This window comes from Anolis carolinensis, chromosome 1 (assembly GCF_035594765.1).
Source record: "Anolis carolinensis isolate JA03-04 chromosome 1, rAnoCar3.1.pri, whole genome shotgun sequence".
NCBI classification, from domain to species: Eukaryota; Metazoa; Chordata; class Lepidosauria; order Squamata; family Dactyloidae; genus Anolis; species Anolis carolinensis.
In genome coordinates this window covers 232,096,435-232,384,792 of record NC_085841.1, presented here as the reverse complement: position 1 = coordinate 232,384,792, position 288,358 = coordinate 232,096,435, and the positions used below count along the sequence as shown (strand labels likewise).

The following is a 288,358-nucleotide window of genomic DNA, read 5'->3' as shown; positions in this document are numbered from 1 at the left end:
TTTACCCTGGTTGGGGATGGGGTTTCTGCTGGAAGTCACATGACATCATGTGATGTCTGGCACGGGGCTCTATTCATTAGACAGAGTGAAAGGACACTAAATTCACCCTGTCTGATGAAGTTGTAGGTAATATAGAATCATTGGATGATCTTCCTTCCTCTTTCCTTCCTTCCTTCCTTCCTTCCAACATTTCCGTGCCAGAAGTTCAACTAAGAACAGACTCGTTTTTTTATTGTTGTTGTTCAACAAACTGTTCAGAGAATCAGTACTGTATTTATCTCTACAAACATGCACTCTTCCATAGTCATTTTGCAGTTCTCAATCTAGTTCATGTCAAATTATTTAATATGACCCATTCTTCATAGAGAATAGTGGTCCCATTTGCCTCTTGGAGATTGATGGCACTGCGTGACATCAATCCCAAAAGCTCTGATGCGGGCCATGGACCTCGACCAAAAGAACTATCAATCTCTCCATGCTGCACTCTCTCCAGGTCTTAAATCAGGGTAGTTGATATCTTCCCAGTTTCTATATTCCTACATCAGCAGTCTGCCTAAACACGGCCATCACTCATTACCACTCTTCCAGAGGTAGTTATTGCTTCAGGTTTACTGCCTGCATTACTATGCTACTATTATTGTCATTATTGTTTCTATGATTTGTGCTGCCATGCTAGCATCACAAAGCACTAGTCACTTTTTAAATGCACAAGGAGACTGTAATTTTGATTTTACAAAAAAAGAACAAGCAAGCATCAAGCCATTAGAACGTCATTCTTCATCCTCACAGACATGTTGGGGGGGACTTGTTGGTTTTATAAACAAATTGGCAGAATGTCCATATATTTATTCAATATGTAATAACACCATTGTAAAATTCATTTAGTAATTATTGTCTGAATACAATGTACTTTCAGGACCCCATGTGGATACAAAAATCCATGGATGCTCAAGTCCCATTATATATAGTAGTGTACTAAATGGTTTTATATAAAATGACAAAATCAAGCTTTCCTTTTTGGCTTAGTTTTTTTAAATATTTTAAGCTGTGGTAGATTGATTTCTGGATGCAGAATCCATGAATATAGAGGGCCACTTGTGTATGTGTTCCTGGTGTTGAATCTCACCCAATCACACTTTTTCTTCCTCATCTTTAACATTTATATGATTTACAAATACAACCCAGTTTTCTCTTTGCCAGAAATACATGTGTATTTGAATGTGGTTTTATCTTTGTGGTGAGGGTTTTGTTTCCAAAAATGTTAAAAAAAATAGTCCAGTTTATCACTTTCTTTATACTTGGAAGAAAAAGCTTCATGCAAATGTTTTTGGAAAAGCAACATGTTAGCATGTGGACAATTTCAAGAGAAAGGAGAAATCATAAAAATGAACAAAATCTGGCTACCAGTATTTAAAAAATCTAAAATCAAAACATTAAATAAAAAATAGCACCCTAAAAACAGGGGAATTACAATCATTAAACAATTAAGGCCAGCTAACACCTCTCAACAAAGGATTCCACCAGGCAGGAATTAGCCAGACCTTGAAGCTGCAAGGCTTTTTAATGCTAAACAAGGTGATTAATTGCAACATTCACACTTCCCTTCAATAGAGAAGAGTTCTTTCTCCCACCCTGGACCTTCCACAGATATATAAACCCTACTTGCCTAGTTTCCAACAGATCTCACAACCTCTGAGGGTGCCTGCCATAAATGTGGGTGAAACGTCAGGAGAGAATGCTTCTGGAACACAGCCAGACAGCCTGGAAAATGCATAGCAACCCAGTGATTCTGGCCATGAAAGCCTTCAAGAACACATTTAACATGTTATTATTTACTAACACTTAATTATTTTTATTCTGCAAGCAAATATAGCAAAATTTACTTTCAAATGGAAAAATCGTATTTGGTTCCCCCTCCCTCCCAATATGTTTTAGAGATAATGATACATGCTAACTTTACATATGTAAAAGTAACAAAGCATTACAGGTTGTTGTGTTACTTCAAACAAAGGTAATGTTGCTATGTCCTCTCTTTGTCCCAAAATATGTTCAGTTTCTTCCAGTCTCCAGTTTTTCTGCATCAGTAAAGCAGCCTTGCCAAATTCCCTTTTCCACAGCAAACCTGGTTGAATGACCATATACAATCTAAAAGTGTTCATGGTTGTGTAAGGACAACTTTTTGGGAGAGAGCAGGGGCTCGTAATGTGGCTTATATCTAGATCAATTCATTTTTATTTGCTTTCTTGTTATTTTATTATTTGTTTTTGCTTTCATTGTAATTGTAGACAGGCTGAGTATATTTTTTTCATGGAAAAGAAAAACAATTGGCAAATACTAATTAAACATCACTAATGTTTTGTCTCCACTACATCTTACAGCAATCACCATGGAACAGTATTGATTTACTGTTGTTTGCCATTTCTTCTGTTACATTGAAATGGCTATATTTCATTCTGTTCCATATGGCAGCCCTATTTACTCATGAGATTCTTTCATTCTTTCTTAGCACTGTTTTTTCCCCTTCCATCTATGGTCTTCTGACCAATTACAAGGCCAAAAGGTTTCATATTTTCTTCTTGCCTTTTTATAACGACAAAGGAAACCCAAGATAATATATTTTTTTGGAAAATCAATGCAGAAAACACCAAGGCTGGGATTTGTCTTCTATACCAATCCTCCAGGATATTGGCACAGCGAGGAAAGGTTGTCAGAACAATAATTTAGGCCATTGTTGAACCATTTTTATTGTTGGTCTAAATCAATTATTGGTTATAATCTCTGACACCTATGCTTGCTCCATACCTGTTTCAAAATAACATTAATTCTTCCAGGAATTATAAAACATGTGCCATGCTTTATGTATCCTTTTCCTGCTTTGCTTAGAGATATCTTTGCCTCTGTTCTGATTATTGATCGAACTGCTTTCAAATTAGCTTCCCAATAAGGAAGTGTTTCAGAAAGATAGATGCTGGAACCTAACTTCTAGAAGTCAAAAGAGATGTTGAGCTGTAAGCCCATGATCCATATCAAGAAGAAGGGACCCATCCCCTTGTGTATTACAGCAAGTTGATAATTAAACTCTCCATCATTCTTGCCAAATGTGAATGTAAAATCCTGAAAGGTATGGGAAATGTCAAATGACCTTTCCTACTGAGATAACCAGATGATAATTTATGAGGTTCAGCTTTCATTAATACTCCTCTTATGTAAGGTGTTTAATTTTAACTTCATGTTACTTGTATTTTACAGACTTCTTCCTGTCTCCATATAAACACAATATACAGATGCATTCACACAGTAAGTAAGTAAGTAAGTAAGTAACTTTATTTTTCTATCCCGCCATCATCTCCTGGCTGGGACTCGGGGCAGCTAACACGGGACAAAGGCCCGAAAACAATAACCAAAGTACAACAATTAAAACATTACAAAGAGTAAAAACTCAATAAAACGACATTATGCAGAACAATACATTAGTCCATAAATGCTCATTTAAAACATAATATGAGTAACAATATAATAAAATAAGATGGACCACCAATTTGGTGGAGGGGGGATAGCATGGAGGGGCCATTTAGACTAAAGTGCAATAGTATGGTTATAAAGTGCTTTGGGGCAAGAGCACAAAGTGCAAACATATCTTGACTGTTGGGAAGGGGAACAAACGTCCAAAATAATTGTAGGAGAAGAAAACAGTGTGAAGGAAAATGTATTAATTTAAATATCTTATGTTGAAATTTAAGATGCAGGATTATCAGTAGTCACAGTTCCACCATTCTAAAGAGAACCTTTATTGGAGGAGGTCCCATGTACACTGCCATATAATGCAGTTTGAAACTGCATTATATGGTCAGTATAGATGGAGCCTAACCTGCAGAAAGAATTCTAGAAATTCCTTCTGTGGTGGTAATTTTTGTAATGTTTGGAAGAAAAGAGGGAAAGAGGGATGGACCAGGGCAAAATAAAGTGGCGATTCCTGAACAGTGTGTTCAGAGTTCCCTTTTTCTTCTAAAAATGAAAAATATATATATTTTCTGTGGAGATACTTTTTATTTTCTAATTACTATGTAGTGCAGGTGAGATATGAGTGGTAAAAAAAGAAATCACAAGGAGGTTTAAATGTATTCCCATCAGCCCTGATTCAGACTGAGATCTCACAATATTATTTTACATGAAGCCGCTGGGTGAGATCATCCGGAGTTTTGGAGTTCGGTGTCATCTGTACGCAGATGATGTCCAACTCTATCACTCCTTTTCTCCAGCTTCCAAGGAGGCCGTCCAGATCCTGAACCGGTGCCTGACTGCTGTGTCGGACTGGATGAGGGTGAACAAATTGAAGTTGAATCCAGACAAGACAGAGGTCCTCCTGGTCAGTCGTAAGGCCGAACAGGGTATAGGGTTACAGCCTGTGCTGGATGGGGTCGCACTCCCCCTGAAGGCACAGGTTCGCAGTTTGGGTGTCCTCCTGGACTCATCGCTGAGCCTGGAACCCCAGGTTTTGGCGGTGGCCAGGGGGGCCTTTGCACAACTCAAACTTGTGCGCCAACTGCGCCCATACCTTGGGAAGCCTGACATGGCCACGGTGGTCCACGCTCTGGTTACATCTCGTTTGGACTATTGCAATGCGCTCTATGTGAGGTTGCCTTCAAAGACTGTTCGGAAGCTGGAACTAGTCCAACGTTCCGCAGCCAGGTTATTAACTGGAGCGCCGTACAGGGAGCATACAACTCCTCTGTTGAAGCAGCTCCACTGGCTGCCTGTTAGCTTCCGGGCACAATTTAAAGTGCTGGCTTTGGCCTACAAAACCTTAAATGGCTCTGGTCCAACTTACCTCTCCGAACGTATCTTCCCCTATGAGCCGCCCCGCAGATTAAGATCTTCCAGTGAGGCCCTGCTCTCGGTCCCGCCACCGTCACAGGTGCGTTTGGCAGGGACGAGAGACAGGGCTTTTTCGGTGGTGGCTCCACGGCTGTGGAACTCCTTGCCAAGGGGATTAGGGGAGCCCCCTCACTCATGTCTTTTAGGAAGCAGCTGAAGACCTGGATGTGGGACCAAGCTTTTGGCCCATACTAAGATACGGTTGATATAAACTGATGTATTCGCTGGATTAATGTGTAATTGAATACAGACTGGCTCTGACTTTTGGCCCAATGCTACTGGCCCTGTTGTAATGGCCACACAGTGTTTTACTGTTTTAAATGGGGTATGATATTGGTTTTTAAGTGTGTTTTTACAATCGTTTGTTTTACTATATTTTGTATTATATGTGGCATTAATCTTGCCATTATGTAAGACCGCTCTGGGTCCCCCTGGGGGAGAAGAGCGGTATATAAATTAAATAAAATAAATAAATCAATAAATTTTAGAGTACAAAACATTAGAAATCATAAATTATGTTCTATATTAAATGTAGTAAGTACTGTACTTTATCCCTGATTTTATACTTTTCCATTTTCATTAAAAATCTTAGCATAGATAATGTTGTTCTAACAACAACAATAATCACTGAAAAGTAAATCCCACAAGAAAATCCTGTGAATAGGCTATAGCTAGTTTTAGGACATTTCACAGAGAGTGTGGTGGTAAATCCTAACAGAGAGGAAGTCTTTATAAGTACAAGCTGTGTCTAAACATGCAACATAGTGTATCAGTACAGTTATGCAAATGTTTGCCTCAAGAATAAGCAGGCCCTGGAGTAAATATGGCCCTGGTATAAAGTGTGAAAAGACGAGAAATTGCTGCACCGATAGGAGAGATTTGAGCACCGAGGGAGAGGATAGTAACAACAGAGAAGTGGGGAAGAAAATGCTGATGGGGAAAGTATATAAGGAGTGTTTGGTGGACATATTAGGAGGACATGGAGGATTTGGGTTTTCAATAATATGTAATGGAGAGGATTTTCCAAATTGCCAGAATTGCAGAGGCTTTTATTTCTGCTTTCATCAAAATGTAGAGGATTTGAACTCGCCAATTCTACCAATGCTGCCATCAATTCTTTATTCAGGAGCCTCTTCTAGGTTAGGATATTGAGAGAGACACACGAGACACTTTGTGTGACAAAAAACAAGAAATTGCTGTTTATTTGTAGTTGGAACAGTAAATGTGCGTGATGGTTTCATTAATATTGAACAGTAAAAATGCTTAATGGTTTCATTAAAGACTTATGCTTTTCTCTTCAAAGGATGTACTTATAATTTGGTTTCTGTGTAGATATGTTCCTTCACCAAAGAAACACAATCAGGACAATTTATTTTAAATCCACCTTTCCTGGGATTTAAATAGCAACACACTAGACCATAGAGTTCACAAATATAATTCCTTTCTTTCCTGATTACTTTAACTATATTTCCTCAAAGAGTCTTCCTTTTTAAAACACAGTTCCCAACTGAATTCCAAACTCCTACTCCTAACTGACTGATTTCCAAACCTTAACTCCTAACTGCCTGAATTCCAAACTTCAACTGAAAAAGAATTCCCTGGCTCCAACTGTCACTTTGGCTCTGCCTATCTCCAGTTGCTAAGCAACTTCTCATTTGCATCAGACTGCACCTATTGTAATGGCTGCTTGGCTGCTGAGCTTCTGCAAGTAAGGCTGCAAAATGGCCACACAATCAGCCCTGCTTACAAAATGGCCGCACACCAGTCCTGCAACGTGGGCCACTTACCAACCTTGTAAATGAGCAAGATCTGTTACAGAGGGTGAAACTGTTACTACTGACAGGGCCGGTCGGAGATAAATTTAAATATTAAGCGGGGGCGCTGAAAAGCGCCCCCCGCCGGCCCCGCCTCCTGCGCCCTGGCCCCGCCTCCCACCCAGCGTGCCCTGGCCCCGCCTCCCACGCTGCGTGGGAGGCGCGGCCAGGGTTGGAAAGCATGGGAGGCGGGGCCAACCCTGGCCCCGCCTTCCACCCAGCGTGCCCTGGCCCCGCCTCCCATGCAGCGTGGGAGGCGCGGCCAGGGTTGGAAAGAGGGAGGCTTCGCCGCCCAGGGAGGGGAGGAGGGGATCCCTCCTCCCCTTCCCGGGTGGCGAAAGAGAGAGGCTTCGCCGCCCGGGGAGGGGAAGAGGGGATCCCTCCTCCCCTTCCCAGGCGGCGAAAGAGGGAGCCACAAGGCCAGGGCGCACTGGTCGGGCGGCGGGGCACCGTCAGAGCGGTGCCCCGCCTCCCGCCCAGCCTGACGGTGCCCCCCGGGACCTGCGCCCGAGGCGGCGGCGTCACGTGGCCTCTATGGTGGGGCTGGCCCTGACTACTGATGATCCCTCATCTTAAATTTCAACATAATACGCTGTTTCCCCCAAAATAAGACCTATCCTTTTCCTGCTCCTAATGTATTTAAAGGATTCTTTATAGCTGGGCTCAGTGATGTTAGCAATATATTGTGCAATGTCTTTGGGGACGGGTGCCTAATAGTCCACTTGCATTTTGTTTGGTTGGGTTTGTAGTCCTGAACATTCCAGTGTTTTTGTGCTTTCCAAATGTAAATACCCTGCCCACCTTACCCGGCAAGGAAAGGTGAAGCTGCAGTGCTCCTCCGCCTGCCATGTTCTTGATGTTCCCTTCTCAAAAGGCTCTGTGCACCCTTCCCAACACACAAAGCCCATCTGCCAATCAGTTTGAACCTTGTGGTTTAATCTGATTGATCCTCCAGGTGAACCAGAGTGGGCTTCAAAGCAGGCCCGGCAGCTCTTTCAATCTCAGTTTTATATTCTCCAAATGTAGCTCCCACTATATCTTGACATTGTAGCCAATAATAGAGAATGGTGGGAGCTATAGCTCAATAAGGTCATGTATCTGCTATCTCTGCCTGAGAGGGTTAAGGAAGGGAGATGACGAACAATAGACTCTGCCAACTATGATGCAGGTCTTTTTCCATATATAGACTCATGTGTTATGTCATAAGATTGGAAATGGTGGCCAATTCCTTTGCTTTACATAGGCATGAATGGAGGATTCTCTCTGCCTGAATCAGTTCTGTAACAGCATTTTGGCAATATCTTATTTATTTATTTTTGAAATCGCATAGCTTGGTTTTGTTTGACTACATTTGCTGTAATGTACTATCGGGAGACAGACTATTTTTAATTCTATGACATTTTGCAAACACAGAGAAAAAAGAAAACAAGTTTTCTTCCCTGACTTTTTTTTTCTAGAGTTCACCTTTAAATATATTTTATTTTGCATAACAATTTATTCATCCTTCAAGGTATCTTTTTTGAAAGATTACAGGCAGAAGCATGCAACAAGATTCATTTTTCTTCTCAGTGGTCATCCTGGCTGACTATAAAGGAAATCTGCATGAAAGTTGTGGTTAGACCAAAATGAGGTTATAAAAACCTGAAATACAGATCATTTAGATTATTGTTTAGTAGAAGCACATGATGCTTTTATCAGTTGTGTAAGTCCTTCTAAGTAAATTATGTTGCAGTGATGATGCCATTAATCATACCTGTGGCATTTGGCTATGGAAGAGGTATCTTACATCTACTTGGTCCTTTCAGAAGACGGAAACTAAATGTGATCATTTATCCTGTACTTTTTTTTAAGCTACTGAGTTAATAATTTGTAATTTGAAAGCACTCAGGAAAATAGAACAGTAAATTATAGCAGATAGTATATTCCTCTACTTATTGGCAGTAGGATATTCATTCTCTAATTTACAAAGATCAATGGATGCATATATCATGATCTAAAGAAGCAATGTCATATGAAAGTTATTTTAAAAAGAAACATCAAATTGCGTAAAATGGAACACAGTTTTCAACAAACATGAGCACTTAATTATATAATATATTAATATATTGTATTGATATATTAACATTAACATGTGGAGTTATTATACATTTTATATCCATCTTTTATGTAAACATTAATGATTTTTTAAAGGGTTGTTGTATGTTTTCCGGGCTGTATGGCCATGTTCCAGAAGTATTCTCTCCTGACGTTTCGCCCACATCTATGGCAGGCAATTTCAGAGGTTGTGAGGTATGGAGAAACTACGCAAGGAAGGTTTATATATGTCTGTGGAAAGTCCAGGGTGAGAGAAGAACTCTTGTCAGTTGGAGGCCAGTGTGAATGTTGTAGTTAATCACCTTAATTAACATTGAATCACCTCTGCAGGAGTCTATTGTATACCATGGAGCTGTGGGCAAGTCTACATAGGTACCACCAAATGCAGCGCCCAAACATGAGTCAAAGAACATGAAAGGCACTGCGGAATAACTTAACCAGAGAAATCAGCCATAGCAGAGCACTTGATGAACCAACCTGGACACAGTATATTATTTGAGAATACAGAAATGCTCGACCACTCCAACAACTATCATGTCAGACTACACAGAGAAGCCATTGAAATCCACAAACATGTGGACAACTTCAACAGAAAGGAGGAAACCATGAAAATGAACAAAATCTGGCTACCAATATTAAAAAAACCCTCAAAAATCAGAACAGTAAATAGGAAGCAACACTCTGAAAACAGAGGAGTTCCAGACATGAATCAACCAGGGGCAGCTAACGACTCTGAACAAAGGATGCCACCAGGCAGGAAGAAGCCAGAAGATGAAGCCATTCAATGCTAATTAAGGTGATTACCTACAACATTCACACTGGCCTCCAACTGACAAGAGTTCTTCTCTCACCCTGGACTTTCCACAAATATATATAAACCTTCCTTGCTTAGTTTCTCCATACCTCACAACCTCTGAGGATGCCTGCCATAGATGTGGGTGAAACGTCAGGAGAGAATACTTCTGGAACATGGCCATACAGCCCGGAAAACATACAACAACGCTGTGATCCCAGCCATGAAAGCCTTCAACAACAGATTTTATAAAAGCTTTGCTTAACAAATAGGTTAAATAACCAAAAGAAAACCTGATGTTTGTTTTCAAAGTCAAACTCAATGTTACAATCAACACTAAATATTAAGATATGCATCACAACAAATACCTAATGTGTCTTTCATTTATACTACCTGCCAGCCAGGGTCATGAATGGTTTTAGATGTATCCTATAAAAAGGTTACAAGGCTGAGACAAAAATCAGAATATTTATAGTAGACTGTTGGTTTTATCTCTCCTTTTGTTGGTAAAAAGACCCTGACTCCTATCAAGGCATGTTCTACCTACTGTGAGAAGTCCAAATCCATCTGTATCTAGATTAAAACATTGCTATAAAATGGAAGTAAAAGGATGGATATTCTGAGCATTTGTCAAACAGTAGATTGACTGAATGGAAAGGATATACAAAAATATTTGTAAATGATTTAAAACACACTATGTAGCTATTTTGAGCATCAAAAAGTCCTGATGAGTCATAAACTAAAATATTTGTGCTTTGGGATTTAGTCTATGCAAAATTTACACATGCTTGATTTGTACATAAAACAGTATTTTCTGCACAGGGGGCGGGATTTCTTTTGGTAAAGACGTATTAATTTCTGAACAAAAAATGCTGCAATTAGGGAGTTATTTTGCGTGAAATTTGCACATGGTTAATTTGCATATATAGTAATGTTTTTGAGCAGGAAACAGGTTTTTTTGAGCAGACATTATTTTCTATGTAAAATATTATTTCCTGTGCAGAAATTTCAGCTTCAAGTGCAAAACAAACACACATAATTTTTGCATAAATAGATGCCAAATTGTGATAGGATGTTTTTCATAATCTCCTTGTAGTAAGAGGAAAATTTGTAAAATAGCTAAAATTATTTATTGCTTCCTATGAGAAGAAAATTGGTGCATAATTACACCACTAGTAGATTATTCTATACGCAGCCAGCTTCAGGAGTAAAACTCCATTTATACACATGGTAATGAAAACTACCAGTTATTTAGATCATCAAAATATAAATATCAGAGGTCCAATCATTGTATAAAGAACAAATAATGAGTCTGGATAACTATGGTTGGATTTACATTGCCATATAAGGGGCTCGGTCTGTGGTGCAGGGTGGTAAACAGCTTCTGCAATAAATCACTCTGACCATGAGGTCATGAGTTCGAGGCCAGCCTGTGGCGGGGTGAGCACCCATCAATTAAAAATAAAATATAGCCCCTGATCGTTGCTGACCTAGCAACCCAAAAGATAGTTGCATCTATCAAGTAGGAAATAAGGTACCACTTATAAAAAGTGGGGAAGCAAGTTTAACTAATTTACAACGTTGGAATGAGGAAGTGAGGAAGTGCCATCAGAGTGGATGATGAAGCAGCTGCCCCCCCCCCTGTGGCCAGAATCGAACATCCCCTCAAGAGAAGGTTAAATTGCCTCTGCGTCTGTCTGTCTGTTGTCTCTGTCTCGATGTGTTTATGGGCATTGAATGTTTGTCCTATATGTACATAATGTGATCCGCCCTGAGTCCCCTTCGGGGTGAGAAGGGCGGAATATAAATACTGTAAATAATTAAATAAATAAATAAATAAAATGCAGTACATTATATTGATTTAGGTCAACTTTCTCCAGGAAGTTATTTTATTTATTATATTGAATTATACCTCACTTTATCTCTCCTGAAGGGGACTCAAAGTGACTTAACATAAAAGTATTAGTACACAACTTAAAATATACAAATATACAAACATATACAAACACAGCAGAATCAAGATTTGGTTTGGAGGATTTTTTTTAAAAAAAGAAAGCTATGTTTAAGTGAATCCATGGATGCAGAACCTGTAGCCAATTGTACTATTAACAGAAAACAACAGAAGCACCATGAACTATGGCAGGCAGTTGCAGTTCATCTGCCATTTTGAATGTTCCACCATGATCAGATACAGTGTGCAATTTCATTGTTGGTCATTCAAAGCCTAGAATGTATTAGAGGGATCAGAGCAGGCACCACTTGCTGTGAGCCCTATTGAGGCACTATCGATTGTTTCAAGCATACCTGATATGACACTGAAGATGGGTGTCACTGCCTATTATTGCAAAAGCAACCAATGTCTCTGCATGCGCAGCAGCATGCAATATATATAGTAAAGGTAAAGGTTTTCCCGTGATGTTAAGTCTAGTCCTGTCCGACTCTAGGGATTGGTGCTCAGCTCCATTTCTAAGCCGAAGAGCTGGCATTGTCTGTAGATTGTCTGTCCAAGGTCACGTGGCTGGCATGACTGCATGGAGCACCATTACTTTCCTGCCAGAGGACCATTACTTTCCTGCCTATTGATCTACTCACATTTGTATGTTTTCAAACTGCTAGGTTGGCAGAAGCTAGGGCTAACAGTGGAACTCACCCCGCCCCCAGATTCGAACTGCCAACCTTTCGGTCAGCAAGTTCAGCAGCTCAGTGGTTTAACCTGCTACACCATCGGGGGTTCATGCACAATACACTGGATATAATTTGTTAGTAATTGTCAAGTCACACATTTCTGTAGCACATGATTTTCCAACGTGCATTTGTTTGTCCCACAGGTATTTTGAATTACTGGGAGCAAACAAAAATAGTTTAACATTCTGAAGACTCAAATTGCTTTCTGCATTTAGCAGAATATAAATAGACAGGTCAGATAAACAGGCTGGACGATGTACAGGTTTTTCTGAAGAAACTATAAATTAAAATGATGCATGTTCTTATAACTGCAAAAACTACACTGAAGTATATAGAAAACCTCCTCAAGTGACAGATTAGGTCACTGGAAATGAAATGACAAATGGGTACTCTTCTGAATCCAATATATTGAAAAGTGATATACAGGACGTAGTATTAAAAAACCCTAACACTGTTCTTGAATCTTTGCTTGGACTATCTACACTGAAATATAATAGCTGGGGTAAGCCATGAAACAGTGAATTCAACCTGACATAAACCCAAGAGGAAGTTGGTCTGTCAAAGCAAAGGAAGAATCATTTCTTCGAGATTTGTTTGACCAGCTGCTCTATTGGCACCAGTTTCTGAATAGAAATCACAACCATTGCTACAACAATAAAAAAAAAACTTTTATTGCTGGAACAAATTATAATCGACATATTGTCATTATTCAGTGAAAGTCAAAGAATTCCAGTTACTTCTTCTGTTTGCTAAAAAGGGTTCAGAATTAAGGATATGCTCCCAAGTAATGGAGATTCAAAGTCAATGATTGATATATTTATTTCTAACCTCTTACTCCAATATAGGAAACTCACAGCATGAATTAACAGCAGATACAACTGAAAACACAATTAAGGCTGCATCTATACTGCCAGGTAATACACAGAGGCTAATGTGATTTAACCTGGAGTAAGCCACTTAATGCGGCTGCACCCCACGTAATTGAACAACACAGGGAAGGTCTGAATCTTTCTCCAGGATTTTGATTATCCCCCATTTTGGTGCAGTGGGGGGTCCATCCCGCACTCTCCGGGCTCAGGCAGCCTGGGGAGGTGGGTAGGCAATCCCTTTCTGCCCCCCAGTAGCCCAGTCCCCCCCCCCCCGCTCAGCAAGAAAATCTCTTCCTACTGGAGTTCCCTGCTCTTTCCTCTTAACCAGAGGGTTTTTATGAAGTGATATATTTATGTTGGCTGCTATGGTTTTATGTTACTGTTTCTGCCATTTTTGTATTTGTGTGTTGTACCTTTGAATGCTTTGTAAGCCACCTTGAGTGCCTCTGGGAGATGGTGTCAGGGTATAAATAAAGATTATTATTATTATTATTGTATGACACAGCAAACAGAATAGATATACTGGATTTCATATCACAAAGTCACAAGTCGAACACTTCCCAAGTGTCTAGGACTGTGTGATGTATTTTCGGATGATGCGTGCAGATCCCAGTAGGGTGGCTTTTTGCAGTTGGCAGATCGTAATTTTGTCAATGCTATTATTATTATTATTATTATTATTATTATTATTATTATTATTATTCCTGTTTCATAATTATTAAGTGAGCCGAGTAGCTTTGGAATAGGAGAGGCAGCTCACTCCTCTGTAGCTACTTTGCTCACTTAATGATGACAAAATAGGAAAGTACTGGGAGCACCAATAAGAGGAGATTTTTTTGTTTTGGCGGGGGGGAGGGTGCTAGAGGAGCTAGAATTCTGTCCCATTCTCAGCCCTGCTGAACTGGCTTTGGCATGGCTGAGCTGTTGGGATGGCTGTTCATGCCAGTTCTGAGCCATATTATGTGCCTGTGTTGGTTGCCTGCATTACAATGCAGATAAAAATTATCATGTTGAAAAATTCACCAATTTAAAACAATTGAAAGCCACATTGGAGAAGGAAGGGAAGTATAACACCCTTCCCCAGTGAAAGCTCCTTTCTGCCACCTGAATAACAAGGTCTTTTCCTGGTGGCAGAAGGACAACAGGATAAAGGACAATAAGATGGAGGCCCATCCAAATTATCTTAGAATGGAGTTCCATAGTCTGAGAAAGCGTTTGCTGAAGAACAGCGTTGAAAGGTCTGCTCGTTTACTCATCACTGAAATTAAGACCATTTTAAAAGTTAACAAGGAAAAAAGTGCACATCAAACCATGCAAGCAATGTACAGTACTTAAAATATGCATTCAGTGCATACTGCTTGTAAAGTGCACAACAAATGTGTATATCTTTTTTTAAAAAAAACTTCCTTGATATTTTTTGTAAAATCTATTTGAGATAATTTTTCAGATCTTTCAGATACAGTAGAACCCCGGTCATCCGATTTAAACGGGCGGACTGCAACTCAGGTTACCCGGATTAATCGGATAACCTGATTGTAGGCCCAGGCGCCTAGCGACATGCCTGGCGCTTCTCTAAAGGCCCAAGCGCTGGGCGAAGGAAGAAGTTTTCTCCCTTCGCCTGGCACTTGGACCCAGGGAAGCGCAAAGAGTGCCTCTGCTTAGCAACATGTCTCACGCTTCTCTAAAGGCCCAAGCGCCGGGCAAAGGGAGAAGTTTTCTCCCTCCGCTCAGCGCTTGGGCCCAGGGAAGCAGGCCAAGATCGCAGTCCACTTCCTCCTGCCTCTCCTTCTTCTCTCGCAAGGAGCTCCTTCTCGCGAGAGGAGAGGGTGAAGCAAGCGGCCCGCGATTGCTGCTGCTGCAGCAGCGCTCGTGTCCTACTTCCCTGGGCCAAGTCCCCGCCCCTTGGGAAGCAGCCCACAAGCACTGCTAGGCAGTGGCACTCATGGGCTCCTCCCAAGGGGTGAGGGCTACTTTGGGAGGGAGAGGGGGGCCAGCGGCCCATCGGATAATCCAGCAGATCGGTTCACAAGGGCTCGGTTTACCGAGGTTTTACTGTAATGGATTTTATCAACACATTTTCAAATCTAATGAGAAGCAATGCAAACCATATATGAGTCTTAACATTCGCCAAACCATGTCCTGCTGATTCATTTTTAATGCAATATTCTGTCAAAAAAGGCTGGCAGAGAGAAGCCCAACAAAGTTAGTGCAATATTAGAATAATCAAAGTACGGCAGGGAGTGAGTGGCTGGCATTTTTGCAAACCTGAAAATATCAGCCAGTTGAAGAGACTCCATTCTATTTAAAAACTGAAAGGCTGAATAGATCAATGGTACCTGGGTCTACCAAAAAGAGACTCAGAGTGTTATTTACCTGGAATTCAGGACCTCATGAACAAATGCAGGGAAGAAAAGGCTCAGAATTATAACAGAAAACCTTGAAGTCTGAGTTCTCCCTTATATAATGTCAGTCTTTATTTTTCTCCCCCTTATCCTTAGCTTGGCAAGTTTTCCTTGAGAATGGCCTTTCATCAGTCATTTTTTACTTGCTGAAGTTTTAGATTTCTGTCAAGTACTTTTTAATAGGCTCCAATGTTTGTATCCTATTCTCTGATATTACAGACATAACAAATTCAAGATGACAACCAATAAAACTTCCCAAAAGTTTACAGCTCTCAGCTCAGAGTTGTCCATCTGAGGATGTCATTCAGCATCCCTGGCAGACGTGTTAAGAGTGGTTGATAAGGTGGCACCTTTCTGCATGATATAGAGGCCTGATTTCCAGATCAATGCAGTGTTATGCTATGAACATCAGGACTGGGTTTACTGTTAGGCCAGTGTGTGTGGCTGAGGACTTTCATGTCAGTGTTGTGAATCCCTTACAGATTTTAGTCTGAACTTTGAAGGCGATTTCCCTTTAGAACCCTATTATAAAAATATGGTTGTGCTCTTTGGATGTGGAGGCAGTGACAGAATTTATATTTCCAGGCGCGAAGATCACTGCAGATGCAGACTGCAGCCAGGAAATCAGAAGACATTTACTTCTTGGGAGGAGAGCAATGGCTAACCTTGATAAAATAGTGAAGAGTAGACATCACACTGGCAACGAAGGTCCACATAGTGAAAGCAATGGTATTCCACATAGTAACCTATGGTTGCGAGAGTGGACCATAAGGAAGGCTGAGCAAAGGAAGATAGATGCTTTTGAACTTTGGTGCTGGAGGAAAATCCTGGGTGTGGACTTAAAAACATTAATGCAAACAGAAGAAAAGACTGGAAGTACAAATCCCCTCATTTTATCTCTTTCTTTCTTTTTTCTTTTCTTTTCCTCTCCTTCATCCCGCTACCACTTTATTGGTCTATCCCTCCCTATCCTTCCCCTCTCAACCTACCCCCTCAACCTACCCCTTAAACCTACTCATATTGCTTTTATACATATTTTTGGAAAACTTTAATAAAGATTATTATAAAAAAGGAAACATAGTTTAAAAGCACGGTCTCTGTTTTCACACATTTTATTTTATTTCAAAAGGTTCCTATCCATATTTCCTATATTTTTTCATATTATGTCAGCTTAGAGCACCTTTGAACAATTAAAAATATCACAGCTCTGAAATAAAACTGCATAGGATGCTATTAAAGTACCACGGCCACATAATAAAGCAAATAATACAGCAAGGGAAACGAAAACAAGTTCAGCAAAATGAAGCCCCAGACAAAGGTTCATTATTTTGCCTAGAAAAATAAGAGCTTCATAGAAGCTTCACTGAGATTTTGAAAGCAACAAGAAAGACTGTGAGACAAGTTGCAAAATTTAGGCAAGGTTCTTGGGAAAGTCTTTTCTTATTTGCCAGCCAAAGGTTCCTCCACTACATTTGAGCCATTATGCATTGGAAGTTAAGACTTTGCTAAAGGGTCTGATCCCTTAACAAGGTAAAATGAGGAGATTCTTCTTTCTCATTTACTGAGGGATGGGATTAGCAACATTTAGAACATCATCACATTAGCAAAATTACTTGTCCTAGAACACTTCACCAACACAGCCAGCATGGAGCCCGCCAGATCCCATTACATGACATACAGCTATTTCCATCGAGGCTCTGTGATAGATCCATTGGCAAAGTGTTCTATAGAGGGGAACTTTGAATGTGGAAGACTACCTGTGTTCAGAGTAGAAATCATGGGGACAGCATGGGAGCATGCCAAAAACTCTGGCATATGATGGGCAAACAAGCAATATGGGGCATTGGGTGATGGATTTGCCCCAATGCCCCACAATTTGTCCCACTGCCCTGTAAATCCCCATGCTGTCTCCTGCATCAAGGATCTTCATGTGATGAGGTCCTTAATCTAGTTTATTTGCTACCAGCCAGAAACTGGATGAAGAGCAAAGTAGAAAGTGAACTCTGGCACCAGAATGACTAGGAGGGTGGAGGAAGCTAACTAAAGAATACAGATTTTCAGAGAGTGGAATACAAATAAAGATGATGATGGTGAAACTGATCTCATTGTGCCAGCTTTGTAGCATCTTTCTCCTCCAAAACAGTTTTAATTATAATTTTTCAATTACAATTCCCTAGATAACCAATTATGTGGTATTACAATTTTTGAATTTTTGAAAATGTTGTAATCAAGAGAATTATTACCCCAATAAAGGGAAATTAAGTTTTTGAATTATATGTGCTTTCCAATATTTGTCTCCAATATGCTCCTTAAAAATGTACTTCCTCGTCCTCTTATGGGAAGTATAGCATTTTCACATAATTAGCGCTGCTAATATAATACAGTTGGAGCAGCCATTTAATTGAAGAATGGATATTATAAACTCAACCAAATGAATGAGTTCAATTTTCTTCATTTATTTTATACAAAATTTACAGTTCTGAAAAAGACTATTATAATATATGCACAGCTGTTTATAACTTTCTATGCATGGGTTAGGGTTAGGGTTTCTATCAGAATTCCTATAATGAATGGATGGCACACTAGTGCACAATCTTTCACGTGTCATTGAAACCATCTTAATTAAATCCTATGAAATTCAAATGGATGTTTTTAAACTTTTAGTTTATAGGCTATAGTTTAGCTTCTCAAAACAGAGGATGGTTATAGTCAGCTTCATGTCCAAAACAGCTTCACATTGCAAAAAATAAAGTTAATATAAACAGATACGTACATGTACGAAAATGTCCTCTGCCCATGTATATTTCAATCTTATTATAAACAAAGTCTCATATCACAAAAATGCGTTTTGGTGAGCTATAGTTGGGCAACTATAATCCACCAAAATTATAAAATTATCAGTATGTGCCCTGCTCCCATAAAGGTTCTGACTATTTTTTCTGCATTGAGCCTCAGTTATCCTTCAGTTAGGATGAGTTTAGTTCATTTTGTATAGTTTTCTATAGGAGCTGCTGGTTTTTTTTTATGGTGCCAAGATCCTAAGGTAAAGGTAAAGGTTTCCCCTGATGTTAAGTCCAATCGTGACCGACTCTGGGGGTTGGTGCTCATCTCCATTTCTAAGCCGAAGAGCCGGCGTTGTCCGTAGACACCTCCAAGGTCATGTGGCAGGCATGACTGCATTGAACGCCGTTGCCCTAGGAAGTTGTAATATCTCTCACATTTAAGGTGTTGCTGAAAAGACTTAAATACATGGTGAAATGCAGAAAACAAAATCCAGATAGAGGGGACAGAAGGAAGTCAGTAAAGTAGATCTTCTTGGAAGCAGTCAATAACAAATCAGTAAAGTTTCAAGCTTCAATCTGTTCCAGCAAAACAAGGCTTTGTTAGTCAAACCCTGAGAGGAGTTAGGGTTCTGATTCTTCAACATAATAAAATTCCTTTGTTAAGTGTTACACCTTTACCTGTGAGTTTTCTATTCTGTTCTGGCTGAGTACAGGGCACCAAAAAACAGAACAATATGCTTCATTTGCAGAATATTCTAGTATAAAATACAATTTCAGGTAATACAGGCAACAGTGCATGGGAAGTCCTCCCAATGAAAATACCAGCTTCTGGGGGAAAATCTTTCTCAGACCTGGAATAGAAGAGGAACTTTATGCATGTATTCTCTTCAAACATCTCAAATCCTTGTGATTATCAACTGGCACACTTTTGGTGATCTTCCAGACTATTTTAAAATTCACATCTTGAATGTCTTGTATCCATGTTTGGTAAGAAATATTATGCTTATTAATCTCATACACATATACCAATTACAAAAAAAAGGAAATTGAACTCAACTGGTCTTATTTCTGATTAGACATACAAAGGATTGTACTTCATATATTTCTAAAGAGCCCATAACTTTGATGCCTCTGAGTAGGCCAAACACCTTTTTAAATATACTAGTAAACAAACTAGTATACTAGTACTTTGGTTGTGCTTTTCCAGCATGGTAGGGGGTTCATGTACTCTCTTCTGATTCTATGATAGTTTCTCACAATTTTATTTGCTACTGACCTTTGTCAAGGAAAGCTTGCAGGACTGGCTTTATTTATGTATTAACTTACTTTAGATATAGATACATATGTTCTCGTTTTGCCTCCAAGTGGACCTATCTGAATTTACTGTTAGATGAAATGATTATTTATATGTCTTTATGAACACAATTTTGTATTACTCAAAGTGATTAATTTATCAATGATCCAAAAGTTTCTGGGTTTAACATCTCTCCCCCTGCACACACACACCCAAGCATTTTTCATTTTGTCAAGATGACCATCTTCCAAGAAATCTTGTTTTATAGGAGCGCAATGAGAGCCTCAGCAACAGTCTTCAATCACTCACTAGAACTGCAGAGAGTTGTTCCTATCAGTCTTCTGGTTAGCTTATAAGAAGTCATACATATAGCTCCAGTTCTCTATGGAGAAGTGTGCATTCAGACCTTCCAATTCATTTTGCATAATACTAGGAAATATATTTATTTCATTAATAACTAATAAAACAAACATAGACTCAAAGACAACTTTTGAATAATTCTGTTAAAGCTTATTCAGATCAACAACATACCGCTCCAAAATACAGAGTAATTTATGATCACACAGATCACACAAAACCCCTACAACATTGACAAGGAAATAAATTTCATTGAACAAAATGGTGTGTGTATTTGTGTGTGTGTATGTGTGTGTGTGTGTGTGTGTGTGTGTGTGTGTGTGTGTGTGTGTGCATGCAGAGCTGGATTAACTATTAAGCAAAAAAAGGCACACGCTTTAGGTGTATCAAGGGAAGGAGGGTACTACAGAAATTTTCCATTGCTGGATTTACCATAGACCTCATATAGTACAAAACTACAAATGTTGGACCTAAATAAGGTTCCACAAAAAGGGCCTCCCACAATAAAAGGCTGCAATTAGAAAAAGTGGAAGAAAACCTTTCAAATCTAAATAAAGTGGAAATTTACACAAACAAGCATTTTTTTTCCTTCTTACTGTAGTTTTGTTTCATTTTGAAAAATAATGTTATAGCTTGTTATTGGTTATATTTTAAATTAGATATATATGGGGTGCCAAAATCGGTTAAATGCTTAGGACCTCTAAAAGTCTCAATTTGGTCCTATATGTGTGCATATGTCTGCATGTGTTAGAGAGAACATCTATTTTATGTCAAAATATTCAATATATACTTCCTACCTTATTAAGATCTGTACAGATGAAGCACTTCAGAACAAAAATGTGGTCCTGTACTTCAATTTTCCCATCCAGACCTTTCAGAAACAGCTAAAAATTAGCCAACAGATACTTAGGGGTTCGGGGAGATATGTGGTATACATTGGCCTCCATAACTGGTTTGTCTCCACCATAGGGTAATATCTATAATACAGGTATTAAAAGACAAAACAATCTCACTTAAAACAGCAAACACTGAAATTGCAAAGATGTGGCAGATAGGTAGTCCTGGTCAGTTTTGAAATCTGAGGGCTATAATCCTAAATCCATAATGAACTTAGCGACTGTGAGTAGTCATGCATAGGATTGTTCTGTAAATACCAAATTATGGCCACACACTGAAGAAAAATTGAACACAATGCCATGCTGATATCTAAACATAAAAAATGAGAAGCTTAAAACTATATCAACCTGTATTAAAATGCAGACCTCTCTCACACACAAACACACTTTCCCCTCTCCCCACCTGAATATATATACATACACACACACAAACACACTTGTGCAATTGAAAAGCCTTTGACTTGGTGATAGAAAGAAAAATATTGCTTTCGTGAAACATTTGATATCATTTTGTCAAGAAAACAATATTTTGCTTACCATAGTAATTGAGGCATCTTTGCATCCTATTTTTTAAAAGTTGTTTAATGCTAATTGGTAGGGAAAGGACTGATATTGTGAAATGGGAGGAAAAATAAGAAAACATGGGCATCTGCAGAGGCATGGTTTAATGACCAAAGACAATTGGAGGCATATTTCTCCCTAATTTCCATTACGTTGACAGTCAGTGCCTTGAAACAGCATTTCTGACCAAGCATCAAACTACTTTGAATTGTACCAGACTCATTTTTCATTCAACCTATATATAGCAGGATGTCTCAGGCATGTGTTTGTAGTTTTTTGTAACAAACAAAAAATTACATTTCCTAAAAACCTATAACATAATTATTAAAAAAGTAAGAGAAAAAATAGCATTCTGAAACAACACTACATGGTTTCACATTATTTCTACATTGACAGCTATCACTTATGGTTACTAATGTCTACCTCTGGGATAATTCATTATTAGAATCTTAAAGTAAACTATCAGAGATTAAGATTGGTATTTGGCTAGGGAAAACTCAAGGCATTCTACTCCATGATCTAGAGATATAATTTTGCAACATTTCTACTCAAAGGAAGCAGAGAATAATTACTGCAATTTTCTTCCCAATACACGAAAGTCTTTAAAAAGCACAGTTTTCAAGGGCTGTTCCCAATTCAGGATTATTCAGCACAAAATTCTGCAAAAAATCTGGTTTCCTTAGCAAGTCAAAAATGTATGGATGTTGCATTGACCAAACCAACAATTGCAACTTTTTCCCACACACACACAAAAACACATTATCTGCGCAGGCTTTAAAACTGCTGTCCTGAAATATTATTTTCCTCACAGAAAATGCTGTTTTCTGCACAGAAAATTCTGCTTGATATGTAAATTGCCATTGTTCAAATTTTACACAGAACAAATAGCAAAGTACAGCTTCTTCTTTTTTAAATGGTGAAAATATTTTCTGCACAGTGATAAATATTTCTGTGCTGAAATATTATTTTCCACAAGAAAATGCTACTTCAAGAACAAAAAATGGCATTTCTTCTGCAATCTTTTAAATAAATATATACATTTTGCACAGAATGTATTCCAGATTGTGAAGTTTCTTGTTAATCCAGGATTCTTCTCATCAGGATTTTATTTTGCATTCAAGGAATGGGTTTTTTTAAAACTATTTTTTTCAACATCTTTAATATTATTTCTATCCCTAGCCTGTTTTTTTAAAAAATATATTATTTCTATCCCTAGCCTGAGCTACAGAATGAATTCCTCCTCTCCAACAGGGTTTGGGTGTCTGTGGCAGAAATGTCTACAAATATCAAGATGACTCGGGAACTCCCTCTTTGGCCACAAAGTGGGCTTGAACTAGAGATGAGTTGTTCACATTCAGCTTTCCTTTTGAAAATATCCACGCTCATAAATGGATGCTAAGGGAAGAGACAAGCAAGTTTTGTGAGAGGTCAGCATCCTGGGAAGTAGAGTGGAGTCTTGTTTATCCAATCTTCGCTTATCCAACATTCTGGATTATCCAACACAGTCTGCCCCACACCTAGATCCACAGCTGTTTCTCTAGGCAGCAAGGACTGAACTTTTTAAGGATATAACCTCCAATAATGTTGTTACTGCAAGTTCGTTTTATGCAATTCTATCTTTATTTGTAATCAATTCATTCGTAGTCAATTTTTTTAGTCAATGTTTTCAATACATTGCAATGTTTTGGTGCTAAATTTGTAAATACAGTAATTACTACATGATGTTACTGTGTATTGTACTGCTTTTTCTGTTGATTTGTTGTAAAACATGATGTTTTTATGCTTAATTTGTAAAATCATAATGTAATTTAATAGGCTATTCCTTAATCCCTCCTTATTATCCAAAATTTTCACTTATCCAACATTCTGCTGGCCCGTTTATGTTGGCTAAGTGAGAGACTACTGCATCACTTTTTGTGAGTTAGGTTTTGTGCCAAAAACAGGTACACTTTTCTTCTTAGTGCTAAAGCATGCATGGCTCAGAAAAGCATACAGTCTCTGAGGACTTTTCTTCAGCAAGAAAAAAAATGCTAAAATTAACAATTGCTTCCTTTAGCAGATTCCCCCCTCCAAAAAATGCATTTTTGATTAAATGAGCTGAAAGAGAATAAAAAATTGAAATGATCAAGAATTGTTCCCTACTCTCTGTCCTTATTTCATAACAATTTAATATGAAAAAATCTAAATGTACTTCAAGTAGGTAATGAGAAGACGTCTTAGGTGCTTCCTCCTCATAATCTAAACCAAGTGCCCTTGGGACTCAGCGAGAGCTGCGCAGGTGCTTCACAGGTACCCCACTTCATTCTGGCCCATTTCTTCCCATTCTTTTGTAGCATGCTGGCTGAGGAGGAGGAGGATGTGGAGGGACCCACTGCCAAACCTGCCACATATGCAGCGGCAGAAAAAAACCACCCCCAGGAAACACTGCTGCCATGCCTGAGGGAAAAGCCCCTCCCCAGGGAATGGGAAAGGCTGCTGCCACCTCGGAAAATGCTGCCACTGCGAGGGAAGAGCCAACGCCCCTGAAAGAACTGGTGCCACTCCTGGAAAATGCCACTGCCACGCTGAAAAAGCTGCCTCTGCCACCACAAGGAAACCAGCCCCACTACAAAGGAATTGGTGCCATACCTGGGAAAACACCACCACCGTGGGGGAACTGGCTCGAAGGAAAGGCTGCTGCCCTAAAGGAAAGGCTGGCGCATGGGAAAGGCCACTGCTGCCATGAAAGAACAAGCGGTGCTTCCCCCCCAAATGGCGCCATTCTGAGGGAAGCGCCACTGCTGCCACGAGTGAACCAGTGCTGCCCTCCAGGTGCACATAAGCCCTTCAGAGCAGATGAGACGTGGCCTACTGCTTTGGATGGGGCCTATGCGCACCTGAAGGTCTGTGGGTAGCACTTTGTGTCCCACAAGGAATGCTTGGACATGAGGCCCTCTGTCAAGATGGTGCTACAATTACACCCGTTTCCCAGGGAGGGGATGCACTCTCAGAGCACATAGTTCCCTCAGGGGTCCAGTTGACTCTTCCGCCCTGCAGACAGTCAAGTAACCTAAGGAGAGGAGAAGGAGTGGTTCGAGGTGCAGTGCATCCCATCCTGCATTGCCCTCCATAGCCCCATCGCTCCCCACTACTGCTCAAGTATAGCTTTGTTCAAATATCACCTTATATCTAGTTGCCATGCCAAGATTCATTTTCTATAAATCCTATTGTTTTGGAGACAAGGGTGATCTTTTGCTGGAACCAATAATCACTGTTAAAAGTCAAAGTAATTGACTTTCTTCGGAGGGAGGGGCCCTTCTCCTGGGTCCCTTTTCTGACTCCCCCCCCCTTCCCCATCGCTGCCAAAAGACCTGTGGGCAGCCATATGTTGGGAGGTATTGGATTGTGTTTTCCCTGCCTAGTAAAAAGGGTTGGGCTAGATGGCCTCTTGGGGTTGCTGCTGCTGCTGCTGCTGCTGCTGCTACTACTACTACTACTACTATTAGTTCACACAAACACTCTCCATCCATCTGCCATTAGCCTAGCCTATGCCTGATATGTATACACATTATCTATAATGTAATATATAAACATTTGTTGGGGCACCACAAGAAAATCTTGCTTCAAAAAGGGCTCCATGGCTGAAAAGGTTTGAGAACCCCTGATGTAAACAGTCAGGAAAATCTGACTAAAGTACCATACCATTAATTGTTGAATTGAACAAACTAATTTGCACTGATTTTTTATAAAAGAAACTCACATTTACAACTTGGAAACAACCTCTGTGTGCCCTTATTATCATGTATAACTTAAGGTTATCTCCTCTTCCATTTGCTGCTTTGGAGGGCTGCATGCCTTGTTTATGTTGTGCCACTGAAACTATTTTATTCTGCAGATTGTTCAATGCCTCGATCATTACAACAATCTAAGTGAATTGAAGTGAAAAAGGTACTGCCATGAAATATGTATTGCCATTTTTCACCTGAGATGTTGGTTTGCAATAGTCATAAAGCAAAGACCCATCTAGCATGCAGCAGAGCAACACAATAATCTGTATTTCCAGGGATAATGCAGAAGGGTGGGGGTGGAAATCCAATTATAGAAATTTTACATTGTTCAAGCAGTGCATAAGGCATTAAAATAAAATCAGAATGTACGATCATGCAACACTGCACGGATGATGGCTAGATAATTAGTGACACATAGAAATAATTTGAAATAATCCTAGTTGTGCAAAAATAGGCAAAAGCCATAAATGGGTGAGTTTGATCCAACAAAAATGACATGTTTTAGAAGTGTTCCCCTTTTTTCGGCGGGGGAAGCAAAGTCTAAGGAAAATAGCATTTTCTTAGCCTTCTAATGATAGTAGCCTTTTAATCTTTCTAGGCACTAAATGAACTCTTGACCCATCACACCTAGGCAATCATTAAATATAGATATATAAACCTATTCCTTTTACTAGCTTTGAAGAGACATTCTGTACACTTCAAAGTAGCTAACATACAGAGATAAGAAAATGGAACCCCAAATAGTAATATATTTTCTCAACATCTCAAAATTTCAGTGGATTTTACTTTCTTCAATATGCTCCTGTGAATCTCAAAAGTGAAGTTCCTATGGCAACTGCAAAACAAGATTTTTAATAAATATATAAACAAACAAACAAATTGTTCCCTTAAACCCAGGCTAAATGAACAAATAAGTCTCCTGTACAAGAGTGTATACTTTCCAGGGCTTGATAGATTACAGCCATCTTTTTTCCACTTACATTTTGAAAGAGGCTCTTCCTTGCCTAAAAAAAGATGATACAGCCTTTAAGTCATGCCTTTTGCTTGTTTCCAATAGGAATAATTAACTATTTGGGGGCTGAACTTTTTTCCGCAAGTGGATGTGAACTGTGCTGGGAGGCACTGGATGGCTGGTGAGGCAAAGATCCCAGCTGTGTCATTGTTGACCCTTGGACTTTATAAGAATAAGATTATTTCTGATGACCAAGTGAAAGCTCAATTAGTGCATAATCCATTGACTCCATTGCCAGGATATGCATTTCCTGTCAATAAGAAGAGGCATCTAAGTTTTCAACTCAAATGGTTCAACAGATTTCTCTGGTTAGCCTACTCATTTCATGTACAAGGTGCACTCTATAAGTACTGTATAGCATTTGAAGGAGAAGTTGGGGGTAAAGGTGGTCATCAGAAGCTTTGTACATTAGTTGCTAAACCATTTGTGTGATAGAAAGATGTAATACAGGTCTTCAATGGACACAAAAAACCCCCCAAAGTACAATCAGAAGAACTTGTGCTTAGCTAAAAACTTCTTACTAATTTACAGTGGAAAACAGCTTGATGTAACCCATCATCATGATAAAAGAAATAAGAAGAAAACAGAACAAAACAGAAAAAAAAATCTTCCCAATTGTGGAAACTATTGTCCTTTGTGGCTGACAAGAACTTAAGACAGAGCAATGGTTCAGGGCCTATTACCTGTGAAGAACCTTTGCACAATGATGGCAATTGCATGGCCTTGTTGAGATCTCATGCCAGACCAGGAGATACTGACCTGAAAGGTCATCTCGAAACAGCAGCTATGAATGCCTAGTCCTCCAATATAGAATGAACTAATAGACATTTGTAGTGTCAAGATAGTCAAAAAATTGTTGAAAGATACAATACATCACAGTGTTTCTCTGTTTTGGCAGATGAAACTCTGGATGTGAGTATCTCAGAACAGTCACCGCTCTTGTAAAAATAAGTGATATGACATGTGGAGGACTTACAGGCATTATTTTGAAAACATTGGAAAAAGTGGGCTGAACTTGCAATACTTCTGTGGAAAAGGTTATGATGTAGCTGTTAAAATAAGTGGTCATATTACTGGTGTAGAGCAATTATATCACAAAAATATCCAATGGCTGTCTATCTCCACTGCAGTGCTTGCTCACTAAATCTAGCCTTAGCAAAGACCTGCAGATTCCACCTGTCAGAAACTGCCAAGGAACAATAACATATATGTGTAATTTATTCAGAGCATCATCCATCAGACTGGAACCATTGAAGAAAAACATAAAAAAACTGTTTCCCTGAATCAAGATCAAACAACCTGTTGCTACTTTCTGAAACCTATTGAGTTGAGCAACATGATGCAGTTTTATGTTTTGTTGAACTGTACAGTGTGGTAGTGAGAACACTTGAAGAACTAAAAGAGAGTCCTCTGTACAACATTGAGACTTCTTCCCAAGCTGTGGACACCTTCTTTTAGCTGTTCTTAAACTGAATGTGTGTAACCATACACATCCTAAGAAAGCTTCTGTCATCATCCCTTCAATTTAGCAAAACATTATAAAGAGTAGGTATGGACATTTCTGTAATCTGCAACATGTCAACAGCCTCTATGAAAAAGCCAGGGAAATGTGCACATAATCTGTGAAATAATTTCAGAAGATCTTTAACACAGCAAGATCAGTGGTGAGTCAGTGGATGGAGGAGTTAGGATTCCTCACATCTGTTCAAGACAGACTTGTCAAAGCAACATGCAGGCAACTTCATCAACACCAATGGAATATTACAGGCTAAATGTGTACATCCCATTTCTGAACCTTTTCTGCAGTCAGCTTCAAGAAAGGTTTACAAGGCACAGGGAAGTAGTTCAGGAACTGCAAGTGTTCCTTCCAATTAACTGTGGCCATTTAAAATCCAACTTGAACAAGTGTATAGAATTTTACAATGAATGCCTTCAAGATACTGACACACTAATGGAAGAGTTTGACCTGTGGTGTAGTAAATGGTAAAAGATTACACTTGCAGAAAAACAATCAAATGCACTGAAAGCATACCTTGTCTGTGATAGATATATATTTTTTCTGAATGTGAAGAAACTTCTTCAGATTTCAGCAACATTGCTACAAATGAAAGGTAGTTTTCAACTCTTAAATGATTAAAAACATATATAAGAAGCACAATGGGGCTTTAAAGTGTTTGCAACAGGAATTGTGGTACCAATTACCAATTAAGAGTCATTTTCAGGGTGGGGGATTTAGACTTGAAACTTTGTAGCTAAAATAGAAATTTGATTTAATTAAGTCTCTATAAAATATGAGTCATAGAATTTATATTATTTTGTGTAAATTTTAAATGATGCTTTTATAATTGATATTTTAATTATCTGTTTTTAATTGTATTGTTTGATAACTTTGTTTTTTGCATCTAATGACTGCCGGTTGCGAAGCCACCCTGAGTCACTCCCTAGGGGTGAGAAGGACAGGATACAAATGTATGAAATCAATAAATAAATAAATAAATACATAAATAAATACATAAATAAACATACATGACACGCAAGCTTTGGGCCCAAATATATGAAACTATAGGCACTGATCTACCATTTCTGGGAAACCTGTTGAGTCTCAACGGCTGGTTATGATTATGTAAAATCCGAAATATATCTCTAGTTTAAATGAGGCAAAGGGAGCAAAAGAAGGGCATGGTTTGTCCAAATGAAAATTTTGCCACTCCAATGAAGTTGTCCTTCAGTCTAAAATTTTTGAACATTACAAAAGGTGAGACAGCATGCCCCATTTTGGATGCCTAACATTGATTTCTAGATATTCAACTTAAGTTTTAAGTTACTGCAATGACACCACATTTTGGCAGTGAAGGAAAATTTCATTGGGGGAACAGAATTCCTATTTGGGTGGCAATTACCCCATTTGTTCCCCTGTAGCTATACTCTCAATAAGAACATATCACAACAAACTTTTTGCCACTTTGACTAAAACCAGTATTATCCTGGAGGATTGTTGTTAATACTATTGAGTCCTTCCCCCTGCTCCCTCAGTTGGCCCCATACGATCCTTTTGAAGTTGATAAGAAGCAGGAGAGTAGAGTGAAGAGACAGCAGTAGAAAATGCATCTTTGCTCATGAATCCTGTTTTGTTGATGGATAGACAACACTGGAGCTGACCTTGGTGCGTATGTATGCTGCTTAATTCACATTTGTTCCATTACTGGCAATGGATACACCAGATTTCAAGATTTCCATAACATACAATAGCTCACTCTTATCCCTCTGCCATCAATGCCAGCAAAGAAATTTATATATATATATATTTTCACACACACACACACTTAAGGTTATTCAGACATAAAATGCACTAGAAATGCTATTTTTAGTGGTATGAAATTTCCACAACCTTTGACTCAGAACCACCCACTAAAAGCCTCCTTTCAAAAGGATGAAGTTATCTAAGTTCTGGCTGTGTTATTTAAACCAGCAATTAGAACCAGGTGTTACCACACTTTTATATTTAGACACCAAATTTCAGCATCTCAAATGGAAAGAACAGCCTTGAAGGACAGAAGGAATAATGTCAAAGATGCAATTACCGCATATTGTTCTTATCCTCTCTCATTAATTTACCTGATTGCAAAGAAAAGCTAATTTATATTTAAATCTGAAATTGGACTAGTGGACAATTTAATGCCTTCTTCTATGAATCATATGCAAAGGAAATGTAGCAGTGACATTTATTTTACATTATATAAAACCATCTGCTTGTCATTAAGCATAGCAACATATATACATTCATATGTTCATTCCACTTCTCATGATATGAAATACAACATCATTGCTATGTCCTAAAAATAACTACTTTGATATTTAGATGCCTATAAGACACTTATTTTACAAACCAGATTAAAATAAGCTTCTTTAAAACTAATCCTCAAATATTCATGAAATAAGCTTTAAATGAAATTGGACCTGTTAAGTGGGAAGTCATCACTCATCATCATGCTAAGATACTGGATGCCAAGACTTCACTATCGCGAAAAGAACTACCATCTCCCAAGACCCAACCTGGCACCTTACTGTCAAATACATTGCATACTTTTTATTTTCTGCCAATACTTTTATATTTGGCAAATACTACTATAAAGTACAGTAGAGTGCCAATACATTTAACCAAATCTTTTTTAAAAAAGTGATTTCCTATTTATTTTTTTTGAGTTGGATGATAATTAGAGATGATTAGTAATTTCTTTTTTTCCATCAAATAATAAATTTTATTAGTAAAAAATGGAAAACACTGATATACATTTACAAATAGAATATATAACATACAGAGACAATGCAGTTCCTCAATCCCAGCACCCATGAACCCACCACGTCGGACTTCCATCACTGCTCACTATTATATCTATACTCTATAATACCTTACCTACCCATACAATTTCCTTAATAGTTCTCCTTGCAGCATCCTTAAAGTCAACTTTTGTCTTCTTTGTCTTCTTGATGACCAGCCAGGACCATAGCCAGAAAAAAACTTTTTTTTAGCAAATCATGAAGAGTGGTTTCATAATGCAAAATAATTTAGAAATCAGGCTCCATCGATAAACTTCAGTGGACACTCAAGACAGATAAACTTCAGTGGACACTCAAGACAGATAAACTTCAGTGGACACTCATAGGGATTTGGTTAATCAGTTAAAATGATTTCGCCATAACAATTCTTGCTGCTACAAAGCTGTATTGGAATATTTCTTTATCTTCCTGATTTAAACCCTCTCTGAATAGATTTAGAAGGCACATTGCTGGACTTTTCTTGACCTTGTTGATTAGCATGTTATTTGTTTCCATAATTACGCCTTTTCAAAATTTTGATACTATTGGACATGACCATCAGACATGGAAAAAAGTACCCTTCTGTTTTTTACATCTCCAAAAATCCCCTTCATGGGTATTATTCATTTTTGCAAATAATTCTGGGATTATATAGCTTCTGTAAAATATTTTATATACATTCTCTCTCATGGACCCTGCTATTGAGAATATAAATCAATTTTTTTCCAGAGGTGCTCCCATTTCTCTAATTTTGTATTTCTCCCCCAAGTCTCTGGCCCAAGAGATCATGATAGGCTTTATTCTATTGTCTTCTAAATTATACTCTAGAAGTATTGATATAATCTGCAGATTAAGCCCTTATTTCCCATATTAAAGGCACTCCAGTTTAGATTTCTCTTCTTGGAACTCAATTCTATTGTGTAGTTGTTGAAACTGAAATCAATCATTGATGACCAACTCTTCTCTTTCTTTTAGATTCCAATGACCTTTTTCTTTAAATAAATATATCCTACCTATAAGATCATATTTCATCTTTGGATGCTGCCCTTAGGATCTCTTCTAATGGGCATAGCCATAGAGAGGTTTTCTGTTTCATCCCTCCATTATATCTCTTCCAGATTGCAAGCAGATTCTGTCTTAATATATGATTTTGACATCTTTGTTTAGGTTATCCTTTTCATACCAGAGATAGGCATGCCATCCAAATCTTAGACTGTGACCCTCTAACTTGAGGGTCACAGCTACTGCCTCTTCATAATTATATCTAAGATCCAGTAAATCCACACACACACACACACACACACACACACACACACCCTCTGTCTTTTAAATTTCTGTATGCGATTCTGGTTTTTTTACCTGCCCATATGAAATTAACTAGGTGCTTCCTCCATTGTTCAAAGATCTAATAACCGGTAAATTTTGAAATAGAAATAGCATTTTTTGTGATACCATCATTTTAATCACTGCTATATTCCCCATCCAAGTTAGTTGAATTTTTTGCCACCCATTTGAGTTCTTTTTAACCCCTTTCCAGGCCCTCTCATTGTAATTCTAGTATAAGTTGATATTCTTGTTAGTTAGCCATTCACCTAAATACTTCACTTTTGACACCACCCTACATGTTGATAGTTTTTCCAATCCATCAATATGTTTTGCTGATAAAACATAAATTCACTTTGCTGATTTTAAATCCAGAATTGAATCAATATTTAATGATTATCTCCATTAGTGTCTGTATTCTCTGTGTTGGGTCTCCTAAAATACAGACCATGTCATTTACATAAGCCTTGACTTTAAATTAATACTTTTTATAGTAATTCCTTTAATACTGTATTTTTCTCTTATTCTAATGTTTGATATTTCTAACACTGGGATAAACAAGAAGGATGACAGAGGGCATTCTTGTCTGGTTCCCTTTTATAGCTCAATGATGTCCGAAAGCTGGCCATTAAACCTTAGTCTAGCAATTAGTAGGCAGTAAATAGCCCCATTTCCCTCTTGAATTATGGGCCAGCCCCAAACCTTCCCAATACTTTTTGTATACATTCCCAATTTACATAATCAAATGCCTTTTCTGCATCTAAATATAATTATTTGATATCTCTGTTTGGCTCTTGTTCTGCAACATCTAATATATGTATCACCATCCTCACAGTCTGATTTATCTACCAGGGATAAATGCTACTTGGTCTTCATATATTATTTTTACAAAGGTGTGTTTCAATCTATTTGCAAGAATTTCCGCAAATAGTTTATAATCGCAATTTAGCAGCAATGTTGGTCTGAAGTTTTTCAGGTGTTCTCTATCTCTGTCTTTTTTGGGGAATAAGAACTGTAATAGTGTCCACCCACAAATCAGGGATTTCCCTTTTCTGTAGACCATGATTCATTACTGCTAACAGTAATGGGGCCAGTTCTTTATAATAGTTTATAGTACCCAGCAGGGAATCCATCTGGGCCTGTAGTAATAGCAGAAACCCCAGGGGCCATCCAGTACAACCCCTTTCTGCCATGCAGTAAAAGGGTTCTGGAAGCAAAGAAGGCATGGCTGAAAGGGTCTGCATGGCAAGGAAGGGAAGGAAGAGAAAGGAAGGAAAGAAATGAAAGGAAGAGGAAAAGGGGAAGGGAAGCCCTTCATGGCTGGGGTCATCAGCCTCAGCATGTTCCAGCCTTTGATGGCGGTGACAGCAGGGTCCAAGCATTGCTTCTCCTTCAAGTCCTTGGTGGGCAAGGACCTGCTCGCTCTGGAAAAGGTCCTGCGGTCGGCCCTGGGCAACCCCTCATGTCGCCTGGAGGCTGCCTTCCCCGCTGGCACTGCATCCGTGCCTCCAGCTCACGTGCTACAGTACTGTTGCTGCTGCCATCACCAAGCTGCTCTTTGGTGAGAGCCCTACTCATGCCATTTTCCCCATCATACTGGGACTGCCCCATGCTCTCCTTTTGCCACTGCTGCCAATGGGGATCCTGCCCTTCTTTGCTGCCTTACTTTTGGCGGCAGTGCTTCCAGCAGTACACGCTTCCGATTGCTGCATTTCTGGTGTTTTGGTGGTAGGGGAACAACAATCTGACTAGTGCCTCCTTCCTTGCTGCTGCGCACTTCCAGTGGGAGGGGTGGGGGAGGAGAAAGGAAGCACAGAGCCACCTGACTGTGCTTTGCAGAGCCCTAAAGGCACCACAGAGCACACTTTGAGAACCGCTGCTTTAATCTAATGTAATTAAAACTAGTACCAGAAGTTATGTTAAATCTGAAATCTGCATAGAGATTTATAAACTTGGGAGAGGCAAACAGCCACTTGTTGGTTTGAATACAACAAATTTATTTCTAGATATCCCACACATATTTCACCATCTATGTTGTGATTCAAGCAGACAGCTAATTCTCTGGTTATCTTTCTTGCAATTGTCCACATTGCTTCACATTGTGCTGTGCTAGGATTTTATGAATGGTTTAGCAACCTAAAGGCCAATGCGCTCATATCATAAATATTACATGCATAGCCATTTATACGCAGGGTTTTAAAAACCACGGCTATCTATGCTAAAGCCATTAATCTCTTTCACCTGCTCAAACATCTTGTAGATACAGATCAATGAACCAATGCCCACTTCTTTTTTAAAAAAAAAGTCTGGAAAAGGGCAGGTGTTCAAAGTCAAGTTCTTTAACTATAGCCACACACACTAATAAATTACAATATTTACCTGTTTAAGTGCTCAAACACACACTGGTAGAAAAATATGAACATGTTCTTAAGCTAAAAACAAAACAAGAACAAACAACCATTCATATGCCCTCTGCAAATATAATTTTCTGAAAAATTGAAAAATGAAACCAAATATCTATAGCAGGGGTCCCCAAACTAAGGCCCGGGGGCGAATGCTGCCCATCAAAGCCATTTATCGGGCCCCCACGGCACAAGGGCAGAAGGGGGTTGGGCTAAATGACCCAAGAGGTCTCTTCTTCTCTTCCAACCATCATCATCATTATTATTGTTATTATTATTATTATTAACATTGAGGCTGGGTGGCCATCTGTCAGGGGTGCTTTGCTTGTGCTTTTGGTGCACAAAGGCAGAAGGGGATTGGACTAAATGGCCCAAGGGGTCTCTTCCAACCCTTTTTATTATTATTATTATTATTATTATTATTATTATTATTATTATTAACATTGAGGCTGGGTAGCCATCTGTCAGGGGTGCTTTGCTTGTGCTTTTGGTGCACAAAGGCAGAAGGGGGTTGAACTAAATGGCCCAAGGGGTCTCTTCCAACTATTATTATTATTATTATTATTATTATTATTAACATTGAGGCTGGGTGGCCATCTGTCAGGGGTGCTTTGCTTGTGCTTTTGGTGCACAAAGGCAGAAGGGGATTGGACTAAATGGCCCAAGGGGTCTCTTCCAACCCTTTTTATTATTATTATTATTATTATTATTATTATTATTATTATTATTAACATTGAGGCTGGGTAGCCATCTGTCAGGGGTGCTTTGCTTGTGCTTTTGGTGCACAAAGGCAGAAGGGGGTTGAACTAAATGGCCCAAGGGGTCTCTTCCAACTATTATTATTATTATTATTATTATTATTATTATTATTATTATTAACATTGAGGCTGGGTGGCCATCTGTCAGGGGTGCTTTGCTTGTGCTTTCAGTGCACAAAGGCAGAAGGGGATTGGACTCAGTGGCCCAAAGGGTCTCTTCCAACCCTCTTTTTTGTTGTTGCTGTTGTTGTTGTTATTATTGCTCAGTGGCCAGCTATAGTACGGCCCTCCAACAGTACGAAGGATCGTGAACTGGCCCACTGTCTAAAAAGTTTGGGGACCCCTGATCTATAGGGTTTTATTATTCAACCTTATATTGTTTGCAAAATAAAATCAGTGTCAAAGCAGGGGATAATGGTCATACTAAGTGTTTCCTTGACATACAAAAGTTGACCAAGTTGTGTTGGACTATTGGGAAAATAGCTGATTTCTTATATTTTCAAATATAGAGGGGGAGACACCTACTTAGCTTTGTTCCTCTTTTCTGATAACTTTGGAGAATGGTCATAGGCAAAAATGGAATTTTCAATCATTTGATTTTAATACAAGTTCAAGTAAGCTAGAACATGACTAGAGAAGGGCAGCCAAATTATTCAAAGTCTGGAAACTGGGGGCGGTTATACACTATAATGCAGTTTGAAGCCAGCTTATGAGCAGGGTGTCCACAAAATATACACTCCCAATGAGCACTATATGGGGCTGCGGTGGTACAATGGGTTAAACCCTTGTGCTTAGTTTAGCATCTTTCTCAACTTTTAAAAAGAGCTCAAAAGCTTGCCTGATATTTGCATACATAGAAGGAGCAACTAAATTTATTGTGCTCATATGGATTTTAGACTTATTCTTCTGAAATATTTCTTCTGGCCAATGCAGTTACCTTGGTTTTTGTGTGCAAGTAGGTGGGTGGCTGGCTGGCTTGAAATACAAGGACATTGACCTAATCTTTTTTCCAGCATCTAATATTAATTACAGTACTATTAGATCTTGAGCTCACTCAGGCTTCTCCCTAGCCCAAAGGTGTGACATCTGTTCCAATGCAGGTCACTCAAATGTGAATAACACTCTCAGATGTCTGGCTACAAGGATTTCAAGATTTATTTTTTTTATATATATATATATAAAAAACACTGACTGTGGGAGATCAGAATGAGATTGGGGAGTGGGGATGAACTGTCCAGACTTATATGGATATCAGGGTCCATGTATGAGAGGAAACATTGTTTCAAAAAATACTCAATGAAAAGATGGACCTGCTTTTCTAAAATTTCATGGAGCTGTGAGAACATTCTTAATTATTGGTCTAGCGTTTTTGTGCAGAAAGGGACATGTGAAAGGGATACTGATCAACGCTGTGAAGACCAGGGTACGACATTCACCAGAATGGTGCAGTGCTGTGAAGACCAGGGTACGATTCCCCACTTGGTCATGGGAATCGATTGGGTTACTTTGGGTGAGTTGCGCACTTTGATCCCCCCAAAATCCGGTCATTCACCTAACTTTCCAACTGAGGGAATTCATCTTTTAAATAAAATAAAATAAAGAGAATGTGCTACCTCCAACTCACTGACTGCTAATAATATAAAAGCGTTCCTTTGAGCCTTAAGAATCTCTTCAGTCTGACCTACAAGTTTACAAAAAGCATCTCCCATATTTGGGATCCAAAAATAGAACTATGAAAGGGAGAAGGCACCTTCTGATTTGCTTTAAAATATAAGTGGCAAGAGAACTAGCATGAAATACCTACTGGTACAATAGCAGTTTGGGCTATGACCCAAATTCGTATGTAGCAGATAGATCAGAATGATATATAAGTCTATTTGTTTAAAAAATAAGTTAGTAAAAACAAATATGCATTCGTTTCACTTAACTGCTGCAATCTGACTTTCTGCTATACCATATGTTCTCTTTCTGTTGTTATTCTGCCCTATCTGAAGGCAAAAATGAAGAGGGGGAAGAGGAGGAAGCAGACTTTGGACACTACAGATGCATTTCTCCTAGCAATTGTGAGTATCATAGTTGTCTTGTTGAGAGTTCATGGGCATCTTCTGTGCTTTCACCCTGAAGGTAGGCCCAAAAAAAACCCATATTGCTTTTAGTTTTTTATAGTTCTAGCAAACAAATTAAACAGATTGCTTGATCTTTCTGCAAACTTTCAGCTCCTTCTGGTAACAATCTCAATTGTTGTTTTTATTCAAATCCCTTCCCATATTCTATAACTGCACAAAAAGAGCAGGACTTTTTTTACTGCTCATCGAGCCAATATCTTGCTCCTCTTTCATGTCTACCGACAAAGCCAGCTGATAACATTTTCTTGCCTGATGAGAAGAACAAGATGGCTCACCCATTAAATAGTATCTAAATCCTGCTTGACCATTTGTGGTGGGATGATGTCCAGTTAAGAAACAGCCTTCTTTAGAAGGTCTTTGAAAGTTGCAGAGCTACTACCATGATCTGAGATGAAGACCCCCCCCCCCCACATCCTGAAGCAGGCTCTCAGACCAGGATCATTGTCAATCCCCCCATACACACACACACACACACACACACACACACACACACACACATATACTGTTAAAGTTAAGGGTAGCATGATGCTCTATAACAGTGGTTCCCAACCTGTGGGTCCCCAGGTGTTTTGGCCTACAACTGCCAGAAATCCCAGCCAGTTTACCAGCTGTTAGGATTTCTGGGAGTTGAAGGCCAAAACATCTGGGGACTCACAGGGTGAGAACCACCGCCCTATAGAATTTAATATGTTAAAAGACAGTTTAAATAATGACACAAACATTAGCCTTTTTATACTGTTTGTCTTTGGAAAAATCAAAGAGAGCAGTTAATTTTCATTGTCAGCAAGCATTACCCAAAAAACCCGGTCAAATTATCAAAACAAACTAACAGTAAAAATCAGTAGTAGTATGGAATTGGTTTCTCTAAAAATAAAATGAAACAATTAGTTATTTGCATGCATTTCATAAAGAATGGTCAATAATGATAAGTTATGCTGAAAATATGTTGTGGATTAAACTTTTAACTTACAATTGCAATTTGCTGGAAGTTCATAAAAGTTGTCATATTACAGTTGCTATGATGAGAGGACAATGTAATGTGCTTGATCGAATTATTAATTTTAATTGGATAGAAAAACAAAACAAAACCCAATACATGTAAACTCATCCAATTAATCCAGGCTGAGCTGTCTGGGAGCATCAGCCTGGGAATTGCTTATAGCTGATGATGATACAACACTGAGTTCTCTGCTTATGTGAACAGTGAATCAAGCTAATCTAGACTAGAGCAGCTGCCCACGCTTCCAAAACTTGAGGATCCTATTTGCCCTCAAAATGAATTAATGGCTAGATACAGCAAATCCAGCTGTGTTGACTCCTTGCAACAACTGAAAGAAAAGTCCACATTATTTGACCTGTAAACATGGCTCCAGAAGTCCTTGTCTAACACTCCAAGTTCTGGAACCAGAGTTCAAATCTGGTTGTTGTATTTAAGGCACAAAGCATCAACAGCAACATTTCTACTAGGTATTGTATAGTGAAAAACAGAAGTGAGATTTGCAAATGGTACAGTTTTTGAAGGAAACATTAATATCATGATATTCTACAGTAGATGGTGTTTTTTTTTAAAAAAAAAAATTGAGGTGTATGTAAATTTGAAAAGTAGATTGCAAACACTATCCATTTTCTGATGCCTTGATTCTTTGTCTTCAGCCCACTTATTCATGCCACACCTGTGACAGGTGCTATTAAAGTCTAGAGAACCATACTTTGGACTGATTCAGAATTGAAAAGTAATTTTTCTGAAATGTAATCAAGTGAAGATTCCTTTTTTATTAGGCATTGAAATGAACTCAGGCATAATCAGATACTTAGGAAGTCAGTCAATTCCTGGTCCTGCTGAGTTTGTACTCCCTAATAATCAGCTCATGAATGGGAAACTTGATTTAGATACATGTGTATCTGCCAAACTGGCAGCATAAAAGAAACATTCAGTGGAAATTCTTAATTTGTCATAATGGCAACTGATATAACAATGTAATGCTATATATACACACATTCAGAAGCAAATTCCATCGAACTCTAATAAATTTGCTCCTTAGTAGGTATGGGATTGCATTCAGAGCTACTGCCACAGTTCAAAATGATTTCATCAACATTAATTTGTGATCTATAACTCATTACAATCTCTTGCAACAGCTTACTAAGTAGTTATTTTAATTTTTTTAAATTAATGTCAGTAGCAGTTTGCATCAGAATTGTCAATTCATGTTACTTTCACTCATTTGTGTGGGGGTTATTCTTAGGCATTGGTTATTTGGGACCAGTTTTAATTGTTTTAATTATGTTTTATTAAAAAATAAAAGTAATGTGTTACAAGATCCTTCCATAGTAAGATAACAAATTAATTTTATCATATTAATTAACATGAATTGAAGAATAGATTTCCAAAGTACTTTTGGTATTAAATGATTAGCTTTATAAACTAATGTTTCCAAGTTTGGAGTTAAATGCAGTAATTTCCAGCAGGACTGTATTTTCATTCACCTGAGCACCTTTTTACACATTGACACAATGACCAAAATCCAATTGCTAAACCCAGCTACAGTAGACCTACAGAAGCAATGAAACCTTTTAAGTCAATAGTCATCTACGTTCCATTCATTCAACTCTGATTCAGTGAGGGAAAATAGAAGCAATTCTGTTTGTGGAGTAGCTCCCTAATCTATTACTATAAGAATACAAAAAAGAAATGCTATAGCATAGAACCACAGAATTGCAGGCTTAGAAGAGACCACAAAGGCCATCCAGTTCAACCCATTTCTGCCATGCAGGAATGCACAATCTAAGCACTCCTGACCAGAGCCGGCCCTAGGTATTTTTCAAGTGTAGGCGAACAGAATTTTGGCACCCCCCCCCAAACCAATCACTGAAAAATAAAAGCGTTGGATAAGCGAAAATGTTTGATAATAAGGAGGGATTAAGGAAAAGCCTATTAAACATCAAATTACATTAAGATTTTACAAATTAAGCACTAAAACATCATGTTTTACAATGAATCAACAGAAAAAGCAGTTCAATACCTTGCGGAGGCAGGCCGTAGGAGACAGGAGTTGCCTCGATGGCGCCCCCACAAGATGGCACCACAGGCAATTGCCTAGTTGGCCTGGTGGTTGAACCGCCTCTGCTCCTGACCAAAGGCCATAGAACTTCTCTTTAAAAGCCTCAAAACAAAGAGATTCCATCATACCTCGAGCAACATATTCCTCTGTCAAACAGCTCTTCCACTAGGAAGTTTTTTCCTGATGTTGAGTATTTTTCCTATAGTTTGAAGCCATTGCTTTAAGTCTTAGGGTGCACCTACACTGGCAGATTAATGTAGTTTGACACTACTTTAATTGCAATGGCTCAATGCTATGGAATCATGGGAGCTGTAATTTTCCAAAGTCTTCCACCTTCTCTGCCACAGAATGATAATTTCTGTACACTTTCTGGCACACCTGATTTGGTGCACACAGGGGGGAAATAATTTTCAATGTCATGGTGGAACGTCATGTTAAAGGTACCTATTTATTGTAATTTAATCCCATGTTGCTACCAAGATTACCTTTGCATCATTCACAAGCAAGGTACTATAGACATTGGGCAGTATGGAGAAAAAGTAAATTGATATTTTAAAATGTGTGAACTGACCAATTAAGTGAAGGAGAAATAGGTTTGTGAAATGGCTCTTTTTCCAATCTTGTTTCTCTAAAACATATTACTAATTCTTCAACACATTTACTGAAGAGTTAAGTACCATTCAGCTCAGTATGGCTGTCTTCTGAGTAGACATGGAAAGGATTATTACACTGTTAATCTATTATTACCTTATACGTCCAACCCCTGCCACATCTCCAAATAGTAGAGAACATTTTTAAAAAAGAAATCTTGAGTCTGTCTTCAAAGTCAGTCAGTGTTATGTGGACTGTGATCTCTTTTAGTCAATTGCAACAAAAGGTTAGTTGGCTGATTGAGAACATACCGAGCCTGATTGGGGGAAAAAACAAATCCTAAATTTTGTCCTTTCTATTTTTATTTTGGAGATTCAAAAAATACTTTGTTCATCCCAAGATATTTCCTCTCAGTTCCTAGTATAATTAATACCAATTTTGCAAGTTAACTCAACATTTTTCAGGACAAAATAGATCAGTTCAATTTGCTGTTTACTGTTCTGGAGCTGTCAACTCCATGGGAGAGAGTTCCTCCCATGAGGTTTTCAGCGATGTTGCAATGAGAATACAGTGTTCCCTCACTTATCGTGGGGGTTACTTTCCAGAACCACCTGCAATAAGTGAAAATCCACGAAGTAGGGACACTATATTTATTCCATGTGTGGAAGAGAGTAAACCACAGACCACTGACTACAATGCAGTCTGTACTTTATTTTAGCAGTTACAATATACAGTACACCAGCAGAGAAGAAGAATGGAAGCTAAATAACCCTTGTTTATTTCCAACCCTTCCCTACCCTCCCCCCTCCCTTTATTTATCCTCCCCCCTTCCAAAACCCTTTGAACACCACAAAAACCCACGAAACAGCGGAAATTCTGCAATAAATGTGTATATTAATATTAATTGAAAACCCGCAAAACAGCGAGGGAGCGAAAGGTGAACTGCGAAGTAGCAAGGGAACACTGTATGCCCTTTTCAGAAGAAGAGATGGATATAGGGAGGGAGATCAAGGAAAACACACCTCTCAGAGGAAGAGTGGTGGGGAATGAAAAATCAGTAAACTGATGTCCTAGGAAAGATTACCTCTTCGAAACAGAAAATCTGAGATATCTCGTAAAACATCTGGATGTGGGAGCAATTATATGCAGGTGCAATTGAAATAAAAGATCTTGGAAAAATCCTGGGGGAAAAAAGAACAGTTTATCTCTCCCCATACACACCACTTTTAAGCATTATCTTACCATTTTAGGTGGACCTTTTTTTTTTTTTTAAAAAAAGTGAAAACTGTTGAGAAACAATGAGGAATGTGACAAATTAATGTAACAAATGACATATCAAATGACTTTGAGTCAACAATGTGGTTGCTTCGCAGCTCCAGGGATTCTTGGTGGACACTGATTTTCTGGATCCGGCACAGTCTGGCTTTAGGCCGGGGCATGGTACCGAGACAGCCTTGGTCGCCTTAGTCGATGATCTTCGCCGGAAGCTGGACAGGGGGAGCGTGTCCCTGCTGGTTCTGCTGGACCTCTCAGTGGCCTTCAATACCGTCGATCACGGTATCCTTCTGGGATGCCTCGCGGGAATGGGACTTGGAGGTACTGTTTTGCAGTGGTTCCACTCATTCCTGGAGGGTCGGTCCCAGATGGTCCCAGACGCCTGCTCAACCCCACAACCATTGACTTGTGGGGTCCTGCAGGGCTCCGTATTGTCTCCCATGTTGTTTAACATCTACATGAAGCCGCTGGGAGAGATCATCAGGAGTTTCGGGGTCCGGTGTCATCTGTACGCAGATGATGTCCAGCTCTGTCACTCCTTCCCACCTGTCACTAAGGAGGCTGTTCAGGTCCTGAACCGGTGCTTGGCTACTGTGTTGGACTGGATGAGGGCCACCAAATTGAAATTGAATCCAGACAAGACAGAGGTCCTCCTGGTCAGTTGGAAGGCCGATCAGGGTATAGGGTTACAGCCTGTGCTGGATGGGGTCACACTCCCCCTGAAGGCGCAGGTGCGCAGTCTGGGGGTGATCCTAGACTCATCGTTGAGCCTGGAGCCCCAGGTCTCAGTGGTGGCTAGGGGAGCCTTTGCACAGTTAAAACTCGTGCGCCAGCTGCGACCGTAACTTGGGAAGCCGGACTTGGACACGGTGGTCCACGCTTTCGTTACATCTCGTTTAGACTATTGCAACGCACTCTACGTGGGGCTGCCTTTGAAGACTGTTCAGAAGCTTCAATTAGTCCAACGGGAGGCTGCCACTGGCTGCCAATTAGCTACCGAGCACAATTCAAGGTGCTGGCTTTAGCCTATAAAGCTCTAAACGGTTCCAGCCCAGCTTATCTGTCCGAACGTGTCTTCCACTATGACCCACCTCAAAGCTTAAGATCGTCAGGTGAGGCCCTGCTCGTGGTCCCGTCAGCCTCACAGGTGCGGCTGGCGGGAATGAGAGACAGGGCCTTTTCAGCCTATGGAACACCCTCCCCATTGAAGTCAGGCAGGCTCCCTCCCTCCTGTCTTTTTGAAAGAGAACAAAAACGTGGTAATGGGACCAGGCATTTGAGCATGAGTAGCAGCAAAAATTAGATATGAATATATGACCTACTGACAGACCCCACCTGGACATGGAAAGCGCCTTAAATGTATATTTAAATGTATAATTATGTATATTTTTAATGTATATTCTTAATTTTATTGTAATTTTTAATCTTGATGGATTTTTAAATTTGATGAAAACTGTTTTTTGATGTGTGTGTTTATATTGTAAGCCGCCCTGAGTCCCCTGATGGGTGAGAAGGGCAGGGTAGAAGTGGATCTAGTTGGGTAAACCAGGTATGGTCTGTTTCAGACTTTCTTGGGAGTTATCAACAGTTTGAATTTAACTGAGAAGGCAACAGGAAGAAAGAAGATGAGCTATCAGTGATGGCCTACCTGACTTTCAAAGCATTATACCTTTATAATATATCAGAACTCTGATCAATGGTACCACAAGCAAGAAGCATGAGAAGAAAGAAAATTACTGTTTTGTGCCATGACAATTTGAAGCATTTTAAAACTAACACTTAACAATTCTAAAAGAAATCTTTAAAAATATCAGCACCATTATTAAAAATGCACATACAATTCATTACCAGCAAATAAGCCTCTTTTCTGAGAATCCAGGTCCAGGCTATTTGGCTGATTGTATCTCTCTGCCCAGGCCCTAAGATTATCAGAAAAAGGCCCTTCTTTCAGTCCCACATCCATCGCAAATGTTGCAGCCAAGCCACCTATGTGACTCCTTTTCACCCAAGATTAAGAGCTAATTAGCTCAAATATAGCTCAGCCCACAGGAATCAATCAACTAATTAAAAGTTTATTTTTTAAAAAGAGGGTTCTATAGAAAAAAACTAGTTAAAGTACATTCCAAGGTAAGGAGTATAAGAGTATTTCCAAGGTATATGTAAAAGGCAAAAGCGAAAGCACATCCAAAGTATAAGCTTCAAAGGGTATTCCAAAAAAATAGGTTACAGAAAGAGTATTCTTGAAGCCATAATAAACAAAGTCCCACACTGACAGTAAAGCCAAAATCCACAAAAATTAGACCAAGATTTGTATCCAAACGGGATTCCCCAATCCCAAACAGAAAAACATGACATGAAATCAAGGCCAGACTCTCCAATCATGGAGCACAAAGAAAATATGGCTTTCTTTGGAAAATACAAAGTTGCTCTCACACAGATCAATCCAAGAGATTAGCTTAAGAAACTGAATTGGTTCCCATGGAGACAGTATCTAGCACCTGGAATCCCGCTGTTCATACTAAACATGCTGAGAAAACTGTAATTGACTCTGCTTGTAATGGAAGACACTGAGTTTTGGGCAACAATCCCACCTCCCTCACATCTTTCCCAGGGTCAGGGAGAACCTCTGGAAGCAACAGGAGTGTTGTATGCTTCCTATACGCTGCTCTGGTGAGCAATCTGGCTGCTGCCCGTTGGACCATTTGAAGCTTCCGAACAGTCTTTTAAAGGGCAACCCCACACAGAGTGCACTGCAGTAGTCTATTCAGGATGTAACCACAGAGTGGACTACCATGGCCAAATCTGACTTTCCAAGATATGGGTGCAACTGGCACACAAATTTTAAATATGTAATGCTCCCCTGGCCACTGCCAAAACCTGTGGTTCCAGGCTCAGCGATGAGTCCAGGAGAACTACCAAGCTGCGAACAGAGGGAGTGTAACCCCGTCCAAAACAGGCTGTAACCCTATACCCTGTTCAGCCTTTTGACTGACCAGGAGTATCTCTGTCTTGTCTGGATTCAATTTCAATTTGTTCACCCTCATCCAGACTATCACAGCAGTCAAGCACTGGTTCAGGACCTGAACAGCCTCCTTAGTAGCAGGTGGAAAGGAATACTAGAGTTGAACATCTGCGTACAGATGACATTGAACTCCAAAACTCCGGATAATCTCTACCAATCGCTTCATGTAGATGTTAAACAACATGGGAGACAGTATTGACCCCTGCAGGACCACAAATAAAATCCCAATAAATAATTAAAACCAATGAATCATATTACCATATGGGGTGGGTAAGAACTTCAAGAGTGAGAGGATGAATTATTTAAAAACATATTTATTTACAGTGCAGGTCAGTCACGAAGACATCCAAATGGAGCTCTGGATATTATACCAAAAAGGCTCAATCAATTACATTTTAATTGATTTATTGTACGCCACTTTGAGTCTTTTTTGTAGAGAGAGAAGAAGAAGAAGTATTTTGCTGTTGTTAACTCCCACAAGGATGGTAAAAACATCAAAAAACATCCGGGCGTCCCCTGGGCAACGTCCTTGCAGACGGGCAATTCTCTCACTCCAGAAGCAACTCCGGTTGCTCCTGACACACACACACACACACACACACAAAACTACTGTAATGTTGATTTTGACTTACAGCGAACCCATGAATGAGAGACCTCCAACTCACTCTATTTTCAGCAGTCTTATTCTGGACTTGCCAAATCAGGGTCTTGACTTCCCTGATTGAGTCTATCCATCTGAATTCTCTGATTGGGTCTATCCAATCTTTCCCTTTGCCTTGCATGTGTCACAAGTTCACTGTCAGAATTATTGTCTTATGGACTGTTTGCTCTTCAGATCCTTCCAGTCACTTTGCTGTTATTGAAATGGCCATATTAAAAGTTGATGTCACAATTGAGTGTATGGGAGAGTAGACAGAACAGAAATGCTGAAATGGGAAGATAAAACAGAACAAAGTAATGGCAGTCATGTACAGATCAAGCCAATTCAGCCCCACCTAGTGCCTAATCACAGGCACTGAGTCAACCCATTGTATTTTGAACATTGTATTTTGAAACATTAGACCATTAAGTGTGGCGCTTAAAGCATTACTAGTTGTGTTATATCTCTGGGTGAATCCACAGGGTTGATCTTTCTCAGTTTTGAAAACAATGACAACAGGTCTATTTGAAGTAAATTCTTGTCTGGCATTCAACTAACTCTCTTGATAGACCTACCCAAACTCCACCGAGTTTTTGCAGCTCATTAAAACAATATTGAGCAGATACAACAAAATTCTCACTTTCTTAATATAATAATAATAGTAATAATAATAAAATCTTTATTTATATCCCAATTTTCTCCAACGAAAAGACCCAAAGCGGCTTTCAAAATGTTAAAATACAATAAAGTACAAAACAAAATAATCAACACTCAAAGGCATAGGTATAAAACATAATGAACAGTCAATAAAACAGAAATAGTATTTTAAAACTATATGACCTTTGGTATCCCATCAGTTCCCTAAACTAGTTCTTCTGCAGTTGCCCCTGGCTTTGTAATCCACACCCATAAGCAGTGGTTCACAACATGCAACTTTCTCCATCTGCTGCAAACAGCTGAGAAGTTTCTGAGTTAGTTCAAAAATAATCTTGTGGCCTGGTGATGTTTCATGGTCGATGAATGACTTACTATATTGTAGCATGTATTACAATTCAGAAACAAATTGAACTGCCATCCGAATGGTATCTCCATGTAGGGAGAAGTCTTGATGACTTTCTTTGGCCTTTGGAATAAAATATACTTAATGAATGAAACAATTATTTTACTATCTAATTCTTCAGAGAACAGACATATGTTTCTTTTCTGATGTCTATATTTCAAAGCTGATTTTCCCCCTAATAACTTACTGAAATGTTTTTGCCATCTTATTTTCCAGGGAGTTGTGATCTGCATCAATTATAGTTAGTTTGTAATCTAATTAGAACATTTCAAAATCTTCATTTAAAATGAAAAAGATACAGTTTTATTGGGTTGACTGATATCTGTATAGGGAATTTTTGCTTTTATTCTTCTATTTTGTATTTTAACAGTAATTTTCTATGTATTGTCAAAGGCTTTCATGGCTGGAATCACTGGGTTGCTGTGAGTCTTTCGGGCTGTATGGCCATGTTCCAGAAGTTTTGGAACATCTGGAACATGGCCATACAGCCCAAACGACTCACATCAACCCAGTAATTTTCTACCTTTTCATGAGTCTTGTTTGTTTCTTTTTCTTTTAAGAGGTAGTTGAATATAGACTTGATTGCAATTGTTTCTTGGCACGTTAGATGGTACAGCTATACAGGGATGCTTATCACTTGCAATTTTTGACCTGTCCACTATCCAGCAACACTGCATTGTAGTTGGCTTGTTTTCTGGCTCCTTCCTGAGATCTCATACAAATCCCAGACGAGGAGAAGCCTGCCCATGCCACCCAAGTGGTGCCTGCTACCACTGTGTTCTCTTGCTATGTGATCTGGCATCCCTTAGCATGTAGTAGAAAGTAATAGCATTGTGCTTTAATAAGGAAACACCTGATATCCAGCTAAGCAAATATTTTCTCATTCACTCCCAGTGTTACAGCTGACCTCACAACCGGAATGGCCTCCAGAATATCTGAGAAACCACCAGCCACCATGCCCTCCCCGTGCTACTACCACCTCAATCCACATACAGTATATGTATCGGAAGAGCTTGCCACTCCACTGATGTTAAACAAGATCCTAACAAAAGTATGGGTGAGTTGAAGATAGAATCTAGAACAATCTCACTACAATTAATGACATGATCCACAACACTTACTCTGGTCTTGCAGAACAAGAGCCCGGCAACATAGCAACCAGTAAATATAAAAATATATAAAGGAATTATTTGGTGCCTTTGAGACACATTGAGAAAAGGCATAAACCTTCATAGATTATAGTCCACTTCATCAGATGCAAAGGAAACAAACTAATCTAGGGCCCCTTCCACACAGCCAAATAAAATCCTACATTTTCTGCTTTGAACTAGAATATATGGCAGTATGGGCTCAGATAAGCCAGTTCAAAAGCAGATATTGTGGGATTTTCTGCCTTGATATTCTGGGTTATGTGGCTGTGTGGAAGAACTCTAACTGTATCTTTGAAGACAACTCGTAAATAAGTTACATTCTCTGTGCACCAAATAACTTCTAGTAGCAAATGTGTTTTCAGGAGGGGCATTTTGAAAAGATTGTTTACATTTTTTGCCATTTTCTTTCTGTGTAAAGCTTATCCAGAAAAATAATTTAGAAATAATTAAGAAGCTATGAATAATGAAATAAGCAACTGGGAAAACTGAGGAATATAGGGTAATATATACCACTAATTATTCCTTTTAAAGACTCATGTATTGCCCAAGAAAAGCATGCATTCTCAGCTCTCTTAAAGATCTTTTGAGAATCTAAACATAGTCAGCTGAAAACTCCCACAATTGATAACCCTCTGTCTTATTAAGGCTCCTGCTGGCAGGAGTTTTGTAGATATATTTAGTAGAACAAAATACTCTATACAGAATTAACAAAGATTTTCAAGACTGGCAGGGGGTACGAAGGGACAAAAATAGAGGACCAGTCAGTACTTTGGGTTATGTGTGGCGTGGATAGGTGTCTTAATAGATGTTTTACTGTGCTTTTGGCAATTAGGGGGAAATATTTTTTTCACTCAAAAAAACCATACTGTAAATTATGCTGAAATACAAAATTGTATCCTGTTCATATTTCTAATGATATCTTTTAATTGCAATTATTTTCTTGCAAAAGTAAAGAGAGAAGGAGAACTTGTACTTCTCATTCATCCTTAGCATCATTTCTGTACATAGAGAAGCATCTGGGATGACCTTTATTGAGCAAATACAATGTGCATACTGAATATGAGATAATTTTGCTTCATTGGATTTTGACACTTCTTCCCTGTTCGCCCCCAACCTATCTTTCTTTCAAAGTTTGTCTTTATAAAATACATAAAATAGCATCCAGTTATATTCCTGTACAAATAGAGTCCATTAGCCAAAGGAAGTTATGGAATTTTCTAAACCTCTGATGCTCATTTTTTTTATTATGAAAACCTTTTCTCAATACAGTTGACCTTCACTTATCCAATGTTCTGTATTATCCAATGCAGTCTACCTCCCGCCCAGATCCTGTTTCTCTAGGCAGCAACGCACAGTAGGCCAACATGCTCAACAACAACACAAGTGCAGCCACACTCCCAAACAAGTGGCAGACTTATTGTAAAGCATGATGTTTTGGTGCTTAATTTGTAAAATCACTAGCTGTGCCCTGCCACGCGTTGCTGTGGCCAATTGGAATTGTACTGAATAGCCTAGCTGCTTCTAAGGCTGGTCGGTTTTATATAGGGGTTTCCTTGGTAGGCCAGGTTGAATGGGATGGAGTAGCCTCGAGGCTTGAAAACCTGACTCTTTTCTATCTAGGGGAAATATTGGTTGGCCAGGTTGAATAGGAGTGAATAGCCTTGCTGGTTGCAAGCCTGGCCGCTTTCTACCTTGTGAAATTCCTGGTTAGCCAGGTTGAATACCAAATAACAGTCTTGGTGTGGTAGGTATGAATGGTGCAATTAGTTACCTTGATGAGCATGTAATGGCCTTGCAGGTTTAAAGCCTGGTTGTTTCCTGTCTGGGGGAATCGTTTGTTGGGAGGTGTTAGCTGGTCCTGGTTGTTTGCTGTGTGGAATTCCCCTGTCTTCTGAGTGTTGTATTTTATTTACTGATCAGATTGTAGAGATTATATTGCTCTTTATTATTATACCGGAGTTAGTATTATATATGCTAGAAGGGTTCTCTTTGTCATCCTGGCTATTATTGCACAGATATATAAACTCCAGTTGGCTAATAGATTTATAATAGATTTATTTATGTATTTATTTACAGTATTTATATTCCGCCCTTCTCACCCCGAAGGGGACTCAGGGCGGATCATATTATGTACATATAGAGCAAACATTCAATGCCCATAAACACATCGAACTGAGACAGAGACAACAGACAGACAGACGCAGAGGCAATTTAACCTTCTCCTGAGGGGATGTTCGATTCTGGCCACAGCTGCTTCATCATCCACTCTGATGGCACTTCCTCACTTCCTCATTCCAACGTTGTAAATTTGTTAAACTTGCCTCCCCACTTTTTTTTATAAGTGGTACCTTATTTCCTACTTGATAGATGCAGCTATCTTTCGAGTTGCTAGGTCAGCAACGAGCAAGGGCTATATTTTATTTTTAATTAACGGGTGCTCACCCTGCCACGGGCTGGCCTCGAACTCATGACCTCATGGTCAGAGTGATTTATTGCAGCAGCTGTTTACCAGCCTGCGCCACAGCCCAGTCACAGATGTCACAACCTGTGAGCATACCTGCCACTGACGTGGGCAAAACATCAGGAGAGAATGCCTCTGGAACATGGTCATACATCTGGATAATGTAATTTGATGTTTAATAGGCTTTTCCTTAATCCCTCCTTATTATCCAACATTTTCGCTTATCCAACATTCTGCCGGCTAATTTATGTTGGATAAGTGAGACTCTACAGTAATTGCCGGTATTTACATCAAAGGTAAAAGAATGGTAATTTTACAGTATTTCCTTTCATTGATCCTCCTGGAGGTGTCAGGTTCCTCGAAAATAAGACAGTGTCTTATATGAATTTTTGCTCCCAAAGATGCTCTAGGTCTTATTTTTAGGGGATGTCTTATTTTCCCATGAAGAAGGATTCACATTTATTGTTGAACAAAAAAATGAACATTATATACTGTACAGTAGTTGTCATCACAAACCAGCATAACCAGACAAACTGTGAATCCTATCAAGAATTTCTTGTTACCACCATTATTTCTATGTACAACATTCTGTGGTACGTACATTTACTGATCCTGCGTGCTCTGGTGTTCTGTTCGGCGGGCATGCTTCCAAACAAAAACGTTGCTAGGTCTTACTTTTGGTGGAGGCCTTATATTTAGCAATTCAGCAAAACCTCTACTAGGTCTTATTTTCTGGGGATGTCTTATTTTAGGGGAAACAGGGTAGACGTATCACTTATAGAAGGGCTTAAATATAAAAATTTCAGGTGCCACAATGAATATCCTGTAGCTGCTCAAAAGTCATAGAAATATGGAATTGGGGAGGAATTAATGTTTCCTTCGTACTTTCTCCTGCTTTAAACAGAGGTCTTTCTCACTGTCCATTACCTTCCAACTGTATTTACTAGAGTATAATGCACCATCAATTGTAATGCACACCTCAATTTTGAAGGTGCATTTTACCACAAAAGAAAGAAACAAAGAAAGAGATTTGTTGTTAAACGTAATGTGTGGCTTCCCTTGCCTGTCAGTCATTCTGCTGCCCACTTCGGAACAGCTGACAGGCAAGGGGAAGCTGTGCCCCTCCGTCAGGCCGAGGCTAGTGAATTAGATAGTCTCAATCTGGTGGACAGGTGTCAGATTCCCACCAAAGCCCTTATTCATGAAGCATTCAAAACTGAGTGGGAGGTTTTGAAGGCCTAACGAATGAGACCAGTTGCCATGCCCGTTCATCAGGCTGATGCTGGCAAGTTTGCTGGCCTGATGGAGGGGCACAGGTGAGTTTATGTGCACGATTCCAATGCACCATCTAAACTAATGCACAATTCATTTTTGGCTATGTAATTTAGTCAGAAAAGGTGAGCATTAGATTCAAGGTAAATATGGTAGTTTGATTCTTATTATCACATACACAGTGAATAAATAAGCCCTTCTTTTGCTAATACATTTTATCCTATTTAAATTACTTTATTGTTTTTAATCTGGAATTATTTTGAAAGTGTTTATATTGCATGCCATCTTGCAATCTTATGACAGAAAGCAGGATGGAAATGTTTTAGAAGTAAATAATCAACATAATGAGTGGCTTGCTAGAATTCTGTGTCTTGTGCTACTTCCTCTTCTTTCACATTTGTTTTCACTTTCATGCCAATTCATGCCAAGAAAATTCTGCTCCTTTCCAATAATTATTAGATGGGACAAGTCAGCTTCTTTGGACTGTAAAATTGGGAAATCATGAAAAAGAAGAAGACTGTTATTTATTGCTACCATATCTTTTCATGTCAGGGAGACAGAAAGTTGCTTGCGGGGATATGCTACCTAAAGCCAAACAAACAGGCTGACTTTAGGTAGCACGCAGCTTGATTTGCAGGCAGGATGGCAAAATATCTTGGCACAACCCTTTCCCAGCACTCCATTCGTGACATAGCAGACACTTTGAAAAGCACTGATTCTTAGCTGTCTATAAGCCTGAAAAAACATCCAACATCATTTGCATCTGCTCTGCCAGAGTCTACACATCATCTAGCCTCTGTGAATTGGAGAAAACTGTGTTAACCGTACCTAAATGCAAGTTAAAGCAATTTCACACACTATTGGCTCTTTACAGCAAACACTAATCCAGTATGCATTAATGTCAGGACTATCAGAATTGCAGAGATAGTGCTCAAAAACATCTGCAAAAAGTTAACTTCCCATTTCCATTTTTTTTTTTTTACTAGGCCAACTAGGCTCGAGATGCAAACTTCTTTTATTCCTAATTGTCTCTATACATCCTATTTCACAGATCTTGTTTTTCAATACAATGTTTTTACACACACAGTACTTTTGGGGATAATTCTAGAGGCTTAAAACATGATGTGAAAGGATTTAGATAAATAGTACAGACAGTACTTGTTTTCCATATAAAAGAATCTCATATTCAGTCTCTAGTATTCTCTGATAGGACTGAGACTCTTGTCTAATACTACAAAGAACTTCTGCTGGAATGCTGGGCGGATCCAGGAGTGGGAACACCTTTACCCTTAAAATGGCCATGTTAAAGGCAGTCCATATTATTTATAGGTCCAAAAAATTGTGTGCTCCCGTAATAAGATATGTCAGAGATCATAGAATCACAGTGGGTGTTGAGACCTCTACAGATATCTGCTAGATATCAGGAAGCAGAAATACCCCTGAGAGATGTCCATCTAACCTAATGTAGGAGTTTCTACCACTTTCTGAGGTAGCTCATTCCAATACTGAGCAGCTCTTATAATCAAGAAGTTATTCCTAAAATTCACTTAGAATTTCTTTTCTGGTAACTTAAACCAATTAGGATTCTACCCTCTGGAGCTGCAAGAAAAAAACTTTGTCCCATCTTTCACATGACAGACCTTCATATGTTTTTTTTTTAAAATGCTATCATTTCTCTTCTCACTCTTCTCATGTGGAGGCTAAATATACCCAGATCCCTCAATCATTCTTCACAAAGCATTCCTGAACTTCCAGCATGACTCTATGGTGAACTTCTGGTGGAAGTTGACCATAGAGTTGCACTGGGGGACATTAAGATTCCTAGAGCAAGCATTTAAATCAAATCTGTGAATAATCAAATCCACAACTGTCAAAGCTGCAAATGTAGAGGGATTACTATCATCTATTACTCCCCTTGATCAGAACACCATGCTTCTGTTAATGGTGGATTGAATGCTGTAAAATGGTTTTCCTCCTCCTCCTCCTCCTCTCTTTTCCATTGCCTCAAACTATTAATTTGTTAGACTCCATGATCCTTCTATCAAGTAATACTACAAGTCTTCTACAGTGTTCCCTCACTACTTTGCGGTTCGCTTTTCATGGACTTGCTGTTTAGCATTTTTTAAATAAACGTTAAAATAAAATTATAAATAATTAAAAAATATGATTTACAATGGTGGTGGTCTCAGTCGGGTACAGGCGGCGGGGCGGAGAAAGACCCCAAACGACTGCGGGAGGAGAATAATAATAATATAAGAATAAAACTTTATTTATATACTGCTCTATACTGAAGGGACTCAGGGTGGTTTCCAAAGAGTTCAAATACAAATACAAAACAACATACAATAAAATATAACAAAAATACATCATAGATAAAACACAGCAATTTCAGTTAAAAACAATCACAGTGACAGCCTTCAATCAAGTAGTGGAAAACATTAGTCAGGGCGAGGCTGGCCTTAATCCATTTTAAGGGTAGATGAGAACTTATATACCTATCTTAGGGGCAGGCGATGAGCAGTATACCACAATCTGATTTAAGTGAAAACTAATCTTGATCAAAGGCCTGCCAAAACCACAAGGTTTTTAGTTCTTTACGAACAGTGGGTAAGGTGGGGGCCTGTCTGATCTCTTTAGGGAAAGTGTTCCAGAGCCAGGGGGCCACCACCAAGAAGGCATCGTACTTGGGACGATGGTGGGAGTGAGAGAAGAGCCTCCCCAGCCGATCTCAAGGCCCACACTGGTTCACAGAGGGAAACGTGATCACAGAGATAGGCAGGACCCGAGCCGTGTAGGGCTTTATAGGTAAGTACCTGCATCTTGAATTGGGCCCAGCAGTTTATCGGCAGCCAGTGGAGCTGCTTAAATAGAGGTGTTGTGTGCTCCCTATAACCAGCTCCCGTCAGAAGCCTGGCTGCCGACCTTTGAACCAGCTGGAATTTCCAGACCGTCTTTGTGGGCAGCCCCATGCAGAGAGCATTAGTCCAATCTGGATGTAACCAAAAAGTGGACCACCGTGGCCAAGTCAGACTTCTCGAGGTATGGTCGCAGCTGGCGCACAAGTTTTAATTGCATGAAGGCCTTCCCAGCCACCGCCGACACCTGAGCCTCAAGTGTCAGTGTTGAGTCCAGGAGGACCTGCACCCTCAGGGGGGAGTACAACTCATTGAGCACAGGTTGCCACCCAATACCCCAATTGGTCCCGCAACTGACCAGGAGAACCTCTGTCTTGTCTGGATTAAGCTTCAACTTGTTAGCCTTCATCCAGTCTGACACAGCTGCCAGGCAGACTGGATGGTTTAGGGTCTGAGTGGCTTCCTTGGAGTTTGGTGGAAAAGAGTAGTAGAGTTGGGTGTCATCTGCGTAGAGATGGCACTGAACTCCAAAACTCCGAATGACCTCACCCAGTGGTTTCATGTAGATGTTAAAAAGCATGGGGGATAGAATGGAACCTTGCGGGACCCCGCAGGACAAGGGCCAGGGGTCCGAGCTGGTGTCCCCCAGCTTCATCATCTGGGTGCGATACCTCAAGAAGGAGCAGAACCACTGTAAAGCAATGCCCCCAAGACCCATCCCCAAGAGCCATCCCAGAAGGATACCATGGTTGATGGTACCAAAAGCGCCTGAGATGTCCAAGAGAACCAGTAGGGATACATTCCCCCCATCTAGCTCTCTGTGGAGGTCATCACCAAGGCGACTAAAGCTGTTTCAGACCCATTGGCCAGGCCTGAAACCAGACTGTGACGAGTCCAGATAATTGGTCTCATCCAAGAATTCCTGGAGTTGAGAGGCCACCACCCTCTCCAGAACCTTGCTCAAAAATGTGAGGTTGGAGGTTAGTTGGTAGTTGTTCAGTTGTGCCGAATCCAATGTTGCCCTCTTCAAACTGGGTTTAACAATTGTTTTTTTGAGGCAAGATGGTATATGCCCTTGTTGGAGAGAGGCATTTATTATTCCCGTAAACCAATCAACCAGCCCCCCACTGGCGAGTTTAATAAGCCAGGAAGGGCAAGGGTCTAGAGCGCAGGTGGTCGCTCTCACCGCTCCAAGAACCTTGTCAACGTCATCAGGCTGAACAAGTTGAAACGAATCCAACAAAACTTGACAGACAGGTGCCTCCGTTACATCCCTTGGTTCTGCACTAATTCCAGCATCTAAGTCAGAGCACATTTGGGTGACTTTATCTGCAAAATGATGTGCGAACTTGCCACATCTGGTTGTTAGGTGGTCAGGGGGCTCCTCTGCCTCATGAGGAAGGAGAAGCTCCCTGACCACCCTGAAAAAGGCGGCGCCATGTTCCCCTGCCTCTTTCTTCCCGTCCTCCCTTCCTTCCTCCCTCTTTCTACTTCCTTCCTAAGGAGAAGCCTAATGTCCCTACTTCGCAGATTTTCACTTATCACGGGTGGTCCTAGAACGTAACCCCCACGATAAGTGAGGGAACACTGTATATGACTTTTCCTGCCTTAATGGAATACTGTGCACATATCCCCCCTGAAATTCATTTTGTTAGTACTGGCCCTCTTCTTCCATCTATTAGTGTCTGCCTTCTGGGGTATTAGCTACCCCTTCCAGTAGCTAATCTGAAACGGGTGAGTTAAGCCTCTATTCCTTCAACCCAAATAATTTCTGGAAATGTTAAAATACTGACTAGAATGAACAAAATACTAACTACAGTATCCAACAACAATGTCCACTAAATGAAGCATAAAGAACATTTGCAAAGGTCTAGGTCAAAAGCTTCTGTACAGGTCATCTTCCCCAGAGTTAAAAAAATTATATTAAACAAATAACTTTTGTTTAATACATGTTTTTTGCTTTGAACTGAGGAGCTGAATGTTGGAGACAGGCATTTATGTATTAGTAAAAAGAGCAATGAAGTCTGTTATAAATGAATTTTCTGCCCAATTAATGTCGCTCATGGTTTATTGCCCCAATCATATGTTTACAATTTTGAAAGTAATGATGCTGCATTGAAATTCAGCAGTATTTCTTCTAGAAGACACAGAAGCTCAGAAAATACATGGGGAGTGCAAACATGATTGGAAAATTACCAGATGACCAGCAGCATAAATAACCAGGTAAGGATTCTAGAACAATGGTCCCATACCTGTGGGAATGGATATTGCCAAGTACATCCCTACAAGATGAGTACATTCAGAAGTGCCACAACACAGACATGAGAATACTATTCCAACAATATCTATTCCAACCATCTCAGGTAACCTACATGTGGCACTATTCTGAAGAACCCAGGTATGGAAATGAAGTGGTGTTTAAGTACATATATAGAAATAATTATCTGCTGTGCTATTCGGAGTGAGCAATACAGTCCAAATAAGATATTCTGTTCATATCCTGCATATGGGGATAATGGGATAGACAAACCAAATTGCGGCCATTGTATACCATAGCATATGATGCTATGCTGTATTGGAAATTCTACTGCAAAACGTGTATGTTCATAATCACATTAACACATTCCTGATATCTACCCCTGGTTATACTTCACCTCCCTTTCAGCTCAGCTTGTTATTTTGCACTATCCATTTATGCTGTCTTACCTGAAAGTAAATCTCACTGAAACCAATAGACATTGCATTTAAGTAGCAATGAATAGGAATGCATTATTGTAGATTCCTTTCTCAGATTTCCTATTTTTCACTTTCTTCCAGCTTTAGACCCGAGCCAGTTTCCCCTTTTCTGTTCATCTGGTCATTGGTATGACATCTGAAAATTCTGATCTTCTGGAAAGTTTGTTATGTGCCACTTTAGTCTCACTTTTGTCTTTACTACGAGCCATTCAGAGTTTATTCACTACAAGGAAAGTTGAGTGGTAAACCTTAGCAGGATTGTTCTTTTCTTTTCTTATTTTGCTGTGTGTACAGTTTCAATGCTCTTTATAAAACACCAGTGTGAGAGTAATGAAACACCTAACCAGTAAAAGGATGCAACAGCAGCATATAGCTGTGATGTCTGGATAGAAAGCAACAAAAACAACAAGAAGGAAGTTATCAGCAGCAGAACTAATGGTTGACTCAGTTAGCTGTTGCTCCATTTGTACTGTTCAACAGAAATATTAAACAAGTAATCAAAAATATTAATTGATTATTGCTGTCGGCACTAATTTTTGAAACATTGATATGTTCTTGTTCAGTCTCCTAGATTGTTCTTATCCTATCAGAGCTTTTTTTAAATGCAGATTTATCTTCTTATAACAAGATGTTGTTATAACCCCCGATGGCGCAGCGGGGAAGAGATTTTATTTTGTGTGGGATAGTAGTCTTGGGTGCATGTATGGTCTGTTGTGTGTAATGCATCATATGGTTCTGTTTGAATGTTATGGTGAACTCTTACTTTTAAAATTATTATTATTATTATTATTATTATTATTATTATTATTATTATTATTATAAAAATGAATAGAAAGCTTAGACTGAAAATAGTGGATAACACGTAAAAATAGCAAGATTATATATTTTAAGTTAAGTTACTGATACAGTAGAGTCTCACTTATCCAACACTCGCTTATCCAACGTTCTGGATTATCCAACACATTTTTGTAGTCAATGTTTTCAATATATCGTGATATTTTGGTGCTAAAGTCATAAATATAGTAATTACAACATAACATTACTGCATATTGAACTACTTTTTCTGTCAAATTTGTTGTATAACATGATGTTTTCATGCTTAATTTGTAAAATCATAACCTAATTTGATGTTTAATAGGCTTTTCCTTAATCTCTCCTTATTATCCAACATATTCGCTTATCCAACGTTCAGCCAGCCTGTTTATGTTGGATAAGTGAGACTCTATGATAATAATAATTTCCCAGCTGTGGAACACCCTCCCCAAAGATATTCGACAAGTTCCAACCCTTTTGGGCTTCAGAAGAGCCCTAAAAACATGGCTATCTGCCCAGGCTTTCAAGGAATAAGTGATAAAGATGACACAGATGGACCTACGGATACAGCACGAGGTTTTTTGGACAAACAGATCTGATCAAATGTTTTAAATTTATATATTGTAATTTTATATTGTATTTAATAGTCTTAACTGATTTTATGTATTGTTTGATATTGTTTTTATGTGGGCATCGAATTGTTGCCTTTGTTGTAAGCCGCCCTGAGTCCCTTCGGGTGAGAACGGCGGGATACAAATGTTGGAAATAAATAACAAAAAGAACACACACAAAAAGAAAGAAAACCCCTACATGGGTAAGAATTCTATTAAAAAAAAATGCTGAGCTGCTGAACTTGCTAGCTAAAAGGTCAGCTATTCAAATCCAGGGAATGGGGTGAGCTCCCACTGTTAGCTCCAGCTTCTGCCAACCTAGCAATTTGGAAACATGCAAATGTGAGTAGATCAATAGGTACTGCTCTGGCAGGAAGGTAATGGCACTCCATGTAGTCATGCCAGCCACATGACCTTGCAGGCATCTACGGACAACGCTGGCTCTTCATCTTAGAAAAGGAGATGAGCACCAACCCCCAGAGTTGGACACGACTGGACTTAATGTCAGGGGAAAACCTTTACCTTACCTTTATCTAACAAAGTGTTTAAAATATATATCATTAAATATTTCTTTGTAGGAAAGACAGACAAATTACTGGAATGAGGCATAACATTTGCTCCTCCACGTGGAAGGAAAGGTACCAATCATTCTGAACAAAATAATTGTGAACATCATGATCATTGATCCTCCATGTCAAAGTGCAACTGTTTAATGATCTTTCCAACACTGACAAGAGAAAGACCTATCTTCCCCACCGTTTCCAGAGATCCTGAGCTTAGTTTACTCATATCAATGGAGTGAGTTCTGGACATAAACTATAGAGTTACAAGTGAAATGTAAATCATGACTATTTTTCAGAGCTCAAGCTTTGAATGAATATATCATTTTGGAATCCCATAAGGGGATTTTATATTCCTAGGTGCAAGCTTTTACTGCAATGCAGCCGTTCCCACTGTTGTATGAAGAGCCAGCTTGTTGGAAAATAAAATGTATGATCAGTGCAACACATGATCATTGCTATAGTACAGTTCTGATAGATAGATAAAATAAGATTATTATTAAAGAAGCTACATAATGTGAGAGTTGCTGCCTTCATTGCTTCAGTGGATGAAAGAATGAATTTAGGGTTATGGAGAAAGGATGCCTGGTTTTCTTGGCCCTTTACAGACCTGGATCCTACCATCAGCCTCATGCAGTTTGTCCAATGGTTGGGGATGCAGTATGGTCAATAGGTGGAAGTTGTCGACCAAAATTTGATAAGGGTCCCAAATTTGCCACCTCTGCATTATGAGATCCATGCCATAATTTTATGGACAAATACTTGTATGTGTATTTTAGTACTACTACTGGTTCTGCCAACTTTGGGTCAGGTGGTGACCCAGGTGTACAACGTAATCCACTTGCTGAAAAACAATTTAGCCGATGGAAGTTGTTCACAAGGAGTGTTGTTTTTGTGTGTAGGCAAATGCCGACTCGGTGCTTTAATTTTTACTGCATTGTCCCAGATTAGAACAGGAAATCCTATGAGCTTAAGGCCTGTACATTCCATGGTTCCTTTTTTCACTTTTCTTGCATAATTTTGAAAGACAAATACCTGACACTTTTAGATACTTAGGTAATTTAAGCAAAGAACAGCTTATTCGCAATACAGTGGCAGATCAGTAAAACAGAAAGTATGGGAGGAAGGAAGTAATAGCCCATGAGAAGGCGATTAACAGGACATTGATGATTGCTTTACCAGTGTAATGATGTGGAGGGAGGAAAAACCCAAGAATCATTTATGTCTATAAGCTAACTGTGATCAAATGCTCCTCTGAGTAAAATAATACAGAAGAATATGTTTGATTATTTAACACTTTAAAAAGGAAGCATGTGTACTTTTGAAACATATACTGTAATTTATAACTTCACCTGTCTCTCAGTTATTTTACATAGCCACCCAATTTGACTGTTATCTGATAGGACCAAACAAAGATCATAGTAATGCTATGTAATAAGGCCAGACCATCAACCACTTTAAGTGCCTTCCAAATAAACACTTTGGATATCTATATATTCTTTCCCTTTCTAGAATGGACATTTATGGACACATTTTGATCAAACTTTTAATCAGACTAGGCATATGCTATTTTAAATATATTAAATTAAAATAATCTAATAATTGTGTTGTCAAAGGCTTTCATGGCCGGATTCACAGAGTTGTTATGTGTTTTCCAGGCCGTATGGCCATGCTCCAGAAGCATTCTCTCCTAACGTTTCACCCACATCTATAGCAGGCATTCTCAGAGGTTGTGAGGTTACCTTTTTTAGAGGTAAACGGTGAAAACTGTTATAGTGCAGAGCTGAATTCCTGTCTGTAAGTTTATGATAATATATATTTGAGATTGGTTTCCTGTTGTAATTATTGGAAAATAGCCCAATTTCTCTTTAAAGACCTGGGGAAAATGAGAACAGCATATGTTTTAGCATGAGGGAAGTTTCTTTCTTTCTCTCTTTCTCTCTTTCTCTCTTTCTTTCTTTCTTTCTTTCTTTCTTTCTTTCTTTCTTTCTTTCTGTCTACTTTTAGAATATATATGTTTATGATTAATCAACTATTGCCTTCTTACCCCAAAATGGAGCAAATGAATTTAGAATTATGTTTTTAAACTGTATGTATCTACCTCCCTAGACACATGTAAGCACACACACAAATGAGAGACAGAGAAATCTAAACCCAAATATATCAATTTTACTTTGAATGGCTTAACAGAATGCAGACATTAAAGCAGCTTACTTTCCTCGGAGCTGATTTCATATACCAGGATATCTGACACCGGTGTAATTGAATGAACTTCCTAACAAAATGATTTTTAAAATGGTGCAATCATTACGGAAAGTTAAGTATATATTATTGAATACTGTTAGTCTCTGAAAAGCTGTGCAGTTGAGATCCACAGTTCAGAGAATAAGTTGTAGACCTATTGTGACAAAATCAAAACAATGACATTTGGATGCCCTATATTCCTCCAAATTCACCAGTACTACTTCAGAAAGTAAGGGAAGCTATCCCGTTCTTATGTTTCAGTTGAGAATATACTCTAAGAAAGAATATATCAAGCAGGACTTGAAAATATATTTGCTTTAGATTTAACTGTAGCATACTGTACTCACTGTGGACCCCAAGAATATTAAGTATAATGGGGCAACTTTTTTTAAAAAATGGCCCACTAAAGAAAGCAAGGCACTCCATTAAAACTTCAATAGACAAATATTCAATTTAGAGTTTTGTGTATGCATTTTAAGATTTTTATATGAGTGGAACTACGGGCACATATACATAGACAGCTTAACTTGAAGGGGTGAGAAAATCAGCTTCATGGCAGCTGCATATGGAGCTGATTTTGGCTAACAAGGCCTTGAACCAGAGCAAAGTGCAACTTGGGACCAATGTGAAGAGTTGGATTGGATCTGAAATGGATTCGGCCTGTGGCGGACCAGGAACACAGGATGACACTTACTATCCCCTCCCTGTTCTTATTGTAGCAGCAGCCTCTGGGTGCAACATGACTGGTGGCTGTCACTTGTCACCCGGAGTGATGTCAGTTGGGGCATAAAGGTGATCAGAGAAGGAAGAGAGAAGAGAGTGATGCATCTTCTCCTTCCCTCTCCTCTCCCATTGCTCTGGCACCCCAGACAACAAGCAATGGCCACCAGACCTGTCATGCCCGGAGGCCACCACTATGATGAAGATGGAAGAGTTGTGTTCAGTGTTGCCAAACCAGATTCACTGCTGCTGTGTGGTCAGGACTGCTTACAGTAGTGGTTCTCAACCTGTGGGACCCTGATGTTTTGTCCTTCAACTCCCAGAAGTCCTAACAGCTCATTAACTGGCTAGGATTTCTGAGAGTTGTAGGCCAAAACACCTGGGGACCCACAGGTTGAGAACCACTGGCTTACAGCCTCTGCAGTAGCCTGGGGACTGGCAATAAGGGTTCTTTCCCACCTCTATGGTGGTATAGGGGCTGGTGGTAAGGATTTTGACACTGATTCTGTACAACCATTCTCAGTCTTATTTTTTATGTTATTGTACAGATTATGTTTTTCCTGCTTCCAAGTTGCTGGTCAACTGATGGTGGCCCTATAAGTTTCATAGGGTTTCCATATCCAAGGCGTACTCAGAGGTGGTTTACCAGCCACTTCCTTTGAAATATAGTCTAGAGGACATAATATTTATTGGGGGTCTTCTATCCAAGTCCTTGTCAGGGCTTACCTGTCTAAGCTCCAAAGATCAGATGAGATTTTGTACCTACTTCAACCAATTTCCTTTTTATGTTGATATTTTAAATGTTATTTCAATTTTTATGAAAGCATGAGGCACACTTATATATTAAATCTAATATTATACATGTAAACATTTGTTTATGTAGAAAACCATTCCCTCACCTAGAAGTTCCTTATGCAAAACCCAAAACACCACTGGGGATTCTTCTATTCTTCCAGAACAGATTCTGGAAGAATATGTAACCCACTCAGTGGGTGGATGCCATTTTCTCAGCAGACAAACACAATTGGATTTCACCTTCTGTCTGATAAGACAGGTGAAAAGCATCACTTTCTTCTGCAGTATTTGGTCTTTATCATTCAGTTTTGTGAACGAGTTAGAATTCTACTCACTACATTATGAGATCTTAATTGCAATCTATTTAAGGTAGCTGCTCAAATATGCTTAAATTACTCCGGATCATTTTTGTTGCCTGGAAGGCAGCTTTTTATTCTCTCAGTTAAAGGTATCATGAATCTTTTTGCTCTTTAATACATTTCTGTAGCATCATGAAAGGGAGAAGAAGTAGTAGGAAGACACAACAGGGCTACAAATGGAATACAACATCATTTACACCATATCAGAAATTCTGTGAATGAAGCAGGGAAGGCCTTCTCTGTGAGCACCCAAAGATGGAAACTCTTTTTAAAAACATGAATACAATGAGAGGCAGAGAAATCAAAGTGGGTTTTGTTCCTGGTTTACTTCTGCAGCTTGAGGAGATGTATAAAAGGAAGGTTTTTAGTGGCAGCTTGCAGTTGCTGTGTTAAAATTACTTTTGCTATAATGAAGTGATATAGGTGGACTTGAGGGTCAAATGGAAAAAGAAGGAATAAAAGTTACACTTTGACAAAGAGATAATATTTCAAAAAGTCCTACTAACTTAGGTAAGCACATATTTTGTCAATTGATGCCTTCTGAATTTTATTCCAAAGTGATTTTCTTTCACTCCCTGTGTCCTCTGCCCATTCATTTTAAAGTATCTCATAATTATCTTGTTATTCATCCCGAATATTACTAACATTAGACTACACTCTCTTTGTCCATGAGTCCTTCTAATCATATTACTCCTGTTCCTTGGTTACCTGATTCTCTCTCTCTTCCCATTTCGCTTTTTAAAGCTCCCAACTGATGTGACTTGGCATTGCAAAGCACTTGTAGGTCTGGTATATATCTTCCTTCAGTTCACTACCACAATATCTCTCCCAGTTCTGTTTCTGATAAATTCAACATGAAATCCCTGGTGACCAATGTAAATTGTTTGTATTTGATTCAAACAGAAGATTGGCTAAAAGTTAGCCTAACAAATAAACATAAATCTTTACAACTTTCACAGTGGCACTACTCTAGAAAATGACTACTGTTTCCATCAGACCTAGGCCTAGGAAAAGAAGCCTGGAATTGCCTACACAGGTCAAAGGGGGGCATGCTGTGACCTTGCAAGCCCTGGAACAGCTGTTCCCTATGGTTCCCAAGTGACCAATTGCTTTTAGTTCATTGGGCACCACTGACCAGATCTGGACCTGGATCACAAGGACATTCATGCAGTACTAATCATATTGTACTTCCTCTGAGCCAAGCTGGGTACTCCTATAGAAGTAAAGACTCTGAGACATGACAAGGGAATCATAAAGAAACAGCTGCATTTGCCCTTTTGCAGCATGAATTGTTGCGGGACAGTAAGGACTTGGCAGGGCTATGCTGCTAAAAGTCGGGTGCACAGTAATTGATTTAAACCACAATCTGCTGATAGTTAAGAACACTGCACTGTGTTTTAAGCCTGCTGTGTGCTCTATTCACTCAGTGCCTTTGTTGTAAAAGGATTCAAAGGACAATTGAAGTTTAAAAAAGCAAAGGCAAAAGGCAAGATTATAGAAAATGGACACCAGACCATGTGGATTTGACATGGCACATCAAAAATGGTATTCATCTTGAAGTAGTATTAGAGATGGTGCATGGGTGTAAACACCAGGATAACATAAACTCTCTGAATCAGAAGAGGCCACAAGAGCCTGTCAGTTCAACCCTATTCTGCTGGGATTGCTCTGCTGCCCTGCCAATTCGCCACAGAGGCTGGTGAACCGCCCCGCACAACCTCATCAATGTGATGAGGTCCTGTATCCTTGGATTTTATCTGTATTCTCCAGCTTCACATGAACAATTTTGTGGCAGATCCATATTACAATGGCATTCATTTTATGACCCTCAAGAATCTTATCACAGTTTCCTTCAACTTTTTTCCCCATCACAGATTTTTTGAGGTTCATTTGGGTGGGAAAGACAAAATGACTGAGTGATTTCTTATAGTTGCTAGCTCCAGGACTCACTCTTGGAAAGCAGCCTTAGAGAGAACACTATAATGCGGTAGAATTTTGGACCTAGCTCAGAGTTTGCACAGTTTTGTACAGTTCTTTAAACAAGGAAGAAATAGTCTGAAATATGGCTTCAGAATACTGGGTGTTGTATTCTCAAAAGTTACTTGTCCAAGCTGTGTTGCATCTTTCAAAATAACACAAGCAGAAGGCCCAGACAATCTTTTTTTAAGAGATGCCTATATATGAATAAGATTATCTGAAGTCAGTAGAACTTGATTTAAATGAGTGAAATAAACTGCATGGATCCTTTCCAAAATTGTTTCTTGGGACAGTTATTAGATCACCTCCAAGCAAAAAAATCCTACTAAGAGCTCTAACATTTTAAAAATACAGTAGAGTCTCACTTATCCAACATAAACGGGCTGGCAGAATGTTGGATAAGCAAATATGTTGGATAATAAGGAGGGATTAAGGAAAAGCCTATTAAACATCAAACTAGGTTATGATTTTACAAATTAAGCACCAAAACATCATGTTATACAACAAATTTGACAGAAAAAGTAGTTCAATACGCAGTAATGCTATGTAGTAATTACTGTATTTACGAATTTAGCACCAAAATATCACGATGTATTGAAAACATTGACTACAATGTCAAATGCATTGGATAAACCAGAACGTTGGATAAGCGAGTGTTGGATAAGTGAGACTCTACTGTAACTGGAAAATACAGCAAACAGATGATTTGATTGAGATTGTGCCTGCCAAGCCAGGATGGTGGGAGAGGATTGCAGTCAGTGGAGGGACTTTCTGTTGTTATACAGAGATGAATAGCAATCTACTTCATCACAATGTATAGGGAGCAAAGATATTGAACACGTGACACAGTCAGGACAAGAAATCCATTTTGAGCAGCAGAAAAGAAAAGACAAAAAATAAAATATTCCTGATCTGTGTTTAGTGGGAGTGGGGATGTGTATGGTGAAATTCAATTAGATTAATTTCTTGTTCTAGAAAAGACAGTCAAATTTATTTCAATTTCACTGATTTGTCCATCCTGTAATATATAATTTATTATTTCACGGACAAGTCTAAAAGATCTTTAGGTTTCATTTACAGACACAGAATTTGATTTACAAAACTGTTAAAATAACAGGACATACTTTAAGAAATGGGGTGATAATCCGGGTATGGCAGGTACTTATAAGTCCTTCTGGATTGCAGATATTCTATCCATGAACAAGGTCATCTATGAGGTCTTACTTTAATGATAAAATTCTGCGGGATCATTCTGAAAGGTGGGTAGCTGTCAGCTTTCTGGGCAGTATGGCCATGTTCCAAAAACAATAACAGGGTGTTCTGAAATCAAATAAAAATGTGAAACTTTGTACCTCTAACATTAATTGTGGGTGGGTGGGTGTACCCTCTAGGCCTCACAGTTTAAAAAAATAGTCCATCTCAGTAAGACCAAAGATAACCAGATAATCAGACAATTGATGGCGAGAAGAGAGACTGTGGTGACATTTTTTGTACTTATGAAGTATCAGGATAGCTAGCATAGTGTAGTGATTTTAAACTGCAATGAGAAAGATATAGGTTCAGTCCTCTGCTTGGACATGGAGCTCCCTGAGTGATGTTCAGCATGTCAGGACACTATCTTTTAGCCTCACCTACTCCATGTATAAATATAGAGCGATGCTTGGAACTCCATGGAGAAAAGGTGATTTTTAAATGTAACTAATATGCATACGGAGCCCCGGTGGCGAAGTGTGTTAAAGCACTGAGCTGCTGAACTTGCAGACTGAAAGGTACTAGGTTCAAACCCCGGGAGCGGTGGGAGCGGTCGCTGTTAGCTCCGGCTTATGCCAACCTAGCAGTTAGAAAACATGCCAATGTGTGTAGATCAATAGGTACCGCTCCGGCGGGAAAGTAACGGCGCTCCATGCAGTCATGTCGGCCACATGACCTTGGAGGCGTCTATGGACAACGGCGGCTCTTCGGCTTAGAAATGGAGATGAGCACCAACCCCCAGAGTCAGACATGACTGGACTTAACGTCAGAAGAAAACCTTTACCTTTATCTAATATGCATACATAATTCAGACTGGTATTCATGAGATTCTGTCAAATTTGGGAATAACAGATGTGTTACCAATTTGGAAGGTTGCACAACAATTAGGGCTCATGAGTGGTTTCAGGTTTCCTAGATGCCGATTTCCTATTAAACACCACTACTTCTCAACCACTGCTATATATGGGATTATGTTTTATTTACTGTTGTTCAAATGGGTAATCTTGAAAAGGGAAAAGGCTTCTTTTATTTTGGGCTTCAAAAACTAGTTCTTAGGATGATTATATTGTTCTCTCCCTTGTAACTGTTTATGCTGAGTATCTGCTGAGAAGACTTGCATTTAAAAGTGCTGGGGGTTGGGTGGAGAGAACAATCTTCATTTTTAATTGCAACTACTATCCCCATTTCCTTATTGCTATTCCTGTGTGGCTTGAGGCTGTGAAGATGTTTCATATCAATTACAGCTTCCTTATTAACTAAAATCTGTTAGAAGCATCCTGAAACACGGGCTCTTAAAAAACCAAAAAGCACAAAGGAAGTAAATTATTCAGAGATTTGAGAAAATGTGAATAATAATAATTTATTCAGAGTAGATGCCAATTGTTGGATATACTTGTACTCAAAAGTTTATTAAGTAAAGGAGGAAGGAGTCACAGTTTTAAAATGTTGCTTATGTACTACAATTCTCAGAATTTGAAAATATAGGCAGTCCCCAAGTTACAAACAAGATAGTTTCTGTAAGTTTGTTCTTAAGTTGAATTTGTACGTATGTTGGAATAGGTACTCCAGCCAGATGTATGCATGGATCCCTTCCACCACTCTTGTGATGTTTGTTTTTCTGTCTGTGCCCTTGCTCAGAAGATTTCACCTCATTTTCTGTCCCATAGGATTTTGAACATTTTGGGTCATTGTGAAAACAAGGATTGGTGATGAAGCTTCAGTGGAGACACATTTTCCCCATGATAACTCTTTCAGGAGTGAATTTCCCTTCTGAAGGATAGATTTCTTTCACTTAGGGCACACCCAGACAGCCCCTTAGAAGCGAGAGTTCCCACTTCAAGAGCGGTGTCCAAATGACATCCCACAGAAAAGCGAGTGGATTCGGCACAAAGGAGGAAAATTCTCTTTTGTTCCGAGATTGTCAGCTGGAAAGACATGGGTCTTTCAAAAGAATAGTGTCTTTCCAGTTGTGGAGGTTGTGTGGATTGGACCTGGGGAATGCATTGCGCAACTTCTGGTCCAAAACCACATAGCTGTCTTGGGATTTTTGGACTGCTGGAGCCCAAGAAACCCAAGACAACCCCCATCCCCTCCTAAATTCCCTTTCAAAAGTCTTTTAAAAAGCAAAATAACACACCAGGCCCTCTCCTGGGTCATACCAATGACACACCTGGAAAGGGGGGGAGGGAAATCGCGCCTGACCCCCCTTCTCCAGGCATGGGGAAATGGAGGCCTGGTCAGTTATTTTGCTTTTCAAATGGCTTTTTGAAGGGATTTTCTTCTATGTCCTGTTGCCCTGCTACAAAGCCCAGTAGGGCATGTAGACATCCCCTCCACCAGAAAAGCACATGCTTTCTGAAGTGTGTGCGGACTTCAATACGAGTCCAATTAGGTTTTTAAAACCTGATGGAACTCGTATTAAAGTACTGTCTGGAACCACCCTTACTGTAGTCTCACCCCTGTTCTTAACTATGAGTCATTTGTCAGGTGGATGTTTGTAACTCTGGGACTGCTTGTATACAATGTCCACTTGTTCAAAATTTGCAGAACCCCCTTCAACTGGCTGTTTATTATTTATTTATTTGCTCTATTTATATCCTGCCTTCCTCTACCCCGAAGGCGACTCAAGGGGGCTTACATATGGAAATTATTCAATGCCTTGAATACATACAAAACACTGAACTTAACATAATTTGAATTAAAATAAATACAATTTTAACATTTTAAAATTGCTTTCAATATTAAAATCACATCATCCAAAAATCATAGTCTAAGGCCGTTCCATCGTCATTGCCTATATTCCAAATCTATTATTGCACCATGCTATTCTTTGGAAGGCTGTTACTTAAAAGAAGGATACCTACCTTCTACTTACAAAAAGAAGCAAAATGTATTTAAAAGCATACAGTTAATATTATGATGAAGCCAGGAGTTTAGGGGATTTGTCAAAAAATAACAATAGAGATCACTGTCCACTCAAAACCTTCTGTTATATCACTTAGGTATTTGGAAGAAAAAAAGAATGCTGCTGTAAGCACACATATTATTTGGATGGATTTGGCTGCATTTTTTCAGGTGAGTTAGGCAAAGACTGAGCTGGGTATGCCAAGGAAATGAGTAGGGCATCATTTCTGCATTAGTGTGATAACTATACAAACAGATCCAGATGCCTGCTTTTCATCTCATGCTGGAGGCATGCCTCATTGGTTGATCATTGCATGAAAAACAAAGATAAGCATTAACTATAATTGCAAAGAGGTGTTTACTTTGCTACAATTAAGGGGCTGTCAGTGTTTCGATTAACCTTTATGTTCTTGGTATTTTCCATTTGCTCCAGATGTACGAAGAACAGTGGGAGACAAAAATATCCATGGCCAAAGGCAGTATTCCTACCTACATTTCCTAGGGAGTGAACCACATTTAGCCTGGTGAGGAGGGGCAGAAGAGTTATTTATAAATAAGGTTGCAAAGCATTGTGGGTGTATGTAAAACTACCTTTTTGGTGAAAAGTGGATGTGAATTGAAGGAAAGAAGGTTGATTGATGAAATATTGATGACAGTGTAAGTAGTCTCTTCAATCAGATCCATTTGCAAAATTGAACCAAAGAAATCTCAGTTTGCTACCAAATGATTCCAACTAGGTCAGAATAGAAGATGGGCATTTTTTAAAAATTCAAGCAGTTTCAATAATTTTCCAGTTTGGAGTAAACCCAAAGGGTCTACCTCTAATGCACTATATATCAGAAGGCAATACATATTACAATATGTTCTGGATCCTGAATCTAAATAAAGATCTCAATATTCCCATATTGACTTTCATTGGAAAACTTTAAAAGGTATTTTTAATAAATAGTGTAAATTTTAGAAAAATGCAAAGGATTAAACCACCCACCTTTCAAATGGTTGATTTTATGGGTTGGAGGTTGTTGGTTTGTTTTGGCTAGCCAACTGAAACATTTTTTTACCCCCTCCACATACACACATACACATTTTTCACTTTTACTATGTGTATAGGTAAAGGTAAAGGTTTTCCTCTGACATTAAGTCTAGTCATGTCTGACTTTGGGGGTTGGTATTCATCTCCATTTTTAAGACGAAGAGCCGGTGTCTATAAACGCCTATATTATGTGTATAGATAAAGATATATTTAGTATCTGCTTTTCTCTTTCCCTGCTCATTTAGCAAAGTGTAGAGTAGAGCAGGGAGCTTCCCCTCACACCAAATCCAGCCTAAAGAAGTTTTGCAGCTGATCTTTGTAAGCTCCTAGGATGGTTTTTCCCCCCCTCTCCAAGCCTCTTTTCTATTCCATACAACACTCCTAGCATGAAGGAAAAACATGCACAATTAAACTAGCTTTTGCAAATGGTGCCTAGATTGGGATCTAGCCAACTGAAGAACACATGAAGCTAATTTATTGCAGTTTATTGTGGCCTGTCCTAACATTGGCAGAGGCACCAACATGACCAGAAAAATGAAGAGGAGCCCACCTGGTTGCATGGGCAGAATGTCTCAGAATGTGTTCTGGAAGAATCACTGGTGTCAGAATGTGATCAGGAAGAAGAAGGGGGCATCATCCTGCTCTCCTTCATGCCAGTCATATGGCCACCTCATTCTGATGTCAGCTAGAAGTGGTTGTGAGGATTTGTAAAGAGGCTCCATGATGTAATGGGTTGACTGGAAAGATATGTGATTGGCTGAGCCAGCCAGGAGCCAGAATTCTGATTGGCTGCTGTCTCTAGCTTGCTGCTGAGACAAATGGTTTTAACTGTCATTTTCATCTCGGAGAGTGAAGAGAGCGCTGTCTAGAAATGGTCAGGAACAAAATGGCTGCCAACTCTCCAAAGCCTGATTATTTATAAAGCAAATGAGGCATATTTAAAAACTGTTTAAAGGTACTGTTTATTTCCTTTGTTCTCTGTGTGAATTCAGAGAGACTGCTGTATATATTGTTGCCCTGTCTGACCTTTTCAACTGAAGTAAAGATACTGTTACTTGTTGCACAAGCCTGAGTAACACTATTAAACTGCAGGATTTATCTTGGCTCAGAAACTGTGGTAAAGCTTCTATTTATTTATATCTACATCCTCCAACAATGGTGACAGCAATGATACAGCCACAATCCATCCCCTTTTCCTGTGTGCATGAGCACAGGAAAAGGGTAACAGCACCAGTGTCCCATCTAGACAGTAGATCAGGTTGAATCAGTCCCAATTTACCTGTCCAGATTGCCTAAAGCTATTGGATATTACAGGGTTTTAAGAAAATTACAGACTATCTGAAAATAGGCAAAGCTAGTTTAAACAAATCAAAAACAACCAACCTTTGGAAATGGGTCATGAAGACAGACAGCCTTTCATTTGAGGCGAGTCTAGAGTTTTGAGCTAGTATAGACAAGCTGGCAGTTAACCAAAAGGCTTAGCTTGGGAAGCACCCCTACAACTTTCACTTAGCGTGAAATGGCTTCACTTGGGAGACACATGGAAGAAGGGAAAGTACAAGAGATCAGCTGGGGTTCTACATTTCTGCTCTCCTGTAATCTTTAATAGTTTCTCCATTTTTAGTGCCTGGTTCATTTCATTCTTTCTGTTGTTCCTTTGCTTATCAAAAAGCCAAAAATGGCAAACTTTTCCCCAGTCAGTTTCCTTCCAGTGCATCAGTCTTTCTGTTAATCCCTGATAGTTGTTTCTTACTCTCTTGTGGAGTTATTTTTAATTCCGTCTTCACTAATATTGGCCAATAATATCCTACTTTCTCTTCTGTTGTGAATGAAATTCCTAATAAATATATTTAAAGGTTTATCTGAATTTGTACTGTACTGGACATGGTGGATATATAATTTGATTTTACATAAGATAGAGTCCATGGTCCTTCTTTTTTTAAGTGGGAGAAATTGCCAGGGTATGTACTCTTTCACTTTTACATGTATTCTTCAATCTCCCTATATACTTTGATACTATGTCAGTCATAGTGACAGTTTTCTATTTTGTTATTTCCTCTTGTGCTTACCACCACCAGCAGGATACGAACCTTACTGATATCTAGAGAATCAAGAGATTCTGGGAGAGAACAGTGGTCTGTAAGGTTAAAAAAAAAGAAAGCATCTCTGTATTGCTGTTAATGTTCCAAAAATGGTGTTTGAATAAGTATTTAATCTTGTTAATATTGTTGTCTGAATATAATTTATAAACACTTAGGAATGCAAATGTGTTTTTGCAAGCAGTTAGTGAAAATGTTTCCCTTAGAAGCAGAATATTGTCATTTAAGAGAGCATTTCCTTCTCTCTCTCAAAAGACAACAGGAGAGAGAGAGCACCCAATGTTTTTGCCTCCAACAGTACATATTGCTACTTAGGTGCAATGACAAGAAATAACTCCTGCAGCGATGTAATCAAAAATTCTATTTACTGTGGCGAATTGAGAGACTGATGCTACTATATCCAATGACACAATAAATCCCATCACCTCCAGCTGCTTGAAGTGAAAGAAATAAGGGAAGATTGATTAAGGAAAGAAGACATATTTTTCTCCCATTTTCTAATAGAGTACTAGCAAAACACCAACAACCTTTGCTGCTCTTCTTTTTGTTATAGCATCTGATTTATTTTAAAAAATGAACTTGAGTTTGGGGATCAAGTACCAGAAGAGTTGAATGATTATTCCCAACTGGACATATATTATATAGGAAAGCAGTAACAAAGGGCAGATGAATAAGATATTGGGAGGCCCTGCGTTGTTCCAAAGGCTATGGGGGTCACAGTGTGAGCAAGTGAGTGTGATGCCAAAACAAAGTGATCAATTCAATTACAGATTCAACTAAGCACTGCTCTTGTCAATTTATCCCACTCTTTCTCTAGGGCAGGAGTGCGCTATTGTGGCCTTTAAATATTTTTGGACTGAAACTTCTAGAATCCTTTGCCATTTAAAGGCAGTTGTAGAGTAAGGCACCACAATGACCCGCACCTGCTCTACAAAGGCCAGAGATGTGTACAAGTTTTCACCCCATTTCATAGCACACTCTCCAGCATGTCACAGATAAATATCCAGACACATGTGTCCAAGTAACAGAGTGTGGACAAAATGGCGAGTGTTGTTAAGGAGGAAGAGTACAAAAAGCTACTGTGCTCTTGCAGGAACCTACCGGGGAAGTTATGGTGCTTCCCCTTTCCTCCCTGATGAATTAATTAAATGTAAAATACTTTTTTGCTTTGAATTCAGTGTGCAACTGAAGTAAGCTGAAGACAAAGAAGGAGAGTGGAAAGAATCGGGAGAAATTGGGACATTTTAATCACAGATGAAAAAGTGGGATGACAAAATATTAACCAGGATTGTCTCTGCCAAACAAGGGTAGCTGGAGAGTATGGGGTAGCTTATAACAATAAATGGTAATTCTTTCAAACTCACTCTGGCCACTTCATGGCTAAATGTGGATTTGATTCTGGGCTTGTCAGTCCTAGGATCCTTTCTGAAGACAAATTTGTAGCACCCCCAACCTCTTCACATGTGCTGCCAGAATCGCTGGGTATCGCTGCAGAGTTGTCAATATTAGTTGTTATGGGCGTATTGTTGTTGCATTCGAGCATTGAATGTCACCTTTTATGTTTGGAATATGCTCTGAGTCCCTCCCGGAAGATAGTGTGGAATATAAATAAAGTTTTATATTATTATTATTATTATTATTATTATTATTATTTCTGTGATTTTGGTGGTGCCCACTCAGGGGTTGTGAGGACCTGTCGTCTCATGTCCCACACCATCCCAGCTTCCCCTAGAATTTTGCAGGTGGCAGAAACTGGATTTAAAATGGATCCATGCTCTGGTGTGATAAGGCACTCTTGTGTCTACACTGCCATATACTCCAGTACAAAACAGATAATCTGGATTTTATATGGCAGTGTAGAAGGGGACAGAGGTCACACCAGAGGAACTAGAGAAGCTATATATATATTAAATTATCAAAATCCACAAATGTTGGGGCCGGCTGTAGTTCTCCCACCAGTTGAAATAAATGAGAACTTTAAAATATTAGCTACTCAGGCTTTGTAAGTGTTTAGTAAGAAGTGTGGTCTTTTAGGAGATTTAGCTTAGAGTGAACGTTAACACACAGGTCCCTTCTACACTGCCATATAATCGTCAAAGCAGAAAATCTAGATTATTTGCTTTGAACTGGATTATCTGAGTCTATACTGTCATATAATCCAGTACAAAGCAGATAATCTGGATTTTATATAGCAGTATAGAAGGGACCACAGTCTCTACCTAGACTGGCTTCAAGAGCAATCCCAGAGGCACCAGTTGCTTGAATGGTTCTTCCCTCGCTCTCATCACTCCCACAGCTCTTATGTTCAAGCCACATGCTTCCCAATTGAATATTTTGTGCTGCCAGATTGAGAGAATGCACATCACACAGCCTGGAATTAATTGAAAATGAAAGGCTTTCAGTTAAAGGCAAATTGTTTAATGAAACAAATTGCTGTGCTTTTTTTGTTTTTTGCTCTTTTTTTTTGAAAAAGCACTCCTTCTGGGTTGAGACCTTGGATAACAAGTTTCAGCCTTGAGTGAAATTTTATGCCTGAGTTACAAAACCACTGATACTGAAGGATTTAATAGAAATTAAAACAGAGTATTATTAATTGTAATAGTGCCAATATATTATAAAGAACAAGAGGGTTTTAAAAAACGCATTAAGTAGAAGCAACTTCAATTCTTGTTAGCTGTTTTATTGGAGCTGATACCTCCCCTGGTGGTTTTGTGTATGCATGGAAAAGATAAAAATACACAAATACCTACATACTTATTAAGCACATCTCCTGAGAGTACATATATAAAACAGCCTCCTCCCTAATTCACAGACAACACAGGTGTCTGAGGACATGTGCTTTTGATGAGCAATTAAATGAATCTGTGGAGTTTACTTCTTTGATGCAGAAAAGAATAAAAAATGAAACTGAGCATTTATGAAGTACATGTCATACAGTTATATAATAAAAGAGCTGGAAATGATCATATCTAGTCCAACACTTTGCCATGTAGGAATACACAACAAAATTGCTCCTGAAAGATAGCCATCTAACCTCTGTTTAAAGACATCCAAAGGAGGAGCATCCACCAGTTTCAGGCAGTCAGTGCCACCCACCAGTGAACAGCTTTATGGTTTCCATTACGATTTATTATATCTAGAATCCCCATTTACCAGTATAAAAAGGGCATCCCAATGGAACAGCAGGGCGGATTTCCAGATGGCTTTTCACTTTGTTCATGTCCAAACATGAACATGCTGTTTGGAAAATAAGATAAGAGATGTTTGTGTACTCTACTTGAAGTCTGGGGTGCCTAGAAAGATAGATTTCCAATGCTGTGTGGAAAAGTAATTAGACATTCTTGGAGTGTATAATGCAATCTAAAGAGTATTTGAAGAACCTGGAATCCATTCTTTTTTTCCTTTGACACATAGAAAAGGAATTGAAACCCTAATTTCAGTTTGACTCTGAAAGAATCCAGTTTATTTTTTTTCACACATTAAAAACATAATTTCATTAGGCTTCATTTTATGCCTCTACTGTAAAAAAAGAAGATGATTTTTATGATGCAAAATTTTACTGTTTCACCGGCTACAATTATAATTGCATCTTTGGTCACATAGCTGCAAGTGGCATGATAAGAGAATAGTAATGTAATGCACAACTTTGGATGTTTTTGTAATCAGTTCAGTACCTGATCACAATGCTAGTTTATACAACCTTTCCTATAGTGTCAGGGACACTTAAAGACATAGAACACATTTCTCAAAGAATAACAGTAGTTATCATATGAGTGCATGACTGAACATATTTACCATCTGGCTAGTTATGTAAAATAACTACCATAAGTGACAAATCCTTACACAGGTCTGATGCCACAAAGGGGGCTGGAGAAACGTCTTCTTGTTCTGGTTGGTTTATAAGTGTAATATTGTCACTTACATCAAAGCAACAATAATGTATATTCTTTATTGATCCTTGCTGCTTTGCATTGCTTCCTGCCTGAATATTTACACAGCTGTGTTATTACCTAGATAGCTCTGTTTGCAGGTACAATTTTCAGATTTTCAGATATGAAACTGGGTCAACATATGAATTATCAGGTATCATTGTATCATAAATTCTTCAAAAGCTCAGCCATGATATGTAACCCAAACCAAAGTGCTATTGATGTCATTGTCTAGGGATGAGAAGCCTAGTGGAAGTAGTTCATGTTCCTTTGGTTTGCATAAAGTTATTAATACAGAGTCTTTGCTAGACCGGACTGCTAGCTGCATGCTAATTCCCTTGATATTCATTTTTTTAGAATGATCAGAAGGCATATTTATTTATTTCTGAAATGAAAATATATATTAGCCCCCAGTGGCCGAGCGGTGTTCTCAAAATAGCTTACAAAAACACATATGGTAGAAAATGATGATATATGTGTATGCAAAGATGTCTACAGTATTTCTCGCACACTGTACATTTCATTATTTTAACAGTTCTAACATCTGATTGACAGTAGAAAAAAAAATAGACCTGACAAAGTAATGTCCAACCTTTTATAGGGATTAGCCATTTTAGCCTTTACAAAAGTGCCAATGCTATCATCTGGCAAAACTGTTTTTGAAATGCTTTCTAGGGTGTTAGCATAACCAGAGTTGCTGGTGGTAGAATGCTGTGCCCCCTGCTAATAACTGCAGACTTAAAATCTGTGGCATTTTATGTCATAAAATTATTTCAGTTTTCAATAACTTATCCTGAATGCTCACTTTTTCAGAAGAGGATTTCTGTTACAAAGAAAGAATTTATTACATTAAAAATTAGCTGTTACCACACTGTGAGACTCTTCCAATAATGTATATTTGTCCCCTCAGTACCTTATTTTTAATATAGGCTCAATATGCCGATGTGAAGATTTTAGATCCAGTCTTGATCTCTTTATGTTTAGAATGGGATGACTGTATTACAGTTCTATAGATGTTCTTGAATTATAACATCCATCATTTCACACTATTGCCTATGCTAGTAAAGGCTAATGGAAATAGCAGTCCAACAACATCTGGAGTGCCACAAATTGTCTTTGGACTATATTTACCAAGTTGCTCAACTTGAAAATGTGATCAATGTTATATGGCTCATGAAGAGCTCTGCTACAAAATTTTAATAATCTCTACTGGAAGCTGGAACTGACAGATGGGAGCTCACTCTGCTCCCTGGATTCGAACCGCTGACCTTTACGGTCAGCAGTCCTGCTGGCGACCCATTGCACCACCAGGGGCTCCATCTCTATACTAAAAAACTAGCATCAAATTTTTATTTGATCACTTATCTTTTATTTCCAATTTGTTAAACCTGTTTTAAGATATCCAAGATGATTACATAGGAAACCCTGGAACCAGTTTGAGGCTCAAATGATGATTAAACAAACCACAGAGCACTGATGCGCATTCAGTTTTCTTTCACACATATTTGTGGAAGTTTCTTTTCTAGCTGCAACTGTTTGAAGCTAGCTTTGGGCTGAATTAAATGATCAGTGGGAATGAAGCTCAAGTTGCCTGTTGACTCACCGTGACCCCATGAATTTCACAGGAATTTCTTAAGTCAGGAATACTGAGAGGGGTTGTTGTTTTGTTTTGTTTTTGTTTTGTTTTTGTGGATTTTTTTGCCAATTTCTTTCTCTGAAATATAGTCTACAGTACTGGTTATTCCTTGGCAGTGAATAGGGCATTTTGGCTTATCATTACTCTGCGAAGACAATCTTTTTTAGATCCATCTTTTGGGGAAGAGAGTTGAAGTAATACATAACTAATAAATAAATGGAGGCATAATAATAAACACAACTGAAAGGACTCTCATGAACTACTGAAATGTAAGAAAGGATTCCAGATTAGTATTCCAGGAGATCTAGTCTTGTGCCTCTGCAGATGTTTTCATTTCTGCCACATGAAATTGAGCTTTAGAGACAATGGATTATTTCTATTTATTCCTGTGATTAAAATGTTGAGTATTGCAAGACAGAGAGCTTGGTGTATAAAATTTCCTTAGTAATTAACATTAGAGTTATTTGTGAAGCTGAAAGAGAAGTCATAAAAATAACTAGAATCTCAAAAATGCAGTCATCTAATTAGAAGCTGAGATGATAACTTAAAACTACTTCCCCTTTCCCTCTCATATTTAATACCTTACCAATGGCTTCACAAGCTGAGCCAGGGATTGTACATGTAAGCAACCCTCTGCATAGGAACTGCATAAGAGCTAATTATATCCAACTCCCCACCCAATGCTGTGTCTCCTCCTGAGAGCAGGCCTCAATAAGTCCTTTTGTTTTCACATCCCAGCCAAAATGTTGTCTGAAAATGACTTTACATCAGTTCTATTTGCCATTTTAGCCTGGGCATGGATAAAAAGAATACAATAGGTTATCTGGGGAAGAGGGTGTTTTCATATGGCTTCTGCACATGGGAAGGTTAGGGTGCAATTTTGGAGTGGTTTTTGTTTGAGAATCGTGTCCCTATATTTGAATATTGAGGGAGAATTTGAGGATATAAGGAACTGGTGGAGGTATTTATGGCCATGAAAATAAAATTGAGGGTTGCAATTTTTCCCACTGTTGATCTAATTTTAGAGATGGAGGGACTTTTCAGAAATACAGTAGGCTCTCAGTTAAATTGTACCCATGGGGATTGGAATATGTCAACTAAATGTAGTTTCTAGTTGCTTGGGAGTTACTTTTAAAAATAGGCCTAATACTAGACTCCATGTTGTGGTTAACTAAGAACTGCAGTTAAAGATGATCCTGCCTGGTGAGCTGTATGCTAAAAACCAGATAGAACAGGACAGAGAAACCAAAGCTCCTTCTACACTTGTCACAGACAGAATGCCAGCGAGTAAAACAAAACTCAGTTTATTGAGGTTACAGAACTAAAAACGCCCGTAGGAAACAAAGAACAGGGCAAACACTTGACTTCAGTGTGATAAGTAACAAAAAACAGCTCAGTTTGAGCTTAAACGGTTCAAAGGGATAAACCGGGTTAAACAGAAATATAATCCAGATTAAATCAAAAGTGCTTACTTCAGCCTGGCAAACAATGCAAACAAAAGAGGATCAACAGGAGTCAGAATGTAAACAACAGACTGGTAGCAGATTCCTCTCTGCTACTCAGAAACAGCAGGAGAATAAACCAGGCTTGTTTATTCCTTCCTGCAGCGAACGAAAAGCGTGGTCGTAGTCAGGATTCAGTTTAAGGTTCAGTGGCCAACGATATCCAGGTCCGGGCACAGCAATCAGGGTAACGGCAGTCAGCAGGGTCCCAATCCGGTCCAGAGGTCAATAGCCAAGCGTAGTCGTCTAGAAATCCAAAGGTCTCACCGATAGCCAGCAGAAGGGATAATCCGGAATCGAAGTCAGTCAGTCCAGCGTCAATCCAGTGCGAGTAGATATTGCCCGTCAAAAAGACGACGGAGGTCCAAGCTATCGAGATTAAACACAAGTTGCACAGAGAAAAACCCCGCACAGTTCCTCCCGCCGTCAATGCCCAGTGTCCTTGGTAAACTTACGTATCCAGTAACGAATCACACCCGTCTTCAGGAAGTTCCCCAACAAAAGCCCAAGCGTCCGTCCAGATTACCTTGCCCAACGCAATTAGACATTGGTCCCAAACCCCAATTTATCCCAGTTCAAGCTCATCATCGCTGTCAGCTGCCATCCCAATTCCAGGTGCCCCAACATCATCATCCTCATCAGAGCTTAAGCACCTCTGACTACGCCCCACAGCATCCCCAGCTGTGGATCCCGCTCCATCCCTCCAGCCAGTCCATGGGTCTGATCCTGCAACCCGCCAATCACCTCCCATGCTTTCATTGCCTGTTTCCCCAACACCCAGATCCTCCCTCACACGAGTCCATTCCATGTCGTCCTCCTCCGAGCTGGCCATCTCTTCCTCCAAACCCTCAGAAAAACCCTCAAATGAGTCCTCATCTGTCGAGTCTGTAAACAAATCCCGGAGCCGTTTTCTTTCACGCTCCTCGAAAGAGTCTGACTCTCGAGGAGTCTTATGACCCCTTCTTCTATTACCGGAGCCCGAAGGCTCAACCATAACAACACTGCTATATAAAATCCAGATTATCCACTTTGAACAAGCAGTGTAGACTTATATACTCTAGTTCAAAGATGATAATGTGGATTATATGGCAGTGTAGAAGAGTATAACCCACCAAGTTGAAAATAAGTCAGTGAGGTTTATTCCAATTGGGCCAAAAGGGATGCATGTATAGCAATTTTGCTTCAAAATGTACAAGCATAAACATATAGAGAAATACAGGATATCTTATACATTTCTGATGGTTATTCAGACTCCCCCCTCCCCTGATTGGCCAGAAAAGAGGCTAACTAGAATTCATGCCAGGATTGGTTGGCAGGGGAGAAGGGCAGTTGGAAGTTGGTCAGAGTGAAGGACTGATCAACTGTAGAGCTGCCACTCTGGGTTTGGAAAACCTGAAATAAAGGTATGTTAATGGCTTTTGGTGAATTCAAATGTCCAGTTCAATGCCTAACAAAGATAGGAGCTTTAGAAAACAAAGGTGTAAGACAGAGATGTTGATCTTGGGTACTTAAAGGCTTGGCTGTCAATAGAATAGGTTTAACACATGTACATTATAAGCCCCTGTGTTCGTAAGCAGACAAACAGCTAGACAAACAGGTTTGGGTTTATCTGGGCTCACAGGAGATCACCTATATCTGTGTGTGTGTAGTATGTGTGTGTGGTGTGGCTTGGGCAAAGGCCCAGAGAATTTTGTTTGCTTTTCCTTTTCCCAGAGGATGCATTTTATTAAACAGTTTAGACATTTCAGATTTATGAAATAGATCCAGTATATAAAAAGATAAAAGTTATATAGAAGGTCATGAAGAACAGATACAATTTATTAAAGGGTTAGCTATAATAGCTGTTGCTGGTTTGGTCTTCAACTTCTGATGCTTTGAGCCTGCACAAGTCTGAAAAGAGTTTTTTTTTTTAAAGGAAAAAATCATATACTTCTGAGCCGTTGGTGAACTATAAATCTTGAGGAGGAGGTATATCGTACTCGACAACACCCATAAAGGTAAAGGTTTTCCCTGACGTTGTGTCTGACTCTGGGGGTTGCTGCTGATCTCCATTTCTAAGCCAAAGAGATGGCAATGTAGGTAGACACCTCTAAGGTCATGTGACTGGCATGACTGCATGGAGTGCCATTACCTTCCCGCCAGAGCAATACCTATTGATCTACTCACATTTGCATGCTTACAAACTGCTAGGTTGGCAGAAGCTGGGGCTAACAGCGGGTGCTCACCCCGCTGCCTGGATTTGAACTGCCAATCTTTTGGTCAGCATGTTCAACAGCTCAGCAGTTTAACCCACTGCACCACCGGTATACCCTACCTTCACTAACTTGCAGTGAGAGAGAAAATACTAATGCTTGTTACTTTCTTCAAGTATGACTTTAGCAAAGAACTGCACCCCATCTAGCACACGAATCACCCCCCCCCCCCACACACACACAAATTGAAAACATTAGACCCCATTTTATACCAGGTGTAAATATTTTCATTATTTAAACATTTAACTTGGTTTTTTGAGAGTTTAATATTTTGCTTTTTATTCTTATACTTTATTTAATGGATTATACATTGTCCTGAATCTCTATGCAGAATGAAAAATTATGTAAAATGTCCAGTATAAATTAAATACATTTCATTGATTCATTTTACAAAATACGGAAGGATCTTTATTTTGGTTAGGACTTTCTTTTGGGAGCTCAATTAAGAATTCTTTAGGAAACAAAAACTATATATTTTTACTGATGTTAAATCTTACTGAGTTCAATAAATATGAATAGAATATCATCTTTTCCACAATTGAATATAAAATGCTTTATGTCTTTGAACCAGACTTCTTGTCTCCATTAGTGTTCTATGGAGACTATTCCAAAATGCCCCCCAAATGTAAAAGGTGATGATCAGTTAAATGATAGACTTTCAACATTTCAGAGTGGAAATATGCTCTAGCTTCCAGATTTGAAGCCATATACAAAGATTTCTTCCACGTCTCAGTAAAAGGCTGTAAAGGTTTCTTTGATTAGCATTCTTTAAGTCATATTTATTTAATTGAGACTCTTCTTTTCAGTTTCTAGCTCATTTCAACTTTATTGTAAATTATGGAAATTAAAGTATTCGGCTCAATATTGAATAAAATCATTTAAATAACACTTTCCTTACCTTAATCATTAGAAAGTTTTAACATATTCCAAAACCTTTCTCACATGAAATAGTGCTGAGTTTGAAGGAGAAATGAAGAAGTTGTGATTTAAAGGAGAAAGGTATTTCTTTCCAAAAAAAGTTAATTGTATATCACATAGAATCTGATGTGGAATCTCCTGATCCAGATCAGAAGTCAACAATGACTAAAGAAGATTTGCCAGTTGCCCTATGGAACTATTTTTTATTATATTATTATATTCAATATTCTGAGGATTTCATCCCCATATTCCAATATATTTATAGGTATAGCTACTTCTATAGCCATATATCATCCCGTGGGACCCTCTGAAAGCCATATGAAGTGTCAAAAGTGCCAAAAGACAAAACACAAAAGAAAATTGAACTGGCTAGATTGCCACTCCATTTTGAAAATTGTTTATTTTTTATGACAAACTATAGAAGAGGGAATTCTGCAACCTATTTTTTTAAAATCAAATTTCCTCTACTAAAAGCTTCCAGGAGATGCAATCCTATCACTGTTGCTCTTGTAGATCCCAATGGGACTTGTGTCCTAAAGGAAGGCAGGAAGCAAGCATGTATCCAGGGTGGGGTGGGGGGCTTGAGGGTCTTTAGCCCTCCCTCCCCCCCCAAAAAAAATTCTCAGGGTGGTCTGCGAAAAGGCCTTACATTTATTATTTAAACTGTTATGTTTATTCATATCATGATCTGATCACCATGCTCAATATATCCCATATGCATGGGGGTATTGGGATAATAATACAAAAGGTTTGCTAGGGTAGAGCCTCTCTCACTCAGACTCAGCCCCCCCCCCTCCCCCGAATCAAAATCCTGGCTACGAGCCTGGCCAGAAGGATTGGAGGCCTCCGTAGATCCCAATGGGACTTAAGTCCTAAAGGAAGGCCAGAAGGATTGGGTGGCCTCCGCAAATCTTAATTGGTTTTATGTCTTAAAGAAAAGCTGGAAGGATTCGGTGGCCTCCATAGATTTATTTGACATGCCAGTGTGTTGGCCTTTGGTTACTGGTTAGGCTGTTGTCGCGCTATGTTATGATTTTATATATTTTATGCATTAATTTTATTGTAATTGAATTGTATTTTGATGTTGTTGTTGTTGTTGTTGTTGTTGTTGTTGTATTTTATTGTATATTAGCTGTGCCCAGCCACACATTGCTGTAGCCAAGTGTGGTGGTATGGGAAATACAGTATTGAGGAATTGGTGGTAGTTAGTATATGTTATTTCCATATGGTTGTTCCTTTTTTTGTTTGTTGGAGGCAAGTATGAATGCTGCAATTAGCCAGAATGATTAGCATGTAATGGCCTTTCAGCTTCAAAGCCTGGCTGTTTCCTCCCTGGGGGAATTTTTTGTTGGGTGGTGTTAGCTGGCTCTGATTGTTTCATGTCTGAAATTCCCCTGTTTTCAAAGTGTTGTTCTTTATTTACTGTTCTGATTTTAGAGGGTTTTTTTAATACTTGGAACCAGATTGTGTTCATTTTCATGGCTCACAGCAACAACACCACCACTACCATCACCACCACAACAACAACAACAATAATTACTCTGATCAGACACACTACTTCTCTCCCTCCTCAGCTTCCTCCCTGGGGGAATCCTTTGTTGGGAGGTGTTTCCTGTCTGGAATTCTCCTGTTTTCAGAGTGTTGTTCTTTATTTACTGTCCTGATTTTAGAGATTATATTGTTCTGTTTTATTATACCACAGTAATTTTATATATTATATTTATAATCTTATATTATTTGCTTTGAACTAGATTATATGAGTCCCCTTATACACATCTGTATAAAATCCACACTAAACTGGATTATATGGCAGTGTGGACTCAAGATAGTCCAGTTCAAAGCAGATACTGTGGATTATCTGCTTTGGCATTCTGGATTATATAGCCATGCGGAAAGGCCTTGAATCTACACTGCCATATAATCCAGTTGTTGTGGCTCTGCCTGTCCATGACTCTGCTGAGGAGGAACGGGGAGTTCAGTTGCTCGTAGAGGGGGCTGTTGATTCAGGAGAAAACCAGGTGGATGATGCACAGGCTAAGGTTGACATGGGAATGGATGGGAGGATGTAAGATTCTCAGTCAAGTAATGATAAGGCTGACCTTCCTCTGGCCTCGGATGAAAGTGGGAGTGAGGGAGAGGGCTCGTTAGACAGAAATTCTCGTTTGGAATTAAGATCAAGATTACATTGTAGTGTGAGAATTGCGAACAGGAGGGGAAATACGAGGGTGCACAAGACCGTGTTTATGTTTTTTCAAGAAGGTTAAAAGAAATGCAATTGGGGAAAGCTTTCATTCAGGGCAACTTCATGTATGGGAAAGAAGCTGCAGCCAAGAAGCCATGTTTGGGCCGTTCATTTATTCAAGCCTGTTTAGATTTCTTTTGATGTCTTTGTATTCAAGCTCCTTTGGACTACTGTATGCTTTTGGGTTTTACTTATTATAGAAGACTGCTTGGACTATATTGTAAGATCACACTTTCCAGTGATCTTTGCTTAGTGCTATTACTTTTTATTGCTTTTGCTACCTTTCTTCAATAAACAGAAAAGATTTAAGCCTGTTGTGGAGGAGTTTGTATGCTAGAGCAAGGTGATTCAGTCCTGGGGTGTGACACCAGTTCAAATCAGATAATCTGTATTTTATATGCAGTGTGGAAGAGGCCTAAGTGAACCCTGAGCCATTGTGGGGGTTGCTAGGACACAAAGTGAGCGAGGCCTAAAGGGAGTGGGGTCTACCCTTTTGACTGGCAGCCAGGGGGAGAATGGCTCTTCCTTGTCCTCTGTAATTTGGACTTTATTATTCTAGTTTTTTATTGAAAGACATAGATTGGATGACTATGTCTTTTGTGGCCAAATTTGGTGTGATTTGGTTCAGTGGTTTTGTTGTTTACTCCATGGGAAAAACGCACATTACATTTATATATACAGTAGTCTCACTTATCCAACACTCGCTTATCCAATGTTCTGGATTATCCAACACATTTTTATAGTCAATGTTTTCAATACATCATGATATTTTGGTGCTAAATTCGTAAATACAGTAATTACTACATAGCATTACTGCGTATTGAACAATTTTTTCTGTCAAATTTTTTGTATGATGTTTTGGTGCTTAATTTGTAAAATCATAACCTAATTTGATGTTTAATAGGCTTTTCCTTAATCCCTCATTATCCAACATATTCGCTTATCCAACGTTCTGCCGGCCCGTTTATGTTGGATAAGTGAGACTCTACTGTATATAGATTTTGGGCTTGGTCCCCATGTAAGCCGCCCCAAGTCCCCTGGGGCAGAATATAAGAATAAAGTTGCTGTTGTTTTAAATCACACAATTCTACCTCTTTTCTTGTGAAAACAAAACCAAGTTAGGTTGGTTGGCATGGCCAACTCAGGAAATTGTTAACCAAAGTTAATGGCAAAATTCATAGAAAAGACTGCCAGAGAAATCTCATACCAATCCTGTGTCCTACACCTCCAAAGTGGAAGCAGTTGAAGCTGTAAATCCTAGCAATATCAAGACTCATTAATGATCCATATACTTTGAATTGAACCTCTTTATATTTTAATTGTCTTGAATTTTCAGAAACCAAATGTTTATGAATAGTGTTTCAACTGGGGCTTTGTGAACACCTTTGGTGGGTCACTGTAATCAGTGTAGACTTTACGAATATATTAAGAAACCACCATCAGGCAACAAATGTTTAGAGATGCAGGTGGGAATTGTAGTAAGATGTTGAATGGACCAAAGACAGTTCAACCTTATGTCTGCTAAAAGCCTGTCCTATATTCCTAAGGAAACTTGCTGCCCTCAGATGAGATAGAGGCAGCCAGCACTGAAATTAAGACTCGGCTATCAAGCATACTGCATACTGTTTTTGCATAGTGCAGAGACATTATAAGCCAAGGGCTACAGGTCCACCAGGAGGATCATATTGCAAGTCTGCCTTTGGGATCTCCAAGGCGCTGCAACCCAATCCAAGATGTTATGAACTTCAAGGGGGATGGGATCCAAGTGCCCATTAGAGAGCATAAGGGCAATTTTTACAGTGTTGTCTCTTCATACGTCATTTTAGGCTCTGAAAGTTCTTTTAAAACTGGAAGCAAATAGGTTTGTTCACTTCCTGTTATAACAAAAGCCTCCAATTGTCATTTATTTATTTAAAGTACTGCACAACCCTAACCTGTACCCATGGTTCATAGCCCCATTTGACAAAATATGTCCTCTCTAGGCATTTCCTAGGTCTTCCTGCTATGTACTTTTACAACTAGCTTGTTTTCTGTGTCCAACTTCACACAGTATTCAGCACCACAATCCCATGTGTTTTTATGTCTCTTGCAAAGAAATTCCCTTGAACTTACAACAATTCAGCTGGGGGTGAAGGGATATCATTAACCTACAGAAGCATGTTAAATTCTTTGCATTCATATGAGAATGTGGCAATGAATAAAACTTAGGAGCTTTTAAGTCCTACATCCTATCATTTTCAATGACCACAAAGGAAAGAACATGAGAAATTTTCTGCACTCCTCCGCCCCTTCAGAGATCAGACGAAGCATTCAATTAGAAAAGTGGGAAACTTATTTACCACTCTGGGAGAGTATCTCTATAAAACACATTTAGATGTTCTTTTCAACAAAATAATATTTTAGATGTTTCTATAAAGTGCCTTTTTCCTGGAGATGAAAGAGAGGGAAAGGAATGAGAAGGTCTACTTTGGATTTTCACTGTCTTTGGTAATATATTTCCCCCAGCATAGCTTCATTTCTAAGATGCTCAGAACTATTAAGTTCTGAGAAGTTACTGGCTCAGGAAAAAAAAAATTAGAGTTTGGGGAGAGAGTGCAATAAAAGTTGTGGGTTAGAAAAACAAATGCAATGGCTGAAATCTAGAGGAATTCCTCACCACTATGCAGGGCTGTAGCCAGAAAAAAATGGGGGGAGGGGGGAAACTTTTTTTTAGCAAATCATGAAGAGTAGTTCCATAACACAAAATAATGTAAATAATATGTTTCATTCTATATTTTTATACAGACTTAATTAAATCAATTTTCTATTTCAGTTACAAAGTTTCAAGTCTTAAAATAACTGAAAATGACTGTTAACTGTAATTGTTAATGGATAGTTGCAAAAGAATACTACGACGTCTGTTGGAAACACTTGAAAACTGTGTCACTACACTTTGACAGAAATTAGGCTCCATGGATGAACTTCAGTGGACACTCCAGAGGGCAAGTCCAGTCAGTCTTTCTTGCCCCATTGTGCTTCTTGTGTATATTTTCAAACATCTAAGAGTTGAAAATGACATATATAATAATAATAATAATAATAATAATAATAATAATAATAATAATAATAATAATAATAATTACAGTAGAGTTCGGGTTAACCGACTTCCGGTTAAACGACACTCCGTATTATACGATGTGCCAGGCCCCTTGGGAGGCGCCCGTGCCCGTTTTTAGGTAGGGGTGCTTCCCTAAGCCAAGCGCTCGCCCTTGGGAGGCGCCTATGCGCATTGCTAGGTAGCTTGCTATCTACCTAGCAACGCATACGGGCGCCTCCCAAGGGGCGAGATGGTGAGCACTCGGCTTAGAGAAGCACCCCTGTGCGTTGCTAGGTAGCTTGCTATCTACCTAGCAACGCACACGGAAGCCTCCCAAGGGGCAGCACTCGGCTTAGCAAAGCACCCGTGCGTGTTGCTAGGTAGATAGCAAGCTACCTAGCAACGCGCACGGGGCGCTTCCTTCAACCGGCTTCCCTATTATCCGTCAGATCCGTTTATTCGACATTCAGCCCGCCCGTTTATGTCGAATAACGGGAACTCTACTGTAATTATTATTATTATTATTATTATTATTATTATTATTATTATTATTATTAGAGTGGCATTGAAGAAGGGAAAAATAATTGAAAATGAGGGCATAAATATGCCTAAAGGCCAAACGATCAAGTGTCACCAGCCAGAGGCCTATAAAGATCTGGGCATATTACAGCTGGACAACATCAAGCATGAACATGTGATAACTGGTCAGCAAAGAATACACACAAAGGGTCAGAAAAATTCTCAAAAGCAAGCTCAATGGAGGCAACACCATCAAGGCCATAAACACCTGGGCCATACCTGTCATAAGATATACTGAGGGCATTATAAATTGGACACAAGCGGAACTGGACAATTTGGACAGAAAAACAAGAAAACTCATGACCATTCATCATTCACTGCACCCTCGCAGTGATGTTGACCGGCTATATCTGCCTAGAAGATCAGGGGGCAGAGGACTCTTACAAGAAAAAAATAGAAGTCAAAAAAGAACCAGACCTGGCTATGGCTCACGAATGGGACCCTGAAGAAGGAGACAGAAGGCCTGATCCTTGCAGCCCAGGAGCAAGCCATCAGAACAAATGCAATTAAGGCCAAGATCGAAAAATCAGCTGATGACCCAAAATGCAGACTGTGCAAGGAAACTGACGAAACCATTGATCATATCGTTAGCTGCTGTAAGAAAATCGCACAGACTGACTACAAGCAGAGGCACAACTATGTGGCCCAAATGATTCATTGGAACTTATGCCTCAAGTACCACTTCCCAGCAGTAAAGAACTGATGGGATCACAAACCTGCAAAAGTATTGGAAAATGAGCACGCAAAGATACTGTGGGACTTCCAAATCCAGACTGACAAAGTTCTGGAACACAACACACCAGACATCACAGTTGTGGAAAAGAAAAAGGTTTGGACCATTGATGTTGCCATCCCAGGTGACAGTCGCATTGACAAAAAACAACAGGAAAAACTCTATCAGGGCCTCAAGACTGAACTGCAAAGACTCTGGCAGAAACCAGTGCAGATGGTCCCGGTGGTGATCGGCACATTGGGTGCTATGCCAAAAGATCTCAGCCGGCATTTGGAAACAATAGACATTGACAAAATCACGATCTGCCAACTGCAAAAGGCCACCCTACTGGGATCTGTGCGCATCATCCGAAAATACACCACACAGTCCTAGACACTTGGGAAGTGTTCGACTTGTGATTTTGTGATATGAAATCCAGCATGTCTATCTTGTTTGCTGTGTCATAAAATATAATAATAATAATAAATAACTTTATTTATATACCGCGCCATCTCCTCGAGAGGATTCAGGGCAGTTTCCAACATAAACATAAAAAACATTCAGTTGTCAAAAAACACCATACAACAAAGTTAAACATAGTAAACATAATAAGCAACATCATAAGACAGAACCATAGAATCATAGAATAGTAGAGTTGGAAGAGATCCCATGGGCCATCCAGTCCAACCCCCTGCTAAGAAGCAGGAAATCGCAACCACTGCCTTATGGTCTGCTGGGAAATCCTTGCCTTCAACTCCCCCCATGCCTTAGGCTTTGCTTACCTATTATATCATCTATTGCTGCAAGCAAAGACAGTGTGAATGATGACCGTCACCCCGGCTTTCAAATTGATTTGAAAACGCAGCGGAGAGTTCCGCGGATCGCTCACCAAAGGAACGGAACGGGACCGCAGCAGACTATTATTAAGAGATCTTTTTTATTTCACTTTCCCCTTCCCTGAACTATGTAACAAAATCCCCCAATAAAAGTAGCATTTATTTTAACAATAACACTCTCTATCTGGTTATTTTGTATCTTTCTCTGACTCCTTCCTTTGCATGCAATTTCTCTCTCTCTCCCGTCCCTTTAACTCCGGCTGAGGTTTCTCCGCCATAGATTAATATGGCGGACGATACAAATCGGCTCATATCTCTATCAAAATTACCCCTAGAACGCTCCTCTTTTAGTCCTAACCCTTTCTAAGGCTCCTGACTCGAAGACAACCAGCGGAACCGGAATCGGTCCAGTTTTCGGCACCTCAACAGCTGATTGTCAAACGGGACCGACTGCCCTCCTCCAGCCTTATCCCGGACTTTCCTCTCCCCGCGGCCCGCGGAATGGTTTTAAGAGAACCCTACCCCCTTTCTGTGAACTGGGGATGGGGGGATCGCTCTCTCGCTGGGGAAACATAGTTCTCCAAGAACCCTTACCCTCTCTACAGCTGCCAGGGGGTGCCCGGACGTATGCCCTCCACGTTTCATTCATACCTTCATAATTTTATGAAGGAGAAGAACACTCTTCCCCAGACCTATCCCTGGACTTATGAAATCTTATACTTCCAAGGACTACAACCCACATGTGCCCCTTCCCCATGCCATCTCTATGAATTCCTTATGAACTCTTTTTCCTCATGTATCTGTGAATTTTCATATTCTATGTACTTGGACACTCTCATGACTCACTGTTGTATGAATTTCTAATCGTTGGGCTAACTTCATGAATTGTGAAATCATGCTGCTTGAACTCCACTCCTATGACTTTCCATATTGGGTTCCCCAGATGTTGTAAACCTCATTCTTATCAAATGTTTTCAATTGTTTATATCATCCATGGTTCCCCTTTGTGCAATGTAACCCCCCCCTCTATGGATTCTCCCTTTCCTCCTTGAAATCTACCTATCTGCCTATATGTATTTATACTCTTTGGGATCCCCGGAAAATATGTGTTTTTCCCAGCTGGGTTTATGTTCCAACTTTATTTTAATTTTCATTCTATCCCATATAATTGTCAAATCATGAAATCAAATGGGAAATATTATGACCCCAACGTGAACCCTAGCCCCCATGATCCAGACCTCCCTTCCCAAAAACAAAAGGATAATCTGCCACAGTTTAATCCAATCTCATTCCGATCGCATGGACAATATAGGGCTTGAGTCACCAAATTCCTAAAGGTGATTCGACCCCAAGGCAAACATTGTCATATCCCAGGCCAGGACGCCTCAGGAAGGCACCCTGGGGGGGCCCGTCAATGACGGCTCATCACCACCCTTCTTTACTTCCCGTCTGACACCCCAAGACATATCTAAAAACCTGTGAACGTGACAGGACCCCGGACATCCTTGATGGGTGCCATTAATTCCTTTAGAAATCGGCCGGGCCAGGATTAATCTGATATTTCCTGTCCGGTCACTTCATTGTTTCAATAGCTCCCGCCTCCTCCTCTCTGATTGGCCCGAGTGGGGACAAAAAGCGGCTCCCCATTGGGCCAGCGGAGCAAGGTGGGAAACGAAAGCCCGCCTCGTTCAACCTCCCAGCCTATCCGCGATCAGATGGGCGGGGGAGCGGGGCGGGAAATTCAAAGGGCTGTCAGACCGAAACATTGTATAAATATGGCTTTATTTGAAACATATGTTACGCTAGTAGATTGAATGATCGCTACTAGTGTCCATTCAGCTGAATCGCTCAATAAAGACTCCTTGGCGGATTTTCCTTCACCCTTGGCGGACCTTCTTCATTTCAGGCTTCAGGTTGTATTGCGGCTTATATTCTCCTTTTGGCTTCGCCAAGGTCCGTTCCCTCAGGACCGGATCGGGTCTCTCCTTAAGGGCCCGATCCCCTAAAACGCGGTCGATAACATGAATAAATTGTCAAAATTTGGTTGAGATAGTGCTTGCAGTTCTGGAGGGACTCGTTTAATTTTTGCTTCTCATTGAGTTAGCATGAGGATTATTTCGTGTTATTTTGACACGAAATAAATAAATAAATGCATGAGAATTTCGTCAACCCAGTGGTTCTCAACCTGTGGATCCCCAGATGTTTTGGCCTTCAACTCCCAGAAATCCTAACAGCTAGTGAACTGGCCAAAACACCTGGAGACCCACAGGTTGAGAACCACTGGATTAACCAGTTAAAATTCATGAGCAAACCTGTTTTTTAACCTGAATTTGGGGGGGGGGAGGGGTGTTGAACCCCTAACCCCACCTCCACCCCTTGGCTACAGCCCAGCCATTATGTGTTTGGAGGTTTACTTTCTTTCCTTTCTTCCATTTTTCTTTCTATTTTTCCATTCTGCCCACCTTCCTTTTCATTTTGAAAGCACATTACACATTGTGTACATAATACACAAAGATGCCAGAGGTGCATTGTATTTTTCTCCCAAAGGTTTTTAAACAATGGAAACAGATGGCAGAGGCTACAAAACAAACAGAGATGGGGCACTTAATTCTTCCCCTCAAACCATTTCTCCTCTTCATTTTACTCCCCTACGCCTGTAATTTTCATTACGTACATCCACCCAGCCAACTCCCCATCTTGCAAAAATACCTTTACACACAGCTACTGATTTTGCTCTAAGACATATTTTAAAGTCCAGGGAATGGAAAGGAAATATATAGCCAGGAAGGTAGAAACAAGGGGGCACTGGACAATTGATGACTTGGATGAAAAGTGGCAGCCTATGTGGGAACTGGTATTTGAAATCCTTGATAAAGTCATATTTAGTTTATCAGAAGTTTGAAGTTTTCTGGCTGTTGCTGGTACCACCTCTCATGGGGTGTGTGAAAGAAAGAATTTAAGGAACTGAATGCTAATGATAGTAGTTTCCCAGCCTGTGTGAGGACAGTGCTCTTTGCTGGTGAATCAATCAGTGTTAATCAATCTGAATAGTTTCCAGGAACAGGACAAAAGAGGGCATTGGGCATCTTCTGTAACCTCTGGTTTGCTCCATTGTCAGGTGTATGGAGGAGCCACCAGTGGCGCAGTGGGTTAAACCACTGAACTGCTGAACTTGCTGATTGAAAGGTTGGTGGTTCGAATCCAGGGAGCAAGGTGAGCTCCCGTTGTTAGCCCCAGCTCCTGCTAGTCTAGCAATTCGAAAACATGCAAATGTGAGTAGATCAATAGGTACTCCTCTGGCGGGAAGGTAACAGCGTTCCATGCAGTCATGCCAGCCACATGACCTTGGAAGTATCTATGGACAATGACAGCTCTTCAGCTTGGAAATGGAGTTGGACATTACTAGACTTAATGTCAGGGGAAAACCTTTTACCTACTATTAGTATATAATGATGCAGCAAGTTTTTGCACAGAAAAAACTTACATGAAATTATTTCTTTACCTTTACCTACCTTGGTGTATGGATGTATTTTTAGGAGATTATGGTGATGTGGGGCATTGTTCCCTGGAGTCCAAGGTATGGTGAAGCAACATTCCAATGAAATTCATGGAAAGTTACTTTTTTGGATAATTAGAAATTTCTGTGACTGGCTATTTTTTTCAATTGCAATTCATATATTTTATATCATTCATATTGTTGGGGGGAGGGTCTAATTTCCCAATAAAACTTTCAAGAGTCCAGTTAGCAACTGTACAATACAGGATAGGGCTAAGGTAGGCTTTTGGATGGATTTTCTCATATTCTGGAAAAAAAACAATTTCTTGGGCAGTACTCGCTTCTTAAATACAAAAGAACTCTTGTATGTTGGAGGCAATTGTAAATGTTGCAATTAATCACCTTGATTAGCATTGAAAAGCCTTGCAGCTTCAAAGCCTGGCTGATTCCTGTCTGGGGGGAATTCTTTGTTGGGTGGTGTTAGCTGGCCCTGATTGTTTCCTGTCTGGAATTCCCCTGTTTTCAGTGTTGTTCTTTACCTCTCTCTCCCCCCCAGGCAGGAATCAGCCAGGCTTTGAAGCTGCAAGGCTTTTCAATGCTAATCAAGGTGATTAATTGCAACATTCACACTTGCCTCCAACAGACAAGAGTTCTTTCTCCCATCCTGGACATTATTCCACAGATATATAAACCCCACATGCCTAGTTTTCCAACAGACCTCACAACCTCTGAGGATGCCTGCCATAGATGTGGGCAAAACGTCAGGAGAGAATGCTTCGGGAACATGGTTATACAGCATGGAAAACTCACAGCAACCCAGTTATCAGTGCTATTATTTGAACTTTTTATTTCACTAAAGGATACGTGTGAGTCTGTAGCTATCACATTCATCTTGACTACTTGTACATGTCACTTATTGAGGAGCAAGAGATTATTTAAAATAGAAGTGCTGGTGCATTTATTTGTTAGTCTAATCCTGAGCACTAGGGCTTGTCAATGGTTGCCTTCTTAGAAGAATAACTAGAACTTTGTGGCCTATATTTATAATAATACAGTAGAGTCTCACTTATCCAACGTTCTGGATTATCCAACGCAGTCTGCCTTTTAGTAGTCAATGTTTTTGTAGACAATGTTTTTAATACATTGTGATATTTTGGTGCTAAATTTTTTAATACAGTATTTACTACATACCATTACTGCGTATTGAACTACTTTTTCTGTCAAATTTGTTGTATAACGTGATGTTTTGGTGCTTAATTTGTAAAATCGTAACCTAATTTGATGTTTAATAGGCTTTTCCTTAATCCCTCATTATCCAACATATTCCCTTATCCAACATTCTGCCGGCCCGTTTATGTTGGATAAGTGAGATTCTACTGTAATAATAATAAAACCTTGTTTATATCCTGCCACCATCTCCAAGAGGGATTTGGAGAGGCTCTCAAAACACTCAAGGTGGAACACAAAATACAGTAGTCTCACTTATCCAACACTCACTTATCCAATGTTCTGGATTATCCAACGCATTTTTGTAGTCAATGTTTTCAATATATCGTGATATTTTGCTGCTAAATTCGTAAATACAGTAATTACTACATAGCATTACTTTGTATTGAACTACTTTTTCTGTCAAATTTCTTGTATAACATGATGTTTTGGTGCTTAATTTGTAAAATCATAACCTAATTTGATGTTTAACAGCCTTCTCCTTAATCTCTCCTTATTATCCAACATATTCGCTTATCCAACGTTCTGCCGGCCCGTTTATGTTGGATAAGTGAGACTCTACTGTACTACATAGCATTACTTTGTATTAAACTACTTTTTCTGTCAAATTTGTTGTATACCATGATGTTTTGGTGCTTAATTTGTAAAATCATAACCTTAATCCTTAATCCCTCTTTATTATCGAACATATTCGCTTATCCAACGTTCTGCCGGCCCGTTTACGTTGGATAAGCGAGACTCTACTGTACAACAAATGCAAACCAAAACATAGGCAATAGACAGTCAACACAATTTATTTTGACCATCTAACATGATTGATTGCATAATAACAGCTCAGTCAACGATGGATAAATTTCTAACAATTGCTAACAGCCTACTGGAGGGAAGGCCCACATTTGCCCATGCCTGGACTAAACTGTAATAGCGGTGTGTTCCCCTTTAACTGCGATGGCGGCATCCTCTTGCATTCTGGGGCTTGTAGTTCGCGGAGGCCCAAGCGTTCAATAGCTGAGATTCAAAATTCCTCTACTGTAAACTACCAATCCCAGAAGGCCAAGCGGTAAAGCCTTGGCTGCTATAATAACATATATGGCTGTGCTCTGAAGCTCGGCCTAAAGACCAGAAGAAACCTCCTCCTCTTCTCCCTCCCCCTGAACACGCCATCACTGAGGGCGGCGGAGGAGCGTGACGTCGCTCCCGGAAATGAGGAAGCGGCGGCAGCAGCGGTAACAGCAACAAGCAGCTGCCCCCAGTTTCTTTCCACTGCTGAGGGGTTTTCTTTCCCCCCTCTCTCTCCTTCCCTGCCTACGGGAGCCAGGAGGGGTTTGTCCCCGGAGAACTCGGAGGGGACCCGGTGGAATCCTTCCTCGCCTTGTCCTCCCCGGGGGCGTCGAGGGGAAGCAATGCGGCTCCGCTGCCGACCGCCTCAGCAGCCCCCCTCTCCTCCCGCCACCGCCTAGGGGCGCCCACAAGGCCCCTCCCCTTTAAAAGTAACATTTCCTGCGCCGTCAGGATGAGGCTGGCCGAGCCCCCCCGCCAGTGCCCAGTTCTGGTACGTGACCATGCCTCTTACTGCTCGTAGCAATGTCTGTGTGTCATGTCTGCTCATTTCCTCTGACCAACTGCCAGTGGTAAATATACTACTGCGGATAAAATTAATATAATGTTATAATGGGTTGCTGTGAGTTTTCTGGGCTGTCTGGCCCTGTTCCAGAAGCATTCTCTCCTGACGTTTCGCCCACATCTATGGCAAGCATCCTCAGAGGTTGTCAGGTCTGTTGGAAACTGGGCAAGTGCGGTTTATATTCCAATGTCCGGGGTGGGAGAAAGAACTCATTGTCTGTTGGAGGTAATAATAATACTGTAATAACAATAATAATAATTTTATTTTTGTATCCCGCCTTTATATCCCCAAAGGGACTCGGGGCAGCTCACATGGGGACAAGCCCAATCAACATAGATTAAAATATAGATCAGTAAAATAAACAACATTATAACCACATAAAAGAACATCAACAGCAATTTAAAGTCTGAAGAGTAATAATTTAAAGTCTGAAGAGGAGACATGATAGCCATATACAAATATGTGAGGGGAAGTTATAGGGAGGAGGGAGCAATCAGATAATTTTTAACTGATTTATAGTGTATTGTACAGGTTTTATATGTGTGTTTTATTGTAAGCCACCCTGAGTCCCCTGTTGGGTGAGAAGGGCGGGATATAAATGTTGTAAGAAATAAATAAATAAATAATAAGCTTGATTTCTGCTGCCCTGGAGACTAGGACGCGGAACAATGGCTTCAAACTACAGGAAAGGAGATTCCACCTGAACATTAGGAAGAACTTCCTCACTGTGAGAGCTGTTCGGCAGTGGAACTCTCTCCCCCGGACTGTGGTGGAGGCTCCTTCTTTGGAGGCTTTTAAGCAGAGGCTGGATGGCCATCTGCCGGGGGTGCTTTGAATGAGAATTTCCTGCTTCTTGCAGGGGGTTGGACTGGATGGCCCGTGAAGTCTCTTCCAACTCTACGATTCTATGATTCTATTATTCTAATTATTTATTATTTATTTACGATATTCCTACCCCGCCTTTCTCTACCCCAAAGGGGACTCAAGACAGCTTTACCAAATTGGCAACTATTCGATGCCATAACAGCAATATAAAATCAAGTGACCATTTAAAAATAAAATTACAAAATACAATTAAAACACTAAGAAACATTTAAAACAATAAATTCACAGTTAAATCATATACTGGAAATAACTGGACATTCAGAGGATAGGAGTTTGTGCATAGAACTCTGGGTAGGGCTGGTTGGAAGGTGTAAGAGCAATCATAAATAAGGGGTGGAAGTGTGAATGTTTCAATTGGCCACCTTTTTTTCGTGTCAGGAGCATCTTGAGAAACTGCACCTTGATTAACATTGAATGGCCTTTCATCTTCAAGGCTTGACTGCTTGCCTGTGGGAATCCTTTTTTGGAAGGTGATTAACTTGCCCTGATTGTTTCTTATCTGGAATTCTTCAACAGAAAGGAGGGAACCATGAAAATGAACAAAATCTGGCAACCAGTATTAAAGAAACTCTAAAATCAGGACAGTAAATAAAGAATTCCAGGAATGAAACAATCAGGGCCAGCTAACACCTCCCAACAATGGATTCCCCCAGGCAGGAAGAAGCCAAGCTTTGAGGCTGCAAGGCCATTCTGTGTTAATCAAGGTGGACAGTTGCAACATTCACACTTTCCTCAAACAGAAGAGTTCTTTCTCCCATCCTGGACATTCCACAGATTATAAGCCCCATTTTCCTAGTTTCCAACAGACCTCACAACCTCTGAGAATGCCTGCCATAGATGAGGGTGAAACGTCAGGAGAGAATGCTTCTGGAACATGGCTATACAGCCCAGAAAACTCAACAACCCAGTGATTCCAGCCATGAAAGCCTTTGACAACACATAATGTTATGATGTTCTTGGTTTTTTCCCCTCTCGATTTATGGCAACCCTCCTGTTCAGATTTGTGTTTCTCCAAAGCTGAGAGAGTGTGACTTGCACAGGGCCACCCAATGGGTTTCCATGGCCGAATCCTGAGGTGCTGCTGAACACTGCTAAATTAATGCAGTTTAGTGCCCCTTTAACTGTCATGGCTCAAGGCTCGTGGGAGTTGTAGCTTGGCAAGGTCTTTCGCCTTCTCTGCCAAAGAGACTAGTGCCTCGCTGAACTACAAACCCCAAGATTTCCATAGCATTTCTCTTTTGTCACAAGAATCAGCCCAACGCTCAAACCACTACACCACATTGATTCTCAATATTACTACTAATAATAATTTTACTGTTTTCCCCCAACTTGTCTGCATCTCCCTTTTCTTTCACTTGGTGGGATTTGGCACATAGCAATTCTATGTTTCTCCTCCCCTGTACCTCACCTTCCATTCTCCTACTCCTCCTTCCTCCTACTCTTTCTTCTTCCTCTCCTTCTCCTCCGCCCTTTTCCCCTAAATCTGCCACCTTAAAAAAGAAAAGAAAAATTAGAGATGGGATTTTATGCCAAGTTTGAGTCCCATGCATTTCAAGCAGGGCCTTTTTGTCAAGATTGTGGCCAAAAAAGAATGACCTTTTCTCTTGACAAAGGGAAAGGTCAGTCTGGGATGTTTTGTGCTTAACCGTTTTTTCCTGGATGTGTATTAGAAAATGCTTGATGTCTTTACATCTCTGTGCTTTGATTTTTCTTACTTAAATGTGCATTGATTACAGTGAAATACAATGGTGGGCCTTGGTATCTTTACAGAGGTTTGCTTCCAGGACTTTTTCATCGATACCAAAATCCACGTATACTCAAGTCCCATTATACAGTGACATAGTAAAATAACTTCTCTTATAGAAAAGGGGAATATCAAGGTTTGTTTTTTTGGCAGGGGAATATTTTCAAGCCATGGATGGTTGAATTCGTGGATACAGAATCCATATATATGAAGAGCCAATTATATTTATATGTATTTGCATCTCTTCCCATTTATTTTCTAGTTCTTTTTTAAATTGTCTGCTCAAATGAAATATTTTGGAGGTGGACATTTTGTTTCTAATATCTTTTTTTAATGAACAACAGTGCAAAGCCCTTGAAATCTCTTTAGAATGAAACTCACTGGACAAATGACAAATGGGTGCATCAACACTGTAGAAGATTTGTCATCACTTTAACTGCTATGGGCTCAATGTTATGGTACCATGTAAGTTATACTTTGAGGAGGCACTAGCAATCTTGGGCAAAGGATTAAAGCCTTGTAAAACTGCAACTCTCATGATTCCAAAGCATTGAGCTGTATGTATCTTTTATAGAAATAACATTTAATATATGTAGTTGTGGTATTTTTACAATGTTCATGTGTTTTAATTATGCTATCACCCACCTTGAGCCACGAGGAGAGGTAGGTAAGAAATAAAATTACTACTACTACTAAGCAACTGCAGTTAAAGTGGTGTCAAACTGCATTCATTCTATAATACAGATACACCCTTAATTTCCAGGTCCTTTTCTTGTGCTAACTTCCCCTCTTAGAAGAATGCACCAAAAACAAGGCAAGGGTGTTGATTAGAAACAGTAATAGTAGTAGTAGTAGTAATAATAATAATAATTTTTATGTCTTGCCTGCCTCTGCTTACGGCTCAAGGCGAGTTACAACATTGCTAAAACACACATACACCTAAAAACATTCTTTAAGATACACATATTAAAACATATTTCCACAAAATACATATTAAAATACACAAAACAGATTAAACATAAAATGCAAGTTTAAAAATTGTCATTAAAACTGGGTAGTAAGCTGCTATGAAATTGCTCCTGTAGTAATGAGACTTAAAAATGATTATACACAGCCCAACAAAAAAAATTCTTGGTGAATTGATGTTTTAGGCCTGTTCATGATTCCATAAAGTGCATTGGATAAACTGCATCAACCCTAGTTCCTTAGATATGGTTGTGATTTTCTATGGGTAAGCAGATGGTAACTGGTAGATGGCATCTGTTCTTTATCTCAAAAACTAGAGCTGATAAGTGGAAACTGGCGCCATTTTTGTAATCAGAAGGTCAAGCATAACCAGATACAAGTCTAACATTTGAATCACCAAAATGTGTGTTGGCCAATGCTATTGATATAGCTGGACTTCATATTAACTACAAAATATGAGGAGTGACAACTCTTGAGATTGCAATCATGATCCTTCAAAGGATGAAGGCCCTGGTTGATTCCTGGAGAATCAGAGACTTGGAAGTAAAATTTTGTTTAGTGTGTGTGTGTGTGTGTATCTAGGGGCCCCTGGTGGCACAGTGTGTTAAAGCGCTGAGCTGCTGAACTTGCGGACCAAAAGGTACCAGGTTCAAATCCCGGGAGCGGAATGAGCGCCCGCTGTTAGCCCCAGCTCCTGCCAACCTAGCAGTTCGAAAAAATGGCAATGTGAGTAGATCAATAGGTACCGCTCCGGCGGGAAGGTAATGGCGCTCCATGCAGTCATGCCGGCCACATGACCTTGAGGTGTCTACGGACAGCTCTTCGGCTTAGAAATGGAGATGAGCACCAACCCCCAGAGTCAGTCACGACTGGACTTAACGTCAGGGGAAAACCTTTAACCTATATATACTGCTATTCTCCCGATGTAGAGACTGGGTGGGAATGACATCTCACAATTTTCTGGTCTGCAAGTGCATTTGTTTAAACTTGTTAAGCTTGTGAGAGAAATATTAGTCTGAGCATGACTTTTTTAACATATAATAATGAGCCAACATTTTTCAACGTAATAGTGATGACGTGGAGGTTTTTCCTTAAAAAAACAACTATAGTCTTCATTGCTTCTGGTGCCATTCCTTGCCTATGACTTCACCATCTTCCAGAATTGAATATTTATGCCCAGCTGACATTAACAACATTTTAGTTCTTCGATAACACAGGCGGCAACATTTCAATTGTTTCTTCTTAGTGACAACAGTTTTTGCAAATGAAATACATTGGCAGTTAATGGTGCTTTGGTGGCAGGGGAGTCCCTGGCTTTGTGTCATGGCAACAAAGCAACCTTCATTCTTTCATTGAGAAGTTGCCTTTGTGTGAACCATGTGCACATATTGCCCATCTGTTGCTTTCTTTATTTCTGACTGACAAAAGGTATTGCGGCAGTGATTGCTCTTGTCTCCATATTTTTGCTGTCAGGCAAACATATTCTTGGTGCATTTTGGAGAACAAGCAGCCAGCTTCCTTTCCTTTTCCTGAGGCTGCAGTTCTTGTATAACATATTTAAATCTATCCTTCTTCTTCAGTAAACTATTCCGTGACTATTGTAAATTGGGGGATCTAAGAAACTTGAGACGAGTATATTCCTAACACTTTACATTATTATTCTATCCATGCCAAATCCATTGTTTGACTGTGAATTGTTGGCTAGATTCGAAAACAGTTAACAGTGGGAATATGCTAAAAAGAATATGTCTTTTCTGCAATTGTAATGCACTGTGCAATTAATGCAGTTAAGCTGTTGTTGAACCTGAAGAGTTGTAGTTTTACTATGTATTTAGTCTTCTCTGCCAAATAGCGATGGGGTGTCACCAAATTCCAAATCTCAAGATTCCATAGTACTGAGGCATGGCAATCAAAGTAGTATCAAACTATGTTAATTTCATGTTGAAAATGCACCTAGGGACTTTTGGTATGTATCCACTTCATAATTACAGCAATCTGACACCACATTAACTGCCATGGATCAATGTTATAGTTCTACTGTAATTCTACATTGATATTACTATATAAATTTAATACTATAATAAGCCAAAAGTTTTCTGCCATCTCCTGGAGGAATCCTTAAACAACTTCTAAGAAGTTGTTACTGGTGGGTAAAATCTTGTTGGTGGCATACATTGGCATAAGCTCCCATTACTCCAATTTATGTACTTTTAAGATGTAACCAGAACCTCCTGTGTAATACTCTCCTCCATGTACAACTTTAGTTAAAAGCACAAGATCACCCCTCCATGGCTAGTCGTTAGCTGTGGAATCAAAAGGACCTGAGCACATTATGAGTGTAGTTTTGCAATTAGAAAAAGAAGAAACTGTCATTCTTCCTCACTTCAGCTTACTAGTGAAGGAAGTACAGAAGAATGACAACTCTTTTTTCTTTTGGCTATAAAATTGCAATTGAATTGTGCCTGGGCTTGTTTTAGTATCCCCTGACTGGCTGTGGAGTTGTACCTGGAAGCCATCACCAAAAGTTGCATGCAGGGGTGAAGACCAGCAAAAGAGATGCATTCTTCACTAGTGATCATACTGGAACTTGACCAATATTTGCCATTGTTATTATGCTTTCAAGTTGGCTCCAATTTGTGGTACTCCTTGGGCAACCTTATTATAGGATTTCTTGGAACGCTATCCAGAGAAGGTTTGCAATTGCCTTCCTCTTTGGCTAAGAGGGTAGAACATACTCAAAATTGCCTGGTGAGTTTTTATGGCAGGGCAGCAGTTTAGTCCTAGGGTGCATCTACACTGTAGAATGAGTGCAGTTTGACTCCACTTTAACTGCCGTGGCTCATTCTATAGAATCTTAGTAGCTGTAGTTTTATGAGGTCTTTAACCTTTTTTGTCAAAAGGTGCTAGCACTGCACCAAACTACAACACCCATGAATCCATAGCATTAAGCCATGACAGTTAAAGTAGTGTCAAACTGCTTTAATTCTACAGTGTAGATGCAGTTCTAGTCCAACAATCAAATCACTGTACAGTACTATGCTCGCTCTCTCCATGCATGGCATACTTTCCTATATATTCCTATATATATTTCTATTAAATGCCATTTAAAGTGGTATTTTTATGTTACAGCAGTGAACTTTGTACATACTTTAGCACAGTAAGCCTCTTGAGGTTATATTAGGTCATGATTCTTGCTGGCTGACCTTAGGATAGTTACAGGCTGGCAATAGTTGAGGTTGGGATGGTAATTCAGTGGTTGAGTTCACATGTTAGGGAAGGTTAGTGGTTAGTAATGCAAATGTAAAGGGGTGAAAAGTCATCTTGCAGATTCCTGAGGAGTAAGTTGTACAAAAATACCATACTTTCCTTTTCGAAGCCAGTAATTGTTTGCTTTGTACCTCCTCTGAGGAATAAGAAAAGAAATAGCATTGATATGTATTGAACTTGAGATTAAGTGTGGACCACATATTAGTGAGCAAGCAGTTTGAAAGTCAAATAACAACTACCAGACGCACTCAGTCCTAAATGAATTTCTCAGGGAGGTACATTACTTGCACAAGTAGTTCATTGTTACTTGTTTGGAATCAGAATGCTGGCCTATTTGTCCCAAATTGGTAGGTTATGACCTTCCTTTCCTACACAGGAAATGAATTGCTAGTGTACTGCTATTGCTGTTTGCACTGCTGCAGTCACATTAGTCAGTGAATCATGCTGTTTACTCCAAATTATGTGTCTCCTCCTCTTTAGCAGGAAGGCCTGGATCTCTTGTTGTCATTAATTAACTTCTAATTAATGCTATCAATACATGCCAACTTTGTTGAATTGCACTGCCTCATGCTACGTCATGAGGAGAAAGTGCATATCTTCCCAACATGAAAAGGGAAGTGCTTAGTATTTGGGATGAAAAGAAATGCCCTCAAATTGGTAGGTTTTAAGACTGCCTAGTTCATTTGCAGCTGGCTCTGCAGTTATTAAGTTGTTGCCAATTACTGCCTCTTTTCGTAAGCTACTTGTCTAGAATGCTTTATTAATAATGTTGTAGGAGAGCCTGTGAGTAATGTTACAAACAGTAGTATGGGTGCCAGAAGGGAAAAAAGGGTTACTCGGGAGCAGGAATCTGATGAAGAGCAACAGAGAAAGAGGATCCGGGACATACTTACAGCACCTACAGATGAGGAGTTGTTTGAGGGATTCTCTGGGGATGATGATGTTGCAGACAGTAGTATGGGTGTCAGAAGCGGGAAAAGGGTTACTCGGGAATAGGAATCTGATGAAGAGCAGCAGAGAAAGAGGATCTGGGACATACTTACAGCACCTACAGATGAGGAGTTGTTTGAGGGATTCTCTGGGGATGATGGGTCAATGAGTGAAGGAGAAGGAGGAGACACCATGGATTGGACTAAGATAAGAGAAGTGCAAGCTATTTGTGAGGCACCAACAAATAGTGGTACCTTTATGGGGTTCTCTGGGAGTGAAGACTGGCAATCAGGGTATCCAACTAATTCTTGGGGGGGGGGTCTAAGTCTTGACAGGAGATGGAGGAATTGGAGGGAGAGTCAAAGGAATTCACGTGAAGAGCTGGGAGCAGCTGTGGGAGATGGTGATGGGGCGGTGGTCAGTTCATCCTCTGATGATAGTTTGTAGATAAAAGTGGGTTCAGGGGTGAGGGGTCTTTGCAGAAGGCAAGGTGTTGATGTGCGTTCGTGTGCTGGGTATTGGGAAAGTTTCTTGTAGTCTTGCTGCTGCCTGTTTTACGGTATGTTCGGATCTGCAGTTTGGACCTGAACCGGTTTGGCTGGAGACGCTGCTTCTGCAGACATTGGAGCAACGCTGCTTTGGATTCTTCGTGCTTCGACTGACAACGCTTCTCTTCTTGCAACTCCCTTTGTTAACCATTTGTGTACTGTGCCTTTTTGTTTTGCCTTAGAGCACTTTGTTTGACTTATTGCTTTTTGCATCCAGTTGATCTGGATTACATTTCTGTTTACCCTTTTGAACCAGGTCTGGTTTGGGTTTTTGAGTTTTTGACCAGTGGAACTGCATTTAAGTATCCCTGCGTCCTTTTCCTTTTGTTTCAATAAACTCAGTTTTGAAGACACTTTTAAGTCTGGCCCTTTAAGGCGTCTGTGATTCCAACAGTTAAGACTTAGATTAGATGTAAAATGCAAGATTTAAATATAATTCAACAGTTGATTAACAGAGCATTCCAATAATATTTATGAAACTGAAAACTAAATGAGTTTTTAAGAAGGATCAATACTAACAATTATCAGTAGCCTAAACATTTACTATATGTTTTAAACTTGGAAGAATTGAGCTGGTGATATTTAGAAGGAATTATATAAGCATACTGCTATTGAAACTAACCCCAGTAGATTTGAGAGCTAGATCATTCCCAAAGGCCTCAGAATGTGTTAGATATTGCTTTGTATAGCCATATCTCATATGCAAGGTTTCTTTCTTAAGTAATTACAAGTTTATCTAATCATAAGCATAGGAACTGTTCTCAACTTATCAATATAACTTCCTAGGGCCATTTAAACTGTTTTGTAGATGCAAAATCAGATTTGATCCAGATAAGAATTTGAAATCAATTGGAGCTCTTTGATATGTACTGTGCAATTTGTAAACTGATTTGTCATATTCTCACTTAGTGTTATTTTAAAAGAAAATATTTAAAGTATTTTTTTTATTTTTGCTATTTGGCAATGTTTTGGAAAGTTAAAACTTAGATTGAAGTGGTTTTTATCTTTCTGGGTGTCAAGGACAGAACGCCACAAGATTCAAAGTAACAGAGTTTATTAGATTACAGAACTCAAAAATGCCCGTAAAACACAAGGGCCAGGCAATTTTTGCCTTTAGGAGCAAAAAGGGACAAAAGTAAATGTTCAAAAGATAAACCGGATTAAACCGGAGTTTAATCCGGGTAAAAACAAACTGCTTTCTTCAGCCTGGGTATAAACAAAACGAAAGCCAAGAAACAAAAGATACAAGGAATGCAACTAATTGGCAGCAGATTCCTCTCTGCTGCCAACACTGTGTTTAGAGTAACTTGCGTCGCTCCCACACACACACACAGCAGACAGGATCTCCAACACGAGCAGACGCAGCCAGGGATTTTAGCAGTAGAGTAGACCAGTTCCGTTCCGTAGATCAAAGCCAGAAGCAGACGTTTGTAGTTTTTCCAAGTCCAAGAAGGGGGGGAAGACAAGCCGTGGTCAGTTCAGTCCGAGTTCACAAAGCAGGAGATGGCGTCCGTCAAGAAGACGACGGAAGGTCAAGCTAATAAGAGTAAGCACAGGTTTGCACAAACAAATGCCCACACAGTCCCTCCCGCCGTCTGACCCTGGATTCCAATCAACTTACGTCTCAGCACAGGAAAGTACACAAGTCTTCAGGGAAGCGTCCCACACACACACACGAATCCCAAGCGTTTGCCCAGATTACCTTGCCCGACGCAATTTGCAATTGCTCCCAAGCCCCATTTTATGCCAGTTACAAATCTTCATCACTGTCAGCTGCCCTCCTTAACCCGGGCGTTTCCTCATCACTTTCCTCGTCAGAGCTGGAACACCTCTGACTACGCCCAACAGCATCTCCAGCTGTGGATCCCGTCCCATCCCTCCAGCTACGCCATGGGTCTAATCCTGAAGGTCCCCATTCATCTTCTGCCCCATCATGGCCAGTGGCCCCCAATTCCTCCCTTACCCGAGTCCAATCCATCTCATCCTCCTCTGAGCTAACCAGCCCTTCCTCCATTCTCTCCGTGAACCCTTCGAAAGACTCTTCGTCAGAGGGTGCTGCAAATATGTCTCGCAGTCTTTTTCTCTCTCGCTCCTCGAGAGTATCCGACTCTCGAGGAGTCTTACGCCCACGCCTGTCAGAAACAGAGCCACGAGGCTCAATCATAACACTGGGGGTCAACGACCTGCCCGGTAGGCCCCAAAGAATGGATAGATTTTAAGATTTGGAGGGTTGCTGAAGGTAAACGTTTGCAAGGAGAGGCAGGGAAACACTAATTTCATAAGCAGATATACTTGTATAATGTTGAATTTAATTTTGATCCAAAGTGAAGGAGAAAGATAGAAAGCAAGAGTAGACAACATACCCTGTTTCCCCTAAAATAAGACATCCCCAAAAAATAAGACCTAGTAGAGATTTTGCTGAATTGCTAAATATAAGGCCTCCCCCAAAAGTAAGACCTAGCAAAGTTTTTGTTTGGAAGCATGCCCGGCGCCCACCAAACAAAACACCTTAGCATTCAGGATTGGTAAATGTACATACCAGTTGTATATGGAAGTAATGGTAGTAACAAGAAATTATTGACAAAGGTCACAGTTTGTCTGGTTTGGTTATACAGTAGAGTCTCACTTATCCAACAGACGGGCAGAATGTTGGATAAGTGAATATGCTGGATAATAAGGAGAGATTAAAGAGAAGCCTATTAAACATCAAATTAGGTTATGATTTTACAAATTAAACACCAAAACATCATGTTATACAACAAATTTGACAGGAAAAGTAATTCAATAGGCAGTAATGCTACGTAGTAATTACTGTATTTACGAATTTAGTACCAAAATATCACGATGTATTGAAAACATTGATTACAAAAATGTGTTGGATAATCCAGAACGTTGGATAAGCGAATGTTGGATAAGTGAGACTCTACTGTATTGGTTTGTGATGACACGTACTGTACAGTATAGAATAAATGTTCATTTTTTTGTTCAACAATAAATGTGAATTCTTCTTCATGGAAAAATAAGACATCCCCTGAAAATAGTACCTAGCACATATTTGGGAGTAAAAAATAATATAAGACACTGTCTTATTTTCGGGGGAACACGGTAGTTAGGCAAGACTATGCAGTCTCTTCTATGGGAAGGGGACAGAAGGGCAATGTGTCAATCGTGAGTTTTGAACATCAGTGGCCAAACCATGTTTTGGCATTTTGTGGCAGCTTGTTTTGCAGGGAGCTGTGTCTGTCCTTGGAGCTTTTTGACTTGTTTTGCAACACAGTGGCCAAAGAATGCTTACTTCCAACCTTGAGCTTGGAGCTACTACAGTATCTCTGTAGCTCTATAATGAGGAGATGTAAATGGCCGCTGGACAGACTCAATTGAGGTATTGGCACACACAACGGAAGATTGAAATTTGGAAGACTCATTCTAATGCTCTTTGGATTTTGAAGTAATAAACAGGTCTGTAGAGTTGAAATCAGATACAATTTGGGGTGACCTTGGAGTCAGTACAAGCATACCAACTCTGGCTTCAAAAATATAACAATACATATTAAACATGTAATTTTATACTTTTACTTTTAAAACATTAAATGTCTTGTTTGTTGCATATTTGCTTTAATTGAAATTGAGGAAAGGCTTTTTAAAATGTGAAGTTAAATAAACTAAATATATTTTATATTCTAGCAATCTAGGTAGCCTGATGATTCATGCAGAAGAGATAAAATGTGTTGTGCTACCATTTTACTACAGTATATTTGTTACTGCTAATTAATAGACCTTTATCTTTTATAAGGGAGGCACAATGAGTAGAAAAGGGAGTTGGAGTGAGATTGTAGTCCAACTGTGTCTTGGATCCTAATATTTGGGATCATGGGAAATAGCTTCCTATTTTCTCATATCAAAGTAACATTATTGTATAATACTCTATAAGAATTCGTAGCTAGCCCAAATGTTAATTACACTTCCTTAAAATGTGAGATATGGTTCTCTTGACTTCAGAAAGATCACCAAGTTATCATAGGCCTTGAGTGTGATTAATATATCTGCCCTTCATACTTTTCAAAAACAGGTTTTGGGCTAGGTCCAGGCAAACTCTTGGGAAAGGGGACTAATGGAAAACTTCATGGCTCATATCAGGTCTCCAAAATGCCTCTTCTGAGGTCAGGGATGAGGGGAGCTATTGGAAGATGTGAGCTGCCTGGCTGTTGAAAATTATCTGTGGTCAGCATTGAGTTAACAGTATGAAGTATAAGATTGTATTTCTTGTCCAAACTAGATCTGTTTATCTGTTTTTTCATAAATTGATCTACTAAAGTAGAAGTTAAACAAGGTTCAGAGGGTTGCCCTGTCCTCTCTTTCAATTAAAATAAACATGCTGGCAGTTTGCATGTATAAACTTGCAGTTAATCTGTTTGAACTCTGCTTCCTATAATTAGCTGCTTTTCACATTTCCCGAGTATACACATAAGCGTGCATATGGAGCCTAATAAGCAGTATTTAGAATATAATGTCAAATGTGTGAAATTCTGCAAAAAAAAAAAAAAACCAACAACAACAACAAAACAAACAAAATAAAACTCTTCTTTCAACTCTTGGGGAGATTAATGTGACTCAAGCAAAAAATACATATATTCTTGATTATTGCACTAAATTATATTCTAGTCTTAATTTTGAAGTGTCTGCTCTTCTCCTTTATCAAAATACAGAGAATTTAGCTTCAGAGCTCAGTAGACTGAGGTTTGTTGGATGCAGAGGTCATACACTAAGATAAATTTGGAAATATATTTAATTGAGAAATTGGCTTCTGCTCAAACTTGAAGACAATTTCATAATATACAAAATAGAGTTTTCACAATAAATGAGCAAACATAAAGAAAATAAATATATCTACGTCTTCTATTATATTCTATTATAAAAATAAATTCTGTTAATCTTGAAATAGAGACATTGCAGCTGAATTCTAGCTCTCATGCATATATTAAGATATGGCTGAATCACATTTATTGTGATTCCGATACTGCATTATATAGGATACCGAATATAATGCGCTAAGGATTGAGTGGAATAAGTACAAAGTTGGCACCATGTTGTAAACATATTCTCCATCATGGTTTCCAAGTATGACATATATGAGCTTCTGGTTGCTGATATATTTATAGAGGTGTTTCACCATATTGCTCAAATATACATCTCCCAAAAGCATGGCATCTTTTATTTTTAATCTGCTGAAAACTGCAATAGTCATTGCTTCGTGTTATTTGGGGTTTGATGTCCCCAGTTTGCTGAATACCTCCGGTTCCCTTTCTTCATTCCGTGAAGTTCCAAAGACACTGTTCCAGTGTCTGCTATCACCAATGGACTAGATGCAGCTAAACAATTTGAAGCTTCAACTATCTAAGACAAGATAGTTAATTGGAAAAGGAAATTGGAGCATAGCACTGCACCCTGTGTTGGAAGCAGAGGCGGTCCAACCATAAGGCGAAATAGGCACTTGCCTGTGGCGCCATCGTCCCGGGGGCGCCATCGTCCTGGGAGGAGGGCACCACTCTCCACCTCCTCCTTTTTCGGGCCTTCCAGCGGCCGCGCAGGGCCTCCCGGTGCCCGTGCTGGGCCCTCCGGCCGGCGCGGACCCACCTTCGCACCACGCGAGCCCACCTTTGGGGCCTTCAGAGATTGTGAGGTCTGTAGGAACTTGGAAGCTAGGTATGTGGGGTTTATATATCTGTAGAAGGCCCAGGGTGGGAGAAAGAACTTTTCTTTGAAGCAGGTGTGAATGTTGTAATTAATCACCTTGATTAGCATTTAATGGCCCTGTGGCTTCAAGGCCTGGCTTCTTCTTGCCTGGGAGAATCTTTTTTTGGGAGGAGTTAGCTGTCACTGATTTGTAAAATCATAATGTAATTTGATGTTTTATAGGCTTTTCCTTTATCCTTCCTTATTATCCAACATTTTCGCTTATCCAACGCTTTTATTTTTCAGTGATTGGTTGGGGGGGGGGGCGCCAAAATTCTGTTCGCCTACACTTGAAAAATACCTAGGGCCGGCTCTGGTTGGAAGACATTCTCCTCCAAGATATTGGGTTCATAGCTTGGACTTCAGTAACAGATCCTATGTGCGGCTACAATTGGAAACTGTTTGCAAACTGCATTTTTGCCAGAATGCTTTTGCTTGAATGCTGACCAGTGTGGTTGTAGGGAATATTCCATTTCCTTGTTGAAATAATCTCACTGACTGCTGGTCCATTTTTGGGCACTGTTCCCAATGATGGCCATGATCTATATATTCTTGTAACGTTTGGGTGCAGGCTGTCTGAAGGTCCATGTCTCCCTGTATGAGCCTCCCTACTTTTTGAGATCTTCCAGGGGAGCTTTCTCTTTCTCCCTCCCTATGTGCATGCCTATCTGATGAGAACTTGCAGAAACCCTGTTGCTGTATCTGCTCACAGTGCTGCTCCACATGATGCTAGGCTAGTCCCTTCTCTGCTTTTCTTTCACCCAGAGGTAAAGATTTGGAAGTTGATCCTCCCCTATTCAGAATTCTCTAAAATCCAAATGTGTCCCCATAGGTGGCTGAGATAGTGACACCTTGCTTTCTTATGATTCAGTATACACTTTCTTTCATGCACAAAGTTATTACGGGAAAAAAGATTCTGTCTAAACATTAGGAAGAACTTCCTTAATAGTAAGAGTTATTTGATAGTGGAATGTGGTGGAGTCTTCTTCTCTGGAGGTTTTTTAACAGAGGCTGAATGTCAGGAGTGCTTTGATCATCCTGGTCAGGCAGTTGGTCTAAATCTAATCAAACTTTATGATTCTATAAAAAATATTGTAGAGCACTATCTTCATGTTTAAGATCTATATGAAACATAAATGTTTAGGCTTGTGTTCAACTCTGCGGTATCTCATCATGTGTGTATATACAAATGCAAATATTCAAAGTCTAGAAAAAAATCGGTAATCCAAAATATCTCTGGTCAAAAACATTTCAAATAACAGATACTCTATCTGTGTTTGTTTAAACAAGCATTGGGTGACTATTTGTGTAGAAAATTCTCTTAATTTGCATGTTGTACTGTTCCCCTTGTAACTATTTTCTAATTAATTTCATACTGTTGTAATTGACTCTTTGTTGTTGTTGTTGTTGTTGTTGTTTTTAAACTTTTCTGTAGATTTTCATCTACCCAGCAGTTATGGACCAGACAAATGATTAGTTTTGTACCTTTTTTTTCACAAGGATCCGGCTGGGTCAGAGCAAACTGAATAAGAAAAGAGATACAGTGATACCTTGACTTAAGAGTTTGATTTGTTCCGTGACTGAGCTCTTAACTCAAAACAATCTTATCTCAAAGTGAATTTTCCCATTGAAATACTATTAATCTGTTCCGCACCCCCAAAAAACCCTCAATTTTTTTGGTTACATTTAAATTAAATTAAATTAAATGTACTTTTTAAATAAGAAATAATGTATAAATGGACATTCACATTGAATAATAATAAAAAGAACGATCAACTTTAAAGTGATAGAAGCACAAAGTTGTGGCACGGAAGCACAAAGTGAGGAAGAAGAGGTGTGGAGGCTGCTCCCTTAAAGCTCTAAAGCCCTTTACTCTCACGCTAGCGTTCCCTCTTCTCTAGTAAAACTTGGGGCGAGTGACGTCTTTTTACTCAAAACACTCTTAAGTTAGGATGCTCATAAGTAGAGGTTCCACTGTATACTAGAAGAAAGATTGCAAAAATGTCAGATACCTGAAATTCCTATATTAATGTCAGTCATTGCTACTGGTCATTAAAGCACTCTTTTTGGAGAATGTTTTAAAGGTGTGTCCTCTATGGATAGACAAGGGCATGATGTAAAACAGAGAGAGAGAGAGAGAGAGAGAGAGAGAGAGAGAGAGAGTAACGAAGAAAAACATAAGTTGGTTGTAGGAATAAATTAGGAGTCAGCTAATATGATTCAGATTTGCATTGTTGTTTTGGAAATAAGTGAAGCATAAATGGGAGATCTGCATTAAAACAATAATGTTCATCAACTGTTTTGGGGTTTTTTTGTCTAATCTTTGGTTGCTGGAAATCATGCTTTTCAGTCATTGGTTTAAATTGTCTTTTAAAAAATAACTCCATTTTGTGCCATGCAACTACGGATGAATACAGACTTGTGCTAAGCATTAAATACCCTCCCGCACAATAACTGTTTGTGGTGAGTGGTTGTCAAATTAAAATCTAATATAGCCTGGTGAATTTGAAGTCAGGTTTGATGGTCTCAGATGCCACTAGTTCTGAAACCTATTTCAGAAGAAATGTGCTCATCCTTTTACACATCTATTTTTGTCATAGTTGCATTGCCATTAGGATTGCTGTACAAATTCTCTCTGGATTTTTCTGACAACTCTGGCATTGACTGGAGTTTTCACAACCAGTTAGACAAATTTCAGAAACTTGTTTCTGTTTTCCATCTCAGGAAGCTTTTTGGATTCTAAATCAATGGTTGTTGACATTAATGGACTACATAAGGGAAACAAATTGAAGCTTAATCTGCAGGGTGGTTCAAAGGGATGGACCCAATTTGAAATCACTATGTCTCTGCAACCACGAACCATCCATGAACCAGACATCTTACCACTGGAAAGCATGGAGCATAAAAGCTATGGAGCATAGAGTTTCAAATGATTACCCAGTGCACAGACAGCCCTTAGACTCAGTCATTCACAAGATCTTCGCCAGGCAAGGAAATTGGCATCCTACCTTTCAACAGAAGCATTGGCAACGGTAATCCATGCAACAGTCACCACTAGGTTGGATTATTGTAACGCCTTATATGCCAGCCTTCCAAAGACAAAAACCCAGAAGATCCGGATGGTCCAAAATGCAGCGGCCAGGCTGCTAGCGGGATCATCTATAAGATCCCATATTACACCGATTCTAAAACAACTTCATTGGCTACCAATAGAACATCGGATCTCTTACAAGATACGGATCCTAACATTTAAAGCTCGAAATGGCCAAGGACCATTATATCTTAGGGACCGCCTCATTCCTTTTATTCATCAGTGGTCACCTCGATCCTCCCAGGAAAATCTCCTATACGTACTGGGCCCTAGGGAGGTACACTTGGAAGCTACAAGGCGTAGAGCCTTTTCGGCCTATTCCCCAATTCTGTGGAACTCATTGCCTCCATATGTTAGAGCAATGTCAGAGTTGTGACCTTTTGGAAAAGCGCTCAAGACTTGGCTGTTTGGTTGTGCATTTAAGTAAATCAGATCTAATTTGCCAAATAGTCACTGTTGAATGTTTTTATGTTGAATGTTTTTATATTGTGGAATGATATTTTAAATTGTAAGTTGCTCGGAGCACTCTGGTGGAGAGCGACTAATTAAGAAATAAAGTGAAGTGTAAAGTGAAGTGAAGATGGCACTTCAACATAAGGCCAAATGAGATATTCTCCATTTGCAGAGATATTTTCTAGATCTGTTTCTGGTTCAAAATTTGTTTGTAAAACTTGATAACTCATTGAACTATTTGTAACTTTTTGTGTCACTAGCATGTTGACATGAAATATACTGCCTTGAATTTGGGTCCATCATTTTGAAACACCATGTAGATAAGACAGAGGTGTTACTGGTTAGCTGAAAGGCAGAACAGGGAAAAGGGATTCGTCTATTGCTTGAGGAAGTTCTATTTCACCTAAAGTCGTAAGTTCACAATTTGGTTGTACTTTTAATTTGATCCTGAATCTGGACATCGAAGGAACACTGAAACTTGGAAAAACAGATATGAACAAAGTTAGCAAGAACCTCAAGTGTAAAGTGCATTTATAAAGGCCAGAAGCAGAGAGAGTAGAGGAGGTTGGTTCTTCTTTTAAGTTCTCTTGGGACAGACTAAGCTCTCGCCTTTCACCATTCCACTCAGACAAGTAAATTATTTCCTTTTAAAATAAAGAGATATGGTACAGTACTTATACTGACCCCTAGATAAGCCATCCCAGGTTTTTGGGTTGATGTTTTGATTAAAATTTCAAGACTTATGTCTGATAACATACCACTTTGATGCTCAAGGATCACATTTATAGTTAGCTTCCTGGTATTGAAGGTCTGCTCTCAGATGTATGGGATCTTGGATTGAAATGGATTAGGATTTATTAAGGGATAGCAGTGGTCCCTAATACCTGGCAGTTACTCACCCTAATCTTGTGCGTAATCACATCTGTTACTGTAGTATTTTTGCCTCTTTTCTTGCCTTTTTCTCAGAACATATTTTGGCACGTGAAAACTGGTGAATTTTATGCTCACCCATATAGACTGTAATCCAATCTGTTCTACCACACATGGACACACATGTGTAAGCTTTGGTAACAGTCTCAGAACTATATAGCTCAACAATATATTGATTCATTTTCTAGATTTGGATGTAACACACTTTCCATATACAGTAGAGTCTCACTTATCCAACACTCGCTTATCCAACGTTCTGGATTATCCAACGCATTTTTGTAGTCGATGTTTTCAATACATGATATTTTGGTGCTAAATTCATAAATACAGTAATTACTACATAGCATTACTACGCATTGAACTACTTTTTCTGTCAAATTTGTTGTATAACATGATGTTTGGGTGCTTAATTTGTAAAATCATAACCTAATTTGATGTTTAATAGGCTTTTCCTTGATCCCTCCTTATTATCCAACATATTCACTTATCCAACATTCTGCCTGCCCGTTTATGTTGGATAAGTGAGACTCTACTGTAATTGCATTTCATTAATTGAAGAGATGTCATAACTAATTCAGCCTGCTCTATTTTCTCCTACCCTTCTCTACTCAAATAATTATATTTCATTGATTTTTAAGGCAAGGACCATCTGATTGTATTATTTCTATACACGTTAAAGTGGCAACATCTCATTACACTATCCCTGCATAAACTGATTTCACATTTTTATTTCCTCTATTCTTAAAAGATATTGCAGTAATCATTTGCTGTAAATTGAAGTAGATTCATGTACTGTCCCTCACAGTTCTTTTAAGAGAGTTATATGTAAAAGTTAATAAGCAGAAGAATCTAATCGAAAATCATATTTAGCCCTCACTAGTCCTTATCTTTTTGTTTCTGCAGTCTACAGATTAGTCTTATCTTAGTTCAAGAACTTCAAGATATCTGCATTAGTTGAATGGAGACATTCATGCTTTTAGTGCTTTCCTTATCCTTTCGCATTATGATAGTAATGGGGCCTCCAACTGCTTCTGGGACTTTGACTGCTCCAGGAAATCTGGATTTCTGATTGGGCTTGTTCTGAAGCACATTGCTCAGACTCATTTTTTCTCTTCTAGAGAAATGATATGAGTTTTCCAGAAGAAGTAGAACTGAAAAGTTGCTAATCTTTTAAATAATGGTATCTGATTTTGCATATTTGATTTATGTTCAAATATATTCAAAGCTTTATGTGGAAATTATTTTATTGGAATAGTTTAATAATGTAAAGAAAATAACATAAATTTCCACTACTATTTAATAAAAAATGCTTACATCTGAAAGAACAAATACTTGTTTTGTTTGCTGGGCTATAGCTGTAGAGCAACTTGCATATCCCATATCCAAAATGTTTGGGAACAAATTTGATTTTTTCTTTTTGGTTTTTGGAATATTTGTATTTGCATATACATACATAATAAGGTATCTCAGAGATGGAATCCAAGTCTAAACATAAACTGCCTTTATCTATATATATAAAAGAGTGATGGCATCAGGGCAGCGGACAAAACAACAAAATTACAGGCCCCCCCAACCTCGAAATTTGACAACACAACCCATCATTCACGGCTCTAGGTTGATACAACAAAAAGAAAAGAAAAATAAAGTCGTAATTACAGGGAGAGGAATAATTGTTTTTATCCAATTGCTGACAGTTTGAAGGCTAAACTCCGCCCACTTGGGTCTCCTAGCAACCTACTCAGCCCAGGGGACAGGCACAGTTAGGCCTCACTTAGGCCTCTTCCACAGATTATCAGATTTTAACTGGATTATATGGCAGTGTAAACTCAAGGCCCTTCCACACAGCTATATAACCCATTTATAATCTTATATTATCTGCTTTGCACTGGATTATCTTGACTCCACGCTGCCATATAATCCACTTCAGTGTGCATACTAAACATAAAGACAATCATACAACAGACATTCAATACCACCACTACCTCAACAATTTCTCACCAACACCACAGCAACGCGTGGCCGGGCACAGCTAGTATCTTATATACACATGAACTGAAAATAATTTTATACAATATTTGTAGTAATGTTATGCAAGTTAGCGGAGTATAGATTCAGCAGCATGTGTGTGTGAGAAATAGTCTTTAAGGAGGAAAATACACCAAGTAATTAAAGAACTAAAAAGTAACCGGGGATCAAGTCTAAGCCAGTGTTTCTTAAACCCCAAATGGGGTCACTCAATATTTGGCCACGGAAAACTTTTCTGAAGGCAATATAGTGACTGTTGAAGGCATTTACATGAACCTGTTAGCAGCAACATGGAGTGTTTACAGTAGACTCTTTAGAACAGTGTTCTCAACCTGTGGGTCCTCAGATGTTTTGGCCTTCAACTCCCAGAAATCCTAACTGCTGGTAAACTGGCTGGGATTTCTGGGAGTTGTAGGCCAAAAACATTTAGGGACCCCGGGTTGAGAACCACTTCACTAAAGCATACATGTGAGTCTATAGTTATCATATTCATCTTGACTAGTTGTACTTGTCACTTATTGTGGAGCAAGAGATTATTTAAAATAGAAGTGTGTTCATTTGTTAGTCAAATCCTGAGCACTAGGGCATGTCAATGCTTGCCTTCTTAGAAGAATAACTAGAACTTCGTAACCTATATTTAGACCATCTAACATGATTGATTGCAGAACAGCTCAGTCAATGATGGATAAAAATTCATATGTTTTCCATGAGGAAGTACAGCACTAGAAATGGCTCTATTTTGGAAATTTTCCCATTTTGGAAAATGTTTCACCAAGCATCTTTTGTGGAAGGGTAGAAAGTTGCTGAGAGTTGCTGCAGATCTAGGCACAAAACATGGTGTTTCTCACAGGTACTTGCCTCCAGCACTTGTTGTTCATCCTGTAAAATGTACATCTATTACATCTATAAACATACAATCCCAGATTTCTAGTAGTCTGTTCATCTGTCCCTATGATGAAAAACAGATGGCATTTATACCCCTCCCTCCAGAGGAGGATTTGGCAGATCTATGTTTCCAGACTCTGTCTGAAATCAGAGCTGGGATTATGTGCCCCCCTCCCCAGTTCTGGCCAGTGTAGACAATGGTGAGGCAATGGAAGAGTTGCCATTAAGTAACATCTGAGTTCTCCATGTGATTGTCACTGCTGCCATAGATTGCTTGGTGGAGTTCTCTAGAACTGGAGTACTATAGAAAATAAGAAGCTGAGGATTATAATAGTGTTTTATTCTCTGTATTATATATTTCTATCACTGTATTGTGATTAGGAACACAATATATTCTATTGGTATTTAGCAAAATATAGAAAATACTAATTTGTTCTGATATTATCCTAGTCCCTTTGTAAAGATTTTTACTCATTACTTCATATCTGTTATCTTCCACCTATATTTCTCTGTTTCATCATAAACATTGAGATGTTTAAACCCATGCTCTTCTAGAGATGCCCATTTGATCAAACTTCACAAGCTTCTTGTTCCCAGGGCAGTAGATTCATTGATGTAGTTCACTGCAAACATCAGAAACGCAGCTGTTGCATACCTCCTCAGATCAGATCCATCTTTAAAAGTCTCCCTGTGCTGTCCTGTGAACCATGAAAGAAAACTTGACAGTAGCAGGCAATTGTGAAGTACTTTGACAGTTATTCATCTTAATCTTGCTGTTACCTTGTGCTTTTCTGAGCTTCTGGTGCATGTTGTCTTTGATCTTCAGGGGAGAAACATCAGTCTTGTACAATTCATGTCACAATGGGATTGCTAAGCATTAATAATGCTAGCACAAATTTAAAAATTAAGAAAAGAGACCACTTGAGACCCATTCGGGTCCTTGAGGCTTTGAGTTACTCACTGCAAATAGAAGCTGCCAGTTTTCTGAGGACTTGATAATCTATACTGAGGATAAATGTGTGTGTGTGTGTGTGTGTGGGGGGGGGGGGGGTTCAGTTCCCCGGTTGCATACCAGTTGGTATCTGCTGCAAGTGGGTGCAGGAAACCCACTGAATTTTAAGTGATTTCATATGTTTTAGATGCATATTGTCAGAGTTTTCATTTAAATCTTTCATTTTTGACATTTGTAGTTAGTTCATCTGCCATAATGCTTTGTAGATATAGTCCAGCCATTGAACCACCAGAAAGCAAATGACTCAGGTATCCATGTAGACAATTTTGGAATACAGCTCTCCACTTTTGCTCTTGTAAGGGTCATGGGACTTTGTGAAAATGAAAAGTCACGAATAAAAAACACCGGCCTATGAAAATGCCGGCCACAGATGCAGGTGAAAGGTCAGGAGAGAATGCTATTGGAAAATGGTCATACAGCCTGAAAAACTCACAGCAACCCCCCAAAACATAGTTTTTTAAACCTTAGAGCATTGCTTCTTAAACTGTGGGTCCTAACCCCAAATGGAGTCCCCTTAGCTCAATGACGGGGGTCCCAAAAATTTGGCAACAGAAAAAGTTTTCTGAAAGTCACCTAGCATCTGTTTTTGACATTTACATGAATCTGTTGTGCAGTGTATACTAGAATTGTGTGCGGAATTCATTTCTACCGTGTCTTCCGTTTATTTGGGAACATGAAACGGGAACCCCCTCCCCGCACAAAAATCTTTTAAATATGAAATCCTGCCGAACTTGCCTCCTTGTCTTGGAAAGAAAGTGTGTGTATGGCGGGGCGTGCAGGCAGGCCCGGAGTGTGTTTGCAGCTGAGTTCTGGGCCTACCTACATGCCCCACTACAAAAGCATGTGTCGTGTGGCGTGCAGGCAGGCCCGGACTCGGGTGCAGGCGCACCGAGCGCCTCGTATTCTGAAACAGCAGGTGCCAGGCAAGAATGGAAGTCTACGCCCTGGGAAGATAATCCAGTGAGTGGGAAGCTGCCCCCCCCCCATAATGGTCCAGTTTTTAGGGCCCCAAACCGAAAACACCGTCCCAATCGCAAGAGGGTCCCAAAAATGGATTGAAGCCCTCAACGAAAGCCAGGACACGAAACAGGACATGGTTTACTCCAAATGCACAATCCTGGTGTGTACTATGGACTCTGCAGAAAATGCTTCAGCTGTACTTTATAAAAAGGGAAATCAGCCTGTTTAGCAAGCCTTTCCAATGCCCATTATCAGTAATTATTTGATTTTCATATCTATTTTATATAGCTCTATATCCAAGGTAATATAAAACTTTCTCAAGGTTGACTGTGTTTTCGATTTCAGAATTCTGGGTAAGAGATGCTCAACCTGTTTCGGGGCATTAAAAAGCTAGTTGTGTGGTGTTTACTTTCTGGTGAAAACTACTTTGTAATTAAATGTAATTCAGTAAGTGTGTCCTGTCTTTTTGTAATATTCTCTGGTCTTCAACTGCCTTTTTTAAAGATACATAAGGAACCTTCTTTTAGGGACATAAGAAAACTTTACATTTTCATGAGTCTAAATTAGATTCCAGATATATGTTTCCATGACAAAGTAAGCAGATCAGTAATATTTCCATGTACTGCTTTGAGTTTCTTTAATCTTTCCCCATCACCCATACACAAATCTGTAGTTAATAGGGGCTTGTGTCCTGAACATAGGAGGAAGCGAAGCTTATCATGAAGCAGTCAATTCATCTCCTATTGCTTTTACTAAGTGCAGCAAGATTTCTCATTACTAAAAGGTGATAGATAGTAAGCTTGTGGGATTTGTTCGTATACTTGTTAAATTTGGATTTAATTCAGATCTAAAGCACTTTTGAAGCGAGTTCCAACCCATCTGCTCACTGTTTCCCCAATATTAAGAATTTGAATCAAAGGGAGCCTTCATTTCTTATGTCTTGGATGTTTTCGGATGTAGCTGTGACCAAGCCCCGCTAAGAAGCGAAGCCAAACATATTGGCATGCCTCTCAGCCAATCAGGGCTGATGGAGGAGGGAGGGAGAGGCAGAGGTATTTTTTTAAAATGTTGTTTTAAAAAACTGAAAATTCCAAAAAAAAAATCAGTGGATGGGTGAAACATTATGAAACTTGATAGGTAAAGAGTGATAGATATGTTCTACCATTGTAGCAAGTTTCACCCCAATAGCTTTTAACAATGAGAAAGAAAGGAGCCTCTGAATTTTCCCCATTTATAGTAATTTAATGAGAAGCGAGGAGACGCCACAATGCCTGCATTGAACTACATTTGCCAGAAACCATTGGGCTAGAGAAGCGATCTGTGGCATTGAGGGACAGTCTAGTAATTATTATACTATATATAATCATGGAATCTGCAAAGAGGAGTTAAGGAAATTTTATTTATTTCATGTCAAAAGCATTGGTACAGCAAATACATTTCAAATAATGGAAATAAAATAAAAAAGAAAAGAAATCACAAGCAACTAAATAGTTTTGGACCAAAAGCGGGCAACAGCAACCGCATTGTCTGTAGCTTTAAACAACTCCTCCTCCGTACATGAGGCAGGGCATTGTGGGCAAGCATACATATGCTGAGTTGTTTGTTCAGCTCCACAGTCACACAAGGTGGAGGATTCCTCCAGGTAGTGCCACCTTGCCAATTTGTCTTTTGATCTGCCCACTCCACTTCTGAGTCTGTTCAGGGACTTCCAAGTTGCCCATTCCTGGTTTGCCCCTGGAGGAAGACCCTCTTGGGGGGCCATCCAGTTAGAATTGCCAGGTTTAGCTGCCCAGAGGGACACCCTTGCTGTTGCTGGAGGAACATCAAGAGGAGTGGTGGTTCTCATGAAGCCCTTCCTTGATTTGAGTCTGGTGGGAGGAGGGTGATAGCCATGCAGTGGGTGGCTTTCACAATGTTCAACCTTTTTTCTCTCACCGTTAGCAGCAACTTCCCGTCGCACGTCAGGAGGGGCAATGCCAGCTAACTTGTAGAGTTTATCAGCAGGTGTAGGTTTAAGGCATCCCGTGATGATTCTGCATGTTTCATTCAGTGCTATGTCCACCTGCTTTGCATGGGCAGACTTGTGCCAAACAGGACAGGCATACTCTGCAGTTGAGAAAGACAAGGCCAGGGCTGATGTTCTTATTACTTGTGGGTCTGCTCCCCATGCGCTGCCAGTCAGTTTCCGCAGGATGTTATTGCGTGCAGCTACTTTGTGCTTGGTGTTCATGCAGTGTTTCCTATATATTAGTGTTCGGTCTAAGGTGACACCAAGGTATTTAGGATGGAAGCAGTGTTCGAGCTCTTGGCCTTCCCAAGTAACTTTCAGTTTCCTGTTGGCTTCGCGGTTACGTAGGTGGAAAGCACACACTTGTGTCTTGGCAGGGTTAGGCTTCAGGTGGTTCTCTTTGTAGTAGCTGGAGAGATCTTTCAAGGCATTGGTGAGTTGCTTTTCAACTGTTTCAAAATCTTTTGCTTGTGTTGTAAGGCCAAGGTCATCAGCATATATAAAGCTCTTTGTGAGTGGTGGTAGTGGCTGATTGTTCGTGAAGATGTTAAATAAGGTTGGTGCAAGAACGCTGCCTTGGGGTAAACCATTCTTTTGCCTCCTCCATCTGCTTTTCTGGCCCTGAAACTCCACATAGAAGCTGCGGTTTTCTAAGAGGGTCTGGACAGTTTTTGTAAAGTCAAAGTCCCGGGTGATATGGTAGACTTTATGCAGCATTTTTCTATGTTGCACCGTGTCATAGGCTGCCATAAGGTCCACAAAAACTGTTCCCATAATGCAGCCTTTCTCGTAGCCTTCCTCGATATGTTCAGTCAGGTGAAGAATTTGACCTGTACAGTTTTTCCCTGGTCTGAAACCTGCTTGTTGTGCAATAAGCTTGGGTTCAATAACAGGTCCTAGTCGATTTAATAGCATCCTCTCATAGACTTTATATAGATGACATAAGAGGGAGGAAATAATAGCATATATAAACCACACTCTCAGCCCCAGAAAACCCAATCAAACAGAAAATAACACTTTCAAACCAGGAACAGATTTCCTTATTCAGAGGCTGATGACCATCTTCCGGGAGTGGTTTGATGGTGTACTATGATTTCAGTTCCTGGGTGATAAATGTCATTTCCTAATTGGTTCTGTCATAAAAGCATGGCAAAATGTTTTTACACTGCCAAAACGTTTTCTTTGCACAAGGGACATTGTTCTATAAATAGCACATTATGGTTTGTTGAGTCTCTCTCCACAAATTTAACAAAGTTTCAGCCACAAAAACAAAGTTTCTGAAATAGAACAACAACTTTCTAAGTAAAGACAACCCAATAAAACAGGAAATAGCACTTTCAAACCAGGAAGAGATTATTGCTATTATTAAAAAATACTTTTTATAAAAACTTTGAAAATTTGCCAAAAATCTGAGGATAAATCAAATATTCTGAAATTTGGTGAGCTAACAGTGGTAAATGTTTTATACCACTGGAGCAAGTTTCACCGGGATAGCTCAAAAATGAGGGAGAGAGAAGCCCCTCAAGTTTCCCCATTGACAGTAATGTTTCCCTTCATGCACATGTGTGTCGCCATTAACAAGGTACATACAAAGATTCAGAAGTTTTGAAAAGTTTTGAATTTTTGCCTTCAAAATTTGGAAATGACTTTAGAAATGAAGCACCAGCGCTCCCTACTTTTGAACAGAGTTTAGAACCATTTTTTTTTTCTGGATCGCACATATCTAATAGGTAGCTCTCTCTTATCCTTTATTCACAACATACAAACATAACATTTATCAGTTGGTTATTCATAGAATTATCTTTGTTCTTCATTACTTTATATAAAACCTACTTTAAACTGTTAAAAACACTTTTATGCTGTTGTTTCTCTTACAAGGACTACATAATGCATTTTCAGTATGGTTTTATTTACAGTATTAACATATTGGTTAAGTATTTTGAAGCTATACTAATTTTTTGCTTGCTTTTACCTTTTTATATATAGAAAGAATACTGATGGTGGAATTGCTGCCTTTATATTGGAAAAACCTGCAATAAAGTGGGGATGTCAAGAGCTGCCACTCCACCGCCATCTGGAGAGATGTCCAGTGGGCCTATAGCTGAAAGCTGGTGTTATACGCAGGTAAACTACATATCTTGCGTAAGTGTTGAAATTCTGCTTACTGGTATAATTAATTTCTTGTTAGTTTTGTAGAATAGCAGTCTTCTAGAGACACCTCCCTGCAGTAAACCTAGTACTCCCAAGAATGGAAACTCATCCAAAGAAAGAAGAAACCAGCACTGCTCCCCTCAGCATATAGCTGGAGGATCAGAAGGAGAAGCTGAACTAATGGAACCTCATCCTGAAACATTAATTTTCATACAGTTTTTACAGCATAGATTGTAGCGATTCCTTAATTCTACCAGACAGTGTTTTTATTTAAGCAGCTTAAACTGTGTAGTTGATCTATCATTTTTTAAAAGTAAGCTGAAGAAAAATGAACCTGGTGAATTTATGTGATTGTCTGCATCTTTTATTCAGGTTAAAGTTGTAAAATTTTCTTATATGTGGACCATTAATAACTTCAGTTTCTGCCGAGAAGAAATGGGTGAAGTTTTAAAGAGTTCTACTTTTTCATCAGGGCCAAATGACAAAATGAAATGGTAAGATGGTATTAGTCATTTCCATTTCCCCCTTTAAGCATAAGCTCTAGAAATTATTTCAATTCATCATGGGTCAAATCACATTTATGGTACTGTACATTTTCTTCGGATTGAAAGGGTCTTTGCTAATGGAGCCAGCAAAAATTACCAGAGATTATTAGCAACAATTTAGGGACCTGTATGGCTAAATGTCATAAATATGATTTTGTGATATCATGCAACAGTGTTGTCTGATGCATATGACTCTTAGACGTAAGCCCAAGATACAAAGTATCATTTGGTCCATAAGATGTGGCCCATCTTATGGGAATTGTCTTTATCACTTGGCTTTTATGTCACAAGATTTGGGGAACTAGAAATCATTTATATAATGTATATCGAGATAAGACTTATATGGCAAAAGTTTGTTAGTTAAATTGATGTATCAATAAAGGGGGGGACAAGATTTGGGGAACTACAGATTATTTTGTAGCCATTTATGTAATATAATTTCTGGATAGGTTGGCATAATTCTGTTTTTCTGATATTATATAATTTTTTATTTCATCTTACTTTAGTTGTAAATTATATTTTGTGATAGCAGAATAACTCCCAAATTATAATTAATAGAATGAAATGATGTACGCATTTGTTCTGAGTTCTTGAAGTGGAATGCAAATGTGACAAAATTAGTGGATACTATTGAAAATGATGGTTTCCAAACTTCAGATGAGAGATGTTCTTGGGCTCCAGATCCATGAACTTCAACAACCATGGCCAACAGTCAGAAATTCAGCAGTAACTAGTAGCTCAAATTTGGGAACTGACACTTTAAAGAAGAAAATATATGCTTGCAGAAGACACAAAAATGGATTGGAGGCATTGTTAATTCAACTCATTGAAACCGGTTAATCATATTCTATAAATGTAAAAACACATGAGACTATTAAGCCTGCTTATAAGTTTCTCTGGCAAATTAAGAATTCATATGTCATAAATGCATTATCAGTTTTTCTAAGACTTGCTTCTTACATTCTAGGTGCCTGAGAGTAAACCCTAAAGGGTTAGATGATGAAAGCAAGGATTACCTTTCATTATATTTACTTTTAGTTAGTTGTCCAAAAAGTGAAGTGAGAGCAAAATTTAAATTTTCTCTCCTGAATGCAAAAAGAGAGGAAACAAAAGCAATGGGTAAGTATATTTGCAAATAGTCCAATATCAATAGCTTTCAGTTTAAAGAAAAAGTACTTTGACTTTGCCCACTTCAGCCTGCTTAGTTTATACTTTGTATGATATATAGAGAGAATTTCTCCTCTGTCAGTAATGCAGTGGTGGCAGTTGTGAAGCCCATGCGTCACATGTGGCTGTACTTCCATTGTAGTCCAGTGCCCACCTATTGCCCAAGACCCCCTCCCACCAATTCAATCAACACACATTTGTGAGCTCAAAAATCTCACACGACATGTGAAAAAGAAGCCCTTTTGTAATAATGGACATGTTGTGTCTTTGTGAAGCTTCTGAGAAGCAGCTTTGGCTCACAATCCTGGGACAAAAGCTGATTAGTAGTAGTACTATTTGTAACAATAATAACAATAATACATTTTATTTCTTACCTGCCTCTCCTCTACTACTAGTAGTATTTTATTTTAATGGAGGAGGTGGCACTCTGGGTTCCAGAACTGGGAACAATTATATAAACATTTTGTCTCACTTGATACAGTCTTTCCAGCTATGTGAGTATTTGTTCATGATTTCCTGACTTCAGTAGGCAGTGGTACACAGCTTTCATATAAAATATTCCTGTGGAAGTCAGAAGTGTATACCATTTTATACTTCTGAGTTAAACTCATAGCTAAAAGGCCATATTTTTGGCTGTGATGTAGAACAAAATGCATTAATTCCACAATTCTTAGTATGGTAGCCAGTGTCTAGAGCAATGATGGTGAACCTATGCCATGTGTGCCAGAAAGGGCACTCAGCACCCTTTCTCCTGGCACACCCACTGTCGCCCGCCCCCCTTCCTCAGCTCAACATCCCTTCCCCTACTCCCCCACTCCCTCCCCGCTTGCTCACCCCGACTCCCCCATTCCATGTCCTGTTCCCCCCCTCCGCCCTCACCCTGGTGTGGGCACTCAGTGTCTAAGATGTTTGCCATTAGGCCTAGGGTGTCCTACTGTAGATACAGAGACCTTAATTCATTTGCTGGACTTCTCCAAGTCTTCTTTTTGGCCTCGGGCCCCCTGTGCTGTGTTAAATCTGATGACAGCAGTATTCTGGAAAAGCTGTTTTGACTAATAAAGAGATCTGACGTAAGAATGATCATGCAAAATGTTCCTTAAAAATCACCATAAACCTAATGTGCTGAATAATCCCTTTTCCCTTCTCATTTAAAAATATAGATTGTCTTATTACAATCTGTGGCTTCCTTTTACACTGAAATTGTAGTAGTAAATTTTCTGTTCACTGCTAGCCATTTCAAAATACAGACTGGGATAGTCCTTTAAAACAAACAATACTTGCAAACATGCATCAGTGATAGCAATTGACTGGCTCAAATTTGGTTATATTTGCCTATAGGAATTCATTGTGTATGTGTAATTATGTCAAAACTTTGTGTCTGTTTTAATTGAACATCTGCTGTTTTATTTATTTGCTAATAGAAAGCCAAAGAGCATATCGATTTGTTCAAGGCAAAGACTGGGGCTTTAAAAAATTCATTCGAAGAGACTTTTTACTTGATGAAGCTAATGGTCTTTTACCAGATGATAAGCTTACATTGTTTTGTGAGGTAGGTAATCAACCAGTACTTTTAAAAATAGAATATTGGTTTCCATGGCTATGAATGAGAAATGAGGAATGTTTAAAATGTTCTGTTTATCCTCTCTGTGTTAAGAATATACCATGATCAAAGCTTTGAGCTTAATGGTTCCATCAGGTAACTGATACAAGATCAATTTTCTATAAATAAGTCATCTATGCAGGAATGTAACTATTTAGTGTGAGGTGAAAGGAAGTTTAAGGACCGATCCTGGGATATAAATGATATTAATCTTCTGGGAAAGAAGCTTGGAAGGAAGTAATATATTATTTGAATGTATGAAAAATGGCAGTGAATCCCCATTGGCTTGGCACATGCTGGAGAAACCCAAAGGCTTCTAGAGTGCTTGAATGATTCTTAATGTCTACCTCCTTTGGTAGGTATGAGAGTATATGAAGAGAGGCTTCCCCCTGTCTAAAACTGCTCCAACCAGATAGCTTTAAAACTGGTTTGGATTTTTAAAGTATGCTAGGTTGGCTGTTCCAAAATTATTCTGAAATATTGGAGCACAGGATATGCTAACTTGCACCTTCAGGAATCTGTATGCTTGAATTATAATGATTAAACATGGACTTCTACTAAAATAGACCTATTACTTGGGGCTGACCCAGATGCTTGGTATCCAAGGAAATAAAGCATTAAATACATTATTGTGTGGTATACATATGCATGCAAATACATTCCTTTTTCCTCCTTCTGAACTTCCAAAAATCCCTCCTCTCCTCTCTTTCTGCTGATAGAACTGTTTCTATGAGCAGAACAACACTGTTGGATCTTGACCACAGAGTACAGTGTGCTTGTGTCATCAAAATGGAGCTTCATTGAATGAATGAATGAATGAATGAATGAAGCTTTATCTATATCCTACCCCATCTCCCAAAGGGATTTGGAGTGGCTTACAACAAGACAACAGTATAAATGATAATAAAACACATAACAAATCAAAGTTAAATTACCAGAATTTTTTCAGGCTTTGTTTCTAAATTCACCAGTAACAATTGGAGGACTGAATTTCTATGCCCCTGGTTAGTGACTGCAGTGCCAACTACTAGTATTAACAAAATTTCAGGAATGTGAACATCATTATTTTCTTAAAGGCCAGGTTAACTCTATTTATTGATAAGTCTTCTGTACCAACTGTCCCTTGATAATATTAGGTATTTCAAATAAATAGTTATAGCACAGTTCAGTTTCTCAACATGATGTCATAAAATAGCAGTACACCTTCCTCTTCACAAGTGATTGAGTGCATGGTACTCGTATTAACCAAAAAATCCAATGAGTATAGATTCTCTGGTAGAATAGATCTTCAGCCTTAGAGATGAATATATGCAAATCACTGTAAATTATGCCAGTAACCTAAACTGTCTTAGTCAAATCCAGTAAGACTGCTTATGATGCTTAAAAATGGAATCTAGTGAAGAAGGTTACGATCCTAGTGCTGTGAGTGTTAAATATACATTGGCAGGTTATCACTGCTGCCACGGACTGATTACGGGCTTAGGGGGATGATAGACGCTCTAAGTGCTAATAAGTTTACTTTGATCTTTGTATTTACAAGAAATGTGTACAAAATTTTCTTGGCAAGATTACAACTTAATTATGTGTCATTATGCTGTGTAGGGAGAATAATTGAAATGTGGCCCCTGAGACTAAATGGTGCAAATATACTGCATCTTATTTTAGTTAGATAGACAGGCTAAATTAACTGTGTGATGAATTTGTTATGAATGCAATTATTCAGTTGGTAAGTGGATGCGTCACATGCTTAGGACTAGAAGGATTCCTATTCTATAAAATATTTGTGATTCAAATACTTGGTCTTGTAAAGCAAACTAATTTTGTAACAGAATACTTAATAAGGATGGAGTTTAGGAGTGCATGTGAAATATTTTGCATTGCAGTGGTTTGGATGATTTGATTTAGGAAAATCAACGCAGCTCCCTTCAAAATAAGTCAGATTCCAAAAATATTTTGGCATATATGCCTAAAACCTCAAATTTGTATCTTAGCATTGGATTCTACTTATACTTCCATTTGGGAAATGTGGTGGTCAAGTCAGTTTGGCCCCTACAAAAAGTCTCTTGTGATTGACAGTAGTTCTATAGTTCCTAGTTATAGGTCTCTCACATCACTTACTGTTCAGTCCTATGAACTGGAGATGCCAAGAATTGACCCAGGGGATAGCTGCATGAAAAGCAGATCCTCTGTCACTGAAGATGCAGTCTCTGCCTAATGTGGACTTCAGAAGAGAAAGGCCAAGTTGCTTTGCTGAATACCTTTGTTAACTTTGTTCTTGTCTTGTACTGTGACATTAGAATCATAGAATAGTAGAGTTGGAAGAGACCTCATAGTCCATCCAGTCCAACCCCTTGCTAAGAAGCAGGAAATCGCATTCAAAGCACCCCTGACAAATGGCCATCCAGCCTCTGCTTAAAAGCCTCCAAAGAAGGAGCCTCCACCATGGCCCGGGGGAGAGAGTTCCACTGTCGAACAGCTCTCACAGTGAGGAAGTTCTTCCTGATGTTCAGGTGGAATCTCCTTTCCTGTAGTTTGAAGCCATTGTTCCGTGTCCTGGTCTGCAGGGCAGCAGAAAACAAGCTTGCTCCCTCCTCCCTATGACTTCCCTTCACGTATTTGTACATGGCTATCATGTCTCCTCTCAGCCTTCTCTTCTGCAGGCTAAACATGCCCAGTTCTTTAAGCCGCTCCTCATAGGGCTTGTTCTCCAGACCCTTAATCATTTTAGTCGCCCTCCTCTGGACGCTTTCCAGCTTGTCAACATCTCCCTTCAACTGCGGTGCCCAAAATTGGACACAGTATTCCAGGTGTGGTCTGACCAAGGCAGAGTAAAGGGGGAGCATGACTTCCCTGGATCTAGACGCTATTCCCCTATTGATGCAGGCCAGAATCCTGTTGGCTTTTTTAGCTGCCGCACCACATTGTTGGCTCATGTTTAACTTGTTGTCCACGAGGACTCCAAGGTCTTTTTCGCACACACTGCTGTCAAGCCAGGCGTCCCCCATTCTGTATCTTTGATTTCCATTTTTTCTGCCGAAGTGAAGTATCTTGCATTTGTCCCTGTTGAACTTCATTTTGTTAGTTTCGGCCCATCTCTCTAGTCTGTCAAGATCATTTTGAATTCAATATCAATATGAATATCAAAGAACATGTTTTGAACTTTATTTGGCTACTTAAATTCTGGGGTTTTTTTTGTTGTTGTTTTTTAACCGTACTCCTCCTATACCTAGTAGTTAATCTATCCTTTTCTACATCTTAGTGGACTCTCACAAAAGTGAGAAAACCATTTTTTTATATTTAAGAGAGCACCTCTCTAGGAATCCCTAGATCCTCCAGGACAACTATGACCAATTTCCTCTGGAAGTTGACTATATAGCTGTGCTGGAGGACCTAGCAATCTGTAGAGAGAATGTGTTGCTCAAATTTGTGATTAATCTAATTTGTAAAAATCAAACATGCAAAAATAGGCAGCTGACTGTGCTGATAAAAACATCAATTCAAGACTTTTCCCCACATAGTTTGTTGGCTACCAACTATATATTTTCGGTCTATTGTGTTTTGAAAATGCCAACTAGCATAAGGTCCACTCAGGGTGAAAGGCATTGTAATTACAATATTGCATGTTGCTTTTGTGTTTAATTGGAAATGAAGTTCAAAGAAAAGTCTGTTGTGACTTCAGTGTCTTTGCTTCATGGTTACAGTACTAGAGACTATTTAACTTCTGCTAGTCAAATGGATAAATGTGAGCTTGTTTGACTTTTGTACTTTTTTGCAGTATTGTATATAGTAATGTCTGAAATATCTGATTTTTCATTGCATATGGGCTGATCAATACAGATTGGTAGCTGTTAACACTAGAATTACTAGTACATTATCTTGATCTCTTTTTTCTAGGTGAGTGTGGTCCAAGATTCAGTGAATATATCAGGACAGTCGAGTACAAACACATTAAAAGTACCTGAATGTCGCCTATCAGAAGATTTAGGAAATCTCTGGGAGACAACAAGATTTACAGATTGCAGTTTTAATGTAGGAGGACAAGAATTCAAAGCTCATAAATCTGTTCTTGCAGGTACCTTTTACTTTTGTATTCAATAATGTGTTGAATCCAATTATTGCAGTTATGGTACGATAATAATACTTATATCTCTTACTACAGCTCGTTCTCCTGTTTTCAATGCAATGTTTGAACATGAAATGGAGGAAAGCAAAAAGGTGAGTGCCTGTTGTTATCCGACATAATCAGTTCCTGTGTTATTCAGTATAAGGCCTTGTAATTTTTAGTAGATTAAGACTGCAGCAGTCAATTAATTGGCTAAGTTACATGATTAAAAATCATAGGAATAAAAAATGCCTCATTTTTTTGCTGGACAGCAGGCAATTTTCAAGAAATGTAGTCATTTATAATACAACAACTGGATCTATATAAGGTGCCAGATTAGAAAAGGCAGTTTGTTTTCCTGTTCTCGCAGGAGGAGCTGCGTTTACAACAAGACTGATAGGTAGCACAATCTGGCCTGCCTGCTTCTGTGCCATAAATTTCAATATTTCTACTTCCTCCCTCACAAGAGGGAACACCTGCTCTAAAATGGCATCTGCTGCATTGTCTGTGCATGCATAAATATGGGAATAGCTATTCAGAACTTCTCTTCTTGATATGCAAAAATATAGAGATTTAATTTATTAATCTAAATAAAAGCTAGAGAATTCTTAACAGCAGCATCCTCTCTTTGTATTGTATTTTTTATTGATAAAGTTGCACAAGAGTCATGGCAGAAAGGTCACTGTCTAACCTAGTGTTGTGTGGCAACCATATTGTAGTTCAGTGGCAGCCATAGTTCCAAATAGTCATTCTTTTGATTTAAAAAAATGGCTTTTTAAAGATGAGCCTTTAACCAGTTAATAGTGAATTGGAAATGAACCAAAGACTCACTGTCTTCCTTCATTGTTATTATATATAATTTGATATGATGTACAAATCAGCATATCCTAGCAAATGCTGCTGCCTTTCTGGTTCATAATAAGAGTATTTCTTTTTCACAGAGGAATTTAATCATGATGCCACATATGTCATGGGATTAAAATTGTATTCTTCTAGGGTTTGTCTTGAAAAAAATCTTAAAGTCAATTCACTAAAATTGATATTGAATTCAAACATAAATTTGATCCCTTTAAATTGGAAGTTAGAAGTCTTGCCAAATAGTATTGTGAGAGTAAGACAAAGGAATTCTAGATTTAGATAGGGTGTGCATATCACTCTTAGTAAGTATGTGTAAAAATCAGGTCCCATTATATTTAGAGGAGATCATTCCCTAGTAAGTATGCCTATGATTAATACTTTAACTTCATTCATTCCAGTAAGTGGTATTGTTCAGTGCACTCCATAATGTTCATGGTGATTTATGGAATTAATCCACCTCATATTCAAGAGTCACATTTGACTGCTTAGTACTCAAATAGATTTTGAATATGCCAGCGTTGGTTTTGGTTCAAGAGGCCTTAATAACTATAATGGAAGCCAAATTTCCCTTGTAGTCATGTTGTATCTGAACATTGTTATTGCATAGTTAAGAGGTCTTAGAAATTATGTGATGCAAATGGATCATGCTAATTTAAATCAGAATTCACAACAATATTTCCCCTTGTTCTGTATATTAGAATCGTGTAGAAATAAGTGATGTAGACCCTGAAGTTTTTAAAGAGATGATGAGATTCATTTATACGGGAAAAGCTTCAAACCTTGATAAAATGGCTGACAGTTTGTTGGCAGCAGCAGACAAAGTAAGTAATGTATTCATTATTTATGAAATTGATCACACGGGCTTTATACATTATTCCAAAAATAGTTCAGTAGTCTGGAGTTTTTATGTAATTATAAAATGAAAAGATTCTAGAAATGTATGAGAAAAAATAAGATCTAGGAATTGTACTGAAACTGCTTATTGAAGGTATTACATGCAGCCCCCCAGTTGCATTAAAATAAGATGTCTTGGGACATTCCACTTATTTTGAATCCAGCTTGCATTCCTGAAAGCACATTTCCATCAAACATTGGAAGCATGGGATGAATGGTAATGCCTTGATTGATCGGGTGGGGGGCTGACCTACTCTCCCAACCCAAACTCTTCCATCCATGGTTTAGACCAGGCATGTCCAATCTGTGGCCAATGGGCTACATGAGTCCCGGGACATCTAAGAATGCAGCTCAACACAAAATTGTAAACTTACTGAAAACATTATAACATTTGGGAGAGGTGAGATGTAACTTGATTGAGCAGTTCTTAAGCACAAACTTTGTAGATTTCAATGAAATAGAATAGAATAATCAGAATATGTTACATCTACAAATATCCATAGTTCACAACAAGTAACAAGACTCTCCGAACAGGGCAGTTCATAGTTAGGATTATTGTGTGAGGACTTTTTTTGCTTGTGTGTGGTGGTGGATATCACAAAACCTATGCACAAACTTTATTTTGCTCATCAGTTTTTATTAGTGCTAGCATATTTTATGCATGGCCAAGACAGTTCTTCTTTTAATGTGGCCAAGGGAATCCAAAAAGTTGGACACCTCTGGTTTAGACATTTGGCTGTATGACTGCTCTCCAAGGACTTGGTGACTGTGCAGAGAACTAAAAACTAAATATATATATATATAAATTTTTTTGCATAGAGTTCTGTTTTAATTGCAACTTGCACAGGTTTTGCCTTACCATATTATTTATTTTTTACCTGTTCATGTAAATGCTTAAACATTTTCAAATACAGTAGAATCTCGCTTATCCAACATAAATGGGCCGGCAGAATGTCGGATAAGTGAATATGTTGATGATAAGGAGAAATTAAGGAAAAGCCTATTAAACATCAAACTACGTTATGATTTTACAAATTAGGCACCAAAACATGTTTTACAACAAAGCGGCAGAAAAAGCAGTTCAATACATGGTAATGTTATGTAGTAATTATTTTACTACATAACTTTGATTTACAAATTTATCACCAAAACATTGCAATGTATTGAAAACATTTACTACAAAAACACTGACTACTAAAAATTTGACTACAAATAAAAAGAAATTGCATAAAATGAACTTACAGTAACAAAGTTGTCAGAGGTTAAATCCATAAAAAGTTCAGTCCTGTGAGGATTTTTAAAAATCTGTAATCCTTGCCAGCCTAGAGAAACAGCTGTGGATCCGGGCAGGAGGCAGACTGCATTAGATAATATAGAACGCTGAATGAGCGAAGGTTGGATAAGCGAGACTCTACTGTATTACAAAAGGCCCAGCACGTGAAACTGGCTGGCACTCCCACTTGCAGACCCACCTAGTGCTGCTACCTCCCATGTTTGTAACAGGAGTCATATGTAAATCAGATGTTTGTAACTCGGGGACTGCTTATATTTTGTCCTGCTAATTTCTTGGCATATTTACAGAGATGGAGGAATTCCATCTATATCATAACTTTATCACAACTGCAGCACTATTTGGAAGCATATACAGATTTTTAAATCAATTCTTTAATAGCTGTTGTTTGAAACTTGTTGGGAGAGTGTGTACAGCCAGTCCCCAAGTTATGAACAAGATAGGTTCTGTAGGTTTGTTCTTAAGTTGAATTTGTGTATAAGTCAGAACAGGTACATTTTGAAGTGTAACTCCGGACAAGTATGTGTATGTTGGATTTGGAAAAAATTGGCTTGTTGTGGAAACAAGAATTGGTGAGAAAGCTTCAGCTGAGAGAGACACCTTTTCTTCATGATAATAATTCTTTCAGGAGTGGATTTCCCTTCCTAAAGGTAGATTTCTCTCACTTCCTATTGTCTCACACCCGTTCTTAACAATTAGTCATGTGTAAGTCGGATGTTTGTAACTCAGGGATTACCTGTATAGTCTTTCTGTTTAAAGCATTCAATATGATTATATGGGGTGCCAAGATTTTCGGAATTCCTGTGAAGTATTCGAAATGTATGCTTTTCAGAGTATAATAGGAAATAATAAATATAAACAATGAGCAATTTCTCTCTTTCTCTCTCTCTTTCTCTCTCTCTTGTTAGTATGCACTGGAACGGCTGAAGATCATGTGTGAGGAAGCTCTGTGTAGTAACCTCTCAGTAGAAAATGTTGCAGAGATTCTGATTCTCGCAGATTTGCACAGTGCAGAACAGTTGAAAGCACAAGCAATAGACTTTATTAACAGGCATGTAATTAGCTTGTTTTTAACAAATTCTTTATCCTTTAAAGGAAAGTCTGCAACATATTAATATCTGGATACTCTCTTATGCTGCAGGTGCAGTGTTCTTAGGCAACTTGGTTGTAAAGATGGGAAAATCTGCAACAGCAAGTACGTACCCGATTCACCCTTCAGCGTTGTCTGCAGTCAATCAAATGCTCATTGCCCTGATGTTGTTCACATTCTCATATCACAACAAACTTTGGGGTTGTTTGTTTAAACGTATCTTGTTATTACTTTTGAACCATGACTTAACTAGCAGCAAACCACCATCTGAATACATGATTTGTTGTTGGGTTCCCAAACATGCTTCTTTAAATGTTTGAACTACCCATCCTAAAACAGGAATTGACAAGAGAGGTGGGAAAGAAACCATCCAACCATCTGCAATTCATAGTTTAATTTACAAAGCATGGTTAATCCAATCCATAGCTCATCACAATATGTGAACATGCAATTTGAGTTTTACCAAATAAATGATGACAAAAATCATTGATTAGAATCATACAGTTGGAAGAGATCTTGTGAGCCATCCAATCCAACCCCCTGCCAAAAAGCAGGAATCACTAGAATGCTAATTCCCTGACTAGCCATATATTTGTTTCTTTTTTTGCTGTAAGGGAGCTGAAGATACCAACTCAACTGTTAACTGGTTTTTCCCTTTTATCCATTTTTGTAAGTTTAAATGCAAGTAAAGAAATTGTTCATAAACTGGGACAATTATTTCCTAATACTTATACTCACACTGATAGGAAATGTGTTCTCTTTGCCCATGAACAAATGTCAGGTTTCGTGGAATAATCACATAATGTCCACCCAAAAGAAAGCATTTGCTGAAACTTTAAACCAAGGTCTGTAAGCTAGCTGCTATAGTCATGACCAGAATTAATTATGTGATACCAGAAGCAGCCTGCATTGTGGCGGCTGGATTTAAAAATCTAATTTTGTTCTTGAATTCCATTTAAGTCACCATTAGCTTCAAATGTGAAGCAAAATGTGATATAGATTATTCAAAGATTTGTTTGGAAGAACAGCTGGAAATATGACCAAAACAATACAGTCGTAAACATGTTTACTCAAAAGTCTTTTTGACTTCAATGGGTCGTATCTCCGGTCCAGTGAAAATTGTGTTAAGAGATGCAAGTGATTTTGGCCATCTTTAGTCACACCTGATTTAGATTACACTGACATCAAAGTTAATAGGATCAACATGAACATGGAAATTATTGCAATGTTACTCTTCTAAACAAGGAACTGATTTTTACATGTCTATTCTGTTTTACAGCCAAGCAACAGACATAATGGAAACAGCAGGCTGGAAGTCGATGATTCACTCCCATCCCCACTTAGTAGCCGAGGCCTTCCGAGCTCTAGCGTCTGCACAGTGTACACAGTTTGGCATTCCACGCAAACGACTAAAACAGTCATGAAATCTTCCATGAACTATAGAAAATTAATGACTCCTCGTCCCTGTCCAGAAGGGTTCTTTTTAACAAAACATCTGTCCGAATTTGCTACCCTTGTCCACTGAACAGATCCTGAAAGCTTTTGAGAATGGATAATATATTGTTTAATTATCAGCTTTAAATTAGACTGATAACTCTCCAGTTCACTGAAAGGCCTTAACGTCAACTACTCTAGTTCATTTGTGATTTCCTTGGTTTTTTCCTTCTTAAATTGTGCCTCGTCTTTTTGACTCGGCTATGTAGGATTGCACTAGCTCCATAATGCAGTAATGCTGATAAATGAAGACAGCTCTTGAAAGGGATCTTCCTACTTTTACATCCTTCTTTCTTCCTTTCTTCATTTCTTCCCTAAATCCCATAATGAAGATTATCATTTGGTCTTGTGGTAACTGGAAGGTTTCAGCTAGCCTCTCATTAAAGCACTTGAACTGAAGGCCCGCAAGCACTCCAGTCCAAGGACTGTGCTTTGAGTGCTGTCTTTGAAGAGTGCTGTCAGGCATGCTGTGGCAATATACTACTCTAAATATAATTTATTTTCCATTGGTTCAGGTGAATGAGGGATATATGCAATGTCTTGACCCAGAAATGTATTTTTGGGAGAATTTGCAAATGCTTACTGTGTGAATGGGTCCATCGAGTGGGTTGAAAGGAGCACACAGCGACCCTTTTGGCCTGTGTTTACTTTATGATCCATTGGTGTTTTGCATTGAACTGAACCTGAGTGAAAGCTAGTATGGGGAGAGGATAAGTGAAATGTGCTGGGAATAAATAGTGGTTTCTCAAATGAAATATGTGGAAGGTCAAGGATGCAGAAGAATGACCAAATGTAAATTTCAAAAAATGGGCCAAATTATCGATTCTCAGTATGCACTTTTAATGTGTAACTTTTGTATGTTGTGTGGTACATATATATTTTGGTTTTGATAAATATGGTACAGTAATTGTGGCCTAACTTTTTGAAATACATTAAGATGCCCACAGCCACATGGGATTTAGTTTTGTTACTGCAAACAAGGAAAGCATGACTTTAGAGGTGTTGATTCCAAGTGAGTATCTCAAGTGTTCATGTTAGAATCCATTCTATTTTCACACTTAGGACAGGCTTTCCTATGTTCCTTTGGTGTGTGTACGCACAAGCTTGTTCACACTAGTGGGAGTTGCACAGACACACACTTAGCAGGAAGAATAGAAGTCTGAAACGTCAGTATTTGTAAGCACTGACTTGCTGTTTTTAGCATTTGTTATTGTACTAGCATCGTGGATGGTATTGAAATTCTGCATAATGTGAAAAGGATATAACAACTTGTAAACTGCTTGTAACGGGCCAGTTTCTTATTCTAAAAAAAACAACCTTAGCTTTAATGCCACCACTTCCAGTATATTTTCTAGCCTTGTTTACAATTGGGAGGATTTTGTCTGCAGCAGTGCACATTGTAAATGTCTCTTGACCCTATTACATTGAATTTTCGTTTTTAAAATGGTGATGTGCTGTATCTGTTGTGTGGGAAGAGTTGCATTTACCTGTGAGAAAAGGGAATTGCTCTGAATTTTGTCGCTAAATATTTTAGTTGGCCCATCTAATCAATATACTTAATACTTTTCTGTTTTCAGTAAGGAAGTACTGATACGCTGAAAGCTCTGGAGCATGTTTATTCTGCACTGTTATTTTGAATAAACCATTCCTAAAATAGGGATTGGAGATAGAGGGGTGCTCCCAATCCAGCACAGTGCTAGAACTTGAAACACACCCATATTTTGCTAAACTTGTTCTTCCAAGGGAAATCAGTGAACTTTTTGAACTGCTATATTTTAGGCCCTGTTAAAAGGGCCTTTATAGTTGCACTCCTGGTGATTTCAGTGGGCTTGGCCATTATTCAGTGAACCAAAATGGTACAGAAGCATCCTATCCATGGATGCCACATCCGTTAACATTTATTCGTTATTCTTCATCTAAATTCTAGTCTTGTAGTATTCTTATCAGAGATGAAATGTAAGAATGTGTGCCACTCCATGACAGAGAAACATGTACTGCAGTTTAATAATCATAATGAGCAACCTTGCATCTTGAAATCTTACAGCTATAATATGCAAAGTGACTTGAATATTTAATACTGTAATTGTCCATTTCAGCTTGCTGTTAAATACAGAGAACAAATGGAACATCTGATGCATTTTGTTTAAAGTTTTAAAGAAGTTTAATGGCACGCTTTGTACCAAAAATATGGCCAAAACACTGCTGTAAGAATATCTACTCTCCATAGCAATCCACTTATCAAAATTAGCAAATGCCTACGTTACATGAGATTAATAACTCATCACGATGGTTGATTTACTATGTTATCTGACAGATATTTTGAAAGGACACAAACAAAATACATGTTTTGTACATTGGGTGCACTGTAATACGCTCTCTTTTCTGCAGTGAAAGACTTGCATTGTTCTTCCTCTTCCAGAAAAAGCTGGTAAGAACAATTTTCTCTGAGTAAAGGCAGACTGATTGTATTTCCCGTTTCCGTAAAAATAGGTGGTGAATTTCAAAATAATGCAAGAGAAAAAAGTTTATTTATAAATGTATTTTCTAGCTGAAAGCTAGACATTTTGTTAGGGCAGGCGACAGCTTGCTTAAAGGATTTTTCAGCACAGTTATCAAAGTGCCATGTTTGGCTTGCCAATTCTGCCCCATCAGCCATCACCATAAAACTTTCCCCTGAAGGAAGCGCCCTGCATGTGTTGTGTAATAATGTGTGGTTTTTAACAAAGATTTTATTTTATGGCAAATAGGACTCCGTTTGCTGTTAAAAGTGGCAGAGGTTCCACTTAAATGACTTATGTGATAAGTGTTTTTCAATGAAGGAAACTTCAGTAACTCACCCTGATGTTGACAGTCCATTTACTGCACGCTGAAGTATGAAAGCATAGTGCCTTTTTGAAATGGGAGATAAAAAATGGCTAATTCTGGAAATGCCTTGGAAAGCTAGACAGATATGACTGATACGTAAGCAAGTTGTGAATTTAGATTAAGTATATGTTCCTCAACCTTGATGTCTTTAAAAGCTGCAAGTCTGAAATATTTATTAATTTCTTTCCAAAATGATTAGAGGCATTTCTGTGGACTCAAGATGAGACAGATTAAAGGATTGGGGTTATTAAGGAATAGGTATTGCTTTGGTAGGAATTTCCCCATTTCCGTTATTTAAATATGGAATTGCATTGAGCACTTAATGAGTTCAGAAATAGTAATACAATGCATGTTCTGCACAATGCTCCCTTCTATGGAAGAGGGTTGTCCTTTCAAGCTCAAGACAATGTAGCTGTGCTTATGAAATTCCCATAGAAAATATTAGGGTTAACAGCTGAAAAATTTTGACTTTAGGTTATAGGGCTACTTAAAACAATTGACTCACCCCACCCAGTTTCAGTTTGATTGGATTTTCTTAAGACTTCCTGTCAACTGCTAGTTGTTTTGTTTTACAACACAACTGCATTGATTTACTTGCTTTCTGCTTGCAGCAAATGGACTTTTCCTGAAATGGATTCTCATTATTTTTGTCAGTGTTTGCTGTGGTTTGCGTTGATCATACTCTTAGGTTAAAATCTGGATTTTTATATGTCAGAATAAAGGTTTTATTTCTTTTAGTCCTGTTTTAGAATCAAAACATTGGAACCTGGTCTTAGTTGAAAGTTCCTTTCATTATCTATCATGATAGAACACTTGCATCAAAGACCATCCACATCCAGCCTTTTATATCCGCCTGAGGTTAACAGTGAAATACTTTTTGTACCTTGTTGCTGAAAATATTTTTGCATTTCAGGACATCAAGTTACAATAAAGTTGTTACTTATACAAAAATCTTCTGTGTATCTTCTTGTCTTTTGAACATAAACATTACTACTCTTACTTTGGGCTGCATTTTATTTGAATTATAGCAACATGAGGAAACAGGCTCTTAACATTTTTTCATGGTACAATAGAGTCTCACTTATCCAACATTCATTTATCCAATATTTTGGTTTATCCAACGCAGTTTGCATCCCGCCCTGATCCACAGCTGTTTCCCTAGGCAGCAAGGATTTAACTTGTATGGATTTAATTTCTGACAGTGTTGCTACTCTAAGTTCATTTCATGCAATTCTATCTTTATTTGTAATCTATTTGTTAGTAGCCAATGTTTTTGTAGTCAATGTTTTCAATGTTTGGTACTAAATTCATGAATACAGTAATTACTACATAATGTTACCATGTACTGGACTGCTTTTTCTGTCAATTTGTTGTAAAACATGTTTTGATGCTTAATTTATAAAATCATAACGTAAATTGACATTTAATAGGCTTTTCCTTAATCCCTCCTTATTATCCACATTTTTGGTTATCCAACGTTCTGCCAGCTCATTTATGTTGGATAAGTGAGACTCTGCTGTATGTGCTGCCATTTTATCTTTGCTAAGAGCAAATGGAAAAATGCTTGTAATTGAAGCAGTCATATAAATCTAGTTCCCCAGATGCCCTTTTTTCCTTAACGTGTATCAGCTGTAGAGCTTGGCTGTCTCCAAAGTAAGTCCAACTGGAAGATAGAAGAACTTTATTCAAAAGTACAGTACAGGTGATGTACCAATCAGGGCTGTAGCCATGGGGGGGGGGGGGGGGGGGTAGGAATTCATCCCCAAAAAAAATATTTTCAGGTTTTTTTAAAAACTGGTTCATTCATGAATTTTAACGGATTAACCAAATCCCCATGAGTGTCAATTGAAGCTTATCTGCCTTGAGTGTCCACTGAAGTTTATTGATGGAGCCTGATTTCTAAATTATTTTGCATTATGGAACTACTTTTCATGATTCGCTAAAAAAAAGTTTCAAACCCCACCCCCTTTTTTCTCTGGTTATGGCCCTGGTATCAATGGAAATTACTCCAAGTAAACTAGCAAAATGTAATAAGAATTGGAATGCAAAATGTTGGAAGTGTGGCACGGAAATTTGTACCTTTTTCCACATGTGGTGGAGCTGCAAGAGGGCAAAAGAGTACTGGAAAGAAATCCATGGTAAAATTCAGGAGATCTTACAGTTAAAATTCCAAATGAAACCTGAATATTTTCTTTTAGGCATTACCAATTTAAAATTAGAAATAAGGACATCCTATTCAATTATCTAACAACCACAGCGGGAATTGTCTACGCAAGACATTGGGGGACAAAAGAAATACCTTCTTCTTAAGACTGGCTGATGAAAATGATAGCAATTATGAGTATGGACAGATTGACGCAGCAATTACCTACAGGTAAAAAAACAAAAAGGAAACAGATTGGACTTGATTGATGAATTCTATGAAACAAGAAAAAAATCAGAATATTACTTTAAAGCAGGAAAAAAATGAACTCGTGTTCCCTGGGAACTAACTGAAATATCAGAGGAGAAAAAGTTATAGGATAAAAAATGCATCATGATGAAGAGGATTGGAAGTCAACATATTTTTCCCTGCTCCCTGATTTTCCATTTTTTTTTCTTTTTCTTTTACCTGTTGTCCCCGTCCCCTTCTCCAACCTGCTTCCATTTTTTCCTTTTTTTTTAAGACCCTCCAGATAGGAAATTAATGGGAAGTTGTGATTCAACCTGAATTGGGTTGCTCTCATTCCAATCAGGTTCATAGATTTCGGGTGTTCTTGTCTCTGGAAGATCAGCTAGCCGCTTTTGTCAGGAGTGCCTTTGCTCAATTTTGGTTGGTGTGACAGCTGTACCTTTTCCTAGGGAGGTCAGATCTATTATCTCCTGGTTAGACTACTGAAATGTGATGCACATGGGAGTGTATTTGAAAAGCATTTAAACTACTCCAGTTTCCAGAAGACTCCAGAAAAGAATTCAAGATGCTGGTTTTGTTTGGGATTCCAACTCCCAGAAACCATGGTCAGTTTGTCCAATAGTCAAGATTTCAGAGAGCTCAAGTCCAAAATACTTGGAGGACCAGAAGTTGGACATAACTGCTCTAAAAGGATTGGGTCAGGACAGTGGAAAGACTAGTGTCTCATATGCGCCTGCTCAAAATCTAAGAGTCCCTATTTGGTGTCCAATACCCTGAAAACGTTAGGCTGAACAGAGAACATTGTCTGTAAGGGAACCTCAAACTGTATAACACCCCAGGCCAGAATGACTTCATCCTTCCTTAATCTTATTTGAAATACTGTATTTCCTTATATAGTATAAGCCACTCCTGCTCTCATTCTGCTGTAAATGAAGATTTTTTTAAAAAAATATTGTAAGCCCCATTGAATCCCATTTGGGAGAAAACAGATATAAATTAAATAAATAGATAGTAACAAAAATCGTTAGGAGGAGAACTAAGGATGTTCTATTTCACTTGGCCTTTGGTTCTTTAAACTAGGGATGGCAGTTTTGACCACTTTAAAACTGGCTGTAGTTTTAAAACTATTTTTAAGGTGGAGCTTTTGGTCTTTACATTTTTAATACATGTACAGTATTTTCAACTAAGCCCATTGTACATCTTGGCAGCCATGGGAGGTTGAGGAGTAGTGGATAAATGCCTTGAACAAATAAATATTGATACAGTACATTACTTGTTAACTGCCATCAAGTTGACGTTGACTAGTAGTGACCTATGAATGGACACCTCCATGTCACCCTATCATCTAGTCTTCCAGATTCCAGGAATGGCACAGTTTATGGCATTTGACATAATAGGAATAAATAGAGAATAGTCCCCTGCCTGAAAGAAGCAACAGTAAGAAAATAAAAAGGGACTGGATGGTACAGACAGAAGGATAGCAGTAGATGAATATGAGTAAATGCCATTGAACACACTCTGGATTTTGTTTGTTGGAAAAAGAATAAGGAGTAAAGCCAAGGCTTTACTCCTTATTCTTTACTCATTATTATCATAGAAGAAGCGGGTCTGGAAGAAAGTGATATCACATAGATATTCTAGCAAGATCTATGCAGTGTTCACACTGACACCACACATAATAATAATAATAATACAGTAGAGTCTCACTTATCCAAGCCTCGCTTATCCAAGTTTCTGGATTATCCAAGCCATTTTTGTAGTCAATGTTTTCAATATATTGTGATATTTTGGTGCTAAATTCGTAAATATAGTAATTACAACATAACATTACTGCGTATTGAACTGCTTTTTCTGTCAAATTTGTTGTAAAACATGATGTTTTGGTGCTTAATTTGTAAAATCATAACCTAATTTGATGTTTAATAGGCTTTTCCTTAATCCCTCCTTATTATCCAAGATATTCGCTTATCCAAGCTTCTGCCGGCCCGTTTAACTTGGATAAGTGAGACTCTACTGTAATAATAATAATAACAACAACAACACTTTGTTTCTATTCTGCCCTATCTCCCCAAGGGAACTCAGGGCGAATCACAGTATGGATCACAGTACACATTCACTGCAAACATTCAATGCCGTTTGGAGACAGGACAGAACAAAGTAAGATAAACAAAAGAAGATACATAGTCTTGAAGCCCAGTTTTTTGGTGCCTTGGAGGTTGAGGTTGTACTCAGATTCAGTTACAAGGGGTGCTGTTGCTTCATTTTCTATGACGAAGAGCCATCAGGACTTCCTCCTTTCACCTTTCTCTCGGTCATTGCATTTCTGATCTTGTTATTTATGGTGTCATAAAATACTTCTTCCACAATTTTGCGATACCTAATTTTTCTACTTATGACTTATAAGCTGTTTTCGAACTGCTTAGGTAAAGAGTGAGCTGGGCTTGAGGTCGAGCACTCACCCCAACCGGGCTTTGAACTTGCCACATTTCGGTTGGTAGATTGTATTACTGCTGGTGATTTACCAGCTGTACTACAGACCAGACCAGGTAATTCATATATTGATAACTTGACTTTTTTCCCATTCTGGTGACTTCCTTTTTGATGAGCAGATTTCAGTCTAGTGGGGAGTAATGCCTGCCACGTAAAGTCTGCGGTTTGAACATGCACTTCAATTCTGTCAGTCTTAGTAGAACTCACCAGCTAGAGTTGATATCCTTTACATTTCAAATGTCTTGAAAACCAAACGATGAGTAAGGGTGCTTTTGAAAACTGCAGAAAAACATGTGCCCTAAAGTTAGAGTACTGCAACAGATTGGCAGCAAGGAAGCGCCCGAGGGCGACTGCCTGAATGCTTCAGTTTGAGCGGCCTTCAGTGTGTCCTTTCAGGCATCTCAATTCATAAATATTATGGAACTTCATTCATATTTAATAAGATGTTATCTTCCAGTTTAGGCATTAATATGAATGGATATCTGTTTAAAATGCTAAATGGTTTTGGAAAAGATTTGAAATGTTTCAGTTAGTGAGGATGACACTGCATTTCCTTGTAGGTCTGGAGTAGGATTTGTTAAATTAATATTTAAGAATTCTAATTAATTGGAATGTATTTGCACATTTTTTCCAGTTTTGTTACAGAACATCCTGGCATGCTCTGTTTTCCAATGAATTGGTGGATGATGCTTTAAATGTTAGTGCAAAATTGCTTTTGCCTTCTGAATGAATTGAGGCTATGAATCCAAGTTACCGTATATTAGCAAAGGGAAATTTGACTTATCCAGATGTTATCAAACTACAGCTCTCAGGAGACCTTGGTAGCATATCCAAATAGTCACATTTGAACCATATACAGAGGGCCATGGGTTTCCAAACTCATGGGCTACATCAGGAGATTCAGACTCATTTTCACTGAGGGCCACATCAGTCTTACGGATGCCTCCAAAGAGCTTTTGGATGGAGAATTTGTGTATACAGAGAGCCAACTATATGTTTTTTACATCATAGTGGTTGGGGCTCTTTAGTTTTTACTCAATTTGGGTCTCGAGATGTTATTGAATGACAACTCCCATCATTTTTGATTATATCCATGCACACTGGGGATAATGGGAATTTCAACCCAACAGCACTTGAGGTTGGGGAAAGGTTGGAAAACATTTTAACACCAGATATATCCACATGCCTTGTGTCTCCATTCAATCCCCATCATACAGAACAAACTGTAGCCTTCCAGATGTCATTGTATCCGATTCCCACCAGTTCTAGTCATGATGTTTAATGATGAGGAATACATGAGTTGTAGTCCATCTTCTGGAGGGCCACATAAAATGACATTATGGGCCAGATTCAGACCACGAATCTTGAGTTTGACAAATGTGGGCTTGATCAGTGGTTCTCAACTTGTGGGTCCCCAGGTGTTTTGGCCTACAACTCCCAGAAATTCCAGCAATTTTTCCAGCTGTAAGGATTTCTGAAAGTTGAAGGCCAAAACATCTGTGAACCCACGGGTTGATAACCACTGGGCTAGATAGAAAACCAGTATGTCAAGGAGAGGCTATTCAACTAAAGCTCTCCTCCAAACTTTCCAAACATAGCAACTGATAGATTGTTTTTGTTGAAAAAGTCAATTAAAACTCGAGATTCTTCAACTGTGGCCTGTAATACATTACCTAGATCTGAAACTGTTTCTAGTCTAGTCCAAAAATATTGCAGCTGACACAAGTGTTTTGTTCCATTAAACTGGACACACATTTCAAGTCCATGTGTACGAGCTGCTAATCAATAGTATTTTTGAGTACCCAGTCACACATTCTCGAAAATGTTTGTAGACCCTTCATAAAACTTATTTGCATTTATATATCTGAAACAGGAAAAATGATATCCTGCCCAAATAGTTAATTTGAAAGTAAATATTTAAGAGGACTTAAATTGTGGCTTGGGGGAGGTGAAATAGTTTTCATTTGTTTAGGTATTAATAGCAAACTACTACTTGTGACAAGCTGACAGAATTCGAGAATGGAAACTTGATGAATCTTAATGTCTTCTGTCATGCAGCTCAATTTCACGAAATTATTTCTCCAATTAGTGCTAGTCTTTTGTGAAGGGATGTTTAATGATAATTAATACATGCTTTTAATTTGCATATTCAAGCTATAGTATGTCTGAAACATGCAGATTTGTTGTCAGGGCAAATCAAATTTCTTTTCTTTCTTTTTTTTATAGATCAGAATGTTTTAAATGCACACTTCTATGATGCTCATTATTGATAACCCACTAGATTTTCAAGGGCAACTTTTTCCCTAACTAAACACACATTCTTGATTAGCACCTTCCCCGGGATTGACGCTAAATTGAAATTTTAATCATCAATCCATTTGTCTTTGTAGATGAATGAGAACATGTTCCTCTAGCTAATTAGACAAAAAACTTAATAAACTTTATCCATGTGTACTGTAATTCAGAAATGGGCAGAAGGCAGGCTGGATTGACCATCCCTGGGCAATTTGCAGGAGACTGGGATTATAGTCTTTTTCCTTCATTTAGTATATTTGTTCTTTCCTCCAACGTCCCTGAAATACAGCTCTTTCCACATAGTAGAAATTATGTCATTTTCCCTAGACACATTCTTTTATTTCATCTTCATACTGCGTAGCACCAAAGATGGGCCAGAATTGAGTAACACAATTTAGTAATGAATAACTTTTGTCACTTAATAATACCTATGAAGTGGACTCAACTTACAGAAGAATACAAGAAGAATACATTGGATCCAAGCCCTATGAAATCTGTTATGGATATCACTGGGAGAACATGAACTCTTCATATTTGGTGACCTTCACTTTCATAGGATTTCATGCTTCTCATATTACACCTGTGCTTATACTTGTGGTTATTTATTTATAACCAATTTTACTCACCTTTTTGACTTGATTTGTGTAGATTACTCTGATGTCATTTTATTTATATTTTATACAATTTCTTTATCTAAGAAATTTTAGTGCCTGAATAATGAAGGTGGCTTTCATGCTGATCTTACAAAAACCCTGTAATACAACAAATCCCTCAGTGGATTTCATAGTGCCAACTTTAGGTACTTTAAATCAAAACAACCTTTTAGAAAAGCTTACATTTTGCCTGTTTAAAAGGGATTTGCCATCTTCCTCAATGTCCTCCAATGTGTTTCCTTAAAAGAACCTATCATCTATCTATCTATCTATCTATCTATCTATCTATCTATCTATCTATCTATCTATCTATCTATCTATCTAGAATATACACACAGTATATAGATCGATAGATCGATAGATCGATAGATAGATAGATAGATAGATAGATAGATAGATAGATAGATAGATAGATAGATGATGGATGGATAGATGGATAGATGGATATAGATATAGCTACAAACTTTTCCTCTTCTATGCATGTTTGGCTTCTCTGTCTTTTAGGCTGTGCTCTCCCATCCACCAACTATTCAATGGCTAGAGGAAGATAGAAGGAGGATGAGTATCACCAGAGAGCCTATATCTATTTCTTCAAAATGAAACACAGAAGAAATCATATATATTTCCAAACTACTCGCTAGTGCAGGGTAAAGACTGGGGATTGAGACTGGGGAAGAGGAAAAGTTTGTAGCTATATCTATATCCACCTATCCATCTATCTATCTATCTATCTATCTATCTATCTATCTATCTATCTATCTATCTATCTATCTATCTATCTATCCATCCATCCATCCATCCATCCATCCATCCATCCATCCATCCATCCATCCATCCATCCATCCATCTATCTATCTATCTATCTATCTATCTATCTATATATATCTCAATCCCCAGTCTCTATCCTGCACTAGCGAGTAGTTTGGAAAGATATATGATTTCTTCTGTGTTTCATTTTGAAGAAATAGATATAGGCTCTCTGGTGATACTCATCCTCCTTCTATCTTCCTCTAGCCATTGAATAGTTGGTGGATGGGAGAGCACAGCCTAAAAGACAGAGAAGCCAAACATGCATAGAAGAGGAAAAGTTTGTAGCTATATCTATATCCATCTATCCGTCCATCTATCCGTCCATCTATCCGTCCGTCCATCCATCCATCCATCCATCCATCCACCCATCCATCCATATATATATATATATATCAATCCCCAGTCTCTATCCTGCACTAGCGAGTAGTTTGGAAAGATATATGATTTCTTCTGGGTTTCATTTTGAAGAAATAGATAGACAAAGCTTCCCATTCCATACTGGACTAAAAGTGAGCTGTTTATTCCCTAACAGAACTTATTCCAGGCAAATTTCACAGATATATTTTATTGTACTACAGCAGTTTTTTGATCTATACACACTCACATGCATTACTTTTTATTTCAAAGACAAAACACTGGTTATGGCTTCTGGATTCAGAAAGGGAAAACAATAACATCCATCTGACTCAACTGGCCCCAACAATGGGAGCGCTATCAGCTTTATGCGGACAGACTTTGCCATTACTTTACAAAGGGAGCAATTACGAGTGCCAACATAAGCCATTTTGCTAATGCTACCTGACTTTGTGCTCTTCAGCAAAAGCAATAATCAAATTTATTTGTGATGGGTGTTGCCAGGAATTCAAACGAAACACTCCATTGAACACTTGTGAACTGTAAATAGAGCATGAAATCACTTTTGCACAGTAGTTTTTTTTTTTTTTAAAAAAGAAAAACTCTTCCCTCCACAACATACCTTTGTTCCTTCCCATTCCTGGTGCTTTTACATTGACAATTTAAACTAAGAAGCAGCACAATCTGTTAATAGATGAGAAACTAGGCAGGGCAAAATATGTATGTATAGTAAAGGAACGGGAAAAATAGAAGGTCCAATATCAAGTTTGTTGTGCTGATTACTGAAACTCCATGGAAAACAACCACTTGTCATCTAGCCCAGGTATTTCAGCAGAAACTACGGTGATTACGTGTTCCCATGCCAGTGCTGTTGTTACCCATTTTGCTTCTCAGAATTAACATACCGTACTACCCGGCAAAAAAGACAACTGGGCATATAAGATGATCCCCAACTTTTCCATTTAAAATATAGAGTTTGGGATATACTCGCTGTATAAGACTACCCCTCTTCCTATGCACGCCAAATAAAAAGATCATCAGAGAGGCAGCACAAACACGCCTCTTTCACCAGTCTGGCTTGCCATTGTATCCTATTACCGTATTGTCTTTTTTCCATATCTCAGGCTTCCTGGATGCCTGCAGCTTGCTCCGCCCTTCACTTACATCTTCCCCATGAGGCGCCCCCTCACCTCGTCATCGGGACCACATTAAGTCGCTTCTTTCCATGATTTTCTTCTACCATACTTGTACAGCGCCGCTCTTGCTGCTTTCATATAGTTGCCACATACAGCGAGAATGCAGCCGCAGCCATTTTTGAGCTCCCCCCACCATATGCCGTGACCGCAGATTCTCCAATCCGGCTTGGAAGTTTCAGCACCTGCCTTATAAGATGACATCTGGCATATAAGACAACCCCCAACTTTGGAGAAGATTTTCCTGGGTTAAAAAGTAGTCTTATAGGCCAGAAATACAGTATATATGTGTGTATACATTTATGACAAAACATCAGTCCCCAAAACCTGAATCAAGTTATGCCTGTTTCACTGCTGGAATTAGGATTGCGTGCAAACACAGTGACAGGAGGCAGAAGTGAGATGCATGAGATAAGTGTCTCCACCCATTATCCCTCTCTTGCCCGAATTGGAAGAAGAAAGGCCCCTCTCTCTTCATCCCTCCTTCCTCGCATTCTTTTTCAGCCTCTACAAAGTTCATCAGCAATGTGGGGGACTAATTTCTTCAAACACCACATTTCACATGAGTTGATTCTTTTCCTATTAGCTTCCTTCATTGCCCCTTTCCCATACATTGAAATCAGAAATGCAGCCCCGAAAGACAGTTGCACCTGTCAATTAGGGAAATTTAGGGACGCTTTATGCGGGAGGCTAATTTACAATACCATAAAACTGCCAGCAAAACACGAGGAAAGGAATGCGGAAGTACAGCCACTACTGGACGGTGAAGCAACAGCTCCCCCTGTGGCCGGAATCGTGAAGCTGGAAAAATGTTAAAAATGCCTCTGAGTCTGTCTAATGTATGTTGTTTGTCTGTTGGCATTGAATGTTTGCCATATATGTGTTCATTGTAATCCGCCCTGAGTCCCCTTCGGGGTGAGAAGGGCGGAATATAAATACTGTAAATAAATAAAAATAAATAGATGAATCTGACTTAATTATATATCCTTACACCAGGAGATCTTATTTAGTTCCTTCATCATTGTCCTTCCAAATCTTAGGTCCCCTCTACACTGACCATTTAATGCAGTTTCAAACTGGTATTGAAGAAAGTGGTATCACTGTGCAAATTATTACACAGAAAATCAGTTTGAGGTCCAGATGGTGATGGCATAAACCCTAGAGCACTGAGGGCTTTCTTTCGTATACTTTCCTGGGCATTTGTTGTCAAGTTGCCAAAGCTTGAAGCTAGTTTCAATATGTATTAAATGGTCAGTATACTCACTTGATTTCATGACTATGGTCTCCATTTAGATGAATGACTGATCCAAAGTATTAATAGTTAACCATTACTGTGTTTTCATTCCCCACTTCAAAGCTGTGGTAGTTATTATTATTTTCTTCACATTCGACTGCAACCTCTAGCTTTTACACTTTCTTCCTTAATTTTCATTAGCAATTGTTCAGAGTCTTTGTTGTTCCATGATGCTACATAGTATTATAGTGTCTTCTGCCAGTCTGCTACCGAGCACAATTCAAAGTGCTGGCTTTAGCCTATAAAGTCCTAAATGGCTTTGGCTCAGCTTACCTGTCCGAACATATTGCCCTCTATGCACCATCTCAGAGATCTTCTGGGGAGGCCCTACTCTCTGTTCTACCCCCTTTGCAGGCGTGGTTAGTGGTGATGAGGGACAGGGCCTTCTCAGTGCTGGCCCCTCAGCTATGGAACTTCCTCCTCAGAAAAATTAGATCTGCTCCCTCCCTTCTGACCTTCAGAAAGAAATTAAAAACATGGATGTGGAGGCTCCTTCTTTGGAGGCTTTTAAGCAGAGGCTGGATGGCCATCTGTCGGGGGTGCTTTGAATGCGATTTCCTGCTTCTTAGCGGGAGGTTGGACTAGATGGCCCATGAGGTCTCTTCCAACTCTACTATTCTATGATTCTATGTGGGACCAAGCCTTTGGACAAAAATGCAGTGCAATAAGTGAAGATGGAATATGTGCAATCATGACTGGAATGCCTCATGGATTATGATTTTAATAATTGGTTTTAAATGTTGATACGTTTTTTTTTTAAATTCTGTGTTTTAATGTATATGTTTATTTTATTTTATTATATGTCTGTTTTATGTGGCATTGAATTATTGCTTATTGTAAGGCCGCTCCGAATCTCTTCGGAGTGAGAAGGGTGGGATATAAATACAGCTAATAAATAAATACATAAATAAATAATTCTGCATAGCCCTCATCCAGTTTTATGCCCCTTTCTTTTGTGTCTATTGCTGCTTTCCATATGATATTTACAAATAGGCATAAATGAAGAAAATCACTAAAGCAAGAAATGCATTAAAAAAGCTTCAAAGGAAAGTTAAAAGGTGACACAGAACTACATAAAGTGTTGCAAATACTAGTGCATTTTATATATAGATTTACATTTGATTTGCAAATAAAGGACATCTCTGTATAATGAGGAAACTAAAACTTTAGTGATACATACACCAGTTCAGTCTACTGTCCAGGGTCTGTAACCACTGATGTAAGTTATAATATGTGTCTTCAGTTAATGACAAGTCTGATGCCCAGACCTATTTCTTGGAAGAGGCAGTGTGCAGAAAAGCCAATAGACAGGACACCTTCGCAGAACTCAGGTAGTTGAGTTATGAATTATGAGCATTGTTTTTCCCACTCCAGAACTTTATTGTAAGAAAAATTGTCCAGAGGTCTGTTGAGACATTATGGCTTGGGCTCCTTGAAATCTAGATACTACTTGAATATTCCAGAACTTTTTTTTTTCTGAACTCTTCCAAGTGTGGCCCACCAGACATTTTAGACGGCAGGTCCCAACAACCCTAGCCAAGCAGAGAAATCCTATGTGTTGCAGTATATCCATCTGTATCACTCCTATTCCTCCGTCTAGTTCAGTGGTGCTCAACCTGTGGGTCCCCAAATGTTTTGTCCTTCAACTCCCAGAAATCCTAACAGCTGGTAAACTGGCTGGAATTTCTGGGGAGTTGTAGGCCAAAATACCTGGGGAACCACAGGTTGAGAACCACTGGTCTAGTCCAAGGGCTTGTATCTGCCCGCTCCCCACCCCCCATGATATCTGTAAATTGTCCTTTTCCGGAGCAATCCCTCAAAAGTCAGAGAAAGATATTTCGGTACTGATGAACTCTGATGCTATCTCCATAAAAAGGCTTAGATCATATGGAATGTGAAGGTGAAAACACACAAAGTATGAACATTTCCTTGTTGGAAACTTTAAAAAACTATTGTTGTGTCAGGTTAGCATGAACTGGTGAGATTGAGAAGTGTGTGTTGATTAGTCAGATAATTTCTGATAAACAATCAGGTGGCATTTGATATTTTCCCATCCTTTTTTTTTTTTTTTTAGATATGTGGGTAGATTGCTACATTGGGGTTTCATTTCTTGATCCCTCTGAGAGTCCTTTTATTTCTCCCAATTCTAAAGAAAGGAAGGCAAGTCAACAAGGATGGCTATTGTAGCAAACTTACACACACGAGTGCCATCTTTCAAGGCTTCTGTATCCAAATAAAATATGTTAATTGCTGTAATAACATGTTGAATGCATATGTCTATGTTTGATGTTTTTATCGTTTTAATGGTTTTAATCTATAGTTGTATGTTTTTGATTTAGATATGTGATATATTATATATATATATATATATATATATATATATATATATATATATATATATATATATATATATGTGAGGCATTGAATTTTGCCATTTATTATGTTGTAAACTGCTTTGAGTCCCCCCAGGGGTGAGAAAAGTGGTATAGAAATGCAGATAATAATAATAATAATAATAATCATCATCATCATCATCATCATCATCATCATCATCATCATCTAACAACTCTGCACCATCTTCCTTGAATTTCCTGAAATAATAAAAAATAAGATTTTCTTTTAGCCATTTCTCTTTTTTATAGCCAGAAGCTCACTGCACTAACTCACAGCACTCTGATGACATTTTACAGGATTCACAAGATCTTCATAAGAGTGAATGAAATTTCCACAAATATTACTTCATATATATTTTTGTAAATGTATAAGTGAATATACCTATCTATAGTCCTTTCTCCATTCTCTTCTGTATTGGCTCAATGTGCTGTATTGGAATAATATGTTGTTCTTTCCCATGCTCTGGCCTATCTTTGCTGGCATGTTTTGGTGAAATATATTCAACTTTTTATTGATTGCAATGACTATCAAGTATATTTGTCTCAAAATTTGCTGAGAAACCTAAAGTTACACAAATAACCTGCAGTTTCTATAGTTAATCAAGCTCATTCACAAAGATACAAATGTGTGTGGTTAGAGAGAGATATTTCTTTATTCCAAAACGGAATGCATTTTTCCAGCATTCGCTACATTATGTGTTCATATTCTACATTGGATTAAAATGTCAATCATATTCTCCATAGTTCATGCAGGGTGTCCTCTAAGCCTCAGGGAAGGTGTGCACATGTCTAGATTTGCTTATGCCCCAGCAATAAAGGACCTGTATGGAATGAAATATGTGCAAAGCTGAGCAGTGAGATGTCAAATTTGTACCGAAATAATGAGTTAGCACCAAATGCTAATTAAATATTGATGAAAGTCATACTTTCAATTATCTTCATTACGGCCTGATGTTTTATGTAGACAGTAAGGCTTGAAGCAGGAACACATATTGTAATTAGTTGTGTTGTACTAAAAATATAGGATATTTTTCTTTGGGGAGGAAACGAGAGCTGTACTGAAGGCAAAGAGGAGGGAATGTTTACTCAAGATTGGCCAAAATGCAGACACTTTTTTTCTGAGATTTGTTCTTCTTCGGGTGTGCTACAAGAGGAGGGAAACGTCTTCATGTAACTGTAGAGCCAGGAACACTATCTCCATAAATCTAATCCTCATCATTACATTCATCACATAATTCCCCAAAAGCTGGGAAAAGATATGTATTGCCAGAAAGAAGTCTTAGGTTATGATAGTTGGGGAAGCAGCAGGCAGTTGCAGAAATAAATGTATTATATTGAATCCACCAGAGGAAATAGTCTACCGATTTGCTAGATTCTTTCAAAGCAAGGTAGGGTTTTTATCAAAGCTCTATTCAATGTTCATCCTATGTATTGAGAGAAGAAAAAGAGCTGCATAGGTACTTTCTATTAGTGTAATGCTATCACAGGATACAACCCACTATACACTAGTCATGGGCCTGAAATTTGTCTCATTTTTTCATCCATGTTTTTGTTTTGTGCTGTTCATTCATTAGGCATGATATAGGAGACCCCTCATCAAATAGAAAAAGCAGTGAAATGAAAAGAAAGTGGGAACGATAACCATTTGGTTACCAGATTTTCGTCCCATTGGTGGCAATGGGTGGGTTCCCCATGCTCCCCTTCTCCCCAGTTTTTTCTTTTTAAAAGTGTAGAAAGGCCCCTCTATACTTTTCAACACAGAGAGAAAGAGACTCTCTTTAAGAGTGTGTGTGTGTGGCCTCCGGACCCAAAGCGCCTGTACCTGCCAGGACTTGGCACTCGGTGCTCACCTGCAAGTCCTGGCAGTTGCAGGCTCTTTGAGTGTGTGTGTGGCCTGCAGGCCCAAAGTGTGACTTCCAGGACTTGCGGGTGAGTGCTGAGTGCCAAGTGCCTAAAAGGTGCTCTGTGCTCTGCTTGGCGCTCAGTTGCGATATATCATAAGAATAATACTTTTATTTTTATATCCTGCCTCCATCTTCCCAAAGGGATGTGGGGCGGCTTACATGGGCACAAGCCTGATCCCACAAAAATTAAAACCAAACATAGATTAAAACATATCTCAATACAATCAACAACATTACAACAAGACAATAACATAAACAGCACCTGGCACTCACAGGTGCTTTGGGCCTGCAGGCCACACACACACTCTCTTAAAGCGAGTCTCTTTCCCTGTGTGTTAAAAAGTACAGGGGGTCCTTGCTACCCATGTAAAAAGATAATGTACCCTGAAGAAGAGCTAAGGGCTGCAAAAACAGCATCAATGAGCTATATGGATTCAGAGACAGGGGTTTACCCCATCAACTCTAACAACTCAAATGAATGCTGGAGAGAGCATGAGGATCAGTGAAATGGTGAGACCCTCTAACTCTAAAACTGAGAGGAAGCGGAGCATGGGAAGCCCTTCCATGTTGGCCAATGGGTCAAAACTTTCATTCATTCAGACAAAAGAATGAAACAGCTCATTCGGAAAGGCCCCATTTCCAGAAGTAGCGCTCGAAAACAAAAATGGGGCCATACGAATGAAACAAATAGAAACGGATAACAATTCTATACAAAAGCACAAAACTACTATATATATTGCTTCTAGTAGTAAATCCTGATTAGATATTGAGCTATAGCTAATTGATTCAGTTCTGGCACAAAAAAGTAGCTCTGGGGAGAAAATGAAGCCAATTTTGCCTAAGCTAAATCAACATTTGTTTCAAGGTATTTTGTGTTGGCTGGTATCAAAGTGAAATGTTGCCAGTAAATTAAACATTTTGATATCTTAATTTATTCAAACTTATTTGTCAAATACTTCCTTGCTGGAATTTAGGAAGTATGAATTTGTTTTTGATTCACTATTCGAAAAACCACAGATATTCAATGTTCTGCAGAATGTAAGTTTGCTTGGAATACTGTTTACAGTAGAGTCTCACTTATCCAACATAAACGGGCTGGCAGAATGTTGGATAAGCGAATATGTTGGATAATAAGGAGACATTAAGGAAAAGCCTATTAAACATCAAATTAGGTTATGATTTTACAAATGAAGCACCAAAACATCATGTTAGACAACAAATTTGGCAGAAAAAGTAGTTCAATACGCAGTAATGCTATGTAGTAATTACTGTATTTATGAATCTAGCACCAAAATAGCACGATATATTGAAAACATTGACTACAAAAATGCGTTGGATAATCCAGAACATTGGATAAGCGAGTGTTGGATAAGTGAGAATCTACTGTATTTACTTTGGACCTTAATTTAAACTGGAGACCATTGAGATCATTTAGCTTTAATTAAGTAATTCATTAGCATCCATATATTTTCTGGTATAGGAAAAACAGCAACTCACAACAAAGTACAGTAAGATCCCTGTAATCACAGAACCATTGCCTGTGTCTGGTGAAAAATTGTATCAATTGGCAATTTCTAGGTCCTCTATGTTGTTATATGGTTATCATAGAGTTGTGTCAGCCAACCTAGCAATTTCCTAGAGAGGATGCCCTTCAGTGTTACTGTATGGTATGTGAGACCGAAAGTGAGAAAACTGAATGGTGCCTGGTTGTGTCCATAGTTTCATGGACAGGCTGAGAAAATAGGATGTCTCTCAGTATGTTTGGGATTGATCCTATCATACACCCATGACCACACACCCAGAAGGATCATATTCCAAAGATTCTGTGATTGTAGGTCAACAAATGAGTAATAAATAATAATGTAAATTAAGAACGGTGCTCCATGCAGTCATGCCGGCCACATGACCTTGAAGGTGTCTACGGACAACACCGGCTCTTCGGCTTAGAAACTGAGATGAGCACCAACCCCCAGAGTCAGACATGACTGGACTTAACGTCAGGGGAAACCTTTACCTTTACCTTAAAGTAAGAAGAACTACATTGAGAATCAGCTACATTGTGGACACTTTCTTTACTCCTAAAGGTTTTTTCTCTCTTCATTTGTAAAAGCCCTTCTTCAGAATTCTGCTGACCCTGAAATCAAAATCAAAATAAAAGCTTCCCTATACTATAAGAAAAGGATCTGAACATCCAGAAGCTAGAGTCTGTGGAATTAATGACGGAGTAATATTCCAAGAGCCATTTAATTAAAGCACTTTTGTTAATAATGCAGTGGGGAGGGTGCGTGTCATGTAATTAAAGATAGTACATTGGTAAATGATAACTATGCAAATCCAACTCATAAAATTGAAAATGCAATTGGTGTTAAAATAAGAAACTTAATGCAATGGGGAATAGTGAGCCAAACTGAAATGAGAATCGGGTTGTTTCTTCAATGATAAATGTTAATCAGATTTGAGCATCATGATGCGAGGAATGTTGTTGAAATACCAAGCATTACTTTAAAACTCTGCTTTAAGGAGCAATCCTAAGGGTGGATGAAAGATATCAAAAGATAAAGACGGGACCATTGGGTCCAAAGCATTTTCAGGCTTGTACCAGCAGGACAAAAAGGAAGGAAAGTTGTGTATGTTCTCTTTTTTGTCGTTGCTTTATTTTTAAATTAATGTCTTCTCTCCCTTTGGAAATACTGGGATGGAAGTTACATCTGGCAGATCCAGGGTTGGCTTAATCCCTTCTCCGATGTTGGGGTATTTTCATAGACTGAGTGGATGGTAGGACTCTGGATCTTGTGGGACCCCAATCCACACCTGACAAGTCACTTCTTTGTCTTTGCATATAGGAGCTCTGAGATTAAGTAAGGAAGGCTTTCACAGGTTTCTATAGGACCTTACAAGTGGCATCCCAGATCAGATATCTCCTTGTGAAGTAGGACTTATCATTTGGCTCAAAGAAAGGGAGACATCTGAATGAAGATATCCAACTTCCAGAAAAAATCCATTTCTAGTGGTGTAGCTATAGAGCAGTGGTTCTCAACCTGTTGGTCCCCAGTTTTGGCCTTCAACTCCCAGAAATCCCAAATGCTGGTAAACTGGCTGGGATTTCTGGAAGTTCTGGGCCAAAACATCTGGGGACCCATATGTCGATAACTATTGCTACAGAGGGAGAAGGCCGAAATGAGGGCATTATCCCTCTCAAATAAGAATCCTGTCCCTACTCCATGTAATGTTCCTTCAGTCCTCAGATTTCTGTCATTGAACATTTAGAAATAGAGTTTATATATCCCAAAAGGTGGGGCAGACAAAGTTACTAAGAGTACTTGTACATGGCAAATATGAGCTCAAACTGAGAATAATTTTCATTGTCCCACTCTCTGCGATGCTAGAAGTTGGGGACTGAAGGAAATGTTCATGTAGGGGAAGAATTTATTGAGGACAAATGCACTTATTTTTGCTCCTCCTACCCACTTGGTACAAAACCCAAATGTTTTTACTTTATATAATTGATGCAAATATACTTTACATAAAATTCCCATTTTTGTAAAGAATTAATATATGTTTTCCACTTTTTTCTTTCTCAAACAACAAGGGTTGGTCCCCACTGCAAAATTATAGCAGTTTGATACTACTCTAAGTGTTGTGGTGGTATCCTATGGAATTATGGGCTTTGTAGTTGGCTGGTGTGTTGTGGATTTCTGCAGAATCCTCTAACGCAGTGGTTCTCAACCTGGGGTCCCCAGATGGTTTTGGCCTATATCTCCCAGAAATCCCAGACAGTTTGTGGGAATTCAAGGCCAAAAACATCTGGGGACCCAGGGTGAGAACCACTGCTCTAACAAATTACGTCACTAGAGCTTTTTCGAGCAAGTATTTCAACAAAGTCCAAATTCCAGGATTATGTAGAACAGAGTCTTGGAAGTCAAAGAGATATAACTGTGTATTATGGATTAAACTACAAGATTATATAAGCAGAAACTTTACATTTGTTTTGATTTGTGATTTCAAACTTAGCCTCTATGCCAGTGGTTCTCAACCTGGGGCCCCCAGATGTTTTTGGCCGTCAACTCCCAGAAATCCTAACAGCTGGGTAAATTGGCTGGGATTTCTGGGAGGTGTAGGCCAAAAACATCTGGGGACCCCAGGTTGAGCACCACTGCTCTATGCGATCAGGCATTTGTAGAAGTATGATTAATAGAATTAGCAAGACATATTGGAGCCTTTATATGGTGGTTGTGTCTTTTTAAAAATATATCAACTAAGTCAATCTTCGACTTTGATAATTTTGAATATAAAATCTATGAAGAAAGAACTGGTTGTGGAAACTCACATTCACATGGCATCTTAGAGCAGAATTTGATAACTGTAGTACAGTAGAGTCTCACTTATCCAACACTCACTTATCCAACGTTCTGGATTATCCAATGCGTTTTTGTAGTCAATGTTTTCAATATATCATGATATTTTGGTGCGAAATTTGTAAATACAGTAATTACTACGTAGCATTACTGAGTATTGAACTACTTTTCCTGCCAGATTTGTTGTATAACATGATGTTTTGGTGCTTAATTTGTAAAATCATAACCTAATTTGATGCTCAATAGGTTTCTCCTTAATCTCTCCTTATTATCCAACATATTCGCTTATCCAACGTTCTGCCGGCCCGTTTATGTTGGATAAGTGAGACTCTACTGTCCATTTTTCAATCAATGTTCATTGGATAGCCGATAAACGGTAGAATCTTTGCTCATCGTGGTATATCTTGGATAAAACACACACAAAAAGATCTCTCCCATTCCCAACTTTTGCCTTTAAATGAAATGCAGAAGAATTACAATATCACCCCTCCTCGAAATCTCATATTCTAAATACTTGAGTTTTAATTTGAAACCAATTACAACATATCACCTTTCGGGGAGATCACCAGCTTATGTGGAATTGCTAAGATAAAGTAACCAAAGCTTTAATTGCCTTTACTTTTGATGAAAGAGCAAGTCTGGTCTTGCTATAAGGAACGATGCACAGAATTATAAATTGGATTTGTATCTAAGATGATCAAATTGTGAATCAAAGCTACAAGGACAAACCAAAAGACTAAAATTGAGGGCAGTGTTATTAATTTGGTGATTCCGATATCATCAAATCACTGCAGGTTTAGCCTAGTGATAGACTAGTTGAGAAAGGAAGACTATATTAGCCCTATAGGAAACAATTGCAGGTTGCATCCCCCCCCCCCCAAATATCTAGGGGTGGGAGTAGTTTTTACACCATGTTTTAGGGTCTCCTGGACTATTTGAGGCCTCCTTTTAAGCATCAGGAAGTGATTGGTCAAAACCTAGAGAAAATACCTTATGCATGGGAATAATTCTTTATCTCTAGAACAGTGGTTCTCAACCTGTGGGTCCCCAGATGTTTTGGCCTTCAACTCCCAGAAATCCTAACAGCTGGTAAACTGGCTGGGATTTCTGGGTGTTGTAGGCCAAAACACCTGGGGACCCACAGGTTGAGAACCACTGCACTAGAAGCTGCAAAATTAGACTTGGGTTTATATGAGCCCCATGTGCCACCCTTTTCCCAGCCCTATTTAAACCAGATAAGGAAGGAGAATAAGGAATTAGAAAACACAATTGAAACTCTGAATGTCATATGCAACAATAAAAATACAAAAAATCAATGATGGTTTACACAAAGCAAATCTGGATTAAAATTAATGGTATATAGTGGGCTCTTGGTATCTGCTGGAGCTTGGCTTCAGGACTTCCCATGGTTTCCAAAATCTGTGAATAGTCAAGTCTTATTATACACACGGTGTAATAAAATCGCCTTCCTTACATAAATTGGCAAAATCTAAGTCTGCTTTTTGGAATTTGTGGGGAGGAAAAATTTTCAATCTGCGTATGGTAAAATTCATTAATGTAAAATTCATGGATACATTTGAAGGACTGGGAGAAGATGACGAGTGTCATTCTTAGCCATTGCTGTGTAACAAAGTTACTGGCTTCTAGGATTTCTCTGCATTATCTCAAGACATTTGCACCAGCACAGCAGAACTCCCCTTTCCCTTCCCACCGACTGCCAGCCTCAGTAGAACTGCAAAAATAGCTCTCTGGAGATGTTCCATTCCAATCTAGCTAATTAAAAAGAAGTCAAAAAACATCTCATAACTACAGAGATATTGTGAGCATGCCTAATGCATTTTCCTCCCATTCTCCCTGCCCTAATACGGTTTAAGGGACTTTTTCACAAAATTAAAGTCATAAACTGAGCCCTCAGTGGCGCAGCGGCTTAAACCACTGAGCTGCTGAACTTGCTGACTGAAAGGTCGGCGGTTCGAATCTGAGGAATGGAGTGAGCTCCAATTGTTAGCCCCAGCTTCTGCCAACCTAGCAGTTCGAAAACATGCAAATGTGAGTACAGTGTTCCCTCCCTTATCGTTAGGTTCCAGGACCATCCGCAATAAGTGAAAATCTGTGAAGTAGGGACACTATATTTATTCTAATATTTATACATTATTTTAGTAGTTATACACTATTTTAAGTCTTTATCAAGCAGTCGTGTGTTGATAAATCACCTCCTTCTTCTCCCGTTGCCGCTTGGGCTCCTTTTCTCTCCCTTTGGCTTCTCCTTCCTTCCTTCCTTAGGCTGTAAATTGTTATTTTTATGATTTATAATAGTCTTTTAGAGTTTATTGAAAAACCGCAAAACAACGAATCCGCGAAAAGTGAACCGTGAAGTAGTGAGGGAACACTGTAGATCAATAGGTACCACTCTGGTGGGAAGGTAACGGCACTCCATGCAGTCCTGCCAGCCACATGACCTTGGAGGTGTCTATGGACAATGCCAGCTCTTCAGCTTAGCAATCGAGATTAGCACCAACCCACAAAGTTGGACAAGACTACACTTAATGTCACGGGGAAAACCTTTTACCTATTATTAGTATATAATGATGCAGCAAGTTTTTGCACAGAAAAATCTTAAATGAAATTATTTCCCATTCTTGAATGTCAAAGGGTGCATCCATGCTTTGACACCCTTTGACATTCTTGAATGTCAAAGGGTGATCTATCTGTCAAAGTGGAGTCAAACTACATTAATTATACAATGTCGACCCCACAGAACCCATAGGCTCTGTAGACCACTTGGAAACAGAGGGTTAACTACTATTATGTTACAGACACATTTCAGCTTAGCTATATGAACTACGGTGGGAACCTGGTTGGTGTCACTTAGGTTTCCTCTGGAAGTAGTTGGACATTTCTATTGAATGTAGATCAGATTCAGTTTAGGGTTATGGAGGTGTGCATGCAATGTCATATTGCACACAGGTGCAGAGGCACATATGCTATCAGATTTCTGCATTTGGTTTTGTATTTGGGCGCAAATGTGTAACTCTGATTGTTAAATATTGCATGCCTATGTGATTTCTTCACAAGTTCTAACCCGACAGTATTCTCTGCGCAGAAATGTATTGTACTCATGTCTGAGCACAAACTGATATATGACCTTGTAAATCTCCAATCTCATACTCACATACCTGGAAGTATGTCTCATAAAATGAAACAGTATTTCAGAATAAATACAAATAGATCCTACTCGGGAGTAAGCACTATCCAATCCAATAAGGCTTAGGGTGCATTGATACTGCAGAATTTTAACTACCGTGTCTCAGTGGTATGGGAGCTGTAGTTCTGCAAGGTCATTAGCTTTCTCTGCCAAAGAGTGCTGGTTCCTCACCAAACTACAAAGCCTGGGATTCCATAGCATTGAGCCATGGCACTTAAAGTGGTGTCAAACTGCATTAATTCTACAGTATAAATGCACCCAAACTCTGTTACATGCATAATAGGATTGTAGCCAAAACCTTGTAATACATTGGCAGTTTTACACTAAATTGTGATAAAATGCAGTCACATAACCCTTAATTTAATGTAAGAATATTCAAACAGTTACACTGAGAAAAATTACACTCCAAAGGAAAGCTGGCCTAAACAATGACAGATTTAACAAACTCTATTTATTTACATAGAAATATGTGTATGCAGGTATTTTGTACTTGTACACAAACATTTCTAAGTATATATACAGTTATAATTCCCACATATTCTACAATAAATAACTTTTAGCTGTATTTTAAATTGCCTATAGAGGTGGGTAAAAATACATGTCCAAAAATAATGGCTTACGACTGAATTACAAAAGCACCCAGTATTGAACTCATAAATTTTAGCAATAAATCCTAGCTTATATACAGCTAAATCTAGAGCACACAAGACATAAATGTGAACTAGAATTATCATGGTTTATCATCTTGGCAGAAAGGGGAAAAATGGAAAGGATGTTAATGCAGAAAAAAAAATATTCTCAACAGGATAAAAATGTGTAAATTTTCACATTTATGACCAATCAAATAAAAAACACACTTATCTTCTGCAAATTTATATGACCACTACTTTTGTTTAACTAAATAATAATTGGATAGAGATTTCCTGCAACATAAAGAAATGAATACACTGTTTTGGAGTCAGGAGGGGACTAAGCTTATAGATGGCTGGGTATTCCTGTGTTTTTTGCCAACATGTTCAGATCTAATGAACATTATTTGACCCATAACTGAAACTACACTTCACTGGAAATCATAGAAGGTAGACAGTATGGCTGTACGGGTTAATTCTGTCAAAAGCCTCCAGATTGGATTATGTTTTGGACAAGAGGTAATATGACTTTAACACAGACATGCAGGACAGGTAGTGCAATGGTCATCAATGTTCAATTAATATTTTTTAATTATAACTATTTTGTCAATTAGCAGAAAGTGTGGTGTAGTGGTTTGAGTGCTGAACTATGACTCTAGAGCAGTGGTTCCCAACTTCTGGGCCTCCAGGTGTTTTGGACATCAACTCCCACAATTCCTAACAGCTGGTAAGCTGGCTGGGATTTCTGAGAGTTGTCCAAAACACTCAAAGGCTCAAAGGTTGGGAACCACTGCTCTAGAGAACAGTGTCTTAGCCATGAAAACCCATTGAGTGACTCAAAGATATGGAAGCCATACCATACGAGGAGCTGGGCATGTTCAGCTTAGAGAATAGACGGTTGAGCAGGGACATAACAGTCATGTTCAAATATTTCAAAGGATGTCATACCGAGGAAGGACTAAGATATGGAGCAACAGATTTAAACGACAGGAAAATAAACTCTACCTAAACATTACGAAAAACTTCCTGTTGGTAAGAGCTGTTTGCCAGTGGAATGTGGTAGACCCTCCTTCTCTGGCATTTTTTAAACAGAAGCTGAATGACCACCTGTCATGGATGCTTTGATTGGTGCATTTGTGCATGGCAGATGGGGATGGACTGGATCGCTCTTATGGACTCTTTTGTAATTTTTTTGACAAATAAGTTTTATTTTAATAACTCAAACAATAAAAAGGGGGGAAAGAAGGAAAAGATGGGGAACATAAAAGGATATAGTATGTAAGTTACGGAGCCATGTTAGTTAACTAGTTCTACACGAGTCTATTGTGTCATCAAATTCTATAATTCTATGGCCATAAGCAAATCACACACTCTCAGCCACTGAAAACCCTGTGATATGGTCTCCTTCGGACAGTGGTTCTCAACCTGGGGGTCCCCATATGTTTTGGCCTTCAACACCCAGAAATCCTAACAGCTGGTTAATTGGCTGGGATTTCTGGGAGTTGTAGGCCAAAACACCTGGTGACTCACAGGTTGAGAACCACTGACTTAGGATCACCATAAGTCATAAATAACTTGAAGGTACACAGCAATGTCTTGTCAATTTATTATATTGAAAAGCTAGGTTAGCAGACAGAAACAACACCCATCTCTATCTGGAATCAAGAAATCGGTATCAATGGACTTTTAAAGGGACAATTGGAGTTAAGGGGAGAAGAAAGGGAATTAAAGGGTTGGTCTTCAACAGAAATTTCGATCGGGGTTGAAGCTGGCTGGGAGGAGTTTGCATAGTAAGCTGAGGGAGTTCAAGAAATGGTCATGATGTGATAAATATATATCTGAAATAATTGTAAAATAAATGTGTGTGTGTGTCTGTAAAAATGTATGTGTTCTCAAAATTTCTTGGGAAAGAAATTGTAAAATAATTTTTGTTCCTTTTAAGTGTTAATTTGCTGCCTGAAAACTTTCATTAAAAATAGTGTCTAGATCAGTGGTTCTCAACCTGGGATCTCCAGATGTGTTTGGCCTTCAACTCCAGAAATCCTAACAGCTGGTAAACTGGCTGGGATTTCTGGGAGTTGTAGGTCAAAAACATCTGAAGATCCCAGGTTGAGAACCACTGGCCCAGATTGAGGGAGGTCATAGTTGCAATGTATTCTGCTTACGTCAGACCTCACCTGGAATCTTGTCTCCAATTCTGGGAACCACAATTCAAGGATATTCACAAGTGAATAACTTAAAGCCAAGTCTTATGAGGAGCAGCATAGGGATCTGGGTGTGTCCAGCTTGGAGAAAAGGCGGCTGAGAGAGGACATGGTAGCCATGTTTAAATATTTGAAAGGCTGTCATATTGAAGATGGAGCAAGTTTACGTTCTGCTGGTCTAATGGAACACAGAGAAATGGATTCAACTTGATTTCCTGATGGTAAGAGATGTTTGGCAATGAAATATGCTGCTTCAGAATATGATGGCATCTCCTTTAGAGGTTTTTAAACAGAAGCTGCATGGCCATGTGTTGGGATCACTTTGATTATGTATTCCTGTATAGCACGGGTTAGGACTAGATAGCCCTTGTGGTCTACTCCAACTATGATTCTGTGATTCTTCTGTACAAAGGATTTAAGGCAGTGGTTCTCAACCTGGGGTCCCCAGATGTTTTTGGCTTTTAACTCCCAGAAATCCTAACAGCTGGGGATTTCTGGGAGTTGTAGGCCAAAACACCTGGGGACCAAAGGTTGAGAACTACAGAAATAGGTCTTGGCCATATTTCTGGTCTATACAAGAATACATATTATACATATTTAAGTAACATGGTGGTGGTTTGGATGTGTGATTGAGGTGAGACCAGATGCACAATGATAAGGAAAAGGCAATTTGGGAATCTTTCACACTAGAAATTTCTTTTCCATTGCTGTCCTAGCTTCTTGGGCAAAGATGTTTGATTCTAGGGAATGTAATGTGGTCTTCAAAACGTTAGTAGTAAAGTATCACCATGTTCTCTCCTGGCATGCATTTAGGAAATATGCATTGTAACAAAAAGGAAACAAGGGTAGAAGGAACCCCCTGCTTTGTTTGAAGAGAGGGGCTAATACAGAAATTCTTTGGATCCTACTTGTTTCGGTCAGTGACAGTGGACATTATTCTTTTATTATTTGCAGCAATAAATAACTGCAAATGCTGCAGTTGACCTTTCTAGAATTAAGTGAATTATGTGTATAACCTTGAAATGCACTGTAGTTTTTACAAATCAGTTTTATATGCTCTTTCAACTTTGGACAACCGTTAGTATGTTTTGAAGGTGACTTCCATTTTTCCATTCTTTTTCACTGAAATCTAATAATTTTTGAGAGCTATACCCTATAACATATGAAAAGGAGTTTCCCTTTCCTGCCTCTGTATACATACCTAAAATGGTGCAGAAGGTCCTCTATCTCTCTGAAATAGATTCTGGGATGTATACGTAGGACTACGGGGGAAATAAGAATCTGTTTCACAGGTTATATCCATTTCACTGGCAAGCAGACACTGTTAGCTTTTAAATTGCACATGGTAATTTTTTAAGAAAGCTTTTCACTGGGTTTTTCATTGGATCTTTTACCAGGTGCTTTAAAAAGCTGTGGTGGTGCAATAGGTTAAACCATTGTGCCGGCTGGACTGCTGACCTAAAGGTTGCCAGTTCAAATTTGTGAGACAGGGTTACTCCCTGTCTGTCAGCTCTAGCTTGCAGGGACATGAGAGAAACGTCCCAGGAAGATGGTAACACATCCAGGCGTCCCCTGGGCAATGTCTCTGTAGACAGCCGATTATCTCACACCAGAAGCAACTTGCAGTATATTCTCAAGTAGCTTCTGACACGATTAAAAAAACAGTTGCTTTTTATTTGGAATAAATGAGCCTCTCACTGGTGTCATGAATACAAAAGTGTGGTCATCCAAAGGTGTGGGTGGATGAAAAAGATATTTTACTTGAAGTTCAGTTGTTCAGTACTGGAACTAAGAGGGGGGCGGGGGAGGTTATACCACATATGCGGTCTACACTTCTAGAATGGAGGAAGGGTTGTATATACATATATTTCAGTAAAATAACGTAATTAAGACTTTCTCATACAAAAAAAAATGAACACTATCAGGACACGTACACATAAACCCTGAAATTCTGGTCAGATAAACACAAGTTTGCAATGGATAAATCATATCTCAGATTTCTTAAGAAATTTTCCTACCATTCCACACCTGGCAAGTGTACATGCTGCTAGAAATCAAGCCTTCTCCTTGGTTTCAGAATGATTTCCATTGCACAGAAAGGGGTGATCCTCCATAGCTTGCCCGTTTCACTGAAAGTGTGCTTTACGATTTACTGCATTTAAATGAGAATGGTTTCCTTCAGAGACCTGGCAATCCTAGAGATTAATGTCTCTGAGCTGTTGAACATGCTGACCAAAAGGTTAACTATTTGAATCTGGGGAGCAGGGTGAGCTCCCACTGTCAGCCCCAGCTTCTGCCAACCTAGCAGTTTGAAAATATGTAAATGTGACTAGTTCAATAGGTACAGGAAGGTGGCAGGAAGGTAATGGTGCTCCATGCAGTCATACTGGCCACATGACCTAGGAGGTGACTACTGACAACAGCGGCTCTTCGGCTTAGTCGGACACGACTAGACTTAATGTCAGGGGAAAACCTCTTCCTTTTATTATAGCAAAAGCTGTTGAGATCCCAGGAAGATTTCACTGTACTGTGCTAGCAACAGCCTTTAAGGATAACCCTGTTTAGCTACTGAAACCTATAGTATTAAGTGGTTCATTTTACAAATGTATTTAATTAGGACCCTGTTTTATTCTATTTCATTAATGGCAAATTTTAATATAGGAGTGTAGCAATAAAGTTAGAATGTGCTTTTAAACTCAGACGTAGGTGCAAAAATTATACTAGTGCATTTCAGGAACTGATATAAACATGGCTTCAGAGGATATACCCACACTGCATTATCAATTCTGCTACACTATAGTTAAATGGCAAGTCTTTAGAAAGCTCTTGTGAAAGATTCAATCATGAACAGGCTATGCAAATCTCACAGAAACACACTGTAACATTCACTCTCAATAGAATTTTTCGCCTAAACTTTAGGCAGAATTTATGGCAAATGTAGTGACGTGTAAGCCCCCCTGCACAGTAATACTTTCCCCCCATAATCTTATACCACTGTTTAATTCTCTCCTAAATTCGTACAGATGCCCATTTTTGTTTCATTTCTACAGGGACCTGAATATTTGCCTTGACACATTTGCATTCAACAGCAGTTCTGGCCAAATCATCCCATAATGCCAATGCAGTACCTCCTTCAACACCAAACAGTTGGCGTTAGATTTTTTTTGCAGTTTTCAGATCAGTTGAATAGTACACATTGCTTACATGTGAGATTGTTCTTGGCGTCTCATCCCCATATTGCTAGTGGTGGTTGTTGCTTTCCCAATAATTAGAATTGTGTTAAAAAAAAACACCCCAAAATTAAATGTTTTTTTAAAAGCAACATTTGGGTACCTGAATGTGAAAATGTTCCATGGTAACAGCACAGATGTATGGCCGATGCACATGCACAACCGCAATTGCTCATTATGTTGAACTGCGGCTGAGTGGCTGAACTAACTCCACTAAAAGACATGTGCCTGTGAACTGCTGTGGAAGGACCTTACATCGTGCTTGATCCCAGATGGTACATTGAGAACATGCACATTGCTACTTGATGCTGAAGCCATCAAGTGCAAAACATACATGGGTGAACCAACCCATAGAAGGGGGTCATTTTCAGGGGAAGAAATGTATTTATTTTAACCTGATTGGGAAGCACTGCCTGAAGACATTTTAAGTAGAATTTTAGACAGATTATCAATATTCAGATTTCACAGTCCTTGAAAATAGGAGTGAGTATATCATCCAGAGGATAAATAGGGTGTCTCGCTGTGGTAGTTGTAGTCAGGGCAGACCTTTTGCACCAGTTTGTAGTCAACACTGTAAAAAGCAATGTAAATACAGATGACTTTAAATGGTTTGGAACACAACCAGGATACATGGCTTTGTGTCTGCTCTTGGTAACAAATCTTTGAAGGGTCAAAATTACACAATGCAGTTTTCTTAGCCCTGTCTGTTTTCTCATATTCAATTCGACAGTTGAAAGACTTGGACTCCTTGGTCTCCAAAGCCGACTGAGGTGAAGGTTCAAACTCCACCACCTTAGAAGGTGGCACCAGGCTCACCGAAACATTTCCAAGTCCGGTTGAATTGTGCCGGAAATAAACACTGAAGGTTCCATTGCCATGGTCAACAATTTTCCCTGTTATGAGAAGATTCAGCTTCACAGTTTTGATGTTAGAATGGAAGTCTCCCCATCCAAACATTTTCTTGAATTTCCCAGTTTTTACAATTGGTCTGCGTTTAGTTCGTTGAAGAGATTCCTGAACTTCAGTGATGTTGGATAGCCAATCCCAAAAGTTGTCTATGCTGTCCGAATATGGCATCTGCCCATGTTTCAGTCCTGGTGATGGCTTCACAAAGAGGCGTAAAGGATTGACGATCTTCGAATGGACTATGTTATCAACCAATGTTTCTGCAGTATCTTTGTCCTCCCAGTCCAATAAGTCTGTGGTGTGAATGATTTGCTTAGCATCACAGCATATCTATTTGAAAAGAGAACAAGGAAAGAATATAAATACTAAGGAAAAACACTTTTATCCTGTCTTTACATGATAAAATGATTAAGGTAGCTTATAACAATACTGCCATATTAAGTAGCTCTTGTATAACCAGGTCAAGTTGTGCACAATGCTAACTATGAGGTCTCACACTAATGGAATGGCTCCACTAGAAGCCCTTCTAGATACCTGCATCTTATCAAAGATGATATAGTGAGGCCTTTCTTATTGGTATGCCAGCAATTGACTAATGTGTGTTCCCTCTCCTCTTTTTTTTTCTTTTCGGTGCCCATTATTTTGGTGAAGACTGTTGAAAAGTGTTTCTTTTATAGAAGGAGATTATTAATGGATCATTTATATTTGTAAAAGAAATACTTTTTAAGTTATCTCCCACCAGAAGAGCAGCAAGAGAGGAGCCATGTCATGTGATAAGTCCCAACCAAAGATTCTGTCGTCCTGCTGTAACTGTGATTGGCCGATGATAATCTCATTAATGAATGAGTGATATCATTTGGTGCTGGAGTTTACTGCTAAATATATTACACTGGCAAAACAAGGGCACTCTGGAAAAATATATTTTTTTTCTTTTCATCTTTTTAAGAGCGGCATTTCATTTTTGTGTACCGGATTGTCCTGTGGGAAACCCTGGGAAACCCCACAGGACAATGGCTGCAGGGCCGAACAAGTGTCCTCCAGCAACACCTTCTGAGAACGACCCTCAAGGAAGGACTGGAGCCACTGCAAGACAGTGCCGCCAAGCCCCATTCCCACAAGGCACTTCAGAAGACAAAAATATTGGACTTGAAAAATACAAATTCTCAAATGTTGGGTGGTCCCAAGCAAGTCACACCCTTTCAACCTTAGCAAACTGATTTGTTCACCTTAGGGTCAACACGAGTTGGAAACAAGGTTCACAGCACCCAGCAATAGCAACCACAATCAAATGCTATTGTTAACCCAGAGACAGCACAATTTCCCTCCAGAATACAGAAAGTTTCAAATAATCAGAGAAGGTAAGGGGAAATAAACTGAGATCAGTAGATGGGTAACTCAGTAAAATAAAGATTTGCATGTAGATGGTCAGGGATTCAATTCTTGAGTCTATGCAGTGGGATATGAAAGGCACTCTATCTAAGGACGGGGGATTGGGGGGTTGCAGGGGAAATGAACACCACATTAGAATTCTGTAGATGAACAAAGCTGGATACTAGGGGTGTGCATGATTTCGTTTTCAGATTCGAATGATTTGGTGGATTCGGTTGCCAAATGCATGAAAATGAGTCTGGTATGGGGCAGCCGAAGCCTTAGCCAGTACAGATAACAGAAGCCAAATCTTTTCAGCTAATGAGGGCTAATAATGGGGACCAATAGGGCTGAGCAGCATTCTACCTGAGGCGGAGGAGGTGGGGCAGCCTTGCTAATTGGGAAAGCTCCTCTTTTGCTTTCTTCCCTGGGCTGGCAGGCTCCTCCATCCCTTCCCCTCCAGCCCTCCCCCCCTCAACTGCACCCACTCAAGGCAAATGGGAACTCACTTTCCCAGCAGCACTTTGTGCAGTGCAAGCATTTAAGGAGCCTTGTACTCCCTCCCAGGGCATGATGGGAGTTGAGGTTTTTATCTCTCTGTCAAATCAAGTTCACTTTATTAGGGTCAATGACCCCCACTGGACACAGCTCATTGAATAAAATAAATACTAATGCCAGGAGAATGACATTACAATCATCCCGTAGGGACACAGGGCTCTATGAAAGTGAAAAACCACTAACTTCTAAATTCACCATAGAATTGCACTGAAGGATCTAGACATTCCTAGGGAGAAACTTTTACTCAAATCTGTGATAAATTAAAGTCAGGTCTGCAAATGTGGAGGGTCAGCTTCAATGTAATCAATGAGACCTTTAAAAAACTCTCAGTGATATGAACAGCCTTTGCTTTTAAATTTATTTGGTTTTCATTATACATGTCATGCCTCATGGACCTTGTAGTCCTGCTCCCAGTGCCACCGTGGCTGATGAAGATGAAAACATGGGGTTTTCGCCGGCTCAGCAAGAGCCGGAATTTTTCCAGATGCCTGATGTTGACGTTTTTGCCCAAGAACCCATCAAACCAGACCTTGAGCAGCTCTCACCCCCTTTTGCTAGGAGACAGTCCTATGCTGCGGGCAGGGGAGAGAAGGAGCAGGTTCGGAGAAGTTTGAGACTTGCAGCTAAACAAGACACTGATTAGCCATGTTCCCCTGGGAAAATCTAGGGAGTCTCACATCTGGAGAGAGCTGTGTTTCGTTTCCTGTTCCCTAGGGAAAGAGAACGCTGGACACCTGCTTTGCAGGAAAACGAGACCCAGTTAAATGTGCCTGGCACGGTAGGTTCCGTGCGGAGTCAACAGAGCAGCTTCAGGAGTGATTTCGTGTTTCCAGCCTAGTGTGGACTTCGCAAAGTCCGCAACTCCAGTTCCTTGCCTTGCCTTGTCTAGCCAAGTATTCAAGAAAAATCTTGCCCTGTTTCCAGCCTTGGACCTTGCATCTAGCATCAAGCTTTGTTCCTACTTTTGCTGTGGACTTACTTTGAACCTTGGAAAGAATTTGGACGTTTCCCCACTCTATTGCTTGCAAATAGAGTGTGTTTCAGTTTGGATCTATAGCTTTGGACTCTAATATAAAATATTGGACAATATAATTTTGGACTATTTCTGACCTTTCCTGACAGGTCTTTTATTGGACTATATTTCCTACTTGTTTTTATTATTCTTACATATTTCCTTAATAAAGATATTAGATAGTTATTGGCCTCTGTGTTCGGTTCTTAGTGCTCCGTTGCCCAGGGCGTGACAATACAGTATATTTATTTTGATGGATGTGCATTTTTCCCACTTTCTATTTTATTTCCTTCAGACAGATGTTGTGCCCAGATTGGGATTATATCATAGAGCATTCATTCCATGCCTGTTTTTTCTCAATAGCTACTTTATAATATAAACTGGTTCATAAGGAGTCACACTGTCATTCATATGGCTAATTTAAATTTATTTAAATGTCAGATAAGATCAACGTTTTAGTTTTTGATATCTTCCAGGAGAGCTGAAAAAACATAGAAGGCTACTGCCAGTCAGTATCAACTGCCCTGAACCAAATGGAACAACAGTTTTATTTAGTACAGTACAACCCCTGTGGGAACAATATCCGATTTCATTTATTCACACCCAACAAAAATGTGTCTTCTCTATGCATTTTCTCAGTCCTCCAGTTTGACTCTATAGTATTTTTGAGTCAGAGATTCTTCATTTCAACAGGATTCACTATTACTCACAGTTTTATATATCCAAGCGAAGTCTGGGACTGTATCTCTCAGAGGTACAGGGGTCATACATTCTATTATCCTATGCAGTGGCACTTACAACCCTTCCCCCAATGAGAAGGAAATTTGTGAGAAATGATGGGTGTATATCTGCTTTTTCTGGAGGAACCCTTCTTTGGCATGCAAAAATGATGACAAAGTTACCTGATAGTTATCCACTGTAAATTCTGCAGGGTAATATGACTCTTTATCTATCCAAACTTCCCTACAATTCATTCTGGGAGAGCTTCTACTCGCCTACTCAACATGTAGAACAGTGGTTCTCAACCTGTAGGTCCCCATGTGTTTTGCCCTGCAACTTCCAGAAATCCCAGCCAGTTTACCAGCTGTCAGGATTTCTGAGGGCCAAAACATCTGGGGATCCACAGTTTGAGAACCACTGATGTAGAAGGTCCCAGTTTCAATAGTTTTAAAAAGATCTTCAGTATCACCTGAAAAGCTGGAGAAGATTTCTGCTTGAGGCTTTGGATTGAACTTTGTGTGTAAAATTAACATGGATGTACTAGTAGTACAAATAACACGTGTTTGCCAGTTTCCTACTGTTTATGAAAAAGAGTAAATCAGATGCATCAAAGCAAAAGGGTTCACAGAATGCCCAAATGAGTGATACATCTTATTTATTTTACTTCTGCCATGTTGAAGATTTCCTTCATTTTCCAAACAAACAAAATGGCCATAATGTTGAGTCACTGACCAAGATAATGAACCTCTTTTATACCGAAGGATTAACCAAATAATTTCAGTCACAAGAATGAATATTTTCTCCATGTTCAGATTACATTATTGGTTTTATTAAATTTTTGGCCATCTATAGCTGTATATAATAATATAAAACCATTGAAGTGCCAGAGTAAAGAACAGCTAGAACTCACAATTATGAAATATGAAAATTGCTACTTTTTATCAGCCTGAATATTCAATGATTCCACTGAATATAGCACATTTTAAATAAATTTTTGATCTGTGATTCACACCCTTTAAAATATTATATTACATTTTCAATCAGATATTCAAGATCAATTAAATCTCATGCTATGTGTCAACTGCACTTAAACATGAACATTTTATCGCGCACACACTGCATAACCCTTCCTATAACACCATATCCCAGTACATTTGTTTTTGGTAAGAAAACTAGAAAAGATTCTAGTTATTAAACATACTAAGCAGAGCTTGGACTTTACTCCTAATCCTACAGCAAAGGGTGCAATAAGTTTTATAACAGCTGATGTGACCACCATCAGGAATATGATAAGGAGTTTAGCAATTAAGTAACATTTCACTCTTAACTGAAAATTATCCCCCAAAAAATCAATATTCAGTCCAGCCTTTACATGTTTTCTAATAACCGTGTTGTTCTAGAACTAGAAAAGCTCTTCAGCATTATTTCTGCTGATATTTCTACCAGCTTTTGCCCATGTCGAAAGGGTTGTGAGTAGTCTCAAAGTGCCCATTTATGTGGTGACTTTGTCCTAGTAAGGTCTTTCATCTGGAACAACAATGGACAGATCAAAAAACAAGATGTATTCTCTACCCTGGTGGCGAAGTGTGTTAAATCACTGAGCTGCTGAACTTGCAGACTGAAAGGTCCCAGGTTCAAACCCCAGGAGTGGCGTGAGCGGCCGCTGTTAGCTCCAGCTCCTGCCAATCTAGCAGTTTGAAAACATGCCAATGTGAGTAGATCAATAGGTACCGCTCCAGCGGGAAGGTAACGGCGCTCCATGCAGTCATGCCGGCCACACGATCTTGGAGGTGTCTACGGACAACGCCAGCTCTTCGGCTTAGAAATAGAGATGAGCACCAACCCCCAGAGTCAGACATGACTGGGCTTAACATCAGGGGAAACCTTTACCTTTATTCTCTGCCCTGAATCTCCAGCACTCAATTGTATGTGGAATAACAGTGCAGTGGAGGGCCAAGGTCATGTATCTTGTAGTCCCAGGAAGGCAGAGGACTGTCATAGTCTGCCAAGTATGTTGAGTCTGACTTTCTTCTGTTTTTTCCTCAAATTCTTTGGATTGTGCATGGGCACATATAAAGTAGGGGATATATCAAATTGTGAAATTAAACAGTTGCCTAATTTACCTCCCAGCTCAGAGTGATTACAGTTTGAATAATAAATCTTTTTGAATGGCCAAAAGCTGGATGGGAGCATATGGCTTGCAAAGAGAAAACAACAACTAAATCTATAACATTGCAGATAAAGTGGTGATTGTGCTGAAGTTAGATTTACAAATCATGCAAACAACAATGAAATCGGAAGGAGGAAGTGTGATCTTGCTGTGGGATAAGGTCTGGCTCTGGATATTTAATATGTGTTCAGGGCAAAACGGAAGGGACAAAAATTGGCTACAGGGGACACGTGGATTTCATTAAGGGCTATCCCCTTCCCCAATAAGTGGAGCTGGTTTTATTTATTTTTTCATTTACTGGCTGCTCATTATTATTATCTGCACTGCATTTTATCTTTTTTTTGTTAGAAATGTGCTTGAATAATTGGTTATTTTTAATTTGGATTTAGAAAACTAGATTTTTAATTTTAATCTAGGGATTAGCTTTTATCTTTTGACAAACCAAGATCTTCCCTTTGTGCAGCAGATTGCAAGAAAAGAAAAGTTAAGGAGAAAGAAGACTGAACCTACTCAATGACCTTCTTAGCTCCTTGGAACCCTTCAGGTCCTGGAATCTCTTTTGCTTAGCACCTAGTATAAATCAAGGATGTGGTCATTCATCTGGTCCTTATAAGTGAAAATGCCAGGGCCTGAACCTGGGCACCTTGGCATGGCCTACCTGTCTTTGAGTTGGTGGTTATTTTTGAAGAGCAACACACTGGTGTCCCATGTTCAGTATGGAGTTCACTTTTATATCGAGATCAGTGGTTCTCAACATGTGGTTCCCCCAGATGTTTTGGCCTTCAACTCCCAGAAATCCTAACAACTGGTAAACTGGTTGGGATGTCTGAGAGTTGTAGGTCAAAACATCTGGGGACCCACAGGTTGAGAACCACTGATCTAGATGATCCAAGCACCCTCCAATTTGTAATTATGAACTCTTGTTTGTTCAGCAATTTGTCACCTGAGAATGTCCAGCGTCAATGACACTGGGTTTTCAAAAATGAGTACAAACAGTGTCCGAATTTTCAGTTATCTGCAAATTAAGTTAAGAATAGGATTTTATCCACAGTCCTGGTGTGGGTTGGGTGACTTAAGACCTTACTAGATGCAGAGAATGAATGTTTTCTCTCTACTGCCGGCACAGAGTCTCCCAGAGCCCATCACATGACGCAGGGCTACTTCTCTTTGGGGCTCTGTGATGGCATACAAGAAAGCCACAGGAGGCAAAGAGGAAGCGGGGATAGACTGGAAAATGTCATGGGAAGGGAGACTACGGCCCCGACGGGAGATAACAGAGCCTGACAGTTCCCTCGGCTGCCCCACAATTGCCCCAGCTGTCCCCCGCTTTACCCCTACCCACGTGATAAAGTCCATATTCAAATCCCTATCCATTAAGAATTTGCAAATTGTGTTCCCCACCCAGCAATTGGTAAAGCACCTTCAGTTATTACAGTTTTACTGCACTAATGAAAAGTTTCCCGAAATCCCTTGTTCAACAGCTTATATAATTGGATTGCTTTAACAATTCTGTCCTGTCTCCTATAGTTAAGTAAAATGACAAGCTGCTTCAGCAAGAAAGAAAGGGGAGAAAAAACCTCTCATGATTGAATCTTGCAGCCCATTAAATTTTCTGCTTGTAGATGAATCTTATGAAGAACTATATTCTCTGCAGAGAGATTCATACACCAGCTTCTCTGCTGACAAAACTGAAAGCAGATCCCGATACAACAAAACATGGCTATCAATGATTAGTGGTACAACTTCCCCTGAAGCCATATCTCTTCTGAATCTTTAGGGAATTGTCAGAGCAGCATAATAGGAAAATGACAGAAAGCGGATGAGAAATGACAGAAGTGAACTATATATCAGTACACTAATTGTTGATATTAATATTTTCCAAAGCAATATATCACTTTCTGAAAAGCTGGTAGTGCTGATAAATAGTAATACGCACTTGGAACCTAAGTTGAGAAAAGAAGAAGGGAGATAATTATAAACTATGTTCAGCTTTCTCAAAGCTTTTACTTTAAAAACAGAAGCCTCTTCACAAAATACTACTTATCAAGCTGGAAGAGGAAAAAAATATGCTAAAAATATAAATGGAAGGCATACAAAATATTTTTAGTTTAATGAGTGCCCTTACACAGTGTGTTATGTCCCTCACCTCCATTTAAAAAAAAATCAGTTATTTAGGAATGATTCCTGGGAAAACTGGAAGCAGAGTAGCAAAGTAGGAGCAACCAAGATTCCACCCCACCTTTTTGCTCCCAATGCCATGTAACATGGTTTTACCCTGCAGTAAAACAGAAGTCCCTGTTGGCGTAGTGGGTTAAACCCTTGTGCTGGCAGGACTGCTGACTTGCAGGTTGGGTTGCTGACTTGAAGGTTGCAGATTTGAATCCAACACAGGAAAAGCGCAGGTGAGTTCCCTCTATCAGCTCCAGCTCCATGAGAGGTCATGAGAGAAGCCTCCCACAAGGATGGTAAAAACATCAAAAACATCTCGGCGTCTCCTGGGCAATGTCCCTGCAGACGGCCAATTCCCTCACACCAGAAGTGTCTTGCAGTTTTCCCAAGTCACTCCTGACAGGAAAAAATACCCTGCAGTAGACTAAATCAGCTCCATACTTCAGGGTATCGTAAGCAGTTATAGCTGTTCACATGGCCATCCCATTTTCTCTGCATGTATTGGTTGAAAGGTGAGCTCCTCAAATATATAGTCTGCTGTCTCCTTCTTTCAAAAACTCCAGAATGAAATGAAAAGGAGGAAAAAATAAAATCACTGGTGGCTTTTATTTCACCATTATTTTGTTAGTGCTTTGCGGTACTATAATGTAAGCTTAAAGACCGATTTAAAATTATTGTTAAAACATTCTCCTTCCAGTAGAAATGTAATGGGATTAAACACTTTATCAACTGTAATTTCAATGTGTTAGCTTTTCGCTACTAACTTGCCATTCTTTGTTCTAGCGTCTCTTTGGAATGATTCAGAGGATCCGTGACTTTCCTTGGATACATCCCAAGTTATATCATCCCAATCCCTAAAAAGAAACATGTGATGGGCCATGGGAACACATTTCCTGTGGTCATATCATTCTGTTTCGATGTATCCTTAGATTACTGTAATGCACTGCACATTGAAATGCCTTTGAAAAATGCTCAGAAACTTCGTTAACACTGTAGCTAGATTGGTAACTGGGGCTGGCTATAAGGAGCATAAAACTCCCTTGTTGCAGCAACTGTTTGGCTGCTGGTCCATTTCAAGGTACAATTCAATGTTTTGGTTATGACTCAGAAAAACCCCTATATCATCTAGGCCAGTGGTTCTCAACCTGTGAGTCCCCAGGTGTTTTGGACTACAATTCCCAGAAATCCCTGTGGGTTTACCAGCTGTTGGGATTTATGGGACTTGAAGGCCAAAACATCTGGGGACCTACAGGTTGAGAACCACTGATCCAGATCCAGGCTATTTGAAAGACAGTCTCTTTATACGAGTACTAGCTGTCCCCTGCCACGCCTTGCTGTGGCTTATGGGAATCATTTTTTGGCCAGGTGGAATAGCAGTGAATAGCCTTGCAGCCTCAAAGCCTGACTGTTTTCTTCTTATGGGAATCCTTGTTTGGTGAGCTGGAATGCAATGGAATACAGTTGCTGCTAGGAAGCCTGGGTACTTGTGTTCTTGGGGAATGGTTTTTTGGACTTCTAGAATTGCAATGAATAGCCTCGCTGCTTCAAAGTCTGGCTACTTGCTACCTAGGGGAATCTTGGAATCTTTGGTTAGTCAGCTTCAGTAGTAGAGAGTAGTATCGCTGCTTCTAAGACTGGCACATGACCTTGGAGGTGTCTATGGACAACGCTGGCTCTTCGGCTTAGAAATGGAGATGAGCACCAACCCACAGAGTCAGTCATGACTGGACTTAATGTCAGGGGAAACCTTTACCTTTTATTTCTTTTGTGGCCAAATATGGTGTGACTATGTTCAGTAGATTTGCTGTTTACTCCAAAATAAAACGAACATAACATGTATATATCTATAGATGGTTGAGATCTTATGAGAGGATCTTCTCCCTGTCTTACTACCGTGTCTTCCCGAAAATAAGACAGTGTCTTATATTAATTTTTGCTCCCAAAGATGTGCTATGTCTTATTTTCAGGGGATGTCTTATTTTTGGGGAAACAGGGTAGCTTCTCAGGCATATTTGGTGGAAACAAGGGAGATAACCTTTTCAGTGGTTGCTCCCAGACTTTGGAAACTCCCTCCTCTTGTTTTGTATAATTTTTACTGTGATATATGAAAAAAAAACATACGGTACACTCTTTGGGATTCAACAATCAGAACACAAATATTATTTCCACTGTCCCGCCACATCCCCATTCCCATCTGTGAACCGCCAGCCATGACTTCTGACACCACACCATATGGAAGTAATATCTAACAAAAAATCCATCCTTCTCATTACACGAATAAATACCCCAAAGACAAATTTATTTTTGTCTTCTTTTTTAAATATCCAAAGGCCAGTCTCCATTTTCTAGTGAATTCTTCTTTGTTCCCTCCTCTTATGCCATTGGAGATTTTGAAACTCCCTCCTGAAGGAGGTCAAGATGACTCCTTTCTTGTTGTCCTTGGCCAGACAGTGAAAACTGTCCTATGCCATTAAACTCTACTAACTGACCATGCTGAGTTTTTGTTTTTTTGTTGATTTTTAATTGTTGTCCTTTAAATTAATTTTGAATTGCTTTAACTGTATAAATTAACTTTAAATAACTATAGATTTAGTTATTAAAACATGCAAAAAAAAAAACCATACACACACATACAAATTGAGTATCCCTTGCCCAGAATCCCGAAATCCAAATTACGTATATACTCGAGTATAAGCCAACCCGAATATAAGCCGAGGCACCTAATTTTACCACAAAAAACTGGGAAAACATTGACTCCAGTATAAGCCGAGGGTGGTAAATTTCAGAAATAAAAATAGATACCAATAAAATTACATTAATTGAGGCCTCAGTAGGTTAAATGTTTTTGAATATTTACGTAAAGCTCTAATTTAAGATAAGATTGTCCAACTCTGATTAAATCATTATTCTCATCTTCTTCAATGTAAATGTGCTTATGTATTCTTTTAATAATAATAGAGTAAAATAATAAATGTAATAATAATAATAATAATAATAATAAATACAGGAAAATAATACATGTAGTAATAAATAGAGTAAAATAATAAATGTAATAATAATAATAATAATAATAATAATAATAATAATAATAATAAATACAGGAAAATAATACATGTAGTAATAAATAGAGTAAAATAATAAATGTAATAATAATAAGATCAGAGTGAAATAATAAATGTATTAATAAAAATAAAAATAGAGTAAAATAAATGTAATAGTAGCAACAATAATAGAGAAAAATAATAAATGTAATAATACCAATAATAATAGAGAAAAATAATAAATGTACCATATATTCTCGAGCATAAGATGACCCAAATATAAGCCAACCAGGACCCTCACCCGAGTATAAGCCGAGGGGGGCTTTTTCAGTCTTAAAAAAGGGCTGAAAAACTAGGCTTATACTCGAGTATATACAGTACTCCAAAATCTGAAACCATCCACATGAGTAACTGAGATAGTGACTTGTTTGCTTTCTGAACTTTGTTTAGGTACACAAATAATAAAATATAGTGTACAAAAATTACTTCTGAATATGTGTGCAAAGTGTATATGAAACATACCGGAATTTTGTGGTTAATCTTGGGTCCCATCTCTAAGCTATCTCATTGTGTATATGCAATCATTCCAAAATCTGGAAAAAAATTAAAATGCTGACCACTTCTAGTTCCAAGCATTTTGGATAAGGGATGCTTTCATTATCATCATTTATATTCTGCTTCTTTTTTTGTGGCAATATTCAAACTGAAGATGGATTAGACAATTGGATTATTATGAATGAAAACATAGATATGATGATTATAACAATAACAGAGGCCTTATTTGCCAATTCCAGAATGAAGGCAACAAGTAAAGTACAGTACTAGAAAAAAGCATTTTTGAGGTGCTGTTTTATGCATTTTACACGCCCTTCTCTTTTTTTCCTGAGACAAAAGGTGATAAAGAACTGCAACAGTATTTGGGAGAGAGGGGGAGAGAGAGCAAACAAGAATGTGTGAATCAGGTTTTAGTAAACTGCATGATGTTGAACATTTTCCATTTATCATTTCAACACTTGCTCCCCAGGAAGTATTGATAAATCTCATTTCCCCCCCCAAAATAACAACCCACATGCAAATGCTTCAACACCTCCCTGGACAGCACCCAAATTACTTTTTGCTACTTGCTGATTGAAATAAGCATAGTTAGCACTCGCTTCCAACCAGCACCTGCTGACCACCCGTCTGCTGAACTTTATAGTTTAATGATTCTCCCTTCTTATAGACTTTCCCAATGCCTGGGAGATTTAATTTTACCTTTGCTCAAATCAGTTCATTAAAATACTAATTTCAAATTGTAATTATCTGTGGGTTAGCTCTGCTGCTTGAACAAGCTGTATTGCTGATATACTCCTAACTGCAGGAAAGTTCACAGATGTTCCAGTCCCCAGGAGTCTCCTATGTGCAGGGAGACAGTCTTCAAAGAGATTTTAGGAAATGTGCTTAGCAGGGAATTGGGTTTCCCCCACCCCAAGTGAATAAAGTATGAGGTGGATTATGAGGAGGGACAGTAACAAAAACTTCATAAATTTCTAACACAAATAGCACTAGACTTTATATGCAGCCAACTTTTACATTAAATATGGCTAATACTGTTAAACAACATAGGCAAGAAAGAACAAAATATTAAACTTTCCTTGCAGCAAACGTCTTCAGAACTTTAAGATGTTTATAAATCCTGTTTATAAATTTGACAACACAACAGCGCTAATAATGTAAGACCTATGGACAAATATCTCACAATCAATATGTATCTAGGCAGAATTGAATCTCTAGGGCCCCTTCTATACTCTGTATAAAATCCAGATTATCTGCTTGGAAATGGATTATATGGCAGTGCAGACTCAGATAACCCAGTTCAAAGCAGATAATGTGGATTATCTGCCTTGATAAGACCGGGCTGTAGTGCAGCTGGTTAGTAGCCAGCTGCAACAAATCATTACTGACCAAGAGGTCATGAGTTCAAATCCAGCCCAGGTCAGAGTGAGCTCCCAACTATTTGATAGTCTAGCTTGCTGTTGACCTACGCAGCCTGAAAGACAGTTGCATCTGTCAAGTAGGAAATTTAGGCACCGCTTTATGTGGGGAGGCTAATTTAACTAATTTACATCACCATAAAACCTTCCAGCAGTGTGCGGAAGAATGAAGAAGTACTCCATCAAGGACTAGGTGTCACAAGTGGACAGTGAAACAGCAGCTCCCCCTGTGGCCGGCATCAAGCATACCCTTATGAAGCCAAAAGCTGGAATGTTAAATTGCCTCTGTGTTTGTCTATATATGTCGTAATGTCTAATGGCATTGAATGTTTGCCATGTATATGTGCATTGTGACCAACCCTGAGTCCCCTTCGGGGTGGGAAGGGTGAAATATAAATACTGTAAAATTCTATCTTCATCATACAGGTGAAGATAGACCTCATTTGTTGAAAGTATGCACCTCAAGGAATAGAAGAAGACAGTGGGGAAGTAGACCTGAAACGAGAATATATGGACTGGATTTAAATTACAGGACTATCAAAATAAGAAGGAAGTCAACATTTTTTTTCTTTTAGAATTCACTATTGTTAGATAGAATCTCCTTTTTAAATATATACATGCATATATCTTTTTTCTCCTTTTCCCCCTTTTCTCTCTCTCTTAGCCTCTCTTTTCCCTTGTATTCCTACTTTCTATACAACCAAAATGTTCTCACTCTTTCATTGTAAACTTATTTTATTTTATAAGATTAAAAGCCCAATAAACATTAAAAAATACTGTAAAATTTAAAATTTAAATATTCTGGATTATATAGCAGTGTCAAAGGAACCTTGGTTTCAAACAAGTTATAGGTATCTATCCAACCAAAACTAGACAATTTCATCTACTGTACATTCAAAAATTTAACCTACAGCAAAACTACAGATTTATTAGAAAACAAAACAAAACAAAAGGTCAAATTAAAGAAGTATCTCTATTGAAGGTGGAATCTGGTGTCCTTCCAGGCATTGTTGGACATCAACTTCTATCAGTGCTTGAAAGTGTAACCAATGATGAGGCATTACGGGATGTATGTTCAGCACACTTAGAAAGACACCATTTTCTTTTTTTTCTTTTTCTTTTTTTTTTTGTGGGTAAACAGTTTATTAATGAAACGTTGCATAACAAAACAGCAAATTATCGCAAATATAGTCAGATAACAATCATTTTGAAATGTACATGCATATCTACATTAGTCAACCAGCCTGCCAATTCTAACACAGTACATATTATTATCTGTTACTCAAAACATATAGAACTGCTCTTTCCACATGTCATCCACCACTCTCAATCCAGGTTTCTATTCATTTTTTTTTTTTAGAAATTAAATATAAGAGTTTACCCTAACATTCAAACAAAACAAAAACATACAACGTATTACACACAACAAACCCTGCACGCACCCAAAACCCCTATCCCACTTAAAATAAAACCCCTTCCCCACACCCATGCACCCTTCACCATGACTTCCAACCCTGAAGCACTATGAAGCCTTTAAGCCAATTTATATATCCTTGTTAATAGTAACCCTAAATTCCTAATGGAACTCCTCTATGTTACTGACTCCTTATTCAGATATGCTATGCCCAGCTTCCATGTTTCTAAAAAGTCCTCATTACTTTTGTTCTTCCTATTGTTGGTAAGTTTGGCCATTAGCATATATTCCCGCATTCTTTCTCTCCAATCCTTTTTAGTTAAACCTTTTTCCCCTTTCCAGTCTTTGGCTATGGTCAATCTTGCTGCCGCAAAGCTATATTGGTATATTTCTTGGTCCTTTTGGTTATTGTTTTCTCTATGTAGACCTAATAGACACAATCCTGGGCTTTTTTTAATCTTATTATGTAGCATTTTATTAGTCTCTTTAATTACCTTGTCCCAAAATGCCTGTATGGTCATACACGTCCACCACATGTGGATGAATGTCCCTTTCTGTTTCCTACACCTCCAGCAAATACCTTGTTGTGATTTATCTATTTTTGCCAATGTTGCTGGGGTGATATAGCATCTATAAAACATTTTATATTGATTCTCCCTAATTGATCCAGATATTGTGAATTTGAATTCTTTGTTCCATAGGTACTCCCAGTTATCAATTCTATTGGCCTACCTAGGTCCTTGGCCCAGGATATCATTACTGTCTTGACTGTATTATCCTCCATATTATAACTTAATATGTATTTGTATAATCTGGATATTAGCCCTTTATTTCCCTTTTCCCATATTCTTTCCAGTTCTGATTTTTTAGTTGCGAAACCAACCCTCATATCTTTTTTATATCTTTCATGCAATTGGTGATATCGAAACCAATCATTAATCTCCAATTCTTCCCGCCCTTTTAATTTCCATTCTTCATTTTCTCTAATAAGGTATTCTTTATATGTTCTTGTTTCTACACTTAAGGCTGGTCTTATAACTGCTTCTAATGGCCTCAACCAAAGGGGTGTTTTCGGTTCCATACCTTTTCTATATTTTTTCCAAATGTCTAATAGTCCCCCTCTAATTATATGTTTATTAAAGTCTTTATTTAATTTGTCTCCATCGTACCATACATATGCATGCCAGCCGAATCTTAATTCATATCCTTCCAAATTTAATAGGGTCTTATTTTCTAATTTTATCCATTCCTTCATCCAGGACAGAGCTGCAGCCTCGTAATAGGTCCTTAGATCGGGTAAGCTTAGCCCCCCTCTTCCTTTATCATCAATTAAATTCCGGTATGCTATCCTCGCTCTTTTTCCAGCCCAAATAAAATCTGTAATCTTTCTTTTCAATTTCTCAAAAAAATTTATTCCTTTGATAATGGGTATATTTTGAAACAGGAATAGCATTTTGGGGAGTACCATCATCTTTATTACTGCAATTCTGCCCATCCATGTTAGTGGGATTGTTTGCCATCTAGTAAGATCTTTTTTAATGTCTTCCCATACTTTGACGTAATTATCCTGGAATAAATTGATATTTTTGTTTGTGACCCATATACCTAAATATTTTACTTTTGGGATCACCTCGCAGTCTGCTGCGGCCTCCAGTTTCTTACAGCTTTTAGCATCTATATTTTTTTTACTAAAAACTTAGATTTTTCCTTGTTTATAATAAATCCTGATATGTCACCATGTCTTTGAATAATGTCCAATACTTTTTTAATACTTTGTAGTGGGTTAGTTAGAATACAGACTATATCGTCTGCATAAGCCCTAATTTTTAGTTCTTGGTCACTGATCTTTAAACCCGTAATTTCCTTCTCTTCTCTTATTCTGACATTTAAGATTTCCAGACCCATAATAAATAATAGTGGGGACAGCGGGCAACCTTTTCTGGTCCCTTTTTGTATGTCGATGTAATCTGATAGTTGACCATTGATGTTTAACCTTGCTCTTTGATTAGTGTATATAGCCCCTACTGCCCTTTTGAATTGGTGGCCAACTTCAAATTTTTCTAACACTTTTTCCAAATAATCCCATCTAACATGGTCAAAGGCTTTTTCTGCATCAATAAAGAACAATGCCAAATCTCTATTTGGGTCTTTTTCTGCTACTTCCAGGGTGTTCAATATCAGTCTGATGTTTTGATTTACTTGTCTTCCTGGGAGAAACCCCACCTGATCTTTATGAATGATCTGTGCTAGAGCTTGCTTAATTCTATTTGCCAATATAGTGGCAAATATTTTGTAATCGCAGTTCAGCAATGATATTGGTCTATAATTTTTAATTAAGTCTAAATCTTTATCCTGTTTAGGGACTAAAACAATTATGGATTCCTTCCAAGATTCTGGAAGTTCCCCCTTTTTCAAGACCACATTCATCACTGACACCAACTGTGGTACTAGCTCTTCCTTAAACGTTTTATAGTATAGGGTCGAAAGTCCATCTGCCCCAGGGGACTTATTTTCTTTAGCCATATTTATTGTCCTGATTACTTCCTCTGGTGTAATTTGTTTGTCTAAGTCAGCTTTCATTGCTTCTGAAATTTGTTCTAAGTTTGTCTCCTCCACATACTGGGAGATTGTCTTAATCTCCCCCTGAGTTTTTTTGTATAAGTTGGCATAATATTCTTCAAATAGTTTTTGTATCTGTTGTGAATCGGTGACAGTTTCTCCTTTATTTTTTATCCTCATTATCAATGGTTTTTTCTTTGCATCTTTTATTTGCCAAGCTAATAATTTCCCTGGTTTGTTTGCATTTTCAAAAAAGTTGTATCTATTATACATAACTTTCCTTTCTATTTCACTAGCAATTAGCTGTTCGTATTGTTGGTGCAATTTTTTTAGTTCACCTTGTAGTCTTGTCTTTGTACCTTTTTCTTTTTCTATTTCTAATTCCTTTGTCCTGATTTTTGATAACAACTCCAGTTGGGCCTTATTTTTTCCTTTGTACCAGATCGAGTTTTGTTGTATCAATAACCCTCTAATTACTGCTTTACCAGCATCCCAGACTATTCCCTCCTACATTTCTTCTTTAGCATTGTCCTTAAAGTAATTATTAATCCCCATTCTAATTTTTTCCCTATGTGACTTGATTTTCAAAATATAATCATTCATTCTCCAGGCTCTGTTTCTTTTATATCCCACTCTTAATTTCATTAATATTGGATTATGGTCGGCTAATACTCTTGGTAATAATTCAATCTTCTCTGTTTTACCCACTAGTTCCTTAGTGCCAAATATCAGATCAATTCTTGAGGATGTGCCATGTCTATGTGAATAGTATGAATACTCTTTCCTTGTTGGGTTGTGGACTCTCCAGATATCATAAAGTTCCCAATACTGAATTTCCCTTAGGAAGGATCCTGGGAGTCGGCCTTCCTTCCTGTCCTTTTTAACTTTACTATCTCTGTCCTCTTTGGGCACCATGACTCCATTAAAATCCCCCATCCATAACATTTCCTTTTCCCCATATTCTGCTAATATACGTGTCAATTTTTTATAGAACAGTTTTTGTTTGTTGTTTGGTGCGTAGACTCCAACTAATAGTACCGGGGCTTTTTGTATATATACTTTAATTATTAATATTCTGCCATCCTCATCACAGAATATTTTCTCTGGTGCCAGATCTTTTTTTATATAGAAGAGTACTCCATTGGTCTTTTTACTGTTACATGCTGTGAATAAATGGCCCAGCCTTTCTCTTTTTAACAGGTGACTATCCTTGTATATCAGATGTGTCTCAACCAAACACACTATGTCTGATTTGATTTTCTGCAAGAAATGAACCACTTTCTTACGTTTATAGCCATTATTCAAACCGTTAATGTTACAAGACATGATTTTTAAATTTTGTACAGACATTTGAATCTACTCAATCCCATCCCCCCACCTTTTCCCCATCCCAGTCAGCAAAAGAAACATATTGTATTTCCCAATAATCAGTTCATTACTCTTAATGTCCCTTTATTTGTTAGTCTGTTCATCTTCTATCCTTGTTCTGTTGGAACCAACAAAATGTCATAAAGCAGCAAGCTTTTGTGTTCTTCAGAACTCTGGATATTAAAGAGCAAAATAAAGTTGTTAAATTTTGCATTTTTGTCTGTCTTAATATGGAGTTCAAGCACTTTTTGAGGAGTTGTTTAGGTTCTGAACCCTGCTAGGTTCAAAACAGTTTTTAGGATTCATGCCCTTGTCATGTGTTATAATACCCAGAAGCACAAAATATTGAGTACTGCTTTTGGCACAACATGTTTGCTTTTTCTGAAGTTTGTAACCAAAACCGACTCAGAGCAAAAAATCAGCAAGAAACAGCACATAAGTAACTACAACGTGGACATACTGATGTGTATGTCTGTACCGCAGAGTATCTGAGGTGACAACTGTACTTTATTTAAACAAGGAAATTGCATATTCTAATAAGGCTGTGCCGAAATGTTAAAATCTAGGAATACATTACTATAATACATATCTAAGGTTGCTTATTGCTATCATATCATTTGGAGCCCCTGGTGGCACAGCGGGGTAAACTGCTCAGCTGCTGAACTTGCTGACCAAAAGGTCAGCAGTTCAAATCCGGGGAGCGGGGTGAGCTCCCACTGTCAGCCACAGCTTCTGCCAATCTAGAAGTTTGAAAACATGCAAATGTGAGTAGATCAATAGGTACCACTCCGGCAGGAAGGTTACGGTGCTCCAGGCAGTCATGCCGGCCACATGACCTTGGAGGTGTCTATGGACAACACCGGTTCTTTGGCTTAGAAATGGAGATGAGCACCAACTTCCAGAGTCGGACATGACTAGACTTAATGTCAGGGGAAAACCTTTACCTTTACCCATAATATCATTTGCATACATTTTGTATTATTTTAATTTAGTAATTTATTTTAAAAAATCAGGAGGAGAGCAGTCTTCCAAATGTGATTCCTATTCAATGTAAAGGCTAGACAACTGGTGATAGTACAGTTTCTTTTCTTGACCATCTACAAAGATTTGGAAGGCGGAATCCTGTAGAGAAGAAGGGAATTGACCTATCAAAGAACCACACAGTGAGGGGTGACTGGGTAGCACAATGATGTGAAGTTACTTTAAAACAGCTTCCTTGGGAAAACTGTAATGTGCACAGTGGCAGGCCACATGGGTTGTGCACAATGTGTAAAGTCTTTTGTGGTCCTGCCAGCCGCTACCAACTGCCAATGGCTAGGGACAGAAACTGTTTCCACATGGCTTTTCTAATCTGTGTAAGCTGGCCCGGCAGAAAGAGGACCACCCCAGGGCCCTACACAGCAACAATCATAAAGCCATTTACCCAGGGCTGGGCAAAGACATTTTGCTGCTTGAGGCAGATGGTAGCAAATGGTAGAAACACACATAAGGCAAGATGTACACTACCCAAAGGCAGCAAAGTCATTTTGGCACAGAAGGCAGAAAATCCCTCAAGCACTTACAGCCATCCAACAGTAAAAAACACAGTATTAACATATTAAACAACTAACAACTTGCTGTCCTTTTTTGACACCCAAAGTTTATTGCTTTACTCTGTCTAATTTTAGTGTTGATCATCACATTTTTTTTGCCTCCTTCAATGATATTATTCAGAATTAATGTTACCTTAGCATTGAGAAAAGTAAGATGTCCTGGAAGTTATACTCCTTTCATAGCAACACAAGTATTATCTTAGTCATTTCTTATGACTATAAGTCCCAGAAATTTCCAAAATATTCAGCTCAGGGGCTGACTGGGGGATTCTGGGAGATGTAGTGCCACAATAACTTTGATACTTATATACTTATGACCTGGAATTGCTGTCATTTCAACAATGTTTTTCAAATGGATATACAGTAGAATCTCGTTAATCCAACCTTCGCTCATCCAACATTTTGTATTATCCAACGCAATCTGCACCCTGCCCGGATCCACAGCTGTTGGTCTAGGCAGGAAAGGATCACAGATTTTTAAAAATCTTCACAGGACTGAACTTTTTACGGATTTAACTTCTGCTAATGTAGTTACTGTAAGTTCATTTAATGCAATTCTATCTTTATTTGTAGTCAATTTTTAGTAGTCAATGTCTTTGTAGTCAATGTTTTCAATACATTGTGATGTTTTTGTGCTAAATTCGTAAATACAGTAATTACCACATAACGTTACTATGTATTGAACTGCTTTTTCTGTTAGTTTGTTATAAAACATGATGTTTTGGTGCTTAATTTGTAAAATCATAATGTAATTGGATGCTTAATAGGCTTTTCCTTAATCTCACCTTATTATCCATCATTTTCGCTTATCCAACGTTCTGCCGGCTTGTTTATGTTGGAAAAGTGAGACTCTACTGTAGTTTATACATATATGCAAGATTGTTACTATCTACCAACAAAGAACTCAGAAACTCAGTACCTGCTGCAAGAATTATCTATCTCTGATCACGGAGTATGACATCCATCAGGTTTAATCACAATATTGCCTCTACAGAAGTGAGGTAGTAAAAATAGGCACAGTTGTGTGCCTTTAGTGGCCACTCTCTCCAAATTACCATTTGATAATCAAAGAAAACTACTTCTTGACAGCTAATTTATCACGTGTTACTAAAGCTATTAACAAATTTATTGCTGCTTTCTATCAGTTTCATTGTTGTTGTGTATATTATAGACATTTCCGATTTATGGCAACCCTGTCACAGGATTTTCTTGGCAGCCTTTGTTAGGAGGAAGTTGAGAGTGTGTGGCTTGCCCAAGACTATCCACTGGGTTTCCATGGCTGATTGGGAATTCCAGTTCTGTTCAAGAGTCATAATCAATTTCTCAAACCATTATACCACACACACAAACACTCTCAGCTATACATCAGCTGTCCTACTTCAAAGAAACTGCTGGTGAGAGCTACGGTAAACAAATCAAAAGCATGAGCTAAATCTATATCATGAAATAAAACATGTATTGCCATTCACAAATACAATATATCTAATCAAATGCAAGCAGACCAAATGCAAAATGCAATGCACAGAGAAAAAAAAAACTACTGGTGATCTCTGCACAAGATTCAGGACCTATTAATCAGCAACTGCCACAAAACAATGTAGAAGAACAATCTGATGAAAACATTTTAATTATGTTAGGTTTTACAATGTACTGAGTCATGCACTGCTAATGGGCTTCTATTGGGAATCATTTGGGGAATGTGTTTGGGCCTACTCCAGGTGATTGTCAGTGATGCAATCCTGAGTTTGAGTTGGGTTAATTAGTTGGTAACCAATCAATGATTACTATGAGTAATTGTATTGTATATAAGGAACCATGTTCAGTGTATTTCTCCCCCCTTTTCCTTTCCTTTTGATGTCGTGACGTCTATATGTAATTAAACCTACTACTACTTGGACAAGATACTACGTTCTGTGGTGAGTCTGTAATATCATCTAGACTAGGGGAAAGACAGTAGTAAAAACTGACAATGGCCGGGCATGTGCTCAAGAGTCTACTATGGAAGCAGACTGAAAGTACTGAGCAGATGTAAGCTACTGGAAGGCGCTGAGACTCTGCAAGCATAAAGTTAAGTCATAACAGGTTATGGGCCCAAAAGAACCAGAAGAACCAGAAAGCTGTCTCTGCCATTATGGTCTCTGCTGCAAGTCCAGGTGGAATATCTTTGAGCTAGATTGTCTGTGTTTTGTCAGTTTTTCTATTTGTTTTTTTCCTTTTCTAGTGGTATTACATTCTGCTCAGACAAGCAAATATATTATCTTGTCTAGATAGGGTTGTTATTATTTTTTGTTACTAACCTTATCTGACGATGGCGTTACCAAGCCAAGGAGGGGCTGGAGCTGCTCTGTTTTCTTTTCAAAAGCTGACTTCGGAGAATTACCTGTTGTGGGCTGAACGGATGCAGTGCCTACTGATTAGAGAAGGATTATGGAAATCTGTTCAGAACCGACCAGATCCAACCAAGGAAGAAGAAGTCGAGTTGGATGAAAAAGCAAGAGCTACTATTATTCTCAGTTTGAGTGATCGAATGCTTTGCCATGTGAGAAACTTTAAAACTGCAGAGGAGACCTGGAATGGTTTAAAGGAGCTGCTACAAAGACCGTCAGCTGGAGCAAAAGTTACCTTGTGTAGAAGGCTTTACAGCATGAAGCTAAATGTTGGGGAGGATGTGAAACTGTTTATTGATAACATGATGTGTTTATTTAATGACTTATCTGCTAGAAAACTAGAGTTTTCTGAAGAGCATAAAGCTATGGTGTTACTTTCTGCTTTAAACAAAGGCTATGATACGCTTGTGGGTTCGTTAAGTGTGCTGCCAGATGATCAACTTACACCTAATCTGATTGTAAATAAACTTTTGGAATTTCAAAGCTGCCAAGAGATGAAAAGGAAAGACTTTTCTGGACCTAGTTCTTCTCAACAGTGTACAAATACTTGTGCTGCAATTAAAACGTGTTATTTTTGCAAGCGTCCAGGGCATTTTGCCAAAAACTGTACGGCAAAAGATAAGGGGAGAAGAAAAACTTTTGTCAAACCAGCTGTAGAGGATAAGGATGCTTCGTGTCAAGGTTTTTCAAGGCAAAGACTAATGTTAATTGATAGGATGAACAGTAATCAGAATGGTCTCATTTTCATTGTGGATTCTGGGAGCTGTTTTCACATTGTGAATAAAGAAAATGTTTTGTTAGATGCTCATTCACCCAGTATTAATTATGTATGTTTAGCTGATGGAAAAATTTTAAATGTTCAAATGCAAGGCAATGTGTTTGTGAACAGTTTAAAGACAATAATTTCTGATGTTTTGTTTGTAAAGGAGATAGAACACAATGTGTTAAGTGTTTCTCTGTTACTTAAACAAGGTTTTGTACTTTCAAAAATGAAAGTAATCAAATTGTGTGCAAGGATAATGGAATTGCTACAAAGTTGGTTGAAAAGAATGGTTTATTTTTTACTAATGAGAATTTTGACAATGATTTAAATTGTTTAAAAAATGTTCCTCTGCATATGAATTGTATACATGCATTCTATAGGACGATGGGACATGTGGGTTACAAAGCTCTAAAGAACACTGTGCTTTCATGTGGGTTAAAGCTGTCTAACTGTGATAATTTTCTTGATTGTAACATTTGTAATAGAACAAAATTGAAGAGATATTCTGTGACTAGAAAAAGTTTAAGGACTAGTGACATTCTTCAGTTAGTTCATTGTGATGTTGCAGGCCCAATGCCTTTGAGCTTGGGAGGGGCTAGATTTTTCCTGATAATAGTGGATGATTTTTCTCGGTTCAATTTTGTTTATGTGTTAAAAGGAAAACATGAAGTTTTTGAAAAGTTTAAACAGTGGCTTAATCTGGTTGAACGGCAGTTCCCAGGTAAGCGTGTGATGAAGGTGCAAACTGACAGGGGAACTGAGTTTGTTAATGAAAAAATGGATAAGTTGTTCAAGGATCGTGGTATGATTCATCAAAGGAGTAATCAGCACAGTTCAGCAGAAAATGGAGTTGCAGAGAGGTGGTTAGGACTCTTGGAGGGGATGATGAAGCGGATGCTTGAAGATGCTCAGATGAGTAGTGGTTTTTGGGCGGAGGCCATTAATACAGCTAGTTATGTTCTGAATCGTGTGTGGTCTTCCAGTATTAATGATACCCCATACAGTCTGTTTTTTGGGAAGAAGCTGGATTTAAAATTTCTTCGTGTGTTTGGTAGTTTTGCACATGTGCTTGTGCCAGTGCAGCAGCGTGCTAAGAGGAACCAAATTTGGAGAAAAATGAGGTTTTTAGGGTATGAAGCTTTTACTAAAGGGTACCGTTTTTTGGGTCCTGACAAAAGAGTGGTTGTTTCAAGGAGTGTGAAATTTGATGTGCACTCAGGATGGGATAGGATTCATGTGAATGAAGAAGTGTTTTTGCCCATGGGGCATCAGTTAACCACAAACATGGAGAATGTGAAAAGAGAGTTGATGGATGCAGAAGATTCATTGGAAGGTGGCAGTTATGTTTCTGAACAGATTAGTAAGAGGAAAAGATATGAAAAGGGTGAAAGTTCTTCCAGTGAAGAAGACGAGTCTTTAAATAAAAGGAAGGTTGTAAAAACAGAGAAAATTGTACCAGTGGTTAGGCGAAGTGAAAGAAAGAATAAGGGAGTACCGCCTAAAAGATTTCAGGTTGGTCAGGTATCAGGACAGTGGACTGAACCTCTAAGTTATGCTGAAGTTTTGGAAAGGTCTCCAAGTGAGCAAGAGTTGTGGAAAATGGCAATGAAGAAGGAGTTTAATTCGTTAAAGAGACTTAATGTGATGTCAGTAGTGGAGCCACCAAAAGACAGCAATGTAATTGGCTGTAGGTGGGTTTTTCGTAGAAAGGTAGTGGAAGATGGTAGTTTTGTTTACAAGGCTAGACTTGTTGCAAAGGGTTTTCAACAAAAGTTATTTGAAGATTATGATGAAGTGTTTGCTCCTACGGTCAAGTGTGAGACACTTAGGTTGGTTTTGTCTGTGGCCTGTGCCAAGCAGTTAGTGGTAAGACATTTCGATGTCGAAACTGCATATCTAAATGCAAACTTGGATGAGACAGTGTTTATGTCAAGAATTCCTGGTTTTGAGGATGATTCTCCTACTGGTACATACAGATTGAACAGGGCATTATATGGTTTAAAGCAGGGGTCCCCAAACTAAGGCCCGGGGGCCGGATGCGGCCCTCCAAGGTCATTTACCTGGCCCCCATCCTCAGTTTTATAATATAATATTTTTATATCAGTTTTAATAATATAATATATTGTAGATACATATAATATTGATAATAATCTTATGTTATAGAATATAATACTAATAGTAATACCATATAATAATATTAATTATATGTTATATATTACATATTATATAATAGTATAGTGGTATAGTTCAATATAGTAATATATAATGCTAATATTGTGTTATGCTAATCTATATATATAAAAGAGTGATGGCATCATGGCAGCGGACAAAACAACAAAACTACAGGCCACACAACCTCGAAAATTGACAGCACAACCCCTCATCCACGCCTCTAGGTTGATACAACAAAAAGAAAAGAAAAATAAAGTCCTAATTAGAGGGAGAGAAATAATTGTTTTTATCCAATTGCTGCCAGTTAGAAGGCTACCTTTACCCTTTACCTTAACTACCACCAATTCCTCAATACTTTATTTCCCATACCACCATACTTTGCCATAGCAACGCGTGGCCGGGCATAGCTAGTAATATAATATATTGTATGTACATACAGCTGCTCGGAGTCCCCTTCGGGGTGAGAAGGGTGGGATATAAATGTAGTAAATAAATGCAGTAAATAAATAATTAATTTTAGACTTAGGCTCGGCCAAAGTCTGACATGACTTGAAGGCACACAACAACAACAATCCTAATTAACTTGACTATTTCATTGGCCAGTAGCAGGCCCACACTTTCCATTGAAATCCTAATAGGTTTATGTTGGTTAAAATTGTTTTCATTTTTAAATATTGTATTCTTTCGTTGTTGTTGTTGTTGCACTACAAATAAGACATGTGCAGTATGCATAGGAATTTGTTTGTATTTTTTTTCAAATGATAATTCGGCCCCTCAACAGTCTGAAGGATTGTGGACCGGCCCTCTGCTTAAAAAGTTTGGGGACCCCTGGTTTAAAGCAATCAGCAAGAAATTGGAGCCATCATTTGCACGGTTTGTTGTGTGGTTTGGGTTTTACAAGAAGCTCTCAAGATGCGTGTTTCTATATACGTGGTTCTGCTAATGAACAGGTGTTGTTAGTTGTGTTTGTTGACGATGTACTTGTGTTAGCACAGAATCACGATGTTGTTGACGAAGTTCATAGAAGTCTGAGTAAAAAGTTGCGTATCAAAGATTTAGGAAATGTCAGCAAATATTTGGGCTTAAGTGTAGTCAGAACTGAGCACAGAATTTTTCTAAGTCAGTGTGATAAAATAAGCAAGTTGTTGGAGAAGACTGGTTTGTCTGATGCTAAGTGTGCAGCCACACCAATGACAGTGGAGTTTTTAAAACAAGTTGCTGGTGAGAAGTTTAAGTTTCCTGAGTTATATAGGTCTATCGTAGGGAGTCTCCAGTACATTGCTGGATTGACTAGGCCTGATATTTCTTATGCTGTCAGTTTTGAAGAGGGTGTTGAGGTATTTGAAAGGATCGATCAATAAGGTTTTTGAGGTGAAACCTTTTGATAAGAGTGTTTTGTCGGTCTATAGTGACAGCAGTTTTGCTGATGTAGAAAATCACAAATCTGTGAGTGGTTTTGTGATTAAGTTAGGAGATTGTCGTTTGAGTTGGAAGTCTAGAAAACAAGCGGTTGTTTGTTTGTCAACTTCTGAGGCTGAGTTTGCCAGTTTGACAGAAGCATGTAAGGAAATGATGTGGATCAAGAAGTTAGTTGAAGATGCTGGTATTAGTTTGGAAGATAAAGTTCAAGTTTTTGTAGATTCACAAACGTGTATAGATTTGGCAAAAATGGAGAGTCTGAAAGCTAGGTCTAGATATGTTGGTGTTAGACATGCGTATGTAAGACAATTAGTTAGCAATGGTGAGATGTGTTTAAACTATCTAAGAAGTGAGGAAAATTTTGCAGATGTGTTGACAAAAGCTTTAGGTGAAGAAAAGTTTCTAAAGTTTTCAGGAATGTTGGGTTTAGTCAGTGCATGAGGAGGGGTGTTAGGTTTTACAATGTACTGAGTCATGCACTGCTAATGGGCTTCTATTGGGAATCATTTGGGGAATGTGTTTGGGCCTACTCCAGGTGATTGTCAATGATGCAATCCTGAGTTTGAGTTGGGTTAATTAGTTGGTAACCAATCAATGATTACTATGAGTAATTGTATTGTATATAAGGAACCATGTTCAGTGTATTTCTCCCCCCTTTTCCTTTCCTTTTGATGTCGTGACGTCTATATGTAATTAAACCTACTACTACTTGGACAAGATACTACGTTCTGTGGTGAGTCTGTAATATCATCTAGACTAGGGGAAAGACAGTAGTAAAAACTGACAATGGCCGGGCATGTGCTCAAGAGTCTACTATGGAAGCAGACTGAAAGTACTGAGCAGATGTAAGCTATTGGAAGGCGCTGAGACTCTGCAAGCATAAAGTTAAGTCTTAACAGGTCACCATATGCTTTAGCAGACAGAAACCTTCTAGATCTACTGGTCACCTTGATGCCATATGTGTTTAATGTACATGACAGAAGCATGTAGACCAGAGGTGGCAAACTTGTGGCCCTCCAGATGTTTGGGCCTCCAACTTCCAGAAGACCTAGCCAGTTTGTCCAATTGCAAGGAATTCTGGGTGCTGAAATCAGTCTTCCAATTCTTGGTGACCTTATGGACCAACCTACACCAGAGCTCCCTGTCGGCTGTTGCCATCCCCAGCTCCTTCAAGGTCAAGCCAGTCACTTCAAGGATACCATCCACCCATCTTGCCCTTAGTTGTTCTCTCTTCCTTTTTCCTTCCATTTTCCCCAGCATCATTCTCTTCTCCAAGCTTTCCTGTCTTCTTATTATGTGGCCAAAGTACTTCATCTTTGCCTCTAATATCCTTCCCTCCAGTGAGCAGTCGGGCATTATTTTCTGGAGTATGGACTGGTTGGATCTTCTTGTGGTCCAAGGCACTCTTAGAATGTTCCTCCAACACCACAGTTCAAAAGCATCTATCTTCCTTCACTCAGCTCTCCATATGGTCCAGCTCTTGCATCCATAGGTTGCTACAGGGACTACCATTGCTTTAACTATGTGGACCTTCGTTGACAGTGTGATGTCTCTACCCTTCACTATATTATCAAGGTTGGTCATTGCTTTCCTCCCAAGAAGTAAAAGTCTTCTGGTTTCCTGGTTGCAGTCTGTGCCTGCAGTAATCTTTGCACCTAGAAATACAAAATCTGTCACTGCCTCCACACTTTCTCCTTGGACAGCCACAAATTTGACACTACTGATATAGATTATACCAATTCCATTACTGGGATGCTGATTATCATTCCCATTCCAACAGACATCACTGAGGAAGCTGAAACATCTGAGGTTTTTTTAAAACACTTCTTTTCAATCTTTCAATTAAATATACTTTATTTTTAATATCCCTATGAGATTGTTTGACTGATCTGGACAATTCGTTTAGAGATGAACTACAAGAATACAGTTCTAATATTATTCTGCTGAGACAAACTAGTATTTTATTGCAGTCAAACTAGTATCTTATTGCAGGGTAACAGAATTTGGATTTGCTGAAAAAAGCAAACAGCTTCTTGAAGATACTGGAATTAAGGAATTGTGGGATACATGAAAGGTGCTTAAAGTCAGAAAAAGAGGTTCAGCTTGTTGGATATGTTCTTTAAATTTCAGACTAAAACCCAGAGTTGATATACCTCTCACCAGCTATTAGATTTTACTAGTTCCCATCTTCTGGTCTACAAGGTGAATTTGACCCATGCATACCAATCTTCTAGGTTTATTGATAGCAATAGTGCTGTCAAATCAGACATAAAACTGATGGAGTCCAGCTGGTGGTTTGAGATCTCTCTCTCTGCTGCAGAGTTGCAGATCTTATGACAAGCTCTCGGTTTCAGTTTTAAAAAACCAAGAGATGTCCATGATTTACAGAAAAACAGGATAGAAGTGTGAATATATGTGGTTATCTTATGTCTCATTTGGTAATTTTTCTTCAAATAGGCTTCCAGCAATCTGAGGTACCAGAAATATACTATTGAATGCTTGACTCTTTTAGTTCAATAGCTACAGAGAATATTCCACATTTAGCACAACTGGCTCCCCATTGTAGCCTCAAACTCCACATAGAAAAAAATATATTTGGTTCCCTATTTAAGGGTTGCCTTTCACCCATGTGTCTCATCTTTTGAAGTTGGGAATGAAAAATTAGAACTTTTTGATTAAAACTAATGGTATACCTGACAGCTTTGGAATGCAGGAAGCTGAGTGAATTTCAGATCCTCTGTTATTGTAACACAGAAGAGATAATTAACAAAGAAAAATATTACAGTTATCTGCACCCTTTGAGAGAGAAACTAATGAACCTCTAACAGCTGCTGCTAAAAATCAGGAACACTATTGCTATCTATTACCAGACAAAGCACAGCTGACAGATGTTTGAAATGATAAATCAGTCTACACAAGGATTAAAATAATAAGGCCCAGAAGACCTTTAAAAGGCAAAGATATTGTAACAGACTTCTAGGTTCCTTGCATTCTGTTTGAATGCAGACCCCAGCTGAAAATGGGCTCCAAAACAAAAATGGGGAATGGTAATATAACAGACAGTGTATTTGAGTCAAATTTGAGTGTGTTCCAGTTAAACTTGACTGTACCTTCAAAAACATTTCCCTAAAGCAGTGGTTTTCAACCTGTGGGTCCCCAGATGTTTTGGCCTTCAATTTCCAGAAATACTGGTAAACTGGCTGTTATTTCTGGGAGTTGTAGGTCAAAACACCTGAGGACCCACGGGATGAGAACCACTGCCCTAAAGTATCCATCCTACTGGCACTTTCCACCCACCAGTGTTGGAATGGAGAATATCACATTGTAGAGTTTCTTTCTGGAACTCAGGTGAAAACCGAATATTAGTTCACTTCATTTCTCTTGTACATTTGAACTGAAATTGTTTTAAGTTGAGCAGTTGCATTTTAATATGCAATGAACACAATTATTTGGACATGGAATACTATATTACCCTGTCTTGTTAAATATTAATTCTCAAAACACATTGCTAAAATCCCTGACATGTGGAGAACATATAGATGCCAGTACTTCCTAGAGGGCCTTTGCCCCTTTGCCCAGTTTGAGCAAGTGGGTTGAGTGGGGGAAAAGAACCAGAAGGAAGCTCTGAAAAGCAAACAAGCTGGGCTCCATCTGTAAACCTTAAGAAACAGACAGAGCAAACAAGGTCATATACTGCCTGCAGGCTCACTCACTGAGTAGTGTACTGACATCCTTCATGAAATCCCAAGAGATAATCAAGTATTACCCTATTGATTCCTGTTGATACCTGGAAGAAACGCGCTTGGAGTCAACTATAGCAGTTCCTGATTTTGAAGAAGTTGGTGCATTTGGCATTAGTATATCATGTCAGATTTATCTGGCTTAGATACCCAAAAGCCAGTGCTGTGCTACAGGCAATCATGCCACTGACGCGTCATTTCTACACACTGGGAGGCCTCCGGAGAGGTATCATGGCAGCCTGATAAGTTTCTTATTTTAAGGACTTTTAGGGGGAGGGGGTTGAAGAGGCAGTGGGTGCCCTTCTTGGTTCAGGACCCGCATTTTGGGCGCTGTCTGGGAGGGCCTTAAGTTAATCAGTCTCACCCTACATACCAACAAGGATGTTGTTTCTGAATTTCTTAAAAAATTAATTTGAGGAAAAATAATGGAAATTACATGAGAATATGCATTTTTAGTATTACATGTTGATGACAATTTTGATTATCATGTACCTATCTGCTTTTTATCTTTTGTTTGATACATATATCAATGATATATTTTGTTATATGATATGTATATAAACCAGAAATATTTTCTATTTAAAGGAAATATGTATATTTCATCTATGGAATTCTAGTAAGAAATGTAGTTTAGGTTTCTGTAAATAAAGATATTTCTACAACTTTCTAATGAGTTGTCTCTACTTTCCCTTAGCAATTAGGCTACTATATTGGGATGACAATTGGGCTTCCCTTCAAAAGTGTTCAGAAGCTACAGCTAGTGCAAAATACAGCACCCATATAGCAGGTATGCATTTTAGAGATCATATAACACTGGCTTTGCAAGAGCTGTATTGGCTTCCATTTTGCGTTCTGAGCTCATTTCAAGGTTCTGGTTTTGACTTACAAAGTCATTAATGAGTTGGATCAAGGACATCTGAGGGCGCACCCAGACAGCTCCTTTAAAGCGGGAGTTCCCACACTTTAAAGTGGGCCGTCCAGATGATGTACTACAGAAAAACAAATTCATTCACCACAAACCAGGAAAGCCCTGGTTTGCAGCGAATTAATTTGATAGCCCATTAGACACATGCCTTTCTGAAAGATCAGAGTCTAATGGGCTATGGCCCTGTGTGGACAGAACCACGGGGAGTCCCGAGACTTCCCTGCAGCCTGTCCAAACACACATCCTACACCTTCAGGGCTCTTGGACCCAGAAAGTGTGAGATTGCCACCACGCCCTCCCCAAATCCCTTAAAAACGGGGGGCGGGGGGGCAGTAAAAATAACTTACCGGCCTCCATTAGACCTCACAGCACAGTCCCTGGGATGTACCATTACACGCAAAAAACCAATGGTACTTAATGGTACATCCCAGGGACTGTGCTGTGAAGTCTAATGAAGGCCAGTAAGTTATTTTTACTGTTTCCTCCAGTTTTTAAGGGGGAGTGTGGGCTGTTTCCATGTTCTCCTGGGTACCGGGAGGATATGTAGACAGGACCTGTGAAAAGTGTGGGCTTCTGGGGTGATGTGCGGACTAGAGGGTTGAAGCCGCACACCAGTCCCGGGTTGATGCAGACTTTACTGCTGTTTGAAACCACCCTGAAAGACTGACTCCTCCCACATTAGCTTGCTAAAAAACTGAGATCTTCAGAGGATACCTGGTCCCATCACCCAGTTAAATGAAGTTGGTGATAGGATACACAAAACAGGGCTTTATCTGTAGCAATGCTTTAACTGTGAAGCTCCTTGCCTGAGATAGTTTGCCCCCCCCCCCCACCCCCGATTTTGGAGTTCCTATGTTTTGGAATTCCTGTATTTGAATACACACACATAATGAGATATCTTGGAGATAGCATCCAAATCTAAAAACAAAAATCATTTATGTTTCATATACATCATATATCCACAATCTAGAGGCAATTTTATACACAATATTCTTAATATTTTTGTGCACGAAAGAAGGTTTGTTTATATTGAATTAGCAGTAACCAAAGGTGTCAATATTTTAGTCACCCATCTGGACATTATTGAATGTTGGAGTATTTCTAATTAAAATTTTTGGACATGGGATGTTCAACTTGGATTGGAATTAGAGAAGGGGTTATTTTCAGGACCTGAAGTATTGAGGAAGAAAGGGTTAAAGTTTTCTTTGTCTGCTTCCTCTGGCTACAGTAAAAGGTTGTCCTCGTTTTATACATCTTTAAAAGCATAAACATGGAATGCATGGTTCCATGTACCATCACATTTACTTTGGCTTGTAGTTCCCTTTCAAATGCAAGACAGCAGATGTAGGACTTTATTAAGAAGCAGCTCCATTCCCACTTTTCTCTTTCCTCCTCTATTCTATCCAGTCCTTTTCAACAATCCTTTCCCTTTATGCGCTTCTTTCATTACTGGTGAAGTACAGTTCTGTTTCAAATAAGTGCACTATCACTCAATTTCTGTAACTCATTCTTTCAGAAAGGTTTGTCTGAGAATTGCTACATACTTGTCCGTGGTGGTTTTGTCACTTTAAATCTTTTTATCCATTCTTCTACCCGAGTAACCTATTTTCAAGGTGATAGAAGTTTGTTTTGCAGTTTGGTCACAGAAAGCTTCTATTACAACTAGAACAATCCTTTGATATTTATCACTTAATGCACAATGATATGAATTCCCTATTCTTCATTATATTTTTCTATTCCTGTCACCAAATGTTTTATTCTGATCCATGTTTTGTCATTGTAGGTGACTCTCATGGGCAACCTTAAACAATCTGCTTAAACAGCACAAAACAAAATTAAGAACACAAATTAAAATGAAGGAAAAACCACTACAATAGAGAACAAAAACTAACACACCTCTATCTACCATATACAACCTTACCTATACACATTCTAAACAAATATCTGCTGAACTACCCTATAAGCCTCCTAGTTGTTGCCTGCTGATTTTAACTTACTTGTTAGTTCCTTTAGATATCACTTTACTATTGCCATTCTACTTTTAACAGCACTCTTCGATGTCAGAAATCTGGGGAAGGGGTGGCCTCCCACTGTTAGCCCCAGTTTCTGCCAATCTAGCAGTTTGAAAACATGCAAATGTGAGAAGACCTGGCAATCCTAGGGATTAATGCATCTGAGCTGCAGAACTCACTGACCAAAAGGTCGCGGTTCGAATCCGGGGAGTGGGGTGAGCTCCTGCTGTTAGCCCATTAGACGAAGGGTTAGAAGGCACAATCATCAGGTTTGCAGATGACACCAAACTGGGAGGGATAGCTAACACTCCAGAAGACAGGAGCAGAATTCAAAATGATCTTGACAGACTAGAGAGATGGGCCGAAACTAACAAAATGAAGTTCAACAGTGACAAATGCAAGATACTCCACTTCGGCAGAAAAAATGGAATGCAAAGATACAGAATGGGGGGTGCCTGGCTCGAAAGCAGTACATGTGAAAAAGACCTTGGAGTCCTCGTGGACATCAAGTTAAACATGAGCCAACAATGTGATGCACCTGCTAAAAAAGCCAACGGGATTCTGGCCTGCATAAATAGGGGTGTAGCATCTAGATCCAGGGAAGTCATGCTATCCCTCTATTCTGCCTTGGTCAGACCACACCTGGAATACTGCGTCCAATTCTGGGCACCACAGTTGAAGGGAGATGTTGACAAGCTGGAAAGCGTCCAGAGGAAGGCGACTAAAATGATCAAAGGTCTGGAGAACAAGCCCTATGAGGAGAGATTTAAAGAACTGGGCATGTTTAGCCTGCAGAAGAGAAGGCTGAGAGGAGACATGATAGCCATGTACAAATATGTGAGGAGAAGTCATAGGGAGGAGGGAGCAAGCTTGTTTTCTGCTGCCCTGCAGACTAGGACACGGAACAATGGCTTCAAACTACAAGAAAGGAGATTCCACCTGAACATCAGGAAGAACTTCCTCACTGTGAGGGCTGTTCGGACTGTGGTGGAGGCTCCTACTTTGGAGGCTTTTAAGCAGAGGCTGGATGGCCATCTGTCAGGGGTGCTGTGATGACTCATGGGCCTTGTAGTCCTGTTCCTAGTACTATTGTGGCAGACGAAGAGGAAAACATGGGGTTTTCGCCGGTTCAGCAAGAGCCGGAGTCTTTTCACCTGCAGGATGTTGATGTTTGTCCTCAAGAATTCAGCCAAACAGGCCTTGGGCAGAACTCCCCCCCGTTTCCCAGAAAAGAATCTTATTCCAGAGAAAGGGGAAACAGAGAAGCTCAACGGAGGAGTTTACGCATTGCTGCCAGAAATCAAGCTGATTAGGCTTGCTTCCCTTGGGAAATTCTAAGGAGTCACACATCTGGACAGAGTTGGGTTTCGCTTCTCGTTCTCTAGGGAAAGAGTTCTGTTGGCGGGAAAACGAGACCCAATATAGGTGGTTGGCGTGAGGAATTCTTTGCGGAGTCAATTGATCAGCTTCAGGAGAGAGATCGTGTGTGGACTTCGTACCCCAGTTCCTTGCTTCTCGGATCAAGTTTTCAAGCCTTGCCTAGCCTTGCAGTTTTACCACGGACCCTGCTCCACGCTCATGTTTTGCCTTTGTTTCCAGTTATGAATCTAGCCAAGAATCAAGTTTAATTCCAGCCTTGTTGTCAAGCTTCATTGAACTCTAGGACTCTGCTAATTCCCCACACTATTGCTTGGCAAAGTGTGTGTTTCGGTCAAGTGGATTAAAACTTTGAACTCTAATATCTTATATTGGACAATACATTTTTGGACTATATTTGACCTCTTTTGAAAGGTCTGCTTCTGAACTATATTCTTCACTTGTTTTTATTGATTTTATATATTTCTTTAATAAAGATATTAGATAGAGACTGGCCTCTGTGTAAGGTTATTGGTGCTCTGCAGCCAGGGTCCTGACAGGTGCTTTGAATGCGATTTCCTGCTTCTTGGCAAGGGGTTGGACTGGATGGCCCATGAGGTCTCTTCAAACTCTACTATTCTATGAATCTAAACTTCCACTCTGTCTAACTTTTGTTTTGAGTATTTTAATATGTATTTTATGGAAATATTTTAATATGTGTATTCTATGGAGTGTTTTTAAATGATTATGTATTTTCATTATGTGTTTTAGCAATGTTGTAACTAGCCTCAAGCTGTGAGGAGAGGCAGGTAAGAAATAAATAATAATAATAATAATAATATTATTATTATTAAAAGGAAATAATAATAATAATAATAATAATAATAATAATTATTATTATTATTATTATTATTTCCTTCCCTCTTTTTCCTACCTTTCTTTATTTCTCCCTTTCTTTTTCTCCCTCCCACCATCCTTCCTTTTTGGGGTGTGCAGCAGTTTGCAACAGCAGGATGTGCAGCAAGAGAGGGGGAGAGCAGTAGCAGCACTTTGCGATATGCACCAATGGCTAGTGTGGATAGCATGTGGCCTGGGGGCCACATGTTGTGCAGGCCTGTTTTAGAGGACTAAAAGCAATGTTAACCCTATCTTGTTTATATAACATCTAATCTGCTGATTGAAACATATTTGCATTGCACTTTAACGTGCTTTAATCCCTATCCCTAATTTCCAGTTTCATCAGGTGAAGACTACTCACTTTTATTGATTTTAAGGTGAACTGACATAGCAAAATACAGCAACTGCAGACCTTTAGTGAGGTGAAATGTAATATTTATTTTTTCCAGTCATCCTCAAATTAATCTCATAATTATTTTTGTTTTATTTGGAGTCACATTCAGCTAAATCAAACATATGGTTACATAATTTCCCCACTAATAAACAGTAGCAATTATATGTGCTGGTCCTTAAGACCACCAGATGCTCTAAGAAAGACAGTGCAATTTATTTCATCTGTTTTCCAAAAATAATACATAAATGGGTGACATCTTATTCATCAAATAAGTTATTTTATTGCAACATTGTATAACTCACGCTTATCAAAATTAATTGAGAATGGAATCATTGAAGAGAATAACAGTGGGTTCTTGATATCTGCTGGAATGTAGTTCTAGGATTTCCTATGAATATCAAAATCCATAAATTTCCAAGTCCCATTACTGTTGTAGTTCAGTCTGTGTTACCTGTTTTAGTGCCCGATATCAATAAGGTTTCTGAGGCTGTGTCTGATTCTGGGCCTGTGCGTGACTGCAATGGAGATGATAGTCTTGACAGGCTTGCCTTAGAGCTAGAGGCTTCTGCAGAACAGAGACCAGAGCCTCAAGGCCAAATTCCTGAAAGGGACTGCTTTTCTGAGAGAGATTCTTCAGATACAGATGCAGTTGCAGAAGGCAATGAGCTGGCAGATAGGAGGTGAGACTTTTGTAAACAGAGAGAGAATTCCCAGCTCCTTCGTCGGTCAATTTGTCTTCAAGAAAAAAGAACAGATAAATTATCTGCTGAGAAAATGAAATGAAATGTGTTTTTCTCAGGAGGTTTATAAGGCAAAAGGAAAAGCCTGTTACTTTATTGGGGTCAACGTTGCCTGTTCATGCTCTCCTGTCATGCCAAGTTTTGCTCTTTGAATCCAAGTATATTCTTTCCTGGTTGCAGTTTACCAAGTTCATACCTTGTCTTTTGGGATTTACTCTGCCTTGTGTTTTTGGATTTTACAACCTTGTACCTTGTGATTTATTCCTGTATCTTAGAAGCAGTGGACTATTGCTGATGTTTTGAAGAAACCTTTCGAGACTTTACCTTTTAATCTTTTTTATTGCTTGGCTTTTATATATATTCTTCAATAAACTGCTTGTTGATATATTCAGTTGGTGTGGTGTCTTATGGTCAGAGAGGTATAACTCTGAGATTCAACAATAATATACAATGGCATAATAAAATGGTGCCTCATATATAAAATTGTAAAAATCGAGGTTTACTTATTGGGTATACACATATGCCATAGATGTTTCAGTCCACAGATCTAGAATCCACGGATACAGAAGGTCAGCTCTGGTAGCTATAGCCTATTTTTATCTTTATACGAACACCTACAAAACAGTGAGTTGTTACCCCATAAAACTTTTTTTAAAAAGGATTGCAAAAAGAATGGTAAGAAGTCTGAAAACAAATACAAAATAAACATGTATTCTGATGAAGAAGTTTGTTTTGTTTGCTGGACAGACTTCAGTTTTGGCCTGATGGTCTTTGGCCTTGGAATATCACAGCAGACACAGTCATTGCTCTCCGCATTAGAGGGAAGCAGCCTTCCCTGTCAGCTGTGACTCCTCTGCCTGACTAAGCACCAGAATGTCAAAAGTGGGAAAGGACTTCCATCTGTCAAAACACGGGTTCTTGGAACTAACAAGAAATCATTCAGTGAGCAATAAAACTAGGTAGTTGTGTACAGAACTACTGCAGGATCCACAAGCACTTCAGAATAATATTTTACTGGGGTGGATATGTGTTCCACTAAAACATCCTGGCTGGTGTATTAGATGTGTATTTTGGAGTTTCAATATTTAAGAATCACAAAGTTGGAAGAGACCTTAGTCTAGTCTAGTCCCCTGTCATGGAGCATCTTCTGACAAATGGCCATCCAGTCTCTGCTTAAAAACCTACAAAAATGGAGACTTGGAGAATAGATATGTTGACTGAACAAAGGATGCCCCCAGGCAAGAGACAAAACATTTCCAATGCTAATTAGGGTGATTAACTGAAACATTAATGCTGGCTCCCAGTGACAAAGGACTCTTGCCACACCCTGGACTCTACACAGATATATATTCTTTCCTTTCCTTACTTAGTTTATCCATACCTCACAACCTCTGAGGATGCCTGCCATAGATGTGGGCAAAACGTCAGGAGAGAATACTTCTGGAACATGGCCACACAGCCCGAAAGACATACAACAACCCTGTGACCCCGGCCATGAAAGCCTTCGACAACAAATAGATATGCTATTAGCATATCCAGGTTGAGCTTCCTTTATCTAACATGCTTGGGACCAGAAGTGTTTTAATTTATTTTTTTGAGATTTTAGAATACCAGTATTTGCATATGCATACATAATGAGATATCTGGATACAAAATTAATTTATGCTTCATACACATCTTATACATATAGCCTGAACATGATTTTATACAATATTTGTAATAATTTTATGCATGAAACAAAGTTTGTATATCATCAGGGAGCGAAGATGTTGTGACTTTCGGCACCCATCTGGACAATTTCAGATTTTGGGATTCTGGATAAGGAATGCTCAACCTGTAATTTGGAGCTTATTTCTTGGTCCCAGAAGAACCTTTAGAAACTACAGTATGCAGTAGTTCAGAGTAGAAGGTCTTCAGTTCCAAATAATGAAAACTGCTGCCTTCAGTATTTACCTGATTCCTAATCCGGGTGCACAGACTGATTCACTGCTCTAAATATAGGGCAAAAATCTTTTTTGGTTTTGGACCAATTAAAGCAGGCACTTGCTGGCTTGTTTTCTCTTTTCTTCCCAATAGCTGAACTCTGCAAGCCTGGACTCCATGTCGAGTACATAATTTACCCTGCTGAATACAGATCTATGGGTGGCAGACTTTATAAGGCACCGAAAGGGAAAGAAGAGGCAACTTCAAAAGAATTTTAAAAATAATAAATCCTTTATGAGGAAGTTCCATGACACTTTACACTGAGATCTGCCCATGCCCCAACCCACTGGATACATAAAATATACAATTACTGTATATCCCTTAGCTAATTTCTTATATATTTTCCAATGCTTACTAGATGTGCTAGGTTAGAGTTCCTATGTCAGCTGTAGCAGAAGTACACAAATCCCAAAGCTTCACCCAAAATGAGAATCAAGAAGTGGCATCTACCATATACTTTACAGGTCTGCCCTGAATGCAATTTAATCTATGTCATTCCTTATTGTGTAAATCCTTCACTAAAAAAAATGAACTCCAACTTAGATTGCCAAAATATAATAAAACAGTTTTGGTCTGTTACTGGACATGTTGGTTTCCAAGAGCAAGACTACTATGGGGCTAGAATTGAGCACCTACTGTTTCCTTCCTTACATTAGAAAAGATGGTGCAGCAGCTGAAATAGAGTATCATACACAGGTAAATGTGGCATTTCTTTCATTCAAAATCAACAAAGTAAACATACCACAGCTCAGTTGTTTGCATTGTATGCCTTCACAAACATAAAAGCTGGTAGATATGGAGCAGAGGAGGTAAATCATATAGACAAAATGCTACCATACTGGTTTATCCAGTAAAATGGATTTCAGTAAATTAAGAAATGAGCAAAATGTGTTTCTTCATGCAATGCATTGCTAATCTAAAGCACATGTTTATGTTAATACAGTAAGATCTCCATGTCTGCAAGGGATCTATCCCTAGTTGGACTATGGTTATGTGGAATTGCAGATACAACTGAACGTCATTAAATTACCTTGGTTCAAGTCCCATCATACTATAGAATTGTGTTGGAGGAACTAGAGCAGTGGTTTTAATCCTGAGCTCCCCAGATATTTTTGGCCTTCAACTCCCTGAAATCCTAACAGCTGGTAAACTGGCTGAGATTTCAGGGAGTTGTAGGCCAAAACTATCTGGGAACCCTAGGTTGAGAACCACTGACCTAGAGGTATCCTCTCTAGAAATCTGCTAGTCCCTCCAACATAATTTTTGGCGAAGCATACCTTAGAATTGCTTAGAAGACCTAAAAAATGCCCAGAGATACTATTTTTCTTTGGACAGAGGTAACTGAAATTGTGGACATGGGTTTGGTGATCACAGTAGGCACTACTAAAAAAACCAAAGGCTAAAGTCAAAGAACACCGATCAACTATTTCTTTTACATGTGCTTATGAAAAGTAAGTGAAGAGTGGTTAGATGGACTGACAATTCTTAGTGTCCAAATAATTACTCATATACAGGGACTTGAGAATGCCCAGTGGATAGATGCAGGTGATTATGATAATTTTATTTAATGGTAGATTCCTTGACCCAACAGATCCTGAAAAGCACTGAACTTTCAAAGGTGGCTTGCTATGCCATAAAGTCCAAGTCTGAAATCACCTGAACTTACAAAGGATGTTTTATAATTCGCTGAATACCAGCCCAGCTGTTTGTATTCCATGCCTCCTAGTTTCTATAAACACATACTTAAAATAATGTATGAATGAAACTGACATTGTTTATTGTTGGGTTTCAGGCCAGTTTGTTCTAAACCACCTCTGTCACCTTGGAAGATTCAGTTATTCATGAAACCATTTTTGTCAATAGAAAGAGAGCGAGACTTTCTTGATCCAACATTCATTACTATTAAGTACAGCATCTTTCTCATATGGCATTTGGGTTGGGTGTGAGAGCCACTGCTTAATGATGGTTTCACTTCAATTTGGATGTCCGTTCCTCAGAGATAACAAATTGTGGAAAAACATGCACACATGAAAGAAGGCTTTCTATTTGACTCTTGCCCCAATGTGCAGAATGTACTGCAGAACAGCAAATTGACTACACTTCCACCCAGATAAAACAAAAGAAGTTTTCATTACTGGTTTATCAATACAGATGAATATTGTTCAGCTTGTTATAGACAGAGTCATGCTCTCCCTAAGGGATTATGTTTGTTTTCTGAGGATGCTTATTGATGCCAACACCAACCTGAGATGTTTAAGTGATTCTCGGAACCTCTACACTACAGAACTAATGCACTTTGACACCATTTTAACTGCCATGGCTGAATGCTGTGGAATCATGGGAGCTGTAATTTTACAAGGTCTTTAGCCTTTTCTGCCAATGAATTCTAGTGCTTCGCCAAACTACAAATCCCAGCATTCCACAGCATTGAGCCATAGCTCAATGCCATAGTGGCAAAAGGCATTATTTCTACAGTGTAGATGCATTCTCTGTGATTTCAAAGGCATTCAGAGTACTTCACTTCATTCTATAAGTTCCATTTTGGGAGATCAAATCAATAAATCTATAAACTGATGTGTCTGCTACATTAGCTGAATGAAGTTAGTCTTCCCACAATCATGGATTATCTGTGCTTTGGTAATTTCCCACTATTGAAAAGTATGAGAGTCTTGGCACAATCTTTCAAAAGTCTAAGCAATAACTTTGAGCCTAGCAAAATACCTTTGTGGTATTTTGTGGGGATATGATTATATTTTTTTATTCACAAAAGTTTATACAATAAAAGTTGTATGCTTTGATCCTGTTTTAGATTTTTATGACTTTTTTGTATGTGGTATTCCTATCTGCTACTTAAACAGCAATATAAATTTAGTACTGTAACTAAATGAAGATAATATAGCAACACAGTAAGAGGTGTTGTTATGGTTGAGCCTCATGGCTCTACTACTGGGAGACGTGGGCGTAAGACTCCTCGAGAGTCAGATACTCTCGAGGAGCGAGAAAGGAAGCGGCTGCGAGATATCTTTGCAGAACCATCTGACGAGGATTCTTTTGAGGGGTTTACTGAGAGAATGGAGGAAGAGATGGTTAGCTCGGAAGAGGATGACATGGAATGGACTCGTGTAAGGGAGGATTTGGGTGCCACTGGCAATGATAGTATGGAAGGCGATTGGGGACCTTCAGGATTAGACCCGTGGACAAGCTGGAGGGATGGGACGGGATCCACAGCTGGGGATGCTGTGGGGCGTAGTCAAAGGTGTTCCAGTTCTGATGAGGAAAGTGATGAGGAAACGCCCGGGCTAAGGAGAACAGCTGATAGCGATGAGGACTTGTAACTGGCATAAAATGGGGTTTGGGAGCAATAGCAAATTGCGTTGGGCAAGGTAATCTGGACGAACACTTGGGATCTGTGTGGGAAGTTTTCCTGAAGACGGGTGTGATTCGTTTGCTGACTACGTAAGTTATCCTGGACATTGGGCTCAGACGGCGGGAGGAATTGTGTGGGGTTTTGTTGTGCAACCTCTGCTTAATCTTAATAGCTTTGACCTTCCGTCGTCTTCTTGACGGACGCCATCTGCTTACTCTGGACTTACGGACTGACTGACTACGGCCTCGGATTCTCCTACCTGTGTCTATCGTTGGAACTGGTGAACTACAAACGTCTGCATCTGCCTTACGACCTTCGGAACGGATTGGGACTTCGCTGACTGCTTCTACCCTCGTCTGCTGTGTTTGTATTGGGAATTTGCCTGCTGTGTGGAGGAGTAACCTCTAAGTTACTCAAACATAGCTCTTGGCAGCAGAGAAGCATCTGCTGCCAATTAGCTGCATTCCTTTGAACTTTTTGTTCACCAGCTTCTGTTTGTTTATTCCCAGGCTGAAGCAAGCTGTTTTGATTTAACCCGGATTAAACTCCGGTTTAATCCGGTTTATCTTTTGAACGTTTTTCTTGTCTCTTTTTACTTTTAAGGCCAGTGTTTGCCTAGCCCTTGTCTTTTACGGGCATTTTTGGTTCTGTAACTCCAATAAACTTTGTTATATTTTATCTTGTGGCGTTCTGTCTGTGACAGGTGTAGTCCAAATATGTTTTCATTGCCAAAGTGAGCTTCTGTAGACTACTTAACTAACTACATCCCAGTTTCTGAGTCTTTCATTGCATTTAATAACTGCACATTTTGTTACTACATTAACATTATGAATTCCTTGTCTATTATTTCCCCCTCTCCACTTAAGAGGAACTATGTGTACACAAACAATGGACAAATGGATTGTCTGTGCAATATGTATTGGTTAATAAATATGTAATAGGGAGACAGTTCAATCCTTCTAACTCAGTGGTTCTCAACTTGTGGGCCCCAGGTGTTTTGGCCTACAACTTCTAGAAATCCTAACAGCTGGCAAACTGGCCAGTTTACCAGCTGTTAGGATTTCTGGGTGTTGAAGACCAAAACATCTGGGGACCCACAAGATGAGAACCACTGTTCTAACTTCACGATGCCTAAATGCAGGGCCGCCCGGAGATAAATTTTAATGTTAAGCGGGGGTGCTGAAAAGCGCCCCCCCCCCCACCGGCCCCGCCTCCCGCGCCCTGGCCTCGCCTCCCACGCTGCGTGGGAGGCGGGGCCAGGGCACGCTGGGCGGGGGGGGCGGGGCACCACCCTGATGGTGCCCCGCCTCGCGCACAGTGCGCCCTGGCCCTGTGGCAGCTGGCCGGGGCAAGCCTTGTAGCCTGGCTGGCCTTACGCAGCCGGCAGCCGGCCGGGCAAGGCCAGGGCACACTGGGTGGGAGGCGGGGCACCGTCAGGGCGGTGCCCCGCCTCTCGCCCAGCCTGACGGCGCCCCCCCGGACCTGCGCCTGAGGCGGCGGCCTCACGGGCCTCCATGGTGGGGCCGGCCCTGCCTAAATGGAGAGAAGAGGCAGATAACATGCAGTTATCTACTTGATTTACTTGATCAGAAGCCTGACACAAGTTTATGGTTTTTAAAAAGGTAACATGGAAAATTGGAAGCTTTGGTGATTGAGGGGAATGGTTTGGTGTGGGATCAGGCAAATGATGTTCAGTCATTTGCGTACTCTAATGGTACCCCCCCTCCCGCCACATGCTATGTGGGAGCTCTTGCAATGATGATTAGCTCCCCAGTAGTTAAACAGACAGTGAGGTCCATAATCTGGTGATATCTCAGATTTCCAAGCTTTACAAAAGAAATGTAGCCAAACAGGGTAGAAAAAATAGTTTTATTTATAGTTCTGTAAAGTGATGATATGCAGAGGCCACAATACTAGTAACAAAAAAATAGGAAGGATTTGGAACAATTACTGGAGAAAGTTGAGGTAGAAAGTGCAAAGACTATTTTATGGTTGGATATTAAGAAAACAAAAATAATGACCATAGATGATTTCTGTAATTTTAAAGTAGATGATGAAGACATCCTTATCTCAGTCATTAATCAGAATGGAGGCTGCAATCAAGAAATGGAATGAAGATGAGAACTTGAAATGGCAGCTAAAAAGGAAGCAGACGAGATCCTGAATTGTAAAGATAGATCACTGAATAAAATTAGGATTGCCCATGGCATTGTATTTCAATGTATGGTTATGAAAGTTATACATTGATGAAAGCTGATAGGAAGAAAATCAAATCATTTGAAATGTGGTGCTGGAGAAGAGTTCTGTGGATAATGTAGACAGCTAAAAAGACAAATAATTGAGTCCAAAAGCTATTTAGTCTGTAAAAGTAAAGGTAAAGGTTTCCCCTGACATTAAGTCCAGTCGTGACCGACTCTGAGGGTTGGTGCACATCTCCATTTCTGAGCCGAAGAGCCGGCGTTGTCCGTAGACCCCTCCAAGGTCATGTGGCCGGCATGACTGCATGGAGCGCCGTTACCTTCCTGCCGGAGCGGTACCTATTGATCTACTCACATTGGCGTGTTTTCGAACTGCTAGGTTGGCAGGAACTGGAGCTAACAGCGGCCGCTCCCGCCGCTCCCAGGGTTTGAACCTGGGACCTTTCAGTCTCCAGCTCAGTGCTTTAACGCACTTCACCACTTCTGAACTCTCCCTAAAAGCCCTAGCTTCCAGTCCCTAAAAATCAAGATAACTAAACCCTAAAAGCATAATGCAACCAGCCAACCAAGGCAGCTCTGTTGATTTACTGTAAAGATTTTTTTCATGCTATCCAATCTAACTGAGAATGCGATTTTTTAAACCTTCCTTAGTAAAGGTAAAGGTTTCCCCTGATGTTAAGTCCAGTCATGTCTGACTTTGGGGGTTGGTGCTCATCTCCATTTCTAAGCCGAAGAGCCGGCGTTGTCCGTAGACACCTCCATGGTCATGTGGCCGGCATGACTGCAAGGAGCGCCGTTACCTTCCCGCCGGAGCGGTACCTATTGATCTACTCACATTTGCATGTTTTCGAACTGCTAGGTTGGCAGGAGCTGGAGCTAACAGCGGCCGCTCCCGCCGCTCCCAGGGTTTGAACTTGGGACCTTTCGGTCTCCAGCTCTGTGCTTTAACGCACTTCACCACCAGGGCTGAACCTTCCTTAGAGATGTCTTTTTGGTGTAATTAATGCACTTGCCTCAAATGTATAGACAAAGTAAAACAGGGCAGGATTAAGGATCTACACTGCCCTATATCCCAGGATCTGATCCCACCTTATCTGCTTTAAACTCAGATATCTGAGTCCACACTGCCATAGAATCTTAGAATCCTAGAGTTGGAAGAGACCTCATGGGCCATTCAGTCCAACCCCCTGCCATGAAGCAGGAAAATCGCATTCAAAGCACCCCAGACAAATGGCCATCTAGCTTCTGCTTAAAAGCCTCCAAAGAAGGAGCCTCCACCACAGCCTGGGGAAAGAAAATTCCACTGCCGAACAGCTCTCACTGTGAGGAAGTTCTTCCTGATGTTCAGGTGGAATCTCCTTTCCTGTAGTTTGAAGCCATTGTTCCGTGTCCTAGTCTCCAGGGCAGCAGAAAACAAGTTTGTTCCCTCCTCCCTATGACTTCCCCTCAAATCTTGATACATGGTCCTCATCATGTCTCCTCTCACCCTTCTCTTCTGCGGGCTAAACAAGACCAGCTCTTTAAGCTGCTTCTCATAGGGCTTGATCTCCAGAACCTTGTCAACATCTTCCTTCAATTGTGGTCCCCAGAATTGGACAAAGTGTGATTCCAGGTGTGGTCTGACCAAGGCGGAATAGAGGGGTAGCATGACTTCCCTGGATCTAGACACTATACTCCTATTTATGCAGGCGAAAATCCCATTGGCTTCTTTTTGAAGCTTCATCACATTGTTGGCTCATGTTTAACTTGTTGTCTACGAGGACTCCAAGATCTTTTTCACATGTACTGCTGTTGGGCCAAGCGTCCCCCACTCTGTATCTTTGCACTTCACTTTTTCTGCCTAAGTGGAGTATCTTGCATTTGTCCCTGTTGAAGTTCATTTTGTTATATTTGGCTCATCTCTTTAATCTGTTAAAATCATTTTGGATTCTGCTCCTGTCTTCTGGAGTATTGGCTATTCCTCCCAATTTGGTGTCGTCTGAAACTTTCCAGTTCAAAGCAGATAATGTAGGACTTCCTGCCTTGATACTCTGGGCCATATCTCTGTGTGGAAGCCCCCCTCCCACTAAACTCGATTATATGGTAGTGTAGACTTATATAATTCAGTTCAAACAATATAATGTGGATAATCCACTTTTATAATCTGAATTATATGACAGTGTTGAAGGAGCCTATGTCTCACAGATGGTAAACAGAGGACTCTGGATGTAGACAGAAGGTCTTTACAGGACTGGAGATCTGCCTGAAACCAGAACCATGATATGGAAGGCCTCTTTCCGTCTTTTGAATGTATGCAAAGCCCTGTTAGCAGTTATCTGAAAAGCAGCATATTTAGCATTCTATAAATGTGCGGCGGATGCATAAAAGATGGAGAACTGTTTCCACTTGCAAGATGGGAGCAGAAGTATCATTCTGTTATCTGGAAGCATTAGGGAAATATGGTAATGGATGGATAGTGAAACAAGAGGGCAGAAACAGCATATGCTGGTTCAGCACGTAGGTGAAGAGACAGAGATGGTCTCAGAAGAGTGGAACAGAGACTGGGAAGCCACACCCTGGAATTACACACACACACACCTAGTTCAAGATCTAGCTAAATTCCATTTTTAAATATACTCAGTTCCTACTGTGTTCATAGTTTCACAAAAATATTTCAGTCTCAAAGGTATTTAAAGTTATTCAACAATTTTATCCAAATTTAGGTAATGCTATCTGGAATGAAATATTTTATCAGCTTCGATTAAAGAAACTATGTGGCTTTAGACAACTCTAGGAAGGATCTCTGGAGCATAAAGACATTTAAATGCCCCCCTTTTAAAGCTAGTTTTTATTAGAACTCCCCATTTGTATGCAAAGCACCAGAACAATAAATTTTATGCTTTTTTCACACAGAACAAATAATTATATTTCAAGCAAGTTAGCACTTAAAAAACACCCTATCTAGTACAATATTTCAAATGTGAACTACAAAGACGAACCCATGTTACACTCTGCTTGTTACTAATAGAAAATGTCAACTCTAGAATTTGCTATTTAAAATTAAGGAGAATGTTTGCCCAGCTACAGTAAAAAAGGCATAATTCAATGAGCAACATATATAACTGTTGTATATATGTTTTATAGATACACCAGTATTTCTATCTATTACATATATCATCACTTTTTTGAGATATAAAGCTTAATGCAGTGTTTTCAGAACACAACCAGCCTGAGAACATACTTCTATACAGGCATTCCTTTCTAATAAGGATACAAAATCTGTAATATTTTAAAAAGGCACACTGCATCTATATTTTAAATGCAATATGAACCATTTAAAAAAATATTTGCTGGTATTTAATGTGTTACTGTTGTGACTCATTATTTTAAGACCATGTTGTAAAACATACATTTTGGCTAAGTTCAGGGAAATTGGAATAAACGTTTGAAAATGATATGTGTTTGCAAGAAAATGGTAAATCGCCTTGGTTCTATGTTAACAGCAGTGTTTTAAGGAATGGGTCAAAAAATCCTCTCATACAAAGAACTTTCTTTATTGTCAGTTCCATTCTGTTCTATTCTAGTTCTTTAACTGAAATTGGGAAAAATGCAACAATAGAACAGCTGAGCAACTATTACCGATATATATAAACATTTAAAGTAATAGTAGTCACTAATTTTAATATTCGATGGAGCATTTTCCTTTTTATTCTCTAGCCAATAACTTTATTGATTATTATTGTTCTGGCATACAATCCATTTTATTTAACAAACAAGTTATGACAAATTAATAACTTCTCTGTGGCTATCGGCAATCAAATATATAATACAAGAGGTGCCATTTTCTTTTTCACCATGCCTGTCAGTATATACACAACCCATACAGCTCAGTCTTATGCATATTTATGCAGCACTGTTGAGTACTTCACACAGAAGCAGTTCTATTCACGAAGGCTCACTCTGCCGTTTTTGGTGTTGCTAAACACGAGTTCTAAAAGGTACAGTGTAGTATTCAAAACACACATTATATTGTTGTCTAACAGGATTGTTTATCTAAAGTTAAAATACCTCACTAAATCCCTAACAGCAGGGAGTTTTGTAAAACTTACTAAAGCTTGAATAAAAGAACTGTCTACAGGCATGCAAATAGATGTGGTAGATAGATAAAATACATTGGGGGGGGGGGTCTTCTATTTAAGGAAACATGAAGATTTGGCAGGTTTCTTTCTAATGGACATAAGGCATTATTCCCAATGTTTGTATGCATGCATTTAGTTTCACACTCTACAACTATGGATTTCCTAAAGTTTATTTTTAAAGATGTCCCTCTTAGTGTTTTCCTTTAAATCACCTTACTAACTACTATTGTATTGTATATAGAGTATTACTAGATGTCTATCGGAACACACAAGATTTTGTGAGTAGCTCTAACATAACCTAGCCATTAACATTACTCACCTGCAAGTCATAAAGCACTGAAAAGAATGAGCACACAACTAGTAAATAGTATGGCCAAGTGGTTTATATGTTGCACCAATATTTAATAACTATATAGTATTATTTTCACATTAAAGATATTCAAACACAATGTATTTGTCACAGCTTACTAATACTACAGTTCTGACAGGCACAGCATAGCGATAAAACATTAGGCATACCCTTTTCACACTTTACTAGCCTCTGTTCACTTAAATCTAGTAAAGTTACATTACAGTCATGTATGTGGTACTAAGCTTCATTGAATTAAGCCAAAACATTTAATATTGTGATCCTTTCCTCCTTTATTTGGGACACAAACCCACTGGAGTCCTTGAAACTTAATTCTGAGCACAGCTATAAGTTTCAAAACACAGCACTGATTTGATTTTATTGCTCCATAAATGATTAAATAAATTAACATTAGTTGCTCATTGAGCATAGTAGGAATATACAATGGGTGGATTTTAGGCCATCACTACATTAGATGTAAAATTTTAGAAATACAGAAAATTGGCTATTATTAGACAACTTGATATATCCTCTACCTATCAGAACAGGTGCCACTTTGTCTCTTTGCACGTGTCTTTTCTCAGCAAAAGCACCATTTGATCCTTCAAAGCACTTCTTGTGAAGTCACAGTCACAACTTTGACAATGGAAAATGTGGAAAAAAACCAATGTCCCACCAAGCAAGTTATAATCACTGCCTTTCAAATCAGGTTATGTTTTTAAAAGAGAAGGGAGTATTTCAATTTGGCTTTTTTCCCCCTGCTCAGCAACTCCATAATCCATTTTCTGCTTTCCATTCATATCCGTAACCCCTGTGTAGTGTTTAGCTGGAAACTCTGCCCTAAGAATGTAAACAGGGCTTTCTTGTTCAAAAAAGGAAAGCAGTGTGAAAGAAAATGGGTGCTTTATCGCAAGCCTGCAGCTCGACACTTTGCTGTACTAGAGCAACCCAAAAAAAAACCCCACCAAAGAGAAGAAAGCCCCACAACATTACAAGACACGCACAATCCAAAAAACGGATTAGAATTTGACATAAGCTTCCTGAAAAACTAATCAATCAACTCATGCTGTAATATTAGAATCCAGCTCTTAAGGAGGCTGTCTAATCCCTTCAAGGTTTATTAGACATTTCCTTATTGAGTGTAACGGCGCACACACACACTTTTAAGCCAGAATTGCAGCCATGGGCAAAAATCAAAACTTTTTATCCTGTTGTGGTGTGAGCTTAATGAATATAGTCCCGTGATTAAATATAATTGTCTGTACTACTTTTCTGAGTAAATCTGGAGAACAAATTATCTTTGCCCCCTTTGTTGTATATTTAGTACTTTAAAAACATTTGTTTCTTGATGAGAGTTTTATGCAATTGTATTCTGGTATACTCTGCTTCATGCCACTGGTCCACACAGCCATATAACCCAGAATATCAAGGTAGAAAATTCCACAATATCTGCTTTAAACTGGCTTATCTGAGTCCACACTGCCATATATTCCTGTTCAAAGCAGATAATCTGGGATTTTATTCACCTGTGTCATTGGAAGTTACAGTACTTCTATCTTCAACTCTCTAGCCTTTGTCATTTGCTTCAGACTATAACTGTCAGCCCCAAAAGTCTGCCAATTAAATATATTTAAAACCGGTCTCTGTAGTCATACTATGTTTGATATCTACAAACACATACAACACTACTTTGGGGTTTAAGAGATAGAAGATGCACGTGGAACTGTTTTATAAATGGACCTAGAAGTCCTATTCACTTATTTGATAGTAAAGTCATTAATCAAAGATGAACTTTGGCCCCTTCCACACAGCTGAGTAAAATCCCACATTTTCTGCTTTAGAATATATGACAGTGTGGACTCAGATAACCCAGTTCAAAGCAGATATTGTGGGATTTCCTGCCTTGATATTCTGGGTTATATGGCTATGTGGAAGGGCCCCAGAGGCACAAGTGACAAATAACAATATAAACATGTTTACTATTTGAATGATGAGTTGTAACAATACATAATCCAGGTTCACATGTAAATCTCACACCAAACCTGTATCCAAATTGCTAAATTCTAGAATGGAAACCAACTGCATGAACTCCAATCTATGAAAGGCTACAATAACAACCAATGTGTTCGGGTTTTTTTTAAAAAAAAGATGCCACAAGACGATATACTGTGGAAGAAAAGTTGGATGCAAATATACAAAATAAATGAATGCATGCCAGGCAGATTGTTTAGTAGTTCTCCATAGCCATGCCACACAGACATTTAAACAAAATCACGCTATGGGCCCTTCCACATAGCCATATATCCCAGAATATCAAGGCAGAAAATCCCACAATATCTGCTGTGAACTGGGTTATCTGAATTCACACTGCCATATATTCCAGTTCAAAGCAGAAAATGTGGGATTTTATTCAGCTGTGTGGAAGGGACCTAGATTCCTTCTGCAAAAGAAGCATAGGCTGCAATTCTATTTGCGACAAACAATGTAAGTCTGGTAGCAGTCAGCATCCACAAAGGCTTATGATATTCTTACAAGGTTATACAATACTCTTCATTGGTTCTCTCACTCACTCACTGCTAGTGGCAAACAAATGACTAAGTTCCCACCCTGCTAGGAATAAATTAGATCTCCTGCAGGGAAACACTATTTCTTGTCAATGGAAACTCGGTGGCAAGCAATGGTACAGCTAACTTTTTCCATCTACACTGTAGAATGAATGCAGGTTGGCACCAATGTAGCTAGTAGCTACCATGACTCAATGTTATGGAACCTGGTCGCTTTACAAAGTCTTTAGCTTTCTCTGCCAAAGGATGCCAGCACTGATCCATGGCAATTCAAGTGGCAGCAGACTACATGCATACTACTGCGGAGATGCAGCCCAAGCATATAAGTTGTCTGCTGTTGTTGTTTTTACCAAGTTTTCCACTGGTTAGATTTAACAACACATCGGGTTGCTGTGAGTTTTCCGGGCTGTATGGCCATGTTCCAGAAGCATTCTCTCCTGATGTTTTGCCCACATCTATTTATTAGCAACATTTATATCCTGCCCTTCTCACCCCGAAGGGGACTCAGGGCAGCTTACTAGTCATATGTACATACAATATATTATATTTTTCGTATAGCACAATATAAGCATTATATATCACTATATTGTACTATAACACTATATTGTAATATTATTAGTAATATTACATGTAATATAAATATACCATTATAATAGTGTATATCATTATTATTATTATTATTATTATTATTATTATTATTATTATTATCTATGGCAGACATCCGCAGAGATGGTGAGGTATATTGGAAACTGGGCAAGGGAGGTTTACTGTACCATATACTGTATATCTGTGGAAGGTCAGGAGAAAATGCTTTTGAACATGGCCATACAACCCGGAAAACTCACAGCAACCCAGAATATCAAGGTGGAAAATCCCACAATATCTGCTTTGAACTGGGCTATCTGAGTTGGACACTTAAGATAATGTGGGATTTTCTGCCTTGATATTCTGGGATAGAGGGCTGTGTGGAAGGGCCCTCAGTGATTCCGGCCATGAAAGCTTTCAACAACACATTAACACATCATTTGACAAAGACCAGAAACCAAACTCTTGAACTGCTCAACCTGTGGGCCTTCCGCCTAATTTCCTGGACTGTTTAATTCAACCCGGGGCCCTCCCACGCAGCCCTATATCTCAGAATAGAAAGGCAGAATAACCCACAATATCTGCTTTGAACTGGGTAATCCGAGTCCACACTGACATATATTCCAGTCCGAAGCAGATACTGTGGATTTTTTGCCTTGATATTCTGGGATATAGAGCTGTGTGGAAGGGCCCTCCAAATTTCTAGATGGTCTCTCTGTGTGTGTGTGTGTGTGTGTGTGTCTGGGCCCTTCTACACAGCCCTATAACCCAGAATATCAAGGCAAATAAACCACAGTATCTGCTTTACACTGGATTACCTGAGGGCCCTTCCACACAACCCTATATCCCAGAATATCAAGGCAAATAAACCACAGTATCTGCTTTACACTGGATTACCTGAGGGCCCTTCTACACAGCCCTATAAACCAGAATGTCAAGGCAAATAAGCCACAGTATCTGCTTTATACTGGATTATCTGAGGGCCCTTCCACACAGCCCTATAAACCAGAATGTCAAGGCAAATAAACCACAGTACAGTAGAGTCTCACTTATCCAAGCTAAACGGGCCAGCAGAAGCTTGGATAATAAGGAGGGATTAAGGAAAAGCCTATTAAACATCAAATTAGGTTATGATTTTACAAATTAAGCACCAAAACATCATGTTATACAACAAATTTGACACAAAAAGCAGTTCAATGCGCAGTAATGTTATGTTGTAATTACTGTATTTACGAATTTAGCACCAAAATATCACGATATATTGAAAACATTGACTACAAAAATGGCTTGGATAATCCAGAAACTTGGATAACCGAGGCTTGGATAAGTGAGACTCTACTGTATCTGCTTTTACAGTGGATTATCTGAGGGCCCTTCCACACAGCCCTATAAACCAGAATATCAAGGCAAATAAACCACAGTATCTGCTTTACACTGGATTATCTGAGGGCCCTTCTACACAGCCCTATAAAACCAGAATATCAAGGCAAATAAGCCACAGTATCTGCTTTATACTGGATTATCTGAGGGCCTTTCCACACAGCCCTATATCCCAGAATATCAAGGCAGAAAATCCCACAATATCCATTTTGAATTGGGTTATCTGAGTCCACACTCAGATTATGAGGCATTTTCTGCCTTGATACTTTGGAATATAGGGCTGCGTGGAAGGGGCCTGAGTCCACACTGTCATATAATCCGGTTCAATGTGGATTGTATATAGTTGTGTGGTCCGCAGAAGCTGAAGAGAACATTTCCTAGTCGAAACGGCACCCAAATCATCCTCATCACCGCGTCTCTCTCTCTCTCTGCCTGTTGCCGAAGTTTTTCTTTTGCCAAAATAGCCAAACCGAAGCGAAAGACCTCACAACCTCTGAGGATGCCTGCCACAGATGTAGGCGAAACGTCAGGAGAGAATGCTCCCGGAACATGGCCAGACAGCCTGAAAAACTCACCGCAACTCGAAGCGAAAGAATTCACCAAGTCAACTTTCACAAGCCGCCCCCCAAAAGGCACCTGTCATATCATGAGGGAAAAAAAGAACAGCGTTGTGGAGTGAAAGGAGGGAAGAAACCGTGGACCGAAACTCATGGCGCCAAACTTGCCCGGCGTTTTCTATGCCCCGCAAGAAGAGGAAAGGCAGGCAAGGGAAGCGGACTTACGAGCGGGAGGACGCCCTGCGCCAGGCAGACCAGGAAGAGCGGCAGGGGCTGCGGCAGGCGGCCCATCCTGGCTCCGGAGTCTTAGGAGGAGCGGCGTGCCCGTCCGGGGCTCTGGCTCCTCGCCCCTCCTCCGCCGCCGCCCCCTCCTCCTCCTCCTCCGCCGGGAAGGAGCCCCCGCGCCGGACGCGCGCACATGCCACTCACGCCCAACGCCCCGAGGGCCCGCGCCTGGCTCCCCGCGAGGCCTCCTGCCCCTGCCCTTGCCCTCCGAAGGGCGCTCCCTACTGTTCCTCTTCTCCTTCGCGGAGGCGCCCAATCGGCCCGGACGAGCTGCGGAATGAGAGCGGGAGAGAAGAGCAACACCGAGAAGGAGGCGCGGGGCGAGCAAGCAACCTCTCTTCTCTCCCCCTTCTTCCCCTCCCTCTTTCTCTCTGTGATTCTCCCTCTCTTTTCCTCCTTATCTCCTTCCCTCCCTCCCTCTTCTTTCCCCCCTCCCTCCCACCTTTTCCGCCCCTCTCTTTCTCTGCCTTTCTATTTCTCCTTCCCTCTTCTTTTCCCCCCCTCTCTCTCCCTCCTTTTCCTCCCCTCTCTTTCGCTCTGCCTTTATATTTCACCCTTCCTCTTCTTCTCTTCCTCTTTTCCTCCCTATCTCTCCCTCCTTTTCCTCCTCTCTTTCTCTAAGCCTTTCTATTTCTCCCTTCCTCTTCTTCTCTCCTTTTCCTCCTTATCGCTTTCTCTCCCTCTTCTTCTCTCCCTCTTTTCCTCCTCTCTCTTTCTCTAAGCCTTTATTTCTCCCTTCCTCTTTTTCTCTCCCTCTTCTTTCCCCCTTCTCTCCCTCCCTCTCTCCTTTTCCGCCCCTGTCTTTCTCTCTGCCTTTCAAATTCTCCCTCTTCTTCTCTCCCTCCCTCCCTCCCTCTTCTTTTCCCCCCTCTCCCTCCCTCCTTTCCCCCCCCTCTCTTTCTCTCTGCCTTTCAAATTCTCCCTCTTCTTCTCTCCCTCCCTCCCTCCCTCTTCTTTTCCCCCCTCTCCCTCCCTCCCTCCTTTCCCCCCCTCTCTTTCTCTCTGCCTTTCAAATTCTCCCTCTTCTTCTCTCCCTCCCTCCCTCCCTCTTCTTTTCCCCCCTCTCCCTCCCTCCCTCCTTTCCCCCCCCTCTCTTTCTCTCTGCCTTTCAAATTCTCCCTCTTCTTCTCTCCCTCCCTCCCTCCCTCTTCTTTTCCCCCCTCTCCCTCCCTCCCTCCTTTCCCCCCCCTCTCTTTCTCTCTGCCTTTCAAATTCTCCCTCTTCTTCTCTCCCTCCCTCCCTCTTCTTTTCCCCCTCTCTCCCTCCCTCCCTCCTTTTCTGCCCCTCTCTTTCTCTCTGCCTTTCAAATTCTCCCTCTTCTTCTCTCCCTCTCTCCGTCCCTCCTCTCTCTTTCTCTCTGCCTTTCTGTTTCTCCCTCTTCTTCTCTCCCTCCTTTTCCTCCTCTCTCTTTCTCCCAGCCTTTCTATTTCGCCCTTCCTCTTCTTCTCTCCCTCTTTTTCTCCTTATCTCTCTTTCCCTCCTTCTTTTTCTCTCCCTCTCCTTCCTCCTCTCTTTCTCCTTCTCTTCTTCTCTCCCTCTCTCCCCCTTTCTCCCCCTCTATTTTTCTCTCTCTACATCTCCCTCCCACCTCTCTTCTACTTTCTCTCTCCCTCCCTTCTTTCTCCAACCCTCCCTCTCTCTGTTTTTCACTCTTTCCCCCTCTTTTCTTCTCTCCTTGTTCTCCTTGCTCCCTCTTTCCTCCCTCTCTAAGGGCTCTTCCACACAGTTGGTGCTGGCTACAGGGGGGATACTACTCTTTTGATTCAACAGTTATGCTACTCATAGAATAATACGAGTTGGAAGAGGCCTCACGGTTCATCCAGTCCAACCCCCTGCCAAGATGCAGGAAAATCATTCAAAGCACCCCCAACAGATGGCCATCCAGCCACTGTTTAAAAGCCTCCAAAGAAGGAGCCTCCACGGGGCAGAGAGTTCCACTGCTGAACAGCTCTCACAGTGAGGAAGTTCTTCCTGATGTTCAGGTGGAATCTCCTTTCCTGTAGTTTGAAGCCATTGTTCCGCATCCTAGTCTGCAGGGCAGCAGAAAACAAGCTTGCTCTTTCCTCCCTATGACTTCCCCTCACATCTTGATACATGACCTTCATCATGTCTCCTCTCAGCCTTCTCTTCTGCATGCTAAACATGCCCAGCTCTTTAAGCCGCTCCTCATAGGGCTTGTTCTCCAGACCCTTGATCATTTTAGTCAGCCTCCACTGGATACATTCCAGCTTGTCAACATCTCCCTTCAATTGTGGTGCCCAGAATTGGACACAGTGTGATTCCAGGTGTGGCCTGACCAAGGCAGAATAGAGGGGTAGCATGACTTCCCTGGATCTAGACACTAGACTCCTATTTATGCAGGCCAAAATCCCATTGGCTTTTTTTGCCGCCGCATGACATTGTTGGCTTACATTTAATTTGTTGTCCATGAGGACTCCAAGATCTTTTTCACATGTCCTGCTGTCGAGCCAGGCATCGTCCCCCATTCTGTATCTTTGCATTTCATTTTTTTTTTTGCCTAAGTGTCGTATTTTGCATTTGTCCCTGTTGAACTTCACTTTGTTAAATTTGACCCATCTCTCTAGTCTGTTAAGATAATTTTGAATTCTGCTCCTTCCTTCTGGAGTATTGGCTATCCTTTCCAATTTGGTGTCGTTTGCAAACTTGATGATTGTGCCTTCTAACCCTTCGTCTAAGTTGTTAATAAAGATGTTGAACAGAACTGGGCCCAGGACGGAACTCTGCAGCACTCCACTGATCACTTCTTTCCAGGCTGAAGAGGAAGCATTGGTGAGCACCCTTTGGGTTCATTCACTTAACCAGATCTACCTACAGATAGGTCTTGGTAATAAATGATGGGAGTTGCAGTCTGACAATATCCTGGGAAGTGCATAATTTCCACGCTTAGCTGAGAGAGAGGGAGAGAGTGCTCCCTATACAGTAGTTTATGAAAGACCCACAACAGCATCCTCTCCTTGGGATACACAGTTCCCAGCATTCTGCATCAATAGTTTTGGGCTGCTGGGAGTTACTTTGGAAGAGCCTCCTGATTCCCATCCCCTAGTGATGCAGCAGAGTGGATGGCGTCGTCCCAGCAGAAGGGATAAGCCATCCCTTTGCTTCACAGTAAGGAGAGCTGTGCCAAATATTTATGGCGTCAGGAGGGAATTGTGAATGAGTCAATGAAAAGATGAGTAAAGCTATCCCTTTGCACCCAAGTTTCTGTATCCAGAGATCCATCCATCCATGGCTTGAAAATATTACCTCCACAAAATGAAAAACAATCCCTAAAATAAACATGATTTTGCCATTGCATATAAACAAGACCATATTACGCCTTGGAGTCCCCGATGGCACAGTGTGTTAAACCGCTGAGCTGCTGAACTTGCTGACTGAAAGATCGGCCGTTGAAGTCCGGGGTGAGCTCCCACTGTTAGCTTCGGCTTCTGCCAACCTAGCAGTTCGAAAACATGCAAATGTGAGTAGATCAATAGGTTACCTCTCCAGTGGGAAGGTAACAGCACTCTATGCAGTCATGCCAGCCACATGACCTTGAAGGTGTCTATGGAAAACACCAGCTCTTAGACTTAGAAATGGAGATGAGCACCTACCCCCAGAGTCATGACTAGATTTAATGTCAGGGGAAAACCTTTACATTTACCTATATTACATTCCCAATGTTTATAACTGAATGTGAGTTAAGTATTCTTTAGTATTCACTAGTCCTGCATCTGGAAGACTGTCTCTGACCTAGGATCAATATGTACCCCTAATACTATAAAGCACCAGAAAGCTCCAAGAAGTCAAATTCAGTAAAGACACTAGCTAGCTCCATGAAATTTCACCATTTAAAATCTTGTCAAAGTAGTAAGAAATGATACTTATTCTGTTGTAGCTCTGTAGAGAAGTAGGGTTTTGGAACAATCTTTTGAAAGGGCAGATAGGTTTTCAGAAAGAGATTTCTCAAAAGCAATTAATGTTTCAGAATTATTTCCCACAGAGGAGAACATTAATGTCAGAATCTATGTATATTTTTCAGGAAAGATCTATGGATAACATAATACATAGCTAGTAGCTCCTAGATTAGTTCAGTATCCATGTGGATTTTCAATTAGATTGTAACCTTTCCCAAATGTAATCCTCTAAAGTTATAATTTCTAAAGTATATTTATCTGTGCCGAGAACTAGAATTGGTCCCCAGTCTTGTGATTTGCTTCTGCATTGACCCCCTATATTATAAAGTCATTATTTTAAATGGAAACTATTCCTAGTGAAGTGGAGTTCACACGTGCTTTTCTGTTCTGAATAGATGCTAGAAGTTTCCTGAGAAAAATATTTGCCACTTAGAACAACTGTTTGTGTTTCTTTTAATCAAGGAGTTTATTTTCTTATCCTTCCTTTTTAATGGCTTCAGCATTTTAAAGCTTTCTACTATTGGTGTGGATAGGGAGAAAACAAACCCAAATTGCTGCCGCAAAGAAATGCATCACGTCAGTAGCAGACAAGTGAATTAATATGAGACTAGATTAAGTAAGAGTTACTTCTGCCTTAAGAGGTATGAGCAAGCACATTAATAAAACAACAAGGGATTGCATCCCCTGAACAGAATCTTTAAAGAGAAAGAAATCCCTAACGCTTGCATTGTGCTCTGCAGCCACTTGTCACTAGATCAAAGATAAGCAGTGATTCCCCAAAATACAATTCTCATCTACCTATCCAGGAAAGCTTCATTAAATGGGAGAGGAGTTGCATTTTTCAATATATCCACTTTCCTTTACTCATTACTTTTTCCTATGCCATTGGCTGCATTACATATTGCCAGTTTTTTAGATTTCTTTCTCAAAAATGCAAGTGTTGATTTGCTTTCTGCTTTCTAGTAATAATATCAATGTTGCAGCAATACTGTATGGATGTGCATCTCCCGGGCTGTATGGCCATGTTCCAGAAGCATTTTCTCCTGACGTTTCACCCACATCTATGACAGGAATCCCCAGAGGTTGAGGAGTCTTTTGGAAACTAAGTAAGTGAGGTTTATATATCTGTGGAATGTCCAGGGTGGGGGAAAGAACTCTTGTCCATGTGTGAATGTTGCTATTTGCCACCTTGATTAGCATTTTAATGGCCAACAAAGGATTCCCCCAGGCAGCTACCAGCCAGGCCTGGAAACTGCAGGCCATTAAATGCTAATCAAGGTGGCAAATAGCAACATTCACATGTACCTCAAGCAGACAAGATTTCATTCCCCCACCCTGGACATTCCACAGATATATAAACCTCACTTACTTAGTTCCCAACAGACCCGTCAACCTCTGAGGATGCCTGCTATAGATGTGGGTGAAATGTCAGGAGAGAATGCTTCTGGAACATGGTCATACATCTCGGAAGACTCACAACAACTCAGTGATTCTGGCCATGAAAGCCTTCGACAACACACTGTATGGATGTTTTCAGACGTATTGACAGTGGTCATGAATCAGTAAAACAGCATTTTTCTTTTCTGAAAGATAGGCCAGTGTATGATTTCAGACTGCCCCTCCCTTCAAATATTCATTACTGATGAATATTGGGGGAGAAAATACCAAACAGGTACCAAAAATAAAATATTTTTAAGAAATAGAAGAGCCCTGGCAGATTGGACGAAATCTACTTAGACGATACCTATGCAATCTAGGTCTCAATGAGCAGACAGATATTTCTGAAAAACATATATACTCTACAATTTCTGCCTCACCCTAATCACAGGTCAATTTTCAATTACAATACGACATTTCTCAATCTGGATGATGATTATGGAATTTCTGGAGTTTTATTACAATATTCTTTGTGAATCAATATCAGTCTAAATACCCAATAGGTTATGTGTCTTGTGATATAGAATGATGTATACATTTAGCAAACAGTGATATTCAGAGGACGTTTTAAAATAAATGAACCCATGGTTGTATTGGCTCAAGGCAAGAACTTAACAAAGTGGATAAATACGTCTTCACGGATGGGCTTGGGCCTGAATCAGTTTGAACAAAAATGATTTGTAGTTTTTGGTGGGCTTTTTTTACATAATCTCCAAACACAGAACAGGGAGGAGGGAGATGAAAAGCCCAGCAAAACGAATTAAGGGAGCCAGATTTTATTGATTCTGGAGAGGAAGGCGTTAACTCTGCAATATACCTGAGGCAGGGATCTGTCACATGCATTCCTGCAGAAGTAGTTTCTGTCAATTTTTCTTGGAAAGTTCCCTCCTCCTCCAAAGAGAGCCCTGGGGACTTACTTTCCCAGCAGCACTTGCATAGGGCAGGCATTGAAAAGTTACTCTCAAAGTGTGATCGAGGTGACCTCCCCTCCAGGACTTTGTAAAAGATAGTTCAAAAATCAAGACTTTATGTTCTATATTCCATATATTTATAGTAGAAGGTGATTGAGACTTTTTACTGGAGTTTACTGTGGATTATCCCTGCATTCTGAGGCAAGAGATAACAACTTCATGAATTGTAAAATCATGCTGCCAGAACTCCACTTCTCCCCAGATGTTGTATCAAATGTTTTCTATTGTTTATATCATTCATGATTCCCCTTTATGCAATGTCACCCACCTTTATGGATTCTCCTTTATTTCCTTGAAATCTATCTACCTGCCTATATGTATTTGTACTCTTTGGGATCCCCGGAAAATATGTATTCTTCCCAGCAGGGTTTATGTTCCAACTTTATTTTAATTTTCATTCTATCCCATATAATTGTCAAATCATGAAATCAAATGGGAAATATTATGACCCCAACATGAACTCTAGCCCTATGACCCAGACCTCCCTTCCCAAAAACAAAGGGATAATCTGCCACAGTTTAATCCAATCTCATTCCGATCGCATGGACAATATAGGGCGAGTCACCAAATTCCTAAAGGTGACTCGCCCCCAAGGCAAACATTGTCATATCCCAGGCCAGGACGCCGCAGGAAGGCACCCTGTGGGGCCGTCAATGATGGCTCATCACCACCCATCACCACTTCCCGTCTGACACCCCAAAGACATATCTAAAATCTGTGAACGTGACAGGACCCCGGACATCCTTGATGGGTGTCATAAATTCCTTTAGAAATTGGCTGGGCCAGAATTAATCTGATATTTCCTGTCCGGTCACCTCATTGTCTCAATAGCTCCCGCCTCCTCCTCTCTGATTGGCCCAAATGGGGACAAAAAGCGGCTCCCCATTGGGCCAGCAGAGCAAGGCGGGAAACGAAAGCCCGCCTCGTTCAACCTCTCAGCCTATCCGCGATCAGATGGGCGGGGGAGCAGGGCGGGAAATTCAAAGGGCTGTCAGACCGAAACATTGTATAAATATGGCTTTATTTGAAACGTATGTTACGCTAGTAGATTGAATGATCGCTATTAGCGTCCTTTTCAGCTGAATTGCTCAATAAAAACTCCTTGGCGGATTTTCCTTCAACTTGGCGGACCTTCTTCATTTCAGGCTTCAGGTTGTATTGCGGCTTATATTCTCCTTTTGGCTTCGCCAAGGTCCGTTCCCTCAGGACCGGATCGGCTTCCTTCTAAAGGGGCCCGATCCCCCAAACGCGGTCGACAACAAAAGCATGATGGGAGTTGAAGTTTCTCTCTCTCTCTCTGTTTCTCAGCCAATTAAAAGCCTGGTTGTGTCCATGCTCGCATTGGGTGAGAATGGGTACAACTGGCAACTACAATTCCCAGAACCTTCTCTTGCAGTTTGTCTTACTGAGTCTCGCTTATCCAACGTAAACGGACCGGCAGAATGTTGGATAAGTGAATATGTTGGATAATAAGGAGAGATTAAGGAAAAGCCTATCAAACATCGAATTAGGTTATGATTTTACAAATTAAGCACCAAAACATCAGGTTATACAACAAATTTTACAGAAAAAGTAGTTCAATACACAGTAATACTATGTAGTAATTACTGTATTTACGAATTTAGCACCAAAATATCATGATATATTGAAAATATTGACTACAAAAATGCATTGGATAATCCAGAATGTTGGATAAGCGAGTGTTGGATAAGTGAGACTCTACTGTATTTTTTAAAAATATGTTTAAAACTTAAAATAATTCTAAAATATGTAGTAGATTTGTGAATTGTTTTGAAACTTGGCAGGCTTGCAGTTGTAAATGGGGTCTACAACTGGGGTATGTTTCATGCAGATAGGCCGCAAAATGGCTAAGGATTGAGCCTTTAAAGTTTCCCATTGTAGCCAATGGGTCGAATCTTTGCAGAATGAAAACAGCAAAAACCCTCCCTATTTGAGTAACTTCCTGGCAAACAGAATGAGGGGTCAGCCAACAATGGACCCCAAAAAGGCATATTTTTTGGCCAAATTGCACACCTCTAGCTTGGAAGGTCATTCCTTACAGAAGGATCAGAAACTTTGTGAGATTGAGTTTTGCCATGCAGTTACATGGAAACACAGCAGGCCACAATCAAAAGGCACTTCTGAGGTCCTTTTTAAAAAGCTGTCTTTCCTTTTCATCTGTTTAGAAAGTGTTTCAACACCCCTTCTCGGAGTCAAATGATCTGAAAGATGTATAATGCTCACCTCATTTGTGACAGGAAAGGAAGTATGTGAATGTCCTAAGACCAAAGGACAATTCAGACGTTTTAACAAGCCATGGACATTAAGACTTCTTAACTGAGGCAATAATACTTTCCTGATCCCCGGAGCACATTGCTGGTATAGCACATTAGTGAAAATGCAGACATGGGCTTCACAGTTATAAGGTCTTAATGTGCTTTCAAGTATGGCCAGAAGCCGATAGGGTTAGTTTTTTTTTTTGTTGTCAATTGTTAGCTTATGGTGTATGACCAAGGAAACTCATTCAGTTTAATTGTTATATGAGAGTTATCCAGAAAGCAGATTACGTTTTGGAATTAAAAATGAACAAAGTATAGGAGAAAATATTTACTATATGCAGTTGAAAACCACACCCAAATACCACATCTCATGTAGTCGCCATTCAAATCTAGGCACTTACCATAGCGATAAATGAGCTTTGCAACTCCTTCCCCACTAAATTCTGTCGCTTGCTTCCTCAACCAGCCGGTTACCCCTTCCCGCAGCTGCGCAACATCACCAAAACGCTGCGTTGCCAGCCATTCCCCCATTGTTGGAAACAAGTGGTTGAGGAAGCAAGCGGCAGAATTTAGTGGAGAAGGAGTTGCGAAGCTCATTCATCGCTATGGTAAGTGCCTAGATTTGAATGGTGACTACGTGAGACGTGGTATTTGGGTGTGGCTTTCAACTGCATATGGTAAATGTTTTCTCCTATACTTTGTTCATTTTTAATTCCAAAACGTAATCTACTTTCTGGATAGCCCTCATATTTCTTTAAAGTCTGATGTTGCTCTGTGTTCAAGCAGGCTTTAATAAAAATCAGGTTAGTTGAAAACATCTCTCTTTCAGCACTGTCTCACATACCAACAAATGATTCCAGATAGGATAGCTGAAATATAGCATTCCTGGGCATACAGAACAAAGATAGTGGATATTTTAAGTGCCTCCTTGACATGAGGAAGGGCAACATGTGATCAGGATGTCATATGATAAAGACTAAAGCACTTCATATCTTTTGCAGACTCATTAGTTCATTCTTTAAGTATGAATATTTGTTTTCAATAAACAATTGAACCTAACTGTTGACTGTGCAAGCTAAAAAGGCATAAAGACTTTTAAAAGCTATCATTTCCATTGAAGGAGTAGTGACCTGACCTATGATTATCCTTTTGTTGACATGATTACCTTTATTGTGTAGCTTACATTTTAAAACACACACACACACACACACACACACACACACACACACACACACACATATATATATATATATATATATATATATATATATATATATATGAAATGTTTGGTTTATTGTGGAGTAAACAACAAAGCCACTGAACCCAATCACACCAAATTTGGCCATAAAAGACATCCAAAATATGTCTTTCAAACAAAAAAAAATCTAAAAATATAAAACCCAAATTAGAGGAAAAGGAAGAACTATTATTTCCCTTTGCTGCCAGTTAGAAGTGTAGGCTCCGCCCACGTCGTCTCCTAGCAACCCACTCAGCCCAGGGGACAGGCTGAGTTAGGCCTCACTTAGGCCTCATGCACACTGCCTATAAAATACAAATTGTCTGATTTGAACTGGATTATATGGCAGTGTAGACTCAAGGACCTGCCACACACATATATAACCCAGAACGCCAAGGCAGGATAATCCACAGTATCAGCTTTGAACTGAATTATCTAGAGTCCATACTGCTATATAATCCAGTTCAGTGTGGATTTTATACAGCTGTGTGGAAGGGGCCTCATATAATCCAGTTCTAAGCAGATAATATAAGATTATAAATATAATATCTAAAATTACTGTGGAATAATAATACAGAACAATATAATCTCTAAAATCAGGACAGTAACTAAAGAGCAACACTCTGAAAACAGGGGAATCCCAGAAAGGAAACAACCAGGGCCAGCTAACACCTCCCAACAAAGGATTCCCCCGGCAGGAAGCAGCCAGGCTTTGAAGCTGCAAGGCCATTAAATGCTAATCAAGATGACTAATTGCAGCATTCATACATGCTGCACTGAGACTATTCATTGCTATTCAGCCTGGCCAACCAAGAATTCCACAAGATAGAAAGCAGCTAGGCTTCCAAGCAGCAAGGCTATTCAGTGCTATTCAACCTGGCCAACCAAGATTTCCCTTAGATAGAAAACCCTCAGGTTTTGAAGCCATGAGGCTACTCCATCCCGTTCAACCTGCCCAAGGAAGGATGCCCCTATATAGAAAGCGGCCAGGCTTTGAACCAACAAAGCTATTCAGTACAATTCAAATTGGCCAAAAAACCATTCCCCTAGAACGCAAGTACCCAGCCTTCCAAGCAGCAAGCCTATTCCATTGTATTCCAACTCACCAAACAAGGATTCACATAAGAAGAAAATGGCCAGGCTTTGAGGCTGCAAGGCTATTCACTGCTATTCCACCTGGTCAACAAATGAGTCCCATAAGCCACAGCAACGTGTGGCCGGGCACAGCTAGTAATATATTATTGCTTAAACACAGTGTTGTTTTGCAGTTTCACCTTCAGAATAGCAAAACGCAGGCCTTTAAAATTTACTATGAATACTACTCCCCCTACTTATTTATTTTTTTATTTACAGTATTTATATTCCACCCTTCTCACCCCCACGGGGACTCAGGGCAGATTACAATGCACATATGTATGGCAAATATTCAGTTCTATTAGACATACGACATATAGACAGACACAGAGCCAATTTAATATTTTCCAGCTTCCGGCTTCATGAAGTTGTGCTCGATTCAGGCCACGGGGGAGCTGCCGCTTCATCGTCCACTTGTGACACCGAGTCCTTGGTGGTAGTACTTCCTCATTCCTTTCCTCACGCTGCTGGAAGTTTTATGGTGTTTGTAAATTAGCTAAATTAGCCTCCCAGCATAAAGCGGTATCTAAATTTTCTACTCGACAGACGCAACTCCGAGCCAAACTGGGAGTAGCCAAAACCGGGAGTAGCGGTATACAAGTCTAATAAATAAATAAATAAATAAATAGTCTTTCAAGCTGCTTAGGTCAACAGCGAGCTAGGCTATTAATGTTCAGGAGCTTAATCCAACCCCGGGTTCAATCTCATGACCTCTCGGTCAGTAGTGATTTATTACAGTTGGCTACTTACCAGCTGTGCCACAGCCCAGCCTTAACTTACTTACCTACTTACACTTGAAGTGGTATCTATAGCTTCTTTGTCTCATACTGCTGCATCTGACTGTCCTGTCCATATGTTGCTTGTATTATGCCAACCCCTTTGTACACAAATCACAGCTCATTCTTTCAGGACACACTATATTACTGCTCCAGGGTGATCCTTATATTTAAAACATTCACTTTTGGTATTGATTCCCAATGATTTTAGAAGCAACATGTTTTTTCCCCTATATTTACAAAACACTTTTTGCATGTACTTTTTTATATCTAATATTTGTATTGAAGATTTCCAACTTTTCATACACAAAAGGGAAATAGAAGTATGTACTGTTATTATTGTTTCTGTTGTTCGCTGTCGGTAAGCATCAGAGAATGGGAAGTTATAAAAATGTCTAGATGAATCCATGTGGAAGATGGAGTGGAGAATATTTGCAGCTTGGGTCCTCCATTGAATCCAAAATTCAGCTATCTGGGATGAGGATTTGCCGCCACGTGTGCTTGCTACTGTTAACCCAGGTTAACATGCAAACAGGGGTTTGAAGGCTAAAAAACAGAGGTTCATTATTTTCAGGCCTGAAAGGATGTCTGACACAGAGTTTCCATTCAAAAGAAATCAGACATAACCATGCAATACAGTGCAAGACATTTTATCCCCTTTGACAGACATTCAAAGTCCCCATACCATCCTCTAATTTGCTGAAAAATTGTCAAGTTTGGATCTGGGGAATCCTCATGACATCAGATATGGACATAATCTTCTTTGTGGTGGAAAGGATAAACTGCTGTCATTTGTCCCTTTGAAGCTGAAGCCATTAGAAGACCCCCCCCCCCAGGAGGGGGAGGGATTGATGAAAGGGTTTAAGGCAATATGCAAACTAGGCAAAGATGAGAATATAGGATAAGTCCAATGTACACAAAAAGGTGAACCCCTGAAACAATGGAGAGGTTATGCAAATATATACAGTTCAATAGAAGGTATACAGATTTCATTAGGGTGTTGTTTGTGCCTGGCATTTCTTAACACCTGGATTTCTTCAGGAGATTGGGGTATTCTGTTGACAGGATTTGGTCCTTCCTGCCACCATTGTCTTTTTGGGTAAGCTAAACCTTACAACGGGAAGTAAAAAAAGTTCCAAAAGCCAAATATTATGTTCCAAAATGATATAATATTTCATTTAAGATTCCCCCGATGCACTGGCATCTCTATTTCAGCAAACTAGAGTTGTTTTATATATATATATGCCTGAGTCGCAAATGAAATATAACCTTGTGCATTTCATAAAGTACATTTTCAAGAAACGCAGAAATATTTTGTTGGAGGATTAAGATGGGGCTTCCTTCCACCTTCCCCAAGTCAATCTGATTTTAGTGAATAACTAGTTAATTTTCTCTGCTGGAGCTGGGCTGCTGGAGACATGATCTACTTTGGACTACTGAAACAGAATGGCTTGACTGTTATGGAACTTGTACAAATCCATCCATCCATATATCTATCTATCTAGCCCCTGGTGGCGCAGCAGATTAAACCTCTGAGTTGCTGAACTTGCTGACCAAAAGGTTGGCGGTTTGAATTCGGGGAGCGGGGTGAGCTCCCACTGTTAGACCCAGCTTCTGCCAACCTAGCAGTTTGAAAATATGCACATGTGAGTAGATCAATAGGTACTGCTCCAGTGGGAAGGTAATAGCACTCCATGCAGTCATGCTGGCCACATGACCTTGGAGGCATCTACGGACAATGCTGACTCTTCAGCTTAGTAATGGAGATAAGCACCAACTTCCAGAGTCGGATACGACGACTTAATTCCAGGGGAAAATCATTACCTTTACCTCAACATTTGATTCAGTTGATCCTTTCTGGAGGGGGGGGGGGGGGGAGGTTTCGACAATACCACCTCAGTGGAGCAGTGAATCCATTCCAAGATTTTAGTTTAAAATTTAAGAGAGCTGCCCAGTGTGCTGAACCATACATAAAAAAAGTTCAACTCAATATTCAAATTAAAATTCCTGGTAACTTGGAAGCCACTAGTCACTACTGGGGAATTTGGTCAGTGTATATACGAGGGCTATCCAGAAAATACATTACATTTTGGAATTAAAAATGAACAAAGTATAGGAGAAAACATTTACCATATGCAGTTGAAAGCCACACCCAAATACCGCATCTCACGTAGTCGCCATTCAAATCTAAGCACTTACCATAGCAATGAAGGAGCTTTGCAACTCCTTCCCCACTAAATTCTGCCACTTGTCCTCAACCAGCTGGTCAGCCCTTCCCACAACTGCTCAGAGTCGCCAAAATGCTGCATTGCCAGCCACGCCCCCATTGTTGGAAATAAGTGGTTGAGGAAGCAAGCAGCAGAATTTAGTGGGGAAGGAGTTGCAAAGCTCCTTCATCACTATGGTAAGTGCCTACCCTGTTTCCCCGAAAATAAGACAGCCCCGAAAAATAAGACCTGGTTGAAGTTTTGCTGAATTGCTAAATATAAGGCCTCCCCCGAAAGTAAGACCTAGCAAAGTTTTTGTTTGGAAGCATGCCCAGCGCCTGCCAAACAGAACACCAGAGCATGCAGGATTGGTAAATGTACATACCAGTTGTACATGGAAATAATGGTAATAACAAGAAATTCTTGATAGGATTCACAGTTTGTCTGGTTATGCTGGTTTGTGATGACAACTACTGTACAGTATATAATAAATGTTCATTTTTTTTGTTCAGCAATAAATGTGAATTCTTCTTCATGGAAAAACCTAGCACATCTTTGGGAGCAAAATTTAATATAAGACACTGTCTTATTTTCGGGAAAACACGGTAGATTTGAATGGCGACTACGTGAGATGTGGTATTTGGGTGTGGCTTTCAACTGCATATGGTAAATGTTTTCTCCTATACTTTGTTCTTTTTTAATTCCAAAATGTAATGTATTTTCTGAATAACCCTCTTATTAGATCCAGTTGAGTGGCTGATTTCCCAGTTTTACTATGGTTATTGCCTGTAAAAAATGAATTTTATTAAAATGGTCTCCAAAAATGTTATGACCCTAATCAGACACTCAGAGATGAAATGATTTGGGCAGAAGGCTAGGAATATCTGCTGGTAATTTCCAAAATAGGTGTACTAGAAATGTGTGGGACAGGATCTATTTACTGTAGCCAATGTTGTGATGAGAAGAACCTGATATTTCTTCTCCTTCACTCTAAGTTTGTTCCTCTAGTTTCCCAACAAGTACGCAAACAAAAGAAGCCAAGAGTCCCTGTCTAAACTGAATTTAGAAGTAGTTGTTCATGTCACTTTTTAAAACATGATACTAGTCATTCATGAGAATTATATGTGTCATGCAAAAGGCCAGGAAGAGTAATGGCAGGGGTGTAATATGAACGTGTGTCTCTAAGGGAGAATTTAATTATGGTACAATTGGTAAAGGGCTTCAAAAAGTCATGAAACCAAGCTGAGGACTTTGCCACACATTATTTTCCTTTCCCTCAAACAGAGAAAACACTTGCACTATGTTACATACATTATATTAAACTGGCATTTCTCATACTGATATTATCACAATGAGGCAAAATAACAATATGGCCTCTGTCTCTTAAATAAGATATACTGTACTTTAATCCTAATGGTTCAGGCATCCTCATTTCTCCGAAGAGCTTTGTAGCCTTTTCTTTCAAATGTCACAAAAAAGGATGGGAGATGGGGGAAAATGAGGAATATATTATACTGTTTTATCTTTTATGGGACAGAGGAGACCATCATTCCATTGGGGATTTTTTTTTTTGTCAAAAATGATGGCATAATGTGAAGAGATCCAAGTATGAATCCATGTTCTTTGCCTCTTGGATGATTATAGCTCTCCTTCCTGCTCAATGCAAGTTTCAGTGACATGGACTAAAGAAAATTCAAGCAAGATCCAGACATTTTCTTTACAGCTTTCCCACTTGCGCAGTACGTGGCTCTTGGGTAGCTCAAGAAGAATCCAGTCAACTTGTCTTTTACTTTAAAATGTATTAGTTCATTACTTCATGTAATGCACTATGCAAGTTTTAACTTCCTTATCTGGGCTGGGTTAATTGACTTCTTATTTCTCCTTTATTATATTTACAGTAGGAGCCTCCAGTGGTGCAGTGGGTTAAATTGCTGATCTGCTGAACTTGCTGACCAAAAGGTTGGGGGTTTCGAATCTGGGGAGCGGGGTGAGCTCCCACTGTTAGCCCCAGCTTCTGCCAACCTAGCAGTTCGAAAACATGCAAATGTGAATAGATCAATAGGTATCCAACGGGAAGGTAACTGCGCTCCATGCAGTCATGCCAGCCACATGTCCTTGGAGATGTCTACAGACAACACTGTCTCTTTGGCTTAGAAATGGAGATGAGCACCAATCCCCAGAGTTGGACACAACTATACTTAATGTCAGGGGAAAACCTTTACTTTTTATATTTCCAGTAGGGAGATGACAACTTGATGAAACAAAACCAGGACTACCAAAGCTGACTGACCCAGTTTATATCTGATTTAAAATGTTTTTGTTGTTGTTGAAATGTTCTGGTTCTTATCTCTCCTCTTTCCATTGACTCTGCCTTGTTCTACTCACATTGATTCCATTTAATTCAAGGCAGGTAGCATCACCTGATTTTTCAGCACATGTTGGTTGGAATATATATACACCTATGGACCATATACATATTTTCCACAGTCTGAAGACTAATGGCCTTAATAATATAGAGCATTATTTATCAAACTCTGAGTTTTAAAGAGATGGAAAACTTTTTCTTGAGGAAATAAAAGTTTTCCAATAGATTCGCTGTCACAAAGACATGAGAAGCACTATTTGTATTGTTATAGGAGAGAGCAAATATTTATCTGGTAGAGAGGTGAAGTGGGTGCAAACATAGCTGCAAGTCACTTGACACAGCTGCTCATGAATGGACAAGAATGTGTAAAAGAGTTGTGTTGAGATATGAACTCAAGCCAACTATGAACAAATATAGATGGATTTGTTTTCTGGGAGCAGTGAGGGATAATGTGCTCCTTCACTTTCAGCTTTTCCTAAAAAGGGCACCAATGTTTCCTTCTAACGAATGGTTATGGACACAGTTTCTAATATTATCACTTGCATTACTTTGGAAGAGGAAGGACTTATGCAGGACTGGGGGCCACTTTTCAGATAGGAGAGATAGTAGGGGTGTGGTCTAAGAGGAAGGAGACAGAGTTTAGCAGGCTTTTAAAATACCAAGAAGATTAAAAATAGACTTCGCTTTGTATTTTGTTTTATTCTTTGGCCTCAAATTGAATTATTAACAAATAACCTGCCCCCTCATACTTTGTAAATTACTATGTGGAAAGATTAATTCTATTTGCCAGAATTCTTTTGGGGATTTATGGATGCATAAACATCATCCCTAGAGTGCTGTGCCATGAACCCCTTATATTTCCCACTCACTGGGATGCAGCTGCTGTAAATGAAGGAGTCTGTTCCTCTGAGGATTGGGAAATGGCAGACTGACAGTCCCACCTCTTCCTGTGGGAAATCTCTGGTGTAACTAGCAGAAATGGGTCTGTGTTCCAATTCCCTAATGCCAGAAATCAGTTGTATGAAGGATGGGGTGGGACTGTCAGACAGCTGCTTCCTGATTCACAGAGGAACAGATCCCTGTAGATTGCAGCAGCTGCTTTTGTGTAAGTGGAGCTTGGGAGAACGGTCATGGTCTCTATATAGCCCCTAAACTAGAGGCTATGTAGGAACCAGCAATACAAAACAGTCACAAATGCATAACTCTAGTTACATCTTCAGAAGTGCCCAATAGAATTCTATTAATAAATTATACCATCTCAATTTATTATTAATTGAAACTCCCACTCATACATGATGGATATTATTATTAATAATAATGCACATGAATATATTTAAATGTATTAAAAGTGCTTAAATTGACTTAAAATGTTATTAAGCATGATATTGGCTATCTCAAGGACTATGTTAATGTTATATGATAATTGAGTTTTATGATTTACTGTATTGTTTTGGTTAAGGTAACTGTATAACTGCTGGTTTTTACTGTCTTTGTATTTTAATGTGTTTTAACTGATTTATTGTTTTGTATTTCGGGCTTCTGACCCGTGTAGCCGCCCCGAGTCCCTGCTGGGAGATGGTGGCGGGGTAGAAAAATAAAGTATTATTATTATCATTATTATTATTATATTGGCTATCTCAAGGACTATATACTACCTCATCAGACGGGTGTGAGTTTGGCAGCATGCACTGGTTCACCTATCCTTTTTTAATGGATCCCACTGGATCCCATCCCGTGACACACTTCAACTTGTGGCTGGGCTCTGTTATAAAAGGGAAGGCAAGCCAGTGCATGCCACCACCTTGGCAACACAGGAAGCTGTACAAGTCCTTTTATTCCCAAACTAGAAGGGACTATCTTAGGAAGTATGTCTAGTTCCTGGTTTGGAAAAGGTCCTGCACTGGCCTGAAAAAGGAGAGAAGAGTGTTTAAAATAATTGCTAGTGTGATGAAACAGCTAGTAACATTCAACATGGCTTGGGGATCATTATTTGCCATTTGGTACAAAAGTATTTGTCCTCTCCATTTTGGTGGAGATGTGAGGAGGAACATGGGGATTACAATGACATGTGTGACCTCATGTGTATGGAGATGTGACGTGGTGCAGCTCCCCAACTCCTGGCAGTTGCCCATCCATATTTTAGTTATTTTCCACCAAATTTCAGTAGCCAAATGCAGAATGCTGAATCACTTTCTTTAATGTTGTGCAAATAAACCTCAAGTATCTCCTTGATAAACATTTTCCATTAGCTGCACACTGACAGACAGATATAACTGGGTCTGGCTCCTTCCTCTCCTTCCTCAAAAGATGGGCCGCAGCGTTGGTCTACAGTGTTGTCTGCTATCTTTCTGAAGCTGGAGGAAAGACACAGCTTTTGCCCTTCCAGATCTCTCTTGCTACATTGACACAGCTTAACACAATTCAAATAGGATCTTGGTTTTTGACATCAATTTACTTTCTTAAAAATTGAGGGCACTGGGAATGGCAGAAAAGTACTTGGATACCATCTGCAGGCTCCAGGCTACACCCCCCCTCCCATTGTAATGCATTGTTTTCAATGTTGTGATCAAAAAAGAAAAATGTATAAAAATGGCATTTTTGAAAAGGGAAAAACTTTTTTTCATCAGCTATGTAGAATCACTGTCAAATTTATTTACTGACAATATGTAGAAACATTCAGGGCAGAAAATTTAATGCTATCATCCCTACCACATTGTAAAATTTCTCCATAGGTTTTATTGATGTGGCTGCAATAAAACGTATAGGACCCACCTTTTAAAAACCATATTGCACATGGTGTGACAGCTAACCTGAAAGCAGCCAGATATTATTGTTATTGGACCTGGGAATGATTTCTCATATAACATACCTATTTTGTATGGAATGGTTGACCTTCCATTTTATTCTACTATGATATGCTGTCAACAGTTGAAAGGAGAATCACAAAATCATAGGGCTGGAAGAGACCACAAGGGCCATCCAGTCCAACCCCTCTGCCTTGCCCATCTGCCAAGAGTGTTTTGGTTGTAAAATACAGCCAAAACACTCTTGGCAAATGGCCACCCAGCTTCCGCTTAAAAACCTCCAGAGAAGGAGATTTCACTATGCTCCAAAGCATATTCCATTGCCGAACACCTCTTACCCTCAGGAAGTTCTATCTATTGTTTAAGTGGAATCTGTTTTCCTGCAAATTGAATCCATTATTCCATGTCTTAGTCTCCAGAGCAGTAGAAAACAAGTTTGTTCCTCCTTAATGTGACAACTTTTCAAATATTTAAACATAGCTATCATGTTCCCACTCAGCCTTCTTTTCTCCAAGCTAAACATACCCAGCTCCCTAAGCTGTTCCTCATAGGGCTTAGCTTCAAAATGTTTGATCATTTTGATTACCCTTCTCTGGACATGTTCTAGCTTTTTCAATATCCTTCCTTAATTGTGGTTTGAACAAAGCAGAATAGAGTGGAGCTATTGCTTCTTTCAGTCTAGACACTATGCTTGTATAGAAGCAGCCTAGAATTGTATTGTCTTTTTTAGCCACTGTATCACATGGCAGATCCCAGGACACCAGTCTCTGAACTACTACTACCTTATATAATGACACTAGCTGTGCCCGGCCACGCGTTGCTGTGGCGAAGTATGGTGGTATGGGAAATAAAGTATTGAGGAATTGGTGGTAGTTAAGGTCAAGGGTAAAGGTTTTCCCCAGACATTAAGTCCAGTTGTGTCTTACTCTGGAGGTTGGTGCTCATCTCCATTTCTAAGCCGAAGAGCCGGCATTGTCCGTAGACTCCTCCAAGGTCATGTGGGATGACTACATGGAGCAGCGTTACCTTCCCGCCGGAGCAGTACCTATTGATGCACTCACATTTGCATGTTTTCGAACTTCTGGGTTGGCAGAAGCTGGGGCTAACAGTGGGGGCTCTCTCCGCTCCCCCAATTCAAACCTGTGGCCTTTCAGTCCAGAAGTTCAGCAGCTCAGCGCTTTAACACGCTGCGCCATCAGGGGGTATTATTTCCTAAAGGTTGTGAATATACAATATTTCTGATTGGTTTTTTTTGTTTGTTGGAGGCAAGTATGAATGCTGCAATTAGGAAAAATGATTAGGATGTAATGGCCTTGCAGCTTTAAAGCCTGGCTGTTTCCTCCCTGAGTAATTTTTTTGTTGGGAGGTGTTAGCTGGCCCTGATTGTTTCCTGTCTGGAATTCCCTTGTTTTCAGAGTGGTGTTGTTTGCGATATTTTATGTACTTACTGTCTGTGGCCCTGAGAAAACAGAGGATTTTCCAGACTTTGATGATGGGAATACTTTGTTGGGAGGTGTTAGCTGGCCCTGATTGTTTCCTGTCTGGAATTCCCTTGTTTTCAGAGTGGTGTTGTTTGCGATATTTTATGTGCTTCTACTGTCTGTGGCCCTGAGAAAACAGGATTTGCCAGACTTTGATGATGGGAATACTTTGTTGGGAGGTGTTAGCTGGCCCTGATTGTTTCCTGTGTGGAATTCCCCTGTTTATTTACTGTCCTGGTTTTAGAGATTATATTGTTCTGCATTATTCTATCCCAGTAATTATTTCATATTAAAGAAGAATCTCACTTATCCAACATTCACTTATACAATGTTCTGGATTATCCAACGCAGTCTGCCTTTTCATAATCATTGTTTTTGTAGTCAGTGTTTTAAATTCATTGTGATATTTTAGTGGTAAATTTGTAAATACAGTACAGTAGAGTCTCACTTATCCAACATAAACTGGCCGGCAGAACGTTGGATAAGCGAATATGTTGGATAATGAGGAATTAAGGATAACTCTATTAAACATCAAATTAAGTTATGATTTTACAAATTAAGCACCAAAACATCATGTTAGACAACAAATTTGTCAGAAAAAGTAGTTCAGTACACAGTAATGCTATATAGTAATTACTGTATTTATGAATTTAGCACCAAAATATCATGATATATTGAAAGCACTGACTACAAAAATGCGTTGGATAATCCAGAACATTGGATAAGCGAGTGTTGGATAAGTGAGACTCTACTGTAAATACTACATAGCATTACTGCGCATGGAACTACTTTTTCTGTCAAATTTGTTGTATAATATGATGTTTTGGTGCTTAATTTGTATAACGATTACCTAATTTGATGTTTAATTGGCTTTTCCTGAATCCCTTCTTATTATCCAACATATTCACTTATCCTGCCGGCCTGTTTACGTTGGATAAGTGAGACTCTACTGTATATTTCTAATCTTATATTATCTGCTCAGAACTGGATTATCTGAGGCCCCTTCTTCACAGCTGTATAAAATGCACACTGAAGTGGATTATATGGTAGTGCAGAGTCAAGATAATCCAGTGCAAAGCAGATAATACAAGATTATAAATGGGTTATATAGCTGTGTTGAAGGGCCTTGAGTCTACACTGCCATATAATCCAGTTCAAATCTGATAATCTGTGGAACAAGTCTAAGTGAGGCCTAAATCTGCCTGTCCCCTAACTGAAACCTGGCTGTCCCTTGGTTGCTAGGCAACCAAGTGGGCAGAGATTAGCCCTCTAAACTGGCAGCAATTGCTCTCCCTCTAATTAGGACTTTATTTTTCTTTTCTTTTTGTTGTATCAACCTTGAGATGTGGATGATGGGTTGTGTTGTCAAATTTTGAGGTTGGGGGGCCTGTACTTTTGTTGTTTTGTGAGTCGCCGTGATGCCATCACTCTTTTATATATATAGATATCACTTCAATGCCTCTCTCATTTCATTCCCAAGCCTACCTACTAGTATTGTGCATTTGTTTCTGTTTGTTCCATTCATCCATTCCTCACTGATTCTGAGACGTTTTACTCTCGATATGCAGAGCCCTGGTGGCGAAGTGCATTAAAGTGCTGAGCTGCTGAACTTGCAGACCGAAAGGTCCCAGGTTCAAATCTCGGGAGCGGCTTGAGCGCCTGCTGTTAGCTCCAGCTCCTGCCAACCTAGTAGTTCGAAAACATGCCAATGTGAGTAGATCAATAGGTACCGCTCCGGGAAGGTAACGGCGCTCCATGCAGTCATGCCGGCCACATGACCTTGGAGGTGTCTACGGACAACGCCGGCTCTTCGGCTTAGAAATGGAGATGAGCACCAACCCCCAGAGTTGGTCACGACTGGACTTAACGTCAGGGGAAACCTTTACCTTTACATTATGCAGAGGAGAATTGAGTTTAAAGACTGGGCTTAAGGTACCACTTATTCTGAGATGTTTTACTCTCGATATGCAGAGGAGAACTGAGCTTAAAGGCTGGGCTTAAGATACCACTGATTCTAAGAGGTCTCGTCTTGATATGCAGAGGAGACCTGAGCTTAAAGAATAAGCAATGTAAAGAGATACACAAAGCACAATGATAGTTCAAAACATATGTTATAAACACAGTATGTATATTAGAGCATCATATACATTTAACATTCACAAAAATAATGCCTAGTCTAATGGTATAACATGCAAATATATCTTACTAAATATTATAAATCAAACATGATGATATAAGAAACTGCAATCCTAGAAGGATGTACTATGGACTAAATTGGTTTAAACACAGACTAGAGTCAAACCAACTCAGAGTGTCTGTAGTACTGGAAAGATTCCTCAGGACTCCAAAAACATATGTTGTAAACACAGTATGTATATTAGATCATATACATTTAACATTCACAAAAACAATACCCAGCCTTATAGTATATAATGCAAAAGTATCCTACTAAATATAATGTGATGATATAAGTCTCTGCATTCCTAGAAGGATTTATTATGGATTTAATTGGCTTAAACACGGAATAGAGTCAAGACGACTCAGAGTTTCTGCAGTACTGGAAAAATTCTTCAGGACTCCACAGGTTTAGAATCAAATCGTCTAGATAATCAAACAATGAGATAAAGATCTTATGAGTATTTTAGATCCTGTGTTGATGGTGTCAAGGATGTAAGATAGCTCCAGGAATTACAGTATAGCAGAAGTAAATTCAGTCTAACAGGAGTAAACTCCAAAGCCAGGGAAACAGATTCCCGGGTAAATGGCTATATTACTTCTATTTATATGACGGGACCTGTTCCAACCTACAGTCAGCTACTCAGGATCTGCATCAGCATTAAATCTGTTTCCCTGGCTTTGGAGTTTACAACAAATGGTATGACCCTCTCCCCCAGTCCAGGTATATATATATATATATATCCAACACTAATACCCAACCGATTTAGCCATGTGATGCAGGGGATCTCACAGGTACATTTCTCCTCTTCATCTCTGCAAAGGTATTAAATCAAATAATATTTCTTGCCCTTTCAGAGCAAGCTAAACTCTGCCACCTGTGGCCTCAGTCTGTACCATGTGCATTCTTTTATTCTTGCTTCCATGTATGCTTTACAAGTGTGCCATGAAAAAATGCATTCTGAGAGGCAGCTGTGTCATGTGCAGGTGCAAAGACAGCAGTAATGATGTGATGTCAAAAGTGAGAACGATGGAGATCTTAAAACCAAGTTTCAGCTGCATCAAGGGATAGCTGCTCAGATTTTACATTTTCACTTATTTGGTTCTTATTCATGGGATTTTATATTTGAAGAAAACATTAACATTGGAAAATACAGTGTGAACTAATATAGATTGAAAAGTCGCCATATTCAGTTCCAAATGACTTCCAAAATGGTGTTTTCAGAAGTCAATTGTGATATGTTTTGAAGGACCAGGAATAGAAGTCAAAATCTCATGAAACCAGTACAAGTTTTTTCTTCTCTGTATGGTTAGATAAAGGAAAGGACATTAAGTCTAGTTGTGGCTGACTCTGGGGTTTAATACTCATCTCCATTTCTAAGCTGAAGAGCCGGCGTGGTCCATAGACACCTCCAAGGTCATGTTGCTGCCATGATTGCATGTATGGTTATCAAGCCAAAATTTGTCATATATATTCACATCTAGTCAGTTTTTATAATGGTATACCACTCAAAACAATATAATTTTACAGTTTATCATTGAACTATTAAAGCTGGTCTTCTTTTATCCATGGTTTCAAAAATCTTTGACTGGAAAATATCCCCCTTCAAAAAAAGAAAGAAAAATCCCCAAAAGCAAATCTTTATTTTGCCATTTTATGTAAGAAATGTCATCTTATTACATTATTGTATATAATGGAAGTTGAGCATCCATGGATTTTGTTCTCCTTGGGAGGGTCCTGGAACCAAATCCCATCCAAGGGTTCATTGTACATACATTTTAAGTCCATAGCTGTTAATTTCATTGTAATGCTATAACAATTTAATACATAAAAAATCTGCTTTTATAAAAGAGTTAACATAAAGTTAATAATGTGTTCCTTTATACAAAAGCAGCTTACACAATAAGCAATGTTGTTAGGTCCATTAAAATGGATGCATGTATTGAAATACAACAGAAAAGCAGCAGCAATGGTGTTCCTTTCTGATTTTGTAAATACAAACATCTTGAGCGCTATCTGCTGCACATAACCAGAATTACCTGCAGAGACAGTGTGTTGTCGAAAGATCTTTATTTCTAAGCAAAGGCTTAGACAGGAACCAGACCGAAAAGCCTACTTTACTGTTAGAAAGAAATGAGAGGAAAATATTTTAAAGGGCTAATTTCAGAGGATGCATTTGGTTAGAGAGACTTTTTAAAATGTAAATCTCCAGCACCATAAATTAAGGCAAAGCTGAATTCCATCCATTGGCTTTTAGGAGAACAATAGGACTTAAACGAGTGAATGAAGTTCTATCCTATTACATATGATCATGCTCAATTTAAATGGCATTAGATTTGTCACACCAGTGATCAACATTTGGCCTAACATCATACTTTCTGAGATTAACTTTTAAAAAATATATTTGTAAAATCCTTTGAATATGAAAGGGCGAGGGAGCAATGAGTGTATAATTGCTATTTATATTGGCCTCAAAACCTCCTCTCTTTAATGCATCACTCTCTTTATAAAGAAAGTGAGTAGAAATCCTGTGGCCTTCAAAATGTTATTGGATTGCATATTCCAGACCTAGTGTGCATAAACCATGCTGAAGAATGTAAGGAAGTTTCAGCCAAACAATATCTGGAGGGCCAACATCATTCCCATTCCTGAACTAAACCCTTTCTAGCATATTATTTTTTCCTTTTCCTGTGATTGTTTATAGAATTGTAGAATAGAGTTTGATATTACCTTAATTGTCATAGCTCGAGTCTGTGGAATCCTGGGGGTTGTAGTTTTGCATTCTCTGTCATAATATAGCTTCCATTATTCCATATCACTGAGCCATGGAAATTATAGTAGTGCCAAACTACACTGACTCTATAGTAGAGTTGGGTCTGAATCCTGTTTCATCTCTTTCTTTTGTGGTTTTGTACTGTTCCATTCATTCGGATGGCACGGAACTGTACAACCCCCTCTGAAATGAAAGAAGAAGTGAAACAAAAAAAGGGTGGGGCACAGCAGCCATTTGGTCAGCTGATTTTCAGAGCTTGGCTGTAGGCCCTGGCTGGCAGGACCTACAGCCAAGCGCTGGGCACTCAATGCTTGTAGGCCTGGCTGGCAGGCCCTACAGTTGAGCGCTGAGCATTCGATGCTTGTAAGCCCAGCTGGCAGGCCCTACGAGCATCAAGTGCTTGCTGCTCAACTGTAGGCCGTACAAGCTGGGCCTATGGACCAATGATCGCTTGATGCTTGTAGGCCCTGCCTGAGGGCCTACGAGCATTGAGCGCTCAGCTATAAGCCCTGCAAGTCAGATCTACGAATATTGAGTACTTGATGGCTTGTAGGCCCTGGCTGGCAGCCCCTGGTGCTTTGTGCCGAAGTACTGAAAAATCCTTTTTTGGACCTTGGACAGAAAAGCCAATTCGTATAGACGCCTGTTTCTGTAAGCGGTGGACGGAAATGGAAACGGGGCCATTTGAATGGTACAAATAGAAACGGGCAGTGATTTCATACAAATGCACAAGACTACTCTACAGTGTAGATGCACTCTGAGACACAGGTTTACCCTCACACAGAAATAATGTTGTATGAATTTGTGGCACTCCTGAATATTCTTTTTTCTCCACCTGTTGCCATAAATACCACAGATGTTATACATTTATTATATTGAGGTTTGGTTCTTTTCCATTTGTCAAATATTTATAAAAGGGTAATAAATGTTTCATGATATTCAGAATGACCCTCCAGCTAAAAACCTCCATGTAGCTCTAATTTTTCATTATTCTCTTTCCACAGTGTGAATCACTATGTTATTCTGTCAGGAAGAGTTAAAACTATCAACAGAAATGTAGGTCTAACATGGGATAAAAGAGGGTGAAAGATGTAACCCATTGCTTCAAAGCATAGCCGTGATGTAAATATTTGTAAATTGAATTCTCATAGGCTAGAATGAATAACGTATTTTTCCTCCCTAATGTAAGAAAGTCCAACACTTTTTGCTATCTGAGGTGCATTCTGTGAAAACATGTATTTTATGCACCAAAAATGTTTTTTGTGGTTAGGTACAGAACCACAAATGCTTTCCACACAGAATAAATCATCCACCCCAGGAGTCATATTTCCAGACCCTAGGGAAATGGCCTTTTCCCCTCTGAGATTTAAATATTTACTTTCCACTGCTAATCTCCTCGTCGTCCTCCTCCTCATCATCATAGGCAATCACTCATGGCCGAGTATGATTGTCTTCCAAAGATAAAGATTGTTGGGTTTGGTTTGCCTGGAAGATGCCTGTGCATGAATATGTTTTATGTATGGGAATCAGCAAGTGACAAGCAACTCACAATCCACACAAACAAGTTCTAATCCAATTGCATCAATACCAGATATCAGAGGTTGTGAGGATGCCTGCCATAGATGTGAGCGAAACGTCAGGAGAGAATACTTCTGGAACATGGCCATACAGCCTGGAAAACACACAACCCTAATATATGTTAAACATTCAAAAACATTATATTCAATATTAAATCATGCCATTCAAAATCGTAGTCCAAGGCCATTCCATAGTCATTGTACATATTCTAAATCTATTATTGCATTGCACTATTCTTTGAAAGCCCGGTCCCAGAACCAGGTTTTTACTTTCCTTCTGAAGACTAAAAGGGAGGGGGTTGATCTAATATTGCTAGGGAGGGAGTTCCATAACCGAAGGGCCACCACTGAGAAGGTCCTGTCTCTCATCCCCGCCCGCCATGTTTGCCAAGCAGGCAGGACCGAGTGCAGGGCCTCCCCAGATGATCTTAATCTCCAAGGTGATTCATAGGGGAAGATACGTTCAGACAGGTAAGCTGGACCAGAACCGTTCAGGGCTTTATAGGGTAAAGCCAGCACTTTGAATTGTGCTCAGTAGCAGACTGGCAGCCAGTAGAGCTGACGCAACAGTGGAGTTGTGTGCTCCCTGTATGTCGCTCTCATGAGCAACCCGGCTGCTGCCCGTTGGACCAATTGAAGCTTCCAAACAGTTTTCAAAGGCAACCCCACATAGAGTGCATTGCAGAAATCTATATGGGATGAAACAAGAGCGTGGACCACCACTGAAAGCCTGATTTCCCAAGAGACGGGCACAACTGGTGCACAAATTTTAATTTTAACTTTGGTTGTAATGTGTATGTTGTATGTGCTAAATGTGTTTGTCAAATGTTTTGATATGGTCAATAGGCTAATCAATAAAACATACTCTCGTGACACTTTTTAATTGTGCAAAAGCTCCCCTGGCCATTGTCATAACCTGGGGTTCCAGGCTCAGCAATGGGTCCACTTGCTCCACAGCATGTTGGGCCATGTGCCATTTATTCTTTAGAAGTTTAGAATAAACTCAGTATCTTTTCAGTGTGTAAATGTGTCCATTTAAAGTCATAAAATACTGCAGTCTGGTCAGCAAGGTAAAAATTGCTTCCCCTGTGTAACACTATGTAATACTTTGCCTTTGTAACTGTTTTTAGATTCTTTAAACAGATGATGCAACGTTATAATGCTTAATCATTTATGAGCTCATAAGAAGCGTCTTTGGTGCTCTTGCCGAGGGGAATTGTGCGTGAGATCTGGAAGCTGAGTAAATATGCAACCAGACAAAATTTTATTACCAAATAAAACCTTTTGAAAACACAGGCTTCTTCTTAGAGATGCTGATCCAGCTTTACGCAAAGTGGTTAGAATGGGTCTCTAATTAAAAGTAGAATGGCTGCAATAATGGTAATCAATGCATTCAAAGCCTTTCTATGAACATGAAAGGAGAATAAAAAGGAGGTATATGAAAGGTAATGAACAATCAGCTGAAGCTGAGTATTGGTAATTTTACTTGAGCAAATAGTAAAGAAAATGTATTGATACTAATCTATGGGACAGGAAATCTAAAAATAGAGTGATCATTGCCATCTGGAAGGGTCGAATGATGTTTTTCTGAAAATTCCTCTAGTAAAATTACTAGGAACAGTTAGAACTGTCTGAGTTGAGTAGCAACATGCGGGAAAAATATTTTAATTGTATTTTTAAAAGCATTTTTTGCAATACTCAATTTGGAGATGATGGTGATGTTGTGTGTGTGTGTATGTGTTTGTGTGGGTTTCACATTTTTTGCACAATTATGATCCAATAAGCAATATCAGGTGATCTGGAGAAGATCCTTAGTGATCCTTAGAGAAAACATGTTCAGGAAAATATGCAGGCAGATATGTAAGCATTAAGTAGGCACTAGAGGTGTGCATTCGTATAGAATTGCTGTTATTTTCGTGTAGTTTCATTCGTGTCATCACATTTTTGTATTCGTGTCCTGCTAACGAAAATGGGTCGCCTATACGACATGAATTTTCATCTGGCTTACAAAAAACCAGAAAATTTTTGGACCATTGTTTGCAATGGGAGGGCTTCCGAGGCACAGCTCCCCTCCCCCCCACTCGGTTTTGGGCTAAAGGGGTGAAAACACCACACACGGAGGGCATTTCGACTCATTTTAGCCCACCAACTTTTAAAAGGTTTGGGTTTTCCCCAGGGTGTTGTTGTTGTTGTTGTTGTTGTTGTTGTTGTTGTTGTTATTATATTGTATGACACAGCAAACAAGATAGATATGCTGGATTTCGTATCACAAAATCACAAGTCGAACACTTCCCAAGTGTCTAGGACTGTGTGATGTATTTTCAGATGATGTGTGCAGATCCCAGTTATTATTATTATTATTATTATTATTATCAACACAACGACGTTGTATGGCACAGCAAACAAGATAGATATGCTGGATTTCGTTTCGCAAAACCATAAGTCGAACACTTCCCAAGTGTCTAGGACTGTGTGATGTATTTTCTGATGATGTGTGCAGATCCCAGTAGGGTGGCCTTTTGCAGTTGGCAGATGGTGATTTTGTCAATGTCTATTGTTTCCAAATGCTGGCTGAGATCTTTTGGCACGGCACCCAGTGTGCCCATCACCACCGGGACCACCTGCACTGGTTTCTGCCAGAGTCTTTGAAGTTCAATCTTGAGGTCCTGATAGCGGCTGAGTTTTTCCTGTTGTTTTTCGTCAATGCGACTGTCACCTGGGATGGCAGGTGATTATTAATTAATTATTATTATTAATAATAATTAATAATAATAATAATAATAATAATAATAATAATAATAATAATAATAATCAAGAACCATTGATTCACATCGGATGTAATTGGGAGGCACTGCTCTCCCAGGCTCAGCTTAAGGTGCCAGAATAAGTGCTGTTCTTAATATTAATATAAATATTATCATCAAGACCCATGGATCCACATCGGATGTAATTGGGAGGCACTCCTCTCTCAGACTCAGCTTAGGGTACCAGAGGAACTATCGTTATTTATATTAATATTATTATTAACACCCATTGGTACACATCAGCTGTAATGGGAAAGCAGCCCTCTGTCAGTACCTGCTTATTGTTATGGGGCTGAAATGAAATGAAAACAAAAGCAAGCATGATGATTGTGCGGCTTTTATTTTCTCTCGTGTCCTACAAACATTTCATCATTCGTTTTGTGTAAATGAACAGTTGAAATTAAATGATAGCACAAAGGAAACAAAGGAAAATTTTTCATGCACATCTTTAGTAGGCAGGCACACTCCTCCTCACAATTTGGCCTAAATTAGACAAGACCTCTCAGCAATGAGGGAAAAAAGTGATGTACTACCAAATATATTCACGTACATGTCAGCCTCCTATATTAGTTAAGTGCAGATTTTGGAGCCAAAATGATGTATTTTGATATAACCCACAGATAAATTGAGGGGCATTCCAAGGAGAGTAAAATGCTACCTCAGGGAGTCAGTTGTCCCTGGCCACGATTTGCTCACCCAGGCTTTTAAAATGTACAGATGTGGCACATTGATGGAGAGAGTAGAGGGGGTTGGTCTTTCTTTTAGGTTCTCCCAAGATGGACTAATTTCTTACGTTTTGCCAATCTACTCAGAGGAGAAGGCTCCTTCTTTTGCTTAGAGTTGAAGTAGAGTATTCACATTGACCTGTGGATAATCTGACCCTGTTTTTTTGGGTTAATTTTTTGATTAAAAGGTCTAAATTCATTCATGAGTATACAGCAGAGCTTTCCCAACAATTCATGTTGGTGAAACACTTTTTAGATGTAAATCATTTTGCAACACAGTAATTCAGTTTTAAGGGGCCCCTAGTGGCACAGTGCGTTAAAGCGCTGAGCTGCTGAACTTGCGGACCAAAAGGTGCCAGGTTCAAATCCTGGGAGCGGAATGAGTGCCCGCTGTTAGCCCCAGCTCCTGCCAACCTAGCAGTTCGAAAACATGCAAATGTGAGTAGCTCTGGTGGGAAGATAACGGCGCTCCATGCAGTCATGCCGGCCACATGACCTTGGAAGTGTCTACGGACAATGCCGGCTCTTTGGCTTAGATGAGCATCAACCCCCAGAGCCGGTCACGACTGGACTTAACGTCAGGGGAAAACTTTTACCTTTTTACCTAATTCAGTTTTACCAGCAAACCAGAGGTTAAACCAACTCCTTATAAGAATTACAGACACATACATAAATTGCAGTAACAAAATTCATGGAAACACAACATACCTCATGACAACCTTAAAAATATATATGATTTATTGCTTAGTTCACATAGGCCAGTGATTCTCAACCTGTGGATCCCAGATGTTTTGGCCTTCAACTCCCAGAAATACCAACAGCTGGTAAACTGGCTGGGATTTCTGGGAGTTGGAGTCCAAAACACCTGGGGACCCACAGATTGAGAACCACTGACATAGGCTCAGAGGTTTTTCATTATGTTCATGTGACACACTTACAAACTACAGCTGGTACACTAATACACAGTTTTGGAAGCTCTGGTATATAGGGTTGTTCACTGAACACAGGGGAAATATATTGTATGATTACCCCATTGAGTTATGTAGTCTGATCAGATATTAAAAATAATTAATTACAGTTTTCTGCTGTTGTTGTTCTGTGCCTTCAAGTCATTTCTGATTTATGGAGACACCTAAGGTTATTATCATATTTTCTGGGGCTGTGTGGCTCACCCACGGTCACCTAGTAGGCTTCCTGTCATGTATCATGTGCCGCAGTTGATGGTGGTTGGTGGAGTCAGATCTAGCAATTGGTTATGGAAAAGGTTAATGTAAGTCTTAGTTTTAAAGGGCTGAGTAATCTGTAAGTAAGAGTCACAGGTGAAAGCAATTAAGGATGGAGGCATGCAAGAGAAAGGTTGCAGCTGGGTTTTACTAGATACATTAGTAAAACAAAAATAATAAAAGGCAACAGTTTAATTGCTTTCATAAATGAAAACGATTTAGTTTAAAAATAGTAACAATTTTGGAGATATTTTTAAATACAAGGCATGATAACTATAAATATTACAGCCATCCTGCCCCATCCATGGATTCTGCATCCACAAATTCTGCTGTTCACAATATTTTTTTAAAAAAAAATCCAAAAAGTAAACCTCAATTTTACATGAGGTACACCATTGTAGCCACAGATTTTGATGTCCACAGGAAAGGGGGTTCATGGATCTGAACCCCAGTGGATACCGAGGGCCCATTTTGTTTCTAAAAGAAGATTTCCAAGCTCTGATCCCAAACCTTTAAACCTGAATAAGAAAACCTTTCTGCCCCTTGTTGCATGGACTAAGTTGTGAAGCAAAGGGGTGCTCTAAAGGAAGGAATTCCCTGGAGAAAGGCAGGGTTTGTTTGTTGTTGTTGTTGTTGTTGTTGTTGTTGTTGTTGTTGTTGTTGTTGTTGTTGTTTTGTAGTTCAGGATTTTCAGAAGGCAGTGTAGACTTCCAAAATTGCTAAAAATTGAAATAAAATAAATCTCAGAAAAGAGAAACGCAACTAGAAGTGGCCGGTTATCCATGTCTGTTTTGAAAAATTGGTATTTTTTCCTTAAAATAATGGGGGAACTTTTACTTTACTTGGATGTTTCTAAGATCAATGTCTCTTTTTTTCAGAGGACCAAAAACATTGGTCCAGGGAGCGGGAAAAGGTTCAGGACTGCATTTTGTCCACACCATCGTAGCTCATGGAAGAGCGATTTAACCAAGTAAGAACATTTTGGGTCTTTATGCATGGATATGTCTGATAAGCTGAAGAGTCCATCAAAGGCTGAAGATTGAGGCCCCTTCCACACAGTTGAATAGTAAAGGTTTTCCCCTGACTTTAAGTCCAGTCGTGACCGACTCTGGGGGTTGGTGCTCATCTCCATTTCAAAGCCGAAGAGCCGGCGTTGTCCGTAGACACCTACAAGGTCATGTGGCTGGCATGACTGCATGGAGCGCTGTTACCTTCCCGCAGGAGTGGTACCTATTGATCTACTCACATTGGCATGTTTTCGAACTGCTAGGTTGGCAGGAGCTGGAGCTAACAGCGGCCGCTCATGCCGCTCCCGGGGTTTGAACCTGGGACCTTTTGGTCTTTAGCTCAGTGCTTTAACGCACTTTGCCACCGGGGTTCCACACAGTTGAATAAAATCCCACATTTTCTGCTTTGAACTGGAATATATGGCAGTGTGGATGCAGATAACCCAGTTCAAAGCAGATTTTGTGGGATTTTCTGTCTTGATATTTTGGGTTATATGACTGTGTAGAAGGGGCCTTAGATTCTTAGCCAGTCTGTACCAGGATTACTGCACAAAGATGGACATATATGTGCTTCTGTGTAGTCATTCCTTCTGTTCAGGTGAAGAATGAAACATGTTTCATCTGTGTTCTCTTATCCTGCTTTGTCCATGCTCAATTTTTACACATCCAGATGTAGTTCTTGGATGACTTCTGGCTGAGCTAACCCTCTCCTAGGGAAAGATTCCTGTTTTTCACTCTGTTCGCTCAGTTTCTTGGCGTCTTACATTTTCTTCCTACATGCAGAAATAGGACGTAGTTCTCTCATTATAAAGGTCTTCGTCTTCCTCCTTTTGCTATAAAACTGGAGCCAATTAAGTTTTCACTCACATACATACAAGTTTGTAAGATGTAGTTTATCAGCAGGGAAGTTACAAATTACCAGTTTGGCTTGACTGCAGACATCAAGAAGAGATCTTAGACTGGCATCTCGTTACTGAATCCTGCTGAGCTTCCGCTTTCCCCTCCCTGGATCGTCCATCAAAACTCAGAGTAAGCACTTTGATTCTATTATATGCAGGAAATTAATTAATGGAAAAGATAAAATGCAAAGTGACAAAATTAAAGGGTTTGAAAGTTATACCGATACCCTACTGCTCACCTATATCGCTGGAGATACCTCTGCTTGAGAAAAGTAGAAAATTTAAAACTTTAGATACTCTTATATGTAAAGATACTCCTTTATCAAAGCAAAGGTTTGCTATAACTTATTCTTTATGTGTAGAGAACTTTTCTGAAATAGTTACATTGAGCTGAAACACCTGATAGCTTCTGCCCACCTAGCAATTCAAAAACATGCAAATGTGAGTAGATCAATAGGTACCACTCTGGCGCTCCATGCTGGCCACATGACCTTGGAGGTGTCTATGGACAACGCCGGCTCTTTGGCTTAAAAATGGAGATGAGCACCAACCCCCAGAATTGGAAATGACTATACTTAACGTCAGGGGAAAACCTTTACCTTTACCCATAGAGAACTTTTCTGAAATAGTTACATGGAGATGAAACAACTGATAGCTTCTGTCAGCCTAGCAATTCAAAATCATGCAAATGTAAGTAAATGAATAGGTACTGCTCTGGCGGGAAGGTAACGGCATTCCATGCAGTCATGCTGGCCACATGACCTTGGAGGTGTCTACGGATAATGCCGGCTCTTTGGCTTAGAAATGGAGATGAGCACCAACCCCCAGAGTCGGACATGACTAGACTTAATGTCAGGGGAAAACCTTTATCTTTACATTTATCTATAGAGAACTTTTCTGAAATAGTTACATAGAATTGAAACACCTGTTAGTAATAACCTGGACCTCTTTCAAAAGTTTGATCCTGGGAACCAAAACATCTAGATTAATGGTTCCCAACCTTTGGTACTCTAGGTATTTTGGACTTCAACTCCCACAATTCCTAACAGCTGGCAAAATGACTGAGATTTCTGGGAGTTGAAGTCCAAAACACCTGGAGGACCAAAGGTTGGTAACTGTGATGACTCATGGGCCATGTAGTCCCGTTCCTGGTACTATTGAGGCAGATGAAGAGGAAAACTTGGGTTTCCCACCGTTTCAGCCAGAATTGGAGCCCTTGCACCTGCAAGATGTTTGCCCACAAGAAGTCAGCCAAACAAGCCTTGAGCAGAATTCTCCCCCATTTTCTCGCTGGGATTATTATAATCAAGATAGGGGCGCTCGAGAGGCGACTCGCCGGAGCGCCAGGATTGCTGCCAGACAATTAGCTGATTAAGTCTGCTTCCCTTGGGAAACTTTAAGGAGTCATGCATCTGGACACAGTATAGGTTTCGTTTCTTGTTCCCCAGAGAAAGTGTTCCTTGGCGGGAAAACAAGATCCTATATAGGTGTTTGCCCGCAAAGGAATCCTTGCGGAGTCAATTCGTCGGCTTGAGGAGTGAAATCGTGTGTAGACTTCGTACTCCAGTTCCCAGATCCTGGATCAAGTTTCCAGCCCAGCCTTGTACCATGGACTTCTATGGACTCAGTTTTTGATTCATGTTTGCCTTGTTTCAAGTTTGATCTTGCCAAGTTTCAAGTCTTGCCTTGCCTTGCGTTTTAAACCACGGACCTTGCTTCTCTGATTCAAGCCTTGTTTTCCAGTTTCCTTCGGATTTACCTTAAGCCTCAAAGACTATGGACAGTTCCCCACACTATTGCTTGTCAAATAGTGTGTGTTTCGGTGAAGTGGATTATAACTTTGGACTTTAATATCTCATATTGGACATTGTTTTCCTGGACTATATTTGACCTTTCCTGAAAGGTCTACTTCTGAACTATATTCTTCACTTGTTTTTATTGACTTTATATATTCCTTTAATAAAGATATTAGATAGATTCTGGCCTCTGCGCATGGTTATTGGTGCTCTGCAGCCTGGGTCCTGACAGTAACCACTGATCTAGATCATAAATCCTACCTAATTTAAAAGAGGGAAGCCCTGGTGGTGCAGCGGGTTAAACTGCTGAGCTGCTGAACTACCATCTGCCACCTAGCAGTTTGAAAACATGCAAATGTGAGTAGATCAATAGGTACCACTCCGGCGGGAAGGTAACGGCGCTCCATGAAACATGCCGGCCACATGACCTTGGAGGTGTTTATGGACAATGCCGGCTCTTTGGCTTAGAAATGAAGATGAGCACCAACTCCCAGAGTCGGACATGACTAGACTTAATGCCAGGCGAAAACCTTTACCTTAATTTAAAAGATTTCTTAGTATTTTCCCACAGCATGCTGATTTTCAAGAATTTCAGACTGGCCGAAATGGATGCTAGGTTTGGGTACGTATTATGAATTAAGCTGTTGTAGTCAGCTCCATATATGAGAGTGTATTTATTGGCATGTTTTTCATATAGGATTATCTGATGCCCCATGTGAAATGGTACTGGCGCAAGGAAAGGTTTATTATCTCTTCCTCAGAACATGTGAAATATTTAAGTGAGGGAAGAGGAAGCTAAAAGAAGAAACACAGTGGAAGATGTTTTCCTCACAACATGCATACATTAGGTCCTTTAGTTAAATTTGTTGTTGTTGTTATGTGCTTTGAAGTTGGTTGTTACTTATGGCAACCCCAAGGTGAATTTACTATGAGGTTTTCTTCACAAAATGTGTTCAGTGGCGTGTTTGCCATTGCTTCATTGTGAGGCTTACAATTATAACACTATGATTCCACATTTCTTTGCTATGGCAACATCCTACAGTAGTGGTTTTCAACCTTCCTAATCCTCCTTAATACAGTTCCTCATGTTGTGGTGACCCCCAACCATAAAATTATTTTTGTTGCTAGTACATAACAGTCATTTTGCTATTGTTATGAATCATAATGTAAATATGTGATATGCAGGATGTATTTTCTTTCACTGGACCAAATTTGGCACAAATAACCGATATGCCTAAATTTGAATACTGGTGGAATTAGGAGGGGATCATTTCTATCCCACCCTTCTCATCCGAAGGGACTCAGGGCGGCTCACAATCTGGCAAAATTCAATGCCAATATACAGTACAAAAAGATAAAACATAAACAATTAAAACAATTAGGTAATTTAACAAAATACAAGAAATAGATTTAAAACCATACATTGTAAAATACTTGAGCCATTCGTCCACAACACCTTATACATAAACCTTAATCCAGACCAAGTCAAGCCAACAGAATTCACTCACAAACGCCTGCTCACAAAGCCAAGTCTTTACTTTTTTCCTAAAACTCAGAAGGGATGGAGCCTGCCAGATATCACTGAGGAGGGAGTTCCACAGCCGAGGAGCCACCACTGAGAATGCCCTGTCTCTTGTCCCCACTAGTCGCACTTGTGAGGCAGGTGGGACCGAGAGCTCTTGCTATGTGGCAAGTCCTGTTCAGACCTCCTTTCCCCATGATTCACAATCACATGGAAGGGAAAAATGGGGCAATACTTGCTGCCCTCATCATCATCAAGTTTGTGCTGTGTCTGCTCATGCACCTCTGCACGGAGGAGCACATCTACAAAGGGGAACCAGCCATACTTGCATAGGCTCCCCATGTGACATGTAGCCCAAATGCAACATGGTTTTGTTTCACAGGAGAAGTTCATGTCCAAATTCCCACTTACACATACCCCCCTCTATCCATGCATGGAGATGGGAGAGAGTCAATGGGGATGTGATGAGGTCAGGATATAAGGCTTAACTTTCTACTTTGTTTATCTCTCTATTTGTTTACTCATTCACATGAATCCATGGTAGCATACATTGTTCTCCACTTCCATCAAGCAGGTTTCATAGCTCAATGGGGACCTGAATCAGGTTCTTCCAACTCCCATTCCAAAACACACCAGTATCTTCCATTGCCTTACCAATGATTTGCTTAGATCAGTTGTTCTCAACCTGTTGGTCCCCACGTGTTTTGGCCTACAACTCCCAGTTCACCAGCTGTTAGGATTTCTGGGAGTTGAAGGCCAAAACACCTGGGGGACCCACAGGTTGAGAACCACTGGTTTAGATTATGGTAAACAGCTGAATAGGGCAGGTAGTAGCCACCGTGTTTCCCCGAAAATAAGACAGTGTCTTATATTAATTTTTGCTCCCAAAGATGCACTAGGTCTTATTTTCAGGGGATGTCTTATTTTTCCATGAAGAAGAATGCACATTTATTGTTCAACAAAAAATGAACATTTATTATATACTGTACAGTAGTTGTCATCACAAACCAGCATAACCAGACAAAATGTGAATCCTAACAAGAATATCTTGATACTACTATTATTTCCATGTACAACAATCTATGGTACGTACATTTATCAATTCTGCACGCTCTGGCGTTCTGTTTGGCAGGCATGCTTCCAAACACAAACTTTGCTAGGTCTTACTTTCAGGGGAGGCCTTATATTTAGCAATTCAGTAAAACCTCTACTAGGTCTTATTTTCTGGGGATGTCTTATTTTCAGGGAAACAGGGTAGCTTTGTTGAGACTTCACTGAAAGTTTTAGGAATGATTCATACTTGGAGATATGGCTATCTGTTTTCAGCTTTATAATCAGCATATTACTGAACCAAAATAGACTTGCTTATAATGGATTATTATACCAAGAGGAAAACAGAGAAAAACTTCATACAAAATCACAACATGCTGAGGACAACATAGCAACTTCCTTGTTGCTGCTGAGTTACTAATGATGGCTTATATTCCAGTTTTTTTTCCCTTTAAGTGCATCTGTTACTTGTTGTGTAGTCATTAGAAAATTCTAATAGTCAGTACAATATGTTCTAGCGATTTCCTATATTTGATGCTAGGCATATAAGATGAAAGAACCATAGCCAATAATGCAGGCTTGCAGATGTTAACTTTGTTGGAAGCCAATAAATATCATTTCTAGTCAGTCACTCACAATTAGTTTCAGACTTTTAAAAGTTAACTTTTTACAGTTTTCACATGACAGAACAAAATTGAGTCACACCAAATAGTTGAATATGAACATTAGCTTTTTCAGTACGTTTGATGCCATTTTAAGAATGTTACATTTTTAAACCTTTCATTGTGCTAATCCCATTTGACAGTATCTAATTTATTCTTTAGGAATTCCTTCTTTCTTGTTATTATATATATGATGTGCAGTGGAGATTAGCAAACTGGCATATTTACTATAAAGTCATCACATTTTTCTTGAAGTTAAAACTCTCCTATTTCAGGGTTCATTGTTTCTAAAGATACAGTAGACCTATTGGCGTTACATAATATTTAAATGGGGCCCAAGGATTTTTTAAAAATCATTATATTGGTCAGTAATTGTTAATAACAGCTCTTCTTAGTTTAAATTTACAAATGGATAGACTCGACCAATGAAGCCATGGCTCTGGATCTGAGCTGGGCCTTTGAACTAATACAACATAGCCTAGGTGTTGCTGACTTTGGAAACTGTTCAGAAATGTTAATAGGTTCAAAATGTAAAATAATTACAAGTATTTTAATTTTATCTTTTTAAATTATTGTAAGCTGCCTTGGATCCCACCCTGAAGAAAAATAAGAGTATAAATCCAATAAACAAATTAATAATATAGGGCTTTCATAAATCTAAGATGAATTGATGACTTAAGAACAAAAGGAACAAAAAAATTATCTTAGATCCTGTAAAATACATTTTATTTTTGATGGATTGAAAGAATGAAGTCAAAACATGAGGAATGGCATAGTCAGATGTATGTACACCTATAAATGTGATAAAGTTCTTTACAGTAGTATGTTCATTTAAAATCAGTTGAATCCATCTGTTATGTGAGAGCTTAGATTACCAATTTTTCTGTTGCTTGTCTTTCTCTGAGGTTTAAATCAATCCTAGCCCTTAATAAATTTACAACTTGGATGTATTACTACATTTAAACTGGGATTATGCCAGATGGTTGACTTTGTGTTATGATCCAAACACATTTATTGTAACCTGTTTTGAATTCAGATTCCAAGTTTGGAAGTAACATAGGGCATAAATGTTTACTCAAACACATTGTAACAATGTTCTTTAAAAAATGTTCTTATGCCTTTCTGTTATCTCATTTTTTCATATATGCTTCAATATAAATTCATGAAAAGGGCATGAATTGCATCATTTGTTTGCTGAGCTTATGTTTATGTAATATTTTCATTATTTTGGGAATCTTCTTTGAAAACTACTTTTCTGCTATAAAAATAAGTAGGGGCAGGAGAGCTGACTTCAGTTAAGATCCTACAATGGAATATTGCTCGCGTAATATCTGTCACAGGAGTGATGCTAGTCTTATTCTGTCTGTGGGAGGCTACTCTGATCCATTTCTGGGAAGGGGCAGGCTCTAGGGAGCCAAGACATTATGGAAGGGGGTGGCTCAAACAACCACCATGGGAAAAGGTATTTGTCCAAGCCACCCTCTGTCACAGTGCCTTGATGGTGGGAATTCATCCCAAGATCACGCTTCAGGCACTACAGCTAGCAGTCCATCTGCTCCACCATTGCCCTTTCCCTTGCTTTCCTTGCTCTTGCCTCCAGCTTTGCCTCTGTTGTTGAACAATTGACCCCACTCCAAAAAAAATAAAATAAACTTGATACAAGGTGATAATGATTGCACCCCTGGGAGGTGAAGGGGAAATGTGTGCTTACCCAAAACCTCACACAACAGATCGATCCCAAATCCCCTAAAAAGGGGGTTTCATGCCAAGCCTCAGAACTATATATCTCTGGTTTCTGTTTGAAATATCATTTATGGTGTATAAGGTAAAGGTAAAGGTTTTCCCCTGATGTTAAATCCAGTCGTGTTTGACACTGGAGGTTGGGGCTCATCTCCATTTCTAAGCCGCAGAGCCGGCGTTGTCCATAGACACCTCCAAGATCATGTGGCTAGCATGACTGCATGGAGCGCTGTTACCTTCCCACCGGAGCGGTACCTTATTGATCTACTCACATTTGCATGTTTTTGAACTGCTAGGTTGGCAGAAGCTGGGGCTAACAGCAGGGGCTCATTCTGCTTCCCGGATTCGAACTTGTGATCTTTTGGTCTGCAAGTTCAGCAGTTCAGCGCTTTAACACACTGTGCCAACTAGTTGGGGCTCATGCCTATATGTGTTATATTAAAAGAAACTGAGATGCACTGAAACGTAGGTGTCCAGATATGGTCCAGTGCATCAAGGAATATCTTAAAATGTAATATTACATATTATCTGCTCATGAACTCTTCCAGCTTCCTGCTGTGAGGTTATTTATTTATTTCGTGTCAAAAGCATTGCATAATAAATAAGTTTAAAAGTGATAAACTAAAGGAATCACAAACAGCTAAATAGTTTTGGACCAAAAGCGGGCAACAGCAATCGCATTGTCCGTAGCTTTAAACAAGTCCTCCTCCGTGCATGAGGCAGGGCATTGTGGGCAAGCATACATATGAGGAGTTGTTTGTTCAGCTCCACAGTCACACAAGGTGGAAGATTCCTCCAGGTAGTGCCATCTTATCTTTTGATCTGCCCACTCCGCTTCTCAGTCTGTTTAGGGACTTCCAAGTTGCCCATTCTTGGTTTGCCCCGGGAGGAAGACCCTCGTGGGGGGCCATCCAGTTGGGATTTCCTGGTTTAGCTGCCCAGAGGGACACCCTTGCTGTTGCTGGGGGGACATTAAGAGGAGTGGTGGTTCTCATGAAGCCTTTCCTTGATTTGGGAATTCATCCCAAGGTCAATTCCCACCATCAAGGGGCTGTGAGGTGAGCTCACCCTAGGAGACAGGCAGGAAGGATCACATCCTTTAAAAAAGAAAAAGAAAAACTATCTTCTGAGGGGATCCAGGTGGTAGGAAATGCCAGACACAAACAACACCTTGATTAAATCTGTATTCCTTCCATTGAACTGGTGATATTTGCATAACTTCCCCCACTGTCTCAGCAGCTCACCCTTTTGTATATACCAGACGTAGTCTATAATCTCATCTTGGACTAGTTTGCATTTTGCCTTAAACTATTCGGTGAATCCAGCCTCCTTCTCTGGGGGCGAAGTCTCCAAAAGACTCCAACTTCAAATTGACAAATGATAGCTGTTTATTTTTCCCACCATGAAGAAGACTCCATTTCTGACATCATGGATATTCCCCAGCCAATAAAAATGGAGATCCAAACTTCACCACTTTTCAGCCAATCAGGGGAGCGTGCAGGGACTTTGAATGGCTGTCAAAGGGGATAAAATGTCTTGCACTGTATTGCATGGTTATGTCTGATTCCTTTTGAGTGGGGACTCAGTATCAGACATCCTTTCAGGCCTGAAAGTACTAAACCTCTGTTTTTGCAGCCCAAATTTGGTTTGTGTGTTGATCTGGTTTAAATGTAGTAGGTGCACTGAGAATCAGATCCCTATCCTGCCCCTTTGGCTGGTAGTTGAATTTCAGCTTCATCTCCACTGTTGGTATAAGTAGACTAATGAATATTTTGGATCCCAGCATTACAAAGCTGCTTCTGCAAGCTGCCACTCTCTATGTCCTAAACATTTTGCTATAGAAGAAAGATAATGGTGGTTAGTCACTGTTTATTTTGATGGTTCATGTGTTTGCATAAAACACCCATTATTGTTGGAATGCCCAGAATAATGTGAGACCATCTGGGGGCAGGGGATGGTAATAATCAAAACCATCCACTGAACACGGCTTGTGCCAAAGGAGGAAAGTGAGCCCTTCAATCCACATTGCAGATGGCATTAATTGTAGTGTCAGCCATTCATGCCTACATGGATCTTATCACATTACTGTTTTAAAGCTGTGGCTCCCACTTTCCTATTGAGTGGTTGCCTCCTGAAGAATTCTGGGAAATGTAATTTAGGGAAGCCAAGGACTTCTCTGGCTGTGAATTCCAAAAGTCCTGCTCTAAACTACAAGCCCTAGAATTCTTCCAGAGGCAGCCACACGATAGGAAAGTGGGAATGCCCACTTTAAAACACAAATGGGATATCATCTCACTGGGAATGAATGCCAACTGAACCATGGTCCTATTTCTCTTTAGTTATAGTTGTTTTTGTTATTATTATTATTATTATTACATTTCTTAGGCACATTGTCCCCCTCAAAAATTGAGTGAGTTGTCTAATAACAGTTAAAATATATACAGCTAAAAATAAAAACAAAGTAATAAATATTACTGTACAAGCAGTTGAATTACAAACATCCAACTTACAAATGACTCATAGATACAAATGGGGGTGAGACCACAGGAAGTGAAAGAAATCTACCCTTAGGAAGGGAAATTCACTCCGGAAAGAGTTATTATGGGGGGAAAGTGTCTTCACTGGCACTTTGTTTTCACAACAAGCCAAATTTTTCAAAATCCAATTTTCACAGGGACAGAAAGTGAGTTGAAACCTTCTCAATAGGGTCACAAACAGCAAAACAAACACCACAGGAGGGTTAACCCTTCTCTATGCTATCCAAAGCTATCTATCTATATACTTGTTCTGGTTTACATACAAATTCAAATTAAGAACAAGCCTACAGAACATGTTTTGTTCATACTTTGGGGACTACCTGTAATATTAAACGCCATATCTCCCCAAGGATAACAAATCATAGGAAAATCAATTCCTTTAATGCTGATATCACATCCCATCATGTGAATAGAAAAGCATCTTAATCTTGACGTTGTTGTTAGGAAGGGCTCAAATAACATATTTTATATCCTATCTGAAATGATCTAATTGTATTGATTGAGGCTAAGTATTGTTGTTGTTGCCATCAAGCTAACTTAGACATATGACAACCCCATGAATCAGGGCCATCGCTTCCTTGACTGAGTCTATTTGTCTGTAATGCAGTTTTCCAAATATCATGCTATCTTCTACCTTACCAAGCATTAATATATCTCTTCTAGTGAATCATGGCGACTCATGATATAATCAAAGTACAGCTTAGTTTAGTTATCTTGGCATCTGGGTAGAGTCCGGGCTCTAGAATCCATTTATTTGTTTTTTTAGTAGTCCACCATATCCATAGAACTCTTCTGTAGTACCACATTTCAAATGAGTTGAATCAGCTTTCTTCAGTGTCCAGCTTTCACAAGCATAGATAGAAACAGAAAATGTGATGGCATGGGCAATCCTAACTTTAGTATTCAGTGATTTAAACATAGTGCTATGAGCATATCGTTTTTTTATGCTTTCTTCCAAGCAGGATTTAAAAGCTCAGCCAAGTTTTGCTATTGGCTTATGCCTTAATAGCACCATCTATTGCAGTCCTGAAGAATGACATTCTTTACATCCTTACCTAAGTTAAGGAATACTTTCAGAGATTTGCACTTTTAGATCGGTTCCTAAATGGGATTTATTTCTGCTACAACTATAAAAAATAACATTAAAAAGAGAACAGTGGGAAACAAATGGGAAATTGGGTTATTTTTCACCTGTACAGGCTATATTATCATAAAAGTTAAACTGAGCCAGGAGGTGTTGTGATAGAAAACTGGCATCTACCTGTAGTAACAGCAGGTGGAATCTGGCATGCTTCGTTATGGACTCTCTTTACCTTTTCATTATAAAATAGTTTGGGAACATTCAAGCAACAGATACACTCAGATGACTGCTTAGAGAAGGAAACAGAAAGAAAGCAGAAAGTGTTTTCAAAGGTAGCTAAATTGTGAGTTGTAGAGGTTTGTTATTTCTTCTTTTTTGCAGCATTGTGATCTTTGAACTGGGCAAAAAGGAAGGGCAGTATGACATATGTTGGTATACAAACCATGTAAGAGTTGATGGACAAATCAGTAGTGAGTGGCATATAGTAAAGTGCTACATTTGTATTATGTTTGCTTGTATTATCATATCAATGTCTGTGAATGCTCACCTCACCCTTACCAATAACATTAGGGATATATCTGATACACAATTACAGCACCGTGGTTCACTTTACTACAGAGCATTGGTTCTCAACCGTCCTAATGTTGCGATCCCTTAATACAGTTCCTCATATTGTGGTGACCCCCAATCATAATTTTTTTTTTGTTGGTACTTCACAACTGTAATTTTGCTACTGATATGAATCGTAATGTAAATACGGGGGCCGGGCTGTGGCGCAGCTGTTGAGCAGCTGCCTTAAATCACTCTGACCATGAGGTCATGAGTTCGAGGCCAGCCCGTGGCGGGGTGAGCACCCGTCAATTAAAAATAAAAAATAGCCCCTGCTCGTTGCTGACCTAGCAACCCGAAAGATAGTTGCATCTATCAAGTAGGAGATAAGGTACCACTTATAAAGTGGGGAGGCAAGATTAACTAATTTACGACCTGGAATGAGGAAGTGCCGTCAGTGTGGATGATGAAGCAGCTGCTCCCTCCTGTGGCCAGAATCGAACATCCCCTCAGGAGAAGGTTAACTTGCCTCTGCGTGTGTCTCTCAGTCTCTGTTTGATGTGTTTATGGGCATTGAATGTTTGCCCTATGTGTGTATAATGTGATCCGCCCTGAGTCCCCTTCGGGGTGAGAAGGGCGGAATATAAATACTGTAAATAAATAAATAAAGTAAATATCTGATATGTAGCATATATTTTCATTCACTGGGCCAAATTTGGCACAAATGCCTGATACACTCAAATTTGAATACTGGTGGGGTTGCGGGGGGTTGATTTTGTCATTTGGGAGTTGTAGTTGTTGGCATTTATAGTTCACCTACAATCAAAGAACATTCTGAACTCCACCAATGATGGAATTGAACCAAACTCAGCACAAAGAACTCCCACAACCAACAGAAAATATTGGAAGGATTTGGTGGGCATTGACCTTGAGCTTTGGAGTTGTAGTTCACCTACACCCAGAGAGCACTGTGGATTCCAAATAATAATGGGTCTGGACCAAACTTGGCATGAATACTCAATATGCCCAAACGTGAACACTGGTCGAGTTTGAGGAAAATAGACCTTGATATTTGGGAGTTGTAGTTGCTGGGATTTATAGTTTGCCTACAATCAAAGAGCCCCTTGAACCCCATCAAGGATAGAATTGGGCCAAACTTCCCACACAGAACCCCCATGACCAACAGAAAATACTGGAGGGATTTGTGTTCCTAAGACCATCAGAAATATGTGTTTTCTTATGGTCTTTGGCGACTCCTCTGAAACCCCCCTCGCAACCCCCCAGGGGTCCTGACCCTCAGGTTGAGAAATGCTGCCATAGAGCCTTCTACAGAATTGCAGTTTCTATCATTTGGTGAAGTACTGGGAATCCTCTGCCAGAGATATGTAGTGTTGTAGCTATGGGAAGTAGACTAGAGCACTCTTGTTGAGAATACCAAGCACTTCACTTAACTGTACTGTAAAACCCAGTATCCTGTAGGATGGAGTCATGGGGGACTTTTATAACTGTTTAGTGTGGATACATCCTAGGACATCTTCACATGGCCCAAAATTTAGTGGTGGCAACATATATTTTTTACTTTTGCCACAGATCCCGATGGCTCCCATCACACCCTGGAGAAGTACTTCCAGGGTGGCTTTGTGCTGAAACTGGAAAAAAAAAAACCCCTGCCACTGCCGAAAATTGCTGGCAGTGAAAAATGGGAGGTTACTAATCTTTCAATAAAAATTAATGAGGACAGCCTGACACTTTCCCCTGTGTGATGAGGTTGGGGGGAAGTGTGGGGTATGGGGCAACCGGTCCCAACGCTCTCTGGGTGTACACCACCAGGATTGCTGGAATCCATGGCAATTCTGGCAGTGTGTTTGAGGAGGGCCTTATTAAGCATCAGCATTAGTAATATTGGATCTACTTATTTCTCTCTTATGCAATCTCTTATAATACTTCATACACCCATCATTCCGATTGGTTGCTGTTATCAGCTGCTAATTTTAAGTTTTATTTGCCTTGTTGACTCAGCTGTTATTTTCAGAGGCTGCATACTTTCTTTATATAAGTTTAATGCATGGGCTGTCGTTCATATAGCAACACTGTTTAATTGGGGATTATGGTCTTGGGTGGCTAGTGTAGAAAATTGGACAGAAATTAAAATACATAATAAGCAAATAATGTATAGGACAAGCTACTATTTCAGCTACATCCACAACTTTTTAAAACCTAGCTTGCAGCCCCTGGGGATGACTTAGGCCCCTTCTACACTGCAATATAAAATTCAGATGATCTACTTTGAACTGGATTATATGGCAGTGTAGACTTAGAAGACTATCTGCTTTGATAATTTGGATTATATGGCAGTATAAAAGGGTTCTTAGATTACAACAATTCCAGTCTACAAAGGAAACATGTTTCTATTCAGGCAATGTGTGCAGGTGTATAATGTACGGAGTGAATCTACCCTTCTCTTGTCTCTGTTTACATTCTCATTTTGAATCCAATTTTTGATGGTCAGGGGACACCTTCACCAGCATATTGGATGGAGGCACCAAAGTTGTAAATGGGGAAAAACAGTTATCAGCCCCTTCATTTCTTATTTTTGAATTTAAGTCTTGGCTTTAGCATCAGGAGTAATATTTAATTTCTGTCATTCTTTCCCATGTCTGTAAAGTCTGTGACCTCAGAAAAATGACCCTCTCAGGGCATTTCTACACTGCCATATAATCCAGAATATCAAGGCAGATAATCCACATTATCTGCTTTGTACTGGATTATCTGAGTCTACACTGCCAGATAATCCAGTTCAAAGCAAATAATCTGGATTTTATAGAGCTATGTAGAAGGCCCCTTAATTAGTTGAATTCTTGCACTGAATTTTAGCTTGTTGGTATAATATAGAATGGAGATGACCTGCTTTATGGCTTCACCATGACTTTTCATAAACAGCAGCTGGTCACAATTCTCGTTGCATGGCAGATGGACTTTTTAGAAGCGAATGATCAAGTGAGCTGCAATGGCCAAGTCTTTCAGGCTGTTGCTCCTTTGCCAGATGCCCCAACATTAAGCCAAGAAACAGCTATTTTGAACGGAGGACAGAGTGACATAGTGCAGGATTTATGATGATTCGTCAAGTTGAAAAAGGAAATACTTGTCATAGAAACTTAGCTATACAATCACATTTTTTGACCTTTTGAAAATACAAAAAGGTGTATTTTTGATGGAACCATGTGTCTACAAAGCTATCAGTGATGTTTCTACAGCCGCTCAAGGTTTGGCAACTATGGTCTCATCTACACTGACCATTTAATGCAGTTTTAAAAAAAAGTATTAAAAGAGTTTTAAAATATAACAATAAAACTAAGAAACATACAACAAATAATAAAAAGGTGAGGTAAGGGAGGGAGGGGAGGAAGAAGAAAAAGGGGAGTGGAATAGGTAAAAAAGAAGGGGGAAAAAAGGGGGTTGACTTCCGTTCTTCTTCCTTCCATTTAAATCTCTTAAGTCCATTTTTATAACAAAAATGTTATTTCCCTTTTATTCCTTTTCTATTTTTCCCTTTCATTTTCTTATATCTGGTAATTCATCTTTAGATCGTCATCAACTATGGACCAGCCATTTAATGCAGTTTGAAGCTACCTAGCTTCAAACTATGGCACCTAGACAACAAATGTCCAGGAAAGTGCATGAAAGAAAACCCCTAATGGACACCAGTGCTTTGTGGTTTGTGTAATCACAACACAGCCTTCAAACTGGTTCCAGGGTTTCCTGTGTAATTGGCACAGGGACTAGTTTAGAACTGCATTATATGGTCAGTGTAGACTCATATAATTCAATTCAGTGCAGTAAAACTGCATCATATTAGTCTATACTGCACCCCCAGTGGCGCAGTGGGTCAAACCCCTGAGCTGCTGAACTTGCTGACCGAAAGGTTGGTGGTTCTAATCCAGGGAGCAGGGTGAGCTCCTGCTGTACACCCCAGGTTCCACCAACCTAGCAGTTCGAAAGCATGCAAATGTGAGTAGATCAATAGGTACTGCTCCAGCAGGAAGGTAACAGTGCTTCATGCTGTCATGCTGCCCACAGGACCTTGGAGGTGTCTATGGACAACGTTGGCTCTTCAGCTTAGAAATGGAGATGAGCACCAACTAGACTTAACTTCAGGAGAAACCTTTACCTTTACACTGCATTACATGGCACTGTAGATGGGTCCCTCATCTGCACAATGAAACCACTTTCTTCAATGCTGGTTTGAAACTGCATTAACTGGTCAGTGTTGATGGTGCCTATGGCAGAACTGTTTTGGCAATTTTCTGTTCTAAAAATAGTTAGAAAGAAAGAGAAAAAAGAAAGTGATTTTTTCTCTCTCTACTTTTTCTTTTTTCTTTCTAGGACCCTTTCACATTGCACAGTTACAGCACCATGACTCTGAGATGCTACTCTTTTGAGAACAAGGGCAGTCTAGGAAGTCTGACAGGATTCAAAACCAGGAAAACCAGCCTTTACAAGTTCACTAGTGTATTTCTGCATGATAACTATTTGGACCTGGAATCATGAGGTCATTTTCTACCCCACTATTGTCTTTCTGTTTTAATCTCGTCAATATATGCATAAGGTAAAGGTAAAGGTAAAGGTTTCCCCTGATGTTAAGTCCAGTTGTGTCCGACTCTGGGCGTTGGTGCTTTTTCTCTCATTTTGTTGTAAAACATGATGTTTTGTTGCTTAATTTGTAAAATCATAACGTAATAGGTTTTTCCTTAATTCCTCCTTATTATCCAACATTTTTGCTTATCCAACATTCTGCTGGCCTGTTTATGTTGGATAAGCGAGACACTACTGTATTTCTATATTATGCAAATATTATCATTTTTTATACACCTAATATAAGCCACTCCATCCCAATGTGATTTTCAAAATTGTTCTTTGGCGGGGTTTTTTCCCATGAAGGAAAGGCAGTTTGCCTCAATGTATGTAAAACAAAGCAAATATTTTTAAAAAGGAACCACAAAGGGCCCTTCCAGACAGCCATATAGCTTAGAATATCAAGGCAGATAATCCACAATATCTGCTTTGAACTGGGTTATCTGAGTCCACACTGCCATTTAATCCAGTTCAATGTGGATTTTATACGGCTGTGTGGAAGGAACCTGAAAAAGTAAATCAATGATTTTTATGTTGCTTTTCAGACAAGCATCACAAATGTTGCCAAGCCCCTGCTGTTTAAAAATGACAAATAATGGTAATGCTCTGGGCTATTTTTCTGTTTGTGTATGTGTGTAATCCTCACATGTGTGCAGATATAAATAGGATGTTAAAAAGCTACATGAGAAATTGTTTCAAAAGCCAACTAACATTACATTTCAGCCATAAAAATATCAGATTCCCAATGCTTTAAAACTACAGAATATCAAATACAAGTTGAAAGTCCCTTATCTGAAAATGTAAAATCCTTCAAAATCAGAAGTTGTCCAAATGGGTGGCGGAGACACTTTGCTTTCTGATGGTTCAGTGTACACTAACTTTTCATGCTCAATTTTTTTAAAAAAAAATGTATAAAATTTCCTCTAGGATATGTGTATAAGGTGCATGTGCAACATATTTCATGTTTAGATTTGGGTCCCATCTTCACGATAATCTGCATACATGCAGGTTAGGTATTCCAAAATCCCAAAATATCCAAAATTGAAAACATTTCTGCTTTCGAGGATTTTGGGTAATGGATACACAACCTCTACTACTGTATGTTAATAAATATATCCCATAGAAGGATTGTCTAATGCCTAATTTCATTCATTTTTTTACAACTTCCTCAAAACAGTATTCAGCAGTGGTAAAATGTTACATGTCAAAGACAAATGCATACCAAATATAACATGCTAATTGCAAATAACATTTGCTTTATACATGACAAGCACATGGCTCTCACGAATGAATAAAATCTTATAAAAGGAGAAATGATTACTGGAAAAAATAATTTCAGGTTAAATTGGAGGTACATTATTGAAATCTATGTCTTATGTAAATAGGAGCCGCAGTCGCACAATGGGTTAAACCCGTGTGCTGGCTAGACTGCTGACCTGAAGGTTGGGTTGTTAACCTGAAGGCTGCCAGTTCGAATCCATGAGATGGGGTGAGCTCCTGTCTGTCAGCTCTAGCTTGGACATGAGAGAAGCATCCCAGCAAGATGGTAACACATCTGGGCATCCCCTGGGCAACGTCTCTGTAGATGACCAATTCTCTCACACTTCTGACATGATTAAAAATGTAAGTAGGTAAATGTAAAAAAGCAATAATTGTGGGATAATGATAGTATTTTACCTTTTCTGTACGTCAAAATCTCGTGCCAGACATGAGAGAGTTACTCTTCCCCTGATAAATGCAAATGAATAGCAACAGTGTTCCTTGATTTTTTTCAAATGCAGCTTATTGTTAAAGATCAGAACAGAAAGATATTTGTACAAGGCATTAGATAACACAAATTACATTATTTAATTTTTGTATTTGTTTGTGATACTGCATTTTTGATTTCACTACAACATTCATTCTATAGGATTCCCTGACAGCCCAACTCAATGGCTATTGTCACACAAAATATCAGCTAAAAACTGTATAGAAACATTGTTGTTCTAGTGCAGGGGTCCCCAAACTAAGGCCCGGGGGCCGGATGTAGCCCACCGAATCCATTTATCCGGCCCCCACAGCACAAGGGCAGAAGGGGGTTGGGTTAAATGACCCAAGGGGTCTCTTCTTCTCTTACAACCATTATTATTATTATTACTGTATTATTGTTGTTGTTGTTGTTGTTATTATTATTATTATTATTATTATTAACATTGAGGCTGGGTGGCCATCTGTCAGGGGTGCTTTGCTTGTGCTTTTAGTGCACAAAGGCAGAAGGGGATTGGACTAAATGGCCCAAGGGGTCTCTTTCAACCCTCTTTATATTATTATTATTATTATTATTATTATTATTATTATTATTATTTATTAACATTGAAGCTGGGTGGCCATCTGTCAGGGGTGTTTTGTTTGTGCTTTTGGTGCACAAAGGCAGAAGGGGGTTGGACTAAATGGCCCAAGGGGTCTCTTTCAACCCTCTTTATTATATTATTATTATTATTATTATTATTATTATTATTTATTAATATTGAGGCTGGGTGGCCATCTGTCAGGGGTGTTTTGTTTGTGCTTTTGGTGAACAGAGGCAGAAGGGGGTTGGACTAAATGGCCCAAGGGGTCTCTTCCAACCCTCTTTATTATTATTATTATTAACATTGAGGCTGGGTGGCCATCTGTCAGGGGCGCTTTGCTTGTGCTTTTGGTGAACAGAGGCAGAAGGGGATTGGACTAAATGGCCCAAGGGGTCTCTTTCAACCCTTTTATTATTATTATTATTATTATTATTATTATTATTATTATTATTATTATTAACATTGAGGCTGGGAGGCCGTCTGTCAGGAGTGCTTTGCTTGTGCTTTCGGTGCACAAAGGCAGAAGGGGATTCGACTCAATGGCCCAAAGGGTGTCTTCCAACCCTCTTTTTTATTGTTGTTGTTGTTGTTATTATTAATTATTATTGCTCAGTGGCCAACTATAGTCCGGCCCTCCAACAGTCTGAAGGATCGTGAACTGGCCCCCTGTTTAAAAAGTTTGGGGACCCCTGTTCTAGTGCATAAATCAGTTCTGTCATTTTACTTTTTCTCCCTAGGTCTATTTTTTTGAGCATAGAAGAATTTTAAATATTAGCAGCTAAGCAGATTTATGCTGCCATCTAGTGGAATTTTTGTGCCATATTTTGTCCCATTCTTTAAAGTTTAGAAGCCTATGTATCACATATTATTTTTTAATATATGGAAAATAAGAAAAAATGGAAAAACTGACTTAAGACATGATATGATTTGGAGTTTGTAAATAAACATTGGACAATACTTTACATCTGTACAATAACTCTGTAGCATTATGTCTCATAGGAAAGAGAAGGCAACATAAACGTATTTTTCATTTTTCTGAATATAGAGCTGCTTAAAATAAAGTAGTAAACAACAAAAATAAAAATACCGAAAATAGATATGGATCAAACTGATACTAAATACACTAAAAACTGGCATCTTATTCTTAATTAAATTGAAGAGTGCATCTACATCTTGGCCATGAAGCTCACTAGTTGACCTTAGGTCACTCATAAAGGGTGCAGCTGCACTGTAGAATTAATGCAGTTTGACACCACTTTAACTGCAATGGCTCGATGCTATGGAATCCTGGAGGGTGAGTAACCAGTCTTCTTTGGCCACAAAGGTTAAAGACTTTATAAAACTGCAACTGCCACAATTCCATAGCATGTCAAATTGGGCTATTGCTATAAACTGTTTCACTGGCCAAACTGCACTATTACAGTGTGCATGCATTAATTTATTACACTATTACAGTGTGCATGCATTTATTTATTTATTAGCGACATTTATATCCCGCCCTTCTCACCCTGAAGGGGACTCAGGGCGGCTTACAAGCCATATGTACATACAATATATTATATTATTCGTATAGCACAATATAAGCATTATATATTACTATATTGTACAATAACACTATATTGTAATCTTATTAGTAATATTACATATCATATAAATATACCACTTGAAGCTCAGGTTCAGTTTTAGCCTAAATGGTAAAGGACCTATTGAGAGTGTTAAGCCTTGTCCACAAAACAAGTCTTGCAATTTGGATTAAAAGCCAGGGCAGAGCAGAAACTATTGACATAATTTAACTGCCTTGGACTATATCTCATTGAACTCAATGAGAATTAGAGTAAACATCTGCAAGACTGCACCATAAAACAAACATGCCACAACTTTTCGGTTACAGAAAGTTGTTTCCAGGTTAAGTATTCTTTTACAATCCAGGAATGCATTTTATATCCGTGATGTCTGTTTTAGTTGACTTCACATTTATTCACCAGTTTTAATGTTGGATAATTCCTCCAGTTGATGGCATGTCTGGTATAGCTACAGGGCCAGCCCAAGGTAATTTTCAAGTGTTGGTGAACAGAAATTTGGCACCCCCCCCCCCAACCACTGAAAAATAAAAGCGTTGGATAAGCAAAAATGTTGGATAATAAGGAGGGATTAAGGAAAAGCCTAAATAAAGAACAACACTCTGAAAACAGGGGAAATACAGACAGGAAACAATCAGGGCCAGCTAACACCTCCCAACCAAGGATGCCCCCAGGGAGAAAGCAGCCAGGCTTTGAATCTGCAAGGCCATTAAATGCTAATCAAGCTGGCCAATTGCAACATTCACACTAGCCTCAAACAGACAAGAGCTCTTTCTCCCACCCTGGACTTTCCACAGATATATAAACCCCACTTACCTAGCTTCCAACAGACCTCACAACCTCTGAGGATGCCTGCTTTCCTCAACTGCGCCCCTGGGATTATGGCACCACAGGCAAGTGGCTAAATGGCCTCACAGTTGAACTGCCCCTGTATAGCTAATGGCTCCAAACATTGGATTATGGATTAATGACAGGTTACTGAGAACTCTTAATATCTTATGTAGTGATAAACATAATGTTGTATATTGGTTGAATATCTGTCATATAGCCATTGTGAGACTAGAATTCAATTGCCTGATGAAATTTTGTTTGGAAGGGAGATAGTTTAGACATGACAGGTAATTCGGACATCTCCCTGCTTAAATTAGCAGTGAAAGGGACTCTCCTTCAAATCTAATTTAGATTCTGTAGTCTGATAACCACCTCTGTGTTTCAAATCAAGGTTGCTCTGGATGTAACGAATGATTTGGCTATGTTCCACTCCTGTGTGAGCAGAAATAGTCTTGCAGCTGCATCACATGGGCTTTCTTACCCATCATAGGACAGTTCAAGTACAGTTCAGGGACAGAGACTGCTGGATCCCATCAAACAATGCACAGCTACTTCTGGCAGGACTCCATCCCTGAACTGTGTTGGAAGCATACTACAATGGAGCAAGGAGAACACGGGAGGCTTCCAGCAATGGTGGGAGGAAACCGGGCAGTGACACTTTTCCCCATGTGATGGGGAATGCGGTATTGTGACTGATGGGTGATGGGTTTCTCTGATGCCCCACGGATTCTCCACAATGCCTGATGAATCCCCCGGTGTCACCCACATTAGGACACTTAATGGGATAAGATCCTTCGTCACTTTCCTTACAGAATGGATTACGGCTGTGTGGTCCTATTTGTTTCTCTTAACAGTATCAAGACACAAAGCATGGGGGACAAGATGTATCCAACAGATGGAACTGCTGTCATCCAAATCCAAACCAGCCAGGCAATCTAGAAGAACATGGCATTGTCCAGTTGCATCTGTTGCATCCATCTTGGCCTCCATGTTTTATAACATGAAGCTACTGGGGAAAGCACTCTGTGGGTTTGGATTGCATTAGCAATATGTGGAACTCCCTGATTTCCACATACGGATTCTAAGGAAGCTGTAAAACTCCCAGACTCGGTGTCTGAAGGCCTTTTTGAGATGATGAAGGCAAACAAGACTAAACTGGAGTAATAAAAGTAGGGATTCTATTTATGTTGGAGGGGATTAAATGTAATCTGAACAAAAAAATTGTCATGTGAGGGTTCACGTTGCACAATTATAGTTTGATAACAATTTAATTGCTAATACACCATCCCATGGAATCATACATTTTGTAGTTTGATAGGGTAAAGGTTTCCCCTGATGTTAAGTCCAGTCGTGACCAACTCTGCGAGTTGGTGCACATCTCCATTTCTAAGCCGAAGAGCCAGCGTTGTCCATAGACACCTCCAAAGTCATGTGGCCGGCATGACTGCATGGAGTGCCGTTACCTTCCCGCCGGAGTGGTACCTATTGATCTACTCACATTTGCATGTTTTTGAACTGCTAGGTTGGCAGGAGCTGGGGCTAACTGCGGGCGTTCACTCAGCTCCCAGGATTTGAACCTGGGACCTTTTGGTCCACAAGTTCAGCAGCTCAGCGCTTTAACACACTGTGCCATCAGGGGCCCCGTTGTAGTTTGATATGATGATGATGATGATGATGATGATGATGATGATGAAAATAGCTCCTCGAAAGAATTTGGGGCAGCTCACAAAAAGCACTCAATAATGCAACAATATACAAATACAGCAAGATACAAAAAGATAAAAATCTATAACAATTAAATTTGTCCAAAACTTTTACTTAAAGAAACTATTAGAACCCTGTTAATATTATACAATATTAGCCTCATAAAGTGCTAAAGTGAAGCAAATCACTAGGTCCTCAAATATATTGAATGATTAGGCACTAATCACTAATCATGGGCAAAGGCTTGTTTAAAAAGCCATGTTTTCAGATATGTCCGGAAAACTAGGAGAGTGGGTGTAACCTAAACTCTTTAGGGAGGGAATATCAAAGCCGGGGAGGCACCACTGAGAAGGCCCTCTCTCTCGTCCCCACCAACTGCATTTGAGATGGAGGTGGGATCGAGAAGAGGGCCTTTCCAGCAGATCTTAGGACTCATGCCAGTTCATAGAAAGAGATGCTGTCTCGATATCTGAGAGTTCTCTGCTAGACTATGGAGTTGTAGTGCAAAGGACTGGGCTGGAGCTCTTTAATATTTTTAAGTACTCCCCCAAATTACAAATCTCAGGATTCCACAGTAAGTATCCATGGCAATTAAACTAGTTGTAGTGAATACATCCAGGTAGTATTAGGGAAACTATGGCACTAATGGAAGTAAAGTTGTCAGTGGTAGCCCAGAGCGCCTTTCACCAATGTTGGCTGATTTTTATGACAGCTGTTTATAGTATATACCAAAGTTTCATTGACTGTATTTCAGACTTAGTCATATTTGGAAGTGTGATTTATAGCAGTTGCTGTATTTTAAAATTGACATGCTGTTATGCCGGCCACATGATTTTGGAGGTGTCTACAGACAACGCCGACTCTTCAGTTTAGAAATGGAGATGAGCATCAATCCCCAGAGTCGGACACAACTAGACTTAATGTCAGGGAAAAACCTTTACCTTTATTCAACATTTGTGTCTTTTCTAATTGCTTAAGATGGAAATTACATTCTCTTGGAAGGCAGCTTAGAAATATTTGGAAATGAATACTTATAATAAATACTCTCTTTATTGAAAGAAAACCACAAATGCTTATGCTGAAATTGGTAATAACATCTCTCTCTCTCTCTCTCTCTCTCTCTCTCTCTCTCTCTCTCTCTCTCTCTTTCTCTCTCTCTCTCTCTCTCTCTCTCTCTCTCTCTCTCTCTCTCTCACACACACACACACACACACAATTTCTCTCTGTTTTTGCAGAAAACTGAAATCATTGACCAATTTCCTTCATTGCACGTAGACTGTCTCACAGACTTGAAAGTTAATAATAGATAGTTAATGGAGAAAGTACTCTATAAAACACTCAGAGAAAAAAAGGAATGGAGAAATTATACTTGGAATCTCTGGGGCACTATTTGAATGCACACACCAAGCAAGAAAAAAGTTAACTGATAAATCTTGTCACTCAAAAGTATGGGAAACAGTCTCTGAAGATTAAAACATTCCTATATGTTCCTATCATCAAGTCATTATAGGTGCAAATCATTTCCACTAAAACAGAACTCTTTTCATCTCCCACTCCACTAGCTTTGTCTTCTACTAAAAACACATCCCGAGCTTACATTATGCCGTTCAAACTATCAACTTCCCTCTGCATGAAATGCACTCTGGGACTGCAGTGTATTTCAACTCTGAATGGAAGTTTCGGCAAAACATTTTCCATTCTTTTAGGATCAAAGTGTATATTGTTCACTGTGTTACTTCAGTAGGCTGCTTGATATTTATCAGTTAACTGTTGCTTTAAAATGGGACTAACAGAAGAATTGAATTCCCTCCAGTGGGCCCTTTCCCCTCTTTGCTGATGATTTAGTTCTTTCTTATCTTTCTTACATTGGAGAATTTTTTCTGCTTTCAGAAGAGCCCAACTAAGGGAGTAGTTAGAGCAAGTGAAAGAAACACATAGATATGAATTGCATAATGCCTGGGCATAATGTAAGATTAATGTTGATGAAATTCTACTATGGTTGCATCTACACCTATCGAAATAATACAGAGTGCTGTGCTTTACAGATGCCCTGAATAGATCACGGGAGCTTCTGAAGTTGTTTTCAAGTCCAGATGACCAGCCAGGCCAACAGCATATCTGGGCAGCAACTGCTGCTGCAACTGTTTTGCTAGCCAAAAGCAGCTCACTGGCAGAGCCTTACTGGTGACATTTCTTCTGGTGAGGTTACAACTGGGGCCGTGGTAGTACAGAGGGTTAAGCCACTAGCTGCAGGAAAATCTGTCAACTTGGAAGGTCAGCAGTTCAAAGTCATGAGTCGGGGTGAGCTCCTGAGTGTCAGCCCAAGCTTACTACCAACCTAGCAGTTGAAACACATGCAATGTGAGTAGATCAATAGGTACTGCCTCGGTGGGAATGTAAAAGAGCACCCCGTGCAGATATACAAAAACATGCCGGCAACAGATTAGAGAATCTAGGGATAACACACTCCTAGGCATGGGAAAATAGAACGAGAGCACCTCCTTGCGGCCAGAAGTTGAGTACACCTGGAAGCTACAAGGCGTAGAGCCTTTTCGACCTATGCTCCAATTCTGTGGAACTCATTGCCTCCATATATTAGAGCAATGTCGGAGTTGCGACCTTTTGTAAAAGCACTCAAGACTTGGCTGTTTGGTTGTGCATTTAAGTAAATCAGATCAAATTTGCCAAATAGTCACTGTTGAATGTTTTTATGTTGAATATTTTTATATTGTGGAATGATATTTTAAATTGTAAGTCATTCGGAGCACTCTGGTGGAGAGCGACTAATTAAGAAATAAAGTGAAGTGAAGTGAAGTGAAGATGAAAAAAGGGGAAGATTGTTTTAAAATAGAATAGAATTTAGAATAAAATAGAAAACTGGAAAAAGGAATATCAAACAGAACAACTATAGCCCTTCCAGGACTCATGGTTTTGCTTAAGTGACTGGTGGAGTGCTAGGAAGGGCATTGAAATGGGATCTTGGTTTTGTCCCCATAGCCAGAGGTAGAATGGTAGCTGAGTCATCAGAGGTTTGTGTCCTACTATGGAGAATAGCCATGTCATCTCAAGCCAAAAAGATGAGCAGCTTCTTCAAGCCAGAGAGCAGACAAAAAGATCTGAGAGTTTTCCATCCAAGGAGTTATTGAAAAAGTAAGGAATTATAGAAAAATGATATCTTGCAAGCTATGGACCAGAAGTTTTATGCCTGATATTATTGCTTGTTGGCTAAGATCAGCTCATTCAATTTCTTCCTGATCTCCAGTTTGGATTGCGACAAAAATAAAGCAGCTTGTATGACCGATTGCGCACCAAGTACTAAGTACAATTTCTGCTATCTTTTCATACTGCTTTGCTTCAAAATGCAAATCAATACCAGAAAGATCAACTGAATCACATCCTTCTCTATTTTGCCATTGTGAAGCAAAGGACACCATTAGCTTTTTGTGAAACATATAGGTTCTGCAGATACACCGATAAACAAGGACAGATCATATGGAGAAAGTAACAAATTGGATATGCTCTGTTGTAGTTTGGGTGATGGGGCCTGAAAAGGGCTTGCCCCTGAAAACGGGTTTGCTTGCATGTCTTGCTTATCAAATAGCAACCTTGAAACAACTCTTGCCCAGATGGTTCTTTAAGCTCCCTTTTCCCCTCCACCCACCATGGGGGAGGAGTAAGATATTACAGGGAAACTTTGTATCCTAGTAGTGATGAGCAAGGAAACATAGGTTGTGTCTACATGTTCCAAATAAAATGGACTAACCTTTTGGTTACTTAATATTCTACCAACACATAGCTCTGTTTCCAGCCATTAATCTAGTACAAGGGGAAATCAAAATTTCTCCAGAGCTTCTTGGAGGCTCCAGAGCAAGCTTGGGTTTTTTTGAGGTGTGGACAGCTAGATTAGTCTGGATCTGGACCAGTTTATTGTCCATGCTTGAAAAAGAACAACTGCTGTGTTGTCAGCCAGAAGCAGCTATCAGGCAAAGGTTTGCTTCTGGTGATCACATGGTTGGTATCCCTGTTAATAATAACAATAATAATTTTTCTGCTCCGGAACTGCAAGTAATTTTTAAAAAAAAAATGGCAGAGAAAAAGTTAAACTTCTCAATATGCTACATCTAAGCCACATCACATGGTGAAATCAACTTCGCGGAATGTGAAGTGCATTGTCAACACCTGCCTGAACAAGGGTGCTTTGTAAAATTCATGATGCTGCCAAAAGCCACTCCAAGAACATAGCTGGGCAGCAGGGGGCTAACTACCCCCCCCCCCCCGATGGGTAATTGCTAAATGTCACTTTCCCCCTTTTTTCCTGCCTCGTATGACTTCATCTTACCTAGAAATTTGTGTGTGTGTGTGTGGGGGGGGGGGACACCCTGCAAATCTGGTGCCTATCAAGCCATGGTTACTGTAGATCAGTGGTTCCCAAACTTATTTGGCCTACCGGCTTAGAAAGAGCCTCCTCGAAGATTGAGTGAATCCAGTCGGGCATCCCCCAGGCAACGTTTCTTGTAAACGGCTAATCTTTCCAACCTAAAAGCATTGCTTTTAAACTTTTTTAACCACCCCCTTTCCAGAAAAAAATATTACTCAGCGCCCCCTGGAAAGGGGGTGTGGCTTAGAGGGGTGGGCGTGGCTCCTGATCAAGAGGGCGGGCTGAGCCTCTCCCCTAGTCCAAGATGCAGGGCTGGGAGGTGGAGAGGGAGGTGGGCAGGGCCACAAATGGGCGGACAGGGCTGGGATGGGAGGAGTTACAAGCTCTGAGGCAGGGCTGAGCTTCTATCTCTGTCCTGCGGCACCCTCCAGGATGCAGGGGGCGGGGCCTCTTGCCAACTGCCTGATGGGGCTGAAGCTCTATACTCCACTCCTATGTGCTAACAAGCGCCTCTGGGGAGGTATACAGAGGCACCTGGGAAGAGGCCCCACCCCCACCCCTAGCCCCGCCTCCACCCCAGCCCCACCCTTTAGTCTAAAAGGCCTCTCAGGAGAGTTATAGAGACTCAGCCCTGTCTCAGGCTCTTGGAAGGAGGCCCTGCTCCCTTCCCTAGCTCCGCCCTCTGTGTCCCAACAAGCGCCTCAGGAGAGGTAAGATTCTCAGCCTTGCCTTGGGCTCTTGGGAAGAAACCACGGCCACTCCTCTAGCTCTGCCCCCTGTGTCCTAACAGGTGCCTCAGGTGCTCAGCCCTGTCTCCGGCACCTGGGAAGAGGCCCCGCCCCTCACCTGTGTCCTAATAGGTGCCATCACCATCCCCTGGATCACTGCAGCGCCCACCAGAGAGCGGTAGTGTCCACTTTGGGAATCACTGCTGTAGATTCTGGAACCAATGAGGCCAGCTTCTATGATTAAGTAATCACTTTCCAGACATGTCAATCTAATAATCTGTACAGTGAAACTCATCCAAACTAGTTTCAAATTGATGTAAGTTATCAGTGTAAATGTGCCCAGGTCTTGAGCTTGAAGGAGGAGGATATCTCAGGCAGGAGATGCAGGATTTGGCAGCAGGGCAAAAGATTCCTTCTGTATTGCTCTGACCAGTTTAGCAACGGTTAGAGCTCAGTTATTGGATTCATTTTTGGAATCTATTTTTGCTGCACTGATTAAAAAGTGTTCATACCTGAAGCTCATTCCAAGTAGCTGGGCTGCCACTTTGCCTTACGGAGAGAGAAATGTCATTTATCCCCTATGGAATTAATTTCTGGCCTGCCTCTCATTTAATGAAATATTACTGAAAACTGGGGTTGCATTGTGCTGAATGTTGACATCATGTGTCATAATGTTCCATTTCAAGGCATAGCATTAGCCATACCTAGGAGGAGCTGCATTTGGTTCTCTGCACTCTGAGTAAATTCTCACAAATAGTTAGGAGAAATACTTGCCACCAAACATTCCTGACCCACAATTACAAGTGCCCAAACCTACTCCCTGCATCTACTTAATAACCTTATTCTCCAGCTTTACTTTTGGTTTCCTTGAAACTTTCTGTTTCCTGGAAGTCATTCTTATTGTGAGACACACTTGTTTTCCTCTTACCATCTGTGTTGTTGTTGTTTATTTGTTCAGTCACTACTGACTCTTTGTGATCTCATGGACCAGCCCATGCCAGAGCTCCCTGTCAGCCATCACCACCCACAGCTCCCTCAAGGTCAAGCCAGTCACTTTAAGGAGACCATCCATCCGTCTTGCCCTTGGTCGGCCCCTCTTCCTTTTTCCTTCCATTTTCCCCAGCATCATTCTCTTCTCCAAGCTTTCCTGTCTTCTCATGATGTAGCCAAAGTACTTCATCTTTGCCTCTAATATCCTTCCCTCCAGTGAGCAGTCGGGCATTATTTCCTGGAGTATGGACTGGTTGGATCTTCTTGCGGTCCATGGTACTCTCAGAATTTTCCTCCAACACCACAGTTCAAATGCATTTTTCTTCCTTTGCTCAGCCTTCCTAATGATCCAGCTCTCGCATCCATAGGTTACTACAGGAAATACCATTGCTTTAACCATGCGGACCTTCATTGCCAGTGTGATGTCTCTACTTCACGATTATATTGAGATTAGTCATTGCTCTCTTCCCAAGAAGTAAAAAGTCTTCTGATTTCTTGCCATCTGTCCCTTTGCCTTAGCTAACTAGTTTCAACAGGATGCAGCCATGACAATTAAAATGGAACCATAGTGCTATAACAGAGCAGTGTAAATGGGCTTGTGTTTTGGTCCTGCTTTCATTGTATTGCAGGCCTAAATACTATAAAAGCACTAATCTTGAAAGCTAGGCAAGGTTGACCATGGTCTGTAGTTGGATGAAAGATTGCCAATTCCACATTCTGCAATCTATTTTTCAGGGAAAGGAAGGAACTGGCAAAATGGCCTTTGAGCATTCTTTGCCAGTAATCATAATCATAATAATTGACTATCCCTTGTCTGAAATTCCAAAATTCAAAATATTCCAAAAAAATTCCTAATAGGTAGCTGAGATAGTGAAACCTTTGCTATCTGATGCGTTGTCGAAGGCCTGAAAACTAGGCTCTTCCAACAGGTCTTTGGCGACTGATTTCCATAGTAAAGGAACGACCTGTTGCCTATTTTATCTTTATTGTACTTAATTCCGTTAGCCGGCCATAGTTTTCTTGTGTACGCCTTCCCCCGCACTTTAATGGCACAATAGTTCTGGTATCTACCTCTCCCCGATTGTCACTGACACTACTTGCACTTTCCTTGGCCCAGTTCTTTTTTGGAGCCAACCAACAATTTTATCATAGTATGTTTATTGTATGTGACCTTTTTTGTTTTATGACTTGTTTTATTGTTGATTTACTTGTTTTATTGTTGAATTTTTACACTGTCTGTTTTACTTGGGCTTGGCCCCATGTAAGCCGCCCCGAGTCCCTTTGGGGAGATGGGGCGGGGTATAACATTATTATTATTATTGACACAACGACATTATTATTATTATTATTATTATTATTATTATTATTATTATTATTATTATTATTATTTCATGGCCAGAATCACTGGGTTGCTGTGAGCTTTTTGGGCTATATGACCATGTTACAGACATGAAACAATCAGGGCCAGCTAACACCTCCCAACAAAGGATTCCCTCAGGCAAAGAGTAGCCAGGCTTTGAATCTGCAAGGCCATTAAGTGCTAATCAAGGAGATCAATTGCAACACCTCAAACAGACAAGAGTTCTTTCTCCCAACCTGGATTTTCCATTGATATATAAACCCCACTTTCCTAGTTTCCAACAGACCTGACAACCTCTGAGGATGCCTGCCATAGATGTGGGTGAAACATCAGGAGAGAATGCTTCGGGAACATGGCTATACAGCCCAGAAAACTCACAGCAACTCTAAATAAACTTTGTTTCACAAATAATTATTTTTAAAATACTGTATAAAATTATCTTAAGGTCATGTGTTTAAAATCTAAGGCCGCACCAGACCAGATTTACACTGGAGTAGAGGTTTCCCTTTGCCATC

At 39.4% G+C, this 288,358-nt stretch overlaps 2 protein-coding genes and 1 long non-coding RNA gene across 5 annotated transcripts; 2 read left to right on the top strand and 1 right to left on the bottom strand.

Annotated features, from left to right (window-relative positions):
* The first annotated feature begins 96,150 nt into the window (after positions 1–96,150).
* On the top strand, positions 96,151–141,093 carry spopl (speckle type BTB/POZ protein like). 2 transcript variants are annotated; one of them, XM_008112770.3, is made up of 11 exons: positions 96,151–96,576; positions 124,072–124,227; positions 124,609–124,730; positions 125,749–125,900; positions 127,370–127,497; positions 131,443–131,620; positions 131,708–131,763; positions 133,207–133,329; positions 135,602–135,744; positions 135,835–135,888; positions 137,063–141,093. In XM_008112770.3, exons 2-11 carry the CDS (start codon positions 124,132–124,134, stop codon positions 137,205–137,207), a joined length of 1,197 nt encoding a protein of 398 aa, XP_008110977.2. In that variant the 5' UTR covers positions 96,151–96,576; positions 124,072–124,131; the 3' UTR covers positions 137,208–141,093. The 2 variants fall into 2 exon arrangements, with proteins under 2 accessions (XP_008110977.2, XP_003215144.2); XM_003215096.4 differs by having other exon boundaries at positions 96,153–96,576; positions 124,072–124,209.
* Positions 141,094–163,912: 22,819 nt separating this feature from the next.
* nxph2 (neurexophilin 2) lies at positions 163,913–225,429 on the bottom strand. Its single transcript, XM_062966823.1, has 2 exons — positions 224,525–225,429; positions 163,913–170,779 (listed from the first exon to the last, which is right to left on the bottom strand). The coding sequence occupies exons 1-2, from the start codon at positions 224,588–224,590 to the stop codon at positions 170,036–170,038; spliced, it is 810 nt and encodes a 269-aa protein (XP_062822893.1). The 5' UTR covers positions 224,591–225,429; the 3' UTR covers positions 163,913–170,035.
* Positions 225,430–225,778: 349 nt separating this feature from the next.
* On the top strand, positions 225,779–275,218 carry LOC134294904 (uncharacterized). Of its 2 annotated transcripts, none has more exons than XR_010001524.1 (3): positions 225,779–227,374; positions 257,346–257,437; positions 273,694–275,218. It is a non-coding gene; the product is annotated as an uncharacterized LOC134294904 (long non-coding RNA). The 2 variants fall into 2 exon arrangements; XR_010001525.1 differs by lacking the exon at positions 273,694–275,218 and adding an exon at positions 259,822–261,935.
* Positions 275,219–288,358: the final 13,140 nt, after the last annotated feature.

Bases quoted from the DNA above. Each gene is read 5' to 3' on its own strand.
- spopl (XM_008112770.3), top strand. From the start codon at position 124,132: ATGTCAAGAGCTGCCACTCCACCGCCATCTGGAGAGATGTCCAGTGGG. The intron at 124,731-125,748 runs GTAAGATGGTAT...CTTACATTCTAG, and splicing joins CCAAATGACAAAATGAAATG to GTGCCTGAGAGTAAACCCTA. The intron at 133,330-135,601 runs GTAAGTAATGTA...CTCTCTTGTTAG, and splicing joins TGTTGGCAGCAGCAGACAAA to TATGCACTGGAACGGCTGAA.
- nxph2 (XM_062966823.1), bottom strand. From the start codon at position 224,590: ATGGGCCGCCTGCCGCAGCCCCTGCCGCTCTTCCTGGTCTGCCTGGCG. The intron at 170,780-224,524 runs GTAAGTCCGCTT...CTTTTCAAATAG, and splicing joins CGCAGGGCGTCCTCCCGCTC to ATATGCTGTGATGCTAAGCA.